This window comes from Haematobia irritans, chromosome 3 (genome assembly GCF_050003625.1).
Source record: "Haematobia irritans isolate KBUSLIRL chromosome 3, ASM5000362v1, whole genome shotgun sequence".
Lineage (NCBI taxonomy): Eukaryota > Metazoa > Arthropoda > Insecta > Diptera > Muscidae > Haematobia > Haematobia irritans.
In genome coordinates this window covers 388546-632338 of record NC_134399.1, presented here as the reverse complement: position 1 = coordinate 632338, position 243793 = coordinate 388546, and the positions used below count along the sequence as shown (strand labels likewise).

Sequence of the window (243793 nt, the reverse complement as noted above, 5' to 3'; positions counted from 1 at the left end):
TCACACTCACTCGACTTTTAATCCCCACAATTAATAAATTTCAATGATTCTGTCTACAATTTATCCTAGCGGCACGTGTTAATAAGCCGAAATGATGCGGTTGACAATGTGGGCATTGTCTTACAAGGAGGAGTTTTGAACGAAGGCGTTGCTAAAACATCAAAAAGGATATAAAAGACAAAATTTTAAAATTTTCTCTATTTTTGCCATCGTTTTTTAGGTTAATACTTTTATTATGCGCCTAATTGTGTGGAAAGTTTTTACAACAAATAGGCATTTGATGGATATTAGCTAAGTGAATCAATGTCCAAGGGAGTGGAAGGGTTTCGAGAATGGATGGATACGCGATTATTGAAAAAGGTTTTTGAAATTTTTTCTTTTATTGAAAAAGTGTTGAGTCTTGAATGATTCTGCACGTGGCTATTGACCTTTTTAACGTCTTCCATGATTTCTGATAGCAATATATACCATACTAATTGTAATCAACCCCTATAGCCTTGTGGAAAAATTACAGGATATATTTTCAGTGATTTGGGAGCTAATTTGATTTTGATACATTTCACATAATACTGTTGCTTTCATTTCGGCAGATACTTAATCCGATTAGTGGGATAATTAAATAACACCAGGCACAAGTCAACAACAGCGGGTGTTACAATATCAACCAAACTGAAACGTGGCACACGTTCGTGATTTATCCCACAAATGACTTTTTGGTCAGGATGCTCTTGTTTGTGAGGTATATAACTCTGGTTCGTGCCATGTATGATTCACATCATTCGAAATGTATGAGGTATTTATTGATGTCCTGAGAATTAAAGAAAACTGGTATATGAAAAATCAAATTCAAATATGATTATGACAGATTATTAGTTGATAGACAACAAAGGATCACGTGCAGTAGTTATGAATTTTTGATTAGTTATTTGAAATGACTTGAAGATGCGTGGGAAATTGTAATCTTCTATTTTTTATGTTTAAAATGATGAAATCATTTTAGAAAATTTTAACTAAACTGCATTACAAACGCCGATATCACAAAAATATTTTTCAACAATTTCAAGAAAATAATTTGTTAAAAAAAATTCGCAGTTTGAAGAAAACATTGGAGCTAAAAAATTGCAAAAATGTCTTAGCGGCTTACGAAGTTCAAGATGGGGGCATTTTCTGATAAAAGTTTAGAATTTTAAGAAATTTTGAACTATTAGGTGGGAAATAGGCTAGATTAGGTTAGGTATAATGGCTGTCCATTATGTCAGGCTCACTTAAACTGTTCACTCCATTGTGATACCACAGTGGTGAACTTCTCTCCTACACTGAAAAAAATATTGTCGTGAGGTCAAAGATTTCATGTCTTTAAAATACGAATGCAAATTTTGCTTAGCATAAAAGACGCATTTCTCTAGTATAAAGTTATTTTCCTTGACCGAAGGTCGATAAACTTTTCAATGAAGTCGTATTGTCCTTATAATTAAGTGATTTGATTTAAAAATGGATATCATAACAAGAAAGAAAAAATGTTTGGGCTAAGGTCAACTTGGCTTTAATAATTTAGAAAAAATCTTTAAATTTAATGAAATTGTCTTTAAATTTGTTGTCTTTTTGTATCTTGACTACAAAGCAAAAAATCGTTCAAATATAGGACATGTTTTTCAACGCTTTATTTTAAAGACGTTTTTTACTTGAAACGCAGCATAATTTCTACTAGAAGTCGAGTCTTAATTTGGAAAATAAAGTCGCCGTTAACTTGTTTTTAAAGGACTTTGATAGTATATGAAGAAAAAAAGCTGAAAAACGAAAAATTAAAATTTGTTTCCTAGAAGCAAGTACACAAAACACGATTTTAAAAGAGAATTGTGTCTTAAAGGTATCCTTACTTGTATTCTCCGCTTCTTTGGCTCGGAATCAATACCAAATTTTTTAAAGTAAAGACAAAATCTTTGGAACCGGGTATGCTTTTTTTCAGTGTACCAACGAGTGCTGCCCGATTTTATGCTTGAGCTGAAACAAATTAGAGAAGCTTTGAAACACTATAACCAGAATTGGTGATAGGGGATAATCCACCGCTGAAAATTGTTTTAGTGTTGTGGTCAGTACTACGTTCGCTTTTCGCGTTGAAATGTTGGCGCTTACTTCAATATAAAGCAGATAAATTAACTCAATTGATGCGCAGTTTCTTGTTCCTCTAGATTTCGGCGAGACTTTACGCGAATATGTTTGTTTTCTATTATTATTTTTTTTTTATTTTAGGAAAAGTAATCGCGAAAATAAAGTGATTTTCAACTCGAAAACCAAACATAGTACCCACCTTTAGGTCGAAAGTGGGATTGAACTCATGGGTTCTATTGTACACTAAATGAAAAATTAACCTGAAACATTATGCAACCTAAAGTTTAGGACACGCAATTCACACAATATGAAGGAAAAATTTCTTTAAAATAGCAAAGTTAAATGAAAGTTTATGATATTTGCTTCAAAAATTGTTTTTTTATATTTAGGACACGAATCTTGAAAATTTGCATCCCTCCGTTAAGGTCATATGCCCTCGAGCTAGGCAACATTTTCCTTAAAGTAAAGAAAAACATTTTTGAATTAAAGAAATCGTCTTTAAATTAACATCAGTATTTAATATTTAGGTTTAGGATAAAAATGCTTCAAATATAGACTAAGACTTTTTTAAAGGATATTGCACATTTTGATTAAAGTTTATTTGGAATTAAGAAAACATTTATTTTTAATTTGGAGTACCTGTTTTAATTTGAATTTTTGAACTGGTGTTTTGTACGTGAAAATCTTTAATATTATATCGCACAAAATTTTAAAAATCGATAAATTAGTTCTGTATCCTAATTTTACTGCTCCTAGGAAGATAAATGGGTCCCTAAACAAGTATTTTTAGAAGCAGCATCTTTGGCTCGGAATTAATACAAAAATCCTTAAGGGAAGGTCAAGATCTTTGGATCCAAGTAAACATTTTTATGGTAATGATTTGCCGCCAATGAGATTTTTTACTTTTAGTTAATTTTTGCTGAACTTGTCAGAACTTCAGTAAATTAAGAATAAATCACGTTTTATGTTATTGGAATTTTTTCACGACGTAATTCATTTTTTCCATAAAACACTTTATATACGTACGCTTAAAATAGGTGAACCCTCTATTCTAAAGCCAATTTAACTTTATTTTAGTTCATGGAATTATTATGTTTGGAGAAAGTTTCCGTTACTCTAATAATTTTTTTGCGTATATTTACAAATTAAGCATAAAGATTTACTAAACTCGTACTTCTTACAAAATAGTTCAATATTTCATTAAATTTGTAAATATAACTACAAATGCGCCCATCTTAAACTTCGTATGGTACTAAAGACATTCTTGCAATTTTGAACTTCAAATTTTTCCTTCAAACCACAAAATTTTCTTAACAAGTGAAAAAATTAATTATGTCTAATAATTTTCTTGTATTTGTTTTGTTAAAATTTTCTATAAATAATCTAAATTTTGTAAAATTAACTAAAAATTTTCTTTCTGGTGAGTCCACTGTTTTTTCAGTATATGCAAGGCAATATGCTAACACAGAAAAGTTTGTTTTTCTGATTTAATCCAATTAATAAAAATCAATTATTTTTTAATTGAAATTGCTTCAGTGGTAGTATGTATAACAGCATTAATTAGAAATAAATATACCCGATTGATTTCATCGGCACTTTCAATTCATTTTTTGTTGATTTAATTTATTGATTTTTTCTGTGTACGAACCCTCAAAATAATTTGTAAAAATTTACTACATTTTAGATTTTGATTTTTTCCCTGAGCTTATTTTTGTTTTATATACTTGTGTAAATTTCCTACATTTTTCATTCGAATGCCATCAGATTCTTGTAAACCTGTGGACTATTTTAGAGTAAGGGTTGTTTTCCTTATCAGCATCCAAACACTCGTCTCGCAACCGACATTGTTGTCATAAATGGTGCTAAGCACCGCCTCCTTGAGAGATATTCACACGAACAAAATATATGGTGGTAGTTTTCAGCAGGACATTGCAATTACGAGGTGAGGGTGCTTGAGTATGTGTGTGAAATCTATAAAACTGGCGATACAAATAAAAGGATGTTTGAGTATTTAAGGACATTTCCAATTAGATAGAGCTCCGAAGAAGATCGACTGGGACGAGAAAGCATTTTCAATTGGAAATTGGTTAGCTATTTAATATAATTATGGCTTGGTCAGAAAACGAGGATAGGCAAGCCAAGAAAGCTTTGGATGGGGAAAAGACTATCGAAATGACTCCTGTCGTGGACTCCAGTTCGGAATTACAAACTGCATCTCATCCAAATTCCACACGCTCTATGTGTGGGAAACCACCAGCTTTAATACATAATCAAAGCTCTCAGAGTTTCATAAATCCAAAATTGGAAAATCTATCTGATGGAGAATTGTCGGATTTTTCTCTTAATGATACCGAAGAAGATGACGAAGAATTTCCCAACTGTGTGCTCTTAAATGGAACACAAAATGAAGGTATTTCTAATTAACGATACACAAAAGAAAGATACTATTTTTTTTTTATTTTTTCTAACATTCCAGCACCTAACCTTAGGCGCCCCTCAATATCACCGAGAAATTGTCTTCCCATGGGTGGCTCATCCCCACCATTACTCGCCCCTTTAGGGTCATCTACGCCAGAAGTGTTTGATAAAAACGGGTTTCCTTTAGTGCGTAAAGTTTTCACTAATACCCGTGAACGATGGCGTCAACAAAATGTTTCTAGTGCTTTTGCCGAACTACGTAAGCTGGTTCCCACCCATCCTCCAGATAAAAAATTATCAAAAAATGAAATTCTACGCTCAGCCATAAGATATATAAAACTTTTGACCCGTGTTCTGGAGTGGCAAAAGGAACAAGATGAAAAACAACAACAAGAGGAAAATGAACCCAATAACAATAACCGTGCAATCACTCTAAATGGTCATATAAATGGAAGTGCTAACGGAGGATCCGGCACGAAGCGAATAGGAAACAAGTTTACAGGTCCTAGTCATACCCAACATGGTGCAAATGTGAATAATAATTTGCTGATGATTGCACCAATGCCTTCCATGGTTACACATTTTATAAAAACTGAATTAGCTGATGTTCCAGATACTTCTATATCACAGGTTGGTCGGGGGGGTTCACATGTGCCCATAACCCAATCACTGCCATTATCTACATCACGAAGTTCTATTGCTCCAGCTAAACTCCTTAAAACTTGTAAACGAAAATCTGGTGAAGACAATGTCTTGAAAGATGACAAGAAACGTAAGAAGGATAATGGTAACTCTGCCATATCCTCCAGCTCAGGAAATCGTATATAAACTGTGTAGAATGGAATTATTTTAGAAGAATGTGCAAATGTGCTTGTCAACCACTCTAAGTGGTTACCCAAGAAAGTTTCGACAATAAAAGAAATTAGTTTTTAAACATTGAGTTCATCTCGAATTTCTTTGACTCCGCTGTGCGTTGGTCTGTCGTCCTGTCGATAAATAATGAAAGACACCGCATATGTTAATTTCATACATCCCATATTTATAAAAATCCTTCAAGTTAAACATACATTTCCAACGGTCATCCCATGAGGTACATGGGGATAAGTGACTTCGTTCTTACAGCTGAGTACACACAGATCAATGAAGGAGTATGTTATACTTGCAAGGGATACATGCAACATATTTGCTTTTGGGAAAAACTGTTATTCCTCAATACCAACACAAAATGGATGCCTTCCTATTTGGTTTAATGGAAAAAGTTGAAGAAACGTACTATCACCGTAAAATTGGTGTCATTATTGTATAATTTTAACTTCTTCTCCATTTGTTTACCTATTGTTTTTTTCCGCTGAGTCTCAAATATTCTTAGATACTCGAGTGCAGAATGCGTACATTTCTCACCAAATAAGCATAAGGCGTTTTCGAATTTTTATCGCAATTTTGACCATAAAACTTGTAGCTCTCCAATCGCTCTTTATAACAGAACGACTAACAGCTGAGTCTGATTTGTCACAGGTCTCATAAATCATGGCTAATTGGATTTCGCCAATCTGTTAAACAGTAGGGAAACAATTGATATCAAATCGTAATGTAATAAAACAAAAATACCAAAAGAAACAATCTCTGGGACGATTATCTCTGAAGTGGTGTTTGTACGGAAAGTGATAATGACATTAGGCAAGAGTGACGGGGTGCATAGTATTTTCGTAGAATTTTGTAGATAGGACTTTATGCGTGTGGTTCTATAGTGCTGCAAACTGAAATCAGTCAAGAAAACCCAACTGATGATAAGCAATCATATCTCCTTGGCAATTTCCATACAAACGCACATCAACAATTGGTGAAAGGAATCTTATCGGGAACCGCAGAAATAAAAAGCGTCAACACAAAAGCACCAACCAGACCTAAGGTAATCAGAGCACCCAGTTCTCGGCAGTAAAAGTATGAGATTATGTCAAAATGAATAACCAATCGATCGATTGTAAAGAATAATGGGCAATTTTGCAAATCCCTCAGTCAGTCACGTATTGACGTTGCAATTGACTGAACTTGTTTCGTGAGTGGATCTAATAACGGTGATCAGATGGCGGAATATATAGTGATATCCATGGGCTTAGCTGCGGCCTTTTTTGTGTGTCTTATCCTAGTGGTGTTGCTACTGCTGAGATTAAATTCAAAAAAGATTTTCGGTATTTATCCCCGAAAGGGTTTATGCTATCATCTGAAGTATGTTATAGCTTTAGTGGTTTTAAAGCGTATGCGTAGAAAACTATATCGCGATGAAGAAGACAAATTGAATTTGGATTCTTTGGAAAGGCCTCAAGTAATGTCCGAACATCCGAAGTCGTATGATGTTGTTTCATTTATGGCCGCCAACATAAAGGGAGAAAAGTTATTGATTACTTTTGAAAGGCGCCGTCGAGGAATCATTAAGTCCTGTATATTTTTGTGGCTTCCAGATTATGGCAGACTGGCATCACCGAATCTTCCGGATATGTTATACTTCACGACAGATGGCGACGAAGAAAGCACAGAGTTTAAGGGCAACGGTCTCCACATTTCCCCCAAAAAACCAATGAAAACCTGGAATATTATATACGAAGGACCTTTAGAGCAGGTATCCGAAAGAAAAATATTCAACGTAAAGCTGAACTTGGAATTTTCCTCTGAGTTAAGACATTTCGATTATAATCGTGATCTCAGTTCTTCACTAATAGCAGACGCTACCGCCCGTGAGTCTTGGAATGAGTCCTTCTACATTATGTGTGCCAACGTAGACAAAATTCTCGAGAGTCGCACACACTACGAACAAGTAGGCACATTAAAAGGTAACCTACAGGTGGATCAGAGGGGCAATAAAGAGCTAAAAATGAACTGTATACGCGACCATAGCTTTGGAACGGATCGTTGCCTATCGACTATTAATCGCTATGTGTACTTCTCTTTATTCCTGGAAGATGGCACAACCATAGTTGTGGGTAATCTTTCTCAGCCTTCTTTCTTTTTGTCTTCACTGAAAGTAGGCTATGTTTGCAGTAGTTCGGGTGAATACGAACCTATAACGAAGTCTAACTTTGAGCTATATTCCTACGGAGAAAAGGGTGTGCCACCAAATCATCAAAATTTCATAATTCGCACAGCAAGCACCAAGTATTTTTTGCAAATTAAAGTAGAGGACTGTGGAATACGTTATCTTGGTGGTAATTGGGAGTCAAAGGTCTACGATCAATTCTTCCGCTGTACAGTTAATGGTAAGCAGGGTCATGGCATTACCGAATATCTCTATCGTCACAACGGTGGTCGCCCTGAGGAGGTATGTCGCAAAGACCCTGAATGGTATCAACGAATAAGGAAATTTGAAAGAACACTCAGCAATTGTGAAGATGACGGTGAGACGTTCTTTTTCTAATGAAATTGGGCTAAAATTAGCCGAAGCGACTGGTTTATCTCATATGCTTAGTTTTAAAGGATCAATTAGAATAGAAAGGAATTTTCGAGTATTTCTGCTTAGAGTAACATTTAGAGTAACATACAATCACAAATAAAAATGTTACCCAAATACTATATGTGTGAGTGGTTGTATTAAGACTAATTAGTATATACCCTACATAATTATTAAAATAACATACAAATATTAATAAATGTAATAATATAACATATAAAATATATTTTTAATCGAGTAGATATTTCGGAAAACGGCCAAACAAAACTGACGGATACATACACACTGTAGCAACAGCAAAAAAGTTAGTCAGATTTTGTCTACTAAAAAAGGGGAAGCACACCCTCAAAAAAAAATCGCTTCTGTAACATATACCCCAAACACATTTTGCTTCAAGCATAAATATTTTCAGGATTGGTCCAAATAAAATATTGTTTGTATTGTTCAAACATATTATGTTTCACCTTAGGGCATACACTGGTAGTAAAATATTTTAATGAAATTTTCTCTGTATGGACATATTTTTAAGGCGCCAATTGGATACTTCCATTATTTTACTTGCAGCATACTCTCTAGGTCTCTTTCTAAACACATATATGTTTATAGGCTATTTCCAAATCACTATATGTCTCTAGATCTCTCTTTCTAAACACATATATGTTTATAGGCTATTTCCAAATTACTATATGTTTTCATCTAAGCATATTATATTTACAAACATTTTATGTCCCAAACATAATATTTTTTCATCTAAGCATATTATATTTACAAACATTTTATGTCCCAAACATAATATGTTATGCTAGTTAATGAACATTATATGCATGCACTTAAAAATATTGTGTTAAAAAATTTGAGTTCCAAACATAAATTTTTACACCCAAACATATGAAAAATAGTCTTTTTCGTCCGTGCAGTCGTGTTTGCTATTTCAGCAATAGAAAACATATTAGTCAGAAAACTTAACTATTGTTTTAAAAGAGTAAAGAAATAAATTAATATTTTTAGATTTTTTAGAAAAAAAGATGTCATGTTAACTAAAAACAGTTAATAATAGTTTAGGTTCTAATTATATTCTCGTACTTAGGATTGGATCGATTCTGTTTTATGTTCAATGATAACGATATTTTGAAATGACTATAAGGACAAAATTGCACTAAAAAAGACGAAATTGATTGATGTTACATGGTTTTTCACAGATGAAATCCAAAATAAAATGTAAAAACATGAATGAATTTTATTTTGTCAACACTCATCAAAACACTTTCTTAAGGTGGGTACTAAGTTCGAGATTAGCCGCTAAAATCGCTAAAGTGAAAACTAAATCAGTAAGAAAAAGTCATAAAATTATACATATTTGTTGCAAATTTTTTTATAACTTGATGGGGAAAAGCCCAAAGCAAATTTTCACAAAGTTTGTATTCCTTAAAATGGATTATTAAAGAAAAGTAATCATGAGAAAATGACGATTTTAGCGGCTAAACTCGAACTTAATACCCACCTTTACCTTCAAACGTTTTCATTAAAATGAAATTCGGAAAAATCATCTCATATTTGCTATTACGGCAAATAAAACATTAATTCGGCTACTAAATAACAGCCATTATTAGAGAACACTCTTCGGGTAACATTCTAAAATCAACAATTTCTTGTTCGCTAGACCCAGAAGTACAAAAATATAACAGCAGGCACTGACTACTGTAGTAAATCGTCGTAAAGCGTAAATAAATTTACTGTCTTAAATCGTAAATAAATTCACTCTGATCTAACTGAAACTAGAATTACAGTTGCAGTAAACCCAAGACAGCGGAATGGTACACTTGGACCTCAAAAACACTTCAAACGTTAAAAAAAAATATAAAAATAAAGAAAACAAAAACTATTATTTTTATAATATTTTGATGCAATAACATTTCGAAACAAGTCTCCATGACGGAGAGAAAACACGGAGATCGTAGTTTACATTTTAGTTAAATATTTTTTAATTAAACTGTTGCCGGGACAAAAAATGTTCACTATTCCAAATCATGTAGTGCGATATTTCACCCGTTTTAACTTTTTAGATATGCTTCATAAAAATATAAATTTTTAGATATTTTTAATAGAAATATAATTTGCAACAGAGCTGGAGCAAGTGTATACAATCTTAAATGAAAGAAATATTGTTCTCCCACATTCCCATTCCTTCCCCAATTACGATTGTACCAACTTCCACTCTCCCCACAACTAACAGCATCAACTACATTGTGGGTGTATATAACAACAACAGGTAAAAGGGAAAGGGGGTCCAAGAAATCACTTGACAATTAGTTATTGTTTTGATGGTTATAAATTAAATACCCTCTTTTAACACTGTATATATATCGTAGAAATACAAATTGGAATAGAAGAATTTAGTAATGTGTTCAATAAGATTGTATTTAGTTTTAGTTGGACAATAATTTTGAATAACAAAAAAAAAAATATGCTTAAATACTACTACAAAACCATTGAATGCAAGCGTTACTAAGTCAGAGTATTAAAAAAGACACACATGTAAATTAATTCAAATATAACAAATCAAAGACTTACCCAAATATCTGCTCAATGCAATCACTATAGCCGTTCACCAATGGTAAATAATCAAAAACATATTTGAACAATTTCTAATAGTAAGTATGTATACCAACGAATAGCATACGCCGCAAACATACTTGGAAAATACATTCGCACATTTCTTTCTGCCATTCAGAGAGTAAAATCAGATAAAAATAAAAAAATAAAAACACTTTTCCACCTTAGCGAGTACAGTTTCTTAAATTATGCACAATGTACTAGACTCGCTTTAAGCGAAAATCATATTTGTGTACATATATGTATGTACATACATATATGTATGTAAGTACACATGTATATCATAAACATACAATATAAAAGTAACTGTGTATGTGTGCCACAATTGTTGTGCGACATAATAAAAATAGAGAATAAACACGTAAACCCTCTCTTCCCCTCTTTCAACAAAAAACATTACGAGAGTTTGTAAATTGCATTTGATAACGATTTTTTTTTCAATAACCATATCCCTTTTGGCACTTAAACTTAAATATGAAAAACATTCTCGGATAACCACGTCACGAGTAAACCGAATATCGCAATGTAAAAAACGCAACTGACGATGCAAAGAATTTTTCGATATTGGATACCATGAAATAGCCAATCTGCAAAGTAAAGAGAGCAAGTGCTCACAATCGCCATTTGTTTGGAGAAAATGCATATTTACAGCAAGAGCTAATGTGTCCTCTTTCTCTTTTTCACTCTGTTACTATGTAGGGTGGGTTTTTCGTTGTATCCAATAACGAACAATGTAATTGCATTGTTCGGTTTACTCGTGCGTTAGCGATCGGTGCAAGTTTTTTATATATTCGAGTTTGAGTGCCAAAAGGGATATTGTTGTTGAGAAAAATCCATAGTTAATGTAAAGAGAATTCATAGTCAAAGTAAAGAGAGCAAGTGGTCACAATCGCCATTTGGGGAAGGGATGTGTGGAGAAAAGCATATTTACAGCAATAGCTAATGTGTCCCCTTTCTCTCTCTCACTCTGTTTTTTCGATGTAGGATGGGTTTTTCATGGTATCCAATAACGAAAAATGTAATTGCATTGTCAGTACGGTTTTTTGCATTGTTCCGTTTACTCGTGCGTTAGCGATCGGTGAATTTTTTTTTGGAGTTTGAGTGCCAAAAGGGATATTGTTATTGAAGAAAAAATCATATTTTGAGTTTAAGTGAAAAAAAGGATGTGGTTTTTGTTGTTTAGTTAATATTGTTGTTGTGTAATTTATAAATAAGAATAATGGTAAAGATAAACAAGAGCGGGATATTTACACACGATTCCAGTGGAAAGAAATGAAATAACATAATAATAAATATTGCACACGTGATAGATACACCATTGAGCAAACATTTGGGTAAGTCTTTTATTTATTTCAACAGTTCATTCCCTCCTATGAAACTCATTTCATTAAATGCTGTTTTCTTGGTATTGAAGCAAATTGTTTATATTTTAATTACAATGATTGCTCATAAAACATTCAAACCAAATACAGTACAAACAAAAAACTAAATCAAATATAATCCTGTTCTCATTACAAACTTGTTCCAATCTATATATTTATGAGACATTTGTAAAAATATAAGAAAGGTTATTTGATTGGTAATACATTTACAAATATAATTTAGAGACTCTCCCAAACTTTCTTGTCGAAATACATAGAGAGCTTCTATGTTTATTCGTGCTACTGTGATTTGGATCCCCTTGCCCTCGTCACATATGTTGTTGTAAGCACTGTTATATCTAACACATACACGATTAGGTGTGGGGTGGGAAGAAGTTGGTACAATAGCTTTTTGTGAAGTTAGTTAGTTAGTTTCTTAGTTTTTTTTGGCTTGAAAATTGATCTTAACAAGAGTGAACAATTTCTTGTCTTTTTTATTTGCATGTGTTTGTTTTGCTATATAAGTGTGATCAACACAATTACGAGTACTTTGTGGTCAATTTAAAACCCTGTACTTATTAAGGTGGTGAAGTTTTCTTTGTATAGATTCATTTAATTGTGCGAATGTAATTTTCCAAGTATATTTCTTTTGGATGCTATTCTTTGGTATACATTACCAACTACTACAAATTACTCATTTTGGCGTTTATTGTTTGGTCTGAAGGAAATTTGGATCCATCATTTCCCCTCTTAACTGTTGTTTTTGGAAATGCTGTTATATCAATCTTCGATGTAGACACACATGAGTTATTTGTGTAAGAGAAAACGTTGGTACAATTGCATTTGGTGAGGGGGTATTCCACTATTACAAATTCTCTCAAACTTTTTTTTTGTCGAAAGAGAGGGAGAGTTTCGCGTGGAGAATTGGATCCCTCTCCCTCTTCACCTATGTAATTGTATCAAGCAACGACACACATACACTGTTAGTTTTATATTGTTGGGGTTGTTTTTCGGCTTGAATCTTTTGAAGAGAGAACGATTTCTTAGCTTTTTGTTTGTGATTTTGTTTTTGCTGTGATTACCGAAAACGCATACATGTATTTTTGTTTGATTTTGTTTATCAATAAAACAAGTCTAGTACATTAAGACACTGTGCTTATTAAGGTGGAGAGGTTTTATTTACTTTTTTGTCGGATTTTACTTCAAATGTTCGGCATGTGGTATGAAAGGCAGTGAAGAGTGTTGGCAGTTCGATGTCATTTAATTGTGCGAATACAAGAATCTCTAAGAATTACTCATTTCCGTGTTTATTGTTCCAACTGAAAGAGATTTGGATCCCCTCTCCCTTTTATCTGATGCTGTTAGAAATATTGTTATATCCATTAGCTTAAGAGGCTCAACTATAATGCTAAACATAGAATTGTATTGTTATGAAGGTAGTATTGATCCTTTTTTTAATCAATATTGTTATTTGGGGTATTCTTTTGAAAAGTCTAGGGACGAGTGTAGAATTGTGAACTTGATAAAGATGTCATTAAAAACGTTTGTATTAAATTCACAAAAACACTCATAATTGAATATTAAAAAACTAGAGAATATTTCCAAATTTAATGTCGAAATCTTATTTTGAAATTTGAAATTCATTACTGATCAAAATGAATTGAATGACAGTACAATAAGAAGTACAAACTAAACAACTGCGCACTTGAATAGAGGTTCAAAATTTCATAAAATGATTTATTTATTTATAATATTTATAAGCATAATCAATTATGAATATAAGTCCGCCCTCGTTGCAGTCGGGTCTACGGCCCGGGGCGGACACAGGGTTTACAACCAAGGACTGCAAACCCCCATTTGGAGTATGCTTATTTCCCGAAAATACCAACTCCAAAGGGCTACAACAACAACAACAACATGAATATAAGTAATGACAGAAAGTAGGGTACAACTACAAAGGTTTTCGACTCATTCATAAAAATAAAATGCTACAAATCAAATCAATACCCAAAAGTTCTATAATACATCATTGAAAGTTTTTTTGGTGGAAACTGGTATGTTAGAATTTATAATATATTTTTGGTGCTTTTTGCCTTTCAGGAGTTAGCACCACTGCATTTGTGTAAACTTTGGAGAGTTCATTGCAAATCGCTCTCAATATTTGTCATTCTCTTTTTTGTCAAGAGAGTTTGCAAGTTTCCGTTTCCATTTGTGTTAGTGTGAGGAGATCAACATCCGTTACACAATTTTGCTCAACCCATTTATGGTATCCAACTACTATACCATCGCTAACATTGTTAGTTCGGTTTTTAAGCTCTCCGTGTTCGGTCGTTGTCCGGTGTTTTGTGTTGCTGCTATACCATCGCTAACATTGTTAGTTCGGTTTTTAAGCTCTCCGTGTTCGGTCGTTGTCCGGTGTTTTGTGTTGCTGTGGTTGATCAGTTTGTTTGTTTATGTAAAATTTTGTTTTGTGTTGCATTTATGTGTATACACTTGTGCTTTCAAGTCACTCCTTGTTCGGTTGTTGCCCGGTGTTTTGTGTTGCTGTGGTTGATCAGTTTGTTTGTTATGTGAAATTTTGTTTTGTGTTACATTTATGCGTGTGTATACACACACACTTGTGCTTTAAAGTCACTCAATTATAAAGAAATAACAAATGCCTATGAATTTAACAGATAATAATGACGATTAAGAATATAATAAAGATTAATTTCAACAGCGATGTTAATACAGATTGGATAAATGTAAGCGAATACTTTTGGTAAGTTTCTTCTTTGATTTTATGTTCAATATAACAGTTTAGTTAGAAATTAAATGCATGTGTGTTGTATGTCATTGCGTTTCACTACCACTATATTAGATAATGAAGGGAACTTTTGGAGTTCGATGGCAGCCATGAAAGAGATTAAAGAGAGAATAACAACAACAACAAAATATGCTTAAATACTACTACAAAACCGTTGAATGAAAGCGTTACTAAGTCAGAGTATTAAAAAAGACACATATGTAAATTAATTCAAATATAACAAATCAAAGACTTACCCAAATATCTGCTCAATGCAATCACTATAGCCGTTCACCAATGGTAAATAATCAAAAACATACTTGAACAATTTCTAATAGTAAGTATGTATATCAACGAATAGCATACGCCGCAAATATACTTGGAAAATACATTCGCACATTTAAGTCACTGCCTTTCAAGGAACAAAATCCGATAAAAATAAAAACAAAAACACTTTTCCCCCTTAGCGAGTACAGTTTCTTAAATTATCCACAATGTACTAGACTTGTTTTAAGCGAAAATCATATTTGTGTATGTATGTATGTAATTACGCATGTATAGCAAAAACATGCAATATAAAACTAACAGTGTGTGTGTGCCACAATCGTTGTACGACATAACAAAAATAGAGAAGATGGAAAGGGGATCACAATCTTATCCAATGGATACAATACACACGGAAACTCTTTCGATAAAAAAAAAACACATTACGATTAATTGAAAATTGCATTTGATAACGAATTTTTCCTTAATAACAATATCCCTTTTGACACATAAACTCAAATATGAAAAACTATCTCCGATCACCACGGCACGAGTAAACCGAATATCGCAATGTAAAAAACGCAACTGACGATGCAAAGAATTTTTCGATAGTGGATACCATGAAATTGCCAATCTGCAAAGTAAAGAGAGCAAGTGGTCACAATCGCCATTTTGGGAAGGGATGTTTGGAGAAAACGCATATTTGCAGCAATAGCTAATGTGTCGCCTCTCTCTCACTATTTTTAATATGTATGGTGTGGGTTTTTCGTGGTATCCAATAACGAAAAATGTAATTGCATTGTCAGTACGGTTTTTTGCATTGCTCGGTTTACTCGTGCGTTAGCGATCGGTGAAATGTTTTATATTTTTTAAGTTTGAGTGCCAAAAGGGATATTGTTATTGAGGAAAAGTTCAGATTTAATGCATTTTAATGTTTTGAGTTTAAGTGAAAAAAATGATGTGGTTTTTGTTGTTTATCTAATATTGTTGTTGTTGTGTTTAAATACAATTATTTATAAATAAGAATAGTGGTAAAGATATACAAGAGCGGGATATTAAACGGTAATAGCCATTGTATATTTTACAAAGAACTCATTACACACGATTCCAGTGGGAAGAAATAAAATAACATAATAATAAATATTGCACACGTGATAGCCTTTGAGTAAACATTTGGGTAAGTCTTTTATTTATTTTAACTTATTTGAATTAATTGTTCACATTACACATCTGTAAATACATAAGGTTATTTGATTGGTAATACCTTTGCATTTATAATTTAGAAACTCTCCAAAACTTTCTTGTCGAAATACAGAGAGAGATTCTAGAAGTTTGTACAATAGCTTTTTGTGAATGTATATTTGTGGAAAGGAATATTTATCTCATTTAAGAAAGAGAGGGAGAGAGTTTCGAGCGGAGATTTGGATCCCTCTCCCACTTCACCTAAGTAGTTGTATCCAGCAACGATGGTGGTACACATACACTGTTAGTTTTATATTGTAGGGGTTGTGTTTTATTTTTTCAAGTGGGAACGACATCTTAGCTTTTTGTTGGTGATTTTGTTTTTGCTGTGATTACCGAAAACGCATACATATATATGATTTTCGTTTGATTTTTGTTTATCAATAAAACAAGTCTAGTTCATTAAGACAATGTAGTTATTAAGGGGGAGAGGATTTATTTGTGTAGGTATGTATGTAAGTACACATATATATCATAAACATACAATATAAAACTAACTGTGTATGTGTGCCACAATTGTTGTGCGACATAATAAAAATAGAGAAAAGGGATCACAATCTCATTCAATTGAAATAAAAAACACGTAAACCCTCTCTTCCCCTCTTTCAACAAAAAACATTACGGGAGTTTGTAAATTGCTTTTGAAAACGATTTTTTCTCAATAACTATATCCCTTTTGGCACTTGAACTCAAATATGAAAAACTTTCTCGGATAACCACGGCACGAGTAAACCGAATATCGCAATGTAAAAAACGCAACTGACGATGCAAAGAATTTTTCGATATTGGATACCATGAAATAGCCAATCTGCAAAGTAAAGAGAGCAAGTGCTCACAATCGCCATTTGGAGAAGGGATGTTTGGAGAAAATGCATATTTATTTACAGCAAGTGCTAATGTGTCCTCTTTCTCTCTCTCTCTAACTCTGTTACAATGTAGGGTGGGTTTTTAGTGGTATCCAATAACGAAAAATGTAATTGCATTGTTCGGTTTACTCGTGCGTTAGCGATCGGTGAAATTTTTTTATATATTCGAGTTTGAGTGCCAAAAGGGATATTGTTGTTGAGAAAAATTCATAGTTAATGTAAAGAGAATTCATAGTCAAAGTAAAGAGAGCAAGTGGACACAATCGCCATTTGGGGAAGGGATGTGTGGAGAAAAGCATATTTACAGCAATAGCTAATGTGTCCCCTCTCTCTCTCACTCTGTTTTTTTCTATGCAGGATGGGTTTTTCGTGGTATCCAATAACGAAAAATGTAATTGCATTGTCAGTACGGTTTTTTGCATTGTTCCGTTTACTCGTGCGTTAGCGATCGGTGAATTGTTTTTTTGGAGTTTGAGTGCCAAAAGGGATATTGTTATTGAAGAAAAAATCATAATATAATATTTTGAGTTTAAGTGAAAAAAAGGATGTGGTTTTTGTTGTTTAGTTAATATTGTTGTTGTGTAATTTATAAATAAGAATAATGGTAAAGATAAACAAGAGCGGGATATTTACACACGATTCCAGTGGAAAGAAATGAAATAACATAATAATAAATATTGCACACGTGATAGATACACCATTGAGCAAACATTTGGGTAAGTCTTTTATTTATTTCAACAGTTCTTTCCCTCCTATGAAACTCATTTCATTAAATGCTGTTTTCTTGGTATTGAAGCAAATTGTTTATATTTTAATTACAATGATTGCTCATAAAACATTCAAACCAAATACAATACAAACAAAAAAATAAATCAAATATAATCCTGTTCTCATTACAAACTTGTTCCAATCTATATATTTATGAGACATTTGTAAAAATATAATAAAGGTTATTTGATTGGTAATACATTTACAAATATAATTTAGAGACTCTCCCAAACTTTCTTGTCGAAATACAGAGAGAGCTTCTATGTTTATTGGTGCTACTGTGATTTGGATCCCCTTTCCTTCTTCACATATGTTGTTGTAAGCACTGTTATATCTAACACATACATGGTTAGGTGTGGGGTGGGAAGAAGTTGGTACAATAGCTTTTTGTGAAGTTAGTTAGTTAGTTTATTAGTTTTTTTTGGCTTGAAAATTGATCTTAACAAGAGTGAACAATTTCTTGTCTTTTTTATTTGCATTAGCACACCTCTAATGCAAATGACTAAAATTTCACTCACACTCACGCAAATTCACGAAGCAAAATATTTATTCACGCACGATACGTGTGGTAGCCAATCCCACTCACGCACATTCACGAAAGACCCACGTTCACGCACGATTCACGACAATTCACGTGATTCACGATAAATTCACGAGACTCACGATATTTTCCAAACGGTAATCAGCAAAGATAACAAAGTTCAAAAATAGAATATGTTCGTGAGCCAAATTAATTTCATATAACATACGAGTGTGAATTAAATCTTGATTATTTTCGTGAGCGTGATTTTGCAGAAATTTTATTCACGCACATTCACGAACCGATTTTATTTCTCACGCACGCTCACGTACGAAATATTTATTTTAGTCCCATTCACCCACATTCACGAGAGTTCCTTTGGATTTTGTTCACGACTCACGTGTGAATCACGCGTGTCACAGAATTTCGTGTCACGCGCACACCTCTAATTTGCATGTGTTTGTTTTGCTATATAAGTGTGATCACCACAATTACATACACTGTTATATCTAACACATACACGATTAGGTGTGGGGTGGGAAGAAGTTGGTACAATAGCTTTTTGTGAAGTTAGTTAGTTAGTTCTTAGTTTTTTTTTTGGCTTGAAAATTGATCTTAACAAGAGTGAACAATTTCTTGTCTTTTTTATTTGCATGTGTTTGTTTTGCTATATAAGTATGATCAACACAATTACGAGTGCTTTGTGGTCAATTTAAAACCCTGTACTTATTAAGGTGGTGAAGTTTTCTTTGTATAGGTTCATTTAATTGTGCGAATGTAATTTTCCAAGTATATTTCTTTTGGATGGTATTCGTTGGTATACGTATTTACTACTACAAATTACTGATTTTGGCGTTTATTGTTTGGTCTGAAGGAAATTTGGATCCATCGTTTCCCCTCTTAACTGTTGTTTTTGGAAATGCTGTTATATCAATCTTCGATGTAGACACACATGAGTTATTTGTGTAAGAGAAAAAGTTGGTACAATTGCATTTGGTGAAGGGGTGAATTAAGATTGTATCTAATTCCACTAGTACAAATTCTCTCAAACTTTTTTGTCGAAAGAGAGGGAGAGAGTTTCGCGTGGAGAATTGGATCCCTCTCCCTCTTCACCGATGTAATTGTATCAAGCAACGATGGCGGCACACGGCTTGAAATTTTATCTTTTCAAGAGAGAACGATTTCTTAGCTGTTTGTTTGTGATTTTGTTTTTGCTGTGATTACGGAAAACGCATACATGTATTTTCGTTTGATTTTGTTTATCAATAAAACAAGTCTAGTACATTAAGACACTGTGCTTATTAAGGTGGAGAGGTTTTATTTACTTTTTTATCGCATTTTACTTCAAATGTTCGGCATGTGGTATGAAAGGCAGTGAAGAGTGTTGACAGTTCGATGTCATTTAATTGTGCAAATATAAGAATCTCTAAGAATTACTCATTTCCGTGTTTATTGTTCGAACTGAAAGAGATTTGGATCCCCTCTCCCCTTTTATCTGATGTCGTTAGAAATATTGTTATATCTATTAGCTTAAGAGACTCAAGTATATTGCCAAACATAGAATTGTATTGTTATGAAGGTAGTATTAATCCGTTTTTTAATCAATATTGTTATTTGGGGTATTCTTTTGAAAAGTCTAGCGGCGAGTGTAGAATTTGTGAACTTGATAAATATGTCAATAAAAACGTTTGTATTAAATTCACAAAAACACTCATAATTGAATATTAAAAAACTAGAGTATATTTCCAAATTTAATGTCGAAATCTTATTATGAAATTTGAAATTCAATAGTGATCAAAATGAATTGAATGACAGTACAATAAGAAGTACAAATTAAACAATTGTACACTTGAATAGAGGTTCAAAATTTCATAAAATTATTTATTTATTTATAATATTTATAATCATAATCAATTATGAATATAAGTAATGACAGAAAGTAGGGTACAACTACAAAGGTTTTCGACTCATTCATAAAAATAAAATGCTACAAATCAAATCAATACCCAAAAGTTCTATAATACATCTTTGAAAGTTTTTTTTGGTGGAAACTTGTATGTTAGAATTTATAATATATTTTTGGTGCTTTTTGCCTTTCAGGAGTTAGCACCACTGCATTTGTGTAAACTTTGGAGAGTTCATTGGAAATCGCTCTCAATATTTGTCATTCTCTTTTTTGTCAAGAGAGTTTGCAAGTTTCCGTTTCCATTTGTGTTAGTGTGAGGAGATCAACATCCGTTACACAATTTTGCTCAACCCATTTATGGTATCCAACTATTATACCATCGCTAACATTGTTAGTTCGGTTTTTAAGCTCTCCGTGTTCGGTCGTTGTCCGGTGTTTTGTGTTGCTGTGGTTGATCAGTTTGTTTGTTTATGTAAAATTTTGTTTTGTGTTGCATTTATGTGTATACACTTGTGCTTTCAAGTCACTCCTTGTTCGGTTGTTGCCCGGTGTTTTGTGTTGCTGTGGTTGATCAGTTTGTTTGTTATGTGAAATTTTGTTTTGTGTTACATTTATGCGTGTGTATACACACACACTTGTGCTTTCAAGTCACTCAATTATAAAGAAATAACAAATGCCTATGAATTTAACAGATAATAATAATGACGATTAAGAATATAATGAAGATTAATTTCAACAGCGATGTTAATACAGATTGGCTAAATGTAAGCGAATACTTTTGGTAAGTTTCTTCTTTCATTTTATGTTCAATATAACATTTTAGCTAGAAATTAAATGCATGTGTGTTGTATGCCATTGCCGTTGTTGTTGTTGTAGCCCTTTGGAGTTGGTATTTTCGAGTTTTTCGGGAAATAAGCATACTCCAAATGGGGGTTTGCAGTTCGGTTTTTACTCTTTACTCATGTTGTTGTTGAATTTGTTTTATATGATACAGGACATTAATAGCTACGGTAAATTCCCTACACCCTCAAAAAAAAATCGCTTCTTTAACATATGTTCCAAACATATTTTGCAGGAAGCACATGTATTATTGGATACTGCCGAAACATTAATATGTTTGTTTTATGTGAACATATTATATGTTTGGAAGCATTTTGAGCCCAAAAATGTTATATGCTTGGAAGAATTTTTCGTAAAGACGATTGTGCTCATTCCCTAACATACTCGTAATTTTCACCTCCACGAAATAGTTTAGTTCTTGGCACCTTTTTCTGTAATACAAATAATGTTGAAGAAACTATTCACTTTTATACATTTTTTAAATTTTACCTTTCGCCTGCACGGAGAATCGAACCGAGGACCATACAGTTTGTAAGCCAACACACTATCCACTGGGCTACGTAGCTGTCGCCAGTAGATATTTATCGTTATAAGTTATATTTATATAGCATAGTTTGCAGCACCCACGAGCCCATGCAAACATAACATTATTTAACAGAAACATACATTTGTTTGCCACGTGGAGCAGTGGTTAGCATGTCTGCCTTGCATGCAAAGGGTCGTGGGTTCAATCCCTGCTCCGACCGAACACTTTTTTTTTTTTTTTAATTTACACATTTATATTTATACTACATTAAATTTTTATAATGAAACTTCGAAATGTGCGTTATTAAAGATTTATATATAAACGAAATTGACTGATTTTTGGATAAAATATTATTTTTTTGTTGCAAAAATAACAATTTTGTAACAAAAAACTGTTTTTGGTACAAAACTTTAAAATTTTGAAGGAATTCAAAAACTCTAACAAAAGAAGAACGTGGAGTCGAGTATACATAAATATACATACATAAATAATTTTATAATATAAACATAAATTTAGTTAGGCGTGAACAGTTTTTACTTGTATTTAACACCATCGCTCTAAAATGCCTTCTATATTTCTTACATAATTCATTTTAAAGAAAATAAACTTTTTAAATTGTTTTAGCTGCAAAACTCGAACTTAATGCCCGCTTTTATATTTGAAGGTGTACGTCAACTCCTCGTGGACTACTTATTAATAAAGAGGAACTAAACTTTGTTTTTATACATTTTACTGTGTAATTTTTCACTATTTCCTCCTTATTTCATTTTACTGTTCCAACTCTAAAAAGAGTATTGTGCCCTTTAGTTATTTTTGTGAAGAAACTTGATTTCTATTCTCTTAAATAATATTTAGACTTAAGCATATCAAAGTTTTGGCCTTATCATAAAACAGTTTTCCGAAACAACATACAAGCGGTTTCACAGAAATTATTCTCTTTTGGTTCTTTCGCTGTGTTATGTTGATATCTTTCGTCAACTCTCCCGGTTTCCATCTCTATTTCTTTCTCTATATGTTACTCTCTCTGTCGCTTTGAATGAAATATCACAACATATGTATGTTTAGTCGAAATTTGTAAATTTATATATGTTTGCATTTACACATATGATTTTTATGAAACATTCATGCCCCAAACATAATATATTCTAACATATTAACATATATGTCCCAAACATTTAGTGTTAGTTTAGGAACATTACATGTTTGCACTTAAATATATTGTGTTTTAAAATTGTGCCCGAAACACATTTTGTTTCTATCGGAACATATGAAAAACATATTTTTCTAACAGTGTATAGATGCCAAACTATACACGATTACATTTGAGTTATTGTTTGCAATTATTTCGTTCTATCTAATGTCGAATGAGTGTATTTTTACTCATTTTCTTGTTAACTCTATGTTCTCTAGATAATCTTGAGATTTTTGAGCTCGAAATTTTCCGCAGTTTTTTCATTGATAGAGTTGCAAATTTGCTAATTGCTTTAGTTTTGGCGATTGAGAATTTTTCGATGTGCTTGAAGCAAGCGACAATCGATTAAAAGTGCGAGAGAATGTCAATTTATTGTCGTTTTGCCAAAAGTTGGAAAAATCTGCCTTTAGACTATCCCGTTAATGGCAGATGAGTTGATTTTGGCCAATATCAAAAGAAAAATTTGAATATTACAAACAACCGACATCGACTTGCCATCTTTTTTCAAAATTAAAATTTTTGAAAAGTACTGTTTCTCTCAAATGTTTAAATGTTGGTTACTGTTATTTATCTCTAAATTCACCAAATAAAGAAAACAACCAGTATATAGCCGTGGCGGTCAACTTGGCATTACATAGTATTGCAGGTAAATTTGATAAAACATACTCCCTCAAGAAGGTCAGTTCAAATGGCAAGGTCCACAAAGTTAAATTTAAGATTTCATTTAAGCCGCACTTATTTTTTTTACTACGAAAAAAATGAATATATTAGTTTTACTGCTATTCTCTTCATGTCGTATCAAATTCTTTTATACTCGTGGTAAACTCAGCATACAATTTCAAATTCAGACTCGAGGTTAAATTACCAATTTGATAAAAATGGGCCAATATCGACCAAAGTTAAAAATATTCGCAAAACACACACTAGTGAATTAGAGTAGTATAATATAACAAAAAAAATCAAATTTACTTGCCTTAGTTGATTCCAAGCAAATATGAATTCCCCTGACATTCCCTGGTAAAGTAGGTATTAAGTTCGAGTTTAGCCGCTAAAATCGTAATTTATTCACGATTACTTTTCTTTAATAATCCATTTAAGGTATTCAAATATAGTGAAAATTTGCTATTCCCCATCAAGTTAACATATAATAAAATTTGCAACAAATATGTAAAATTTTATGCCTTTTTTACTGATTTAGTTTTTACTTTAGCGGCTAAAATCGAACTTAGTACTCACCTTAAGCGAGGACTTAAAATGTAAATAATATCAAAATAAAACACACTTTTTTTGGTTAAAAAGACAACAAAAGTATTTCAAATAAAAAATAAAAAAATAATATGCACAACTATGCATTTAAAAAAATAATTATATTTTGCCATGCAATGGGAAGCATAGAGTTCAGTGAAACGAATTTCCGTGGAGAACTTAATGTGCATAAATATATCGACAATTTGTAAATAGTTTCAAAGTTTTAAGGTTAATTGATGCGGCAGATATCAAGTAAAGGAATGGTTCAGTCCGGAAGGAAAAGCAATTTTTGCATTCAACTTTTCTTACTTTGTTCCCAAAATGAAACACATATTTTTTGTTGTTATTATGAATGATTTGGAAAATAAATATTTAAATATATATATATTTTATTTAAAATCTTGTTTATCAAAAAAGATATATCGTTACTTATAATTTCATTATATTCTTTTCTTTATATAAATTTAATAATATTTTTTTCATATCGTAAGATTGTGAAATGTTTTATGGTATATCTATTTAATATCTTTGCAAAGCTAACGATGATTAGAACTAATGATTTCTTTGCTCTTTTGTGTAATAAAAATAATGGTATATACTAATTTTTATTATGTGTAAATCTTCCATTATCGTAAATTAACATATATTAATGGTTAACATGTATTACTGTTGAATGTTTTTATATAAGTTTGAAGTTTTGAAGACCACGTTTTGTAACGTACATTTAAAAATAGATTACAACTACATTTCTAATTGAATAAAAGTCATAGATTTATATTGTGTAAATGTTTATAAGTTTGATTGCTCTTGATTTGTTATATTATGTTCAGTACCCTTGGAAGTGCTATATAATCAATTTATATGAAAATTATGAGAGATGATTGTAAAAACAGAATGCACAAAACATTGAGAATATAACTCAATTTCATTCATCACTATTAAAATTTTAAAACCTAGCTAAAACTTTCTTAAAACCTTTGAATTTGTTTTTAATTATGACTTAAAATATGTCGGGTAGCGAGACATAATGGAGGTTAATTAATAGTCAGAATTATAACGTAGAATTTTTTCACATTTCTTCAAAATATATACTGAACGTCTGGCAAACAAATGTACCATAACTACAAATATTGGCTGTATTGAAAATGTACTTGAAACTTCCAATATAGTAAATGTCTAATATGATATTGTAATAAAAAATTTAAAGATGATACATGAAATGATAAAGTATTTAAGTAAACATTTTGCATATACAGAGAGAGATCGGGATCAAGAAATAGAGTTTTCTAGAAACGTATATGCTCTTCATTTATTGAATGCCTATTATAAAGCGAAAGTCGATTTTTACGATCACGAATAATAGATTCTGCTCTATTATTGAAAAATTTCCATAATCTCGACCGAATTTCAAGTTTCACTTTAGAAAATCAATCAAAAAATATCTGATAAAAATGTGTTATTGGTACTTTGTTCCAGTTTAAAATATAGAAGAATCGATACCCCTCAATTCTAGTATAGTAATACTGCAAATACGAAAACTATGGGCATTATATAAGAATTGTACACAAAACATTGTTTCATATAATTATTTATATTAATTTGAAGGTTTTTATGTATATAAAAATGGAAATTTTAGGGTGTTCCTTATAGACAACACTTACGAATCACAAAATTTCAAATTGGCAAAACTTTTTGTAATACAAAAAATTCTTTTTAGAAAAAGTAAATAAAATAAAATATTTGTAATTTAATCTAGATGCAAAGACTTATAAAATATAAAATAGAATATTGTATAAGATAAAATTAGAAAAATCAAGGAATGATTTAGAGCACTGAAATGCTTTGCTATGCTTGCTTCGATTCCAAATAAATGGCTTCACATTTTCCTGTATGTAGATGATTTTAAATTTACTCTATCCGATAATTTGATAGTAATATGTGTATAGAAACAGTATAGATTAATAAGTATATGTATATTTATTTGTATTTTGTTAATTGTGGGAAGTTATAATATATATATATTTAGTAAGTCTGTCGTGTAAGTCTTGTACATTGTCCTATAGACTTTTGATGTTGAGATTAAGTTTTGTGTTTCAAACATTAAAAAATGGTAAGATAATGTTATACTTATCTAAATGCATGCATGTGTTGTTATTCTTGCTTTACCTATATTGGTTGGAGTTTTCTCTAATAAATATATTTAAATTTGATGCTGGATCTATATAATTATTACTCTTAATTTTGGTTTATTATTGAGTGAGAATTAAGGGTCATTTCGGTTGCAAACACATATAGCATCATAATTTGTTATTTTTAAGTACCTTAAGCTATTATTAATGAAATTATGTTTAATAAATATCAATGAATGTGTTTGTAACTGAAATATTGCTACAGATCACGAATCGGATTTAATGTAAATTTTATGGCTAGATTCGAGTCTGTTGTATATTTGTGTATCCAAAATTGTGGTTATTTCATATATAGTTCTTACTTTCACATGGCCTTATGTTATGTTACGGTTACTTCCTGATCGGTATCCATTAAGGATGCCATGAAATACTGATCCACATTATTTTCATTTAAGTTTGATGTCTCTGCCGATGATGAGACAACATACATGGTATTTGAAGCACTTACATTTGTGGTGCCGTCATTAACTAAATTCAATTCATTTTGTGATGATGGTGATGTTGATGTTGTAGCAATGAAACCATTTAAAGCTAAATTATTCGAATTAGAAGACATTGGCGGTGATGTCGATGAAGATATTGATGATGATGAACAAGCTGAGGAATATGTAGATGCAGCATCTGGCAATGATGATAATGATTCAAATGTTTGATTTGTAGCATTATTTTCTGTGGATTGAGTATTGAGTAAATTAAACGAGATTTGTGTAATATCATTATTATTATTGAGTAATTTGTATTTATAAAAATTATCTGATTCAGCCAAGTCGACATCTATTTCGGCACGATGGACATTTCTGAGATGTGCTGCAAAAGGTTAAAGCAAAATTAAAATTATAAAACGTGAAACATAAAAAAATTGCTTTTAAATATAATTAAATTAGAATTCACATTTTTGTATACCTGTCATTTTTTGTCTTGTAAATTTTTCTCGGCAGTATTCGCACGATAGCAAACGGTGCTTGTGACGTATATGATCATTAAGTGCCTTTTCATTTTTGCACACGTAGTCACAACCTTCTTCATTACAATGAACATTAACTTCTGAAAAACATAATTGGGGAATAAAAAATACAACATATCGTTTGAAACTATTTGGCAAATTTCAGTAACCTACTCTAATATATATATATAAATATCTTAATATTAGTCGCACATTATATTACCCTTAACCATAGGATTGGGCAATGAAACGTTTTCCATTTCGTGTGAGACACATCGAGATATCGATATAAAATTATATTTATTTTATACATCTCGTAATGCAAAGTCGGTAGGGTAAATGCGATTACCTGATGGCCATAATCACCCTACAGCCTCCAATAATGATTTTAGAATATGGCTATATAGAAACGAACTTGCTTATGCATAAAACAACAAAATAATTTACGAGTTGCTACAATAACTATAACAAACAATTTAATGCACATAACATATTTTGTCTAATTCAATACATAGAACATGAAACAAAAATAATTCATCTAAGCCACAACAGGGAACAAGCGACTATATGTCTGGCTTAACACATAGTATTAGGCTTTATCTCCTTTATCGAAGCTCCCAAATCTTCCAAAGGCAATAATAGAACATGAAACAAAAATAATTCATCTAAGCCACAACAGGGAACAAGCGACTATGTGTCTGGCTTAACACATAGTATTAGGCTTTATCTCCTTTATCGAAGCTCCCAAATCTTCCAAAGGCAATAACGTCAGACAATATTGAAAATGTCCAAAACTTTAAACACATTATTTGACATCTTATTTAAGCTTTTTGACAGCCCTTATTTTAGTTGTTGGTTTCTTTTTTGTATTTTTCATGACAATTTATTATAATTTTAAGTATTAGCTTGTAGATACTTTATAATACTAGAATAATTACAACAATCAACTATTGCAGTAATGATGTAAAAATGAAAAAGTGTACATTACGAAGTTTACTCCTGTAATTATAATTTATTGGAGATAGCTTACCTGCATGGAAAAGCATGTGATCCCGCAGATCTTTCTTATAACCAAAACTCTTGCCACATTTCTCGCATGAAAAGGCTTTTATATTCAAATGGGCAACATCTACATGTTGTTTTAGTTCGATAGAAGTACGACAGCGAACATAACTGAAAATTAGAATTGTTGACGAAATAAATATTAGATAGATTTTAACATAACAATCCAAAAACACAATAGTGCTTATTTTATGGAATACTATGATAAGCATGGAAAGAAAATTAGTCAAGACTTTGTTTTTACCATTGTTCACATTGATAAGGTCTTAAACGGGCATCGTGGGTGTTGAGATGTTTATCAAGCTGGGACCTTAGATGGAATCGTTTAGGGCACAAAAAGCATGGGAATACTCCTTGCCTTTGTATGCGACGACGTTCCTTTTGATCAAACTTTGCATTTTCGACAGCTACACATTGACCATTATTGCTGTTTGTGATGGCCATATGCCTCTGAAGGGCAAGCAAAGAGGTGAACGTAGCATTGCATTTGAGACAAATATGTACCTTTGAGCTGGTTGTTGATACATTTGTGGATATTGAGTTATGAATTTGTGTTATGTGGCGTTGCAGAAAAGCTATGCTTGAAAATCCTAGAATAAAAACAGCCATTGCAACAATATTTCAGATGCTCCATGAGTAGCTGTACTTACCTTGGTTGCATTCTTTACATTTAACAGGACTTTCATCGTTATGATGTTGATAATTATGGCGTCTCAAATCATAGTTTGTTAAAAAATCTTAAAAAAATATAACCGATTAGTGACACGTTTATAAATAAACAAATAGAAATAAATAAAAATTAAAGGTAAAAATATTTTTGTGTTTGAATAATGCGAGAGTTACTATAAATATTTATGGTTTAAAATATTCTATTGGTTGAATTTAAAAAAGTCAGATCATTGACTCGTACCATACACATCTATACTCTGGCTTACGAATTGATTTACAAAATGACATTGAAGAAACGCATTCTTATTAGCAAAAAACCGTATTAGAAAAATGAGACACCCTACTCTCAATGTTTAGTCACACATGGACTTGAAGTAAACTCAACTTGGGACACGAAATAAACCTCATATATGGGTTTCTTTAATTCTTTCTTAGAAATATGTCTGGGTAATTTGCAAACAATCCTTTTGCATGTGGTTTTTATAATTATAAGAGAGATAAATTATTGCAATTATCTATGAACTCTGCAGTTAAAATGGAAAACTTAATAAAAACTATATTTCTATAAGTAATACATTTTCAATCTCAACTTACTTGTCTTGCAAATTTCACAATGCCACTGAGATTTCGCTTCATTGCTATGCATTCTTTCGTGTGCTTCAAAGTTGGCCTTACGCGTAAAAGTACGTTCACATATTCGACATTTGAAATTCTTGCTTCGTTCATGAACGCGTCCATGTAAACGAAACCGAAAAAGTGGCGTTTGTGGAAATTTTTCCTTGCATATGGCACACTCCCAATCGCCAATGTGTTGACAGTGGAATTGATGTATCTCCACGGTGCTTCTTAGAGTTTTGTTGCAGAAATTACATTTCCTACCGCTTTCGTGTGTTAAACGTATATGATTGTCGCGTAACCTTTGAGTTTTATAAGAATTATCACACTTGGGACATGTGTATGGACGATTTGGATCGTGTACATCGAAGAAATGTTGCGAAAGGGCATCCTCATCGGGAAAACTGAGATGGTCAATGGGACCCACATCAGGGCAGAAGCAATAGTGGCAGGTGTATGGCAGGCCTTTTAAACGGTTATTTACTTGAGCATCATCATCACATTCATTATCGGAAGCATTATCTTCGCGATGAATTGGTACCTGTTGGTGAACATCTGTGGATAATGAAAGATTTAGTTAGTTAGTGATGTATATAAGGGGTTCAAAATAAGTGCCACTTACCACTTGCAGGTTTATCGCAAGGTTCTCCAGTATGGAAAGTTGTGCCCGCTTCAGTCTTTATAATTGTAGCAGAAGCTACTATCGCAGGCGTTGTTGTGGTCCGAGTTACAGTCATTTCTGTATCTTCACGTTTGGTGGTTGTTATGGAGGTGGTATTGTTTGTTAGTATTATGCTGCGTCTTAGCATATCTTCGAGATCATGTTTACCCATCTGCTCCTCTCGATTGTCAGCCTCCGGTTTTACATTCATTATATCACCCATAATGGAGGGATTTTCAGTCTCATCTAATGGCAGTGTCCCTGCAGATGGTGGCTCGGCAGTTTCAAAAGTAAAAAGATTCTGAGATGGCAAGAATCCCATTTCATTGGCGGCATCAGTGGTCATTAAATTGTTATCCAACAATGTGGCCGAAGAATCCACTAAAGCAGGATTATCATCGAATTGGTCAAATTGTTGATTGAATACACGAAAATCGTTGAGAACGACATCATTTTGTGGCTCCAGAGGAACCAGATCTTGTTGCTGATCTGATCCAGTTCCCAGCAGTGGCTCCGTCTCTGCTTGCGACAGCATTGGGGAAATATCGGTTTTGTTATCGGCATTGATAAACGTTTGCAATAGGTTCTCCTGGGTCAGTTCGCATTCTTTTCGAAACGCCTCAATGCTGGCGAATTTGGCAAAACAATCTGCACAAATTCTTTGAGGAAGCGCATCACCTTGTTCGATTTTCAGTTTCCAGTGCTCGATTTCACCACGTATAAAATCAAGTTCATTCTGGAATTCCTCATTTTTGTGAAAGATATGAATAAAGTCCATATCTTTCACAGGATAAACACAAACACAAATTCTGCATGCTTCCAATTCTCCCAATTGTTCCATAGTCCATGTATGGCAAAAAATAATAGAATTTACTTTTTCCGCAAATACAGGGGATATTAGGAAGATAAATGAAGTAAATTCTTTTTGTGTAAGATATTTTTATGGGCACTTTCTTTAGTTTTTGTATTTTGTGGGTGCAGATCAAAACAGCTGAGTAAAATCTGTCAGTGTTGTAATAACTGCAAAAAATCAGCAAATATATGACGCTTTTTTTCAGCTACACAACATGTAGAATATAGTACAACTTGAAAACTAGTCCAATTCCTATACTACAAATTTATAAGATAGTAGGGCTGTCATTCGGGATCGATTTTTATAAATCCCGCGATTCGGGATTTCAAAATGTAGAATTCGTAGATTTTCCGGGATTAGGGATTCTTTAAATATTTTAAGTAATAACAATCTACAGCGCCAAAAAATTGATAAGTTTAATTCAATGTTATTAACAGAAAACAACAAAAAAGCATAAGAGTAAATTGAAAAACAATTTTAACGAACAATTAGGATTATGATCAGATTAGGTATATTTTCGTACACTTTCGGTAATCCTTTTGTTTTTCTTGCAACACTGCAACCAAAGATTATCTGAAATAACAAGATGTCTATATGCTTCCTCTTTTTTTCCAATAGACTCATGAGTTTAGGTCCATACATGTATGAGAGAGTTGGAAAAAAATGGGTATGATGTTACGAATCTAAAAAAGAAAAGAAAATGAAGAATTTTCAATTTGGTTAATAGACCTGTTCCTGCACTCTTTACATTCAACATTTATGCCAAAAGAAATTACTTCAAGTAAATTGTGTTTATTTTTATTTTTATATGATGATAAAAATGGCAATTTTAACGGTTAAACTGGAACTTAATACGCACCTTACGATGTAAATCATTAAGAGATGTCTATTATGTTCCCTGGTGTTCTTTCTGCGTTAAGTTTCCTACAGTTTTTCTGAGAAAATAGGAATTTTTACTTTACAGTTTTAATTTTGGAAACACGCCCGTAGTAGCGGCCAATTCAAAATGTTTCCCTCTTTTAACTTCTTTATTAGTCAATTGTTGTTTTTGTATCTCTTTTTGTTCGTGTTTTTGTCTAAACGTAAAATTTAAGAGTCATAAATTATTACACATTATTGGTCCCCCGAACACAGCTATTTACACATATGATTGCTACGAATACAATTTTAAAGATGAATTGGAGAAAATGTTGCAAAGAAACCTTCCAACAAGCAAAATAGATAACGAACGTGTGTGAACCTAAAGTCGTGCACTTTTATCTATTCAAGAGCAAGAGGACATCTTGTTATAATTACATAGTCTTTGCCAACACTGAAACCGGTATCAGCTGACAGTGTTGGGAGGAGTCATGATTGCTTTGCATATACAAACAATGTTAATTTTTTTACAATTTTTGAAAGAGTTCTAATAAATTACTTGGTAAACTAAAAAACACACGCACTCGATCGTTAAAAATATGGTACTTTAAAGGAACATGAACTTCAACACTATTTGAATAAACTTTGTTTATTTCGTCATCATACTGTACAAAAACTTTGCTTTTGTACAGTATTCTTGTCACTAAAAGTTTATTTCGTCATCAAAGTTTCCCTTTCAGATGGCAAACATGTCTGATATCCATAAAGTCTATATCGATTCCCACCTAATACCAGAAATTGTTTTAAAACTTGATAATGAGCAACTAATTTCACATACAGCTGAACATTGTGGAGGTTTAGATGGCTTTATGTCAGCTCTTTATAACATATCACTGAAAACAAGAAGTCCTCAAGGGTAAGCTATAGAGGTTGAACAGAAAAAAACTGTTTAATGTTAAATGTGTACTTTTTAGTGAAAAAGAACGTTTATTAATAGCAAAATTTATGAGAGGAGATTTTGCATTTCGAGAGTCGAGTAAATCCTATATACAATTTGCCAATGAAATCTTTATTTATGCAGAAGTACTCTTAGAATTTGGCAAGCTTTTAAATGAACTGAAAGTAGCTACATTGAAAATTAATGATTTTGTGCCACTATGTTACAAAGCGGAATTTGGTTTTATAGAAGGTATCCATATTACTTTAGAGCCTTAAACACGCTTACATTAAGATACTGCTACTCTTATTTCTTAGGTCTTAGTTCCTCCTTAATGGAGAAAGAAGCCACTTTGGTATTGGAAAATCTTAAACCTTTGGGTTACAAAATGGGACCTCGCCTTAGCTTGAACCGTGAGCACCTGTTAGCTATGTCCATACCATTGGCAAAATACCATGCATTATCATATGCCTTAAGGGCCTTGAAACCCGAACAATTAGATCGCTTGAAAACTGGTCTTACAGTTTTGCCTTTCAATTGTAGCCCAGGCGAGGAAAAAACTCATATTTATACAGTACTCTATCGAGTGGCCTTTGAACGCTTTTTTGAATTTTTCAATCGTAAAGTCGACACAAGTTCTTCTCAAAAGAAGACTGAAAGTGATTTGAAGTTAATAACACATTTGCATAAACTAAAGGAGAAATATTTTGATGAGCCCACACGATTGTTAGAGCGGCTAAGAATCAAAATTGAAGAAAATGATGAGGATCGAAAATTTGGTGCTATTCTCCATGGGGACTATAATCGCAATAATGTGTTGTTCAAGTATTCTACTGAGGGAGAAGGAATTGAAGATGTGAAAATGATAGATTTTCAGGTACGTCTCCATTCAGTTGCCACAATTCCATTACCCTAATTTATTTTCTTGTTTGTGTAGGAAGTCCGCTATGGATCTCCTGTACTGGATTTAAGTTTTTTTATGTACTTCAACTCTAGCGACGATATGCGAACTGATGTTTGGCCAGAATTACTGGAAACATATCACTCCAATATGTATGCCACACTGGAAATGATTTTAAAGGCGGCAGACAAATCTGCTAAAGACATCGAAGAGACTTTAAAATGCTATTCATTTGAAAAGTTTAAGTCACATTTCTCTCGTTTTGCTTTTTATGGTGTTATGATATGCATGCATTTTTTGCCTTGGATGCTTTGTAGCGAAGAGGAATGTTCACGATTATCGGATTTATTTGCCAGTGATATCTCAGGAGATGAATTTCGCATTTTATCTATTGAGGCAGGTGGCGATGAAGTTAATATGAAGATTTTGGCGGTTATTAAACATGCTTGCGAAATGGGCTATATGGATAATTTATGATGCTATATTCCAAATTTTTGAAGCCTAAACATTACAGAGTAAATAATATTTTTACATTTTTAATGACTGTCTTATTTAGAAATCCAAACTGTGAATATTTAATTTTGTAGCGCATCGAATTATTTCTTTAACTTTGGGGGTGGTAAAGTGCATTTTGTTGAGGCGGATATGGATAAAATGCAAAATTTAAATAATCTACAAAAAATTTGCGTGAAAACTTGGCGAAGAAGACTAATTTCATTCCTATCAGCACAACAATCCCATTCTTTCATTTTCACCTTAAATAGAGAAATAATTAGAACAGTCTTGATTTCATTGGGTAAATCTGAAACTGTCAGAATATTCAATTCTTTCTTTAGTTGTTTCACTTCTGCATAAAACAACATTTAGCTTATTACTAATTATATTATTATTATTAGATTATTACTATTACGAGTGTTAATATTTAGAACTATTGGACAAGAAAGAAATTGTGTGATATCCTATTTGATGCAAGCATTTGTATACATATAACAATAGTTAATGGTTATAAGTTCCATGAATTAGTAAACGATGAGGGAAGACATCCTTATACAGCGAAAGCCTAGGGTATCCTATAGGCAAATTTGCCGATGCATTTAAAGCCTTTGCCGAGACTTTAGCTCCGCATTCTTTTTGTGCGCATAAACTATAGTCAAGTAGCTACAATAGCTTTGAATTAAAGCTTGATATTAAAATTTTAGTCCTTTGGTCAGCCAGAATACCAACTGTCAAAAAAATTATTTTGCATATTAATATGTAATTGAATTCAAAAACTTTTGTATGTTTTTTTATTATTTAAAATGAATTACCAAGCCTACCTACATCCATTATAATTTTACTGATTTCTTTAACTTTTCGTACATTAAACGGCTGTGTCACAAGTGAACCATTTACAGTGTGCTACTGTATGATATTTCACCATATCATCCCATTTTTTATATTTTTGGTGGTATTAACAGGTGGCGGATTAACAGGTTGTATTATCGCACGGCTCTACAACTATTGGCTATGCTTTGTTAAATCATTTTGAAGAATGACTAGAAAATATCTAAGGAAGAAGAAGAAGAAGAAGAACGGATAAAAAATATCTATGTATTCCAATCAAATGTGCATTAAACATTGAAATCGGTAAAACACATACCGTAAAATTTACAGATGTAAATTTATAGACTATGAGACATTTTTTGCTACTGAAAAAATGTAATTTCAAATACATTTCATAAATTGACCATCTTAGACTTTGGGATTCGAAAACATTCGTTTCCCAGCAAAAAATGGAGCACTATTTCAGCAGGATTGTGAGGGAGAGAGGCAGTACCAACAAATGTACACTGATTTTTGTGGGGGATGTCCCGATTTAGAGCAGCTTCTTCTACAGAGCGCTGATATAATTGCTCATTTCAATAGAAATATTGCTCAAAAGTGATAAATAATCTTGAGCTTCATATTTTATAGCATTGTTGATATGAAGGAAAACAGCACTACTTTTCATGCATCTATACTGAATGAATTGGTTGCAATAACGTAAACGAATGATCATAAACTACTTTGATTACTCGTTTACCTTATTTTCACCGACACATGCAGTGTGGATGCTCTGTCTAATTTATTGTTTACCAAAAAGCGCAACTAAACTCTTTCTTCCGAAGTATGTTTTGTTGGGTTGTATCTTTTGGTCATTGGTTTTTTGCTATTATAGCAAACTTGTCTGCTGGTTCAACCAATAAATTTACAGATACTATGATTTCTGATCTTTATATAAAAAAACATACACACACAATATTTCTTATGATCACAATATTTTTCACGTCATTTTATTGTCCAATACATTCCGCTTAATCTGAATTCAAATATCTCCATCACATGTTCCCTCATGAACGACCCGGAATCTTGGTACTGATCTACCAACACCCAATGAACGATTTCTCATTGCCTCGCATCGCATATTGTTGAAGGAACATCGGGAAGATACAGTTTTTTGTTCGCCTTCAACCGAGATACAAAGTGGACGATATATTCTTGAACAGGCTCTTTCCTTACAGCTGATAGTTGGCAAAAACTCATCTCCTCTATCAACATCGTCTTGCATACGAACCGGACGGGCATCCGTTTGTAATAGCATAGTAGCAATCGATAATACAAAGATTAATTTGAACATTTTGTAAATTGTTTTGAGACTAATAACGAGCAGAATAAAGATAGATCATTTATATACGTTACCTTGGTATGATATGAATAGTGATTCCGAAAGAATTCGAATCACTTGTGTCAATATGCCTAATATAAGGTCTTTAATTTGAAGCTTACATAAAATTTCTCTGGCTAACCTTTTAACATTCGATTCTCATGACAATTAAGCAAATAAATACAACAAATGTTACAAAAAAAGTGAATGTAGGTCTATGTCAAGAGAAATTTACTTTATTTTTCAATAGAATATAAAATGAAGGTTTCCGAGTACCGAATGGGCTCAAATGAAATCATGCATATATTCTAGAGAGTAAGACCTACATCAGAGACATATCCTAAGCAGCAAAAAGTCTTCCGCAGATGCAAATGTAATGCTTAAAAATATGTATAAAACAAAAATTAAAAACAAATGGATTTTCACATGAAAATAAATAATATATCCCCTTGTCCCTATAGGATGTCCATGAGGAATCTACAAGTAATAATCACAATATTGTTATTCAAAATAAAACTTTAGTTAATATTAGAAAGCAAATTTTGTTGCTGAGAAAAGTTAAGTAATCTTTATTCTTTATGTCCTTTGCAGCGATTTTTCTTACAATACATAGAAAATTCTTACCTTTGAACAGAATGAAGTGAATAAATGAACCAATTTCTTTTAATATTTTTATAAATTTCATTTATACATATTTATTTGCAAAGTTTTTGTTTTAATACTACTTTTTTTCTCTCCGGTTTTTGCTATTCTCATTATTGTGGGTCAATTTACAGGTTCTTAAAATGTTAGTGAAAATTTGTATTCGTAGATTTTGTTTAGAATTACTGAACGGACTTTTTCTGGATTATTGTGTTTTTGTGGTTTATAGGGTAAGAACATATAAAGTTAGTTTATTTACTATTTTATTTGCTTGGAACAATTAAAGAATGTTTAAAGCTATAGAGAGAGAGAGAGCACATTTAAAAACGTTTAACCATCATTCTTTATTGATATTGCGTAAAGACTGGTTAGTTATTCTTTTTAGATTAACCCATTTTGCTTATTAATTTCCAAATACGGATTTTCACAATATATTCACATAACAATATGTGAATATATTGTGAAATATACCTTAATGGTTTCCGTATATCAGGAAAATAGAAACATATATTATTTTTACGTTTGTAGACAAATTTAGCGGTTATGGTTTGGGATAAAATTTAGGTTTGATGGTATAAAATTATTTATTGGGAATTTATTACCTTATTTATATATGTATATGTTTATTTGGTGGGTTTGTATTATTTTATTACATTTTTGTTTATTTTCTATTAAATGTTTTGGCTATTTTTCTCCTGTTACAAATGAAATATCTCATTTAGGACTTATTTATTTATTTGTTTTCTTTTTAATAATCTTAACTATTTTACGCACACACATTTTGATGAGCTTTTTGTCATTTGTTTGGTTTAGGTTTCGATTTTAAAGAAATTTTATAAAAAAAATTGAAGTCTAGTGAAGAATTTGTAGTAAGTACTAAGAAAATTCCTTGGTTAATTATTTAAGTAATGAATGATTTAATCTCTGCTATCGGTTGCTATAATAAGTAACCCACATTTCTTCAAAAATTTTAAAGTGAATTCGATTTTTTGTGGACATTTTAAAAATTTAGTTATCATTATTCAAACTTTTCAAAATGATGAAAAAGCTCTGTGAAAAACGTAGATCTGCAAACCGTTTTAATTTCTACCAGCTAACAAATTGTTAGCGGTTCTTTATTACATTACAATTCGGCTATATTCTTCACTAAGTTTTAGAATTTTATATAGAAGATTGAGAGAATTATATCTCTAGACAAACACAAATTCATCATTTAATGATCGTAAATGATCCGATTTCGTACGTAATGTATACTCGAAATTTGATTCCAATGTCCAATAATAACACAAAACTTTGTTGATTAGCTGATCTCGATTTAAAAATACTTCTTGATGCAAACATTTTGTTATACATATCATTCACAAAGAAATTTATAAGTAGACGCAGCAGAAACAATCCGCAAAAAGTCTGCATAAAAAAGTCACTGTTTTCTAAAATAGCAAACATTGACTGCTATGTTTTAAGTCTGATTACACTAGAACATGAATTAGTTTGTTTGAAAAACAAAAAATTAAACAATAAACTAGAAATATTTATTATATTTGTCCATAAATCTAAATATTTATCAAATTAAGGCATAACAAGCAAACAAAATGTTTGTTGATCGTGTTTTGGGAGCTTTGAAGAATATTAACCCTCCGATGGGTTGTAAGGTCCCTGTGGAAGTTATTTCTTAACTTTGTATTTTACATGTTCTTTCCTGGATTAACTAGTACAGGAAGTGATAAATCGTCATATTTGAGATCATATAAAAGACAGAATTATGCATGAATAAAAGTCCACAGGGACCTTAGCACCCATCGGAGGGTTAACAGTTCTGGATAACATTTTGAAAATTTACGAAATGTTGTTTGCTAGACCATGCATTACAAAAATCCAACAGCATTTTTCTGAGAATGAATATAGTATATAGAATATAGTAAGAATATGTATTAACGGCCATTTTCATGTAGCTCCGTTAAGCTGTGACTGCCAGTTCGCAGTAAGTAAAATGGAAATATCTTCTCTCTAGTTAATTTTAATTGAAAAATGTCCAGCAGTTAAGTTCTTAATTGGCATATGGAATATATGAGGGTAAGTAACTTTACTACAAAACAAACGTTTGGTGGTCTATTTAATTGGGTCTAAGAAAATATGAAGCTTCGAATTTTTGGACCCAAGTAACTTTTTAAAATTCTTTTTTCTTCCAGCCTTCAATATTCTTATATAAATATCTAGCAATCATAAAGTTTTATGTTATATTTCGAAAAGAGATCTCAGTAAAAATTAAATACTGTTAAAAGAAACGTTTAAGAACTTTTAAGAATTTTCTAGATATATTGCTAAGGTTTCATATGTATGTATATATATAATTAATTATCATATACAATATATAATAACGTATCTAAGCAGTATCAAAACATTTATTTATCTATGTGTTAAATTGTTTTGGTTTACGTTTTATGTTAAATATACTAGTTATTAAACAATTTTATCTTTATAAATTTAAACAATTTGTTTTATTTTGTGTATAGAGTAATTATGTATATAAGTAGTTCATTTCTTTTGTCAGGGATTAAATTTACTTTTTTGTATATAAATATCTATATACGTTTGTTGTTTTATTGTTTATTAAATAATTAAATTCAATTTTATTTTAAATATAGTTTCTCTTTTATATATATTTTTTTTAATTTTTCATAGTTTTTCTTTTGCTGAGTCCTTTTGCAAATTTGTTGTTTTATAAATTTCTTGGCATTAAAATCTATATAACATTTATAATATTATTAATAATAGTAATTAACTAAATTGTTTTCTTTGAGTATTTTTACAATATATGAAAATTTCAACATTTAAAAGCATTGAGATTTTATTGATCTTTTACAAGTATTTTTTTATTTTTGTTTACAAATGCAGCTGGTAAATAATGTATTTTGATAGTAAACAAAGTTTAATATTGCTCGTTTCTTGTTTAAAACATAATCCATAGATTTCAAAGGAAGGATTTGGGTTTAGCTTAACAAAAGTTCTATATAAAAAACGAATGTTTTACCCAAGCCTAAAGCTGTGAATAAATGGATTTTTGCAATTAACCCAATAACACGAATCAATTTTTGTGGGGCACCTAGTGAAATAGTGACATCAGTGAGGGTATTTAGAATTTTAGCCCAGTTGTCATTTAATGAGCAATAAAAATAGAAAAATTATAGAAAATGACATAGCCTACTGCCTAATTAAAGTTTTGAAGCTCACACGAAGTATAAAACCATAAAAATTATGGACTTGAAACATCAATTTCTGGTCAAAATTTTTATGAGGACATGTTTAGGAAGCATTGATATTTTATGATTCAGCTATGAGAAGGACATACCTCATTATTAGAATAAAAATGAAATAGGGCTGCACCCATTCGATGGAAAGATCTTTCAGTGGATCCATCTTGTTAATGCATTATGCTACAAGTGGTAAGTGATATACTGCAAATACCGTATAACAGTGGTTTTGCTGAAAACACTTAAATTAACCAATTTACACACAACGAAAAAATACTTTACTCCGTAAAGAAATGAAAATTTCGGTTGTCTAAAATTTCGTTACTCAAGAAAGAACAAAATGTTATTTTTGGACGGTGGAACATTTTTGTCGCAAAAATATTGTTTCCTCGGCAAATGTATACATGGTTGTCGAATATGGATTTTTGAGAAAATAGCATGGTTGCCGCAAACATTTTACATGTCCCCCGTCCAAAAATAACATTTTGCTCTTGCAACATGGTTGAGGTAATCATATTCCTTCTCTGTGTGTACGGTGGTCATTTAAATAAATTGGTTAAATCTATGAAGGTTAATAATAGTTATTCAATTTGTGTACTTGGTCGTTGTATTGTACAAGAATCAATAAAACGAAAAGAAACAAGTATTACTTAAAGTTAAACTGCACTGAGTTTGTTTGAAATGTTGAGTTGGTACAGAACATTCAATGTCATCTCGTTATTGCATCATGGATTCCAAGTAGATTAAAAAAAAAACAAAATATTTTTAAAACAATATTAAAATTAAAAAAAAAACACTTAAATTATATAAACAATAAATAATAGAGCTTTTTGGAAAATGGCAGCATTGAGAAGCAATGCATTTTGGGAGCATCGTTTAAAGTTTACTATCAACTTAAACCTACAAGCTTTTATTTTAGTTATTTAAAAAATTTGTGTGTGTATGTTTTTATGTCTTTTTGTACAATAGTTTCTCTTTCTATACATATTTTATACATATGAGTTTTTCTTTTATATTTGGTTTAGTCTTTAATATTTCCAGTAAGCGTAACATTTAGGGGTGTTTCATATGGATAGAGCTTTTAATAAAAAAAGTTCAATCGATCAATAAGAATTTGAAACTCTTTAGCCATAAAAATCATTGTAATGTTGACAAGTATTCCAAACACATACAGCATGATATTTATATTTTCGCCTTAGAGACAATAAAATAGGATGGATGTGACAGTTAAAAATTAGTTAGTAACAATATTGACAGTATGTATCAAATACTACACGATTGTTTGATTTATATTCATTTTATTGATACATATAGTGGTGGAAAAAGATTGAAAGGGATTGGGAAGGCTTAAGGATTTCAAAGGATCCAAAGTTGTCCAAAGTATCGGTAGTCGTGATTTTCTTATGGGAAGGACCGAATGTGTGAATTTCACTATGGGGAATGTCGTCTAATTGAAATTCTTGCTATTTCCCTAGCGGTATATGGTGTTATGTGTAGTTAATAATTTGTTCATAAAGTTTAAAAAATTTGGGTTTTTAACGGATTTCTTAACATTTATTACAAGAAGATTGTTTAAATCAGACCCTTTTTACGAAAAGAGAATTTAATGAACATCTAACGCAAGTAGACCCAAGTAAGGACAGAAAAAGGGGTTCATTGTTGATAGAATAATATTACGAAAATGGTGTTTCCAAAAACATAATAGAAATTTAGTACATTATCGGAGGATAAACCATCGTTTGGTAAAATTGTTTTATTTTATCGTCTGCACCCAGAGAAAGAATATGATCACCTCAAACATGTTTTAGGAGCAAAATGTTATTATTGGGTGGTGACCATGTAACATGGTTTACGCAACCATGTTATTTTCACGGAAATCATGTATCTGTTTCCGGAAAGCAGGTTATATTTGACGAGAAAATAACATTTTAGTTTTATCGATAAGCTGAACAAGTCATTGTAACAATGATTGAGATAAATCACAACTTTGTGTTAATTTGCCTGTTGTGATCAATTATTCATTGCAAGCTTTTTTCGTGAGTCAGGAACTAGCCAAGTGGAAAAGCATAAATAAAAAACCATGGTCTCTTTGAAACCCAGTACAAACGAAAATATAAATTTAAATTCACATTAGCAGAACTTTTGTGTATGGAAGTAAGTGTAATTCGAAAAACTAACAGCTACATTTGAATTATGCCAACTTTCTCTAATAACGACATTTCTGTGATTGTCTCTTCCCAATGTCGACTAATAGAAATTGATTTGAACTTAACATTTAAAACTTCTTCCCACACTCACTACTACCGGCTGATGAACCATCACCAGCCCAACGCCGTCTTCTCGCCTCCTTGGCCGCCTGCATTTGGGCTGCCACTCGGCTGGTGGTGGGAGTTGCATCAAAATCATTGTAAAATTCCACCTCATCATCGGCCGTGGAATCGTATGAGTTTGAAACATCTCCACCACTGGCCCCACTGCCACCACCGCGATCAATATCGAAACTAACATTCTTACTATCTCACCCACCCCGATGATGGACTTCCGCCTCGGCGGATTCTTGGCTTCGCAACTGTTGGCGATACTCATCCAATTCCTGCATACGATATGTGCCCAAGTTCACTTGCATCATCAAAGTCTCCATAATGCGTTCATTCTTCAATGCCTTCGATGGTAAGACAATCGACAGTAGTTCACTGGGTGAAATGCGACACAAATTCAGGTCTCGTGTTAAACGCTCCATAATGCACTCGAACTCAAATTGGGTATCCTTATTGGGATGGACTTTCATTTTGGAAACCTTGTATTTGGCCCAAGCCAACATGGCTTCAAATTTCCTTATTTCCGGACACTGTAGCTCTCGGCACATTATCATTTGGACCATGGACTCGGATAGATTGAGGAACTCTGGACATTTAAATAAAGCATGGGCCTTATTCTCAACAAAGGACAATATCATATTGACCAGCTCGGAAGCGGAAGTGTAACGCCAATAGTAGTTTTCCAAGGATATAAGCATGGGACAAACGACTTCTATGCGTAGAAATTGTTTGCAATGATGAAAGCACGCCTGAAGCAATTCTGGAAGGTCATAATGTTCTGCAGCGCAAAGTAGACCTGGAAAGCAAAATGCCCAGTGCTTGAGAAATGCTGAGTAGAGAAAACTCTTCGTTGAACTTACCTGGTATAGAGACACAAGTCAAAGGACATGTCCCCGTATGTAAATAGTCCAAGAGCACACGAAATGTATCCGGATCAAATTCAATAATGGTGAATTCCGTTTGAGCCAATTTCGCTCTATCCACTTTCTGAGCATCTGCACACACAGACAGTCTAGGTACAGCCAAATTATTACCCGATTTATCCTTGTCTTTTTCTTTGCTATCCCTGTCTATAGTTTTATTGTTGTTGTTTGTTGTTGATGATGTTGTGCAACGTAATATCAATAAACGGAATATTAAAATAATAATAATAAAAAAAATAAAATGAAAAGTCATTGCAAATAATAAAGAAATTCAAATCGGCGCCAGTGGCATGAGATGTGGTGGTGAATATGTAAAACAGCGCCAAAAACATAATTTGCCATTGATGAATGAAGAAAATAAATATAATCAGAGAATCAATTTTTGTTGTTGTTATTTTATAGAAAATGAGTCAAGTTCCAATTTTGGGATAGAAGAAAAAACGACGAGATATGCACACAGAAACGCATACAAGAATAAAAAGGAGTTTTTGGGTCCAAAAATAACAAGAAGTAAAGAAAATTATGAGACAAGATTAAATTGATGGAAATGATTTGGGATAGTTTTTTTTTTTTTGGGGGGGGGGGGGGGGATATACGAGCAGGAAACCAAGGAACTCGGTAAGGGAAAATGGTTAAAAACAGGATAAGGGAGGCAAGACACGAGAGGGTAAAAAGTATAATGACATGACGATCATATTGATAATGAAAAAATGTTGAGTGTTGCATGATTCGAGAGAGTTGAAGTAAGTTTCATATTTCATATTTCATTGAATTCGAAACAAACAAAAATATTGTGCCATTGAAAACGATTTATCAGTTAAAAATTCCACATTTGTATTATTTTCATATTGAAAATGTACGAAAAAAATGGAAAGAAGCACGTTTTTGAAAGTTTAAAGTAATAGGTAATTTGATCAATTTTGGTGTAAAGAAAAGTAGGATTTTTCCAAATAGTGAACATTTAATTTCAAATTCAATGTGTACGAACAAAATTAAAACAATGAGTAATAAAATCGATTTTTATTCGAAGTGAAATTCAATAAGTTTGGATGAATTGTTAGAGTAATTGAAAAACAATTTTTAGTTTGACAAATGGTTGTGAATTAAACCAAAATTTAAATATTATATTAAATTTATTTTTCCCCCATTTATTGAAATTTGAAGGCGTGGAATATTTTCGGATTAATTTCGATATTTGCGACCGTTTATTATGAAAATGGAATAATTTGTTTACGAATTGAGATGATATGAATGCCAAAAGAAAAAATTAAAACAAATACACAAATTTCGAGAATATGAACAAGTGTGAGGGATTTTTAAAAGATTGTGATTTTTAATTAATTTACAAGTCCAATTCAAAAACATAACATTTGTATTTTAGAATGTACCAAAGATAAAGATTAGTGAGTAGGTTTAGTAATCCCAACAACAAAACATTACAAAAAAATTTAGATAAACGAAGTAAGCCAATTCGGTATAAAAATAATATTTGTACATATTCCAAGGCATTTTAATAAATTAAAATAAATTTATAAGAAAACAAGCCAACCAAATTATGTTAAATATCGAGTAAAAATGTTTACAAAAATCCCATACGTTACAGCAAACATTCGGTTAATAGGGGTTTGTTTTTACAGGGAATAGTCAACAGATTTTTGTGGTTTATATGTGTGATGGTAATAGTGGAGGTGGGTAGTTTAATGTTTGATATTGAATTGAGTTGAGTTTGGTTTTATTTTTTGGATCAAAAGGAAAAAAAAACACACACAAAAAAGAGACGAAAAAACACACATCGATATATTTGTAGTTATGTGGACTGAAACTCTTACTCGAACAATCTGTTGATGATATCCATTTCTTTTTATCCTCCGGATTCAGTTGATTTGTATTTTTGTTGCGTATGGATCGACCCCAGCCGGCAGTGATGGTACCCAGACGTGAGAATGCCCTCTTGACCATAGGTGAGGAAGGCACACTTTTCGGCCGTATCGAATCGGAATCGGGCACGGTGAGATAGTTATTACTTTTGGGTTTTTGATTTTGTGGTGAAACCAATGAAGGCGCTGGACGCGCAAATATTTCAGCAACTGGGATTTGTGGTGAACCGAAACCGGTTTGTATGCCATAAAGCATTTCCTAAATAAATATTCAATGTTTATAAGTTATTTCTTTTTAAAAATCATTGAAATTTTTTAAAGTTACCTGAAACACTCTACTTCGAACACCCAATATCGCCCGCACACCAATAAAACGGGCTTTCTGCTTCGATTGTCCCACCAGAAATGTGACATCAAATAGGTGAGCATTTGTTAGGCACGATGGTTCTATATTCAGAAAAACTCGCGTAAAATCTTTCGCCAATTGATCATAGTCTTCGAATTGATCACGCACGGAATCTAACAGAGGTGATGAGGGTCTCATATGACCTAAACATTGAGTGAGGGTTAAAATTAAAATCAATATTTCATACTTTTTAGATATAAAATAAAATAATAATAATAAAAAAGGTTATCAATTTTTAAGGGAATTTACATGCACTTCATTTCTTTATAAGCCTAGATGTCAGTATGTATGTACATGGGAGGGATCATTCATTTTGGTGAGAAAATCTTTAAAAGATAAAAAGGGAATATAAAGTCATTGCCTACTACCAGGACAGGAATATTTATAAAATTTCATTTTTTCTAAAAATATATCAGGAATATAGGTCTTAGGGTCTTAACATAGTGGCAACTATAAGGTAATATAACATTCTATGAAAATGTAATTGGAGCTTGTATATATAGGTTCATATACGCTGAAAGAAGAGTTTTCTTTTCTGAACGAAATTTCAGACAGACAGAAATTTCAGAAAATAAAAAAAATATTAGAAATATTCGTTGCAACGGGTTTATTAGATTGGGGGTATTTTGTTTGTCTAAAATTTCGTTCCGTTGGATAGTATTTTTTCTTTGAGTGTAAGGTAAAAAGAAAACCATAATGGAAACCATAAAAACTCATACTATCAACTTTTTTTTGTTGAGATAACTAGATTTACTTGTAGCTTGTACAGTTTTTAGAACAATAAGCTGTTTATTTCCATTATTTATTTGCAATTAAATAGGTTCAAACCTCTTTTCGAGAGAGGAAGAAGAAGTCCTGTTAAATCTTAACCGACATAAAAAAGGATTAAAAAATAATACTTTGTTCCAAATTTGAAGAGTATCGTTAATGAAATCCTTTTGGTTGTTTTTTTTTTTTTGGAATCAATTGCTATATATCACTGTTTTGGTGATATTAAAGCCTAGATAAGTCCGAAACAGGACTGCAAATTTTGCCGATTTATCGGCATTTTGACGACTTTTTACTCAAAAATAGCAAAATGCCGATTTTCCGATTTTTGCTCCAAAAATGACGATATTAGCTCCGTTAAAAAATTTTGAATAGAAGCAGTTCGTTTACACGTTTAGAGCCAGGCAAAAAGAGTTTTTGCTGGACATTTCAGACATGTAGGAGCTATACCTCATTTCACATCTACATCTACAGTATTAGTATCACGGTTACCACTCGTGCCAAAAATAATCTACCACCAAAATTTAAATCTTAACCGACATAAAAAAGGATTAAAAAATAATACTTTGTTCCAAATTTGAAGAGTATCGTTAATGAAATCCTTTTGGTTGTTTTTTTTTTTTTTGGAATCAATTGCTATATATCACTGTTTTGGTGATATTAAAGCCTAGATAAGTCCGAAACAGGACTGCAAATTTTGCCGATTTATCGGCATTTTGACGACTTTTTACTCAAAAATAGCAAAATGCCGATTTTCCGATTTTTGCTCCAAAAATGACGATATTAGCTCCGTTAAAAAATTTTGAATAGAAGCAGTTCGTTTACACGTTTAGAGCCAGGCAAAAAGAGTTTTTGCTGGACATTTCAGACATGTAGGAGCTATACCTCATTTCACATCTACATCTACAGTATTAGTATCACGGTTACCACTCGTGCCAAAAATAATCTACCACCAAAATTTGTAGAAAATGTTAACAAAAATCTGTCAGAATAAAAAAAAATATTTTGAAGTTTTTGTGGTTAGTATATAAAAAATTATTTATTTATTTTATTCAAAAGAAATGTTTTATATTGAATTTATCGAAAATTTTGTTAACCTTTTATTTCTACAGAACAAGTTGTCAAAATTTTATTTCTATAGAAAATTTTGTCAAAATTTTATTTCTATAGAAAATTTTGTCAAAAATTTATTTTCATCGAATACTCAGCATTTTATTTTCATAGAAAATTTTGTCAAAATTTTATTTATATAGAAACTTTTATTTTCATTGAAAAACTTTATCAAAACTTTATTTCTATGGAAAACTTTCTCAAAACTTTATATCTGCAGGAAATGTTTGCACATTTTTATTTCTTTCGAACATTCTTGTCAAACTTGATTTCTATAGATCATTTTTGGCAATTTTTTTATAGTAAATTCTTGCAAAATTTTATTTCTAAACCAATTTTTGCAAAATTTAATTTCTATAGAAAATTTCCCCAACAATTTATTTCTATAGAAGATTTTGTTAAAATTTTATTTGTATAAAAAATTGTACCTCTTAATTTGAGAGTCAATCAATAAGAGTTTTTTTATGTTATTTTTATGCAAAACTGAGTTCATTACGCTTTTGTTGATGCAATGCATAGTTATGTATGTTAATTTTCTGTTCGTTATATGAAATTAATACTTTTGGTTTTAAGCAAAAAAATTAGATTGTTTTAATATAATTTACATTAGAGATTTTTTGACGATTTTTAAAATGGAAGTGACGATTATGACGATTTTTGCGGAAAAGAGTGACGATTTTTCTTGAAATTTTATTGGCAGTCCTGGTCCGAAGTAAGTACCATTCGGTACTTATGGCGTATACTATATATTAATTGTTGCATATTGCCTATGGTACGTATGATGCCACCAGAAAGTATTTTTAATTTTATTACAATACCAGTAACTTATATGGGTCAATAATTACCAAAGCTATTATGTGATACCATTATCTGCTAAAAAAAAAAAAAATCATCGTAGAGGTTTTTATATTAGCATATAAAAAGGGGAACTTTTTTCTCTTTCTCTTGAAAATGAGCCCTAAATAATACAATATTGAATACAAAAGTATCCCTTATTATCGCCGACCCTCTCACCACTCTTAATGCAAAATTTCCAACATATCTTAAGTTTGATATGGATAGCTTTAAATATCCCATTTACTTTATTTCCCCCAGGACCCATTTTCTACAGAATGTTAGCCATTGCTTGTAGTTAACGATGACTCCATTAAAAACGATGCATGCCTTCTTTTTTTTGACAAAAAAGTGATCAAAGAAACTGAATTTATGCTTTTAATTTAATGAAAGGACATTGTCAACCCCATCCTTTGCAAAAATGTTGGTGTCCTAACTTCAGTCAAATTGCCATATCGATAAATTGTTTAACAAATTTTTTGGTATTTCCGTTTTTCATCTGTCAAACCGGAAGTTGTTACATTCCCCTTTAACAAACTCAATGCAGACAGTGAAAAAGGATAAAAAGGCAAAATAAGAAGAGAATCTATGATGGCCATTCTTTAGATTGGCATTGATAATACGGCCACTGGTATTTGATATATGTGAGACAGAGGAGAAATGCTCGATGGCAACCATTTATTATACACGAAGATTAACAACCTAACATTAAGGCGTTGAAAGGGATATAAAAATCATGCACTTCACAAAATCGACCGAAGCCAAAAAAGACATAGAGGTATTTGAGTTTTAAAGGATGTGTAATTCTGTGGCAAAAAAAAAAAAACAAAAAGAATTTTTTGTCCTTACAATACCATCTCTTTGTTGTTGTCATCATCATCATCTGTCGTCATAGCTCCACCCACCGGTGTAGTGACATTGAAAGCCATTAATCACATTGACATGTGATTCGATTTATATCCAACAAAGTAGCATAAATTTTAAGACATTTATCGTGAAAACATTAACGGGGTGTCCTGGAGAATAAAGCCAGCCTCTTGGAGATCGTATTTGGGTCGCGGATAAGAAATTGTACAGTTAGAATGTGTTTAGATAACACCCAAAAGATTCTTAAAATTCTAGGCCCTACACTGTGTGGGCCTTATAACATAAACCTTAAGGAATTTAAGTCATTTTAAGCTTCAAGGGCAAAACTAACAAATATAATAACTTTGATCGGTATATACCGTTTTCATATACACCGATCACCTCGGAATCACTTGGTGATTGCTTGTTGCTTTGTGTGTGTGTGCACTCGGCTTCAATATTTCATTGACTACACTGAAAAATATATTTACGTGATATTAAAGATTACGCAACCTAAATTTTAGTATGCGAAATTTACAAAATATTAAGGACAAATGTCTTTAAAATAATGTAATTTTAATTAAAATAGAGTTATAATCTTTGAATCAAAGATTTTTTTTCATTAAATTTAGGACAAAAATTTTGTAAATTTGCGTCCTCCGTTAAAATCATTGAACTAAGGTTAATTTTCCTTAAAGTAAAGAAACACATTTTTGATTTAAAGAAATTGTCCTTAAATTAACTGAAATATTGAAACTTTAGATTTAAGATAAAAACGCTTCAAATACAGGCTAAGACTTATTTTGAGGATTTAGAGTCTTTGGTTTAAAGTTTTTTTTTTTACTTTGAAGTATTCGTTATAATTTGGATTTTTAAAGTGGCATTTGTATGTACGTGAATTGCTTTAATACTAAAACGCGAAAAGAGAATGAAAAATTGATAAATGAGGTCTGTATCCTAATTTAAATTTAATTGGTCTTAGATTTAAAGCCAGATGGGTCGCTAACAAATTTCTTTATTATAAAGAAGCCGCATCTTTGGCTCGGAATCAATACCAAAATCCTTCAGGGAAGGTCAAAATCTTTGAATCCAAGTAAACTTTTTTTGAGTGTAACTATGAATAAAAAAACCATATCCTACCGTTTTGCGATAGTTTAAATTAAAGCGAAATGAAAATGAAAAAATAAAAGTAATATAATAGAATAACTTAAGTTAAATAAAGTTTAAAATAAATTTAATTATTAAATACAGAAAATTAAAATATTTTAACATATTAACAACATATTGCTAAACTTAACCAAATAAAATTAATGGTTAATTAATTATTTAAATTTAATTTAAATTAAGTAACTAATACATCTATTACTAACTTAACAATTTAATCATACATATGTTTCCTTTTGCGAAAAATATAAAAGCTTTGGAAAGGAATTTAATTAGTTAAAATTAGTACTTAGAACACTTCTTTTGAAAGTTTTATACAAAAAATAACACAACTTGAAAATAAATTAATTTAATTTAAATTAAGATGAAATAATCAAAATAAATAAATTTAATATAATAATAATAATAAAAAGTAATTAAATAAAATTAAAACATTTTAACATATATTTTGTTAAACTTAACCAAACAAAATAAATAGTTACTTAATTGTTTATATTTAATTAGTTAAAATTAACTTAATTTTTTCCAATAAAATGTTTCATTATACATCTGTTTCCTTTTACGAGTAATATAAACCCTTTGTAACTGATATTTATGTTAAATAAGGCCTTTCGAGAACCTTTTACAACATTCCTTTAATATTGGAAATGTATATTGGCATGAGGTGAAGTACATAGAAGGTCCAAAAAAGAAAATAAAACACAAAAACCATAGGTATGGAATCGTGTTGGCCGATAATGATAATATCACAAAATGGAAATGTGCTTTGATGTTTATGGCTGCGTTAAGAGGGTGTTAAGAAAGGCGTAATGCGATTTAAAGCCTCTAAAGAAGTTAAAAATATTTTTGTCTTTTTTCCCGATATATTCTCGGGGGGCGTATCGTTAAAAACAACAGTAAGATATTGAAATATGTGTGTGTAGGCTTCTGTGTGGTATGATTAAGGGTTCGATAAACAAAAATCATAAGAAAATCCATAAACGCCTACAAATATGCAGTAATAAATTGTCATCATGCTTTTAGATTTCATAAAAAAGACTTTTACGTGCTCTTTCAATACAACGAAAATTTATTACTACTTAATTACTGACTAGGATTGTTTCTCTCCACTCCCATACTACATACTATGCTTAACAGACAGTAGCACACAGCACACTTCACACACGTCCATCGGTGACGAGAGTGGTGTGATTGGCGCACTTGTATTGGCTAAAACTCTTGCATGCAACATTTTTCTATATTCTTCCTCACCAATTGGTCGCCATGAGCCCCTTCGATAGGGTTTTGGTATTTGTCCGGTCTCAGCGTGATTGGATAAATTCATTACCAAATCCTCCAACATTTGGGAGCGTGTACGCTCTTGCATGCGGGCGAATTTTGGGGCTGAATATGAGGCACGTTCACCATTAACGATTTTCGTTAATAGCCATTCTCTGAGGGAAGAAAAAACAAAAAAGAAAGAATTGTAATTAGTAAAATAAGGAATAAAAATATTTAAAGTGTGACGATTGTGCAATGCTTAGCATGAATGAGTGAACTCTTAAACCGTACAACGGATGTGTATGTGACCCACGTTAGTTAAGCAAGGAGAATATCGTGAATTTGCTTTTTGTTAACTGATAGTAAAAGCCCAACAGTGATACATGAAAACGTATTAGTTTTGTTTTTTTTATCATTACCTGCACATGGGTCCCTTTTCAAACACAGACTGTTCCCACAAATAAGGTTTATAGGCTCCAACTTCATCTCTCGTCACCACAGACACTTCATAGCGGGTAGGTTTATGTTTTATTCTAGCTGAGACTCTTACCTTTGACAAAAAAAAAAAGAAATGCAAATTACGATTGAACATTAATGACATTTTGTGTAGATGGATTTTCTACTCACCAAAATAAACGTATGCAAAAAATGACTTTTTATACAGGCCGGACTAAAGCGGGTATTATCAGCTTCCAGAAATACCACACAGACAATGTCATTACCTATGTGTCGTTTCCTTTGTAGTTTTTGAGGATCGTGTCTCTCATAAGGCAATAGTGTAGAGACATGGAACATAATCTCTATATTACGCCAATTTGTATATACAGAATACAGTCCTACAATTGGGGGAGGGGGTGTTCAAGACAGCTGCAGCATATTTTAGGAAATTAATTTATAATGTTTACCTGTTAAATCATGTACTGTATCAAGGCCACCTTTATATTTGTCAAAACCCTTTAGGCGTACACGATCACCTAAAAGGCTTAGGAATTCATCGAAGAGCAATGAATTTTCATTATTGTCTAAAATTTGCTCTTCCGTGTATTGATCCTCCTTAACATAGATAACACCTACTTTCAACTCGGATTTTATAAAAACCTAGGGTAAGATAATTCGTTTTTGTGGGAATGGCTAAAAATAAAAAAAAAACAATTTCTACAAACTTGATCCAATTTCAGCAATTCCTCGGGTGTGTCCGGCAACTGACCCAGTGTTAAAGGGGGATTTAAATTAACTTCCTTTCCTAATGATCTAACTACTTCTTCCCGGTTATATCTATCGATGTTGGACAAATAATAAATTAATAGGCGTTATAGTTTAATTTACAACATTTTCTTTATACCTATCTGCAAACACACAAGAGGCAGGTATTAGGCCATGCACCGTATATGACCCCGCACGAACTAATATACGAAATTGATCTCGGCCATTGAGGGTCTCTTGTTTTATTGACAGAATCACCGGTCCCAAATCTTCATCGCTGGTAAAATAATTCCAATGTTCGTGGCCAAAAAAGTACTTCTCATAGGTCTCTTGCTCCACGGAAATCAACTCGAATGCACCATTTTGTTCCCATTGTTCCTCGATGGTCGTCTTTTTCCTAGGACTTAAATATTCGCATAAAAATGCAAAAACATGGAACGGCCGAACGACCGTAACCAAACCGAAAACATGGATGATGGATAGATATGGATGGCATGAAATGGATATGCAATGAAAAGGAGGGTAGGGATATTTAATATAGTTTTTTGAAACTTAAAAGCCGGAAATTAAAGAAAGCAATGTGGCATGCATGCGCTAATTCAAAGGAAGATTGTGCATCATGAATCCAAAATAAAATAATCCGGATAAAAGGTAAAACCAAAACAAAAAAGAGGCGGGCAAATACCTGGGTGTTGCTTCTGAGTCCTCATCATCCTCATACAGATCACTACACTCACGCTCCAGATAAGCATCGCTTGTATTACCACCTCGTACATCTTCATGCTCTGAATCACTTTCATCCCATATCGTATGATTAGGAGGTAATGAAATTTTTTGTCGTGAACATTCAATCCAATAACCAGGGGTGGGCATTAAGTTATGAGGATATTCCTCACAAAATTCATCTACAAAGACAAAAAATAAAGTATACATTAAAGTGCATGTAATAACAACTGAAAAAATGAAGCATACTTTTAGTTGCATGGCATAATTAATTATAAATGAACAGTGGAAAATAAATAATAATGATACATTTTGGTTTTATAATTTTCCAATGTTATTGCATGTTTTCCCTTAAGAATACATTAATTAATAATATTATAAGCTCATTAACAAAATGTGTAAATTTTATAACATTTTCAATGAATGTGTGTATGTTGTTTGAAAGTTTATTTGGCCATTTAAACTAAATTGGTTCTCTGACAATCACTATTTGGTGTTTGCAAATTTATGCAATAATCCATTAGACATGACGATTGAGGAAATTTAAATACATTCATATGAGATAATTGTTTACAAATATAAATTAAAAAAATCTTTTTTACATATAAGCAGAAACTGTTTTTTATGACCTATTTTAAATAAATATATTTACGCAAACTATTTGCCTTAACAAACCTATAGTCGAACAATTTATTTTATCAATTCATTGTTTATATCCTTTATATATACTTTATATTCGTAGTGGATTATTTTATTATAGTGGATTATTTCGATGTCAGAAATTGCAAATAATGAAAGGATTATGCAATTAAGCCATTGTTTATCATACAAAAGTAAAGTGCCATAATAGCAAACGAGATAATGTCACATGGTTTTATTTTCATTGGACAACAAAGTCTGCATATACATATTTATAAATATTATCAATTGACGGGTCTATCACAGACAGTATATTTAAAATCATTGATTTTTATAAATGTTTGAGTTTGGAATTGATTGAAATCAATTAATTAATGAGGTTTGTACTATCCAATAGATGGATATGGAAGCCACATCAAAATTTGATGCGCTGTATATATAGGGAAAACATGGGATTATATAACTCCAACTTTTGAATAGAATAAATAACAATAATAATACATTATTAGTAGAATTATATATGAGGGCTTTTATGAAGATCCCAAAAAAATCCCAGCAAAAAAAATTGGAAATTCTTCCAAAGGCACAACTTTAAAAGCACTTCCAGAAGATGCACTCCCATTGATGTTCTTTATTTTAACTACCCAGGAAGTTCTTTTAATTCAATTTTTTATAACTTGATTTGTTCATACTTCAAATGGGTAATTTTAACTTTTTTTGTTTTAAATAGGCTAAAAACAGAGTAAGACTTCATAAAATGGTACAAATTATTTAAATTTTGTCGAAAAAATTCCAAATTTAATCTGAAAAAATTGTGAATTTTTGAAAATATTTGAGGTCAAACGTTTCCAACAAGCGTTAGAATCCATTAAAAATTATAAAAAATTATTTATTTGACAATATATAACAGAATTTTGTAATTTACATCCAAAACACTGAATTCGGATTACACCTAAAGAAGTGATGCAAATTCAGTGCAACGGCTGTTGAAATGGAGGACTTCCGTCTTATGACAAGCCCATGTTAAATTCATCGCTTCTCGTCAATTATGCACCACTTCCGGATCCAAAAAGAACATTTTCATTACTTTTTTGGCGACACTTTTTTTGCTGGGATCATGAATATCGTTGCTGATCAAACCAACCGAAAAGGCTGGCAACATAGCAGGCTTGTAAAACGTTGCTTTATGTGGTGTCTAAAATGGTTTGCATTCGGCTAGAAAAAGGAGATCCTCTAACATTGAGATTGAAATTTAATCTAGTTTCACTCATTGATATGTAAAAGGAAATTAGCCCATGCCGATCATATGATGCCGCCGCCACACATTGCAACCTCGTAGAAAGAATATCTACACCCTCAGAAAAAATCGCTTCTGTAACATATACCGCCAAACACATTCTGTTTCAAGCATATATATTTTCAGAATTTGTCCACACAAAATATTGTTTGTATTGTTCAAACATATTTTGCTTCACCTTAGGCATTTATATTTTAAGGTGCCAATTGGTTGCTTCCATTTTTTTATCTGTAGCAAAATGCCATAACATACTTGTGTTAGATTACAAATAAAAAAAATTGTTTATAATTTATTCGAATGTTATACAGCAAATATTTATTTATAAACAAAGCATAAAAGTTAAAAAGCAATCAGGAATATTTACGTTTCACATATTTCTTCGTGTTGGACTTTTAGCCTCACTGTATTGTGTTGATGTCTTTCGTTATATCTCCCATTCGTCATCTTTAGATTTTCTTTATACTCTCTCGGTCTCTCTTTCTAAACCCATATATGCTTATAGGCAATTTCTAAATTAATATATGTTTGCATTCACACATATTATATTAAAAAAAAATTTTATGTCCCAAACATAATATGTTCTAACATATTAACCTATATGTCGCATACATGTTATGCTAGTTTATGAACATTATATGCTTGCACTTAAAAATAATGTGCTAAAAATTTGAGTTCCAAACATATAATTTTTACGCCGAAACATATGAAAGACATTATTTTTCGTCCGTGTAGTTTGTAGTTCTTTTTCAAATAGTGAAATTTTAAACAAAATGGATTCTTTTGCAAGTTGCGAAAATTCATTTTTAAAAGTTCGTCTCCTTTTATGTATGCCATCGGTCTTATGCCATCTATGTTTAAGTCTTTGCTTATTGTCTGAGTAAAGTAAAACTTTGTAAATATCTTTACAGCATATTTAAATAAATGTTCATAAATGTTCATAAATTTTCAAATTCTTCTTTTCTCTCAAGTTCTAGCACTAAATCACAAAAGCCCATTTTATGTCGTCTCATTCTCATTGACCTTCTTAAGAATTTATGGATTTTTATTGGTTTATAAATAAAGCATAACAATAATAATACTGGTGGCTGAAGAGAGTTTGCGAGAGAAGTCAGCTGGCAAAATATCCATAGTTATGAATAAATCGGACCTTTTCCCATAATTTCGCAAACTAATAATTAAGAAAAAAATCTCAATTAATTTTTCTTTGACATCTGTGAGTGAACGAGCGCATGAAAAAGGGATAAAATCACAAAACTTTTTTCTTGTCGTAGAGTAATTTCTTAAGATTTTCTTTCGGATGTTGAATGAAGGCTGCTAGCAATGTAATTAAGATTATATAGCTACTTCGTAATGTAAATTGACTTCCTTTTTCTTGGGGCTTGATGACAGAGACATGCATGGATGCTGAACAATGTGAAAAGTTTTTAAGGAGATTTTGTTGGGAATTTTTGGAAAAGAGGTAGATTTTTAGTCTTATATTTTTTCAATATGAAACATATTTAGGTGTAAAACACAGATTTGCAAAAGGAAGATCTGATGCAATAAAAAATGTTGCCCTCTGAACGCATGAAAATTAAATCACACTTTAAGCTTATATTACTTATTTTTAGCTTTTTTGTTATTTTATTGGCATAGTGTAAACTTAAAGCTAAAGCCCACATTCAAAAGGATTATTGTACAATTTATAGCTATTTTTACTATACACGGATGAAAAAGACTGTTTTTCATATGTTTGGCTATAAACATTATATGTTTGGAACACAAATTTTTAAACACAATATTTTTGAGTGCAAGCATATAATGTTCATAAACTAGCATAACATGTTTGGGACATATATGTTAATATGTTAGAACATATTATGTTTGGGACATAAAATGTTTGTAAATATAATAAGCTTGGATGCAAACATATATTAATTTCGAAATAGCTTATAAACATATATGTGTTTAGTAGCTTGGAGCGCTATTTAACAGGGAGCGATATTGAATTAATTTGGTGGTTGTTGCTTGTTATTACAAAATTAACATTTTATTTTTCCTTGGGCAATTGATCAGCTACTTCTTTGATCCTTACAAACTGTGTGGTCCGCTGTTCGAATCCCCGTCCGGCAAAAGGTAAAATTAAAATAAAAAAACATCATACAATTGAATAATTTCTTCTACAATGTTTGTATTACAGAAAAAGGTGCTAAGAACTAAAAAATCTCGTGGAAGTGAGAAAGATGTGGGGGAATATACAATTGGGCAGAAACAAAATTTTGAGCATTCAGGTCGAAAACCTATGTTGTTAGCACCTATATTACCTGTTTATTTTCATAATTCATTATGATTGTATATAAATAAATAAATAAAATTTTGAGCACAATATTGTTTGGGAGAATTTTTTTAAGCATATAATATTTTTGGGTGCAAAATGCTTCCAAACATATTATATGTTCACATAATAACATATTGTTTTTTGGAAGACAACATTATTGAATTTGGATGCAAAAATACAAAATGCTTGGAACTTAGACTACCCAAACATATATTGTTTAGACCAATATGCTTTCAAACATATTATATATTGGAAGAGATCAAACATATAAATGTTTGGGCAATACCCAAAAATGTATATGCTTGAAGCAAAATATGTTTGGGAGTATATGTTACAGAAGCGATTTTTTGTGAGCGTGTAGGAATTCCTTCGATAAACTATAGGGAAATTATTTTGAATATGGGCAATAGTATGTATTTTAAAATCCATTTTTACATTGTTTTCATATCTCTACACTGTTAGAAAAATATGTTTTTCATATGTTCCGATATAAACAAAATGTGTTTCGGGCACAATTTTTGAACACAATATATTTAAGTGCAAACATGTAATGTTCCTAAACTAACACAAAATGTTTGGGACACATATGTTAATATGTTAGAATATATTATGTTTGGGGCATGAATGTTTCATAAAAATAATATGCGTGAATGTAAACATATATAAATTTACAAATTTCGAGTAAACATATATATGTTGTGATACTTTATTCAGAGAGCGAAAGAGAGAGAGAGAGAGTTAGTATAGAGAAAGAAATAGAGATGGAAACCGGGAGGGTTGAATAAAAAGATATCAACATAACACAGCGAGAGAATGAAATGAGAGCAATTTCTGTGAAACCGCTTGTATGTTGTTTCGGAAAACTGTTTTATAATATGGCCAAAAATTTGGTATGCTTAAGTCTAAATATTATTTAATTTGAATAGTAGATTGAGTATTCGGAATAAAGAGAATAGACATTCGGAACCAAGAAAATAGACATTTGAAAAAAAAATCAGCATATTTGTATTACAGAAAAAGATGCGAAGAACTCAAAAATTTCGTGGAAGTTATAAATATATGAGGGAATGAACACAATCTTCTTTGGGGAATTCTTCCAAGCATATACTATTTTTGGACTCAAAATGCTTCCAAACATATAATATGCTCACATAAAACAAACATATTAATGTTTCGGCGGTATCCAATAATATATGTGCTTCCTGCAAAATATGTTTGGAACATATGTTAGAGAAGCGATTTTTTTGATGGTGTACAATTTGGTTATTGTTGTTTTTTGCCTCTTTAATTGAAACACTATAAAAGTGGCAGATACTCCTCTAAACAACATTAAGTTTATATGTCTGGGAAACTGAAAAAGGGGTTGCATACACGCAAAAAAATAATTCTTTCCTCCCAAACGAAATTTTAGACAAACAAAGTTCGTTTCTCATTTGCTTTTCGTTGAAACGAAGTGTATTTGGAAGAAAAGTATATATATTTTGTGATAAACGTTTATTCTTTTCCAGGATGTAATATTAAAATAAAATAATTAAAATAATTTCATAAAGACTAACTCAAAAAAAAAATTTTCTGGCTAATTGCATTTTCCCTCACATCTTTCTCACTTCCATGAAGTTTTTTAGTTCTTACCACCTTTTTCTGTAATACAAACAATGTAGAAGAAATTATACGATTTTATAAATTTAAAATTTTTTTTTACCTTTCGCCTGGACGGAGAATCGAACCGCGGAGCATGCAATTTGTAAGCCAACACACTATCCACTGAGCTATGTAGTCGTTATTGTCATCAATAGACAATTACCCATATAAGTTATATTTATATAGCATAGCTTGCGGCGCCCACGAGCCGATTAAACAAAGTTTGTTTAACAGAAAAATACATTTAGTTGGGCACCGTGGAGCAGTGGCTGCTACGTCCGACTTGCATGCCAAGGGTCGTGGGTTCGATCCCTGCTTCGACCAAAGTTGTTTTTTACATATATTCCAGATAAGGTCGGAACACCCAGAGAAGGAATATGATCACTTCAAACATGTTTTAAGAGCAAAATGTTATTTTTGGGTGGTGACCACACTGTTAGAAAAATATGTTTTTCATATGTTCCGATATAAACAAAATGTGTTTCGGGCACAATTTTTAAACACAATATATTTAAGTGCAAACATGTAATGTTCCTAAACTAACACTAAATGTTTGGGACATCTATGTTAATATGTTAGAATATATTATGTTTGTGGCATGAATGTTTCATAAAAATCATATGTGTGAATACAAACATATATAAATTTACAAATTTCGACTAAACATACATATGTTGTGATATTTTATTCAAAGCGACAGAGAGAGTATAGAGAGAAATAGAGATGGAAACCGGGAGAGTTGACGAAAGATATCAATATAACACAGCAAAAGAGTCAAAAGAGAACAATATCTGTGAAACCGCTTGTATGTTGTTTCGGAAAACTGTTTTATGATAAGGCCAAAAATTTGATATGTTTAAGTCTAAATATTATTTAATTTGAATAAAGAGAATAGACATTAGGAACCAAGAGAATAGACATTTGAAAAACAAACAGCATATGTTTTCGCCTTGAGAGCAGCATTTTATGTATGTGTGGACGTGCGTTGGGTTTATCATTTTGGCATTATGGGCACAATTTTTTTCTTGGTTCGTTAAAAGAATTCAGGGGTCTTCATAAAAATAACGAAAGGGCACTATACTCTTTTTAGAGTTGGGACAGTAAAATGAAATAAGGAGGAAATAGTGAAAAATTACACAGTAAAATGTAAAAAAAACAAACTTTAGTTCCTCTTTATTAAAAAGTAGTCCACGAGGAGTTGACGGACACCATCAAATATAAAAGCGGGCATTAAGTTCGAGTTTTACAGCTAAAACAATTTAAAAAGTTTATTTTCTTTAAAATGAATTATTAAAGAAAAATAAAAGGAATTTTAGAGCGATGGTGTTAAATGCTAGTAAAAAACTGTTCACTCCTAAATAAATTTATGTTTATATTATAAAATTATGTATGTATGTTTATACTTGACTCCACGTTCTTCTTTTGTTAGTTTTTGAAGTCCTTCCAAATTTTAAAGTTTTGTACAAAAACAGTTTTTTATTACAAGATTGTTATTTTTGCAATAAAAAATAATATTTTATCCAAAAATCAGTCAATTTCGTTTATATCAAGCACTGTTACTGACTATAAATCTTTAATAACGCATATTTCGAAGTTTCATTTAAAAAAAAAAATAATATAGTATAAATATAAATGTGTAAATTAAAAAAAAAAAAACAAAAAAAATGTTCGGTCGGAGCAGGGGTTGAACCCACGACCCTTTGCATGCAAGGCAGACATGCTAACCACTGCTCCACGTGGCAAACAAATGTATGTTTCTGTTAAATAATGTTATGTTTGCATGGGCTCGTGGGCGCTGCAAACTATGCTATATAAATGTAACTTAAAACGATAATTATCTACTGGTGACTATAACAGCTACGTAGCCCAGTGGATAGTGTGTTGGCTTATAAACTGTATGGTCCTCGGTTCGATTCTCCGTGCAGGCGAAAGGTAAAATTTAAAAAATTTATAAAAGTGAATAATTTCTTCAACATTATTTGTATTACAGAAAAAGGTTCCAATAACTATAAAATTTCGTGGAAGTGAAAATTACGAGTATGTTAGGGAATGAGCACAATTGTGTTTGGGAAAAATTGTTCCAAGCATATAATATTTTTGGCTCAAAATGCTTCCAAACATATAATATGTTCACATAAAACAAACATATTAATGTTTCGGCAGTATGCAATAATATATGTGCTTCCTGCAAAATATGTTTAGAACATATGTTAAAGAAGCGATTTTTTTTGAGGGTGCATGTAACATGGTTTTCGCAACCATGTTATTTTCTCGGAAATCATGTATCTGATTTCGGCAAGCAAGTTATATTTGACGAGAAAATAACTTTTTAGTGACAAACATGTTACATGGTCACCATACAAAAATAACATTTTGCTCTTGAAACATGTTTGAGGTGATCATATTCCTTCTCTGCGTGAAGATTCCGAAAAAATGTTCAACATTACATTCTACTATATTAAATTTTTACTATGAACTTTAAAATGTGTCTTATTAAAGACCTAAAGTCAGAAAAGAACAGTGTTTGAGATAAACGAAATGGACTGTGTTTTTGGTTCAAAAATAACTTTTAACCAAGGAATTTTTTTGGTGATAAAAGTGTATACTTTTCAAAGCAATTCAAAAAACTCTAACAAAAGAAAAACGTTTTCGGTACACGTTTTCCAAACGTTTTTTTTCTTTGCATGTAGATTTCGTAATAAACACTGTTAGTTGTTTCACATAGCCTTGTTTTTTTTGGTTTATTTGAATTTATAAAAACAACAGCAATTATTGTACAATATGGAGAAATATTTTGCTGCTGCCATCAATTAATCCTTCTATTGCGGTTAAATTCATTTATAATTTTCGTGATCTGTTTCGAGAGATGAGTGTTTGCATCACATCATGGTAAAACGTTTTTAACCACATTAAGCTCTTTCACCTTTGCTAAATATTCCAAATGCACCACATATCACGTTTAATTAAAATTTATTTTTATTGTATTCTGTATGTTCGTGGGGAAAATAAAATAAACAATGGGGACTTTATTTTAAATACGAAAAAAAACTAAAATCACATAATTTAATGGAAATTCACAAAACATTAAACTATTTGGGTTTAGCTGTTGTTTAAACTTCCTTATGTATTGTTAAACTACAATTACATGGTTGGCTGATTCAAAAAAAAAAGTAAACATATGTTACAGAAAAAAAGATAGCTTAACTTCACATCTCTCAACCAACGAAATATGTAAAAGTTTACCATCCATATATGGATGTCTTTATATAAAAATGAATTGTTGCAGTTCTTGACCTCGTAGAATTTTAGAGATTACCATGGGAGAATAACCACTGCCTTAGGGGCACATATTACATATTACATTTTGCTTTTTGCCCAAAAAACTGCAGAACACTTAACTTAGTTTCTCGAAAAGTGATTCTTTGTTTCTCCAAAAAGTATGCCATGCAATTTTAATTGTGAAAAATAAACTAGAATATGTTGGCTTAAATAATATGCAGACCATTTATAAATCGATGTTTTACCATTTTACTTCTATAGAAATAATATTCGTAACTGTCCAGCTATTTCTGTCATCTGTTGTATGGTAGTGCTTATTTAAAATTCCGCCCGCCCTAATTTATGACAGTTTATGTTTGTTTTATATATCCGACACATTACATTTTTTAACATCTAAACTTTCTATCTGATTAGCCCGATATTTTGATTTTTGTGTATTTTTTTTATATAGATTTATTTTTTTATAAAATGCCTATATGGACCAATACCAGGATTTTACTTCTTAAACATCTGGAAGCCTAATTATTTTTTGAAATTTTGTATTTTTATAAATTCATATTCTGGAGATTGTTGTTATCTACCCATATTTTGATGTGGTCTCTATATAGTCTTGTTTCGTATTTTAATTTATTGGCCTGAAATTAAAATATAGAGTTCTTTACATTCCTAAAATGCTGAGATTTGTCGTCGAGTCGTATCAAAAATGAAAATTAGAGTTCTTTTAGACATATAAACACATATGGCAAAATAGAATACTTATATCGGTCTATTTTTGGAACACTAAACCTTAAAATTACAATTGGAATACTGTTAAAATGAGATTTAGGTACACCACCTGGAGTCTACTCCAGAGTCGGAGTCGAGGCTCGGAGCCGGAGTCGAGCAAAATTTTCTCGGCTCCACAGCCATTGCCGTATCTAGACATTTTTAACCAGGGGGGCTATAGCCCCCCTATCTATACTACAGTAACAATATATAATAGAAAATCATATATAGGTTTTCACATTCTAGGGGGGCTAATTTTTTTCTGGAGGGGGCTAAGTCCTCCCCCCAGAGGCCTTACTACGCTTATGTCCACAGCCCTGGTGAATACTATATAATGCCCAGAATATAAGTAAAATATACCCACTAACAACATACCTTTTGTTTTGAAAGTGGACAGGCTAGACTTGGATCTTTTTAAGAATCACTATGAAAAGTTCACATATATTTAATTTCACTGCATACGAAAGCTTTAAAATCATTTAGTAAATATGATTTAATTAAAATATATTGTATATGACGTCTACTTAAATGTTGTTATTTTGGCTTTTAACCGTTTCTTTAACCCCCTCATCTATGCTATTAAATGTAATAGTTTTCACTATGAAAGCTTCCGAAAAAATTATACCGCAATTTTAATAATTGTTTTGCCCTTTTACGTATGCTATGAAAAACTCACATGTTAATGAAATGAAAACGAATGTGTAAGTGCAGGCATACACCATCCATACGAGTATGTAAATGTAGGTATAAGCTTACAAACATCAGATGTAGTATAACTATGGTTGCCATGGTTGTAACCAGCTTGCAGGCTTGGGCAATTGTTTGCTTGTATGTGATATGAAAGCATCGCCTTTGGCCTTCGATGGAGCACTCATCATATTCCTTATTTTCGTTTTTCGGGTTCAAGAGATCAAATGTAAATTGAAATTCATACTTTTTACTTCAGATGATTTCCAACAAAGGTTGTCAAATACACTCTTTTACAGGTTACAGATAAGTGCATGTGAAGAGGAAAAAATCGAAGAGTAAAATCGGAGCATGAGATGCAAAATATGGCAAAAAAACCGACCAGTAATTCACATTTTCCTGGAATTTTACTTTTTTAAAAACCGTTTTCTTATTTAATTGGTTATAGAGTTTATAATTATTGGTAGAACAAATTATATTCATATTAAAAACAAAACTTTCTAATATTTTCATGTTCACTTTTAAGTGAATAAATATCAATTTGCAAATTCTTGTTGCTGCTACTGTTTTTATGTTATAAATAATTTAATGCATACCTTTAGGCAGCTACTGCAGCCACTAGTACTACCACTCACATTTATGCCACAGGTCCCCCCTGACAACCCTTCTGTTTGTATTTCATTGTAAAATATTAGCAAACATGTATATTTACCATACATGTAAATATGTACATTTAAATACCCTGTCGTAAATTGAGATAACACTAAGCTAACAAATGGTTAGACAAAACAGAGTCACATGTGACTATAAAACTACCTTATTTCCCATTTAAAGTTGTATTCAGTGTTTACAAGTGTTACCATCGGAGAGAGAGAGAGAGAGATTAAGTAGAATGCCATCAGATTCAGCTAACCAATAGCTGAAAATAAATTAGCTTCTGGCTGCTGCGTTCTTTGGTTATTTCCTTTAACGCTTTGACTTTTTTCTGCGACTTGCAGTAATTTTCTCATGTCCGAATCGAACGCTTTCGTTCGACTGAAATCCTTAGCTAGATTTTCGGTGAGCTCATGAAATTCCTACAGGGTATTGGTTTTTTGTCCATGCATATGAAAGCTCAACGTGTATGAACACAATTGTAAGTCATTGTATGTGTTCAGTCAGGCAGTAGTCATTCAGTTACTTGTTTTCTGACGGTTTGTAGCATACTTTATGGATGCACAAAAAATGAATGTCATGCAAATGCAACAGGGATAACATAAAAACTGAGGGATGAAAATTAATTTTTTATGTAGTTTAAAAGCAATTTCTCGAGTAAGTGCATATTTCAAATTTATTTCACAAATATTCAGGTAATTGCCAAAAGGGGTTGTTTGGCAATTTAATGACCGATACAAAAATATTGGAGGATCAATGTTTATGTTTAACCGTTCAATAGCCTTTTAAAGACCATCATAACTGAATTTTAACAGACCAATAATTAAGCTATGCATTCGAAAATCTATGTGGGTATATGACCAATACGAATTCTGCAATCACTCTATGCTGGAAATATCGCCTTTTCAGATACCACAGGTTGTGAACTTCCCTCTTTTCAATGAGTGCTCTCCGCCTATATGCTTAGCTCTATGACAAGAGTTTATAAATTTGAACCAATTTTTTAATATAGCCATAGGGTGAGAAGATACACTTTAGCAAACTCTCTTTAATTTCACTGCCCGATTTTCCAGGCGATAATGCTTTTTTCCATTTTCCGCGATCAAACTTCCTTCAAAACGTGGTCAAAACGAAAACTACGTGTTTGACCTGGCAGAGAGTAGCCCTTTAGCAGATAGTCTCCCATTAGGGGATGAGGTTAAACAATTATCGGATCACCCCCGTAAAAGGAACATAATTGTTCGGCGTGTTATCCGTCCGCACCTAAAAGTAGGCAATTTGTGGCAACTAACCTAAAAAGGGAATAATTATATTCAAATTGAAATCTATTGCTTTTTAGAAGATTTTAAATTTATTTCATGTTATTTATTCATTTAATAACTTTTATTTTCTAAAGAAAATTTCAAATATTTCTGGAAAATATTATTGCTGTTGTATTTCTCTTGTTCTTTCACAATTAAGGTAATTGTTATTTAATTGTACAACTTGTACGCATAAAATGCAAATATACAGCATCATAAAGCTGTTGTGGCAGCTGTGTTCAAACTTTCCGAAAACCAGAAAAATAAAACCACCAACATCGAAACGAAATATTGAGTAGAGTAAAACTTTCACAGTTGGTGGGGGTGAGTGGGGTCCAAGGGACACAAATGAAAAATCTCAAATATTTTATTTATTTGTATAAAGCAAAAAAACAAACAAAAAAAAAGACAATAAAAACTTGTCCAAAATACAACAAATGTAAAACGCATTTTAATGAAACAACTTAAATACGAATAACTTCCGAGAGGAATAATATTTTTTTTTGGTTTACAAACCGGAACCTTAGGACAACCGACAGTAGCAATGCCAAGTTTCCTGATAAAGGGAATGTTTGACTCTACCACCGCCCTTTATGAATTAATTTTTACGAATGGACAACTGAATGCTTTTGTAGTTGATTTCCTGTCGGATGTTGAGAACATTTAAACCATAACGTAGTTTAATTAAGATAACATGCCATGAAATAATGATGAATGAAATATTCAACATTTTGGGGGTAAAGGCCAGAAACATAAACTAAAACTTGTTAATAGTTTATTGGGTAAAAACAAAACAGTAACAACAACAAAATATGAAGATTGACAGGGATAACAAACAACATTTTTTCAACTTTTGCCAAAGTTTAGAGAAATAGTAGTGGTTGGCTCTTCACTTGGTCATCTAGCTTAGCATATATGTGAACATTTTAGCAACTTTGATTTGTTATTCTTTAGTTTTAGTTGTTCTTTTACGGATTAGTGATGCGAAATCCATTTGATACATGAAGCACACACGCAGAGAAGAAACATGATTGCCACAATCATATTCGAAGAGCAAAATAATATGATAGCAGCTATTTTTGCGGCGACCATGTAACATTTTAACCTGCAACCATGTTGGCTCAGTGAACATGGTTCTAAGAAAAATACAATTGTCCTCATCTAAAATGTTATTATATTGATAAAAAGAATTTTGTTTCCATTAAAAGACAATGGTCACGATCTAAAATGTTATGTTATTCGTCAAAAATGTTTTTCTTCTAGTTAAAAGAACATGGTCACAACCTAAAATGTTTTGATTTTTATGAAAAAACTTTTTTCGTCGTCGAAAAAAGGACGCCACTTGAGAAAAGAAAACACAAAATCAATTTTATTTATTTGTTTTTATTTATTTATAAACTAATTCATTGTTTATTTGTATTTATAATGTTGTGCAAGCAAACTTCACATATTTTTACACACTCTAGTTTGGTTCAATTTCAACAATAAGAAATCATTCCATATTTACTTCGTGCCCATCAAATGTACAAACACAGACATCATATAACTGCAAATAAAAATAAATTATACCATATGTCAAAATGCAGAACAAAAACCAGGTACATTTGTTTCAATTACACTTTCCTTTTTTGTATTCACATAAAACCACGTGCCATTTCTGAATAAATAAATTAACACAAAACACAATAATTCCGTATTCTCCGTCCATTCCAAGAAACAATCAACACACGACTGACGCGCAAAATGAAGATCGTGTGTACCTGCTCAATGTTTTTATAAAATTCTTGTCGCTGCAAAAAAATTAAAAAATTAAATGGTCACGAAAACAATGTACATGGTCTTTATGGCCATGTAATGCTTGTAGACATATCTATACGTAAACTATAAAAATACTTTTTTCTTTGCAAAAAAGTAAAAAAATTGAATGGTCAGGTACATGATTTTCCTGACCATATAATGATCTCAAATTCTATCATTTAAATAATAGAACATGTTTGCGGCATTTGAGAACCATTTAAATGCTTATTGCCAACATATATTTTTCTCCGCTCGAAAATTATTTTTACAAAGACAAAATACATGGTTTTCGCGACAATTACATACTCTAAATAAGCATTAAATGGATGCGGCAACCATGTCCAAACATGTTTTTTCTGTGCGTGCAAGTTTATTTGATTTCGTTTACAATACCAAACTTCTGCTATCATTAAAGCATTTGACAGTTCATTAAGCCCAGGACTGTAGCAAATCGTTGGGCATTAGTATTGACTTCTTTTTTCTCTTCCCCCATTTCATTTTATTTTTGCCATATCATTTATTTGCTCCATTTAAGTCTATTTACCAAGATTTCTTGTTAAAGATCAATAGCAAAAGGAAGAAATTGTTTACTTAATTAATTGAAGTAAACAATCAACGAACTTTAGGATTTGTAGATAAAATAGCTCAAGCCTATGATGCAATGTTTGGAAAAACTGGACATGAAGTGGCGTAACTCAAAATTTAAGAATTTCGTATACATAAGTACCAAGAAATTTTGAAATTATTTCTATAATTGTATGAATGGGGAGGAGAGAATATTATATTAAAAACGTGGCTAATTTAGAAATGCCGATCTTTCATTGTGTAAATTGTTATAAAATTTTTGGAAAAATTATATTTCTAGATATACTACTCTTGGAATCAAAGAAGGAATTTAAAATTATATTTGGTATAAATAAATCTTCGCGCTTATCGCGCTTATTCGAGCAGTATTTTCTATTTTTTTAAACCAGCTAAAATACAGATAGAAAATTGCCAGGTATCCTAATCAAAATCAAGAAGTCAACTTATATAGCGAAAATGTAATTTGTGATTTTTTCCTTATGCACGGACGAAAAAAACTGTTTTTCATATGTTTGGGTGTAAAAATTATATATTTGGAACTCAAATTTTTTAAAACAATATTTTTAAGTGCAAACATATAATGTTCATAAACTAGCATAACATGTTTGGGACATATTATGTTTGGGACATAAAATGTTTGTAAATATAATATGCTTAGATGCAAACAAATATTAATTTGGAAATAGTTTACAAACATATATGTGTTTAGAAAGGGAGACCTAGAGAGTATGCTGCAAGTAAAATAATTGAATTAGCCAATTGGCGCCTTAAAAATATATTCACACAAAGAAAATGTCATTAACATTTTTTACTACCAGTGTATACCCTAAGGTGAAACATTATATGTTTGAACAATATAAACAATATTTTGTTTGGACAAATCATGAAAATATATATGCTTGAAGCAAAATGTGTTTGGGATATATTTTACAGAAGCGGGGTTTTTGAGGGTGTTGATCGAAGTCATTAAATGATAATAAACTCAATTTGTAAGAGTTTCTTCATATGCTTAATTCCAATTAGCTGTCCAAAGCAAAGTAATCTCCTTGCCTTTGGGAAAATTTATTAAAAAAAACACACATATTAGAAACTCTTTCGGGTAAAATTTCAAATTTGAATAATATTTAAGCATGTGTTCTGTTCTATTCCCGTTAGGCTGTCGAGCACTAAGTGTAACGGCACAGAACATCCTAATTGCAATATGCAGAAATTCAAAAACTAATTACTCGTCATTTCGTTCAAACCCCAGACAAGCAACTTTCATTAAAAACTGCCATTGCATTAGGTTTGGCAGAATGCTAAGCGTAAATTGGACCACATCGAAATCATGAATTGCACTTAACTTGAGCGGAAACAAGGGTCACTCATATAACCAATGGCAACATTATGGCCATTGCTTTTGGGAAATTTGTAATTCCTAAAAACCCAGTCTATTGAATATCCGATGGACGTTAAAGAGTACAGAATGTTTGAGGTGAAAGTTTACGAATTGGCTTAAAGCATGTGAGCACATGATTGATTGACATTGAAAGGCAAACAAGTAAAACCTCAATCTCAAAAACAAGAAAGCCTTAAGCGAACAAAAATTCAAGCGAAAATGTTTTGCCAGCCCCAGTCAACTTATGTTACAACCGAATATCGGTCTGAGTGGTAGTGGGAGTAGACTCATAACCAAAAATGCCAATGTCAAGAGATGGAATGGGATTAAGATTGAAATAATGTATCGCTTGCTGGAAAGACTGGGGGAATGGAGCCCTGACATTAGATCTGCTCAACCCATGACAAATGTCTAACCAAATCAATTTAGGCGTCATCCGGACAGACGGACAAAAGCGAAAAACACAGGGATGATTAATTTAAAGTGACATCTTTGGCAAAAGACAGTAATGACAACAACAATGTCAACATGGATATACTACACACAAGGAAATGAAGAAAAAGGTTGATTCTCCCACCTGTGCGCGAAAACAACAACAATGAGTAGTTGACATCCCCATATAGAAGTACCTAGATGAAAAACAACTCTCCAGAATCCCTTAGACAAAATTATGTTTCTCTTTGTATGACACAGAATATAGGAAAAGAAATTGAAAACAAAAGAGACAAGGATTAAAGAAGAAGTAAAACATTCTACCCTATATACAGGTGTTATTGTGAATAGGTGCACTGAAAAAAGTTTTGTCGTGAGGTCCAAGATTTCATGTCTTTAAAATACGAATGGTAATTTTGCTTAGCATAGAAGACACATTTCTCTAATATAAAGTTTTTTTCCTTGTCCAAAAGTCGATAAACTTTTCAATGAAGTCGTATTGTCCTTATAAATAAGTGATTTGACTTAAAAATGGATATCATAACATGAAAGTAAAAAATTTTGGGCTAAGGTCAACTTGACTTTAATAATTCAGAAAAATTCTTTAAAATTAATGAAATTGTCTTTAAATTTGTCTATCGTTTTCAAATATAGGACATGTTTTTCAACACTTTATTTTAAAGACGTTTTTTACTTGAAACATAGCATAATTTCTACTGGAAGTTGAGTCTTAATTTAGAAAATAAAGTTGTCGTTAACTCGTTTTTAAGGGACTTTGATAGCATATGAAGAAAAAAGCTGAAAAACGAACAATTAAAATTTGCTTCCTAGAAGCAAGTACACAAAACCCAAATTTAAAAGAGAATTGTGTCTTAAAAGTATCCTTACTTGTATTCTCCGCTTCTTTGGCTCGGAATCATTACCAAAATTGTTAAAGTAAAGACAAAATCTTTGGAACCGGGCATGCTTTTTTTCAGTGTGGTTTCGTGAGACAACTGAATCTATTTTTAAACTGAAATAGAAACTAATACGATTTTCACTAATTATACAATTATTTTTCGAGCTTTATGGACAGATATAGATTTTCTTTGTGGAAGCATCGGTATGAAGACATAACTTATTCAAAATTTGAAAAAGATTAGATTAAATGTGATTATTTTTATGAACATTCAGAACGATTCTCATCGGATAGATAAAGAGGAACATATATAAAGATTTTGTCTTTACACTAATGATTGTGGTATTCGAGTATGGAGACATTTAAAAGACACATTTCTTTCTTTTAAATTTGAATTTTGCTTACATGATTTTAGGACGCAATATTTAACTTATTCCTTTTTTCTTCATGTGCTATCAAAGTCCTTTAAAGAACTTAAACTAAATTTCCAAATTCAGACTCGACTTCAAGTAGAAATTATGTATGTATGTATCAAGGCATCTCCTTTTTTTAACGGAGTTTTGCTTTGTACTCAAAACAAGTCACCGAATTTAAAGACGGTTTTATTTATTTTGAAGAATTTTTCATATTATATAAAAGCCAAGTTGACCCATACCCATTTTTAAGTGGGATCACTTAAGGACAAAGCGACTTCAGTACGACTTTTGGACAAGAAAAAAAAACTTTATTTCAGAGAAATGCATCTTTTAAGCTAAACAAAATTCGCATTCGTGTTTTAAGAACATGAAATCTGTGGCCTCACGACAATATTTTCTGCGGTGTAAGAACTATTTTCAAAGCTGCAATAATCAAAACTGGCGTCAATATTACTGAGAGAATTGCTGAATATTCTTTTCTTTGGAGATTGTCAGTACAATGAATGCAATATGGATACATTTTCCAATTTTAAGATAGGCTAAAATAATTGCAAATATCGTCAGTATATATACCGCTCTGGTATGGTGATTGCCGGTATCTGAAATTGAAATTTCTAGCGTATACAATATGATCCCAAATTCAAATTTGCATTAATATTACAGTAGTTCTTTAATATTGGGCTTTGGGTTTTCGACTTCTGATAATAAATATATATATGTATTTTGTTTGGTTCAAGGATTTAGATATGACTCTTGTGTATATATCTCCCTTGATTTTCGTAAACATTGTTTTCTTACCATAGGTTTTGAATGAAAATTGTTCAAAATTAACACATTTGATGGTATTTTCTAAACGTTTAAAACATAATCCATATCGGTTCAGATTTTGGCTCCAATATGGAAAAGTAATAATAAAATGTCTCTGCATAACAAATAAACATTTTGCTATTCGAAACCCTAGAAATATTAGAAATCTTAATCTATATATTACTAAACGGTTTTACACCCTCAAAAAAAATCGCTTCTGTAACAAAATATTGTTTGTATTGTTAAAACATATTAAGTTTCACCTTAGGGCATACACTGGTAGTAAACAATTTTAATGAAATTTTCTTTGTGTGGATATATTTTTAAGGCGCCAATTGGTTACTTCCATTATTTTACTTGCAGCATACTCTCTATTTTATATCTTTTTATAGGCTATTTCCAAATTACTATATGTTTTCATCTAAGCATATTATATTTACAAACATTTTATGTCCCAAACATAATATGTTCTAACATATTAACATATATGTCCCAAACATGTTATGCTAGTTTATGAACATTATATGTTTGCACTTAAAAATATTGTGTTAAAAAGTTCCAAACATATGAAAAACAGTCTTTTTCGTCCGTGTAGATAAAGGAAGAACAAGTATTGTTAATTTTTACATATCTAAGTTGATATTACAAACTATTTTAGGCCGTCCAAAATATTTTTTACTATATATTGCAATGTTTGTATTTCCTTTATTTAATTAAGAGTGAATGCAATGCAAATAATTTATTGAAATTCTTAATTCTTAGACAGTATTTGTTTATAAAGAATTTTAAAAATAATTGACCAAAAGTTTACTGTTGTCAACCCCATCATATCCAAACACCTTGTCATGTGCTTCACAAAAAAAATCACAAGTCGACTAAATCCTATTAAATACCTAGATTGAATTATAAATTGTTGAAATAAATAATTCAATTCTTATGCAATTGTTGTTACTACTTGAACTGGAAACGCGTACATAGACGATATTACCATTCTTATCAATATCCTTAAACAAATGCACAAAATCTATATAAACTCAAATTACTTTCAAACTCAATTAAATAAATTCCTACATAACATGGAATGACATAGACATAATCCTACAACCAATTCTAATTGCTATAGAAATGTATATACTCAAAGATTTAATGGAATTTCTTAATATTGAGCCTGAAATTAGGCAATATTAAATTGAATGTTGACTAGAGATATTTAAGGTATTTTCAATATGCACATTTTCAATTGTACATGTACGAATTCATTAGGGAATTGGGTCAATTGGAATATAAATGTAGAAAATATAATGTTGAATTTTAATTGAGAGTAACCAACAAAAAATATAATTATTAAATGTCATTGATAAAATAGATAGCAAAAATAAATCAACCTTTCTAAAGTTGTTAAATAATGTGATAAATACTATATTTTTCCTACACATTTCGTCCTTAAAATTTAAAAATTTCTATTTAAAAATCGTATAAAAAGATATGCAAATTTCCCCTGAAGCAAAGACAAACCTTTTGCTAGCAAACAAAATTTCTTGTTCCTATTTTAGGCTCAGATCAAATGCAATTAACGTTGTCTGTCAAAAACAAATTATTAATTTAGGATCTTAGAAAAAATCAAGGGACATTTTTAAGGTCATGCCATTTAATTTCATTAGACGTGAAAGAGAAAAAGGAAAATTTGTTCATATATACCTATATCATCAATCCACATTGCTAAAGTCATCCATCTCTATACATGGTTGATCGCCATCATCATTTACCCGGCTTACCCTTAAATGTCTGTAGGCAAGGACCAAGACTACAACAAGGACAATGTCTCTAGGATAATGATGAATAGTAATTCAATAAAACAAGGCAAGAAAAGGATGAAAATAAGTAAATAATGTTGACATTATAAACTAGACTCATTAAATCGTTACAGAATACCATAACGACAACAGTAATACATTAGAGGAGGCTGTTCCAATGAGCTCTAAGGGCAATAAAGACAAATGGAGATGTCTCCCACTCTCAAAGAAAAAAAAAACGCATAACAACCATTACGGGCACTGACTCGACGGCATCATATAGGAAACGGAAATGACAGTATAACACTTGCTAGCGGAAATACTTTCAGCAAGTAGCTAGCCATATGACTCAATCATCAACCAAATTTAATAACATTAAACGAAGACAAAAGCAAGACAAACATTTAGGAGGATGGTAGTAGTGGCAAAAGTGAAAGTGAGTGCAAAGCCGATGGGGAAAATCAAAAGCTCACAATATAAAATTCTAGACGTAGACCTTTTTTGACATTGTAAAAAAACAATGATGCAGGGAGAAGGAAGGAAATGAAGGACTACAAAGAAAAAAATCAAGAATGACAACGACAACGATAGAATGTCAAATAAAAATGTCAATAAAGAATTCGTGTAGTGTAGTACGTACAAAACCCCAAGCCAAAGAACATGAGAAAGAACAACGTTAGCAAGACACAATAGGATATTTTAGTAAGATTCGTATTCTTTAAAGAATTATTAGATAAACGTCTTCGGTTGAAAACCTTAATTTCTAGTACCCTGTCTGTGTTTATCTTTATAATTTATTATGATTTTCGATAAACTAATAGATGAATGAATAATCAATTTTTGATTTTTTTAAATAAAATTTAAAAAATACATATATAAATTCGACCCATTGTGCAACAATGACAATCACAATGTCCTAGCAGGACAATAGGACATTGAAAATACAGGCCGAGAATATAAAGAACCACAGACTTATACGTGACTTTAATGTCAAATTGAGTGCTCTGTTTCAAGCAACAGTTATTGCGATTGCTATCCCGTAACTTTTCAAGGACTTATCCTATAAAACTATGGCCAAGTGTCAATTTGAAAAATTGTCTTTAAAACGAGGGTGGTTTATATTTTCAAATCGTGGTGGGTCCTCCAGTGGCTTCCGTCTGTTTTTCCTCTTCACGAATACATTTAATTTAACATTATTCGAATTGATTACAGAAACCTTTTCAAATCCAGGACATGTAAGGACTTTAATGTGTTTCACAACACATTTCTTCGCTCTGTAGGAAACGTTGTTTGCTTCTTATCGTACTAGGCGGCCAAGAAAGAACCTGGGTATGAGTAAAGAAAGGATTTCCGTTTTACCACAGGAAGTTGGCAAAAGTAAAACAAAAAGAACAACACAAAAACGACACGCACACACAAAACATGTGTTGGAGTTCGTGAGTGTGCGTGTAAGGATAACAAGACAACTCATCACGCCAGGATGTATGCAATACAACTACAATAACACGAAAACAAAAACAGCATCATAATGATAAGTGTGCTATATCCTGGAAAAGTTGTTTTTTTGTTCTCTCCATCGCTTCAAGTGTGAGACAGGGAACCGTAAAGACGCAAACATGTTTCGATGGTTCACCCATATGTTTGTGTGTAACTGCTGTTTGTAAACAGATTTAGATACTCCTTTTTATTGTTGAGTTGCTATATTTTGCTACCTCTACTTTTTTTCGTACTACGTCATACATCATTGTCTACAAAGCCAGTTGTGTTTTATTCGGAATGTGTTTGGCGATGTTTTTGAGGGATTTGTAAAAAAAAGTTCATATGTAGGTGATAGTGAGTGAGCACATTTGCAACACTTCTGAGCTAATATGAAAAACAGAAAGGTGTGAGAAGTTAAATGGAGAAGAGAACACGACTCAAAAATTTCGTGCGTCACGATATCTAGTCTACTAGATGTCTGGTGTCCATATAGGGGTCATTTTAGGAAAATTTGATAAAATGTGCGATTTCTAGATGCTCAAAAACCTAATATGGGAATTTATCCGCATGGGTTTAAATGAAGACAAATCCAAAATTTCAGGCAAATCTGTCATTTCTAGATTCTTAAGAGGTAAACTAGTGACTATATCAAAATATAAACCGATTGCCAATTGTTGTAAAATTCTGCGGGTAATAGGTGCGTATATATTGCCACTGACAGGTCTGGTACCGATACACCAAAATGTTTCCTTTCTGACGAAGATCGGATGCTCAAAATGAAATAGATTCTTAAGAGATTGCCCAAGACTGGTTCATGGCTATAGAATGGTCTAAATGCTTAAAAAAAGTTGCAAATTTGCCGCTAAAGTGGCACAACGGTAACACTGGTGTTAGTACACATTTTGGGTATAGTTTTTAATATTGGCTGAAGGAAAAATTATTTGCATACAGTTACACACAAATAAGTAAGCATATCATTTATAGAACCAGCATCTTGAAATTATTTCATATGTTACCTTCAAGTTGTTCTCTTTAAAAACTGTCCCTCGAGAAACGTACCTGGAAAACAAAAGAAATGACATATTAGCAAATATACCACAACTAATTATATGTATTTTTAAGAAATTCAAATTGTTAATTTATGTTCATATTTTTTCAAGTTGTAAGATCACTTTTTTGAAAAAAAAGAAACATTCAATGATACAAGCTTTCTATGGAATAACGATCTCTTATTTGTTTGTAATTAAAATGTTCTAAAACGAGAGTATGTGTTCCCAAGAAGCTCAATGTCCTAAATCCTCTTGACATTGAATCTTTTATGGAAAAATCCATGTCCATACATTTTTGTTACAAACATTTTGTAAAGCAAACTTCTGTTTGTTCTTAAGCCAAAAAGTTTTTAAATTCCTTTAACTTTAATTCACATTAAAAGTATTTTCATGCTATGCCAAAAAAAAACGTGTTTAGTTATTCAAATCCTGCTATTCTCATTTGCTAGAATGTGATGGTGGGACGATCCAATTTTTTCCATTATTTAAAGAAAGCAGAAAAAACATAACTTTTATGTTTTATTTTTGGTAAAACTTCTTTCCGCTACCGTTGCGCTCTGTCAGGTACGTGACGTATGACTTTGTGAAAGCAAACACAAATCACAGCATATTTGAGGGGCGGTAAGTGAAATAGAAGAAACAATGGCCGGATGGTAGGGGCTAACGAAAAGGAAATGAGCAGATATATGACTATTTTATGTTATCCTTTTCATGGCGCAATTAAGCATTGTTAATCATGCATAACAACGTAAATACATTAAATAAATTTCCTGTTGAGGCAATGTAAAAAATAGACAAACAAGTTGGACTAGATGGACCATGAAATCTCAGTAAAATCTCAACTTTTTTTCTCATATTATTCCAACACAAGAGGAATACAAATGAAGTGGTGGTTTCCTTAGAAATAGAAAAGGAACATTGGCACCAGCAATATCTCCCCCGCAAATTCCATTCCATTGCAGAACAAATAATTGAATGCAGTTTCACGCTTTTATTACCAAGTAGTTATCTGAACTATGTTGGAAAACTAAAAACATTAAAAACTAAATAGATCTCAAATGAAGAGATTGTGAACTCGGATTCCACCCACTTCAACGATAGCTGATTTTCGGAGATGCTAGTCTGGGGATAAGGATACCATCGCATAGCTAAATGAACTTTCAGTCATTTTTTTTCACAAGTTACCCTGATCCTTTGAGCTAAGAGAGCCTCGTCTTCCTTTTCGCTTCCATGTGTAGGCATGTGCTGCATTTCATAAATGTGTTTTAGGCAAGACATGTCTTTTCCATAAAACCACACAAAGTTGATTTGAGGTTTATTTGCTTATATGAGAAAAAGTTCACAGTAAGATTTTTCTACGTTATTCAAGCTTTCCCTTAGCACAATGAGGTTTGTGTGCAAGAATATTTAATCATATTACTACTTCAGACCTATGTTGGCAGTTGTTGAAGTTATGAAAAATTGAATTATCTTTGCGGTGACTGTGGTGAAAAGTTTGGAAACAATGTTGTCGGTGGTGGTGGAGCGGGCCAACATTTTACCCATACAAGATGATTATGCCATTAGCAAGTAAGGATTTGTTGAGGCTTTTATGGATTCAAAAAGAGAATAAATGTTAAGCCACAATAGTGTGAAATTGAGTATAAATTGGATTATAGGTTGATAAAATTATGGTAAATCACTGCCGAATTTGTAGATAATGAAAGGTTCAAAACTATTTTCTTGAAGTTCATAATTCAACAGAAAATGTAATGAACATGTAAATGAGTTTTGAGTTTCATAAAATTTTCTAAACGCCTTGATTTATGCTTCAGTTATTTAACCGAAATATAGTTTCAACTAGGGGGAAAATCAATTACTCGAGTTTGAAAAAGATAGATTTTGGAAAAAGTGCCTTTGTTTCTATTTTTGATGAGTTGTTCACAGAAAAAAATATCACCACAATATTTCCAATTAAAAAGTTAATTGAAGTTGAATGTTTTTTCAATTAATAAATTAATTGATACAATTAACTTTTTAATCAAGGTAGAAACATTAGGTTAATTAAGTCAATGATTGAAAATTTAAAAATTTTTAATTAAAAAATTGATTGATAGAATTGACTTTTTAATCAAATTCAAAAGACGAAGTCAGTTAAAAAAAGTGATGAACATTTCTTAATCAAAATAAAAATTCTAAGCCAATTCAGAAAGTAGTTGAGAATAGTTACCTTTTTAAATAAAAAATTAATTGGGGTTTGCATTCAAAATCAATTAAATTTTTAATTGAATCAATTAAAAAATTAATTGAAAATTGCTAATGACATCAACTAATTTTTTAATCAAGGATTTTTTCTATGCCCAATTAAAACTGTGATTGATACTATCATTTTCGTGATTGAAGACATTTCAATTAAAAAATTAATTGGATCAATTAATTTCGTGATTGAATCAGAAAAATATTTTTTTGTGTGTTAGCATAAAAACGTGAGGCCGACATTGAATTGTCGCCTTTTTAGAAAAAGTAGATTTTAATAATCCCAATGAAATAATGCAAGCATGCCAGGTTCCAAAGATTTTGTCTTTCAATTAATGATTTTGGTATTGATTCCGAGCCAAGGAAGCGGAGAATTAAAGTAAGGATAATTTTAAGACACAACTCTTTTTCAAATTTGAGTTTTGCGTACATTATTCTGGCAAATTTTAATTTACTCGGAAATGTGTTTTCTATGCTAAGCAAAAAACTTAGTTGTATTATAAGGTCAAGAGATCTGTAGCCTACCGACAATATTTCTTTCAGTGCAAATCTACACAATATTATATTTAAATTAACACAACATTTATAATTTTTGTTTCAAAAATTGATTTCATTAAATTTAGGACACGAATCTTAGAAATTTGCGCTCCTCCGTCAGTATGTTTTTTAACTAAGGCAAATAATCCTTAAAGTAAATAAAAACATATTTGACTTAAATTAATTGATATACTGCATCTTTAGATTTAAGATAACAACGCTTCGAATATAGACTAAGACTTATTTTGAGGATTTTGCATATTTGGTTTACATTTTGTTTTTAGGATTAAGAAACCAATTTTTACTTTACGTGAATAACTTTATTAATATATCGCAAAAAGAGGATGAAGATTCGATAAATGAGATATGTAGCCTTTTTGGTTTTGGAGTTTTTATGAAAGATAATTTTGTATTGTATAATTGTTGTATATCTCCACTTCATAGAAGTATTTTCTATAAACCATAACTCCTTAAATTATACTAGATTTAATAGTTGAATACAATAGTTCAAAATAATAGTTGAACTAAGAAGTTTAACTTCACCATGTATTCAATATTTTTTAATTTTTCAATTTCTTTTAAATTTTTTTTCAGATTTAGAATTATTGAACCTTTTTTCGAACGTTTCTTTAATCAAAATGTTTCAGCATTTGTTTTTTTTCTACTTTTTATAGGTTTACCTTATAAAATAGTTAATTACTGAGATTACTTGACGTTTTTAATTACCATCACTTTGATTTGACAATGCAACAAACAAATTAAAAAGTACATAAAAGAAAAAAAGTAAAACACTATGTTCGATATAAGCAAAGACACTTAGACTCCGTGATTAAGGAGTGTGGGTTTCAGCCAATTTTTATATATTTATTGTAAGGAGAGAGAGAAAGACTTTAGAAAGGTAACTGAAACTTATGAAATATGCATGAATTGTGCAACAAAATGTGAAGAAAATTTCCCAGGAATTATGTATTCTTGACACGCTCAACTTCAGTTTTTAGTGCTAGGTTTCCCTTTCTTGGTGGGCGAGTGTTTTCTTTCTCCTTGTCATAATATGATTCCCGAATAAGGAACTGGAGAAAGATTTCATAAGATTAACATTAAAAAATTATACGTCACATTCTGCAAAGAGAAAACAATGCATACTCCGGATGCTCTTTGACAAGCAGGAAGGCAAGTAAAGAACTAACCTTTCCATGGGATGCTGGAAAATATTTCTTGAATATGCATTACACTTGAAGGGAAGTTTTTGTTTTTTTTTATATAATTTTCCAGTTTCTTGGGGGATTTCTTTCACCTAAAGTCTTTTGCTGATGACTTTGTGAAAGAAGGAGTGAGAAAAATCCACAGAAACTATATCAGCTTAAGTATAAAAGTTTTCTTTAGAGCTTATAAGGTATTGAGACTATTGGCGGTGGGTTGAAATATAGGAAAATTTAAAGTTAAAGTTTCTGATTGCGAAAATAACCTTGAGAGATGTTCTTTAGAAGTTGAAATGAAAGTGGAGACTAGCGCCATTGGCAAGAGGTTTTGACTGAAGTTTTGTTTTTTAATTCCACAAGAAGTTTCCACTTTAGTGAAGTCTCATAGAGATTTCAAAAAGAGATAGCAGTTTATTTCAATATAAAATATGATCCTTGCAACTTCAAAGGAACTTGTCGCACGTGTTCCACATTAAAAGACTTAGCGATGGTGGTTATATAAACTCTATTGACTAATTATCTTTAGATATTTGGGAAATGGTCAAGGAGACTTTATTCACTAATAACATACCTCTTATCAAATATGCACTGTATCTATCTCATATATAATCTAGTACATGGAGACACTCCGGTGAATTTTTAAAACCCTAATATTGGTATTAGTATGTATAACTTTCGACTCGTGCTACTTCAATTAACGTGCGCATTTTACGCTTTAAGCTGTTTGTTGAAGCAACAAATGGGTTCAAACTGACTATGATAGAACCCTCTACTCTTTCGTGGAGAAATGTACAAAGTTTGTGTGATGAAAAGTAGTATTCACAAAACTCATCTTTTCAAGGTACGCTGATGGTTTTATTATCCCTCTGTAAACAATAGCGTTGTTACGTTTTAAGGATATCTCCCTAATTTACATGCATACATGGGTATTCACATTCTACTGCTATGGGGATAGCTGTTGGGTGGAAAATGCAGCTGCACATACTCTTCATGGTATGCCTCTAAGTAGCATGACTGGTGAATGATAAATTGTTTTCAAGCTTGTTTATGTATTTTTGATCTGCATAGTGTTCACCGGGTTAAGCATTTGCCATTGACCACTTCTGTTCACAGCATCTACGGGAGAAAACCACAAAATAAGTCTGCTTGGTTGGCAAAACCAAAATTAAAATCTGTGGTATTTCTCATAGCCAAAGTTGCAGCAGTGGCTTCAGTGTAGTTCACTGTTAACCTCCCAGTCGTCGTGGATTATTGGAAAAAAAATGAAAGAAAAACATTCATCGAAATCATGGACATTGAAAAAAATGCGAAAGAAAAAAATCATTGAAAAGGTAGTATATTGAGGTGATTAATGGTAGAAGTGAGATAAAAATATTTTATATCTGGAAAAACATTTCAACGTGAAGAGTTTTCCACAATTGGTCCATATTGCGACCCTAACAAAATGTAGTCAAGAAAAAAATAATGACCTATGCCAACCCTATTAAGATCACGGAATTGCAGCAGCGTCAATGCCACTTGTCGTAAATTGAGAGCTTAGTAAATCTATGATTCGACATTTCAGACAAATCGAAAAAAAAATCGGCTCCTAAGTGATCACGGAATTGCACCCGCGTCAACTCAACTTGTGCCGAACTGATGTCGTAGCTCCCATTTGTACAATACGGCCACATAATAGATGCCAAGTGTTCATATGACTCAGTTCACCACCATGATTGCTCTCAACAGATCGCATTCGAGTTGCAAAGTTATTAAATCTGGACACAGCTTATATGGCCCTTAGGGTACTAAATAAATGGCCCAGAATCATAACTTACAAACATAACAAACACTTGAGCATACAAAAATACAATCCGATTAAACTAAAATTTAGAATTCTAGTTTTCTCGTTCACTGGCATTTGTCTGACTGGCTATTGACTTACCTGCCTACATCGAAAGTATACATAGATTTTGATTACAGTCCTCGTAAAGATGGAGAAGTTATCACTTCTTTGCGATATAGTTGAAAATTTTTAATGTAACCTTTCCTGAGGTCCACACACATTTGTAGGACTCACATATAAACCGATTACCAGTTAAAAGTCTATACACGTGGCGAATAAAAATTAAAGTATTAAAATGGGCACCGTCTAAGGTGTACAACTTTTTGTCGAAATTTTGCTATTTCACATCTTGTGAATCCGTTAAGTAGTGCTGACATTTTTTTATTTATAATTATAATTCGAGCTTTATGAACAAAGAGGATACAAATTTACACTCAAAAAACAGTGAATCAAACTGGAAAGAAAATTTTGGTCACTTTAGAAATGTTTTTGTTAATTTTAGAAAATTTTGACTAACATGTATTACAAACGGCGATATCACGCCGATTTCACAAAACAAAGTAAATATTTTTCGAAAAATTCAAGAAAATTTATTGGACATAATTATTTTTTTTTTCACTTGTTAAAGAAAATTTCGTAGTTTGAAGGAAAAAATGGAGTTGAAAATTGCAATAAGTTCAAGATGGGCGAATTATTTTTTTAGTTAATGTTTGTGTTTCATTTGTGTATAATTTTTCCCCTTTTTTAGTTCATTAAACTAACGTACGCAAAATACTATTATATTCAAGGAAAATTTCTCAAAAGGTAATAATTTTATGAACTGAAACAGAATTAAATTGACTTTAGTGCCATATATGGTTAGGTTAGGTTAGGTGGCAGCCCGATGTACCAGGCTCACTTAGACTATTCAGTCCATTGTGATACCACATTGGTGAACTTCTCTCTTATCACTGAGTGCTGCCCGATTCCATGTTAAACTCAATGACAAGGGACCTCCTTTTTATAGCCGAGTCCGAACGGCCTTCCAAATTGCACTGAAACCACTTAGAGAAGCTTTGAAACTCCCAGAAATGTCACCAGCATTACTGAGGTGGGATAATCCACCGCTGAAAAACTTTTTGGTGTTTGGTCGAAGCAGGAATCGAACCCACGACCTTGTTTACGTCGGATCTTTATGTTTCCTTGCAGTCATCATAACAATGATATATTGGTCCAATATATTATTATTATTAAGATGAAGGATTTTGGGAAGAGCCGCAATTGAAATATACCATGTTAAAAAAAAGCGAACAACTTTTTTCCTTTGTTTTATGGTTTAAAGCTTCACAAATTAGTCCCACATCTAATGGTTTTGTTGGATAATACTGTAATTCTTTTCACCCTTGTGGCATAACAAAAGTACACGTGATTACTGTGGCTTAAATGGTGGCTGAGAGTTTTACACTTGATTCTTTGTTGGCAGTTTGCCACTTATTTAAGTAGTTTTTAAATATGTGTTATGAGCATTTTTATTATTATGAGCTTTTACAATATCACATAGAGATGCAAACCGCAGCATGTGTGAGTATGGCAGGACATGCTACAATAAAAAAAAAACTGAAACAAAAAATCTTGTGGACCTTGTACGGAAAGTATACCAACAGTTTTAATTACTTTAAAAGCCTGAAGTTATGCCACAAAATTTTCCCTCATTCAGTCAGCATGAAGTCGGTCACAGAATAATATACACATTTATGCATGCTTGCAATTGCATTACTTTAAAAATACATATTTAAACAGTTTAGTAGATGGAAGAAATTCCATGGTAAAACCAGTAAGGAAAGTCTAAAGTCGGGCGGGGCCGACTATATTATACCCTGCACCACTTTGTAGATCTAAATTTTCGATACCATATCACATCCGTCAAATGTGTTGGGGGCTATATATAAAGGTTTGTCCCAAATACGTACATTTAAATATCACTCGATCTGGAAGAATTTGATAGACTTCTACAAAATCTATAGACTCAAAATTTAAGTCGGCTAATTCACTAGGGTGGAACACAATGTTAGTAAAAAAATATGGGAAACATTTAAATCTGAAGCAATTTTAAGGAAACTTTGCAAAAGTTTATTTATGATTTATCGCTCGATATATATGTATTAGAAGTTTAGGAAAATTAGAGTTATTTTTACAACTTTGCGACTAAGCAGTGGCGATTTTACAAGGAAATTGTTGGTATTTTGACCATTTTTGTCGAAATCAGAAAAACATATATATGGGAGCTATATCTAAATCTGAACCGATTTCAACCAAATTTGGCACGCATAGCAACAATGCAAATTCTACTCTCTGTGCAAAATTTCAACTAAATCGGAGTTAAAAATTGGCCTCTGTGGTCATACGAGTGTAAATCGGGCGAAAGCTATATATGGGAGATATATATAAATCTGAACCGATTTCAACCAAATTTGGCACGCATAGCTATAATGCTAATTCTACTCCCTGTGCAAAATTTCAACTAAATCGGAGCAAAAAATTGGCCTCTGTGGTCATATGAGTGTAAATCGGGCGAAAGCTATATATGGGACATAAATCCAAATCTGAACCGATTTCAACCAAATTTGGCACGCATAGTTTCAATGCTAATTCTACTCCCTGTGCAAAATTTCAACTAAATCGGAGTTAAAAATTGGCCTCTGTGGTCATATGAGTGTAAATCGGGCGAAAGCTATATATGGGAGATATATCCAAATCTGAACCGATTTCAACCAAATTTGGCACGCATAGTTACAATGCTAATTCTACTCCCTGTGCAAAATTTCAACCAAATCGGAGTTAAAAATTGGCCTCTTTGGGCAAATGAGTGTAAATCGGGCGAAAGCTATATATGAGAGCTATATCTAAATCTGAACCGATTTGGCTGGTATTTTGCAAGTTTTTCGAGACCCATAAAATATTCGGATGTACGGAATTTGAGGAAGATCGGTTGATATACACGCCAATTATGACCAGATCGGCGAAAAATATATATGGCAGCTATATCTAAATCTGAACCGATTTTTTCCAAAATCAATAGGGATCGTCTTTGAGCCGAAACAGGACCCTATACCAAATTTTAGGACAATCGGACTAAAACTGCGAGCTGTACTTTGCACACAAAAATACATCAACAGACAGACAGACAGACGGACAGACGGACATCGCTAAATCGACTCAGAATTTAATTCTAAGCCGATCCGTATACTAAAAGGTTGGTCTATGATTACTCCTTCTTGGCGTTACATACAAATGCAAAAACTTATTATACCCTGTACCACAGTAGTGGTGAAGGGTATAAAAAGTAGGAGTTTGATATTCCATTAATATCTCCACTTGAGTGAATTTGTAGCAAGAATACCAATGAGAATGCTGAGAAAGTATGGCAAGAGAGAAGTTAATCCTGTCGAAACTATGCAGTGACTTCTCCTTTTTCCCTTCTATTTTAGTATGGTTCATCATCCCCATTGCTAGAGAAAAATGGAATTTAATTTGCTTGTCATAATTTCCAATTATACAACATAATTGCATAGATACGTTTATGTTTTTAGCAATTGTAATTCCATTTGAGTTTCTGGCAGTCCTCCTTTTGTCTTCAAGTGTTTTACAAGTCTGTAGGGGGTGTTTCCATTGTTATATGGGATATTCGAGTATCATATAAATTTCTTGTAATTGAAAAGTGTACAATCTTTTGAATATTAAGTTGTTTTCCTTTTTCTTACTAGTCCTTATTTTTTCTTCTTCTTCTAGGACATCTTGAGATATTCTGGGATGATGTGTGATATATTTTTTTGTGGAAACAAAATACCAAAACTTGTTGTAGCAGTGACATATAAATGACACCTTGGTATTGTGTTGTGATCATAAGAGTAAAAATATTTTGACCTTAGGGTTTCTCTTCTACTGGAAAGGAGAAGATACCAAAGAATCTATCAGGTAAGACATTTTAATAAAAATTCAAATTTGTTGAAAAATCTGTTTGATTCAAATGAATTGGTGTTGCCAAGGAAACAATTTGAAAAATAACCGATTTCAAGTCAAATTACATGGATCATACTAGTTCGGTCAAAAATGGTTAATTTGTACGAGTTATGAAATCCGTTTGTAGTTTAAGTGAAATCAATGTAATCAAAAAATAGTAATTGTCCCTGTTTACTACCACTGTATAGCTTTTTAAGGTGGTGACATTAATGATGAGTGTTACAAGGTGGTTTAGATGGTTTCAAACATAGTGTGACACGAGATTTGATTTCGGCTATAAAAAGATGGCCCTTTGATGAGCTCATCATAGTGACATCACAATGGTCTTCATAGTCTAAGTGACCCATATTTACTTTACGACATCATTGGCAATTATTATTCAAACTTTCTAAACCAACAAGTCTGTTGATTTCGATAAAATTGTTATACCCTGCGCCACACTGTGGCGCATATGTTTGCAACACCCAGAAGGAGACGAAATAGACACATGATGTCTTTGGCAATAATGCTCAGGGTGGGTCCCTGAGTCGATCTAGCCATGTCCGTCTGTCCGTCCGTCTGTCTGTGAACATATTTTTGTGATCAACGTCTAGGTCGCAGATTAAGTTCAATCGCCTTCAAATTTGGCACAAGTTCCTGTTTTGGGTCAGAATAGAACCCTATTGATTTTGGAAGAAATCGGTTGAGATTTAGATATAGCTCCCATATATATCTTTCGCCCCATATGCACTTACATGGACCCAGAAGCCAGAGTTTTACCCTGATTTGCTTGAAATTGTGAACAAACATAACACGTGGTCGTATAGTCAAGTGTGCCAAATTTGATTGAAATCGGTTCAGATTGAGATATAGCTCTCATATATATATCTTTCACCCGATATGGACTTGTATTGCCCCAGAAGCCAAAGTTTTAGCCCAATTTGGTTGAAATTTTGCACTAGGAGTACAATTAGTAGTGTAGTGTGCTAAGTTTTATTGAGATCGGTTCAAATTTAGATATAGCTCCCATAAATATGTTTCGCCCGATTTTCTGTCATATGACCACAGAGGTCAAAGTTTTAGTCCGATTTACGTGAAATTTTGCACAGGGAGTAGAATTAAAATACTATGTATGCATGTCAAATTTGGTTGAAATCGGTTCAGATTTCTATATAGCTTCAAAATATATGTTTTTCCGATTTCGGCAAAAGTGAGACATGTTTTTCAACACTTTATTTTAAAGACGTTTTTTACTTGAAACATAGCATAATTTCTACTGAAAGCCGAGTCTGAATTTGGAAAATAAGAAAAAAAGCTGAAAAAAACGAAAAATTAAAATTTGCTTCCTAGAAGCAAGTACACAAACCCAAATTTAAAAGAGAATTGTGTCTTAAAAGTATCCTTACTTGTATCCTCCGCTTCTTTGGCTCGGAATCAATACCAACATTTTTAGAGTAAAGACAAAATCTTTGGAACCGGACATGATTTTTTTCAGTGCAGTAGTATAATATAGTCGGCCCCGCCCGATTTTTGACTTTCCTTACTGGTTGGAAAATAATTTTATTCCAATTTTATTTTATTATGTTGAGAAGGTTTTATGGGTTCTCACTGTATGAATGCGAAAATGGTTTTGATTTTCTTTAGAATGAATGGTATTGTTATCTTCATTTCATGGCATTAGGTATCCATTATACGTCGGCCGATTTTTCGTCTATAGCTATCTAAGTTGAGAGCATTTCCGTGTCCTTAAATACGGGTTGTATTATTTGTAGGCTTATGTTGATTGCTATCAAGATTTATCATGATTATTATGCTCATTTAAAGGTTGGTGAATTGTATTGCCTACTTTTAGGCTGTGGTGACGACTTGTTGTTCATCCTTTTAGATTGTTTGAACTAAAAGAACTTAAAGCAAAGAATATTTTGCTTTTTTTACAACCTTGTGTATGCCGCTAATTGTGATAGTTATCAGAAGTATGGGTTTCTGCTTACGTTTTTTTGTATTTTTAAAAATGCCATAGCATCCTTTTAGGCTTTTAATATTAGTTTGAAAAGAAATTTCACATTGGTTTATTATTTGCATAACAACTGCTCCTTTCGTTTTTAATTTGTCCATCCCCTTTTTTGGTCGAAGACAAGGCAAGTTGTTGATGGCTGAGAAAATGTGACCTTTATTTACGATGTTGACTGTTGATTATCCACCAGCCGTCACTGTAAGAAGTAACACCAAGCGATATTGAAAATAAAACAGCTTTGTTGCTATCCTCTTACAGCGACTGCCAGTGAATGTTGATTTTAACGTAGATCGTGGTATCTGGTCTCCTAAAGCCTTTTTGTCAGGCTTACCTTGTGGTGCATATGCAGGATTTTTAAAATTTTTTTGTTTTGTTTTTCAAAGTATGACATCACTTGCTTTCGGCCTAAGAAATTGCTGCACAAAGGAATCTAACTAAAAAATGAATTTAATTTATTTATTTAGAGGGTATGAGGTACAATTTGTAAACACCATGTCAGAAAAACAAAGGGCGTCCTTTTTACGTTGGAAATGAACCCAATGTCATGCATTTGCATAAAGTCAACTAATTTTTGCTGTTTCTCTTTCTTTTAGGTTTTCGGTTTGGTCGTCGAGCAAGACAAATTTAATTGAAATGATTTTATGATAACATTTTACAGTTTTTAATTAAAGATTAATGACGCTAATATTACACATTCACCAAAGGTTAGTGCATACTTTTAGGTTGTCATAAATTTGACCAAGGGGTCTTTTTACTTATAAGGAAGACCAACTCTTGTATGCCTGAACACAAATATGGGTCTGTGTAAATTAAATGCTACACTTGTTTCTATCGGCATTTTTATCAATTTGTGTTTTATTTTTTATATGGCTCCAGGAATGTTCAAGACTACCTTCTCACCTAATTCATTTTTTGCTCTTATTTGTTTGTCTTTAATTAATTACGCTTTTAAGGATTTTACACCGCTTTAAAACCTTGAATTTATTTTTTGTTTAAGCTTGGAGCAAAGGAAGTTTAATTTATAGAAATGGGAAACTATTTGCGGTTGACCTTATGTGTTATCACAAAATTTTCGCCAACATTATTGACAACATAAAAAGCATAAAAAACACAACCGCCATTACCATCAGTACCATGGCCATCTTGTTGTTGTTGTTGGTACGTGAGAAGACATAAAGTATCCTTCAATAAGCATTGCGTCTGCTAGGTATGTGCACAAAACCGTAATTAGGTGTGAAAGTAGACCGTAAATGTTTGCGGATAAATCTAATTATACTCGTAGGTAGCTATAAACGAGACGCGTTGGCTTCAAATTGCTGCTGCATACCGAAAGGTGAAACATTTTTATAGGGTATACTTTGAGGCGTGTGTGTTTGGGGGTTTTTATCAAGAGGGAAAGAATGCATACTTTAAGCATCTCTCATTTAGAAATAGAAGTAAAGTGTAAGGTAAAAACATTTCAATCTATTTACATGATCAATATTTTAGATGAAACCTAGATTAAGAAAACCTATTCTAATATGTGGCATGATTCATACAGCTTTATATTCGTGCGACCTTTTTAAATCGTTGACACTTTTTGTGCGCCATATTCTTTATTTATTTATTTAGTGTAAATTAATTTACAAAAAATTCAAAAAAAAAAAAAACATTATGACTGGTTGCCAATTTGCCAAATTTTTAGCTGCCCTATGGGAAATTAGTGCAAATTGGCACTGACGAACCTATCACAGGACTGGTACCGGTGATCCAGTTTGTCGCAGTTTTTAAAAAAGTCATAATTTAATGATTTCCATACACGCCTGATATAAAAATCTTATTGGATCTTTACATTTAGTGAAGTAGAATTACCAGAATAACCTATTGTTCAACAGGTTTCAAAAGTTTTTCATTTCTGGTGCGATTCGGATAACCAAAATGAAACAGATTCTTAAGAGTTTGTCCGAGACTGGTTCATGAGGACCTGTCTATGGAGTGCTACTACTAAAATGTCCCAGGACATGGTCTTAGGAAGGAGTCCAAGAAGTGCCCTAAAGTGTAAATTTACCCAGTCAATGACAAACTCATGTTAAAGTGACCGGTCCCTTCCATACGTCTTGACCAGAACTAGGATTGGTCTATACACACCAGGGACTAGTCCTGTACCGGTCCTGTGGTTAATCCATTTCCCGTAGGGTGGTAAATGAGATATCAGTTGGGAGTAGTCGATGTCCTGAATGAAAGCTGTAAGCGATTTTGAGTTGTTACATTTATAGCAGGATGGTAGATGGTTCATGTTTAATAGACTATTAGTTTTTTTTTTAATTTCACCAAAATATTTCCAATTAAACTTTAAAATATATTCGAATAAAAATTTAATAAATTCAACAATTTTGTTAATTGAAATAAAAATCAATCACAAAAATTGGATGTATCAATTAATTTTTTTATTTGGATCAATTAAATTTTTAATTGATACTATCATTTCTGTGATTGAAGACATTTCAATTAAAAATTAATTGGACCAATTAACTTTGTGATTGAATCCAAAAATTATTTTTTTGTATGTGTAGATTATAACACTATGGGCAGGAACTCAAAATTTGCTGTCGCCATTCTTTAATCTAAAAGCGAGAGATAACCACATGCTATGTATACTCTTCATTGGCTAGTTAAATTAAAAGTACTCATACGTATAGGGGACTATAAATTAATATTGGCTTAATACGTTTTTTTACAATTTAATTATATAGGACAAAAATAGAAAATGGTGTATAGTATGTACCTTATATATGTATTATTGAAATTTTATGCCATAATAGCATATTGCCATTTCTTATCTACCACTCTAGCGGAAAAGGGTTCAAAAGAAAATCGCCCAATAGAATTCCTCTTGGCACGAACAAATTCAATTCAAGTTTTGTTAAAATATGAAAATGACAAAGATTTCATCAATTTCCGTTTTGCAAGGACAATCAAAAACATACAAACTGATTCCATGTACCCTTCTCAACATTCTTGGGTTCTTAGTTTTTTTCTTTTCTCCCCCTTAGATTTATGCTTGAATAATACCTTATTAAAAACTCAACTCACGTAAATGTTAAATACTTGTTAGTATAACTTAGGGGAGACTTTTTCCTAAAATTTGTTCTTAGATCTTTCTTTTCCTTTCATATCGAAGATATGATAAGGAGTTGGTAAGGGGAAAAAATCATTTGAAAAGTGTTGACATTTTAAACCATTTTGCCAGCATGGGAAACAAATTTTCATCACCCGTTTCTGTGGAGTCGAATGGCAAGTAAAAAAAGAAAATTCAAAAGTCATTTTTTTGCAATTTATGGGGTTCACATTCTTGTGAGCTATGCTAAGTAACAGTAGGTCATAAATATATTATAAAGTAAAACGATTTGTAAAAGGTATTTTCCATAATACAAAAAATGTTAAACTATTAAAAATCTCACCAAGATGCTCATAAATAACCAAAGCTGTTGGTAGGAATAAAGTAGGGTATAAATTAAAAATATTTGAAAGGTTGGATATATTGGAAATTGTTTTACCTCCTCTTGTTCTTGATTTGTATGGGCGATCTGAGCAGAATTAGATATTTCTACGAATTTACACTGAAAGAAAGCATGTCCGATTCCAAAGATTTTGGTATTGATTCCGAGCCAAAGAAGCGGGGAATACAAGTAAGGATATTTTTAAGACACAATTCTCTTTTAAATTTGGGTTTTGTGTACTTGCTTCTAGGAAGAAAATTTTAATTTTTCGTATTTTCAGCTTTTTTTCTTCATATGTTATCAAAGTTCTTTAAAAACGAGTTAACGACAACTTTATTTTCCAAATTCAGACTCGACTTCCAGTAGAAATTATGCTATGTTTCAAGTAAAAAGCGTCTTTAAAATAGAGTGTTAATATTTGAATGAATTTTTACTTTGTAGTCAAGATGCAGAAAGACATCAAATTTAAAGTCAATTTCATTAATTTTAAAGAATTTTTCTGAATTAATAAAATCAAGTTGACCTTAGCCCAAAAATTTTTTCTTTCATGCTATGACACCCATTGTTACGTCAAATAACTTAATTATATATAAGGACAATACATTAATTATAATTAATTATAAGGACAATACAACTTCATTGAAAAGTTTATCGACTGTTGGACAAGGAAAAAACTTTATATTAGAGAAATGCGTATTCTATGCTAAGCAAAATTTGCACTCGTATTTTAAAGACATGAAATCTTTGACCTCACGACAATATTTCAGTGTATTTCAGCAAACAGAAAAGTAAATTATAACTGAGTGACTGATATTCGTATATTATAAGATAGATATAGAAAAGGTGGTCGGAAACTCCACAAAGCATACAATCCAGATTGCGGCGAAATTCTGAGCCTCCTCATCCATACCCGTCCGTCGGTTGCAATTATATTTTCGAAGGGAATATTACTCCATGGAACCCAAAAAACAACTCAAATTTATTTATAATCTAATACAGAATTTCCATTTAATTTCCATGGTGTTTATATATTATTTCCTAGATCTCAACCAAAAAGGATCCATATGTGTTTAAAATACGTTTGTCATTCCAATTTCACCGCATCGAATATCGCCTATCTAACGATGTCCGTCTGTCTGACTGTGTATAACCACGCTTTATGTCCATTATTTAATAATAACGTATCTATCGTCCTGAAATTTGGCATAGATTCGTTTAGTGTTTGCAAGCGGGTCAAATTTGATGGACATATAACCGTGGACCGATATACGGTTTTGATCTAGCCCGATCTCCAGATTTCACTTTTTGAGAGCATAGAAGTCGTACTTATCATCCGATTCCCGAAATTTTGAATTTAATGTTGCCTTGTTGGCCGACAAATACATGTGCTAAATGTTGAGGGTATCAATCAAATTCAGGTATATCCCCCATATGACTCAATTTTCCGACTACACTTCTTGATTAAGAAAATGTCTCAACTTTTATTCCATTTCCCTAAAATTTGAGGTCTAAAAGTTTTTGTTTTTTAATCCAGTAAAGTACTTTTTTAAGTATTTTTTAAATGTGCTAAATACCAGTCTAACGTTTGGATTTCTTGAGGGCATGTAAATAGTATCCAAATTGCCTGAAACTGCGCCAAATATACTTCTCATGCGCATTCAAGTATTGGGGTAAGAAAATGTCTCAATTTTTATTCCATTTCCCTAAAATTTGAAGTCTAAAAGTTTTTTTTTTAATCCAGTAAAGTACTTTTTAAAGTATTTTTTTAAATGTGCAAAATACCAGTCTCATATTTGGATTTCTTGAGGACATGTAAATAGTATTTAAATTGCCTGATTCACTTCTCATGCCCATTCAAGAAGTATTGGGGTAAACATCTGCCGAATTTGACCATGTATAATTCGACAGCCGTTATTTCCCCTAATTTTCTTGAAAGTTTAGATGAGAAATTTTGAAGTTATCCAGAACTTGAACTACATAGAATCCGATGTAGTCCTAAATTTAAAATTTAGCTTTTCAATGTTTAACATTCTAACCGATTGTATGTGATCCACGGTGGAGGGAATTAAATATTCGTCTATGCCGAACTTACTGCCGTATAAACTATCCCATGTATACATGTCTAGGCCATTAACCCCCATTTTCATGAAGCTCCGTTAGTGCTACGTTAGCTAACGAACTTTTAAACCGTGGTATCTACATATCTGTCATTTTGCGTATATATTCCAAACGCCAGTTAGAAACTTAACTGCTGAAAATTTTTCAGTTAAAGTTAACCGGAGAAAATATATTTCCATTTTTCTTTCTGTTAACTGGCAGTTAAAGCCTAACGGAGCTACATGAAAATGGCCGTAAGTCATCTAAACTCAATTACGTCTTTATTAATTCCTTCTAAATCGATACTGAAGAGTAGTTGATGATAATATATAGCCTAATAAATTTTATGTAGTTTGGTGTTCAAATTCCAGAAGTGCCGAACAAAGCCGTAGATCATTAATCATCAGACTTTTCTTCACAATCCATTATTCCCTTGAGGTTTTGAAAATTTTTGATAAAGTTTTTAATATATGTATTCCCTTAAATGATTGCCTTATACCTTTTGTATTCTCCTTCGAATAAGGGACAATGTAATTTGTGTGATCCAAAATTATAGCTAGTCAATCAAATAGCACTCATCCATATGCTAAATGTTTTAAAACTTTTTGCCATAATATTTAATATTCAAAATTTCAAAGTTATCCTTACCACCTATTAAATTTTACTTTATAGGCCATATTCGTTTTCATTTCTCTATTTACAGTTGTAGAGATGTTGTATGCTGCTGAAGAAGGAAGGACAGAGAGAAGTGAAAAACCAAAGTTTCATTTTGCCTATTTGCAGTCCTCACAAACTACAAATTGTTTCCGCTTGCTTTTGTATAGCATATTTCAAGGGTACTTGAGAATAACAAACTTTTGGCAAAATTTTTCCACTTTCTTCTTGTGCTGTTTAATTCTTGACTATCTTGACAGTATTTGAAACTAGTATATTATCATATTCTTAACACTCCATAAATATTATTGAGTCGAACATAAACAACACTTGTGCCATGGTGGCCTTTGGAGATGGTGGCAAACCCTATCAGTAGATTTGAAACTCTAAACCACTTGAGGCTATTGAACAGCAAGAAACAGGGAGAGGTAAGTGCAGTATAATATTACATTAGAATATTGGATGTTCGTTGAAGGACAGAATTGCAAAAAACTGTAAGATATAAAGCATTTCAATAAAATACTTCAATAAGCTAAATATATGCTTATTATATTGAGAAACGTAAATATGAAAAGGAAAACTTTGATGTTTTTTAAAAGTATACATTTGAGCATTTCAAACTACGATTAATGGAATGACATATTTTTGTGATGATAAGTGCAGAAGTAAAACTAAAGTCAGAATCTATTGGACTTTTCGATAGTTGCAATTTTCTGAAGCATACTTTAGAGCTTTTATAGAAATGATTTAAATGATATTAACAACAAAAGGCCCAGTAGGAAATGTGTTGCATACTCGTCCACATCACTTAGGCAATTGAATACTTCTCTATAGCGACGCCTAATGCTATGTTGTGTCTCTTTTTCAACTTAGAGTTAAGTAAATTTGAACAGGCTTCATTAGTGTGATAAATAAGGGGTAACCCTTATTCATGAGAAAATAATTCTTAGCAAAAGACAACAAATTAAATTTATCTCTAAGAAATATTCATAAATATCAATGGAAGAAAAAAAATGCTGTAACGTATATATGAAGGCTTTTCTATAACTAGAAATTTCATACATAAACCCTAGAGTTATTTTCTAATTCTGTAATCGCATTCATTACCATGACTGCGCTAATTGACATTTTACTTGGTTTTGATTATAATAATACGCCAATCTGTCCTTTTGGCACAATTGTCCCTTAATTATGTTTTTTTTCTGTTTGTTCATTTGTTTGCTTTGGGCCAAGAAAGTTTCTCCAAAAAAGCAAACAGACACCCTGACTTTGTTTCCCTTAGCCCCTGGCCCCTTAGCTGAGCAGTGTCATATAGATAATAATGAATGCGATGAATGAAATTTAAATAAACTACAAAGGAAACCCACAAAATATGAATTGCACAATGTGAAAAACAGATAATAGACAAATAAACGACAAAGCCCCATAGACTGCCACTAACAGGACAATTGTGCGAGGGGCTTGCCATTACAAAGCTGATTACTTGGAAAATTATAGATGCCAGACAGTTTTAAAAAGTCAAGAAACTCTAAATTATAGAAGACGTGCGTGAATTAAATGGGGAGAAAATTAAATAAATATGTCTGTGTATTTTATTAGTGTGCAATTGTAGTGAGAGAACATCAAAATTCTCTTCGATAACTTGGAAAGTGGGAATTTAACAGACAAATTAAAATACTGTAGCATACTTTTAGGTGTGACATGGAAATAATTTTGCTTCGAAAGATCATTTATACAATGTATTAAATCAATTTTTATCTAAATGAAATCTTTATACACGAGATGCTGACTTAGTATATGGCATTGCTGATTATATTATAGAAAAATTTGAGAAAAGCCAAAAATGTTCAATCTAAATCGAAAATATTTCTTAAGACATCGTTATCCTTATTAACTATAGGTCATATTTGAAAAACTTTTTGTCCACGGAGCCCATATTGAATTTCGAACTGATCTCATTATATTTGCGATATTTTTTACCATTTAGAGCAAGGGTGAAGATGAGTTTTGCCGATCCATACAAAACGATTTTCCAATATAATGTACTCAGTTTCTAGGCAGCGAATTTAGTTTTTTGTGTTATACGAAATAATTCCCGAGAGTTTACTTCCCAAAGATTGATGAAGAAAAAAATGCAAAAACTTCCCAGTGTTTATTTTAGTTTTGCCAGATTTCTGAAACTCATTGGCAAATAATTTGCTACACATTTAATGTGCCACCATTCTTTCTCTTAAGAAAAATTATGGATTAATATATCGATAATTGATTGTGTCTATCAAAATTATTCTCTAAAAGTTGCATTTCATTCAGCATATGTCATTAACACCTGTATCTTTGGAGTAAGAAAAAAAAAAAAAAACAACATCTCATGGCAGTAACGATAACATCTCATAATAGATCCAAAATTCCTGGTGGTACATATTAATCACTACAAATAATCTCTCTAGTGTATAGGAAAAAGAATTAAAATTCATCAGGGGTACGAGAGGATATTCCAACGCTAATGATTCTTCTAATTTGCTCATAAATATTCTACGTGGGATTGGGCTATGGAAAACGGAAAATGAAAACATTTTCACATTTCCGCATTTATTTATCCAGACAAACAAATCAATTATAATGTTGATAAGTATGTCATAACAACAGCAATCAATCAATATTTTAGCCAATCTATCCATGGGGAATTTATTTTTTTTTCTTAGGATTTTCTTGATACTAGACCAGGATATTAGAAAACCTGATATTAATGAGAATACGAAATAAGGTAGCCCAAGTTTTTTTTCTTGAAACTTCCATTAGCTTTAATTGTAATTTTGTCCTGGGCTCTTAAAATACTTGTATTTTTCTTTGGTTTTCGATAAAATGACTCGTAAATATATGTATTCTTTTTTCAAATACTTGGTAATTTATTCTCCCTCTGTCTCTCTTTAGTGAGCTGGACAAGTGAAAAAATGTTTCCAATTCACTTTAGTCCACTACTCTAGAGGGACGATGTGTGTGTGTGTGTTTACCTCCATTTGTTTATCTGTTATTAGACCATCAAATAAAACGGCTCCATAAATCATCACACAATAATATCCACTGGTATATATTCCAAGGCATTTGGTATGGCCCGTTTAAATGGCCATGGAATGCTGGTAGAGAACAATAAACCGAAAAAGATGAATGGCATTGAATAATGTGAAAATAAAATACAATTCATTCACACACACATACACAAACCAGTACACAATCTCCAGGGGGTGTTATTTGTTTTGTAATACCCCCCACCACCCCCGCGATTCCACTGCGTTTGTATGACAAGAAACCCAAAAGTTGTCACAAACAGGAAGTGGGTGTAAGAATAAATATTCGGTGTGTGTTTATAAATTTGTGTGTTCAGCTATTACGGTGGCAATCATAGATAACTTCCTCTTTTTGCATACTTCAAATGCCAGCAGCTATATGACTGTATTGACCGGAAGTTGGAAAAAAGAAATTGAGTATTGTTTCTTCTTTCAAAAGAAGAAATGGATATTTACGGGAAAACAAAAAGGCTTTTTGTTGATGGGAAAACAGGAAACCTGATTTGATAATGACTAGAAGTGAGTGCTGTGTCTCTAGATTATAAATTCGTACACGTTCTAAGGAAATTAACTTAATTTTTCTACAACACCTGAACCTACTGTCAGCTACAGAATTGATTTGAATGATGATTAAAAAACTCGAATCTTAACAAATTTCCTGTCGATTGCAACTACGAGAAGTGAGTGGGCGAATATATAAAAGACACACACAAATTGGCAGTTTTAGAGTGTAATAAAGAACTGATAACATGTTATTCCCTTTAGAAAACCCTGCTGGTATTTATATTTCGGTGAGGTTTTATTTTTAAATTTAACATTGCGTACATTGTAGTGTTCTCAGTTAAAAGCAATCATACGCCCTTAGACCAAATAAATGTTAATACGTATACGCCATGGAGTCCTGTATTCGCTTTGTTCGTACATTTATTGATCTTAAGTCGAAATAATTTCGTTTTATTCAATTCAATTAGCTCTAATGGTGCTTGAAAAGTAGCCTAAATACTGTGTACATATTGTGTGAAAAGAAACATTTCGCATTTATTTCTTCATAGAAATATTTGACTGTTGCACGGAAAATTCCAATGATTTTTTTTCTTAATATCTTCGAATGTATCATGAAGCCTTTGCACGCATTATTAACTAAATTGACACCATTCACACCAACCACTAATTTAAAGCATAGTTATGGGTGAAATATGAACATAAGACATGGAACTCTAACTTTAATTAAAATTATATCATATTATAGTGCGTCCTTGTGGAAATTTTCTCTTTTCGAATAAACAAACATTATTGTGTTTAATCGTTTTCATTCAATTATGAAAAATTCTGACACTAAGAATTCATGCACATGAAAAAATCTTTTTCTTAACCGGGTTCTTAAGAAATTCTAGAGGAGCCGACTTAACTTGTATTCGGAAGATCATGGGCTTGGTGGCTACTACCATACAATTGTTCGGTGTTGTTTATATTTTAATTGGTAAGATCTTCCTTGATATAGTCAATGATGAGGGAGATCTTCATCAAGTGGTATCACAATCGGTTTTGGTAGCCCAAGAGTATAGCTTAGCTAATGTTACAGAATCAGTAAAAATTAGACCTTTTTGTATCAATAGATTGATTATCTAGTTGGCAAAATCAGCCCATATACTTGATATTTTGTTAAAAAATATCACTTTGTAAGTTGAACAAATCCGTTAATAAAATTATATATATAAAAATTAGCTGATACATACCATATATGGGAGTTATATACAATCTGCTGGGTTTGAAGGGAGATTAGTTTTTATTTCATTCAATATTTCATACAGCCTTCATTAATTCTTAGATTTTTAAATATTTTGACATTTTTGATATAAATCGTTTTCCATCTCTCAAAGAGATAAGCCCATAAGTAGACTACATTTTTGTGTGTTATTTCGATTAACTGAACATTTTCTTTTAGTATTTCTGTCCACAATGAATAATTGACGATGTTTCAAAATCTTTGATGAATTTGTCATGGCGTAACTCGTAGTACATACCTCATTTATAGGATGTGGTAAGTAAGACAAACTTCTACAAATTTCATAGACATGATAAAGAATATTTGATATCATCAAGTGGCCATTGAAATGGCGGTACTCTAAAGTGCCATTTAACTGTCACTTGCCTAAGTCACTAGGTTGTATTTGTTGATTGTGGAAGTGAAAATGGTAGAAGACGATGGACAAACAAAACAAATGACAAAAGAAAAATAATAAATCGAAACATCTTTGCAGCCTTAACATCAGGAACAGTGGTAGAATTTGTTAAAAAATTTTAGGGCCTGGGGACCAGAACAGGTGATAACAAGATCTTGACAATTTTGTATATTAAAACTCAGGTTCATAAAATTTAAAGCATCGTCATGAAATAACAAACAAATTAAATATTTTTTGTCTTCAGTCACGAAATTAATTGATCCAATTAATTATTAATTGAAATGATGCCTGTTCCAATTAAAAAAAATTGATTTACCAAAAATTTTTAATTGAATATTGTTTAAAATTCAATTAAAATGTTAATTGGAAAAAGTTTGGTGATCGTTTTTTGTCCATGCATATTTAGTAAAATCGGTTATCGCTTGTCTTATTAGGAAAACCAACTTAATATATAAAAACCGTTATTTTTTGTATACAGAAACGCGACACTGTGCCCCATTACTGTCAGTGTATGAGAAAGAAAACCAACAAAGCCATATTTCCCTCAAACTTTGCATTCTTTTGTAGTCTATTGTTATAGAACCATCAAGTATGACAGTCAAATGGCCCAAAGACCAGGAATCCTAAGACAAAAAAGTGTGTCCTTAAAAAAATGGCGTCATTACGGTCAAGTTGTAGACAATAAAGGAAGAATTCCATACCCCCAAAGGGCGTTTTCAGTTAAGGAAGTAAACAAAAACCAAAAGCATAAGCCAAGGCGCTATACCAATAAAGCATAAGCTTCGGCTTTATTCTCATATCTGAATACGTGTCGTCGGTTCTTCTATTTTTCTCACTAACTAAGGAATGCCATTAAAATTAGAGTGACTGTCCATTGGAATATTTGGGACGTTTTGGTGTATGTATGTCCTTGTTTCTGTGTTCTGTGAATGTTTGTGCGTGGTTTTGTGTGTGGCATAGATGTCACTCAGAATGTTGTTAACTTCCGTTTTAAAAGCCATCAAATTTCGTGTTGTAAAGTATCGCCTCATTGGCAATGGCGCCCCAACTCCTCTTCATCTAATACAATACCTACGCATGTGGACGAATCAAGTGAAATGAAACGGCAGCTGGGCTAGAAGGGCCAGGGAAAAAAAAAAATAAAAAAATAAATAAATGAACATATGACAACCAAAATGAGATTTTTATCGTTCGCGCCGCCATTCTGGCATGGCTGCTTGACAAACATAATATATTGCTAAACATAACATTAAAAGTGATTGATTTGTTGGCATTAAATTTTTTGTTGGGAATGAATATAGAATGGACAGTAGAGAAAAAAAAAGAAAGTGAGAAAACTCTGTTGTTTTTTTTTTTTCAAAGTCACACTGAAAAAATATTGTCCTAAGAACAAAGATTTTATATCATTAAAAAATATTTTACTTGATCAAACGTTACTAAAAATTTCATTGAAGGAGTTTTGTTCTTAGAATTAGGTAATTCGTATTTAAAATGGGAATTGAAAATCCCATTGAACTGAGTTTTGAACATGGTTGTAATAAAATTTCTTCCACATTAATGAAATCATTATAAAATTCGATCAATTTTTTGACTACGACTATAAAGCTAAAATAAGCATTAAAAAATAGGAGACATGTTTCGAGACATCATTTTGAAGGCTTTTTTACTATTTGAAAATTTTAATTTATTCTTGCGGTTAATCCATTTATGAAGAACTTTAGGTTAGGTAGCAGCTCCATATTTCAGTTTCACTTAGACTATTCGGTTCTTTGTGATACCACAGTGGCGAACTTCTCTCTTATCGCAGCACGCCCGATTCCATGTTTAGCTCAATGGCAAGGGGCCTCCTTTTTATAGCCGAGTTACACAGCGTTTCACATTGCTGTGAAACCACTTAGAGAAGCCTAGACATGTCATCAGCATTACTGAGAGAGGATAATCCACCCCTGAACCCCACGACTCTTTGTATGCTAGGCGGCCATGCTAACCACGGTGTCTTCCAGGAAGAAATTTTATATTGCATGCCAGAAACAGGCAGAAAAAACGAATAAATTATGATTTGCATCTTTGTATCGAGGACGCAAAACCTAACTGCATCTTAAATGTGCCCTTCATTTAATTTTTCGTTTCTTTGGCTCGTAAGTAATACCAAAGTAATTAACTTGGAACTTGATATGCTTTTCTTTCTGTGCACAAATGTTCCTACAAAAGTCAATTGCTGTACTAGGCCTTTGTGAGAAGATTCTACTCCAGTTCTTTACCCCTTAAAGAATGTCAAGGGATTTTAGTGATTTTATGGTCCCTAAACAAGTAAAGCAATTTCGAAATTCTTGCTCATAGTTTGTCAGTGACTTAATCGCAACTTTGCTACGAATGCCATCAATCACTTCTGGGTCATCATTAGTTTCAATTAAGACTTAGCTATTGGTCACATAAAACTGACTTATATGACGATATATAACCATAGAAAAAAAAGTTTCCCACAGAGCAAGGGTATTGATCAAATGTCAGGGGGATATTTCAATAAAAATCTATTGGGAAGAGAAAAGGCAAATAAGTAAGGAAAAGCTACTAAAAAGTCAGATATCATCCTATCTATCAAAAATGATGTATTATTTTATGCTGTTGAAATCCCTAAATGAAGTCTGGATATTCGCCAGAAATTATTCCTCTAAAATACTGTCACTCAATTCTTCAATAGAAATTTACTCCATTATTAAGACGGAAAAGTAGCGGAAGTTATTGAAGCGAAAATTATCCAAACCTTTTTCTTTGAAAAAACAAAAACAATATATGAAAATAATTTTAACGCTAAGATAACTTATCTTCAAACAAAGGACAAAGCTGTCAACTGCACAGTTTCTCTGTCGAAATTTGTTCAACATTGTAAGCAAATTGAAATGTTGCTAAAATGTTGGTTGACATTTACTTTTCGTGGAAATTTGTCTAGATATTCTTTTAATGAAATCCAATGAAAGTTTTATATATCTGTTACTGATTGCAATTCCGCTTCTAGGGAATGGTTAACAAGGGATTCCAGGATTGAATGATAAAGTAAATAAACTATTTTACTTTATCACTACTATTGATTTAAAGTATCAGGATATTTTGTGAAAACCAAAAGAAATACTTCGAATAAAATTTTTAATAAATGATAAAGTAAATAAATATAACGACTATTGATTAAAAGTATCAGGATATTTTGTGAAAACCAAAAGTAAGCTTCGAACAAAAATTTTCTACTTGAATAGATTTTGTTTTGTTTTGAATTTGCCCAACAAACATGGATTATTTTTTTGTCTTAAGTTTAGTTGTAGAGCAAAACGACCGAGAAGGTCGTGTATAATTCTTCTATGCTAATACTGCTAAATACTGCTTGGCCAACCAATTGTACTCGGCTTTAAGAAATACTTTGATCCCCACAAAAAAATGAGCGTTAGTAATTTTAGTAATGTTGATGGAAACCATAAGTACAGTAGGAAACATATATAAGAGGAAGTTGAGATATAGGACACTATAAGTAAGTCAAGCAGAGAACAGGGTATTAAATTCCTTTACTTTTTAAATTTAATTACGACAAATTGCATGAAGATAATATAATAAACATATTTTAAAACTATAAAACGAGATTAGTTAAGTTTTTTTGTCAAAATCGAATTATCATGAAATATATTCCCAACAAACTTTTTTCTTATAAACAATAATTGCTTATAAGAACAAATACGTGTGTCTTCTTATAATACTTCATTCACATTACACTTGCAAAATCCACTTTAAATAGATTTCAACTGTCATTTGCCTTAGAAATAAGGGATTTAAAATCTACTTTTAATAGATTTCGAGCCTAATGTGTATGAGGTATAAGAAACTTTCGTACCTCGAATAAAAAAATTGGAGTTACATTTGATTAAAATATCCTTAGGGCCATACGAAGTTTTACTAAAACAATGTTAAATTACACGCAAAAAAAATAATTCTTTCCTCCCAAACGAAATTTTAGACAAACAAGTTCGTTTCTCATTTGCTTTTCGCTGTAAGAAAAGTATATACTTTTTGTGATAAACGTTTATTCTTTTCCAGGATGTAAAAACAATTTGATAAAGACAAACTCAAAAAAAAAAAACATTATTTTCTTGCTAATTGCATTTTCCCTCATGTCTTTCTCACATCCACGAGGTTTTTTTAGTTCTTAACACCTTTTCCTGTAATACCAACAATGTAGAAGAAATTATACGATTTTATAATTTTTAATTTTTTTACCTTTCGCCTGTACGGAGAATCGGACCGCGGACCATGCACTTTGTAAGCCAACACACTAACCACTGAGCTATGTACCTGTTATGGAAATCAATAGATAAATATCCATATAAGTTATATTTATATAGCACAGCTTGCGGCGCCCACGAACCGAATAAACAAAGTTTATTTAACAGAAACAAACATTTAGTGTGGCACCGTGGAGCAGTGGTTGCTACGTCCGACTTGCATGCCAAGGGTCGTGGGTTCGATCCCTGCTTCGACCAAAGTTTTTTTTTGTTGTTTTTTTTTTTTTTTTTTACATATATTCCAGATATGTTCGGAAGATTCCGAAAAAATGTTGAACATTACATTGTACAATATTAAATTTTGAACTGTAAAATGTGTCTTATTAAAGGCCTAAAGTCAGAAAAGAACAGTGTTTGATATAAACGAAATGGACTGTGTTGTTGTTTCAATTTTTTCTTCGGAAAAATTTAAATAACTCGTACCGTTTTATTAATTCGTAATCTGTTTTTAACCTATTTGAAATAAAAAAAATTAATTTCCCTATAAAAATATGAAAAACGCGTGTTATAAAAAATGCAAAAGAACTTCCTGAGTAGTTAAAATAAAGAACATCTTTAGGAGGACATTTTTGGAAGTGCTTTTAAAGTTGTGCCCTTAGAAGGACTTCAAAATTTGTTTGCTGGACTTTTTTTTGAGTGTACTGCACTTTTTATCGTCCTTGTTTTTTTTATTTTGTTTAGCAAAAGAAAAAAAACGTTTTACACACGTATATATGTACATATATATTTCCTTAGTTTTCTGAGAATCTTAAGTAAAATGTATTCACAATCACATCCCTTGTGTGTCACAAATATGATAAAACAAATCTTAGCTGTTTACTATTTTCATGAAAATATCCAAAATCCGCATCATTTTTGTTCTAATTGAGTTTTGACAGATTCCACTTAATCTTTGAACTGTCAACTTCAATCACTGCCATGTTGTATCTCTAAGACATTCTTTTTCGAAGAAATCGAATCTCCCATCATAACTTTGACCTCGAAGTTCTAGAAATACCTTCGTAATTCACAGCCATCCTATTCAGGCAAACGACTGTTCGCATATCGCAAAAGTACAATTTCAAAAACAGAAAAAAGTAATTTTTGCAATACCCCTGTGTAATAAACATTTTGCCATAGTATAAAACAAAATATCAAAAACAGCAGACAGAAATCTCTACCTGTTTAGATAGGTGAGCCGTGCAACCACAAGAGAAGAAATTCTAGAGAAATGTGTCAGGACACGTAGCAAATCGATACAAAACAATGGCTGCTAAGAAACTTAACAATAGCTGAGCTTTGTGCTCAGACATTGGCGATTCGCAGAAGGGAGACACCAAAGGAGCAATATTTGTTAGCATCCTTATACAATTGATAACTTTGTCCATTTGCTTATGAAACTCTGGGAAACTGCCAATGTCAATAAATATGTGTGTATGTGTTTGCCTGGATGAATGGATACTGGCTCACATGCCATGAAGGTAACATAAAACGTGACAAAATATGGAAATACCGAAAACCAACAACTACCAATATGCTGCTCTCCCCCTGGCCCCCCCTCCCCCAACGTTGCTTTAAGGCTCGTTTATTATTTATGGCACTGGAGTAGGCATTCAGGCAGGAAGACCAGCAACCAGCAAAGACAATGGCAAAATCTTACTACCAGAAATGTAACGTAAATCATAATATCCATTGTGGAATATGTTTTATGGAAATACCGTAACAAATTTTATTATAATCTATTTTGAAACGACTTATCATCACGGACCAGGGCCAATGGTTTTGAGATGAGCCCTGTTGAAATTCAATATTTGAAGGAGGGTCGCAAATGCGTTTCAGGGGTAATATTTTTGTGTTTTAACCAAGAAATAGATTTAATTAAGAGGTTAAAAGATGAATGGCCTCTTTTGTTTGTCTCATATATCAAGTAATTTTCCTACACCAGGGAGTGTCCAAAAGTAAAAAAAAGATAAAATGTTTATGATATGATTGATATTCTTAAAGGCTTTAGGTGCTTTTTTTTCTATTCTAAGAGAAAGCCTATAAATGTTGCAAGTATTTGCCAAAAATTCATACAAGTATTAATAATACTGTGATGAATTGGGGCGTTGAATGTTTTATATTAATTGGATATAATTCGTGGAAAATCTATAATCTAATGGTTTTCCAAATCCATACGGTTTTCATATATATTGGCTGATTTCGATTGTTGTACCAGAGTAATTGGGTACAAACATTAAGACTCAAAGTGAATTTTGTTTATTTGAATTTGAAAGCATATTTCTGTGGTCACAACCCATAACAGCCTAAGTCTGTTTTTCAATATTTTCAGTACAGGAGTTTAAAGTTTTTTGGAAAACTTTGCTACAGATTCCTAGAAGAGATACAAACATGAAAAATTTAGAGCAAATAAATTTAGATACGCTGAATACGATGCAAGATGGTTTGATGGACGCACGTTTCGGAATTACCACATTCCTCATCAGCATCCTCTACTTGCAGCAAAACTATGAACCAATTATCAGAATAAATTCAGGCAGTTCATTAAACCCAACAATGAACTACACTTGAACCTTCCAAAAAAAAGGTTTTACATGATAGCCGGCTTATGCCGAAATAAATTCGTACAAACATGTTTTTAATCTATCATGGATTAGAGAAAATCTCTGGTATTGTTGATTGCTATGTATAGCTACCCAGCAAAAAAAATGGGAGTTCTTTTAAAGTCACAATTTTAAAAGTGTACTCCAAAGATTTTCTTTATTTTACCTACACAGGAAGTTCTTTTAATTCAATTTTTATAACTCGCTTTTTTAATATTTTTAGTTGGGAAATTTAAGTTGTTTTGTTTCAGATAGGTTAAAAACAGAGTAAGAACTAATAAAATTGTACAAATTATTTAAATTTTGTCGAAAAAAGCTAAATCCATTCTAGGAAAAGTGCAAATTTCTGAAAATAGTTGATGTCATGTAATCATAAAAAATGCATTGATCATCTATGATGCGCATTCGAGACTGTTGTTGTACGATGTAAATTATTGTCCTCTAGTACATGTAATGATATATATGAGCTTATCATTACTCATTACTCATTATTTATTATAATGTTATGGAAAGGCAAAAATTTTGTCCAAAATGGTTGGCTGTTTCGGATTTCCACATCCTCATCAGTTCCCTTTATTGAATTTCAATTACTATAAAATTTCAAATCTCGAAAAATGTGGATTTTGAGTGTAAGAGAGTAAGGATCGATTTTACTCTATTTGCTAAACTTAGCAAAGATATATGCGAACGCCTTTCAGTACCAATTTACGATAAACTAATTTACAGCTTTTATACCAATTAAAACAATAAACATATTCATATTTATTTTATTACACTCTCCCTCTTCTCTATATCTCAATTGTCAAATTTGATCTCTCTCTGGCTCTCTTTTACTGGCACCCAGTAAAAATTTGTGATAGTTATCAAAAATGATTGAGCACGCAATATAAAATAAATTTCGTGTCAGTGGCATTTTTTTTGGAGGATTGAAATCCTACATACATATTTTTTGACAATTTCGTATAGTTCTCATTTATCAATGACAACTTTTGATGCAATTAAAGTGTGGTAAAATATAGTGCAGTATAGATTCCCGTTTATATTATATCAATGGATTTATATAAATATTTTATAATGACATCATTTATATAATAATTTATAGATACTTTGGCTTTAAATATTTTCAATATAGCAAACGCCCAAATTTACCCAAATATCATTAAAACTCTTAGATATTAAGTACTAATACAATATAAATTTTACTATGATATATTTTAATTTATTTCTATTAATCCTTAAATGGCTTTGTGGATAGGTCTTCTCCACATATTGCACATGCAAATAATAGTAATAAATTGTTATTCATTTAAATCTTTTAATTATTACATATACAATTGCCCTTCTCGACTTCCATTGAGGCGTATAATTAATAACATTTAATTTGAGCCTATGATGCGAATGATTTATATTTTCATTCTTTTCGTATTTTTAATTGTGGATGGTATTGTCTTAACGACAAATAATATTGGGAAAAATATGGGACTCTTACATTTCCTTATTTTCTTAATTGTATCTGGTGTGTAGCATATGGTTAACATTATATTTTAATTTTAAGTAAATAATCTTTACTATCAACATAATAATCATAATACCATATGGATGTAATTTGCCCTCTTTCGTCCTTGCTTGTGTGGTGGGGGGTATATAGAAAGAGCTGAAATACTTATAGACATACTTATAGTTTATTTCTAGTGCCTTATATAATGAGTTTTGTCTGCTATTCCATTCTAGTAAGGAATATACTGGTATCATCTGTGTGTGTGTGTTTGTGTAGTGGTATGAATGCGTGTAGAAGTTGGGAACATTTGCCTTTGTTAGCTTTTGCAAAATTGTTTATTTTGTAAATTATCCTTAAAATATGAGACCATCATCGGAAGGAGTTGGCTGTGGGTTTGTGTAAATATATATGTAGTCCGTGTTCGTTTATTTGAATTCCAGCGTCTATTGCCTTGAGAATATTTACCCAAAGCTAGTGCTATATCTTTGTCCTTTGGTGGCTGATAAGAAATTTCCTGACAATATGAATATTTGCATCTTCGTTTGTAATTTAAATCATAATTATGGCAAATGACGGTCCCTGCTGGTGGTAGGCTTTGATAACCCTTACCTCTCTCTCTCTCTTCTTTTCCTACCAATGACCTATAATTTCACATGAAATTTTAGATTGTACCCCCCATAAAAATAACAGTTTGATTTCAGACTTCTCGGTTTTCCATTTTACAAACCCCCTACAGAGTTGGTCGAATAAAGGAATTCCCAACATGGTATCAGGTTTTCCTATGGCAAAGGTGGGTTGGATTTCCTGCCCTTTGTAGAAGCTTTTTACAATTACTATGCATTTTGTATTTTGAAAAAATAAAAATACTCCCATTGCCTTCATGTTGCCCATAATGTGGGCATGTATGTGTAATAGAATACCTACAGCGTAATTTTAACTCAAATATCTCAGGTCAGCCAAAGAATTTTTGTTATTTTTCAACCAAAGAATGTTTGCGTTTTGTTTGCATATAGCAGCTTCGTACGTGTAGGTTTGGATATCACATTATATATTGTGGGAATGGGGCTGTTTATAAACCTACCTGAACATGCCTGTGGTGGCAGTGGAAATATTAATGTTGTTGAACTTTTGCGACGCGCAACAGCACATCCTAAGGATTGGGGTTTAAAGCTTCTCAGCTGTTGCATAAAATCGGAACACTCCATGAGGGCAACGTCTGCAAAATGCAGGTCGCAGAGTATATGGTTCTAAAAAGAATAAGAAAATATTCATTATTTAGATCTGGAGGGAAAATTTTAGGAAAAATTAATTTACACAGTATGAAGATATTTTTATATAAAATTTATGAACTAGAGGGCGTATAAGTAACAATAATTAATTTATTGCCCATGGTGCGAATGAATGATAAGAATTCATTTTAACATAATATTTTGTGGCAATCTTTGTTTATAAGGAAAGGGTTTTGCGGATTTTAAAATATGTATTTGCTATTAAGATAAGATTTTGACAGTAATTGAGATTATTTCGCTTTGTTTATGTATTTTGAAATCGATTCACATATGACATTTTCACATATTAAATAACAAAGTTTTTCTGGGTGTTACCATTTTGTCCAGGGGTGCGAATAATTTATATCAATAGTTTGTCCCTTGGAGCGTATGATACAATATCAGATAACACCTAGACTAACTAAGCTATTCTGAAACAACTGACAAAGTATAAGAAATTATAGTAACAAATCCCATTTTAGGGGGGAAAATGCCTGCTTAAAAAAAGATACAGTCATGGGCTGCAAAAATAATAAAGAGGCAACGTTGTTGTTGACCTTTAAATGCTCAATTATGAATTTACTTTTCTTTAAAGCCCATTTTAATTGTAATTTCGAAATACGTGTGTATGTAAAATATTTCAAGATTGGACAAACAAATCGCCTTAGTTATTATTTAAATTTATTTCAAAAAGTTACAGTGTTTATGCCTAGATTACTTCTATTAAATATTTTTATCAATTAAGGAAATTTTGTGTTGGTCATTAGTTTTAATTAAAAATTAATCACTTGAATGTTTTTCTTCTTTAAAACCATAACTTACCTTGAATCTTCTGGCCCGTTTTTGGTTCCGCCCAGTCAAATTCAGACCACAGGAATTGCAGCGTAAACATTCCTCATGATAATGATTGTTATCATAGAGTGGTGAAGGTTCTGCAAATGAAATTTCACTCATTAATTAAAAGAAAAATCAAATTAAATACAACACAAAAAAAGTATTTTCTGCGTGGGTCTAGAAAATATTTCTACTATGGCTTAGTATCCGTCACAGTCAAGGTAGCAGGAAGAAAAAAAAACAATTTTTCATCAAATCGTTTGAACTTAGGGGAAATCCCTATATGATGGACCAGGAAAACAAATTAGTTTGTTAATAATTAATTAATTACGAAAAAATAAAGAAAAACATAAGCTTCTTTTAGTCCTTATGGTATTATGGGGGGGTGTGTATCGGGTGGGGACTAGAGTATATTTTGGATATGAGACACCTAGTCGTTGTTATTTAATGACCATCATGAGTTGTACTACCCCAAAGTAGGAGGAAACGTAAATGTTATTTAGTTTATGATTATTGCCACTCATACACAGATGTCCCATCCGATGATATCACCAGTATAATTACTGTAATCTCTCATAAAAATGTTTCCTGAACCTTAGATATGGGATGATTCGAATGGTAAGTGTTTGTGGAAAAACTGGATGACACTGCTGTTAGTCATGATGCTAATGATGTTGCTACACGGCTGTTGATGATGAGCAAATCATAGTCAATATGAAAATGACAATCATTGTGGGGAACACCACTCAACTTTCAAAAAAAACAAAAAAAAACACTTGGCGCAATATTAAAAACATGTGCGGTATGGGTAAATTTAATATATGTTCTGTATATACAAAGGCCTATTTAGCATAGGGTGAACCGTTTGAATTGGTTTAAAACAAAATACTATTTCCAGACTATTTCACATCAAATAAATTTGTGAGGAATTAATTTATATAGAGACCATGAAGGAAGCCACCGTGTTTCCCCCTCTCATTAATGCTGGTGACATGTGAAACTGTTCGGACTCGTCTATAAAAAGGAGGCTTCTTGTCATTGAGCTAAACATAGAATAGGGCAGCACTCATTGATAGGAGGAAAGTTTACCACGTGTGGTATCACAATGGACTGAATAGTCTAAGCGAGTCTCAAATAGTGGACTGCTATACTCATCCTAGGGAATACATTTGGGAAAAAATGTATGTTTGTTAGCATCTTAACATCGATTTTAAATTAGCCACGGAGGTTCTTGAATATTTGTATACTTTAATAAAAATATTTTCTTTAACATTCTATACAAAGTTCCCTTCTACTCTTGGAGATATGTGCGTAGAACCCTACGGAGGATTTGTAGAAAATGTGTTTTTGGTATTTTGTCCCAAATCGGGATTAAATGATTTTTTTTCGATTGGATTTATACCTGACCTATAGGGTGATACGGTCAAAATTTGGTCAATATAAACTTGACGCATTTCTTTCAATTTTGCATTTAAAAACCTGAACACCCCTCATTTTGAAGGTGTGTGTGTGTAGAATGTTGCTCCTATTTTGATTTTGGAATTCACTCTTCAGCTGTAAAATGCCGTCCAAGCAAGAAGAGCAGCGTATCAAAATTTTGCTCGCGCATCGCGAAAATCCGAGCTGCTCGCACGCAAAGCTGGCAAAATCGCTAAAAGTTGCCAAATCAACCGTTACAAATGTAATTAAAGTGTTTGGGGAACGTTTGTCGACAGCCAGGAAGTCTGGATCGGGGGGAAATCGAAAACTGGAAGCCGCTGAGACGACAAAGAGAGTTGCCGGTAGTTTCAAGCGAAACCCTAACCTCTCTCTCCGAGATGCCGCAAATAAGCTGGGTGTATCGTCTACAACCGTGCATCGAGCCAAAAAACGAGCCGGACTATCGACTTACAAGAAGGTAGTGACTCCAAATCGCGATGATAAACAAAATACGACGGCCAAAGCGCGATCCCGGAGGCTGTACACGACGATGCTGACGAAGTTTGACTGCGTGGTAATGGACGACGAAACCTACGTCAAAGCCGACTACAAGCAGCTTCCGGGACAGGAGTTTTATACGGCAAAAGGAAGGGGAAAGGTAGCAGATATTTTCAAGCACATAAAACTGTCAAAGTTCGCAAAGAAATATTTGGTTTGGCAAGCCATCTGTACCTGTGGCTTGAAAAGCAGCATTTTCATAGCTTCCTGGACTGTCAACCAAGAAATTTACGTGAAAGTGTGTTTGAATAAACTTCCTTTCCTGAAGAAACACGGTTGTTCCGTACTGTTTTGGCCGGATTTGGCATCTTGCCATTACGGTAAAAAGGCCATGGAGTGGTACGCCGCCAACAACGTGCAGGTGGTTCCCAAGGACTAGAACCCTCCCAACACGCCAGAGCTCCGCCCAATTGAGAAATACTGGGCTATTGTCAAGCGGAACCTAACGAAGACCAAAAAAACTGCTAAGGACGAGCAGCAGTTAAAGTCAAACTGGCTTTCTGCGGCGAAGAAGGTGGACAAGGTGGCTGTACAAAATCTGATGGCAGGTGTCAAGCGTGAGGCCCGGCAATTCGGATTTGGAAAAGCGAAGGCCTAACTGAATATTTTTCCTGAATTTTATACTAATTGAACTTGAAAAAGAAATTTAATTTGATTTTTTAAATGAACGATTTCACCGATTTACACGCGTTTTTCCTAGACCAAATTTTGACCGTATCACCCTTTATCTAAGTCAAGAAAGAGACCAGCGGAGATGTATTCATAGAGCGAAACGATGGGGGCATATGACCGCTGTAGTGATTATAATATTCCAGGGAAATTTTAATGCAACAATAGGAACAATTAGGGTCTATGCCTTACGGGATAATTAGGGGTCTATGACCCACGGAAAAATTAGAATGTATGCCCTACATGAAATTGATGCAAATTGCCACTGATTTACAATTATTAGAATAATCTATTATTCAAAATATTTCAAAAGCCTATTTCAAATGCACTTTGAATTCTCAAAATGAAACAGGTTCTTAGGAGGTCCTACTAAACTGTCCCAGGACTTGTCCTTTTTAATGAGTCCACGTCGTGTCTTAAAGTGTAAATTTAACCGGTCCCTTTCATATGTTTCGGCCAGAAGTGGGACTGGCCCATACACACCAGGAACTAGTACTTCACCGGTCCTGGAGTTAATCCATTTGTAGTAGGGTGCAGAGACAACCACATACAAAGTCATTTACCCAAAATTGTCGACTGTAAATTAGTTTGACCACCTTGCACTCACTCATCCGTCCATGTGGACCCTTTACGATTCATCCCAATACACAGTTGCACAGACGTCAAAATATGTTCTCCAGGCAAAACAGTTGAGGCAATCATAGACCCCAGGTTATGACATTAGGAAAATCCTGATTATACCTACTATAAATTAGATGACATGATAAAGTGGAGAAATGGCCTATTGTGAGTGCTTGGTTAGTTAGTTCATGTGAGAGATATATAAGGACTCATGATGATACAAAACATGACAAAAAATGAACAACAATTTTGACATCAAACACGAAGCCCTATCCTTGGACAATGTATTTGTGAACACATGTCTTTTATTGTAGATGGCATACACAAAGACATGCATCCCCAAGTCTTTTTGTGGTAGAGTGTATGTTGAGTGGATTTTTGGGAATAATGAAGAAGATTTCAAAAATGCTTTACGCCTGTCAATTTCAGAAGAAAAAACGAAAAACACTTGATGTCTATTTCTTTTGCTGAAGCTGTGATAGAATTTTTGATATAGGCTATTTACAATGGCAGTTGTTGATATGGTAATGCAATAATTATTAAGGAATGTACAACATAGGTTAAAGTTAAGAAAATACCCTTCTATTATTTTCTTTCTTCATTGCTGAGGGGCTTAAGTCCCCTAATTGGAGTATTTTTATATCTGAGCCTCACATGATCCTCCGCACTCAAGATCATCTTTGTTATAACTCAATCCATAAAATGTTAGGAAATAGTTCTTATGTGACTGAAATTTTAAGCTATAATGCCATTAAATTATAGAAATACTTTAGTACGTTTGTTCATTCATTTTGCTTGTCATTAATTTAATTGTGTATATATCCTATCCTATCTTTCAATATTTTCTATTCCTGCATTGAACTTATTTTAGACATTTTTAGGTGGTTATTACTACTTTGTTTATCGTCATAAAACTTTCATTTTCAATTTCCTTTCGCTTACTTGAGAGGATAGATAGGTGTTTGGGAAAACTTTGCCCCCAAGACAACTACGTTACCTTCAATTTGACTTAGTTCTTATAGTTTTAATTAGTTCAAAATAGATTTTTTTTAACATTTAATATTTACTTTGCGTGCATGTATCAAGAATACAAGTATATGCCAGCATGTAACTCAAGTTTTTCGTTTTCAACCCTTTTTTCTTCGCGCAGCTTTTATTAATATGATATTCATATATACACACAAGAACGGGGGAAAATGTCATTTAGTGCATATAGTTTTTGCACTACAGAGGGTGTGTAACTTTTTGTAAGGAAGAAAAATAATAATTAGAGCATGCATTTAGCAATAATATGCTTGGTCATGTGAGCCAATGCTAATGTAGCCAATAAACATAAAAGTTAACGAGGCAAAGAAGTATTCATGTAATATAAAACTCATCAACATTGTTCATAGTTAGTTGGAGAGTGGGAGTGTTATATTAATTATTTAATATTAAGTAAATGCATTGGGAACAAAATATATTGAAATGCTTATTCTTAGACCTTAAGGATTAGGAAGGACTTTCTATAAACTTTTTTGGATTGAAGTATTTCACTGGAGGAGTAGTTTATATGGACGGGAACTATGATGCGTATGATTTATATGAACACTATAACTATGGGTCGTATGATTTATTTTAATTAATCGTGTAAGTTAATAAAAAATCAAGATCGAAATCATCTACTGATAGTTTATTGATTTACATTGAACAATTAAAAAGGTCGAATACAAATAACATTTACGCCCATTTTCATGAAGCTCCGTTAACTAACGAACTTTTAAACCGTATTATGGACATAGCTGCCATCTAGCGTATATACTCCATATGCCAGTTAGGATCTTAACTGTCGAAAATTTTTCAGTTAAAGTTAACCGGAGAGAAGATATTTGGAATTTACTTTCTGTTAACTGGCAGTTAAAGCCTAACGGAGCTACATGAAAATGGCCGTTAATGTACTAATTAATTATGGTTTAAAATTTGGTATACATTAATGCTGAGAGCCATCTTTGATCGCGCTAGCATTCTTTGGGAACATAGACGTTTATTACTATAGCATATCCGTATTTATGGGCTATTGGCCGTTTTCGCAACTCTTAATATGTTAGCACATTGGAAACTATTTGTGGACGACCAGCTTTTTTATCTATAGGATAAAAAAGAATTACCGGAGATTGGGAAATAGTCTTTATTTGTGTTTGTATCAGCATTATCTGATTAAATAAACAGGACACTAATATTGCCACAACATTTCACAACCTCCACCAATATTTTTATTCCTTCAGGTGCATGCAAAAAATTTATTTCTTTTCTAGAAAACGAAATTTTAGACTAACGAAGTTCCTTTGAGGATAAAGAATGCTCGTTGCGAACAAATGTGGCAGAGGCTACCGTAAGCAAACATTTATTTGTCTTCAAAAAGACAACTTCATGACCATTTGTACCATACAGGGTATCCAAAACCGATACCGGTTTATTGGATTCAATTACACAAACCGAAATTGGATAGTGAAAAAATTTTCATTTTCGGTTAATCGCGAAAACTATTGATTATGGGTTAACCGATTTGCTTTATTTTCATGAAATTTCTATTTACTTTGTCATGTGTTTCTTCAGAAAGTCGATCTTTTCGTAAAGAGGTGCTGCAGATGAGAAAGAACTGACTACGTACAACATGTTTTCACTGAGTAACACACAATATTTTTTTACTACACTCAAAAAAAAGTGAACCCTATATTTCACTAAAGCTGATTTAATTCTATTTTAGTTCATGGAATTATTACGTTTTAATAAAGTTTCCATGCCTTTAATAATTTTTTTGCTTACTTTAGTTAAATAACTAAAATAGAGGAAAAGATTATACCCCAATGAAGTATAAAGATTAACTAAACTCGGGTCTCCCACAAAGTAGTTCAGAATTTCTTCAAATTTTTAAATTTTTACCAGTAATGAGCCCATCATGAACTTCGTATGGTACTAAAGACATTTTTGCAATTATTAACTCCAATTTTTCCTTCAAACTTCGAAATTTTCTTTAACAAGTGAAAAAAATGAATTATGTCTAATAAATTTTCTTGAATTTGTCGAAAATTATTTACTTAGTTTTGTGAAATCGGCGTGACATCTGCGTTTCTAATACAGTTTAGTTAAAATTTTCTAAAATTAATATATTTTTTCTAAAATTAACTAAAATTTTCTTTCGTGGTGGGTTCACTGTTTTTTCAGTGTATACCACTCTTCCTGCGACGATTTCGAATTCTTGTTTTTTGTTTTGACAATAAAATGAGTGTTTAAAACTCATTTTCACTAATTTCTATATTACCGGTTTTATCCGCTTAATCCGCAAAATGAAAACCCGAAAACCGGGGTTGAAAAATTTTTTTCGGATAAACCGAAAACCGACTTTTCAAAAAAAAAACTGTTATTTGGACTCTCTAATACAGTAGCTCATTCCACTATTTTTGGAAATCGTACGAACGTTTTCTTTTGCTTTAGTTCATATTGAACTTATGTGTACGGAAATTTTATATCCTCGTTTAGTTTATAAAATGTTTGAGACTTGAACTTAAACAAGTAAAATTTCATTAGGCTTTGGAAAATTTCGAAAAAAATAATAAAATTTAACTACAAGCAAATATTTTTTTGCAATAAAAATGAAATAAATTTAGCGTTAGTTTAACTGCGGAACTTCCTTTCTGTGTATACTAAAGTACGTGCACTATCACTATTATTTACATCATAATTTCATAATTATATTCATCATATCTTTGGTATTTCCAAATATCAATAAAGCTAAGTAAAGCAACAGCTTCTGATATATTCCCTCAACTAATCAAGCATCAATTCCACAGACACTTCATTTCAGTGTTCGAGTTCAACAAACGATTATTTCCATATTTTGCCAACTAATATACACAAAAATTCAATTTAACAGAATAAAGGCGTATGCTCGGCACATTAAAACGCGTGAGCTCAGCGAAAAGCAAACAGTGATTTTGGGAGAAAAATGTGGGTATGCCAAAGAAATGACACAGAAATGGTTATCCTTTTTGGTCTAGTGAAAGTCTTTTTCTATTTTCAATGGTTCGATGGTTCGATGGTTTTATTTGTATATATTTTAACCCATCGACTCGTTTTGCCTTTGGACGCCTCCATGCAAAGTCTGTGATTATTTTATGAATGAATTCATAGAGAAAATTGAAATGTTATTTATTGTTATTTGGCCGTTGTGTTCGCTTGATGTTTTGATGGTGGTATTGGCCCAATTCGAATATTGTGCTCTGAATATATTCTGAAAGCTCCATTGGGAAATGATATTGGGGTATTTGAATATTCAATTCTTGTGCAATGGTAGAATTTAACTTTTTTCGAGGATAAAATAAATAAATACAATATTTAAGTTATTGCAGTGATGATTTTGTGGAAGGATAAAAGACAATGCGTTTGTTTTCAAGATGGTATAAAAATTGATAAATATGTGAAATCTATAGTAATATAGTTATTCGTTTAAGAAAAAATAAGGAAACCTAATTTATATTTAATAAACAAAGGACACTGAAAAAAATACAGGCCCGGATCCAAATATTTTATCTTTACACTAATGACTTTGGTATTGATTCAGAGACAAAGAAGCGGAAAATTGAAATAAGGAAGGCATAGTTATTTTTTAAATTAGATTTTTGCCTACTTGATTATAGGAAACAAACTTTAATTTCTTCCATTTTTTTATTTTTTTCTGCATGTGCTTTAAAGTTCTTCAAAAACATGTTTTTCCAAATTCAGACTCCACTTCAAGTAGAAATTATGCTAGGTTTCAAGTAAAAAAATGTATTTAATATACATTTTTTTACTTGATTCAGAGACAAAGAAGCGGAAAATTGAAATAAGGAAGGCATAGTTATTTTTTAAATTAGATTTTTGCCTACTTGATTATAGGAAACAAACTTTAATTTCTTCCATTTTTTTATTTTTTTCTGCATGTGCTTTAAAGTTCTTCAAAAACATGTTTTTCCAAATTCAGACTCCACTTCAAGTAGAAATTATGCTAGGTTTCAAGTAAAAAAATGTATTTAATATAAACTGTTGAAAACATCTTCTATTTTCGAACGCTTTTTTGCTTTGTAGTAAAATACAGATTACTTTTAAAGAATTTTTCAGAATTATTAAAGCAAATTTGATCTTAGTGAAATGAAATTTTCTTTGAAATTAAGATGCCCATTTTGGACAAGAATAAATACGTCTTCTGCCAAAAAAATCGCATTTGTATTTTATGGACACGAAATCCCTGGCCTTACGATAATATTTTTTGAGAGCAATTTCAAACATTTACACACAACAAAAAAAACTACTTTCTTCCGGAACGAAATTTTTGGACAAGCGAAATTGCTTTGTCTTATAAAGTATTTTCTTATAGAGATTTTTAAGCATTAAAAGAAAGTTTTCTTTTCTGAGGAACGGTAATTTAGACAAAAAAATGTCTAAATTTTCGTTCCTCAGAAAAGAAAACTCTTCTTTCAGTGTTTAGCTTCAGATATTGGTATAAACATGACATTCAATATCTTCTCTTACTCCAGTAACGTTTCAATTTCTTGCTTTATTATTATTTTCGCTTGAACTCAGATATATATATTCAATGGACTCTAAGATAAAAGAATTATCGTGAGTTAAGTTTTTTGGTCTACATTAAGAAATACTGATTGACAAATCCTTTTATTTCCTTACCACTGACCATTATCTTTCCCGTCCTTCCTATTCTATTCTAATGTCCTTTCTTTGATGTTTATAAATCTGTAGTTCAGATCTCTTAAGGCTATTCTACAGGCATTTACATTAAGGCTTTGAACATCAAAATTAAAGTCTTCCCTACAAAGCCCTTTTATCGAATGCAAGCATTTGTTCACAACAACATCTTCTCTTGCATCCATCCGATTGGTATATGCGGGTCACGTTCAACCCCAAATGGGTTGCTTAAATTCAAACAAAAACATCCAATTTCCACAGACACACTCATTCACACCAACCGAAAGTATGGGAAAAGCAAAAGCATTGCGGTGCTTGGTATTCGAATCTATGGTAATGGACAGTAGCATCGGCTTCATTTACAATCCATGCCGGTTGTAAATGTCAATTTAAAGTGTCCGATTGCAGCATCCATGACCATGTTTATCCGATAGATTTCTGACTGGGTGTCTGTCTGTCTTGTGTTCATTGGCCTAGTTGGTAGAATGGTTCACTGGCTGGAGTTTTTTTGGTTGGTGATGAGATTTACCATTGGTCATGAATACTTAGGGTATTAAACCCCTGGCGTTGGTGTGGCAGTTTCATTCCATGCCATTTGTTGCTGATATAATTGCAATTAAAAAGAAGTAACAACAACAACATTAAACCAAAGATAGCAGGCATGCAACTTTTGTTTATTTGTCTCAATTTGCTATAGTTGTAATTCCTAGTGGGTTATAGGTAAACGGGGAGGAGGTTATTCGCATACGGACCAGTTGCTATGGCTGACCAATATGTTTGCAACCCTGTACATCGAATGTCCTTAACATTCTTCTATTCTGACATAGCAACAGTTTAAATAAAATGATGCTACAGGACATCCTATTTGACCTGTTTTTTATGTTTTAACTTTTTTCATTTCATATTTTCGAGCAACTATTTAATGTAATGCTGTTGCTGTTCTTATTTTATTTTTTAAATTTTGCAGTTTTTTTGTGTAAATTTACATAGAAAGCTTTTTGGGGTTTCATATGCGGATGTCAGAAAAAAAAACGAGTTCCACAGAATGCAATTTAATTGCATTTCCAGAGATTTGTTTTAAATCCATCCTTTGCCAAAGGCAATTAAGTAAATTAAAGCAATTGAGGGTATAATTATATGAAGCGAACCAGAAGCAATGCATTTTTAGAGTGTTGATATGTTTCTTGCGAATTTGAATGAACACACTCTAGCAATTATTTTATTATCTTTTAATTTGATAAATCAACCATATAATTTTTTCTTATTTTTTTCATTTATTCAATTTTATTACCGAAAATGAACCTTGTTTACGGTAGGTTCGAGTGTAATTCACAGTGTGTTTAGTGAGTTCATGAAATTTATTCTGGGATATAGATTCTCTAATGATCATGAGGAATGTGGCAGTTCCGGATCAATCGTCCATCACACAGAGAAAGTATATGATTACCTCAACCATGTTTCAAGAGCATAATATTACTTTTTCACGGGATACAAGTAACATGTTTGTCAAAAACATGTTATTTTCTCGGAAAATATGTATCTGATTTCGGAGAGAATGTTGTTTGACAAGAAAATAATAGTTTTTCGACAAAAATGTTACATGGTCGCCGTGAAAAAGTAACATGGTGCTCTTGAAACATGCTTGAGGTTATCATATTCCTTATCGGTGTGATCTAACCGTCTGAAGGTTTCACCCTAATCAATTTGAAAATCATACTTTTCCTCTGTTTGTTAAGCTACTGCTGTAGTGTAGTCAACGTACGATTTTAAACTGAAATCGAAACAGTAATGAAAAAGGGAGTAATGAATTTCATCGTATTTTGCATAAATATATTTTAAGTTAATTCCATCTGATATTTTTTTCTTTTTGCCGAAGAAGTTAAACAATATGAATCAGAGTCTGGGACTGAACCCAATACACTCTGGATGCAAGGCAAATGTGGAAATCTCAGCATCCTAAAATCTTCCGGTGGTTGAATTCAAGAGACAAGTGGTACAGACTCTATTCCAATATTCTTTAGCTTTCATTGGCTTTGCTCTTTTAGCTTTATCACTTCAATGAGTTCTTTAAAACTCCCTTTCGCAACTCCCCTTGGAGTTATAGCTCTTCACTATGTGTATTCCACATCTCTCTCCCTCCGTATGGGCTATTAGAAAAAAGCATTACGTTTCTTTTTCATTAAATTGACTTTGATAAATTACCAACTAATGATGCCAATATGATTTCTGGTTTTTATTGTTTAACATTTCTCACAACCGCTGCATATTCATACTGTAAATAAATGTGGTATGTATATTTGTTGTAGGCAAGCCCTTATTACTTACATACCTACCTTCCTCTCCTATCACATATTTTTAGCTTAATATCATGGTATCTCTTTATTTTTTCATTTGTTTTCTTGTGTATGTGTGTTAATGCTACACTTCTAAGCTTTAAAAATGAATATTCCCATCGCAAGGCTGGTCCCGTTTTCTTTTCATCGCTAACAGAATTTTTTAGAGTATACTTTTAGGAGTAGTTATGAAGCATGGTGGTATGCTTAAAAATCGTCTCGCAAGCAAAGGCATGATGAATTCTCTGAAAGCAAACGATGGAAGAATTAGCTTTTACACAAAAGCTATCCCTTAATTTGCATGAAAGTATTTTTTGACTTGGGGAAATTTTTTTCACAAAAATTGAGATTTAATTATCTTTTCCCAAAGAGTACAGAAAATCACTATGTACATTTACTTTAAGGCTAGGGTGCTTGTTACTAGAACCACATTAACCATATACATTTCTTTTCATGGAATTCTAATAAAAACCAATTTGTGGTGTTATTTCAGTTGCTGTAGTTAATTAACATTTTTTGAAGACTGATATTATTTTTCATTTTAGCTATTAACAAACTGTTGAATTTAATTTATGCTGTAAGCTATTTAAGGCTGTTGTCGCGGTATTTTTTTTCTGACCATCTTAAAGAAAAATATGTATAGATAGCAATTCTCTAACACCTTTCCATTTCTTGGGATTTAGATTGGTTGGATTTTTTGTAAATTGTTTGAAATACCATTTGATTTCAATGTTTGTTTTGACAGCTAAAAAAATAGGACTAAGTTTAAGTGCCTTTATTTATATTCTTCCCTTGTAAAACCCCAAAAAGGCTTGTTTGTTTATATTTTTCTTTGGCATAGAATTTATTTGCTATTTTACTTGTTGATGTTTTCTGACATTTCAATTAACCCAGAATAATAAGAATAAGAATTGAAAATTTTGCATATGATAACAGCATTTTGATATCAATTTATTTTGTATTGCCTTCGCTGGCAGACAGGTTAATAACTTGTTTGGAGTGGGTTCAATTATAACTTCACTCGCGAAAACATGCACGCACATAGAAAACAATTATGAGTGTGGTCACGACAATCATTTAGTGTTTATTATATTACACAAAATAACATGCACTGTTTGTGTCCTTTATAAAGATTTCACGATATTGATCTTTATGGGAAATGTGATAAAACTGACAAGTTTTGATATGACATTCCCTTGAAATCAAAGTACATTCCAATGTGTTGCACCATTGAAATTTCACACTATTTTTCGAAACATTTAGAGAAGCCTAGAGATAATTGGAAATATCACAAGCATTACACTATATCTTTGGCCAATTCTCCATTTCAACAACTTATTCAGGATGAATGAAATATACAAGTAATCCAATTTAAATTTGTTTGCTCAAACTGTACTAAGAAAGTCCCTCCATATTTTAATTGTTGAAGAGTCTCTATGGAAGATTCTTTCTACACCTAAAACCTGGCTAATATTGCAGTAAACTTTGATTTATGTGCAATTTGGCCAAACACCTTATTAACAGGGAAATTGAGAGTGTTTGCTGAAAATTACTTAATATAGCACATTATTATTAGTTTCTTTTTTAACATAAATATTTTCTACACTTTTTCCATGGCTGGCCCACTTACTTCTATATATTCTAATAGATATATGTCTCAGCAATTGACCTGCTCGTGGGACATCATTATGGTCAGTTTATTTAGTTTCATACTTTTTAGTACTTTACTGGACAAATATTTATGGCTTGTAACTTTCTTAGAGAACAACAAGTTTATGGCGGCTTTTTGAAATATTTGCTCGGAATTCTATTAACTTAATGCCTTTTGAAATACTCTGCGGACAAATGTGTTAAAACGCAAAGAAGATTTGTTCGTAAAGTTGAACACAGCGAACAGCCTCTGGCATTGTGTATAACAGACGACATAATCCTACTTTTCAAAATTCCCCACACTTTTATTTCAGCGATTTGTCAAAGAAATCAGGCCGCTTGCCTTATATCGAACTCGCTCCCAGCCTGCTAAATCATAATACCTAAAGGCTTTTCGGCTACGCATACAAAACACCAGAAAAAAACTTGCATAAAAAATAATTTTACTTTGTAAACCGCCGCCAAATCACTTCCCTTGCCCTCGGATGGTCTTCGAGTCTAAGAATGTTATTTTTCTTTCCTGCCACCTGATCCCTGGGAGAAGGAATGAGAATACCATAGACGATTGCACAGTGCACAGTGGAATCAGAAAACAATTTTATTAAATGACTGGATGTCTTTATCAAATATAGGTAAAGATTGAAGTGTTCTTATAAGTTACAAAAAATGGAATGAAAATAATAGTGGAAGGGATGTGAATGTTGGTAGTTTTAACTCGCAAAAATTCTATTTTGTGGTGAATTGAAAAAAATCCAATTTACACGGAGCAACCGTGGTGCAATGGTTAGCATACCCGCCTTTCATCCTGGATTCAATTACGGTTACGGCCTAACATCAAAAAAGTTGTTCAGTAGTGGTTTATCCCCCCTGCTGGTGATATAAAAGAGTGTTTCAAAGGTTCGGACTCGGCTATAAAACGCAGATCCCTTGTCATTGAGCTAAAACATGGAATCGGAGAGCACTCATTGATAAAAAAGTTTACCACAGTGATATCACAATGGACTGAATAATAGTCTAAGTGAGCCTGAAATAATGGGCGGCCGCTATACCTAACCTATGACAGAGTTTGAAAAATATATCCTCTTTATCCTTAGCAAAAATGACAAATTCAACTTTTCCTACACCCTAAGAAGGGTATTAAAAGCACTATAGTTGCGGATTTTTTGTCGATTAGTTTGCAAACTGTTGTCAGTTGACCATCATCTTGAAAACTACATTTAAGTTTATTTGCTCTGTTAAAATTTCTATAGATGTATGACTCAAATCACAGTGCCTTCTCATTTGCCTCGGAAATAATTTGAAATTGTACTTTGGCAAATACATAGATTAATGAATATTTATGACATACTTTCAACTACGAACAAGTGAAAAATTCCCATCGTCAAAACATGATTTGGAAGACAAATGATGATATTTTCTAAGCTTTTAGCTGGCATGACTCTATACGAAACAAAACTTTAGAACGAACGCGATAAAATGTAGACAAGCGCCTTTGTCTCCTGGTTTTGCTGCTGAGAGAAAATGAACATTGAATATGTCATAAGGAATTCAAATAATATTCATAACATTAAATGTGATGAAAAATATAAAATATGGAAAATTTTTATCAATGTAAGAATGTAGGTGTGAGTATGCGCTTTTGTTTTGTGGCGTACACAGGGTAGGAGAGGCCGAGGAAATTTCCTTGGATTTTTTTTTATAAATGTCATAACAAACGTTTAAGTATTTTTATTTTTTTTTATTTTCTCATTGCATCAATTTTACTTATGATGCTATATCACAAAGAAATATGACAGTAAGTATATATGAAGCATTTTGGAACAAATCTGGAAGTGATACAGATATAAATTCCAATTGATTGTATTACGACTTACGATTATTTCTCTTAATTTGTTTGTTACATGTTCATGATCTATGTATTATAGAGACATGTAGATTTTTTTCAGATCTGACAGCAAAAAACCAAGTCTGACTATATTTGTGAGTAAAATTTAAACAAATTTATCATCTTACACTGACTGATTTAATTTTTCTGTAGGTGTATTTCAACAAATTCACTTAGAATAAATATCGTATGAATTTTTATTTTGTGTGTTGACGATTTTTTTGTATTATTATACAATTTTTTTAAATATTTGTATTTTTATAGAATTTTTTTTTTAAATATTGAAATTTGGCATATCACAAACACTCAACACCTATGTTTGATGTCTCACATTTGGGATCAGTGATGTTTCATTCTAATTTTAGAATGACCCATATTCACATCGAGCCGTGTTAAATTATATTCCTTTGCTCTTCATATCAGTATAACATATGGGCTCTTTAACCTCATTTTGTTTGTCATCTAGTATTTTAATCGTATAAAATTTCTCAATTCATTTCATATGCCCTTTTTCTTCTGTGTTTTTAGAGCATAAAAATAAAACAAAATTTATACTCATACATTTCAAAGGATAACTAGACTTTAGATGAAAGGTTATACAAAATGGAGTGAAGAATGTTTTTCATAAAAGTTTGTAAAATCGTATGGGGAAATTTGAAATAGAAGTGAAAATGGATTCTTCAATTGAAATGGGAAACTTAAATATGTTAGAAAGATAAAGAAGGGAGTGCTTAGAATAATGCGCTTGGTACGGAATTAATAGCAAAATAATTTCCAATTCAATGATATTAAGAAAAAAATTACAAAACTACAAATTTATGTTAGGCGACAGAAATAGAACCCAAAGTCCCTTTGTACGAGACATGTAGAGTATTCCAGATATGCTAGACCAAATTGTATATTATAATGAAGATATTTATTACTTTTAGATGAGTGGTGCATAAACTTCATGAAATTGGCTTTCCCGTTGTTTTTGTTTTCAATCGTCGTCAAGTTCATGAATCTCTAAATAATTGCACTAGAACAAAATGAGCTTTAAGGATATCCTATTTTAGTATTGAACTGGGCACAAAATAGAATGCTATCTTCATTTTGAGAATGTCAATATTCCTTGACAAATAAATCCTCTTAAATGCATTCTCTTAGTCCATTTCTAAACATTCAAGGGCTTACATACCACACTCGCAATGAATAAAACAAAAGCCAATCCTTGATCCTTAATAAGACCCAACTCCAACTGTGGCATCAACAATTGAGACCAAGCGATTGAAGAACTATTTGGCTTTGGCATTTTGTGGTTTTTATTGAGAAGAAAATCATACAAAACGAAACTGCCATAAAATGCCACAAAACTGTTTCTCGATTCACTTCAACGCAGCAGGAGGATATAATAGATTTTCTAAATGCTTTAATGGCAAAGTAAATATTATTGAATTTAATTCAAACAGAAAACTTATAGCATGGCTCAGTGTCTTCAGCACGTTCAGAGACATGGGAATATGTAATCTCCATGGCACGGAAACGGAAATGCTCTTATAAAACCAAAAGCCAATGCGACAAAGGCGACAACTATTCGTTTCAATGTGTTCAAATGGCTTTCAATAGTCTCAAAATTCAATTTGTAGAAAATTCGAAAATAAACGACCAAAAGCAAGATTATCCATCCTAGTATGTATCCATATGACTGGAAGACATAGAAACACATGGTTTGTTTTAACAGGAATCTTGTTAATTTAATACCGTACACTTGAATATGTACAAGGGCAAACTCCATTCCATAAATGATGTCTACAGAACGCTATGCTGTGTAGAGCATGTCGTCTATTGCCAAGAATTTCCAAGTAACTCAAAGATAACTTCCAAGCAATGGTTGACACAATTCAGTCATAGAATCCCAGAACTGGAACATAGACATACAAATATTACCTCGTATAAGATATGCAACCTTAGCTGCCAGCAAGCAATAAAATGATCATGAAATTCCTTGCAAGTCATCTAAAGTATGCAGGGTTCCCGTACACATACCAAGGCTTTCGCTAACTCTCTTGTGCAGAAGCCAAATGAATTCTGATTCAAACAATGCTATGGAAACTGGAGCTCTCGAATAGCCGACAATGAAAGAAAATACTACGACTTCCTCTTTATGCAAAACTCCAATATGGTAACAAGCGAATTTTAGTATTGAAATAATTTTGAAAAATATTAAATTCCACTACAAATACTCGTGTAGCAAAACGTATGCAAGGGACATGGCCTCCTTTTGTAGTGCTATACAGTATGCTTCATTTCTTTTTTTTTTCGCTGGAGAAATGAAAAGAAGTGAAGCATACTGTATGAATTGCCATGGAAATATCCTTAAATAAATATGCATTTATCTTGGGCATATAACTGAATAAATTTTTATACGTGGAAAATATTGTATACAGTCACAATCATACGGAATACAGTGAAACCTCTGAAAGGTGGACACCCACGGTCGCCTAAATTGTGTCCTTCTTTGAGAGGTGTGCAGGTTTGAGAGGTTAATTTCAATGTGTTAATATAGCAAACGTCCCCAGAAAACTGTCCATGTTTGGGAGGTGTCCGGTTTTCAGAGTGTCCAAGTTGGAGAGGTTTCACTGTATTTAAAGTTTATTGAATGGTGATTGTAAAATTTGTAAGATTGGTCGGAGTTACGCTTGTCTATATTCCACAATGGCTCGTATGGCAGAAATGTACATGAAGAAATTATTATAACCCAATCTTTCATTGTCCAAAAGTACATCTTTGTTTGAACAGCTAGTGCACTGTTTTTTGTTTTTATAATACATTCTATTCAAATGTCAGATTTACTATCGCAATAATTACCAACAATATTCTCAAAGGAATTTTTTTTTTATTATTATTTTGCAATAATAACGTACACTCCAGGTGACCATTATAAATAAATCGGATTTATTTATGTTTTTGAAGTTTTTCTCTTTCCAACAGAAAGAATATAAAAAACGACAGCCATAGTAACAACGACGATATTAATTTGATTGTGAAAAATTCCTCCTAAATGTAGGCAACAAATTTTGCAAACAACTACATTTATGGGAATTGGATACTCCCAACTCCATGCAGCATACTACAGAAGATTTCAATGCTGTCACAAATTATTAAAAAACAATTGTTGGTGTTGTTGTTGCCTTTGTTTGTGGCGACATGCTGATGCATATCGCATGCATTTAATTAAATAAATGATAGATGAAAGCGAATATGTATGTATCACTTAGTTATGTATGTATTGTCATCGATGCCTAAACGATAGTAATTCTCTAACATTTGTCGCTAGATGTGTGCAGTGCAGAGGTATGGAAGGTGTGGATAACATATGCGGTTCGCAGTAGTAAGAGTGAATGGTTTTGTAAGGTTCATACAGTACAGTGTGAATTGACAAAAGAGTGAACAAATTGTTTATTTTGAATACAAACTACATGACAAATTCAGCCTGTCGTGTCATGGGATTTGTATGAGGTTAAAGGTGAAAGGTGGCATAGAGTAAATGAAACTCAATGAGTGGCAAACCATGTTGACTATTAACTCATATATGTGCTATATACGAATTGGTATTTAAATGATATTATTTGATTATCTATAGTATTGTATAGTTATATATAATACCAATGGGCTTAAAACATTACTAGGTTTTATTATTACAAATTATTTTGTTGCGAATAAAGGAAATTTTCAGTAGCTAGTCACCTATCTTAGATGAGTCAAACGAATGGAGATTTTAATGGTTAAAGCAGATTGGCTTATTTGTTTCGTATTTTATTGAACAATGCCATTCAGGCAGTAAATTTTAATATTTTATTAAATTTTACAAAGCTTACCCAGTTCTAAAGATTTTGGCCTTATTGTGGTATTGATTCCGAGCCTTAGGGATACTTTACACAGTCATTCGATACTGGGAAAGAAATTTTAATTTTTGGCATGTCAGCCGCAACTTAAAATTCCAAATACAGACTTCTTTAATGTAGAAATTATGTTATGTTTCAACTAAAAAGCGTCTTTAAAGAATAAATGCTTTCCTCAGGAACTAAATTTTAGACAAATGGAATTCCCTTTTGTTATAAACTCGAATTTATGACAAGTGTTGCAACGATCTTGTCTGACGATTTTTACATACTTCAATAGTAAATTGTTTGGAATCAAAAGAAAATTTAGTTTGTCTAAGAAAAAAAAAATCATCTTTCAGTGTATCTTCGAATGCTCTCATCTTTATATCTAAGTTTTATCTTTATATTCAAACGTCGAATTTCATGTCGCTTTCTATGCTGTATTTCAGATTTTCAAAAAATCGAAAATAGCTGGGTGATTTGTTCAATGGAATTTTCTTTCATGTAAAGATAACCATTTTAAAATTACACTGTAAAAAAAGCATGCCCGGTTCCAAAGATTTAGTCTTTACTTTAAAAATTTTGGTATTGATTCAGAGCTAAAGAAGCGGACAATACAAGTAAGGATACTTTTAAGACACAATTCTCTCTTAAATTTGGGTTTTGTGTACTTGCTTCTAGGAAGCAAATTTGAATTTTTCGCTTTTTCAGTTTTTTTTCTTCATATGCTATCAAAGTCCTTTAAAAACAAGTTAACGACAACTTTATTTTCCAAATTAAGACTTGACTTCCAGTAGAAATTATGCTGTGTTTCAAGTAAAAACGTCTTTAAAAAAAAAGTGTTGAAAAACATGCCCAATATTTGAACGATTTTTTGCTTTGTAGTCAAGATGCAAAAAGACAACAAATTTAAAGACAATTTCATTAAATTTAAAGAATTTTTCTGAATGACTAAAGTCAAGTTGACCTTAGCCCAAACATTTTTTCTTTCATGTTATGATACCCATTTTTAAGTGATATCACTTAATTATAAGGACAATACGACTTCATTGAAAAGTTTATCGACTTTTGGACAAGGAAAAAAAATTTATATCGGAGAAATTCGTCTTCTATGCTAAGCAAAATTGGCATTCGTATTTTAAAGACATGAAATCTTTGACCTCACGACAATATTTTTTTCAGTGTACCGTCGATGTTCGATTTTTGCACAACTAAAACATCTGCTTTAGAAAGGCGGTTATAAAATCTTTGTTTTGGGTAGAATATGCGTCTTTTAAATTTAAGTATCTTAAATATCGATGTAGTAAAATGCCTTAATTGAAGAAAAATATTCTATTTCCAGTGTAAATCCTTTATTGAACTAATATATTGACTCGATTTGCCTTGTTTAATTTAACTATAGTAAATTAAATCTGCAAACAAATGTTTCATTTAAGCACTCTATACAGTCTTCTATGAAAGACAAAAGAAACCTTTTCCTAATATTCAGTCCATAAATCCTTTTTCTCCCCATCAAAATGACACAAATGTTCATTAAGAAAGCACCATATATATTACACGTTCTTTGTATGTCTCGCCAACGTGGGCTGTATAATGCACGATACCATGATGTCCATTTAAATCCAATCATTTAATCATTTTTCAATTAATTACTTAAATCATATCAATCTGAACAATTGAATCTCGGCGATTTGTAAAGACGATACCCCCAGATCCATATACACTCTCCCACGCACACATATACATCTATAGATAATTGCGACTGTTATCACTGTGGCATCAATATTAATTTCATTAATGCGCTCTTCACGATGACACTCTTTACCTCATTCTCTTTTCTTGATATTTTGACCATGGTGGGTGGACAGGTAATTGTATGAATGGGGATATATAATAATGCGGAGACGATTGTAGATTGTAGATATACATGTGTGTGTGTGTGTGTGGTTATGTGTGGAGGGATTCTTAATTTAATAGACCCAGGACATATTTATTCAGCGTATATTTATACACACAAACACACACACACACTCATGGTCGTATGCAATGTTTACACTTACTCGCATTAAGATAAATATAAACAAAAGGTCTCATATATACAATATATGTACATGTGTACGCCAGACTTGTCTCACTGATAAATGTTTAATATAAATATTTTTCAATTACTCTTTTATTTGTTTCACCTAACATATATATATATAAATGGTGATTCTTTTGAGGTTAGGATTTTCATGCATTAGTATTTGACAGATCACGTGGGATTTCAGACATGGTGTCAAAGAGAAAGATGCTCAGTATGCTTTGACATTTCATCATGAATAGACTTACTAACGAGCAACGCTTGCAAATCATTGAATTTTATTACCAAAATCAGTGTTCGGTTCGAAATGTGTTTATCGACAAATTTTGTTCAGCGATGAGGCTCATTTCTGGTTGAATGGCTACGTAAATAAGCAAAATTGCCGCATTTGGAGTGAAGAGCAACCAGAAGCCGTTCAAGAACTGCCCATGCATCCCGAAAAATGCACTGTTTGGTGTGGTTTGTACGCTGGTGGAATCATTGGACCGTATTTTTTCAAAGATGCTGTTGGACGCAACGTTACGGTGAATGGCGATCGCTATCGTTCGATGCTAACAAACTTTTTGTTGCCAAAAATGGAAGAACTGAACTTGGTTGACATGTGGTTTCAACAAGATGGCGCTACATGCCACACAGCTCGCGATTCTATGGCCATTTTGAGGGAAAACTTCGGAGAACAATTCATCTCAAGAAATGGACCGGTAAGTTGGCCACCAAGATCATGCGATTTGACGCCTTTAGACTATTTTTTGTGAGGCTACGTCAAGTCTAAAGTCTACAGAAATAAGCCAGCAACTATTCCAGCTTTGGAAGACAACATTTCCGAAGAAATTCGGGCTATTCCGGCCGAAATGCTCGAAAAAGTTGCCCAAAATTGGACTTTCCGAATGGACCACCTAAGACGCAGCCGCGGTCAACATTTAAATGAAATTATCTTCAAAAAGTAAATGTCATGGACCAATCTAACGTTTCAAATAAAGAACCGATGAGATTTTGCAAATTTTATGCGTTTTTTTTTAACAAAAAAGTTATCAAGCTCTTAACAAATCACCCTTTATTAACCATCGGTGGATACAAGAAGCTTTAAAATGCAAAATGTATTAACTGTATTATTGGATATTAGAATGAAGATTTCAATGTAAAACGAAATGGTTATGATGATAGAAAGATAAGATATATTAAATCAAAGAAAATTTAATAGAATAGAATGTAAGAAAACCATTTATTGTTGGTGTCTTATATTATCCTAGCCTGTATACTTCCCCGACAAACAATATTTTCTTCTTTCGATAACTGTGTCAACGAGATTTTGACGATGATTTGACCAAATGAAATTTTGTTGACATTTTCTTAGCTGAAGAATGAACTTTTAGTAAAATTTCGGTTTCAGTCAACAAAAAACAATTGTCAATATCTTCTCTCCGATAAACTTCAACTGAGAAATGTTCAGCAGTTATGTTTATAATATGGATTATATAGGCAAGATGACAGATATGTCAATTGTATGGTTTAAAAGTTCGTTTGCTAATGTAGCACTAAAGCAGCTTCATGAAAATGGGGGTTAAAGCAAATAAAAAAAAGATTAGAGTCTTTCTTGGCTCGCTTGTCATAAATTCAGATTTATTTGCTCTTAAAGAAAATACATTTCGTTCCGAAGGAAAGTATTTCTTCTTTGTGTGTATATACATCTCAACAAGTGTGTGATGTAGCAAAACCACATATTTCTAACCAATATCCCCGCAAGAACAAAACTATTATTTTTTATATCATCACGGCTGCCATATTAGCCAACATACAACTTAATTGGAAGATAGCAATAAACACAGATCATAGTGGCTTTGTAAATTTGGCGTAAGCTTGTTTAAAAATATAACCAGCTTTATGCACAAAATCTAGTCTTAAGTATGCCTTATTTTATATATGTGGCCAACGCTACTTAGCTTCATAAAATAGAAATTTACTATCCTTTCCAAAGATATTTCTTTTATTAGTTAGTCTTTTCTGCAATTAATCCAACTAAGATAAGCTCCATTCCTTTGTTTATGGGCTCATATACAATTGTTTATGTACCTGGTGAATATTTCTATTCGCTTTGTTTGGAGAGAGAGAAGATAGGGGTGTGGGAATTTATGTCTGAGTTTTCCTTTTATTTATCTAGTCTGTTTTTATGTTCATTTAAGTAATTTAATGCTAAGGTCATTTCTTATACTTTATGTCCACCTAGTGTATAGATGACTGGCTGGCTAGTCCATGGTCTTCTATAAATATGCTCTAAAATGAAATTGCACATAGAAAAAATAAGCGAAAAATAACGCAGAGTGTATTTCAGTATCTATTTATTTCTTTGTATTTCAGTATCTATATATTTTCTCAATTTAACCCTTTCACTACCAATGTCCACCTCACTTAATTTGAGAGTCGATTATTGTTCTTATAAGCTTTGTTTTATATTTTTGTTGGGATATGTTAAGGGAGTCATTTTAATGTGAGCTTTTTTTTGATGGTGACAGTTGAAATCCACATTTTTAAGATGATCTTAAAGTGGTCCATTTCTAGTAAAAACAAAAACAGAAAAAAATGTTCACCAAAATATTTCCAATTAAAGTTTTAATTGAATTTCGAAAATATTCAATTAAAATCTTAATATGTTTTTAATTAAAACAAAAATCAATCACAAAAATTAATAGTATCAATTAATTTTTTAATTGACTTCGGTGAATGATACTATCATTTCTGTGATTGAAGACATTTCAATTAAATGTTAATCGGATCAATTAATTTCGTGATTGAATCCTACAATTAATATTTTATGTGTAGTTTGCAAAATATTTAAACGTCTACGAGATTTAAGGATTCCGACCCCGAAATTAGCAATTTTACATTGAAAGAGTTATCACATCAAAACTTTGTATTTTTAGCAATTATACATTTCAGTGAATCTTTATATATCCGATTGTGTATTACAATCAGTTCCGAACCGATTACAAATTATATGGAACCTGAATTTCTCTCCATTAATGTAATTTTTCAAAATACTAGGATCATAAAAGTCAACACAACAATGTTTTTAACCTAATGTAAGGTCAGATGGGAGTCACCGTGGTCCAATGGTTACCATGCCCGCCTTGAATACAAAAGGTCTTGGGATCAATTCCAATTTCGACTACCTCGATCTCCTCTCAGTAATTCTGGTGACATCAATGATATCTTGCCACATGATATCAATGATATCTTGCCACATGCACGAATACATACCTATAAAATAGATTAGTGCTGAAGAAAACCTATTTTTGCAATGTTTTGTTTTATGTCGGTATTTTCAGCCGAAATTCCTCCGGGTGAAAATATTTTTATTTAATTTATTCAAAGTAATTTTTAGCTTAAAAATAGATTATTTCTCATGACAGTTCTATTCTTTCAGTGTATTTTGGTTTGTGTCAGAAATACTTGTTGTGTTCTATGATTATCTCGAACAGAGTTAGTGTCTATCGTTACCTTGAGACATGTTTTTCAATGTCTCAATTTTGTTATAGTTGTTGGACTGATACAAGAAAAAGTTGCCAACATAAGGAGGGGTGAAGGTGAAAACATCCATAAACAAGCAAACCTACACGAAAATAAACCGAAATGAAAAGCAAGACTTGCCAACAAGCCAGACGACGACGACAACACATAAAACTTCGCCTATCCCTTGAATGAAAGAACCATTCATTCATGTATCCTTGATGTGTTTAGTTTGAGTTTCAATGTCCCTCCCTTTGTCTGACCGTACCACCGTATGCCTATTTATTCATTCATATCTACCATCATTAATAATCTATGACTATTTTGCTACAAGGTGGGGTAACTAAGAAGAGAGCTCCAATCTGTTCGCACACACATCAAGTATGGAAAAGATATTCTACAGTAATCAGACAGACAATCCGCCCTTTTTTTATGAAACAAATTGTCGACATTAAACATATGGTCATACAAACCCAAGACCTTAAGGATTTCCATTTGTAACTCCCTCCAGCGTTCATTATTGTTCTGGTATATTTTAGAGTGTAGCCGCGAGAGAAGCATACATCGTTTTTTTAGAGGCATTTTTATATTAAATTCTTTTCATTTCCCAATGAAAATTAATATTGATTTTATTTCTTGCAACTATACTGAAATTAGGTTACTAAAGCTTTAATTTTGAAACATACTTTTACCATGGAAACACCAACGATTAACTGTCCACCGTTCGGATTGGACTATAGAAAATACCTAAACACCCTATGGAGTTTTTCTGACCTTCAGTAGTTTTTTTGTAATATTTTAAATTTTAAACTAAAATATTTTTTTTAAATTTATTTTATTTTATAATTCATAAATTCTTCTTCCGAACGAAATGTAAAGGTAAAAGTTTAAAAATTACTTCTCCCTGTCTGTATAATTAAGAGATGTGGAAAAAGGCGAAAGATGTGCAGGAAAAGGCCATAAATTTCCGAAAAACTGTTGAGTTAGTCTTTATTAAATTGTTTAAAGTCTTGTGAGCGTCCACGTTTATTATAAAAATTCTATATTATTATTGTTTCGTGTAGGACCAATATTTCTGATAGCCAAACTTTTTACTGAGCTCAAAGTTATTATACACTGACGTTTTAAAATTCGTCATGTTATGCTAAGATTTTTCTTCATGGTATCGCTTAGTTTTGGTCAATTAAATTCAATTTCCATAGAATCTAGGCATATCATTTAATTTTCATAGAATTTCACTTGAGGATTTAATTATATATTCCTAGTCCTTAGATCGACCTTTGTCAACAGTTTTGTTCGCAGCTTTGTTGTTTCGTGCAAATTATGCATGTCATTTGTCTCCTCCCAACGGCAATTGTCGGAGTTTTTTTTCGCCTCATTCGTTTATTATGAGAAATAGGCCAAGGGCCAAGTTTTCCCTTTTCATGGCAGATTTTCTTCAATTTGTAACAAAATATAACTTAATTAAATTTCAGTCAATTTGAGTCTGTAGTCGTGTTGTATGGCTAACACACAGCAATAGTGTACATGATATTCTGTGCATGTGTGTAGGTTTGTCCGTCCCGAAATGAGTTTGTGTTAACTGTCATTGTGCTCCAAATCTGCAGGATTACAATTTATTTCCTTTGTAGTTATTCGAACATATTTTTTTTCTTATCTTTCTGTTGTCCGTTACTTCATGCTAGTATATACATAAAAAGGGCATGCCGTCTTCCTTAGGGGTGGCATTTTCGATAGAATTTAGAGCAATTGTAGGAATTTCGCAAATTTTACAAAAATGTTTAATTTATACTCAAAACGAAGACAAACAAGTATATCTTGTATCTTGATGTGTATAATTCATACACCACAAAAAAATCTCTCCTCCGGAAGGAAATTTTAGAGAAATAAAATTCGCTTTTTTTATAAAGTATTTTTTTTTAGGAGCAAATAAAGCCGATTAACAAAGGGTTGTACGATTGTGTCTAATCTTTAATTAATTTAATCTAATTTTCTCTTAGAGAAAAATTTTTTATGGTCAAAAGTTCGTTTGTCCGAAAATTTCGCAAATAAAGTCGATTTTATGACAAAAGGTGGTACGATTATTTCTAATCTTTTTGATTTCCTCTTGAAGAACATTTTCAAAAAAAGAAAATTTCGTTTGTCAGAAAAGCAAACTCTTTTTTTCCGGTGTAGATTTCGTAATCTTAATAGGTTGGCTGGGAAGTCCCCGGTCTGACACATAGATGGCGTCGCTATTATTAAATGCATATTATTTTTATGATTCGTGTCAAAATTTGACGTCTGTAAGTCAATTAGTTTGTGAGATAGAACGTCTTTTGTGAAGCAACTTTAGTTATTGTGAAAAAAATGGAAAAAAAGTAATTTCGTGTTATGATAAAATACTGTTTTCTGAAGGGGAAAAATACGGTGGAAGCAAAAACTTGGCTTCATAATGAGTTTCCGGACTCTGCCCCAGGGAAATTTACAATAATTGATTGGTATGCAAAATACAAGCGTGTTGAAATTAGCACGGAGGAGGTGGTTACCGACGAAAACATCAAAAAAATCCACAAAATGATTTTGAATGACCGTAAAATGATTTTGAATGACCGTAAAATGAAGTTGATCGAGATAGCAGATGCCTTAGAGATATCAAAGAAACGTGTTGGTCATATCGTTCATCAATATTTGGATATGCGGAAGCTCTGTGCAAAATGGGTGCCGCGCGAGCTCACATTTGACCAAAAACAACAACGTGTTGATGATTCTGAGCGGTGTTTGCAGCTGTTAACTCGTAATACACCCGAGTTTTTCCATCAATATGTGACAATGGATGAAACATGGCTTCATCACTACACTCCTGAGTCCAATCGACAGTCGGCTGAGTGGACAGCGACCGGTGAACCGTCTCCGAAGCGTGGAAAGACTCAAAAGTCCGCTGGCAAAGTAATGGCCTCTGTTTTTTGGGATGCGCATGGAATAATTTTTATCGATTATCTTGACAAGGGAAAACCCATCAACAGTGACTATTATATGGCGTCATTGGAGCGTTTGAAGGTCGAAATCGCGGCAAAACGGCCCCAAATGAAGAAGAAAAAAGTGTTGTTCCACCAAGACAACGCACCGTGCCACAAGTCATTGAGAACAATGGCAAAAATTCATGAATTGGGCTTCGAATTGCTACCCCACCCACCGTATTCTCCAGATCTGGCCCCAGCGACTTTTTCTTGTTCTCAGACCTAAAAAGGATGCTCGTAGGGAAAAAATTTGGCTGCAATGAAGAGGTGATCGCCGAAACTGAGGCCTATTTTGAGGCAAAACCGAAGGAGTACTACCGCACCGTGCCACAAGTCATTGAGAACAATGGCAAAAATTCATGAATTGGGCTTCGAATTGCTTCCCCACCCACCGTATTCTCCAGATCTGGCCCCAGCGACTTTTTCTTGTTCTCAGACCTAAAAAGGATGATCACAGGGAAAAAATTTGGCTGCAATGAAGAGGTGATCGCCGAAACTGAGGCCTATTTTGAGGCAAAACCGAAGGAGTACTACCAAAATGGTATCAAAAAATTGGAAAGTCATTATAATGGTTGTATCGCTCTTGAAGGGAACTATGTTGAATAATAAAAGCGAATTTTGACAAAAAAAAAAATTATTTTTCTTTGTTAGACCGGGGACTTATCAGCCAACCTGTTAATACTTAATTTTGATATTTCTTATACGTATTATTTTTGGGCCAAAGACTTGGTAGTTTCTAATTCAGAGATATTTATTTCGGTGAATGACATCCCTAATCCTCACCTTTAGAATGAGAATACCTGCTGGCTTCCTTCTGTATTTCGTGTATCGCACCAGCACGTTCAAATTAATGTACTAATAGTTCTGGATATATTCAAAGGGATGGGGTTTGGGCTAAAGTTAATATGAATGGTGTTGGCGTTCAGAAGGAAACAAATAGTGTCAACCAATAACGATGGAGCAAAACAAAAACAAAGAACAACAAAACTCTTGGACTTTATTATCACCCATCTTTATATGTACGTGTGCGTGTACAAAATCCATATGTAATAAGAAAAAATGCCAAAATCTAACCTTTAGCCACCTTAAGCTCGTTAAAAGAAAATCGAAAGAAGAAAAAACCAATAATAAAGAGTGTGGTAAAAGGACAATACTTTAATAAATGTCTACATTCCCTATTATTTGTTACGCCTGTTATTTATTGTTTGAAAACTTTTTTTTTTGGCTTGAGAATTTCCTCCACTATTTCCTAGGCCTAACCGTTTTGTCTTTTTATTCACCTTGTTTATTGTTACCTTTTGCCATGTAGTTTTATGGTTGCGACATTCTAGTAAATCAAACTACCGAATTACTTAAATGGAACCTAAGTACTTCTATTCGACCGGAAATACTTTTTGGCTGTTGCCACAACCCCCATTATCTGGGGGTTTACCATGGGTTCGGATGGATGTGAATGTGGAAGTGGTTTTGGAATATTTTCCCTAATTAGGGAAGTACTGAGACTTCGTTGGTTTTGTTGTTTCACCTAATAAAATAACACATGTCCAAAATTAATGGTCATTGGTACAATAACTAACTGGGTGATGAAATATTCACCGCAGCTATAGAAATGTATACATTTTATGAAATAATTATGGAAAATCTATTGAATATGAATAACAAGCGGGTAGTAAAGGAGTGGCTATTCATTTATTAAATTAGAGATAATTGGAATTTCAAGATACCAAAAGTGAGTAGGCAAATGAAGGAAAGATGGGGGTTTATATAATTATAATATTATTATGGTGTTGCCATATTCATTTAAATGAAACAATTATTGAAAATAATATCACTGAAAGTTAGTAAACAAAAAGTAAATTAATCGAAAGTTGACAGAATATAAAAACGTTTAGAGATTACCATATCAAATAGTGTGAGAGTAAAAGGACAACCATTGTTTACATAAATTTATCTAATTTTAGAATCTCCTATCATTGATTGTGGTTCACAGATACACAATAAAAGTTTTGCCAAACACCAATTGTAGATGAAGTAAAGAGAGATAGAAAATAGGCTAATAAAATATATTAAATACTATATTTGCAGTTCTTGTAACAGATTCGGGTGTACTAACTCTTATAAGATTTTTTTTTATAAATTTTGAAGGTCAATCGAATTCAACGAAAGTTTAGATTCTCCTCTACATGCTTACAAAAAGTTGTAAAATATCAGTCTAACTGTTCAATATAGTTGGGAACCTCTGTAATTTATATCGATTTGATTGTTTAATGTAAACCAATCTCATGAGTTCTTATATTGCCACTTTGGGCTATTCTATAAACATCAATATTTTAAACAAATTCTTTCGTTGTAAATTATCCCATCCTGCGAAAAATTTGTTTTTCTTAACTGATTTTAAATTAGAACATACTTCAGATATCATAAAAATATTTATCCCTAAAATCAGCGAGGAATACGAATTGTAACATATTATAAAACGTGACCTGAACCATAGGTTACACTCTACAGTTTAGTCTTATAAGTAGGAAATTTTAATGATCATTGCCATTTTAATACAAAACGCTTTTACGACAACATGCTGCTTGTAATAATAATATCGCTGGAAAAACTATAATTTGATATTTTATGACTCTTTCGTTTTCAGAGGGGGAGACTTCACGTCTATCAGAGGAAAGAAATGATATTCCAAAAAAAAAAAAAACAAAATAAGTGAACCTCATGAACAATTTCTCATCTTATTTAATATTCACTTTATGTTCGAAGGCAAATGTATGATTGCCAATTTTTATGAATTCTTTGGTATATATCATGCATGGCTAATGCATGCACAAAGAGCCGCAGGAGTTCTACCCTACGGTACAAATATACGGGTGCAAAACAAAAAAAAGTAAAATTTTATGAATTTGTTTTTCTTGTTCGAATATTTTCATCCCACGCAAGACACACAAAGTGTTTTCTTGGTGAAGATTTTTTTAATCAAATTATATATGAGACTTGAAACAAAAGTTTATGAGTATGCGAAAATATTTGGAATTTGCCATAGCCTTCCTTCCATTTATTCCCCAAGAAAGGGGAGGGAGTGTGTGGGATTTGCAGTGTCTTAATCATTGAATCAATGTTCAAAAAATATTATAAGTTCACTATACACTGGTAGAAAAAGTTTCGTTATATTAACGAAATGTGTCATTAAAATTGAGCCAATGAAACAAATTCGTTAATATAACGAAAGTTTTCGTTACCATAATGAATATTCTGTTAGTCAACGATAATTTTCGTACTATTAACGAATATTTTCATTGTCTTAATGAAAATGTTTCGTTATATCAATGAAAAATTTTCGTTGGCTCAATTTTAATGAAATTTTCTTTGTGTGTATGAATAGCAATAAAATGAAAATTAATATCTTTCTAATAACCAATAAAGCTGTCTGTATATACGGGTATTGGTATGTTTTGTTTTATGACCTTTGAAGAGTATAATGGTTTGCAAAATTCGTGCATAGTTTAGTTTATCCGATTTAATTTTATGTATTTAATTCTTAGAATTTCACGGAAAATATGTTCTATTCAGAAATTTCCCTTATTTGTAGTAGTAAAAGCATAAATAAGTTTTATGGGATGAAAGGGAATTTTTAATAAGCACTCACTCTGTTATATCCATTTAGTGGTAATGGGATTTAAACAATTTAGTTTGCTTTAAATTCAATTATAAAATATATGCAAAGTGGTCGAATCCCAATAGAGTTTCAATGAAATGCTTTCAGCATCATAATGAAATTATGTGACAACTTCCATGGTATCGATTAAAACTTTAAAGGGGGAAGGCATTCAAAAAAATTAGCTTAATTGTGTGTTAATACTTTTTCATGTAAGATTCAGATATGACTAGCAGAATTTTTTTTTATGGAATTATAAGCTGTACACTGAAAAAAAGCATGCCCGGTTCCAAAGATTTTGTCTTTACTTTAACAATTTTGGTATTGATACCGAGCCAAAGAAGCGGAGAATTCATGTAAGGATAATTTTAAGACACAATTCTCTTTTAAATTTGGGTTTTGTGTTCTTGCTTCTAGGAAGCAAATTTTAATGTTTCGTATTTTTTTCAGCTTTTTTTTTTCATCATATGCTATCAAAGTCCTTTAAAAAGGAATTAAAGACAACTTTATTTTCGAAATTCAGACTCGACTTCCAGTAGAAATTATGCTATGTTTCAAGTAAAAACGTCTTTAAAATAAAGTGTTGAAAAACATGTCCTATTTTTTAACGATTTTTTGCTTTGTAGTAAAGATGCAAAAAGACAACAAATTTAAAGACCATTCCATTAATTTTAAAGAATTTTTCTGAATTATTAAAGTCAAGTTGACTTTAGCCCAAAAAATTTTTCCTTCATGTTATGATACATATTTTTATGTCTAATCACTTAATTATAAGGACAACACGACTTCATTGAAAAGTTTATCGACTTTTGGACAAGGAAAAAAACTTTATATTAGAGAAATGCGTCTTCTACGCTAAGCAAAATTTGCATTCGTATTTTAAGGACATGAAATCTTTGGCCTCAGGAAAATATTTTTTTCAGTGTATTTACTACAATATGTTTACATTGAGAGATATCATTTTTATGAGCAAACCTTGTCCATGATTCATAGTGGCTTTTGCTAAATTATTATCCTTCTTAGCCACATTAACTTCATATTCATCAAAGAAAATTAGTTATGCTCTTTGTGTATTTACCTTTCTCTTGTTTTTTAAATTATAAATTGCTAAAAAAATGACTTCATCAACATTTTTTTTTATGGATTTTCTCATAAGCCTAATACCATGATTCATAAGCTCTTATTATGGCATTAAGAATTCTATATGTTTGTGAATTATTATTGCCTTAGATATTCATTGTATTAAACAAGCCATAAAGTATGCTGTAACATTTTATGTTTTTAAATCATCTAAAGGTTGATGATTGCCGCCACGTCAAAATTACTTGATATGTTCATTGTAAGCGAAATCTTAAATTAATGAAGGTAATTTAAAATTTTCTTCTCAGAGACGTATAGTAAATTTGCACGTATTTCTGTGAGATCGTGGGAAAGTAGCGTAGACTCAGAATTTATTGTAAGAAAGCGAATATAAATAAGAAAACGTTATATATATTTTTTTGTAATACAAATTTGTAGGGAAATTATATAATATATAAATTCGGTATATAAATTAACATAGGGGAGATGGTATTGAATTATTTAATTGAGTCTTAAGAATGAAAGTTAAACAAGTCGTAAGAGTGAACAAATAAATCTCACCAATTTCTTTTCTATGCTGAAAAATCTATTATCTTAACAATCGATTGGAAATTGAATTTTAATTTCAGTATTTAGTGCTTCAGAATCGCTTTGTTGTTATTATCAAAAAAAAGTCACATTAAAATGTGAGATCCTTTTCATTTGATATTTAGTTACAAAAAACTATTCGGGGTTTAAAAATTATGAATCATCTCACCCGGCCAGATCTTACAAAAGACTATGGAAATGTGTATTAACCAACACTGAAAAATATGTATAGTCAGGCTTGTGAGATGGGTATCTGGCATTTTCTTTTCAATAATTTAACAGTAGTATTCTTGTCCAATAAGCTCGGGTAAATATTGTGGCAATATGGAGTTAAAAATTATGTTTAAAAGTTGTGATATGTAACGGAACTCTTAAAATTTAATTATTAAATAATTGTGTAAAATGAATTTATTCAAACAATAAACATAGAAATGTGAGATCAGTTTTAAGAACAAAACAATTAATGTAAATTATTTTAACTTCAATTCCGTTAAGTCTTACATTCATTAATTAAATTTGTAGGAAGTAAAATAAATAAATAAATATTTAAATAAATTATTAAAACTGAATTGACATTGAATTATTTTTATATTAAATTAAATTTAATTATCCGCACTAAATTAAAAAATTAAAAAAAAACTTGTTTTAAGACAAATTAAATTTTATTTCATACAATATTTATGAGTCAGTATATAATAAAGGTCCTACATAAACAAAAAATCTAGCGCAGGGAATTTCATTAAAATTAAAGCAGTTGTACTTTTGTGCCTTATTATTGAGTTAGTCAGAAATTGATCGTTTAATTTAATTTTTTAAAATTAAATTAAATTTAGTTTAGTTTTAATTAATTTAATTTTAATTAAATTAATTTTAGTTTAGTTTTAATTAATTTAAATTTAATTAAATTAAACTTAGTTTAGTTTTAATTAAATTAAGCAAAGTTTTAAAAATATACCTCTTTGATGTATATCGCTAATTTTGAGATCATAAATTTGGCATAAAAAATTACCCCCATGCCGCAAAGGAGTTCTGTTTTAAATTTCGCGTGGAATCAAACATTTTAAGTTTATTATTACTTTTAAGTATTTGTTCCTCTTTAAGTATTTTGTTCCTACATATTTGATTTAACACTTTTCTAGAATTCTGACATGGGAAATGTGATTTCTTATTCTATCAATCATATACATCCTTTGTTTTGTTTTATGGAATGAGCATGAATGAAAATATTGTTCGTGGCCATGTAGCAAACTGTTGCATATCTTATGGTGTGGATGGTTTGAGTTTTCGTACTGCTTTTGGGGGGGAGAGGGATAAAGATTTTAGTTTGTTAATAGCAAACCATTCTACGAACATATACAAATCCCCACTCGCACAGACACATACACTCAGGCTTTCAGAAAATTGTCACAGCCTTAGCAAAACCTTGGGTAAAAACTTGAGCTTCCTTCTCCCTGTAATCTACAATGTCCCCTGCATTTTTCTACAAGCTGTTAGACAAGCCTTAGGAAGCACAATGAAGAGCACAGCTATTAAAGGACATTCATTCATTTTTCTTCGTTGGAGTATCATCACATTCATATCTATTGGTGTATACACCCGACTATATATTCTCTGAGTAAAGCAGAATTCATTCATGAATCGGTAGGGGGTTTTTGTATGCCTTCATTGAGCAAGCAACAGTCAAGGTCCTGGGATACAATGTTGGAAAACAAAAAATTTGCTATGATTTTTATTAGCGTATACAAAAAAAAAATTAATCAGACACCTTTAAGAATGAATAAAAATAGTTACATTTTTATTCTTGATTTTTGTGTTATTAAAAAATACGTACGAATTTTAAACGGCGCATGCTTTGTAAAATCCGCAATTTTGATGGTTTCGTAATTTTGAGAAATTTTGTCGAAATTTTTTCAAAAATACCACACTAAAACACTTCTGCTGGTATCACCAACAAATTTCTCTGATATCCTTTGGTTGTTGTAATTTTCTGTTAATTTGCACTAAAGGTGTGTGAAAAATTGGCGCCTGACTATATGCTTTGTTTCAATGGCTTGTGACACGCCTGGCTGTGGATTTTACGTTAGGCCAATTGTTGTTGTGTTGCTATTAGTATATTGTAGTTATTTGCTTTGTTGTTTTTGTTGTATGCTTCGCACAAAAAAAAACTTTCACATTCACTTGCTCTTGCAATTTGTGAGACTATATGTACCAACAGAATCACTTGTTAACCAGCAAACACAGGGGGCTATGGATAAGACAACAACAGGCTACGCCAAAAAAACTAAAGCATACTTTATGGAGTTTTCAAAATATATTTTTAATTGCTTGCACTTGATGGCTTGGTTTTTTTTTAATTTGTTAGCCTTAAAATGGTGTTTATGATTATTCTCTTCTCTTCTTTGCTTTAAATTTTATTTTTTTCTAGATTTCTTCTTAAGATTTTTTTTTTGTATTTTTCTCTTGGCTGGTTATGTTTTTTTTTCTTTGGCTTCGATTTGTTAGCTCTGCAATGTTAATGGTACGCGTTTTGTTTAACAACTGATTCATGAAGTCCATAGTCAAAAGTCATTGGAGTCCTTATTTCGTTGGCAAATCTGCTTCTTCCCGTTTTGTTGGACTATCTGTCATTGACACATCTCGTATCCTGTCAAAATTGCCAGATACTTAATCTGAGCATTACTTTCAAATAACAAACAAAGTGTTCTCTTCTTATAAGACTTGCTCTCTTGGCTATTGTTTTTGGTGCGTGGGTTTTTGTCCTTTTTTTGTGACTCTCAGTTAACTGTCAAATTAGTCAATGATTGTTGCGCGCGCATTTTCACCTGATTTTCCATTTCCTCTCATTCGTCTAGCTACATATGCTTGTTTTTGTTTCCTATCCCATTTGCCACGGACATTTCTCTTCTGCTTCTGTCTCTTCTCTGTCGTAACCTATTTTTGTTGGGATTTCTTGTAGTCGTTTTTGCTTTGTGGAGTGCATCAATGTGTGTCAGTAGTGTTATTGTGTTGTGGTCATAGAAAGTCCTGAATAAAAGCATCACCAATGGACGTCAGTTACTCAAGTTCAAATGTCAAAGCAAATTTAAAATGAGAAATTGTGAATGGCGCCACACAGGGTGATACTCGTGATTGTTGGAATAAAAGCTTCTTCAAATTCGGTCAACTAGATTGTCAACCTAGTAATTCAGTATAAATAGACGGGATTGAAAAACGATTTAATTTTTTTTTTTTAATTTTTAGTATCCATTTTTGAAGAAAACGTATGTCTGAATTTAGTCTGGATTTATTGAATTGTTCACTGTATTTGATAGAGTGCTCTTTTTCTGTCTAAAGCAGTAGCTGATGAAGACTGATTATTCAGAATGCTTAAATGTAACACGTGTTTTAAAAAGATAACCATGGGAAAATTGAACTAAATATGAGATTTTTACAATAAGCCTTTAGAACAAAGGAATTTTGCTGACCATATTTGGTATTTAATTATCATTTACGATAATCGACCTTATCATAAAAGAAAAACTTAATAAAAAATATAGAAAAAATTATTGGCATCAAATATTGAGCCTATGAATCCAGCCTTACTATTTCGAAATTCGGAGGAATTCGTTGCTACTCTGTAGGACACCAAAATGAAAGATAAGTTTTTGTATACACTAAAAAAAAGTTTACTTGGATCCAAAGTTTTTGATATTCCCTTAATGATTTTGGTTTTGATTGTGAGCCAAAGATGCGGCTCCCTTAAAATAAAGACACCGATCTATCTGGCTGTAAATCTTCGATCAATAAAATCAAAATTAGGATACAGATCTCATTTATCGAATTGTCTCTTTTCGCCGTATATCTATAATGCTATTCATGTACAAACAAATGCAATTTTACAAATCCAAATTATAACGGATACTTCAAATAAAAAAAATCTTAATTCCAAAAAAGACTTTAAACCAAAGATAAAAAATCCTCAAAATAAGTCAACCTATATTTGAAGAGTTAGACTATTCAGTCCATTGTGATACCACATTTAACTAAAAGTATCTATTACATATGGGCACTTCTAGTTTTAACCGCTGAACCTTCTCTATTATTTTCTTTTGTTGAACCAACCAGATTGTTCCAAAAACATAACCAGACTGTTTTCCAGGTCCGCCAGTAATCTAAAGCTATATGCCCCAAAATTCGCTTACGCCTTACACAAAATGCAGGACACTCACACAAGAGGTGTTTAATTGATTCCTTTTCCTCCGCATCATGACAGCTTATACAGTAGCCTTCTCACGCAGTAAGAGCTTGCAAGTAGGCAAAGACATGCCAACAGATTCTAGTTCCCCTGGAATTCCTAGCCTTGCAAACTCATCTGCTTCGCAGTTCCCCGGTAACTTTTTGTCGAAAAGTGGTTTCGAAAAGTGGTTTCGTTAGGCACATCTGGCATTATTTTGAGGACCGAACTGTGACCGTAACCTTTTTCCGACCACAGCGATAGCTCGCGCAACCGCACAGCCGTTGTTGCAGCTGACTGTTTGGTCTAACCACTGCCGTGTATAGCCGATGCACAATTTTCGGGTTTTAGTCCCCACTTTTTTCCTATTGCCTTTTTGCACGAGTACAAAGCTATCGTGGCTTTTCTCGCCTTTCTTCAATATTAAGCTCTTGCATAATCTTTAATATCACGTACATATTTTGTTAGTGTACATGTATGCTATATAAATGTCACATAAATATATTATATATATGAGGCATCAAATCGTTCTGTTGCATACCAAATAATATTTTTTTCATAAAATTTGTTGTTATTTTTTAAATAAATTTTCAGAAAAGCTTTTCTATTCTAACATTCCTTGTACTTCAAATCTTAAAGCAAACAATGACACAATTAAAAAAAAAAAATAACGAAGAAACACCTGTTGGCAATTGTATGCAGGTGTCCCATCATCTTTTGGTTGTTGTCCTGCATTAATATTTGTCCTCTGGCTCTCTTGCATTTTTAGTCTATTTTAATAGCCGTCTTGAGAAGATGACATCAAAGGCAAACATTCGAAAGCTCAGATGAAGAAAAACAGATGCAAGTTAAACAAGTGTCCTTAACAAATTAATTGCTGCTTAAGTGCTTGTTGGTGCATCCATCGGCCTGGAGATGGAGGTATTGCCAGTGGCACTTCTGAACTAGGACAAAAGTTTTATAAATATTTAAGAAACACTACACTGAAGAAAATTTGGGTTTTTTATAAAAAAAAAATTAAGTTGTATGATCTATAAATCATACACTTAAACGTTTGCCATTGAAATTTTTTCGAAAAATCGACTTTTTTGGTTTTATTTATTTTGTAATTTGAAGCAACGTATGAGCGATTTATATTAAGTTAAGGCCAAGCTTTGTACGAAGCTCGACCTTAATTTAATTTAGTAACATCATATTATGGTAGTGTATTACAATTCGATTGCAACGAACTTAATTAAATTAAATTTAATTGAAATTATGCATCATTTTGTTGAGGAAGTCAATTTGATTTGGTTTAATTTAATTCCATTCAACGTTATTTATACTACTTATTTTCAGCTAGTCATAAAACTAATTTTGCGAAAACATAAATAAAGAAATTTCTACGAAAATACAATTCCACTTCCCATAGTCAGGATTTTTTTCTAATCTATTCTCTTTGTGTATGTTCATTTAAAAGGGAATGTAAAATTGTCTATGGTGAACTGAAATTGAGCGATTTTTTATTTGTGATAACAAAATGGAATAACAAAGAAATTTTCTTACACGCCACCCCACATACTCATTTGCAGAAATTTGTAATTTTCTAAAAGAGAAAAAGTTGGTTGCAATTTCTTAATAGAAATTTACCCAAGTTTCTGTTCTCAACGAAATTCGCTTGTGTCAGTGAGTTTCACATGTTGTTCTTTAGCTAAGCTTATTTGTTTTACCCTATATGATGGCATATCCGTTATGTTGATATTTAAAATTGGAATAGGGTTTGTGATCCAACTCGAAGCTTAAGCCACAAGGTGATTGTATTTATTTACATGACTTTACTGATCCACATGATAGGATAATGTCAATAATATTTAAAGAAAGGGTTCATAATTGGCCGATATTTCAAGCATTTCATTTGCACATAAATGGTCATGGTTCAATCCTAGTTACGACCTCTCAGTAATTCTGGTGATATTTGGGGACATATCTAAGTGGTTTCACCGTAATATGAAATGGCGTACGGACTTGGCTATAGTAAGGATGTCCCTTGTCATTGAGCTAAACGTAGAATCAGGCAGCACTCATTGGTAAGAGAGAAGTACATCACATGTGGTATCTCAATGGACTGAATAGTCTAAGAACATTTTCGTTTCGCAAAAAATATGTTACCTTGGTGTTACTCTACTTTTTTGCCTCATTGTATTTTTGCCCAAATGTTAGTGTCATTCCAAAGTTATTGTTAATTTATAATATTGTGAGGGATAGAGTTTGAATCCTGTTCAAACTCTATGACAGTGTCCTCATATTTTGCAATCAATTTCGAGAATGTTTTCCGAATCGAACTCACCATAAGTGATCATAAAATAACGGGCTGCCACTATACCTAATATTTTTCTTCTTAGTATACTAACGGCCATTTTAAAGTAGCTCCGTTTGGCTTTAACTCTTAACCAGTTTAACTGAGGATTTTTGCTACTTGAGTTCATTACTTACGTCTGAGTATATATGTAGCTGATTTTCATACATATCCGTAATTCCGTAATTCGTTTAGAAGTTAGTTAACTGACCTTGCTCTGACGGAGCTTCATGAAAATGGGTCCATAGTCCACTCGATATTTAGGTTTAAATGTATCTTTTTCTAAATTTTTTTCCTTTAATAATTGTAGAGTTCTTCCTATGTGAACATGTACTTGGTATACTATAATACATCTTATTTCCATCCTTGCCGATCTTAACTTAATTCTTTAACTTATTTTTGTTGTTGCTTCTTCCCATTGTTGGTCATAATGAAAAGTTTTAAATTGCAAGCTTCGTTTGCAGTTAATGTTCTGCAGTAAACTAAAAAGAAAAAAGGCCAATGCCCAACATGAAGAACCAGAGCAACGATGATGACGATGACAATGATGAGCTAGTGGCAGGATATAAATGAAACGTTAAACGTAAAGGAAAACTAAATATAATGAAAACAAATGGAAAAGTTCTTGCAATATGTTTGCGTTTCGTTTTAGGATTTTCACTGGCATTCAAGATAGTGCAAATAGGAAATCCTAAATAATGGAGAGCGGGAATAAACGGAATCTAATGAAAATATGAAGGAAATATATTGCAATTCAAATGAATCTCTAAGGGAAATATATAAACTTCTTATGTTCATAAGCTGCTAAGAATATTGGTGGCACATTATAACATGGATTTAATATGCATAGACAATTTATAATTGCAGAGAAAAAAGGTTTTACTAATAACAAATATCGCGAGTCAATAAAATATAAACAATGGCCCAAGTTCTCATGTACCACGTGAATGTGAATCAATTTCACAATCTTGGTGTTCTACTCGTCATGTTCACCGGAATTTTCGTGAGGTCTCTTGATTTACTTTTTTTTAATTTCAGCCATCGGATATTAGTGTAGCTTACAAATATCTCTTATAAAATATAGTAGAGATAATTTAAAATTTGTTTTTTTTTTCCAAAAATACTTCATTCACTATAAATAATCTGTTAAAATTTAAACTCTTGACGAAAATAATTTTTATTCATATAGAGTACGTCAAAAAGAAAATTGAAGATACAATAGTATTTAATACTAATTTAAATATAAACAAGTAAGGAAAGTCTAAAGTCTGGCGGTGCCGACTATATTATACCCTGCACCACTTTGTAGATCTAAATTTTCGATAGCATATCACATCCGTCAAATGTGTTAGGGGCTATATATAAAGGTTTGTCCCAAATACATACATTTAAATATCACTCGATCTGGACAGAATTTGATAGACTTCTACAAAATCTATAGACTCAAAATTTAAGTCGGCTAATGCTCTTGGGTGGAACACAATGTTAGCAAGCAGTGGCGATTTTACAAGGAAAATGTTGGTATTTTGACCACTCGATCTGGACAGAATTTGATAGACTTCTACAAAATCTATAGACTCAAAATTTAAGTCGGCTAATGCTCTTGGGTGGAACACAATGTTAGCAAGCAGTGGCGATTTTACAAGGAAAATGTTGGTATTTTGACCATTTTTGTCGAAATCAGAAAAACATATATATGGGAGCTATATCTAAATCTGAACCGATTTCAACCAAATTTGGCACGCATAGCAACAATGCTAATTTCAACTAAATCGGAGTTAAAAATTGGCCTCTGTGGTCATATGAGTGTAAATTCCGCGAAAGCTATATATGGGAGATATATCTAAATCTGAACCGATTTCAACCAAATTTGGCACGCATAGCAACAATGCTAATTCTACTCCCTGTGCAAAATTTCAACTAAATCGGAGTTAAAAATTGGCCTCTGTGGTCATATGAGTGTAAATCGGGCGAAAGCTATATATGGGAGCTATATCTAAATCTGAATCGTTTTCAACCAAATTTGGCTCGCATAGCAACAATGCTAATTCTACTCCCTGTGCAAAATTTCAACTAAATCGGACCAAAAAATTGGCCTCTGTGGTCATATGAGTGTAAATCGGGCGAAATCTATATATGGGAGCTATATCTAAATCTGAACCGATTTCAACCAAATTTGGCACGCATAGCTACAATGCCAATTCTACTCCCTGTGCAAAATTTCAGCCAAATTGGGGTAAAACTCTGGCTTCTGGGACCGTATTAGTCCATATCGGGCGAAAGATATATATGGGAGCTATATCTAAATCTGAACCGATTTCAATAAAATTTGACACACTTGACTATAGTACTAATTGTTCTTCTTGTGCAAAATTTTAAGCAAATTAGGGTAAAACTCTGGCTTCTGGGGCCATATAAGTCCATATCGGGCGAAATATATATATGGGAGCTATATCTAAATCTGAACCGATTTCTTCCAAAATCAATAGGGATCTATTCGAGTTTACGCGTTCTAGCGTGATAGTCTTTTATTTTTGTTATTCGTAATATTAAAAACTTAATTTAGTTTCATGAAAAGATTAAAAAAAAGAGATGGGGAAAATATCAGTGGGTATGGAAGTATAAAGCAATTTAAATTAATAATTAAAATTCAATAAAAAAACCAAATTAGATCACTAAAAAATGTGTATTTGAAATTGCACTTGGCATTGTGAATCTGCTTTTAACGTCAAATTTCATGCATTTCAGCGTCACGGAGTAGTTAGTTTATGAAAAAGCGTGTTCACGTTATGCGGCGTTTACGTTACCGCGAGTGCACTGTAATCTTTTTAAAACTCTGGCTTCTGGGACCGTATTAGTCCATATCGGGCGAAAGATATATATGGGAGCTATATCTAAATCTGAACCGATTTCAATAAAATTTGACACACTTGACTATAGTACACTGAAAAAAAAGCATACCCGGTTCCAAAGATTTTGTCTTTACTTTAAAAAATTTGGTATTGATTCCGAGCCAAAGAAGCGGAGAATACAAGTAAGGATACTTCTAAGGCACAATTCTCTTTTAAATTTGGGTTTTGTGTACTTGCTTCTAGGAAGCAAATTTTAATTTTTCGCTTTTTCAGCTTTTTTTCTTCATATGCTATCAAAGTCCCTTAAAAACGAGTTAACGACAACTTTATTTTCCAAATTAAGACTTGACTTCCAGTAGAAATTATGATATGTTTCAAGTAATAAACGTCTTTAAAATAAAGTGTTGAAAAACATGTCCTATATTTGAACGATTTTTTGCTTTGTAGTCAAGATGCAAAAAAACAACAAATTTAAAGACAATTTCATTAAATTTAAAGATTTTTTCTAAATTATTAAAGTCAAGTTGACCTTAGCCCAAACATTTTTTCTTTCATGTTATGATATCCATTTTTAAATCAAATCACTTGATTATAAGGACAATACGACTTCATTGAAAAGTTTATCGACCTTTGGTCAAGGAAAAAAACTTTATACTAGAGAAATGCGTCTTCTATGCTAAGCAAAATTTGCATTCGTATTTTAAAGACATGAAATCTTTGACCTCACGACAATATTTTTTTCAGTGTACTAATTGTTCTTCTTGTGCAAAATTTTAAGCAAATTAGGGTAAAACTCTGGCTTCTGGGGCCATATAAGTCCATATCGGGCGAAATATATATATGGGAGCTATATCTAAATCTGAACCGATTTCTTCCAAAATCAATAGGGATCTATTCGAGTTCACGTTAGCGAACTTCAGCGAATTTCAGAACATATTCGGTAGGTTTACGCGTTCTAGCGTGATAGTCTTTTATTTTTGTTATACGTAATATTAAAAACTTAATTTAGTTTCATGAAAAGATTAAAAAAAAGAGATGGGGAAAATATCAGTGGGTATGGAAGTATAAAGCAATTTAAATTAATAATTAAAATTCAATAAAAAAACCAAATTAGATCACTAAAAAATGTGTATTTGAAATTGCACTTGGCATTGTGAATCTGCTTTTAACGTCAAATTTCATGCATTTCAGCGTCACGGAGTAGTTAGTGTATGAAAAAGCGTGTTCACGTTATGCGGCGTTTACGTTACCGCGAGTGCACTGTAATCTTTTTATAGGAATAAATTTTATATTCCTTTTACAAAAGTTTCAAGCTCTGGAAATTATATAAAGGTGATTTTCAAGATTTTCAAATGAATGGTTTATTCTCGAATTTTTCCTTTGGTATTAAGATTCTCATTCATAAATGTTTTAAAGACCTAAAAAATCAAAAATATGTTCCCTATTTAATTGTTCTCAATGACTAGCACTACTCCATAGAAGACATTGCTCAATTTATCGTAGAAAAACATCGTCAACATTTATCAACACTTATTTATCAACACTTATTTATCAACACTTACCAGTTTGAGTACTAGAATCGAAAAAGGTACTTGTGGTCTCTACAGTCATGGTTCCAATGGTGCCATCAATTATTTGGGCACTTGAATCTCTTCGTCCGCGATAACTGAAAAGAGAACCAATCGTTATTAAGATGAATTTTCGAAACTTTTTTCTCCACTTACCGGCACACATCGTCGCTCTGCGAACTTTGACGACGAAAATTTCGGCAACGAATCATTTCCTCTGTGGTCGATTGACGCCGAAACCCTCTAGAAATTAGAATCTCTTCCGTTGTTGATTGACGACGAATGGCAGGTCTGCCTGAGGCATTCTCTGATACTGGTAGTGGTGGAGCTCTTCCACACGGACTGGCATCACGTGACGAACATATACTGGTGGAATCTGGGGATCTTGAACTACGCGCCGCAGAAGAACTTTGGCGTCGCAAGGCATGTCGGCGATGGGGACTACCCTCACGCTCATGACTGCGATCGGGTGACAAATGGGTCCTTGAGTCTCGACGACCCCGTGAAGCACTATCAGGACTTAGAGAATCACGCCGCGAGCTGCGTCGCTGGCCCTCCTCAGGGGGATCCGGACTAAGGGCAGGCTGGGAACCTCGCCGACTACCACCAGGCAGACAGCTTTCGTCGAAGGCCGTAGCTTGTCTCTGTAAACGCTGTAGGCGAGGAGCTCTCTCTGGACTTATGCCCGTCTTAGAATCACGACGATTTACACGTCCACACTGTGTCGTGGAATCACGTCTACCTTTCGGTGCTGTTGGACTAGTGGCTGGTGGCGTTACGGAACTGGTGATTATAGTAGGCGGTGGCAGGGCTTGGCAGCTGGAATCAACCTGATTGTGGGAAGAAGTAGAAAAATATTGAATTGAATCGGAACCGGCCGAACTTGTGGAAGGGCGTTGTTCATAACGGAAGTTGGGAAATTCAGGAGCGGCCAGTGAGTCTCGTTTCACAGCACTGACTCCAATACGAGGTGGAGGGGGTGGTGTCGTTGATGGTGTAATAATACGGCCGATGGAACTGTCTCGTCGGTTGGAATTGTTACTTTCGCCCGAATCACGACGAGAGCTCTTGGGGACAACATCAAATGAGGGGAGACGATATATGTACAAAAATTGATATTTACAAGAGAGGAAAGGAGAATTAGATGTAAGAAGAGCACACACAATCGGATTTATATATTTATGTCTGAGTCAATAGTTGGTTATGGTGGCATTATCATACTTACCCCTTTGGATGTTTCCACCACCACTGAAACCGAGACCATGGTTGGCTCATCAGCTGTACTCTCACGTCTATTCCAATGTCGCACAAATTCAGTGGTATTCGAATCTCGTCGAGGACGTGCACTTCTTAAGCCCGCATCGGCACTTGACTCACGTCTCTTGCGAGGTGCCACATAGTTTGCACCTCCCACATTTGTGGATGCATCTGTGGTTGTGGTCCGCCAAGGCAAGCTGCGGGCTAAATCAGCTAGAGTTTCACGACGATTGAGTGGTGCCTTTGTTGTTCGTTGAGGTTGGGTACTTTGATGTTTGACTCCACCACTCCATTCGCGTAGTAAATCGGTGAGTTGAGCCAAAGAACTGCGGCGCCGGCGTTGCAAACCTACGTAAGAAGAAATCAAAAGAAAATGCAGACTTGTAAAAGGGATGTCTTGAGAATAATGGAATTATGATCCTATTAAAAGCTGTCAGAAGAAAGCTGGACTTGGTATACAATTCCAATTAACTTGGTTCCTCTGCAAGCTTACCTGGTGGCGGGGAGGTACTAGGAGGTGTGTTGATTTGAGCAGCCGAGTCCCTGCGTCCACCCAATCGTTGTCGTATCGTTGACTCCTCCAGCTGTAAGAGAAACATTGTTGTTTATTCTACTGTGTTGGAAAACAATATCAAGAGGGACGACCATAATTACCTGCTCTCTGACAAGATCATCCCATCCATTGCCACCTGACCACACCAGTCCCACTTGATGGGACATTATAGGCAGGTTGCAGACGAAGCATATTGCTGTCATCGTCCTATAACAAAATTATTGGAAGAAAATAAGAAAAAGCTATGATGAGACATGCTAATATTTTCAAAATGTGTAGAATTATTTCATGAATGTTTTTTGGATGAAAGGGAGTTAGTCATTGTTATATGCTTTCGGAAAGAGTATGAGTTAAGAACGACTATTAATATTCATGCAAAAGCTGATGATAAGAAAGTTTAAGGTTTTAAATTTACATATGATGCAATATTGGGTATTTTTCCACAAAAGTATTTTAGTATATTGTCAATAGATGTCGTTGACATCTTTAAATCAATTCACAGCGCTGTTGTTTGTCTGAACATCGTAAATCGCACCTTTTCTTCTGTAAAACAATAATTTTCAATTTGTCTTGAATTTGTTTTCCGTCTTTTGAAAACATCGCAAAATTTCTAAAAGTATATAAATTTTCCACAACCTGGCCTTTTCCAAAGAATACAATAAACAAACCAGACAAGAAATATTTTTTTTGCAGAAGAAAAAGCGCCATCTATGGTGTGCATAGAAACAACTGCCCTGTGAATCGATTTGAGATGTCTATAAATTTTTTGTCTATGTCTTGTTTTGTGCATGGTAGAACTTGAAATAAAGGTTGCAGCTGTTCGAAAAGGAGTGAACATGAAGAAGAAATTCACTATATATTGAAATTTTATTTATAAAAAAGGAAATAATGCCACTAAGACCAGCAGTGGAAGTTGTACAGTTTATGGAGATTCGGTCGGTCTGTCGTTGAAAAAGTCGATGAAATTAAGAAAGAGATTGATAAGGACCATAGTACAAGCAACCATGACATCGTCAAGGAATTGAACACGATCCATGGTAGTGGGTACACCATAGGGTGAGGGTGTAATAAGTTCATCAATTCATTCGAAATATATCGAATTTCCGATCATAGGTTAGGTTAGGTTATGTGGCAGCCCGATGTATCAGGCTCACTTAGACTATTCAGTCCATTGTGATACCACAGTGGTGAACTTCTCTCTTATCACTGAGTGCTGCCCGATTCCATGTTAAGCTCAATGACAAGGGACCTCCTTTTTATAGCCGAGTCCGAACGGCGTTCCACGTTTCAGTGAAACCACTTAGAGAAGCTTTGAAACCCTCAGAAATGTCACCAGCATTACTGAGGTGGGATAATCCACCGCTGAAAAACTTTTTGGTGTTCGGTCGTAGCAGGAATCGAACCCACGACCTTGTGTATGCAAGGCGGGCATGCTAACCATTGCACCACGGTGGCTCCCAATTTCCGATCATATACACACAAAGAAAACTTCATTAAAATTGAGCCAACGAAAATATTTCATTGATATAACATTTTCATTCAAAAAATGAAAATATTCGTTAATAGTACGAAATGTTACGCTGAGTAACAGAAAGTTCATCATATTAATGAAAAATTTCGTTGTATTAACTAATTTGTTTCATTGGCTCACTTTTGATGACATATTTCGTTAATATAACTAAACTTTTTCTATTAGTGTAAAGTATATATTCTTGATATGATATACGCGATATTCTAGGACGATCTAACTATCTCCGTCCGTCTGTTTGGTGTAATTATGCAACAGTCTTCAATTATAAAATGTTCGTATTGAAATTAGACACAGATTCAATTTTGGTTTGCAAGCAGGTCAAGTTAGTTTTAATGTAGCTACCACCTTATAGACCGATTCCCTATTTAGATTTTTCGGGGCATAAAAAGTGCAAATACCGTCCAAAGTGTCTGAAAGTAGACAAAAAAAATCCCAATTGTACATTAAGACGATCTAACCATGTCTGTCCGTTGTAATCACGGACAATTATTAAGCAATTGTGCTGAAACTTGGCACATATTAGTTATTTGTTTACAAGTAGGTCAAGTTCGCAGGTTTTATCGGTTCATCTTTTGAACATTTCCAAAAGACATTATTTCATGTGATTTTCTTGAACGCTTAGGTTAGGTTAAAGTGGCAGCCCAATTTCATTAAGGCTCACTTAGACTATTCATTCCATTGTGATACCACATTAACTGAAAGTACCTATAACATATACGCAATTCTAGTTTTCTTGAATGCTTACACGGTTCATTAAAATTGAGTTAATGAAACCATTTCATAATCACAATGAAACTTTTCGTTATTATAACGAGTTTTCTTTAAATAACGAAACATTTCATATTATTAATGAACATTTTCGTTGTCGTAATGAAAAATATTCGTTGTGACAATGAAAAAATTTTGGTGGCTCAATTTTAATAAAGTACTATTTATGGCTGTTCAAAAAGGGTTCGTATAGATCCAGAATCTAATGGAGTCTCCATATGTGCAAAATTTTAATTTAACTTCGTTAGCATTACAATTTGGACACACCTTTCTGACGGAGGATGTTTCATCCTATCCACCTTTGTATATTATCATGTAATCCATTGAGATTTGCTCAAAGAAAATTGGTATTTGTGATCCATGGGGGTATTTATGATTTGGATCGGCCGAACTGTATATACTTGTTTTTTTAATTAGAACTCTTCTTGTCTTCATATTTTTTAAATTTCTTCATATTAAAATATTTTAATATTTTCTCAATATTTTTTTTTTACATTTAGATATTTTTTTTCGCTATAGTCTATATAAAGAAAATGTTATGAAAATTCGAAAAATGTAAAAAGAAAAACTTTTCGTTTGTGCAGAAAATTGGTTGAAAACCTAAATATTCATTAGAAATCAAGAAGAAAGCTTTTGAAAAAAAAGTTAAAATTAAAATAAAGTGTACTAAATAGTAAACAGTAAACGTTTGCTTAACAGTTAAATCTATGTTATGGAATAAGAGAAGAGAATTGTAAAATCCTCTCATAGATGTCATGGGTTTTTCTTACAGTTTGAAAGTCATGGCTGATACAAAGAATACATTATTAGTAGAGGGATGGGGAAAACGTTGAAGTATTTTCCTTGTGTTCAGCGCCATCTACAATGAGCTTTTAATTTGTGATATTCACTATACGTTACTATGATTTCGTACAACAATGTCATTTTATGAACACTAGGCTGCATGCAAATGAATGACTTATTTACAGATGAAGGAATTATATACAGATGAATGAAGGACCATGCAATATAACATAAATAAAACAAGAAATAATTGTGTATATACAAGAGAAAGTTTTGTACTATTATATTTAAAATTTAATGCATTTTATTTATGTTTTTTTTTTGTAAAAATAACAAAAAATTCGCTCTAACTTTTTCCTTATTGTGGTCGCGGATGGTTGATCCATAGACATGTAATGCCTCAGTTTTGGCATGGCGCATAATTGTGCTTCGTCACAGCCAACGGTCGTTTATAATACCACAATGTTGTCCTCTAGCCTCAAAAAGCTTTCTTCGGGGCAGCAGCGTCAGCTTAAAGCGTCCAGTACACAAACATCTGCCGCATGCAAGCCCAATTCAAAAACCTCTTTCGCTTTCTGATGTTACCTTTGAACTTTCAATTCCAAGAGCTTTCGATTTGAAAGTTCGCTTTTATGTGTTATCGGGGTGATAGGCTTTTGGGGGGTAACAGCACATTAAGACACTCACACACACGTAAACATATTGAGTCTTAACATAATAAAACTACCATTTATTACTCTTTGGATTGTGGGAGGTGAGGTTGGTAGAGTTTGTTTTATTCTTGGGGTTTGTGGTGGTTTTATTTTTGGAGGGATTTTATTTTTAATAGGGGGGGTTCTACACATTTAGACACTGAAAAAAGAAAGAAATTTTTAAAGTAAGAACAAAATAATAACATTTTCAAGGGATTATTGTTTTTCGGATAGTTTATGTTTAAATCTTCAGCATTTTCAAGTATATTAAGCACACTGATTTATGAGGAGTTGGAGTTAAAAAAATATATATAGAATATTTTTGGAGTTAACAAAGTTTTCAAATTTGTTTGTTCTTGATGTTGTTGTATAAACTAAAACTAGGACATGCAATGTTAAATATTGTTTAAATTGAAATGTATTTTCCACTATTGTTGTAGATTGTTTTATAAACAAATTCTTATTTAAATTATAATTGATACATTATATGAATATTGTATCATTAGTCTTATATTTATATTGTAAGTAATCTTTTATTTATCTCCGTCATTGGATACAGCGAAATATTGGTCTCAGGTCCCATAAAGTGAATATATTCTGGGTGGTGGTGAAATTCTGAGTCGATTTAGCGATGTCCGTCCGTCTGTTGAAATCACGCTAATTTCTGAACGAAACCAGTTATCAACTTGAAACTTTGCACAAGTGGTTGTTATTAATGTAGGTCGGACAATATTGCAAATGGGCCATATCGAACCTTAGGTATAGCCACAATATAAACCTACACACAGATTTGATTTGTTGTGCCTCTTGGAAAAGTAATTTTCATCCGATCCGGTTAAAATTTGCAACAATTGGTCCGTATCGTCTATCGGCCCCTATTAACAGATCCCCAGATTTATCCTCCGGAGCTTCTTGGAGTAGTAAATGTCATCTGGTCCGGTTGAAATTTGGTTCTTGATATTAGTATATGCCCTATACTCAATGGTAATGTCTAAATCCAAACTTAAGCAAACTACTAATGATTATTTTTATTTTGCTTATATGTAAGTAAATACCATGACCACTGATTTGAAACAATTATAGAAAAAAGAGATTTTATGTGTGGCAAAATTTCTTAAAATTTTTAATTTTTACCAATAATGGATACATCTTGCAATTTAAATATTTGCTCATTTTTTGTGAAATCGGCGTGTCATCTGCGTTTATAATACAGTTTAGTTAAATTTTTCTAAAATTAAACTCATTTTTCTAAAATTAACCCTCTAAAGCCCAAGCCCGCCTTTAGGCGGGCTTCATTTTATAAGGAAGCTTTTAGTAAAACACACCTTAAGACAACAAAAATAGGCAAAATAAAAAGAAAACTTATTTGAAACTATTCAAGAGGCTTTGCAGCATATGCTGAATTCTACGATATAAATTTTTCTTGCTTAGTTCGCTTGCTTTTGTGTCGTTAACATTGAAAATTTAATCAGCTGGCAAAAAATTGGGGCATTAGAGGGTTAAAATTTTCCTTCATGGTTGCTTCACTGTTTTTTTTTTCAGTGTACTAAATTAACTGATTAAAAAGGTGGAGAGACTACGAACTTCACTTCGAACGTATTTAGCTACTCAATTATTGTTTCCATTTTTCGAGAAAAAATTCTTAAAAATAGTGTTAAATGAAAATGACCAAAAATTGAAGGGAAAAATGAAATTGTATTCGCACAGTTTCCTCTGAAAATGCTAACAGCGGAAATTATTTTGCTGTCACGGCCGTTATTTTTGCTGTTTTTATTTGGTTTGCTTGTTTTCCGTTTCCTCACAAGCTTCATATCACACACTCATCGTTTGGTCAAGGATAGCTAAAGGAAACCAACATCTTTGTCAGCCTAGATGTTGAGCGGCGGTTAAATGTCATGGGCGAACAAAGTGCTTAACATTTGCCAGAGCAAAAGGAGTGGTGTTACGTTGAGATTCTTTGTTGTGCAACGTGACTGTTTTCCTATTTTTTGTTTTCTTTCATGCTCCAGAAGGCATTCCAACACTATCGCTTTTCAGGTCATTGCATGTTATGTTTATCCTTTTTTGAGTTCTTCTGCTCCAGGGGACAACATTTGTTCTTGCTTCTTAAAGAAGCTGAAAATTGAAAGTGTTCTTCCAATGACAGACTATGACATATTGTGTCATCTGTTGTTGTTATTAAAAAAAAAAAAAAGAAAAACAAAATGGAAAGCGTTTCCCATTTTTACTGTGTATGGTGCTGACGGTGCTATGACTGTTAAAGTTGATCGTCTTCTTTCTTTACTTTCCTACGTTAGAATAACTTAGGAGTTGCTTTTTCCCTCCGTATGAACCTTCCAGATCTCTGACTCAATCTCATGTTGAGGTTGAGAATAGAAAATGTGAAAAAAACTGGAACGTGCTTAGCCTGGCAATGCTCAACTTAACTTGGTTATGACACTAAAATTGTGTCATCCAATACAGTATTGAATACCTTCCTCACAAACACCATTACCTGTGTCTTGCCATACAAAAAGTCTATGAAGTTCGGTCAAAAAACGAAATCGTGAAGCAATGGCAAAGAAACGACTTGAAATGAAATCATATTGATACACTTGAGAGGAGATAAACATTTCGTGCATAAATTGTAGCGCAAATATAAATATTTGAATGGCAGGAGATGATCATCGGGAAAATTGCTCAATTACACAGGTCAATGAAATTCGATTTGATTGACTGGGAAGATTTTATTTTTATTTCTATTTTTTTACAAATGCATGTCAAATAAAAATAATATTTTTATTACTGCGGCCACATTTGAAGGGATAGAAAATGCGGAGAGGTACATTTTTTTATATGTCTATAGACAGTCATACTAAATTGTTCAATTCAAATTCAGTTAGTTTGGACAATCATTCCTCGACTCAGTTTCCCAAAGATTAAAGATTATTGCCCATATGCAAAACAATTTATTGAAAGTTTATCAAATGAATTTATATGACAAAAGTAGGCTTGAAGTTTTCTTTAATTTTTTTTTTGTATGTGGGGTTACATCTTATTGTTGCCGGTAGATGTTATACACGCAGAAAAGGAATATCATCACCCCAAACATGTATTAAAAGCATGATGTTACTTTTTTTCATAGGATTGTAGGTTAGGTATAGTGGCAGCCCGATATTTCAGGCTCACTTAGACTATTGTGATACCACAGTGGTGAATTTCTTTCTATCACTGAGTGCTTTTTGTTAGAGGTGTGCACGTGACACGAAAGTGTCGTGACTCACGAACATTTTCGTGACTCACGCGTGAGTCGTGAGTCACGCTGACGGCAACGGCGTGAGTGTGCGTGAGCGTGATTAACCAACCAAATGTCGTGCGTGAGCGTGAGTCACGAAAATAATATCTTCGTGAGTGTGCGAGAGTAACGAATTTCGGAAAAACACGCTCACGAAAATAATCCCGCTTACGAATATAAAATGCTTACGAGTTGAATTCATTTATAATTTTAGTAACATCCTACGTGGTAAGAGTTTTATAACGCACTCGATTTTAACCATACTCATGTTTTCAGTCAGGTTCTATAGGTAAATCACTCATAAAATTATTCGTTAGTCACGAAGTTTTTCGTGAGTCACGACATTTTTCGTGAGTCACGATATATTTCGTGAGTCATGACATTTAAAAGATTTTCGTGCGTGAGTGTGCGTGAGTATAAATTTTCTTTTCGTGAGCGTGCGTGACCGTGAGTCCTACCAAAAAATATCGTGCGTGAGTGTGCGTGAATAAGATTACTCCGTCGTGAGTGTGCGTGAGCGTGAGCACAATATTACTCACGTGCACACCTCTACTTTTTGTAGCCGAGTCCGAACGGCGTTCCATTGCAGCGAAACCACTCAGACAAGCTTTGAAACACTCAGAAATGTTACGAGCATTACTGAGAGGGGACAATCCTCTGCTAAAAACATTTAGGTGTTTGGTCGAAACTGGGTTTGAACCCACGACCCTGTGTATGCAGGGTCGAGGGTATGTTAACCATTGCACCACGGTGCCTGTCCTGTTGTTACTTTTTCAAAGGAATATAACAACTAAGTTATTTTCTCGGAAGTTATGGAACTGATTTCAGCAAGTACCAAATGACGAGAAATAATATTTTTGCGACCCGTGAAAAAGTAACAGAATATTTGGGGTGATTATATTCCTTCTCTGAATGTGAATGAATGAATTAACTTAAAGCCACTGCTTTAAGTTAATTCGCTCTTATCGTATGGTCGGCCTTGTATTGTACTGAACCATTGGATATTTTCTTATATCACTACTTGTCTTATTTATACTTTCAAGCCTATAGCCAGTTGCTTTTTTGTTATACACACTGAAAAAAAAGCATGCCCGGTTCCAAAGATTTTGTCTTTACTTTAAAAAATTTGGTATTGATTCTGAGCCAAAGAAGCGGAGAATACAAGTAAGGATACTTTTAAGACACAATTCTCTTTTAAATTTGGGTTTTGTGTACTTACTTCTAGGAAGCAAATTTTAATTTTTCGCTTTCTCATCTTTTTTTCTTCATATGCTATCAAAGTCCTTTAAAAACGAGTTAACGACAACTTCATTTTCCAAATTAAGACTCGACTTCCAGTAGAAATTATGCAATGTTTCAAGTAAAAAACTTCTTTAAAATAAAGTTTTGAAAAACATGTGCTATATTTGAACGATTTTTTGCTTTGTAGTAAGGATACAAAAAGACAACTAATTTAAAGACAATTTCATTAAATTTAAAGAATATTTCTGAATTGTTAAAGTCAAGTTGACCTTAGTCCAAATATTTTTTCTTTCATGTTATGATACCCATTTTTAATTCAAATCACTTAATTATAAGTACAATACGACTTCATTGAAAAGTTTATCGACTTTTGGACAAGGAAAAAAAACTTTATATTAGAGAAATGCGTTTTCTATGCTAAGCAAAATTTGCATTCGTATTTTAAAGACACGAAATCTTTGACCTCACGACAATATTTTTTTCAGTGCAGTTATTATAATTTGTTTTTATAATAAAGATCTTAATAAATAGGCATTTATATTTTTTCTCTTTCCAATTCATAATGCAATAAACAATTAAAAATTCACGTCAAAAAATCTCATATTGGATATGATTAGATATGAGTTGATCCGAAAATTGGCAAGATCTAATTATATCTGATTACTATGGAATTAGATCAGATCTCAATACTGGCCTAGATCGAATGTGTTAAATGTAATTATATAACCCTAGATCTGAACTTAGGTTTCGTCATATATGGAATTATATATAATTATATCTCATAATATCTGGGTATATCTGCTTAGATCTGATGGGGCCAATTTTGAGATCTAATCATATCCTCCAAGTTAGATCCTCCAATTTTTACACAGAAGACAAATGGACAAAAGACAAAAAAGATTTTGGTTTTACTTAAGGGCTTTTGTATAGAGATTTATCTTCACGAAGATAAATAAGTTTTCAGTTTTGTGGATATGATACGTATAAGATTGCAATTTGATTAGGATTGGTCAATAAATTTCAGATAGATTGGTTAAAAGCCTTTATTTCGAATTTAATTAACATTGTTTTAATAGATACCATTTTAAAAATCACAAAAATTAAATGTTTAACATCCTTTGATCCCAAATAAGTAAAATTATATTCCACTATATTATACACCAAACAACTTTAAGAACTTGCAAAGTATCAAAGTGCACCCCCAAGCCATTTGAAAAATTTTTTTTGTTGTGTCCCCAAAAGTTCTTTGATGTCTTAATCCATTGGATAGAAAAATGTCACAACAATGAACAACATGAATTGAGTTTGCGTTTTTTTTGCACCAGTTTTGCTTTAAATATTTGCGATCTAAACTTCAGTAATGCCTTTGACTATATTATGGTCTTAGATTTTGACATACTTTTCCAATACATATATATTAGAGGGCGTAAGTTTGTTAAAATGTTGTCCCTGAGCGGTATTAAAAGCCCTTTTTGTTTCATCTAAAAATATCCTTATTATGCAAATTTAATTGTCTTAGAAAGTTTAGCTTACTTTGACCTTTTTCGCTTACACTGGTTACCTCGCAGGAACTTTTTCGTCCCTCGTAATTCTCATGAAATGGTCTCATGTTTACTCTCATTGGCATGGCAAGACTGTTGATAAAGGACATAAAGCAAATTTTCTACAACTTTGCTGGAAAAATATCCCCGTTTTCTTTTCTTTTATTATTCACCTTTACCCATCTGGAGCTTTAAGGCTAATTTTATGATATTTCCTTTACTCCAGCAACTTGCTTCTAGAATGTTAATAGACCCTTTTGACAAGTTTAGTTAGATATTTTTTGTTTTGTCGTGGAAAAGGTCCTTTCCTAGCACTTGGGTTAGTGAAACAAATAGGATTGTAATGAAGAGAGATTAGTGCTAGTTTGGTGTGATTTGAAACAAAAATGGGTTAAATACGAAGTTTCCAACTTTGGCTCTTTTATTTGGCATTTTTCCTAAAGAGATCAAAGAATTTCAAGGGATTTAAAAGATGATAAACAACATTTAAACGAAAGCGAAAGTGTGGGTTATATGGAAATTATTTGGTATTTAATGTGTCATAACCAAAGTTACAACTAGTGAGAAATTAAGGGATAAGAAAACTTGCTTATTGCGAAGAGTTTAATTTCCTTGTTGGCGGGAAAAAATGAAAGTGCTCTCCAAATGGCGTGAACTGTAGAATTTTGGTTTGAAAATTGTGGAATATTGTTTGCGACATTAGCAATCCATCGATCGGAATTGACATTATTGAAACTTAATGTACCAAGTTTTTTTTTATTAGTTTTACATTAAGGTTTTCTGTAAGCTAATCTCTGTAGCATATTCTCAGGCGTTTCATTTTGATAATTTTAAAATGCATTAGCATTTATTTTATATTTCACCTCGTAAAAACTTTTACTTTATAACTTCGTAAGTACGTATGAAGAACAACATCCCTCGGGAGTGTATTTATCATGTTATTTCACATCATTGATGTTGAAAATTGTTCAACACGCAGGATGGGAAAACTTTTCCGCTAGTAAAGGGTGATTCTTTTGAGGTTAGGATTTTCATGCATTAGTATTTGACAGATCACGTGGGATTTCAGACATGGTGTCAAAGAGAAAGATGCTCAGTATGCTTTGACATTTCATCATGAATAGACTTACGATCTGCCACAACGTCGAATTTTCAGTGAATGGGCCCTAGAAAAGTTGGCAGAAAATCCGCTTTTTTATCGACAAATTTTGTTCAGCGATGAGGCTCATTTCTGGTTGAATGGCTACGTAAATAAGCAAAATTGCCGCATTTGGAGTGAAGAGCAACCAGAAGCCGTTCAAGAACTGCCCATGCATCCCGAAAAATGCACTGTTTGGTGTGGTTTGTACGCTGGTGGAATCATTGGACCGTATTTTTTCAAAGATGCTGTTGGACGCAACGTTACGGTGAATGGCGATCGCTATCGTTCGATGCTAACAAACTTTTTGTTGCCAAAAATGGAAGAACTGAACTTGGTTGACATGTGGTTTCAACAAGATGGCGCTACATGCCACACAGCTCGCGATTCTATGGCCATTTTGAGGGAAAACTTCGGAGAACAATTCATCTCAAGAAATGGACCGGTAAGTTGGCCACCAAGATCATGCGATTTGACGCCTTTAGACTATTTTTTGTGGGGCTACGTCAAGTCTAAAGTCTACAGAAATAAGCCAGCAACTATTCCAGCTTTGGAAGACAACATTTCCGAAGAAAGTCGGGCTATTCCGGCCGAAATGCTCGAAAAAGTTGCCCAAAATTGGACTTTCCGAATGGACCACCTAAGACGCAGCCGCGGTCAACATTTAAATGAAATTATCTTCAAAAAGTAAATGTCATGGACCAATCTAACGTTTCAAATAAAGAACCGATGAGATTTTGCAAATTTTATGCGTTTTTTTTTTTAAAAAAAGTTATCAAGCTCTTAACAAATCACCCTTTATTACCCCTAAATACAGACAATTTAATAAATTTCATTTTCACTCATAAATCAATTTCAATTAACTGAGTGCCTGTTTTTGTCATGTTTCCTTTCCTTTTCTTAGCTTTGTTTTGTTTGTTTTTGTTTTCATTCGCCCTCCTTTGTATTAAGACTTTCTTTTGTTGGCCAACTTTAGGGGCTGTCGTGACAAAGGCGTAACGAATGAAGAATGTATGAAGAAACTAGTAGTAGTATACTCTTAAGTAAGAAACAACAGCTATGGGAAAAATAAATAAGCTTTACTTAATGCTGCTTAATAAACTTTCCTGTGATGTTCTAAAGCAAAACTTACACTATGAAAAATATTAAAAAAAAAAATAATGTACAACTAAAAAGAAAAATATTATATATGGGCCAAAATGTTTATGCGAAAGATAAAGTTAAATAAATAAAATTTTAATTAAACTACGTTAACGATATAAATGCATATAAAAACTTATAAAACCCTACTCCACTGAATGGTATTTTTAATATACTTCATGTTATTTAACCAAATAAAATTGAAATACTTTTTTGGAAAAGTTAATATTACAAAAATTCTTAATGATCTATTGAAAAAAAATTAATTTAAAAATAAAATTATAATATGATAGAATACGGTTTGCTAAGCCTAGTAGGGGAAACATTATTGTTCCAATTCGGTATCAAAGTCATGTTTCAGATTGGCATTTCTACATAAATGCAGTACGCCTCTGGAATATATTACCCCACGACATTCAATTGACAAGCAAAACAATGCAATTAAAAAAAAAAAAACGTTTATTGGGTCATTATTCAAATGTACAATAACTATAGTAAATTAAAATTAGTTTTATTTATGTTTTGTATTAATTGTAATTTATCTTTATTTTTCTATTTATGTATTTATTTAAATTTATTTATAAAATTTATTTTTTTTCGTTTTTGTTTTCTTTTTAACTCAAACAAACTAATTGTAATATTTAATTTAATTTCTATTTTTATGTTCAAATCATTTTATTTTCATTTATATAATATAAGGATGTTATTGGTGGATACTAAATGCCTGTACTGTAATTATAAGAATGAATTCTTGTTGTGCAGGTTATTAAAATAAATATTAAATAAATAATACCCTGTTGCACAGACTTGAGGTGTTTAAAACTAATTATATTATTTTTAATATATTTCATTATTTTTATTAAACCAAATAAAATTGCAATAAATTTATGAAAAATTCGGTATTTGATATTGATTTAATACAAAAATTTATTGAAAAATAAAATTATAATACCCTATTCGACAGAGTGGTACATGGTATAATGATATGTTGAAAACTAATTATGTTATTTTTAATATAGTTAATATTATTTAACCAAATAAAAAGAAAAATTTAATATTCAAAATTTTCTTAATTAATTTAAAAGTGAAATAAAGGATGGTTAAATTGTAAGGGCCGATGTTGAATTTGAACCACGCCTAAACGCCAAGTTTTTTTCCGAATTTTATTTGACATTTCTCTATTTCAGACTTACTCAATTTGAACCATGGAGAGATACACAATCCAACAACGTGTTAAATGGTTCCAAGAAATGACAACAGTGGATGATCAATTTTCACCTCAGTGGATTCGTCAATAAACAGAATTGCCGCATTTGGGCGAATGAGAATCCAAGAGTGATTGCCAATGCACCCACAAAGAGTGACTGTTTGGTGCGGTTTATGGGCTGGCGGCATCATCGGGCCGTATTTTTTTCCAAAATGAGGCCGGTCAGGCATTTACTGTGAATGCACTGGTAGAAAAATGTTTCGTACTATTAACGAACGGGCGTCGTTGATTATTTTTCGTTAATATTACGAAATGTTTCGTTATAAGAACGAAAGTGATCGTTAATACAACGAAATCAATCGTTAAAAGACAATTTTGTGTTTTGGTTTTTCGTTATATTAATGAAACACGTTTCGTTAATATTACGAATATTAACTTTGTAATTTTGTCAAGAATTAGAATAAACATTTTTCCAAGATGGAATTATTATAATCATTTGCACATAGAGAGTAACTTTTGGAAACTTTTAGCCTTTAAAATAGTCGTTTTATATACTCCGAAACTGGAATTGAAAATTTCATTTGTAAAACGAAAGCGATCGTTAATATAATGATATGGATCGTTAAAAAATAAATTTTAAATTGTCATATTTCGTCATATTAATGAAATATGTTCATTAATAATACGAATGGGAGTTTGAGTATTTCTGCCTCTCTATCTAAAACGTCTCTCCATACCCTCTCTCTCTCTCTCTAATACGTCTGTAGCGTCTATGTAATTTGTACATACACATGTAAGCATGGCAATAAGCACATGTTTGCGTGTGCGTCTTGAAAAACAAACGGTAAAAAGTTCAACAGAAAACTTGTCTGATGGGCAAACCTTAACAACATTTACGTTCTTTTCGCTGAAGAGTGCACAGGCTCATTACAGTTTCGTTGTGAATAATAAACATAGATGGTGGGTAAGTTAAATTGGTGTTTTTTGTATATTCGCAAGAAATTTAGTATAAATTTTTAATCTTTAGTGAAAATGCCCCGGGGGAAGTGATCTTTCAGATGAAGAAGGCGGAACAATTGCAAAACAATTGGATAAATGGACACGGCGATACGATTATCATTTGGTCTAAGAAATACATAAAGGGCTTTTTTTCTTAAGTGAAAGTCACAATATATGATTATTAAATTACTTAATTTATCAATAAATATTATTTCCTAGTGTATATAAATCATATTTCAAAGATCTTAACAAAAAATAATACACTACCAATGACTACATTCATATGTAATAATTGGTTGGGTTTCATTAATATAACGTTTGTGTTCATTTATACAACGTTCGCCTTTCATTCATACAATGAAAAAACTGGGTTCATACAATGAATTATTTTCGTTCATACAACGTATAAGCTGCATCCATACAATGAATACATTTCATTCATACAACGAATAATATTCGTTAATACAACGAAAAGGCTACGTAATAGCAACGTAATTATTCGTTAATACTACGAAATGTATTCCATAAATGGTTTCGTAAATATAACGTAAAATTACGTTGTTCTAACGAAATGCTACGTTGGCTGACTTTTAATGAAGAATTTCGTTAATACAACGTAGAAATTCATCGTATTAACGAAACTTTTTCTACCAGTGTGGTGTTCGCTATCGTGAGATGATAACGAACTTTTTATGGCCCGAATTGGAAGATGTTGATGATATGGATGTGGACGATATGTGGTTTCAGCAGGACGGTGCCACTTGCCACACAGCTAACGAAACAATGGCTCTTTTGCGCAACAAATTCGATGGCCGCGTTATCTCACGTAATGGCGATGTCAATTGGCCGCCAAGATCATATGATTTGACACCGTTGGACTTTTTTCTTTGGGGTTATTTGAAAGAAAAGGTGTACGTCGATAAGCCAGCAACAATTCAAGAGCTAAAGGATGAGATAATTCGGCACATTAACGGCATTGAACCTCCATTATGCCTCAGCGCCATCGAAATTTAGACCATCGGATGATGGTGTGCCACCGAGGTCGCGGCGCCCATTTGGCCGATATTTTCTTTCATACATAATTGAGTAATACCAATATATCATAATAAAATAAAATTACAATAATTTCCTAAATAGTTTGTGTTTTATTCAAAATCAACATCGGCCCTTGAAATTTTAACCACCCTTTAGTTTATAATTAGTTTATGTAATTTTTAATATATTTCATTTCATTTTTACTAACTGAAATTACATACATTTATAAGAAAAATTAATTTTCAAAATTTTCTTGCCTATTAGTAGCAAGACTGTGTGGCTCTAGTCTCTGCAATAATAAAATATAATTATTTTAAGTGTATATTTTCAACAGTAATGAATCAAGCGGAAGAAACAAAAAAAACAACAACAACATCAGGAAAAATAATACCATGACATGACGATGACTTTGACGGAAGTATGATGAACCGGTAGTCTCCCCTAGACATACCGATATTAATAAAAGTAAAGGAAGTAACGTTTAAATAACTTAACTGACTGGAAAATGAAAGGAGATTGGTTGGGGTATAATCATACTTGAATAACAGCCACAACGTCCAAGTGGACAACAACAAAGCCGACAAAGCAGTTTCCCTTATCCTGCTTATACTACAAACAAACTCGATAAACAAAAACAATATAGAGTTGGCGCTTAAATAAAAATAAGATATCAAAAAGATTAGAGTACACTCAAAAAAAAAAAAAATGGGTCTGTAAATAAAGCCATATATTTTACAATCTCATATAAGTTAACTATTCCGTTAACCTTTTAATATCTAAATTTTAACGAACAGTTATAACTAATTTGTAATGTCTGAAGTAATTTGTAGCCTGAAGTCAAATATAAATAAATTGGCAAAAATATTTTGGGAGTCCTGGGGGACTTAGTTCTTCATTTACAGGACGTTTAGTTTTCAAAAAAAAAAAAATATTGTAAATGATAGTTTGAGAAATGTTTATTTATTACTCTCAATTGATTATTATATTTAAGAGTTATCGTACTCATTCAAAAATACTTTTCTTTCTCGATAATATCCGTTATTTTCAAACATTATCTGATGGGATTATCTCACATTTTTGGAGTTTTATTGCGTAGCACTTAAATAAATGATTCAATTCCATTTCGGGTCCTTATTTGTGAAACTTTATCCCACTTCATCTTATTTTTTGTATGAGTGTAAAACTTTCCACGGAGAGAGCAAAAAGGTTAAATGAATGTAGAGATTGATAACAAAACCAGACAACGGTTAGTGTGACATAGAGATTAGGGACAACGGGACTAGAAGACAAAATGACTTGCGAATCGACTGGATAAGACCCACATTTTGCCCTTAAAGTTTGTTGACAGGATATCTAAATCTGATTGTAGCACCATGACTGGCATGACTTTGAATTTACATTTCCTTTGACAGTCGTAATGTGGTTACCCAGCTTTCCAAGGGCGGCGATAGACATGCAATGATTGGTGGCCAGTAATAGTTTGTATCTGCGCTTAAATGTTAATGACAGTACAAAATAATCATTGAAAATGCCTCCAAGGGCAAATATCGGTAGCTAAAGTAGAAAAATCAAGGATTAAGGTTATAATCAAACAAAGGCTAAATTATTATAACCTAAATGATTAGGCAATGACGGAATAAGAGTTTATTTAGAGTGTGAAGGGCAAAACGTCAATGTTAACAGTTTAAGAAATAAATATAGGTTCACACGGAAGATGTGTTTTTTTACAATCCAGTATATACATGTACAGCGAAACCTATCAAACATTGAATCTCTGAACACAGGAGACCTCTCAATGGAGGGCAGTTGTCATGAGACGTTTGTTATATTAACACATTAAAATTAACTTCTCATAAGTGGACACCTTCCAAATATGTAAAAAACTGCAAAGGTGCCCGAGTTTCAAAAATGTTCTAAAGCTTAAGACCGATACCACCTCACAAAGAGGGCAGTTGTAGTGAGACGCTTGTTATATCAACACATTAAAATTAACTTCTCATAACAGGTTGGCTGATAAGTCCCCGGTCTGACACATAGATGGCGTCGCTAGTATTAAATGAATATTATTTTTATATAGTACCAATCTTCAAATGATTCGTGTCAAAATTTGGCGTCTGTAAGTCAATTAGTTTGTGAGATAGAACGTTTTGAGGCACAACCGAAGGAGTACCACCAAAATGGTATCAAAAAATTGGAAGGTCGTTATAATCGTTGTATCGCTCTTGAAGGGAACTATGTTGAATAATAAAAATGAATTTTGACAAAAAAATGTGTTTTTCTTTGTTAGACCGGGGACTTATCAGCCAACCTGTTAAGTGGACACCTTCCAAATATGTAAAAAACTGCAAAGGTGCCCGAGTTTCAACAAGCTTAAAGACCGATATCACGTTGTGTTTCGTCCTGAATATCCGTTTCATTTTTGAGGCTAATTCAAATCAAAATTTGATCAGATCAAAAATATATCTAATAGTCCATAAACATATTTTTTACACTCTTAATTTGATTTGATACCGGCCTTTATACAATATTGTCATATTTCTCTTTTAAAAATTTAAAAACAAAATCCGGAAATTTAATTTGATTTGACACTTTACTTAAAAAAAACAGCCATTTATTTTTAATGAAATAATTTCACACCAAATCTAATTTTTATTTGGCCTTTGTATACTGCACCCTCAATTTAAATTTGCGGTTGAATCAATAATCATTCAAGTTAAACTGTAAATGGCCTTAATAAATAATTTTCATATCCAACTCAACAGTTTGCTTCTGCAAAGTTAAAGAAGCAATAAACACATAAAACTCCGGAGGGTAAAATGGTTGTGTAATGACAAATGTTGGAAAATACATGGCATTTAATAATGTAGCCGCAAATAACAATACGGTTTATTATATTCGAGTAGGCTGAAATGGTTTCCGGGACCACCTTCTATGTCTCCCCTTTCAACTGTTCCGTTCGTCTTTTGTCTTTGCTATAACCAAATTCAAGCTGGTGGGGGTTTATATATATTTTTGTGTATTTGTCGAAGTCTTTCATATTTGTGGAATACGAAGTGGCTTTCGATTACTCAGGCATCAGGCACTGATGGAAAAGATACCAAATTTGCTTGAGGTTTGTGGCAACAGCTTTTTGTTATTACGAGTCTAAGGTATATGTATGTGTTTACTATGGGGTTTTAGTTTGTGTGTAAGTGTGAGAGTGTTTTGAAGTAGAAATGTTTTAAGGCTTTTGGCATTTTTATGTGTCTCTATTTGTTTAACAATATTTCATCGGTTTGTGGTCTTGAAATAAAATCTCTCTTTTTCAGCGTAAATAAATGCGGAAAAGGGGGTAAATATTGTCATGTATTTACATTGTTTAATTTTTTGGGAAAATAAATAAAGGGGGGGGGGGTAAATATTATGAGTTAATTTCAGGGAAATTGTAAAATTAATAATACGCGTACTTTATACAACACCCAAAAAAAGTGAACCCACCGTGGAAGAAAATGTAGGTTTATTTCAGAAAATTTTAAGTTTTCTAATTGCAACATGTTACTAATAAGTTAATACTTTTTGTCAAATTAAAGAAAATTTTTTTAAAAATTAATTAATTTTTTTAAAGAAAATTTCATATGTTGAAAGAAAAAATTGGATTTAAAAATTGTTAAAATGTCTTTAGCGCTGTACAAAGTTCGAGACAGGTACACGCTCACAAAAAATCGCTTCTGTAACATATACTCCCAAACATATTTTGCTTCAAGCATATACATTTTTGGGTATTGCCCAAACATTTATATGTTTGATCTCTTCCAATATATAATATGTTTGAAAGCATATTGGTATAAACAATATATGTTTGGGTAGTCTAAGTTCCAAACATTTTGTATTTTTGCATCCAAATTCAATAATGTTGTCTTCCAAAAAACAATATGTTATTATGTGAACATATAATATGTTTGGAAGCATTTTGCACCCAAAAATATTATATGCTTAAAAAAAATTCTCCCAAACAATATTGTGCTCAAAATTTTATTTATGTATTTATATATTTATATATTTACAATCATAATGAATTATGAAAATAAACACGTAATATAGGTGCTAACAACATAGGTTTTCGACCTGAATGCTCAAAATTTTGTTTCTGCCCAATTGTATATTCCCCCACATCTTTCTCACTTCCACGAGATTTTTTAGTTCTTAGCACCTTTTTCTGTAATACAAACATTGTAGAAGAAATTATCCAATTGTATGATTTTTGTTTTATTTTAATTTTATCTTTTGCCGGACGGGGATTTGAACAGCGGACCACACAGTTTGTAAGGATCAAAGAAGTAGCTGATCAATTGCCCAAGGAAAAATAAAATGTTAATTTTGTAATAACAAGCAACAACCACCAACTTAATTCAATATCGCTCCCTGTTAAATAGCGCTCCAAGCTACTAAACACATATATGTTTATAGGCTATTTCTAAATTAATATATGTTTGCATCCAAGCATAGTATATTTACAAACATTTTATGTCCCAAACATAATATGTTCTAACATATTAACATCTATGTCCCAAACATGTTATGCTAGTTTATGAACATTATATGCTTGCACTCAAAAATATTGTGTTTAAAAATTTGTGTTCCAAACATATAATGTTTATAGCCAAACATATGAAAAACAGTCTTTTTCATCCGTGTACAATTTTAGTAAAATTGACTCATTTGAGAGAGTTCTGAACTCAATTTAAGCAAACTTCTACCATTTTAGGAAAATATGAATTATTTTATTTTTTAGTAAAATTGTGCATTATATTTGTATACAAATTTTTTTTCTTATTTTTAGTTCACGTAATTAAAGTTAGCAAAACTTATTCAAATAAAGAACATTTACTCCTATTGTGCAAAATTTAACTAAAATCAAGTAATCTTCATGAACTAAAATAAAGTTCAGTTGGCATTAGAGCCCCTTTTTTCTGGGTGAATCATTAAAATATTTCCATCCTCCTGTGTCCCGTGTTATTTTCGTAATCTTCATGAACTAAAATAAAGTTCAGTTGGCATTAGAGCCCCTTTTTTCTGGGTGAATCACTAAAATATTTCCATCCTCCCGTGTCCCGTGTTATTTTCGAATGCTTGTTTCTTCGGCTAGACGATTGAAGCATACTTTTAGGGTAATCATATTTACACGTCATTAAAAAAATAATATTTAAAACAATTCAAAAATTTATGATTTCAGAGGGAAGTGGTTAATGTTTTCTCATTAATATAATTTCTAGCTGCCTTCTTCCTTGTTTTAGCATTTTGTTCCATTAGTTTTATTTGGTTTAGAATTTTATGTGAGCTTTTAGTTGAATAATTTTATCACACCTTTTTCCCCTTTTTATGATTTAACCACATTCCATAGGCATATTTCCCTTTCTACAACTCAATTAATTTCATCACCATTTCATTTGGGCGGGATATGATGCTAAACAAAATAAGAAATTTGCTGTATGCAAGGAGACATAATTGGGTATTAAGTACTTTATAATAAGGCATATCAGCAAGTCTTCTCACTCTATAGATCTCAAAGAAATTTTTAATATAATTTTCTTATTTACAATAGAGAAAAAAACCAACGCTCGAATGAATAACATCAAAAATTTCAAAGGAGGCAAAAACCAAATATAAATAAAGAACAATTCCTACATCAAGCTGAGTATGAACATCCGTTACGAAAAAGAAAAATCACAAATGACGGAATAAACAATCTAACATGACACAAAATTATGGTAACGGTGTTTGTTCAAAGGAAAACAAGCCTGCATAAATACTAACAGTAATATTAATAACAGACGCCTTAAAGTATACACCATGGCTGTGTTTGTTTAACATTTGCGCCACAAGATAGCCTATTAGCAAGTATAAAATAAACTCCGTAGGATAGAATTTTTTTATGCAAGAAAATTAGTTCTAACGAAAATAAAAGCTGTCAAAACAATGAATAAAAATATGAAAATAATTAACAACAGCTTTGTGTGGCAGTCTTGTTTGTATGTATGGTATATATATACGTGTCGATTTTATTTGTTTATGGTAATTTAAAACAAAATAATGATAATACATATTAATACAAGTCTTTTTGTTTATACAAACAAACGTAAACGAATTTGCGGGTAATAAATTCTGTTTCTTCTTTTATCTTTTTTTGGAGACGGTATGATTGATTGTCCTCATAATAGAAAAACAAAGAAATCGTCTTGTTATGTCAAGCATAACATCTGATGAGCTTTGTAGACATGCATATATAGAAGCATTGGTAGGGGTATGTATTTTCTAATCTTATACCAATGGTACCTTTAGTTGTTACAACTTGAAAATTGGCAAGATTTAGAATTATGCATAAATATTGAAGACATACAAAGAGAACGAGATTAAATGCCTTTAAAATTCGTTTTTTCCTATTGTGTTTAATTTTAATTTTAACGCAGTTAATTTATTTTGCTTTTTAGCTAGGAATTGTTTGCTTTTGTGTATATCTTTGTTAGCATACATTTATTGCTGTGTAAATAAACAAATCATTTAATTTTTTTTTACAGTTTCATACAATACAATCTCGATGGTAGCTGTTGTCTTGCGTGGAGAATCTAGAGCAAAGCGGAAACGGAAGTATCCCCACAGTGACATGGCAACAATGGAGAAAACTAGAGTAAAAAAAACCGGTGAACGAAACCCGATTTACACACTTTGTCGGTTTTGTTGCCAGGTCCCAGGACACTGCCCTCTGGAAATTCCATGCAACGAATCAAGACCATTTTTGTGAAAAATATTTGGAAACTCAGGTATGTTTACTTATTTTTATATATTTTGATTATACTTCGCGCCAATAGTTTTTGCAAAATCGCCTATCAGGCAGCGACCCATTATAGCAGATATCAAGAGTGATATCTGACGTCTCGAGAACATTAGCATATCTAGTGTGCGGTTTAAGTTGAAATGGGGCCATATTTGCTTGGTGTCGTTACAACCCTTGCAATTCTCCCATCGAACATTTGCCATCATAACAGCCTTATCACGCAGTATGAGCTTGCAGGTAGCTAGGGGCATACCAACAAATTCTAGTTCCCCTGGAATATGTAAGGTAGTCCCTAGCCTTGCCAACTCATCCGCTTCGCAGTTCCCCGGCCATCTCATTGAGAGATTTGCGGCAGTCGATGGCCGTTCCATTACCAAATTAATGCAAATTTGGTCTATGCCTACTTTAAAACTTTTCGATACTGCCATATGGCAGTAATGATACTTTAAATCTTTACACCAAATATCATTGCGATTTACTGTGGATTTTCATACCACACTGAAAAAGCTATTGACCTAATATGAAATATTATGCAAACTAAAGTTTAGGGCACGCAATTTACACAATATTAAGAATAAATTTCGTTGAAATAAAGAAATTTTATTTAAAAGAAAGTTCATAATTATAGCATTAAAAATTTTCTTCTTAAAATATAGGACACGAATCTTTGAAATTTGAGCCCCTTCCTTAGAGTCGTATATCTTTGAAGTAAGAAAGAAAAACTTTTTCGATTTTAAGAAATAATGTAGAAAGTAACTGAATTCTTATGATTAAAGATAAAAAAGCTTCATATATAGGCTAACAGTTATTTTGATGATTTTCCATTTTTTTATTTAATTGTTTTTTAGTTAAGAAAATATTTTTTACTGTGAAGTATCTGTCATAATGTGGATTGTTCAACTGACTTTTATTTATACGTGAAGAGTTTTGTTACCATATCGCAAAAGTACACTCAAAAAAAAGTGAACTCCCAATTTCACTAAAGACAATTTAACTTTATTTTAGTTCATGGAATTATTATATGTGGAAAAAGTTTCCTTTACTCTAATAATTTTTTGCGTACGTTAGTTAAATGGACTAAAAAACGGGAAAAATTATACACAAATAAAATAAAAAGTTTTTCTAATTTCGTACTTCTCACAAAATAGTTCATTATTTCTATAAATTTGTAAATTTTACTGAAAAAGAGCCCATCGTGAACATCGTATGTCACTAAAGACATTCTTGCAATTTTGAACTCCAATTTTTTCCTTCAAACCACAAAATTTTCTTTTACAAGTGAACAAAATTATGTCTAATAAATTTTCTTGAATTTGTCGAAAAATATTTACTTACTTTTGTGATATCGATGTGATGTCAGCGTTTGTAATACTGTTTAGTTAAAATTTTCACTGTTCTTTTCAGTGTAGAATAAATTTCGATATTTTAGGTCTGTATCCTAAATTTAATTCCATTGAGCTTAGATTTAAAGCTAGATAGTTTCCTAAAACCTGTCCTTATTTTAAAGAACCTTTAGCTCGGAATCTACACCAATATCCTTACGGAAGTTTTTTTTGGATCCAAGTAAATTTTTTTAAAGTGCATATATATTTTGATATCGCTTGCAGTTTGTGGATTTTGTGACCACATTTCCCCAAATAATAGATATACTAAACTTATTTAGTGGTTCATTGTTGGCACAATTATGAAACTAAATATTTTTTACACTCTCTCCAAAATCGGTTGATAGAAACCATGTATAGAAAGCATGTATAAAATTTCATGAAGGTTGAATTTAAATAGTGATTGAATTAAAATCTGTGTAAATTTCTGAGTTCTATATTTTTTAATTCAGTTCTATATGTACATCGATATACGCTTTGTCTGCCAAACATAACCGAGTTTGTTTTAATTTTATACGCCTATATTCATAATAATTTACTGACAGTTTATGGAAGATATTTGTATGGTAATAGTAGGTTTAAAGTCTACGTTAACTTTTATGAATATAGGGGATAGAGTTTAACTTTGTCGAAGTTAAACCAATCCATTTTCTAATAATATCATACACAAATATTTGTTTTGACCATTCCGAAAAAAAAGTTCAACCTATTTATTGACAAAGCATTTGCTCATCATAATTTCTATACATTAAAATAATGACTATTTACTTGATGTTGTTTTCGAATTTTCTACATGAATGTTTCCGGTTTAGAGGAAGGAAACACAAACATACTACACAGCATACAAAGGAAAATAACATCACATCAATACATACATATGTTACAGATTGTGTTTGCATATAAGGCTTTTCTTTAGTATGTGTGAATACGAATGTAGACACGAGAGTATGTGTCTAAAGTAATTGTATTGTCATACATCCATAGTCACATGAGCATCATGTAAATTCACACTCACAGCTACATGCTTCCATGCCACAACACAAAGCCCTAATCGGTAGCATGGTAAAGTTAAAGAGCATATGTCTTGATTGTTATTGTGTGCTGTAGGGATATTTGCATATGTAGAAATGATCGTATATGTGGTTGTGTATAATGTGTCTATACGCCTTTACAAAAAGGATTCTGAGACAGTTTTATTATTTGCTTCATGATGTCCTTGTGGTAGATACATCTCGTAAATTTGCCATATATATATATATCTCTGGCATTATGGGTTCATATAACTGTAAGAGAATATTTCAAAATATAAAGCTCTTGAATATGCGTTTGATTTCACACTATTTGTTGGATGGTGCATGACAGATTTTCCTTTGGAAAACTACTCTGGTATATTTCAAAGGCTTAAGAACATCGAATATACTATTCTACGACGGCAAAGCTCGTCAAAGTTATGCATTCTATTAGCCTTGAGTGTATTGATGTTAATACACTGTTAGAAAAATATGTTTTTCATATGTTCCGATATAAACAAAATGTGTTTCGGGCACGATTTTAAACCACAATATATTTAAGTGCGAACATGTAATGTTCCTAAACTAACACTAAATGTTTGGGACATCTATGTTAATATGTTAGAATATATTATGTTTGGGGCATGAATGTTTCATAAAAATCATATGTGTGAATACAAACAAATATAAATTTACAAATTTCGACTAAACATACATATTTTGTGATATTTTATTCAAAGCGACAGAGAGAGTATAGAGAGAAATAGAGATGGAAACCGGGAGAGTTGACGAAAGATATCAATATAACACAGCAAAAGAGTCAAAAGAGAACAATTTCTGTGAAACCGCTTGTATGTTGTTTCGGAAAGCTGTTTTATGATAAGTCCAAAAATTTTATATGCTTAAGTCTAAATATTATTTAATTTGAATAAAGAGAATAGACATTCGGAACCAAGAGAATAGACATTAAAAAAAAACAGCATGTGTTTTCGCCGTGAGAGCAGCATTTTATGTATGTGTGGACATGTGTTTTGTTTATCATTTTGGCATTATGGGCACAATTTTTTTCTTGGTTCGTTAAAAGAAATCAGGGGTCTTCATAAAAATAGCGAAAGGGCACTATTCACTTTTTAGAGTTGGGACAGTAAAATGAAATAAGGAGGAAATAGTGAAAAATTACACAGTAAAATGTAAAAAAACAAACTTTAGTTCCTCTTTAGTAGTCCACGAGGAGTTGACGGACACCATCAAATATAAAAGCGGGCATTAAGTTCGAGTTTTACAGCTAAAACAATTTAAAAAGTGTATTTTCTTTAAAATGAATTATTAAAGAAAAATAAAAGGAATTTTAGAGCGATGGTGTTAAATGCTAGTAAAAAACTGTTCACTGCTAAATAAATGTATGTTTATATTATAAAATTATGTATGTATGTTTATACTCGACTCCACGTTCTTCTTTTGTTAGTTTTTGAATTCCTTCCAAATTTTAAAGTTTTGTCCAAAAACAGTTTTTTATTACAATATTGTTATTTTTGCAATAAAAAATAATATTTTATCCAAAAATCAGTCAATTTCGTTTATATCAAGCACTGTTACTGACTATAAATCTTTAATAACGCACATTTCGAAGTTTCATTTAAAAAAATTTAATATAGTATAAATATAAATGTGTAAATTAAAAAAAAAAAACAAAAAATGTTCGGTCGGAGCAGGGATTGAACCCACGACCCTTTGCATGCAAGGCAGACATGCTAACCACTGCTCCACGTGGCAAACAAATGTATGTTTCTGTTAAATAATGTTATGTTTGCATGGGCTCGTGGGCGCTGCAAACTATGCTATATAAATGTAACTTATAACGATAATTATCTACTGGTGACTATAACAGCTACGTAGCCCAGTGGATAGTGTGTTGGCTTACAAACTGTATGGTCCTCGGTTCGATTCTCCGTGCAGGCGAAAGGTAAAATTTAAAAAATTTATAAAAGTGAATAATTTCTTCAACATTATTTGTATTACAGAAAAAGGTGCCAATAACTAAAAAATTTGAAAATTACGAGTATGTTAGGGAATGAGCACAATCGTGTTTGGGAAAAATTCTTCCAAGCATATAATATTTTTGGCTCAAAATGCTTCCAAACATATAATATGTTCACATAAAACAAACATATTAATGTTTCGGCAGTATGCAATAATATATGTGCTTCCTGCAAAATATGTTTGGAACATATGTTAAAGAAGCGATTTTTTTTGAGGGTGTAGGAATCCATGTTAAATAAATGTGCATACATCCATGGATTTTGTAAAGCTTAAGGAAGTGAACACTGAATGTGTTTGGAGTTGTCAAGGATAATCATTTATTTATTTATTTAACTTAATACAGCTCAGCTCTCATGGGCCCTATGTTGAGAGATATATAACATAGGACAATATGATGATTTAAATTATGTGTTACATACATAAAAAAATTCTAAGGTATAATAAAAAAATAAAAATCCTAAAACTATCAAAATAAAAGAAAACCTAAAAATCTACCGAAAACCTCAATGCATATTTCTAAAAAACAGGAACAATGTGAGCCAGAAAATTCCCAATTACAAAACTGTTAAACTTGTTGAGCAAAATGGCATAGTAACTTATTCATAAAAACGCGAACACTGTGTGAAAATTATTTTATATCCCGAGGTACTAAGGTGTTCCACATTCCGGTAACTCGAAATGTAAACGAGCGCTCCAGAATATTATGATTGAAATGTTCAATGAGTAGTTGAGAGAGTCCTTGTTGTATTTCAGAAATAAAGAATAAGATATGATGGTTTACCTGAAGGAGAAACATTCAATACGTTTTACAAATTAAATTAGATCACACCCAATTGAAATAAATGAGAACCAAGTAAGAAAAATGTATAAATTGATTTAGCTTCTACTCATCTGGGATATACAATTTTTAAAAATTTAAAATTTAGAATATTTGATAAAGTACAATCTTAAAGAGCAATTATTTACAATTTTTCCTTGAATCAAATATGGAACAATTCTCTCATGCTTGGTTTTCTTACGTAATAGCCTTTACAAATTCCAGTGAATTTTCCACTGGTTTTACTTTTATGTTTTCCGTTTTATTTTCTTTAGTCATGTATGTCGCACTTTGTAAAACTACTACCAACTGTTAGTTATTTGTTTGCTGTGAAATGAAAAGTTTAAATATTTATATTAATCTCCCTATGTTGTATGCATTTAAAATTTCTACATATGTCACCCTAAAGTGGTAATAAATAAAGAAGTATTCCCATTTCATCACCGTAAAGATAGAATTTTTAAACAGGAAATAGTGTGCAACCGGTAAGGGATTAAGACAAGATGACGAAATTTTTTAAACGAAATTTAGTGTTCTTGTGAACTCATAAATACGTATATATGCTGAAGACTTTGATGGGGTATCAATATATATGTATATTTCTATGCTGATTTTAATTTATGGAGATATAAAAGCCGATTGTCCTTAAAATTTTAATACAGTTTTCTTTTGGATTCCAAAAGCGATAAGCTACGATTTTTGTCCGTATCAGTAATAATAGGCTAATAAATATGCCATTATACCATATAACAGGTTGGCTAATAAGTCCCCGGTCTGACACATAGATGGCGTCGCCAGTATTAAATGCATATTATTTTTATATAGTACCAACATTCAAATGATTCGTGTCAAAATTTGACGACTGTAAGTCAATTAGTTTGTGAGATAGAGCGTCTTTTGTGAAGCAACTTTTGTTATTGTGAAAAAAGGGAAAAAAGGAATTTCGTGTTTTGATAAAATACTGTTTTCTGAAGGGAAAAAATACGGTGGAAGCAAAAATTTGGTTTGATAATGAGTTTCCGGACTCTGCCCCAGGGAAATCAACAATAATTGATTGGTATGCAAAATTCAAGCGTGGTGAAATGAGCACGGAGGACGGTGAACGCAGTGGACGCCCGAAAGAGGTGGTTACCGACGAAAACATCAAAAAATCCACAAAATGAATTTGAATGACCGTAAGTTGAAGTTGAGATAGCAGAGGCCTTAAAGATATCAAAGGAACGTGTTGGTCATATCAATCATCAATATTTGGATATGCGGAAGCTCTGTGCAAAATGGGTGCCGCGCGATCTCACATTTGACCAAAAACAACAACGTATTGATGATTCTGAGCGGTGTTTGCAGCTTCGTAATTCACCCGAGTTTTTCCGTCGATATGTGACAATGGATGAAACATGGCTCCATCACTACACTCCTGAGTCCAATCGACAGTCGGCTGAGTGGACAGCGACCGGTGAACCGTCTCCGAAGCGAGGAAAGACTCAAAAGTCCGCTGGCAAAGTAATGGCCTCTGTTTTTTGGGATGCGCATGGAATAATTTTTATCGATTATCTTGAGAAGAGAAAAACCATCAACAGTAATTATTATATGGTGTTATTGGAGCGTTTGAAGGTCCACCAAGACAACGCACCGAGCCACAAGTCATTGAGAACGATGGCAAAAATTCATGAATTGGACTTCGAATTGCTTCCCCACCCACCGTATTCTCCAGATCTGGCCCCCAGCGACTTTTTCTCAGACCTCAAAAGGTTGCTCGCAGGGGAAAAATTTGGCTGCAATGAAGAGGTGATCGCCGAAACTGAGGCCTATTTTGAGGCAAAACCGAAGGAGTACTACCAAAATGGTATCAAAAAATTGGAAGGTCGTTATAATCGTTGTATCGCTCTTGAAGGGAACTATGTTGAATTTTGACAAAAAAAATGTGTTTTTCTTTGTTAGACCGGGGACTTGTCAGCCAACCTGTTATTCATTCGATATCTCAATAAGAGCTGCCCTTTTGTATAGCCGAGTCCGAACGGCGTTTCCCATTACGGTGAAACAACTTAGAGTAGCATTGAAACACTGGGAAACAGTGTTGCCAGTATTGGGGATTTTTCCCTAAATTGGGGATATTTTTCGTCGATGGGGACGAAAATTTTCTGTTGAGGACTTGGGTTTGGTGCTGAATTTCAATGCAAGAAATCAGGTTTGCAATAATGTTTTTCATGAAATTCTGTTACTTCTAAAGATATTAAAAAAGATGCAAAAGAATGCAAATGAAGCATTTGAACTAGAAACGGATACAGGTTTTTAATTTGGTGACACAAGTGCTAATTTTTGTGTTTTAATCAGCTAGGTTAAGACATTCCCAGCAAAAAAAAATTGGAAGCTCTTCCAAAGGCACAACTTTAAAAGTACTTCCAGAAGATGCACTCCCATTGATGTTCTTTATTTTAACTACCCAGGAAGTTCTTTTAATTCAATTTTTTATAACTTGATTTGTTCATACTTTTAATGGGTAATTTTAACTTTTTTTGTTTCAAATTGGTTAAAAACATAGTAAGAATTCATAAAATGGTACAAATCATTTAAATTTTGTCGAAAAAAATGCTAAATGCAATCTGAAAAAATTGTGAATTTTTGAAAATATTTGAGGTCAAACGTTTCCGACAAGCGTTAGAATCCATTAAAAATTACAAAAATTATAAAAATTATTTATTTGACAAAATATCACAGAATTTTTTAATTTACATCCAAAACATTGAATTCGGATCACACATAAAGAAGTGATGCAAATTCAGTGCAAAGCTGTTGAAATGGAGGACTTCCGTCCTATGACAAGCCCATGTTAAATTCATCGCTTCTGCGTCAATTTTGCACCACTTCCGGATCCAAAAAGAACATTTTCATTACTTTTTTGGCGACGCTTTTTTTGCTGGGTTGTGAAATCATTTCGTCACTGATTTTGACAATATATCCCATAAATATAGAAATGATGAAGCTGATTCACTTCATATTTATTTACCGCCCAATTTTATTACTTGAATATTTAGAAATAAATTTTCGTCCATAAATACATGGTAACCTAACTCCCACTTTCATTTTTCGAAAATTTGGAAAACAATCACTGGTCTCGTGGTGTTGTGTTTCGAAATCTTGATCATATTGGAGCTCGCAAGCTGGTATGACAATAATGTTTATAGTTTTTAAATTTTTATCGATATTCCACCGCAGAGCCTTTTTCTTTATTTTTTCATAAAAATTTGTCAAAAATGTGTTGGGGATTTTTGTAAGGAATTTTGATATAAATTGGGGGTTTTTGGGGACGAAACTGGAATTGAAGCCATGCAAGCAAATGAAAGATAAAAAGATAATTTTCTATCTTTCTAAAAATGCTCGAAAATCCGTATATGGTCTTTAATTTAAATATGACTGCCACGTTTCGTAACGAAGTTGGATAACGTATTTTTGACGCTTCAAGAAAATAGGTTACAAATTAATCAGACATGTGAGGAGATAACCAGCAGTTTACAGTCTTGATGCAGTACTTTGGGACGAATATCCTGAAAATCGTTACCTTTTTCATAATTGACAATACTGGGAGTTGCTTAATTTTGAAGAATTCGGGTCGGCTTTATTTAAAATCATTTTCGATATAATGTCTTACTTTATTGATTGGGTATTTTTTGTACAATCTTGTTTTACTATGAGATCTCCCACAACCCCAATGGCATAACGAAAAAATGTTTTTTTTTTATATTTCACTCTTTATTCAATTTTCCATAAAATGTAAACACAAAGAATTATTTACCCATTCAAGGATCGGCATAAAGCAACCATCTTCCCTTCAATTACAATGTCTCTGTTAAGTCGTGCTTTCTTTTCTTTTGTATTTATTCAACGCTATAATAACATGTAAATAGCCTTGCTATCTGGTCTTTGATGGACAGGAAACGGAAATGTAATAATAATTGGTAAGCACCCCATTTCAAGAGTACTTTGTCAGGTACAATACAAGAAGCCTTTGTCCTGCATAATGTCGGTTTAAATGTGCGTGCCCAGGCTAGTTCTTTAGGGTATTTATATTAAATTTCCCATATGTCAGGGAGATGAAAGTAAACGTAAATCTCTTCGAATACAAAGAGACTCGGGAGTAGGCGGGGAGACCTTCTTTTGCATATTTTGTGATCTGATTGATTTGCATGTCATACGAAAGCAATTGTTATTATGTTCTTTAAGGTTTCGTGTCTTTGTTAGATTTTTTCCTACGCAGTATTACAGCGTTAAGCCGCTAAATCTTATCATCAATTCTCGACATTTCATTAAGGTTTTCCACAGAAGTACTGGACATATTTTCGTTCATTTGTGTGTTTGTGTGAGTTTTCTCTCCAATTGAAAATTGTAAGGCTTTAGAAGATTTTAGTGGGATTAAATTATGCCAAATTAATTATCTAATTACTTAGAGAGGCGGTAATACCATTGAAAGGTAGAAATTACAACAAATAAAATGGATTATATTAATTAAATATAATGTATTTGTCATGGTTTCACAAGAAAAAAAAACAATTTCTACTGTTTGGTGAAAGGCATTTGCTTTAATGAGATTGCTTGAGATGATATAATTGCTTGTAATGGGCATTTAGGAGAAAATTAATTTGTAATCTGCGATATTAAAAACTTTTCAGGAGATCTGAGATTTATTGTCATACATTCTCTTCTATGTTTTTTTTCTAGATGAAACATCTTGAATCTTTTGCATTGTGAGGAATATTTAAACATGTAATTGAGTTTTTATACCCTAAACCACAAAGTAATGTGCCGAGGGCTTTAGGACATTTTCTCGATAATATTCGGCATTTATTTTGATCCCACGGTTTATGAATACGAATGGGGGAGCGACCATCGGCCGTTAATGCGCCGTGTTTATATGCAACTATAAGTTTATCCGGAGGACAGTGGTCGTGTCGAACATATCCCATATATTGGCCACATTATAATTTGAATCCGAAGGCATAATCGGTGTTTATGGGATCGTTAACACATTTACCGATTATTTAGTCATCGCCGACAATTCGTATCGATATGACACACTGTAAGATTCTTTACAAACACAGACATTCCGTCCGGAGAAACTTATAGTCTGGAGGGCGCATAAGGTGACCCACACCATTATCATCGTCGGCGCTTGAGCTCTTGTGGCCAATCGAAGGTGTACATTATCAGCTGACCTCTTTGGCAATTAAACCCGATCATTTTGTATCTTTTTTCACAAAATGATCAATTTGGATTGGCTTCTCATCAGAGAAACCTAATTCGGTAAATGGCTACTCCTAGTCTAATTTTTCTTGTGCATCGGTGAGTACTTGTACTTTTTTGGAACTTCAATGGCTTCAGTCCCAGTTTATTTTTCAATATGTGTGGCATTCGTCCTGGCGATATGTGCAGCTCACGTGCACGTTTTCTACTACTGCGGCGTATATTTTGATCAAATCTGGTCTTCACTTTTTTTGCTATGTTCCCACTGACTCGTTTTCCTCATTCGCTTTTCCAAAACATTTCACCGCTCACACCGAGTTGAGATGTTTTAGTTTGACGGTTGCCATGGAATCTCGAAATTCCCATTTACTCTAAATTCACACATATGCAACGTATGTTCAAATAATTACCGCGAACGCAAAGGGAAACAAATTATTTTCACATGTCCACACGCTCACAAAAAATCGCTTCTGTAACATATACTCCCAAACATATTTTGCTTCAAGCATATATATTTTTGGGTATTGCCCAAACATATATATGTTTGATCTCTTCCAATATATAATATGTTTGAAAGCATATTGGTCTAAACAATATATGTTTGAGTAGTCTAAGTTCCAAACATTTTGTATTTTTGCATCCAAATTCAATAATGTTGTCTTCCAAAAAACAATATGTTATTATGTGAACATATAATATGTTTGGAAGCATTTTGCACCCAAAAATATTATTTGCTTAAAAAAAATTCTCCCAAACAATATTGTGCTCAAGATTTTATTTATTTATTTATATATTTACAATCATAATGAATTATGAAAATAAACAGGTAATATAGGTGCTAACAACATAGGTTTTCGACCTGAATGCTCAAAATTTTGTTTCTGCCTAATTGTATATTCCCTCACATCTTTCTCACTTCCACGAGATTTTTTAGTTCTTAGCACCTTTTTCTGTAATACAAACATTGTAGAAGAAATTATTCAATTTTATGATTTTTTTATTTTAATTTTACCTTTTGCCGGACGGGGATTCGAACAGCGGACCACACAGTTTGTAAGGATCAAAGAAGTAGCTGATCAATAGCCCAAGGGAAAATAAAATGTTAATTTTGTAATAACAAGCAACAACCACCAACTTAATTCAATATCGCTCCCTGTTAAATAGCGCTCCAAGCTACTAAACACATATATGTTTATAGGCTATTTCTAAATTAATATATGTTTGCATCCAAGCATATTATATTTACAAACATTTTATGTCCCAAACATAATATATTCTAACATATTAACATATATGTCCCAAACATGTTATGCTAGTTTATGAACAATATATGCTTGCACTCAAAAATATTGTGTTTAAAAATTTGTGTTCCAAACATATAATGTTTATAGCCAAACATATGAAAAACAGTCTTTTTCATCCGTGCATGTTCTTCAAAGCCTTTGTTTATTCTTTTTTTCTATAAAATTTATTTCAATATTTTGACATATATTGGGAATAGGGTATGTTATTCGGTGTATATTCCAAATTAGGTGGATTTACATTCTAAAATTGACGTGTTTTGGAGGAAAACTTGTGTTTTGAACTTGTTTTTTAGTATGGTGAAAACGACTCGTTTTGAAGTGCTTATAAAGGGAAAACATTTCAAATCCCAAAACATGCTTGGTGAGAACACCGTATTAGATCACTTCTGGTGTTGTTACCGCTGCACAAATTTGTCCACTGTGGTTAGATATATCTACCATATCGATTTAGATTCAGCTATATCTTTCATATGTATAGCCCTTTCGATTTTTGTAAATACGGAGATACATTCTTATTTATTAAACGATCCCATCCATATTAGTTCAGAAGTTAATATATCTCCCATATATATTTATAGCCAGATTTTCACAAATTGGCCCATCAAATGCTACATAATTTAATAAATAAAAAGATTTTTGTTTTTTAAATTCCATTTAAAGCTGGATCTTACCTTTTCTCAATTTCATTATATTCCATTTATTTTGTCTTTCACTTGATTTCACATTCATCTTTTAAAACGTATTCGTATCTTGGCAACTTAAAAGCAAAATCCCCTAAACGAGAAAAAAATCCCTAAAATTAATTTTTGTTTTTCCTTTGACAGCATCTCGATTGTTGTTTTGTTTTTGCCTTGCAGCTTTTAGTTGTTTATTTGTGGAAATGTGATTTAAACAAATATCTATACAATATTGTATTATAATCCTCAGAGGGAGATTTTTCATTTTGGATATATAATTTGTTTTTTTTTTTTTTGTATCTTATGAACTGCTGCCAGGGACACCACTAGTTGATGGACTTGTTTGTTTCATTTTGTTTATATATGTTTTATGTTGTAAAAAAGAAAAGAATAAAACAAATATTACCTGGCTTAATTTGATATGCTTTTTGGTATTCCCATTAGGAATTTTGTTTCAATGTTGATTTAATAAAGTAAATTATAATTTCACTTTGAAAGTGGACTTGTGCTTCAAGGAACCTGTAACAATTTGCTATTATTTGTTTTTCTGTCGAAAACATAATTGTCTTAACTACAAATATAGGCTATGTACAAAGAAATTTAATAGGTTGTAGTAGAAATTGTTTTGTAATATTATAAAGTGAGACATGTTTAATTTCAAATTGAAATTTCTACGATAAAAAGATGGAGCAGTTGCTCTCTGTCTCTGTAATAAATTAGTTCAAAACTCAAATGCCATACATAATCAATAATCTTTATTTTACCTTTTAGAAGAATGGAATGGTATAGGGTTTTTCTCTCGAAAAACAATTTTTTAAGGGCCTTTGATAAAGTTTGTAGGACCCTAACAGGCATATGGGCATATTTTCATTTTGTCGCTATTAACTTTCTTCTGCCATCTGAGGTTGAGCATACTATTGCATAAATGTTCATCGTTTGTTCCCATTCTTGTGACACTTTAAACCACAATTTTAAGTTTGCAGACTAATCAAATTATCTACCGCTTGTGTGCTGTCCCAGTTTTGTTTTCTTTTGTATAACAAGAAACTTTATTAATTTCAATTACAATATGTCCTGGCCAGGTCTCAAAGTTCTTTAGTTTAGTGGTATAGAAAAGTTTCTATTGAATTTTCAGTATTCTTGGAGGATGGACAAAAGGGAAATATTATCTAGAAAATTTTTGAAAAGAAAGGTTGTAACAAATCATTATGGGATTTATTGGAATAAATTTGTGTTGATAAGAATAATAAAATGAATAACAATATGCCGAATAGATATATGCCATATTTGGCAGAAGCATTTGCTTGAAATATGTTGAAGAATGGAAGCATTCGAGTTTATGAAATATATCACAAAGAAAACTATTGCGGTATATTTTAAGAAGAACTTCACCATTCATTCAAGACTCACAGTTAGTTAACTTCGCCAATTGGTGAACAAAATTAATTCATTGGATATAAAATAATTAACAAATCCCCATGAATTCGTAAATGGAGTGAATCAGATATTATGAGGCTTCCCTTTTATATTTCGGGATTAGGCAACCGTAGTATTGCGATCTGCCAGATAGACACCTCTATCATAAAGCTTGACGTTTTTGAATTTATACGTAGTCAGAACGTTTTTAAATATTAGCGATATTTGTGTTGTTTACAGCAACCTAATTTCGACAAATTTTTTTTCAAATGCTCCAAACATATGATCGCGCGGTGCTTGAAACACGTCTATGATATCGAAAAAAGGCGATGAATCGTCTCATTCCCTGCTAAAATCTCAGTATGCTATTGAGCTATAGCAGTTGGTAGGCTAGAGAACTCAATCCAATTGATTCATTTCTCGAACAATTTGATTGTCTTTCCATGAGCTACCCAGCAAAAAATTTTGGAAGTTCTTCCAAAGGCACTACTTTAAAAACACTTCCAGAAGATGTACTCCCAATGATGTTCTTTATTTTAACTACACAGGAAGTTTTTTTCATTCAATTTTTTAAAACATGTTTTTTTCATATTTTTAATGGGTAATTTTAACTTTTTTTTTTCAAATTTGTTAAAAATAGTATAAGAATTCATAAAAAGGTACAAATTATTTAAATTTTGTCGAAAAAAATGCTAAATCCAATCTGAAAAAATTGTGAATTTTTGAAAATATTTAAGGACAAACATTTCAGTCAAGCGTTAGAATCCATTAAAAATTATAAAGATTATTTATTTGACAAAATGTCTTAAAATTTTTTAATTTACATCCAAAACATTGAATTAGGATCACACCTAAAGAAGTGATGCAAACTCAGTGCACCGGCTGTTGAAATGGAGGACTTCCGTCCTATGACAAGCCCATGTTAAATTCATCGCTTCTGCGTCAATTTTGCACCACTTCCGGATCCAAAAAAAAAAATCATTTTCATTACTTTTTCGGCGACGCTTTTTTTGCTGGGTAGGGGTAGGATAACATCCCAAAATTTAATATTTTCATATTAAATATTTTGCTTTTTGCATTACAGGAGGATTGATTCAAGATTTTTCTCCTTATAGAAAGTCACTTAAGTGTATGATTTAGATGTTTTTATACGATGTTAATCGCTTTCTTACGGTATGGTCACACTGGGCAAATATTCGACAGAAATCAAAAAAGAAATCGTCACCACTGTCAAACCAGCAAACATTTCTAGCTCATATTGAATACATTATAAGAGTATTTTCCAAAAACTTTATCAAGACATTTCGAAAGTGCTCCTGGAAAAAATTTTGACGCTCGTTTTGTGCAAATATTTGCCTAGTGTGACCATGCCCTTAATTTACTTTCTCAATTAGCAATATGCCCAAACTTTTGTAAGCCTAAAGATTGTGTGAAATTTTTATCCCACTCAAATGGGAGAAGTAATTGTGATCTTTTTTTTTCTTTAATCTATTTTGCCTCAAAAAACAGAAGAAAAATCTCTTCATTTCACATAAGTGCTTAAAATCCTACTTACAAACAACACAAGACAAGAAAAATAATTCCATGGAAGAAAACGTTTTCTAATCTTATTAGCCTTAATCTGTTGAATGAAAACATTAAAAAATCATTTATGATACTTGAAAGGAATAACAAAGACATGAAAGTGACCAATTGCTCTAATGCCATAGCATAAAAGAAATGTGAGAGGAAAAAAAACGTGCATACTTAGTTACTACTAAGGATATTTCCTTGTTTTTAAAGCGATAGAGGGAGAGAGAGAGAAAGATTCAAAGAAAACGAAAGAAAGCACAGATACTCTTAAAAATTCCCAGAGAGTGAATTTCTTCACACCAGTGTTTTAGTTGGCACGTTGACACAGAACATCGAAATACAAAGGACATACGGGCAAAACATCATTCCTTTGAGGTTTTTAATAGCGGCAAGTACTTAAATCATTAACAAAAAAATGACATTAAGCATTTTGATGTCACGCTGTGCTCCGTGTCCTTTTGTTGAGTACAACAGGACCAAGTATGATAAGGAAAATTTTGTTACATTTTAAAAGATGGAACGAAGGTCATGGGTCCTTTTTTTTTGGTTTTCTACCTTTACTTTTGAGACGAGTTATGTTTTTGGAAAAACATGGACGAATTTCATAACCTTCTCAAGGCGAATGATGGCATGGAAATGAGGTTGGAGGAGTAGAGGACTTGGTTTCTCATATCTATAGGGATGTTGGGAAATAAAGTAAATTACTTCATTAATTTGTTGCCTTGATGAATTAGTGTTTCCTTGGAGATATTAAGGGGCGGTTGGGGTTTGACGGCCAGATGATGCTATTAAAACATAGACTCAAATGACATCAAATGTTAATGCTGTGGGCCCATTGAAGTATTTTTATTATTTAAAATGGAGACTTAAACCAATGTAAGGAGAAATTAAATAAATTGCTTTGCTAATGTAGTAAGCAAAAGTGAATTCGACTCCATACTAGTCATACAGATATTTCTATCTCTATGATAATTTATTTAATTTGCTTTTCATTTGAAATAAATGTAAATTATTGCATCACCATTTCAAGTTAAACAGTTAAAAACGATATATAAAATAAATAATACATTTTTAAAAACAAAAGAAAATATTTTAAGGGATTTCTTGGACCACAGGAAAATTGGTGGTAGGGGTACATCGAGGAAGAGAATGTAAGTTATTGCATCACCATTTCAACATGACATATTATATCCCAGCAAAAAAACGCCTTTAAAATAGTAGTGAAAATGTTCTTTTTGGATCCGGAAGTGATGCAAAATTGTCGCAGAAGCGATGAATTTAACATGGGCTTGTCATAAGACGGATTTCCTCAATTTCAAAAGCCGTTGCTCCGAATTTGCATCACTTCTTAAGCTATGATTCGATTTAAGTGTTTTGGATGTGAAAAATAAATAATAATAATATATAAATAAATTTTGATATTTTTTTATTTTTAATCCTTGCCTGAAGCGTTTGACCTCAAATATTTTCAAAAATTCGCAATTTTTCTAGAATCAATTTATAATTTTTGTCTTCCTGTGTAGTTAAACTAATGAACATATTTAGGTGGGCATTTTTGGAAGTGCTTTTAAAGTTGTGTCTTTAGAAAAATTTCCATTTTTCTTTTGCTGGGATGTAGTACTAATCGCTTAACATACTCTCCTGTAATACAAACACTTTTACGAACTCATGGGGAGATAAAGATGTTCTATGATTCTCGTCCAAAAATAACATTATGCTCTATAAATATGTTTGAGGTGATCATACTCCTTATTTCTCAATTTACTCAATTTTTTACAAGTCTATAATAAATACCGCAGAATTTAAAAATATTAATTTTAAATTAAATTTTTTCCTGTAGTTTAAGTTTCTACATTTCCAAACTACATATCCATCTTTATTCTTTAGTGGAGTTAGGAAATAAGAAGCGTCCACAAGCCAATCGACTTGATGTCAGTTCATAAGACTTCCTTATCTGTCCTCTAGTTTTCTGGCTACTGGTGTGATGGATGAGTTGGGGGTTTCACTCAATAGATTTTCTAAAGCTGTATATAATGTTTCATCTGTCATGCACCAAGTCCATTGCAAAAGAGACATCATCCATGCATGATATATTTTCTATAAGAATATGTTATCACAAATACTGGTTGCAGTTATCGGAAGTTGAACGTGGAATGTAGGAAAATTTGAATAGAAATTTTTGGTGGTAAGAAATCATAACAAAAAATGAAATAGTAGCAGGTGTAAAAATTTCCTTGGAAGTGTATCTTGTACGCATGAAATATTCAAAGAGTTGTTTCCGTAAATATTGTACATATTTGTATATGTTCCCGATATATGGTTTTCTATGATCGACATCCGGTGTAGAAATGACAAAATGGAAATAAATCTATTAAGAACGATAAAAGTGTTTTAAAAACCATCACATACTCGAAAAAAACCCTTTGGGGAGCTAAAGCATGTGTTAAATATTCTGTTGGAAATATTATGTTTTGAGAAAGATTTCTTGACTTCAATATTTTTTGCGCACGTTATACATCTTAAATTAGAAGGGACAAAATGTAAAATAATATAAACTTCAGTAAAAACTAGTCCTTTAAATAAATATAACATTGGCTACATATATTTATATTAACAGTTTACAGTTTGTTCTCGATTGCTTGAATATATGGTAAAATCTCAAGTGCACACTCGATTTGCTATAAGCCTCAAGCCATTCGTATATTTTGGTTTATTTGTGTGCTATAGAATAACCGTTAAGCATTCAACAGCTTGCTGATATTCAATTAATGGATATTTTTTTAACCTCAAGCATTGAAGTGATTAACTAATTACATTGTACATTATGCGATGAAATTTTAAAATTAAAATTTTCTCACCACTTAATTTAATGACAAGTACAGAGAATTTGCCACGAGGTATACAGCACAGGCGCTGTGGTTTTGTCTCCTGTGGCAAATATAAAGAATTAATTAAATCAGTTTGAAAATATAATATCAATCATACGACAAGGCAACCGTGAAATTTGATATTCACATAACATATGTTATTAAAATGTAATGAGTGAGATGAGTGGGAGATAAAGTAGCTGTTTACAATAAATTGCAATTTTATACAGACAATTACAAATATTATTTAAGTTATCATCTTTAAATCATATAAATTATGCAGATTTTATGACTTTATTAAAATGGCTTAAAAAGTTAACATTAACTGAGTATTTATTGGAAATTTTGAGTGAATATACAATTGGAAGCTTAAGACCCTAGTAGTCAAAAGCTTACAAATATATTTTGTAATTAACTGTAAATGTAATTAATAAATAAATAAACAATTTATATGGCTTATTATCATTAATAGGATGCCACTGGATGATTACTGTATTGGGAGTAAGGAAATATATTAATAAAAAAACTGTCAAAATTTCTCTGAGAAAAAAAAAAACAAAAATATGGGGCGCTGGAAAGAACCTTCCCAAAGGGAAATTATGATAAATTATGTATAACGCATTGCATTTAGCATTATCCTGTTTTTCCAATTGCGAAAGTCGTAGTCCTTGTGAAAAAAATATTGCACCATATTCTCATACAGATCAATGTTATTATACTCTCAAAAAATCGCTTCTGTAACATATACCCCAAACACATTTTGCTTCAAGCATATAAAGGGTGATTTGTTAAGAGCTTGATAACTTTTTTTTTAAAAAAAACGCATAAAATTTGCAAAATCTCATCGGTTCTTTATTTGAAACGTTAGATTGGTCCACGACATTTACTTTTTGAAGATAATTTCATTTAAATGTTGACCGCGGCTGCGTCTTAGGTGGTCCATTCGGAAAGTCCAATTTTGGGCAACTTTTTCGAGCATTTCGGCCGGAATAGCCCGAATTTCTTCGGAAATGTTGTCTTCCAAAGCTGGAATAGTTGCTGGCTTATTTCTGTAGACTTTAGACTTGACGTAGCCCCACAAAAAATAGTCTAAAGGCGTCAAATCGCATGATCTTGGTGGCCAACTTACCGGTCCATTTCTTGAGATGAATTGTTCTCCGAAGTTTTCCCTCAAAATGGCCATAGAATCGCGAGCTGTGTGGCATGTAGCGCCATCTTGTTGAAACCACATGTCAACCAAGTTCAGTTCTTCCATTTTTGGCAACAAAAAGTTTGTTAGCATCGAACGATAGCGATCGCCATTCACCGTAACGTTGCGTCCAACAGCATCTTTGAAAAAATACGGTCCAATGATTCCACCAGCGTACAAACCACACCAAACAGTGCATTTTTCGGGATGCATGGGCAGTTCTTGAACGGCTTCTGGTTGCTCTTCACTCCAAATGCGGCAATTTTGCTTATTTACGTAGCCATTCAACCAGAAATGAGCCTCATCGCTGAACAAAATTTGTCGATAAAAAAGCGGATTTTCTGCCACTGATTTTGGTAATAAAATTCAATGATTTGCAAGCGTTGCTCGTTAGTAAGTCTATTCATGATGAAATGTCAAAGCATACTGAGCATCTTTCTCTTTGACACCATGTCTGAAATCCCACGTGATCTGTCAAATACTAATGCATGAAAATCCTAACCTCAAAAGAATCACCCTTTATCTTTTCGGGATTGGTCCAAACAAAATAGTGTTTGTATTGTTCAAACATATTATGCTTCAGGGTATACACTGGTAGTAAAAAACAAGTATATACGACCGTAAGTTCGGCCATGCCGAAGCTTATGTACCCTCCACCATGGATTGCGTAGAAACTTCTTCTAAACACTGCCATCCACAATCGAATTGAACCGGATCGGATGAATTTTGCTCCTCCAAGAGGCTCCGGAGGTCAAATCTGGAGAATGGTTTATATAGGGGCTATATGTAATTATGCACCGATATGGACCAATTCTGGCACGGTTGTTAGAGACAATATACTAACACCATGTTCCAAATTTCAGCCGGATCGGATGAAATTTGCTTCTCTTTGAGGCTCCGCAAGCCAAATCTGGGGATCGGTTTATATGGGGGCTATATATAATTGTAAACCGATGTGGACCAATTTTTGCATGGTTGTTAGATCGGATCGGATGAAATATGCTTCTCTTAGACGCTCCGCAAGCTAAATCGGAGGGTCCCTTTATATGGGGGCTATACGTAAAAGTGGACCGATATGGCCCATTTGCAACACCATCCGACCTTACATTATTAATAACTACTTGTGCCAAGTTTCAAGTCTGTAGCTTGTTTCATTCGGAAGTTAGCATGATTTCAACAGACGGACGGACGGACATGCTTAGATCGACTCAGAATTTCACCACGACCCAGAGTATACATACTTTATGTGGTCTTAGAGCAATATTTCGATGTGTTACAAACGGAATGACAAAGTTAATATACCCCCCATCCTATGGTGGAGGGTATAAAAATTTAATGAAATTTTCTTTGTGTGGATATATTTTTAAGGCGCCAATTGGTTACTTCCATTCTTTTACTTGCAGTTTACTCGCCAGGTCTCTCATTCTAAACACATATATGTTTATAGGTTATTTCTATCTTAATATATGTTTGCATCCAAACATATTATGTTCTAACATACTCTCCAGTTCTCTCTTTCAAAACACATATATGTTTATAGGCTATTTCTAACCTAATATATGTTTGCATCCAAGCATAATATATTTACAAAAATGTTATGTCCCAAAACATAATATGTTTTAACATATTAACATATATGTCGCAAACAAGTTATTCTAGTTTATGGACATTATATGCTTGCACTTAAAAATAATGTGTTAAAAGATTTGAGTTCCAAACATATAATTTTTACATCCAAACATATGAAAAACAGTCTTTTTCGTCGGTGTACACTCCGGCATAGTGGAGTAGGGTATAAAATGGGTCCATACCTATGACTTAGAAAGTTTAAATTCTAGAACCTTAGTTTTGTGAAGCGATACTCTTGAACATCCTTATTATTACCTCCTGTTCTGATTTACGAATTTGCTAAACGCAAAATTTTCATTTGCCAATAACTCGCCCACTGATGCATCTTTGGGCATGACATTTTTACAAATTAATTTCCTTGTCGATAGGAACAGTTTGTGAAAATTTCGTATTATTATTTTTCGGTAACTTTGGTAAATTTTCGGTAAATCTGGATATACGCACGACGTTTATTCGAGGACTTCAATGTAGATAGCCGAAAAGATCCCCGATGTTACATAATGGACTTAAATAGTTCCAGGCGATATGACTATGTGTCTTGGGGAATATTACTTATGTACGAGCCTTGGCAAAGAGTATTCATATAAAAACTTAACTAATTTTCCAATTTGCAATTTCTCATGTTTTTACCACTTACTCTCACGGCAACTCCGGTATGTCATTCTTGAATAATTTGTATTGGTTAATCATCACCTTGAATGGTTCGGCGTCTCATTTTCTTACATCCTTGCCGACTGTTATCTCTTAATATTTTATTACCATTAACACATGAATATTAAATTTATTACATGATTATATTGTAACAAGTTAATGCATTTATTATATCCAAACACATGAACAATTCCCCATGGAGATACAAGGGCCAAATATACAAAACGGGCTTAAACAGCAAAGCTGATTGTTGTAGACCAACAGCTAAACATGGAAACCCTCCTTGTACTCAACAACAGTTTCAAGGGCCAAGTTAATAACCTTATTTGTAGATTAAAAGAAAATCTCTGGGGAAATAAGCAAAAAAAAAAAAGAAAACTGATGATGAGAGGATGATGAACAACTCTGTTAATAGAAGCAATCCTTAAATGATGGCAAAAATATTTCTTCTAATAGTATTACCATCAGAAAATGACAATAAGCAAAGGAATGAAGATTTCTGTGTAAGGCCAAATGTTTTTGTTAAGATTAAAATTTAATACTTGAGTTCAAGCAATTAGTCCACATAAATATGTTTTTTTGGTCTACAATCTTTTGATTCGAATTTAAGTATATCGATGGCATAACGCTTATATACAAATTAGGGGTGCACTAGAATTAGCTTACCTATATTTACAAATTACCTGTATTTACAAAGTCAAGGATTACCGTACGATGCGAGAGATCGAAAACGAGAGTAAAAAGCCAATATGGAGAAAGGCAGGGGCGTTTGACAATTGACAATACAAGCTTCTCACTAGAATTTGACATTTTGTTACAAGGTTGCAACCGATCGAAATAGATAAGATTCTAATGAAAACTTTCAACTACACAGAAAACAATTTGCGTAGTTAAACTAACGCTAAATTTTATTTTTATTGGAAAACAATGATTTGCCTGTAGTTAAATTTTATTATTTTTATCGAAATTTTCCACAGCCTAATGAGATCTTACTTTTTTTGAGTATGTCTCAAAAATTTTATGAACTAAACTTGAGTATAAAGTTTAATGACCGTACACATAAGTTCAATATGAATTAAAACAAATGAAAATTTTCGTACGATTCCCAAAAATAGTGAGAATGAACTACTGTATGGTTAAAATGATCATGATTTGGCGCCAATGATTTTCTTCTTTAATTTTAGTTAATTTTTTCTTCTATGAGATGATGTAATTTCGTAAACTGCAGTTAAAAAGTACAACAGGGCATTAAAATTTCCTAGTTTTAACAACGCTTTGTGGAAATCTCAAAATGTCGAGTAAAATTTAGTTCAATTTTCGTGCGTGGTAGTTCATTCTTCCTAAAAGACAGTTCACTTTTTTTCGGTGTATGAAGAACTATGTTTGAATAAAATTTTAATTTCAACTAATTTACTAACTAAAAAACAGCCCCTTTCCAAAGTACACTAACTACACTTTATTAAACAAATGTTCTTTTAGGGCAAAATGAACCAAACTAAAACCATCGGTACTATGGTTGTCATCGACATATTTGCCCAACTGGAATTTATTTTCTTTCGGGGAAAAAGTTTATTTCGTTTGTGTAACTTTTAGCATGCCCACCAATTTTGCCCCAGACAGCCCCATATTGAATTTTATTTTCTGTAAATTCTCCGCCAAAAATGTGTCCATAAAATCCTCAAAATTAAATTCATCTTTGTTTCGGAACCCTTGCAATTGGGAATTCTATCCGTTTTTTTGCCTCACTTCTACTCACACAATATAAATTCATCTTCCCATGTATTGCTTTGCACTTTTATATGGGACGCTAAAAAAGTATAGCAGGGTAATTGGATTTTAATATAATGTCAATGTTAACTAAGGTGGGCAGGTAACCTTTGAGTTTTTCATACACCCAGAGAAATGATTGGTTGGAATTCGAGTACGACAACAAATAGATTGTGGTGACCCACAATGTTTAATTGTTTGGAATAATTTTTAGTTACTTCCCTTGTTTAATGGTTTCTGCAACGAATATAATAGCTGTGTGACTAAAAGTTGGTACACCCGACCAAACATTGGTCGTTATTTATATATTGAAGTAAGCAACTATTTCAATTTATTCCATCTTGTTGTGATAACCAATTTGTTTTGCCAATGTATCACCAAACCCAACTGAAAGTCTGTATAGCAAATAAGTTAGTTGTGTTAACAGATTTGATAGTTATAAAAGGAACTTGTTGCTATGGACTACATATATGACAACAAATAATCTTTTGTTTCATTAATTATATAAAACTTAAAAATTCAAGTTAGATTTTTTCATAATTTTTTAATTCCGGTAGCTGCATTGTAAGTTAAGCATCAAGGTAAGTAAGATAAACATCAAATTGCAACTTACTCTTCATCATTTCCATTAATTTCTATAAAATTTCTATAGATATCTTAGCAAAAGTTACCAGTACCGAGGTTGGGAAAGGTAAATATATAGATTGTCTGCTTCATCAGCGGTCTCAAAATTTCAACATTCCCTTGATGCCGATGTATAAGAAAAATTTCATGACTCATGATTGAATCCCAAGTGATTGTGAGTGGTCGAACTAACTGAGCGTGTCCGAACTAACAAAATTAGTGTATGGGCGTGAGTATTGGCGGCAGTTGGGAAAATCCATGTTATTCATTTGCTATGGGACGCGTCCAACGATGATAATGTGGTACTACAACAATTGGAAATACTTGATTGTGCTTTTGAAGATTTTGAAAATCTCCACCTTAGCTATTTCATGGGATTATCTTTTACCGTTCATTAAGGGCTTTTTACAAGTTCCTTTTTGGTCAATAACTAGAATATACATTAATATATAAAAAATTAAAAACTAAAATGATGTTTTCTTTAAATTCGCAAGTATTGGTCGTCGGGCAATAATTAGTTGGTTGTACAAACGAATGCAATTTTAATGGTTCTGTTAGCTAATTAGACTGCTACTGTGCAAAATTTAGTTCTTTAAACTGCTTTATGTACTGTTGTGCCAGATTTTTGTTAATGTGCCCAAAATTTAGTTCTTTAAACTACTTTATGTACTGTTGTGCCAGACAACAACTTCAACAAATTTTGTCGGTTATATTCTGATAGTAGATGGGACCAAATAATTTGGTTGGCAAAAAAATTGGTTGGCACAACAAATTTGTTTTCTGTGTGTAGCAACACAAACACAGAACAGAAAATTCATAACTCTATGTGAGATGAGACACATCAAGGAATTTCATCTGAAGGGATAACAAAATAAACCATCGATGTCAGTCGAATGGAACCAATATGGATGGAATTGCAAAGAGCTGGCTGGCAAATGAATATTGCAGCAAAGAATTCATGCAGATAAACAACGAAAAAGAAATAAACGAAATATGCAGCAGAGTTCAATGATGTATTCCCATATCCTGCTGTTCACTTTGTATGGCTAGGTTTAATTTCAAAAGCAGTCAATGGAAAATGCAAAATTGTTTGTATGTAGATATATCAGCTTTAAAAAAAAAATACTTGATGAAAGCTTGTTTTGAAACTATTTGAAATAGTTGTTGTTATCTAAGATCGCAGTGAATAAGTACTCAAACCAATGAAAGTTGTGCGATTTTATTTTGATGTCTGCTACAAAGGACCTCCTTGTAGTGGAGATGATGCATACACTCAAAGGAGAGTTTTTCCTAAGGAATTAAATTTTAGACTAACAAAGTCTTCTAATGACACTAAATTTTTCTTTAAGAAAACTAAAAAGATTCCTTAACATGTCTTAAATTCAGGTTTATTAAACAACGTGGTATTTCGTTTGTCTTCAATTGTGTTCCGGAGCAAAGTATTTTTACTTGGGGTGTAGAGGAAACGTTCATCGACAGAAGACATGATTGTCGAAGCTGAGACTCACCCACTAACCAAAGCTATATGTCTTTTGAAGGTTAAGGCTAACTAAATATTGTATGGTTTATATTCTAGTTGCACTATCTATGCGATTTGTAATGCCTTCTAAAAGGAATAGAATTGAGTACATTTGCTCTTGGATCCATAGTAAACAATTCCCAATTTATCTAACGCACTGCTTGCTAGATATATACTTTGGTTAGGATAAGCCTTTAACCTGTCCCCAAACTGTAAACCCTTAATATATTAAATCGATATTTAAAATGTGACTAAATAACGATTGCATTACTTACATCTCATAGAATATACCCTGGTGTGTTATTAAACAGTTGAAGATACTTCGTTGGAAACTCTCAAAGCCTAGGCAATATAAGAATATTAACTATCTAACTAACAAACTATCAACCCACAATATGTCCTAGCTCAACAGTTTCCCCTTGGCTATTTTATTGGCAATACTCATGCATCTCTTGTGAATATTGTAGAAGGTTAGTTCAGGAAAAGTTTTTGTACAAGAAAAAAATGTAACATTCAAGCGAAGACCAAGTTATCGCAACTATAATAATACCAAACACTCCATCCGGTCTAGAAAGTTTTTCCCACAAATGATCATTTCCATTTCCTTGCAAATTGTGTGTGTGCGTGTGTGCAAGAATGAGGAAAATTACTTGTTTTTGTTATGAAACTCTTAAACTAATATCCCTTCATATCACACTGAATATTAGGTTAATTTACTAAAGTGCCATTTGTTGAACAAAGCAATTGTCAATGCGAGGTTTACGTATTTAAGGATTTAGTAGTCTTGTGGGCTGTCTTCTCCTTCTATTTTGGAAACATGGTGACATTCCAGAACACCATAAAAATGACTAATAAATAATCATTACATGGACTAAGGCACGTTAAATGTACTTAGTACTTTGAGTGGGAATAAATGTATCAAACCTGATTAATTGGATGTACTCTCATATTTCTGTGAAAAATTTAGTAACTCTACTGGACTTATCACACTGAAACGAGATTTCGGACAAAAGAATTTTTAATTTTTTTTCTGTTAGGAAAAAACGTGAACGTCTTCGATCAGAGCAACTTAGATTGATTACAGAAAAGCGATTGTCACATAATCAAATTTATTTGCTCTTCAAGAAGATGCTTTGTATCCTTTTTTGTTAGAGGCTTAAGTAGTTTTCTTTGTGTATACAAGGTTATAAAAAAAATCTATTGACGAACTTCAATTAATATTCATAAAATTTAAACAAAATTATTCTTTAGTGAAGACCTGAAATTGTTTAAATTCGATTTACACAAATTTCGGCACAAGAGAATTTCGTATGGCATCATATTTGCATATAGTTCCCATACTTGTCTAATTTATTAATCGTTTGAGAATAAATTTGGAAAAGGATAAAACCACTCAGATAAAAAACATATCACGCACATCGCTTCAGATTTAGAGACTCCATATCTCACATATATATCAATCGACCCATTTTCACAAATATGAACCTTATTCGAATAGGGTGATCACCATACAAAAATAACATTTTGCTCTTGAAACATGTTTGATGTGATCATATTCCTTCTCTGCGTGTATATACAGCAGTAAATTCGGCCGGGCCGAATCTTAAATACCCATCACCATGAATTAAATTTTAGGGTTTCCTTTGAAATTACAGGGGAGTTTGAGGGCAGATCAAGCAGAGCAGTTCAACGAGTACACTTCCCGAAGATAAATTTAAAGATTTTACCTATGAAGACTATATCAGATTCTGGATTTATAAGAACCATTTTTGTTTGAGTTTTAGAGGAGTCATTAACATCTCTTGTAAGTGTGCATGAAAATTATAAAATAACGTCCAGATTTGAAATCTTAAGCATGTAGATTTTCACCCGAGAAGTAAAATATTGAAATTTTACATTGAGTTTCAAGCAATTTTCATGATCAGTGTGCCTTCTATACCCTCAAGTAGTGAAACCGGTCTATATGGTGGCATTACCAAATGGACCGATAACAACTTAATCCGATATACGTTTTTGTGAGCCAAAAATACCTGAATATTTCCAATTTCTGGCAAATTTGATAAAAACTACGGTTTCTATAAGCCCAAGACCCCAAATCGGGAGGTCGGTTTATATGGGGACCACACCAAAACATGGACCGATACTCACAATTTTTGGTACACCTCTTTATGGTCCGAAAATACTTCTAGATTTCAAATTTCAGGCAAATTGGATAAAAACGTGGACCGATACTCACCATTTTTGGTACACCTCTTTATGGTCATAAAATACCTCTAGATTTCAAATTTCAGGCAAATTGGATAAAAACTACGGTTTCTATAAGCCCAAGACCCCAAATCGGGAGGTCGCTTTATATGGGGACTATACCAAAACATGGACCGATACCCACAATTTTTGGCACACCTCTTTATAGTCCGAAAATACTTCTAGATTTCAAATTTCAGGCAAATTGGATAAAAACATGGACCGATAAAAAATAGCACAGTATGAAAAAAAGTTGGCACAAAAAGGGGGTATAAAGGTATCACATTTTAACACATCGGTAAGACAGGATACAAAGACTGATTATGTCACTCTCACTAATCACCAGGTATTCTAACCTAGTGTCTTTATGATGATTTCGATACCATAAAATAATGAAAATTTTTGTTCAAATTCTTTTCAACATTGTCGTAGAAATATTCCAAATCGCATTGTACATCGCTCTTCAATATTTGAACCACAAATATTTCGCTGACTTTCGTTTTCCCCGAATTTAAAAATTATTTTACAAGCACAGACAATTATATTAATGCCAAATTTTCCATTTTATTATATATATCGTAATCAAAATCATTTGAAGGTTATGAAGCCTTGAACATCTTTCCAGAAAACAGCATATAAGACACTTTGTAAATTATCACGTCCTCAATACTTTTGTTACAAATCCTCAATATACCACCATTGTTTATGTTTAATATCGTATGTTTGTTGTTAACTGTAATAAAATTTTTCACACAAGAGAAAACATACACATCACATTTGAGATATTTTCCTCTCGCCTCTCCCATACTCTAAAAACACATATTTCACTGCACAGTTACGATAAACACAATAAAGTAAAGCCATTTTCCCCATGTGAAAGCAGTTTATACCCCTAGGCAGAATTTGTATTCTCTCCTCTCCAGCCAAATATGCCCACCCACAACAAGCATCCACTCACACTGAAGCAAGCTAACAATATTTACTCGTTCATAGAGATATGAATATTGTATAATAAAAAGTCATGTTATTTTTCTTGTGTGTAGGACAACAAAATGTCCTTAAGCTAGTTGTGTGCCTCCGTCACTTTGTGCAAGGGTCCTTGGATAGAAAACAACCAATCTCATGCAAGCTTGTAAGCTGTTGCTGGAGTTTTAGCATAAATTGCAAAACATCTGAATTTAGTTTTATATTAAACGCTTTTCTTCTTTGGCATTTGCTGGTGCTAGGTATTATAGTGTTAGCTGGCTCTCTTGTCTGCCAAGGGACCATTTTGCATATTTTACTCGCAAACATACACGAGTGGATGAGTGTGTGTGTGTTAATATGGGGTCTCCTCTTGACATGTGCTTGGGTGAAAAGTCATTTCCTAATCCTTTTTACCATTTAAAGTTATTCCTTTGATTTTTTGTGTGCTTTCAATGGATAATATTTTGCATCCTCTTGGTTTCCTTATAGTGACTGCTTGTTGCATTAGATTGAGTTATATTCAGTTTAGAGGATATTCTACAATTCGATTTTTACATTTTAACTGGATTTTTTCTCTTATGCAGTTGAATAAAAATGATTGCCAGTTGAAATTTATGTATGGCAGCAAAAGCAAAACTTTGGTTACTGTGAAAACGATGCATTATTAATGCCTTACATGTACACTGCAAATTTTTGCCGTTGAGGCGCCGCCCCCTATGACAAAAGTAGGTCGACTTCATTCTCTGATTCAAGGCCTTACTGTCTCCGGTGATCATTTGACCACATGTAAATTTAGCTTACCAATCTTTGGTGGTTGATTATGTTTGACAGAGTGCTTAATAATCAATTCCAAAAATTAATTGTATCAATAAAATTCGATTAACTAGTTTTTAATTGACACTGGTGATTCTGTGATTGAAGAAATTTCATTTAAAAATCAATTCCATCAATTTCGTGATTGAAGACAAAAACTATGTTTACTAGCTTCACTCATTATACATACTAAAAATCAATGACAAATTTATACACAGCAAGAAAATGCTTCGTTGTATCGACGAAATGTGTAATTAAAATTGAGCCAACGCACAGTGGGGTTTTTGATGTCAAAAGTGGGAATTAATTCGAAGTAGCTTTCCCTGTTTATAGTTTTAACTTTTTTCGGCCAAATTCACTAAAAGACATAAAACCAATCAAATTTTAAATATTTTTAGTCCACATTTTATTTGTTTTCCATTAGTTAATTTGCAACAAAAAAAAAAAAGAGAATGAATATCTACTTTTTGATCTGATTCTTAACAATTATTATCATCATCGTCAGTAAAATTACTATATGTATCATTATCATCAACACTGGCATTTTGATCACCATCAAGATTTGACTCAAATATCAACATTTGAATTGCTTTAATTTCTCATTTCTGATATAACTGGATCCGAAGTATGTTAATTAACAGTCTTTTAAATATCTCTTCATTTGACTTTTCCATAGAACATTTTCCCAACAAATGCTCTCTAAAATTTTTAAAATCTATGTTTCTAGCTTCTTGCGCTTCTTCCGACAACTGTCCAATTGGAAGTAAAGCGTGGTTAATTATTTCTGCTCCAAGTAATAAATATTTGTGCATAGTTGGGGACATATAGTACCAGGGGTTGAAAAATGTATTTCCATTTAATTTCAAAATGTGCAAAAAAGTGCAGACAACTTTTTCATCTATGCTTTCAAAAGAGTTTATTGTTTTAGAAAAAATAAACTTTTTTACTTAATTAGGCTTTATTCACAACTATTTGTCGACATATTTCTCGAAATCCTCTAATTTAAAGACTTACGAGCGAAACTAAATTTCATATAATAACACAAGTCAAATATAAAAATAAAAAACACAAAAATAATCTTATTAACCTGAGGATGAAGGTTCCATTATTATTTTTTTAATTCTCGCTTTAGAAAACACTCAAAACTAATTTTTAAGACACCAATAATTTACATTTATATCGCACGCAAGGAAAACGTAAAATAACTCCAACTTCAAACATATATAGTGACACAACGGTACTTGTCAAAGACACAATTTTTGCGCTAGTGATGTGGAATTTTGTGTACTTTTACCGACTATAAAAATTTTTTCGGTTCTCCTAAATTTCATTTTTCAATTAATTCCCATTTTTGGTATCAAAAACCCCAATGTGCAACGAAACAAACTCGTTAATACAACGAAAGTTTTATTTATTAGGATGGATTTTCTTTTAAACAATGAAACGTTTCGTTTCATTGTTTCATTGGCTTATTGAAAACGAAATGTTCGAAGGAAAAAAATATTCGCTTTGTTACAACATATTTTTTAAGAGCAAATAAATTCGAATTTATAACAATTGATTCAACGATCGTCACTAATTTTGTTTATTTGCTTTTGCAGAAAATTGTTTTGCTTAAAAACTTCTCAAGTTAAATGGGTTCCGGAGATATATTTTTAAAATGAACCGTTCTGGCTTTTATCTGCTAGTTTAAGAAATGAAATCTTCGAGGATATTTATTTCCTTCTGCTAAATTTGTTAATGATCGATCAATACATGCCACAATATGGTGGTTCATATAACATATACACTGAAACAGGGTTGATAAAGTTGACACTTTTGTGCTTTTTTTTGATACATTTCGACTGCCAAAAGCACCGTGGCACTACCGCGATCCATTTGGTACTTTTTCATTCACAATTACTTAAATGTGAACGTTTCTCAGATATCAGCTCAACTCCAAAAAATATAAATAGAGGACATTGAAGACATAAATGTATTCCAAAATGAGGATATTATAGTTTTTATTACAGGATCTCAACATTTTTGAGAGGATGAGAGGAATATTGTCTATACCGCATTCGTCCGCAAATGTGATTTATTTCCACCACTCTGAGGAACAGACTATTATAAGATAGTGTATATATTTGAAATGCCAAGAAGGAGACGAAATACTGTTTTGTAGATTGGAAGAATTCTTGATTTGATAGATTTTGCAAAGAGGTACCTCTTCATAAATTTTCTATTGAAATAAACTTCTGGCAAATTTTGACAAAATCTTCTATGGAAATAAAATTTTGACAAAATCTTCTATGGAAATAAAATGTTAACAAAATTTTCTATAGAAATTAAATTTTGACAAAATTTTCTATAGAAATTAAATTTTCACAATTTTTTTTAAGTAAAATTTTGACAAAATTTTCTATAGAAATTAAATTTTGAAAAAATTTCCTATAGAAATTAAATTTTTACAAAATTTACACAGAAATAAAATTTTTACAAAATTTTCACAGAAATAAAATTTTTAGAAAATTTCCTGCAGACATAAACTTTTGACAAAATTTTCTATAGAAATAAAATTTTGACAAAATTTTCTATAGAAATGAAATTTTGACAAAATTTTCTATAGAAATAAAATTTTGCAAAATATTTTTTTTTTTAGAAAATCAAAAAAAAAAATGTCGAAGTCTAGATTTAAATATACGTATACGTTTACAATAGTCTTGAATGTTGATATTATGTAATTTTAGCACCTTTTTGCTTGGAAAAGTACATTTTTAATACATTTTTAGTACTTTTACGTCAACATCATTTATCATCCCTGCACTGAAAGTATTTATTATATAAGTTCGACTCCTACTGGACAGCTATAAAATGACTTGCCGTTCGAAATAGAAGAACCAATATATATATTCTTTTGTTTGAAATACCAAAAAAAAAAAACTTTAGTATGAGATGAGGGAACAGGGCATCAAAACCCTCCATAAGCTTCTTTAAATTTCAAAACTTTGTACCAAAAAAAAGAAGTAAATCACATTGGCAATGTAAGCTTAAAAATGTTTTCTTTTTCATTTTTTAATTTAATATCGTAATTTAGTTTATTGTGTGAATTCAATAGAATATTCTATATATCAAAATATGTGAAGAAAATAATCGAATGTTATACAAGTTAAATTATTTATGAAGTATTTTAAATCCATGGCATCTGGAGTTTTTATCCTCTCATTTTTATGGGATTTTAATTTATTTCCTTCTACAGGTAACCAAGTTGCTTTAACTTTTGATTTATGGTTACTATGGACTTATAAAAGGCTTACAAAAGAACCACATGATAAAAATAAACATACATCAAAGATAACAAATATTCAAAAGAAATTAATATGCCAAAGTACTGGGACATACGTGAAAGGTCCTTGTTCAAAAGTTGAAAGCACAAAAAGGGGTCACTTGGCAACAACTCCCAGTATCACAAACATTGACTTTCAGAATTTTTAATATTTCAAAAGGTTGAAATAAGCATAACTTTTATTATGATTTAAAAGAATTTGCTTTTAACAAAAGGTCTTATAGTAAACCGCATACAATCACACATTCGTATACCCAGAAACCACACGGTTGTTATAGCAAAAGTCCTGGGGTATGGACAATTTCTTTGTTTGCGTGTGTGTGTGTAAGTGCGTTTAAATGAATCTCAACATGTGGAACATGATGTGTGTGATTTAGCTTCCTGTAGAAAATACTCTTTTGTTCTGTACGTAGATATGATAGAGAAGTCTGTTTCATGTTGGTTTCCCTCCTGCAGTTTTTTTTAATATTTCACAGACTTAAAGTCAATGAAAATGGAACGAGTTATCAGGTGTCATTGTTTGGTGATAGCACTATAATATTTTGTTTTATTTTGCATAATGTCTGAAGAGAAAGATATTTTACTTAATTTTGCAAGTACATAACAATTGGCTGTTGAAACTAACACCCAGAAAAATCTGGGTATGTAGATGAAATGAAAAACTGCTTACTAAAATATCCCATGCTTGCGAATAATGACGAACGAACGATTTCAGTTACAATGTATTCCAGAAAGAAAACTGGGAATAAACAGTTCGTGTATAATTTGAGGATGTGAAAGAAGATTGGTTGGTACATTTATAAATTAAATGCCTCCAAAAACATCTGGGACCAAATAAATAAATGTCTAAAACTTAAAAATGTTAGCTCATTTTTGCTTACAAATTTAATTTTTTTAGTCTGTACCTTTAAAAGGAAAAATATTGTCATGATTTTAATTTTTTTTTTGCTTTGTCCAAATATTTCCCATATTGCCATTGCTCTAGGTTATTAGTTTTCCTTTCCAAAATTTTCTTGTTTCCAGTAATGACAATTTCATTTTGCTTGGCATATTTTGAGGCTATGCCACAAACAGACTTAAAAACTGACCGCAAATGCTCAAGCAATAGGTTTTGTTATCCTTAAGGATATTGGGGGGGGGGAAATTGAATATCCATCAGCACTTGATGGCTTGCAAATGCACATAGGTAGTTGAGCTTATGTTGTTTGCTCGGAAATTCCAATAAATCTCAGTTTAAAGGCCCATGGGTGTTTCCTACTATTATCATGGTTATATGTCGAGTGTTTTTCTCTATTTGAGCTATTGATTTGTTTTTGAGAGTGTGAAAGATCGAAAACAAAAGAAATTGAAAACCATTAATGGACAAATTGAGAGAAAACATAAAGTGTCAAACTATTTTTAATGACCTGAATAGAGGAAGTATATATACAGAAACCTCTCAAACTTGGACACTCTGAAAACCTCCCAAACGTAGACAGTTGTGTGGGGACGTTAGTTATATTAACACATTAAAATTAGCCTCTCATAAGTTGACACCTCCCAAATGTGGCGTCCACCTATCAGAGGTTTCAATGAAATCAAAGAAACTAAAGAGTATAATTTTGTATTGCTTTATAATGCATTTCACAAACAAAAATTAAATGCTTTAAATACATATTTGGGCATGATTACCATCCGAACATGTGTGTATTTACCTAAAGACCTGAAGCATTGAATACAAATGCGAAGCTCCTCTTGAATCTGTGGAGACATCCTTAAAGTATGCTTCACATATTTAATGCAATTTCCTAGATTCAAATTTACCCCAATAACATAACGAAATGCATCTGCAGTGGTAGTGCTTATTTCTTATGAATGTTAAAGTTAATTGGGTGTAATACTAATGAAGACTACTAGAGAATTCATTGGAAATGAAATGAGTGGAACTAATTTTTCTTGGGAAATTTTTGGGGAAAAAAAAACCCAAAATTTTTACCAGCAGTAACAATTGAGAGATTTATTGTAGATCCCTTATCGTATACTCAAATGTTATGAAGATGGTTTCTAAAGCCTATTAATATTCGTTTAGGCAATGTCATAGAAAAACAAACAAGGATCGTTAAAAAGCGAAATAAATTGGAAACTTTTCGAAATGTAATCAAACACACTTGTGTTCTATGGACATCAGCATCTGAACACATCAGTTATCTCTCATGAAAAATATTTAGCCATGAAAATCTATTTTTAATTTAATGTTGGCAAAATAATTGTAAAATCTACTTGCAAATGTTATTTAAAACAAGTGTGTCCCAAATGGTTCAGAATTAGTTTTGCTTTTTGCTAAGACCATTGTCAGAATCTTTATGGAACTTCAAGCATTAGCTGCTTCTGGTCTCATTGGTAAGCAACAAGCGATGCGGTGACCACAGCAAACATTGAAGTGAAATAATTACTTTTCACATTTTTCATATTCTGTTGATGTTCAACTCTGCAACTGCGACTTTTGGGGATTGTCCACAGTTTTTGGTAAAAATGTCAAGGGAATTGCGAAAGCAATTAGCACAAGCGGCAACAAGTGAAGGAAATATGCGATTGCGTTTAATTAACGAATTGCCAAAGGCAATGAATTTAAAAACATTGGTAATTATTGGAAGCTGTTTTGACAAATACAGCAGCAGAAGTGGTTCACTGGAAGAATACCATTTAATTTCTAATTGTTATTTTCAAGGGATGAGAAGAATTTTTAAAGTAAGGCATGGGAAATATTTTTGACCGGAAAAAAGAAATACATCATTGGTTGAACCATATCCTTGCACCAATGATAACAGAGTTATTTAATTTTGATAGTAATTTTCATATCGGAGGAAGAGAGATCCCAATATTAGATGCAAAAAGTGATCTATAAACTAGGGATGTCCAGCGGGTGCATTATGCAGGCACAGACCAAAGGTATAGCCAGTCATTATCGTTGTAATGACCGGCTACACTGAAAAAGATATTGTCTTTAGGCCAAAGATTTCATGTCCTTAAAATACGAATGCCAAATTTGCTTAGCATAGAAGACGCATTTCTCTGATATAAAGTTTTTTCCTTGTCCAAATGTCGGTAAACTTTTCAACGAAGTCATTTTGTCCTAATAATTAAGTGGTTCGACCTAAAATTACATATCTTAAAATTAAAGAAAATTTTGTTTGACTAAGGTCAACTTGGCTTTAATAATTCTGAAAATTTCTTCAAAGTAATGAAACGTCATTAAATTTGTTGACTTTGTGCACTGACTTGACTAGAAAGCCAAAAAGCGTTTAAAAATATGAGGCTTTTTTCAACACTTTATTTTAAAGACTTTTTACTTGTAACATAGCATAATTTCTACTTGTAGTGAAAGTCCGAATGTGAACATTTCAATTATTAAAAGGATTCTTTTATTAAAAGGATTCTGATAGCACATGAAGAAAATAGATGAAAAAAACGAATACATTCAAATTTGTTTCTTATAATAAAATGGTTCGACCTAAAATTGCATATCCTAAAATGAAAGAAAATTTTGTTTGACTAAGGTCAACTTGGCTTTAATAATTCTGAAAATTTCTTCAAAAGTAATGAAACGTCATTAAATTTGTTGACTTTGTGCGTTGACTTGACTAGAAAGCCAAAAAGCGTTTAAAAATATGAGACGTTTTTCTGATAGCACATGAAGAAAATAGATGAAAAAAAAAACGAATACATCAAATTTGTTTCTTAGTGTCAAGTACGCAAAATTCAAATGTAAAAGAGAATTATATTGTAAACGTACACTGAAAAAAATATTGACCTAATATGAAAGATTATGCGACTTAAATTTTAGGACTCGAAATTTACGCAATGTTAAGAACAAAATTCTTTAAAATAATGCAATTTTAATTAAAAGAAAGTTTATAATCCTTGCTTCAAAAATGTTTTTTATTAAATTAAGGATGCAAAATTGAACTTTTGCGTCTCTCTGCTGAAGTTTTATATCTTTAAAGTAAGGAAAAGTTTCCTTAAAATAAAGAAAAACATTTTTAATTTAAAGAAATCGTCTTTAACTCAACTGACATATTGATTTTTTTAATTTAAGATAAAAAAAGCTTCAAATATAGGCTAAGACTTATTTTAAGGATTTGCATCTTTGGTTAAAGGTTTTTTTAGCATTGAGAAAACTGTTTTTACTTTGAAGTACCTGGCATAATTTCGATTTTGGAATTGGAATTTGTTTATACTTAAATATCTTTATTAAATATCGCAAAAAGAGAATAAAAATTCTTTAATTTTTATTTTATTGATCCTAGATTTAAAGCCAGGGAGGTTCGCATCTTTGGCTCGGAATCAATACCAAAATCCTTAAGGGAAGGTCAAAATCTTTGGATCCAAGTAAACTTTTTTTGAGTATATCCTTACTTGAATAGTATGCTTCATTGGCTCGGAATCAGTACCATAGCCATAGGCATTCTATTACATTTTTCCTGCATTTATTAAGTCTCCGGAGGACCACTTATGTTACCAATGTAACATTGTGAATAAACACATTTTATTTTTAGGATTTGCATCTTTGGTTAAAGGTTTTTTTAGCATTGAGAAAACTGTTTTTACTTTGAAGTACCTGGCATAATTTCGATTTTGGAATTGGAATTTGTTTATACTTAAATATCTTTATTAAATATCGCAAAAAGAGAATAAAAATTCTTTAATTTTTATTTTATTGATCCTAGATTTAAAGCCAGGGAGGTTCGCATCTTTGGCTCGGAATCAATACCAAAATCCTTAAGGGAAGGTCAAAATCTTTGGATCCAAGTAAACTTTTTTTGAGTATATCCTTACTTGAATAGTATGCTTCATTGGCTCGGAATCAGTACCATAGCCATAGGCATTCTATTACATTTTTCCTGCATTTATTAAGTCTCCGGAGGACCACTTATGTTACCAATGTAACATTGTGAATAAACACATTTTATTGAAATCTGGACGGCTCAACAATTTTCCGGTTTTATGATCAAGTCTCAAACTTTGATTATATTTTTTACAAACATATGTGTTGTTTTGATCTCAGCTTAAAATCATTGCGTTGACCAAACTACAAGAGTAGCTTAACCAACAGAGGAAAAGAATGTTTGTCAAATTTATTTGGGCAAAGCCCTATAGACTGCAAAATGGTTGGATGGACGCACGTTTCAGAATTACCACATTCCTTATCAAAATTCTCTACTTGCAGCAGAACTATCAACCACTTATCCGGAATAAATTCGCACGTTTCGGAATTACAACATTCCTCATCAACATTCTCTACTTCCAGCAAAACTATCAACCACTTATCCAGAATAAATTCGGGTAGTTCATTAAACCCAAAGTGAACCACACTTGAACCTTCCGAAAACAGGTTTATGATAGTCGGCTTTTACCGACTTACAAACATTATTTGTTTCATTCAATAGACTACAATTATTTAATTTCAGATATCTCTTCCCTATTCACAATAAGCTTCATGGTAATGTTAAATTAAACTTCATTCAGACTATAGCAATTGAATTGTTTTCCGAAAGTTTATGTTACCCCAAATGACAGCAATAGCAATTACTTGGGGCTCTTAGTCTTGTGACTGAGCTGCATTTAATCCGCATCAATATCATCTGGCATCAGTATCAAACGTTATATTATCCTTTGGTCACACATATATACGGTTGTACTAACGCATTGGCAGATTGATGATGCTGAAACGGAAACGGAAAGTAAAAACACGAAAGCTTCTTGTTTAATTATGAACTTTGTGGTGAAACGATTAACATTTTTATGCGTAATTGAATTTTCCTGTTTCCCCTCCTATAGAGATGGTGAGATCAGGAGGTGGCTTAAAGGCAATTTGTTCAATGTATAGGAGCATGAAAACCATTGGCTCTTTTGAAGGTATGCATAAATAAAAGAAGATTTTTGGTTTATCTTGTTCGCAGAATGATTTTCACAAGAGAAGTGATTGCTCAAAGGGCAACGCGAAGAGAGTTAAAACTATACTCATGTCAACAAGGACATTTGTCTTTTTCCATGAACATATTGGGGTTCCATTTCAATTCCATAGATTTTGTGTTTGTTTTTTTCTTTCGCACACCTTTAACAACAAAGTCAAATGAAATCATGTGTAAACTTTTGCATTTGTTCCATGTTTCCCACAAGCTTCAAACGTTTATCCCAAACAACGTTACCGAATGATCTCCTTAAGGGCTTTCAGCTACATTTCATTTACAATTTTCCATGCACAAGGACTGTTTTTTTTGCGACTCGTTACAATCACATTTTGGGAAAAACGTTTAAGGGCATCATCAGCCACAGCACCGAGGTTGTTTGGTCTCATGAAATTTTGTTTTCTCTCCACTCCCGAGGTCAATTTATTTCTTTTTCAATGAAATGTAGTTTATGCGAAAAAAGACAAAAAAAACCAAACGACATCCTTGGTTGGGTGTGAGTTTTATATCTGGCTTCTCGTTATGGCGCTGTATATATTTACATGCTTAATATTAACCAGTTTAACATTTCATCCTCTCCATTTACACTGCGGTATTGGTCCATTTTTTATCGGCTGAAAAGTATATCTGACAAAAGTAAACAAGAGAACGCCCAGGTTTATGCTTCATTTATTTCATTTTGGACAATGACATTAGATACATGTGGTGGATATTGCCAAGTACTTTTAAAAGGTTTCGTTTGGAAATTTGTAAAAGTAAATTCTCCGAATTCGAATGTTATAAAAATATTTATGGTTATTTTGAAGTACATGGGTATACTAAATACTTATTTTATTTTTAGAATTTTGTTAGTGTGCATTAGTGTGTATTTCTACATTTTAATGTTAAAATATTTCTCTTCCAATCCAACCCCATCTAATATTCAAATTTAACCAGACCACTTCTCGTTACATTTAATTACACAATTTCGATATACGTTTAATGAACTTAACATGGAATTCAATTAAATAAATGTATTTTTAATAAACATTCAATGTTGTGAAAATATTTTATTGTTTGTCTCTCAGCCCCATGAGCTTTATCTGAAGTGGTATGCAGGATATCAAAATCACCAGTCTACCAAGGATTTTCCTTTATGTGGAAAGTTATTTTAGGCTTACACTCAAAGCTTGTGGCTGTTAGGTTTGCTCGGCTGGTTTATCTTTAGAAAGCAACCCCTGAAATCAGAACATTTGAAAAAGGCCTAAAAGTATGCAAATGCTAGGTAAATGTTGAAAGGGAATAAATTTACTTAAGTTAATCGAAAAATAATATTTAACATTGATATGCTTGAAAGTATGCTACGTAAAATATACACCTTTAATGTATGCTTAATAAGGTGGTATGGTGGTATATGGGAGAAAGGCTATGCTATTTCAGGTGGGAAGATTTTCGTAAAAGTAAAAATGGTAATGGAATTGAAACGATGGCATGTTTTTGGTTGTTGCAAAAGCTGATTCCCACTCTAATGAAATGAATCTAGAATTTTGTTAAATTAATGCAAACAATTGAGAAAGTAACTAAGTTCTACTGACTTAAATTAAAAGATAATTTTATTAAACTTAATTATTACCAATTAATATAATAAAAACACAAAACGATATTAAATGAAAATAAATTTATATAATGATGATTTAATTTTTTATAGCAAAATAACTTGTAAATTGTAATTTCCATAGGAGTAACTACCCAGCAAAAAAACCGTTGCCAAAAAAGTAATGAAAATGTTCTTTTTGGATCCGGAAGTGGTGCAAAATTGACGCAGAAGCGATGAATTTAACATGGGCTTGTCATAGGACGGAAGTCCTACATTTAAACAGCCGTTGCACTGAATTTGCATCACTTCTTTAGGTGTGATCCGAATTCAATGTTTTGGATGTAAATTAAAAAAATCTGTGATATTTTGTCAAATAAATAATTTTTATAATTTTTAATGGATTCTAACGCTTGTCGGAAACGTTTGACCTCAAATATTTTCAAAAATTCACAATTTTTTCAAATTGGATTTAGCATTTTTGCGACAAAATTTAAATGATTTGTACCATTTTATGAATTCTTACTCTGTTTTTAACCTATTTGAAAAAAAGTTAAAATTACCCATTAAAAGTATGAAAAAACCAAGTTGTAAAAAATTGAATTAAAAGAACTTCCTGGGTAGTTAAAATAAAGAACATCATGGGGAGTGCATCTTCTGGAAGTGCTTTTAAAGTTATGCCGTTGGAAGAACTTCCAAATTTTTTTGCTGGGTATGTAAAGTCTGAACCAATTTCTAGAGTTTAAATAGAAGAAACGATTCAATTTCCTCAAATAATTTCAACCCTAATTTAAATTTAAATAAATTATTTATTATTTATTGTTAATTCTGTTCGTAGGTAACGATTTCAATATAGACTTAAATATAAAAATTTGATTAAAATTAAAATGAAATAAGTTGCAGTAAGTTAAATTATTTTGGACAAAATAAATGAAGTTAAATTTAATTAATTGATTCAAATTAACTTGAACTTTTCAATTAAGTAGAAATATAGGAAACTAGCTAATTATGAGTGAAGGTAAGGGAATTAAGTTAATGTTTTTTCATTTGTTAGTTTTTTAATCTTTTCATTAAAAATATTAATTGCTATATTATCGTTATTCGTGCGGAAAAACTTCATCAAAGTAATGTATTCAAAAAAGATTAAACCACATTATCGTTATAATTTTGTGTTTTGCAATTACCTCTAAAAACGTATTTACATCAACATTTTTCTGTTTCCTCTTATTTCGGTAAACAAATAAATGCTATTTTATTTGTGGCATTCAACTGCCATGGTATTGACATTTCCACTACAACAATTTTTAACTTAAAATGTTATTTTAGCAAATATTTATTATAGCAAATACCAAATTAATAAAATTACTGTACATATATGTTTTTTTGTTTGTTTTATGCGGGAGACTCACACACACTTTTACCCAAAACAAATATTAAAATATATCATATTGGATATATTACTTAAATTAATTTTATTACTATTTACTTTATTTATAGTCCATATGAATTCCGTGCACACAAAATGACATTTGATTTGATATATTATTTAATGTAAATATTTATAATTAAATTGAAAAAAAAAATTAAATGATTAAATGAAAACTTTGATATAATTTTTTTTTGTTTTAAATTAGAAGCAGCAAAAATAATGATTGAATGCCATTGCGTGCCTTTTAAATTTCTAATAAATCGATTATCAAAGGCAATATACTGCAGTTATGTTCTGGGAAAGAAGAAAATGTCTATACTGAATTTATTTTGTTGACATGTTGGGTTTTTTAAAACTCGTTCTCAACAAATAGAAGAATGTTTTACTTTTGATTTGTGTTTTAACCAATTTTTATAGTCCTTTTTATATTCGGTTTCTTTGGCTTTTTGGGTCTAATAACGAAAATGAGAACAATTTACTTTAATAACAACATTTTTAAGTATATGTATAGTCAAATAATTGGAATTGGAGTAAAGGAAGCTGGCAGCACTCTGACACAGCTGCCATCCTCTCTATTTTGAACAACAAATTTATCTTTCCATAACACCATAAAAATGTACTAATGATAGGCTAATAAATAGACACTACGTTAAGTGTACTTCATACATTCTATTACTTTTGCAACTTCTGTCTATATCACCGTCTTGCACACAGGATGATGGATTCAATGCAGGATTCGACCGACAGACAGTCATTATAGATGGACTAACCTACCACCTTGGTGCAATGCTTAGCATGCCCGCCTTGCATACACAAGGTTGTGGGTTCGATTCCTGCTTCGACCGAACACCAAAAAGTTTTTCAGCGGTGGATTATCTCATCTCAGTAATGCTGGTGACATTTCTGAGGGTTTTCAAAGCTTCTAAAAGTGCAATTTGGAACGCCGTTCGGACTCGGCTATAAAAAGGAGGTCCCTTGTCATTGGGCTTATCATGGAATCGGGCAGCACTCAGTGATAAGAGAGAAGTTCACCAATGTGGTATCACAATGGACTGAATAGTCTAAGTGAGCCTGACCTAACCTAACCTACCACTTTTTGCATCTATCTCAGAAAATCTATATTCTATACATTTCATGCCATCGTTTCAGCCTATTATTAAAATCAAACAGTTGTCCAGTGTTGTTTCTCATACAATATAAACAATTAATATCTAATTATACAATTATTATTCGAGCTTTATGGACAGATATAGATTAAGGAACATGGTTAATAGAGCCATTGAAAAGAAAACGCCAGATACAAATCTATACACGCCTGGACTGTACATGTTTCGGTTCGGGCGAATGAACCTTTCCACAGCCTTTAGTATAGATCTGGCTGGGAGAGATAACTCAATTTTGGGCCCTTTATGCTAACTCCTTATGGAGAAAACATTTGGGAAATTTCCTCTTACAAATTGAATCATCTTTTCTCCCACTGTACATCATCTTTTCATATAACTTACAAGTCCCTTAATCTTATTTTTATTTCGTTTTGTTACATAGTAATGCAACAACACGAAATTTATTTTTAGAAAGCTAATTTGTTAGAATTCACCTAAGTGGTGAACAGTCGAACAATGCTCATTGTTTCTACAGTCAACTACAACATATGACAATTAACAGAAACTGGTTTCCAGGATACAACAACAATTCTAACGCGTACATTAGTCGTGTTTTTCCTAGTTTTACGACGGGCTCATCGTTGCTTATTATATTACATGTTAGCCTGATAACGAAACAGGCAATTGACGTCCAAATGCATTATATCTAATTATACAATTATTATTCGAGCTTTATGGACAGATATAGATTAAGGAACATGGTTAATAGAGCCATTGAAAAGAAAACGCCAGATACAAATCTATACACGCCTGGACTGTACATGTTTCGGTTCGGGCGAATGAACCTTTCCACAGCCTTTAGTATAGATCTGGCTGGGAGAGATAACTCAATTTTGGGCCCTTTATGCTAACTCCTTATGGAGAAAACATTTGGGAAATTTCCTCTTACAAATTGAATCATCTTTTCTCCCACTGTACATCATCTTTTCATATAACTTACAAGTCCCTTAATCTTATTTTTATTTCGTTTTGTTACATAGTAATGCAACAACACGAAATTTATTTTTAGAAAGCTAATTTGTTAGAATTCACCTAAGTGGTGAACAGTCGAACAATGCTCATTGTTTTCTACAGTCAACTACAACATATGACAATTAACAGAAACTGGTTTCCAGGATACAACAACAATTCTAACGCGTACATTAGTCGTGTTTTTCCTAGTTTTACGACGGGCTCATCGTTGCTTATTATATTACATGTTAGCCTGATAACGAAACAGGCAATTGACGTCCAAATGCATTATATCTAATTATACAATTATTATTCGAGCTTTATGGACAGATATAGATTAAGGAACATGGTTAATAGAGCCATTGAAAAGAAAACGCCAGATACAAATCTATACACGCCTGGACTGTACATGTTTCGGTTCGGGCGAATGAACCTTTCCACAGCCTTTAGTATAGATCTGGCTGGGAGAGATAACTCAATTTTGGGCCCTTTATGCTAACTCCTTATGGAGAAAACATTTGGGAAATTTCCTCTTACAAATTGAATCATCTTTTCTCCCACTGTACATCATCTTTTCATATAACTTACAAGTCCCTTAATCTTATTTTTATTTCGTTTTGTTACATAGTAATGCAACAACACGAAATTTATTTTTAGAAAGCTAATTTGTTAGAATTCACCTAAGTGGTGAACAGTCGAACAATGCTCATTGTTTTCTACAGTCAACTACAACATATGACAATTAACAGAAACTGGTTTCCAGGATACAACAACAATTCTAACGCGTACATTAGTCGTGTTTTTCCTAGTTTTACGACGGGCTCATCGTTGCTTATTATATTACATGTTAGCCTGATAACGAAACAGGCAATTGACGTCCAAATGCATTATATCTAATTATACAATTATTATTCGAGCTTTATGGACAGATATAGATTAAGGAACATGGTTAATAGAGCCATTGAAAAGAAAACGCCAGATACAAATCTATACACGCCTGGACTGTACATGTTTCGGTTCGGGCGAATGAACCTTTCCACAGCCTTTAGTATAGATCTGGCTGGGAGAGATAACTCAATTTTGGGCCCTTTATGCTAACTCCTTATGGAGAAAACATTTGGGAAATTTCCTCTTACAAATTGAATCATCTTTTCTCCCACTGTACATCATCTTTTCATATAACTTACAAGTTCCTTAATCTTATTTTTATTTCGTTTTGTTACATAGTAATGCAACAACACGAAATTTATTTTTAGAAAGCTAATTTGTTAGAATTCACCTAAGTGGTGAACAGTCGAACAATGCTCATTGTTTCTACAGTCAACTACACATATGACAATTAACAGAAACTGGTTTCCAGGATACAACAACAATTCTAACGCGTACATTAGTCGTGTTTTTCCTAGTTTTACGACGGGCTCATCGTTGCTTATTATATTACATGTTAGCCTGATAACGAAACGAATATCTGTCCATAAAGCTCGAATAATAATTGTATAATTAGATATAATGCATTTGGACGTCAATTGCCTGTTTCGTTATCAGGCTAACATGTAATATAATAAACAATTAATTATATTTATATTATTTTGATTTAAATATTAATAAAAACCCATGATGGAAGCCTTTTTAATATTATATCTTCATAATTGACTAAAACATTTTGTAAATTTAAACTTCTCATTGATGTCATGAAGAAAACACAAAAACACACATACTGGATTTTCAGAGAATGGTCTGATCTGATTAATGAAATAAGCCAGAATATTTTGGAAAATAATTAAATAATTTAACATTTCTTTTGTTTGAATGTTTATATTATATAAACTTTTTGGAAGATTCAAATACAATATAAGATTTACTATAAATGAGATAAAATATTACATTTTTGTGGCATTTCATATCTTATTCGAAAATCTATTAGGCATTGCCCATCCCGATAAAAATGCTATAATTTCTTATCTAATATTATTCATTGTAAGAAGTAAGAAATGATTCTTGCATTATATACCTTAAATATGTACCAATATGCCAACATGTTTTCAGTTTAAATGACACGATATACCTTAACTTCCAACTACTTGGACAAAGACATTGTTGCTGCCTCAACATTTATCTTCTGTTCTTACAAATCATTACCTTTACCTTAAGTACAACAATTTAAGTATCAATTCAATTTTAAGACCGTCAATGTCAGAAACAAAATGTTGAATATTTCATAAGACCAGGACATGATGCTGGTAAAAACAAAAAGGATCTTACCTTCATCACACAAAGCAAAGCGTAGGTAGGGGATGCATTGCCCACAAAAGAGAGAATGTGGAAAGCTGGTCGAATGAAAGGAATAAACATGAAGTTCAACAATGAAAATTGAAAATATAAAGCTAATAAACAATAAAATCGTTGCATGAGAGACGAAGCGAAGCATTTCAACTAGGTGCACAAATGGTATTCCCACGATGCAAAGAATTTCAGGGGGAATAAAATTCTGCGAAGTGGAACAACCACTTTGTAGTGAACAATTGGTGCGTGAGAAGAAATAGTGAGGAAAGTCTTGAGAATAAAGCCATAAAATGTCGCTAATGATGTGGGTCGATAGGTTTCTTGTTTCGTCGTATATGTATTGTAGTAGTCTACGGATTGCTTCTTGATGTCCTGGAAATGATAGAGGAGATAGCACTTGTCATGGTATATACACCACATACATATACATGTGGTTGATGACTTCTTTGTTAGACTGCTCTTCATCCTTGAGTTGTGCCAAACTTGAAGACCAAGAGAAACTCAATGCAACAAAGGAATATAGTTTTGCGGGTATTATCATAACATCTTATATAGTATGTTCTATTGTCATATCAATTTTTCGGTAAAACAATTACATTGAGCAAAAGGTCTGGGATTTAATATAAATAGAAAATGTATTTTGGTAGAAAACATGCACGATTTTGGAAACCATATGCCTGTTGTTTTGAAGATCTTATGGGACATTGTGTAGGGTTGCCCTTTGAAAAATTTGAAAACGATTTGTTATTGAATGACCACGAAATGTTATTCGATTCCAATGCATACTTTATATCTTCAGTTGTTTAACTTTCATTGAGAAAAATAGACAAAATTAAATTTTAATAAGCTTTACGAATATACATTCGTGATCTAATTTTTGTTTTCGTTAAAGAAAAATTAAAATAATGTTCTTATTTTTTGAGTGTATTCAATATTTTGCATCATATTAAAACGCAAACAAATATTTTGAACAATGCTTGAAGAGATCAAATGCCTTCATTATCATTTTCCACATGGTAAATTATAGCTCCCATCACGGCATGCCTTCTGCTTTATTGATTTCAATCAATATTCAACTTCGGCATTTGCTATTCATCCAACCAAATGCTTTCAATTTCATTCTGTTATTCAATATGGCGAATCAACACTAGTACCACTACGAACATATTTATTTCAAAATAAAACATCCAATTATGAAAAACAATTTCATGCCAAAAAGCCAACTACTATGGAGCATGAAATGTTTCAACTTCAACAATTTTTGTGTGGTAATTGGCAAAAATCTACATGTTGTTTTTTTTCGGGTTTTGCTACATTTTGTTTTACCATACCATATGGAAAAAATAAAAGATACTGATAAATGAAAAACATATTAATGATGTTGTTTTAATTCTGGAAAATTTATGCGAAGCGGATAATAATCAAACAATGAAAGCGATTATAAAAACTTTCAACAGGATTGAAAAATATAATGGCATTTGAGTTTTTTTTTTTTTAATTTATACCAAAACTATACGATATGTCTATTCAAGTGTGGACCACAAGATTTTATATTTATATGCAGTGATAAATATGTATGGTCTTTAACGTACATACATAAATTGTCGATATTATTAGCGATATTATTAAAGCTATTACTAAGAGTTTCTAGTGTAAAATTTTGTTGTATATTTTGCAAGTTTCAATATTGGGTATGGGAGCTTAATAGATCGATCTCCTGAATTATCTTGTAGCCTAGAAACTTATGAAGTCAATGTTGAACCTTGAAGCTTTTTACTTGAAGCTTTTTACTTTACTTTATGCCAATATTATTGGTGCAACGACAACATTTTTGGAACAGAATTTTCTTTAATATAAGAATGCCGATTTTAATCACCTAACTCTAAGAATAAAACGAATTCACTGAAAAGTGAAACGACTTTCGGTCAAGGGAAAAAATTGTTTCAAACAAACATGCCTTCTTTGCTAAACTCGCATTCATATTTTAAAGACAATAAATCTTCGTACTCAAGACAATTCTTGTTTCTGTATGTCAAAAAAAAAAAAACTACAAAAATAGCAGGCGATTCAAAATAACACCTCTTATTGGTCGTTCATATTTTGATATAGGTTAGAACAGCTTCAGCCTCACTAAAGAGAAATGATAAGCGACTCGAAATCATCCACTGTGTCGATTTGGCCCAAGTTTTCTGTCCGTCTGGCAAACTAATGATTAGATTTTCACAGATTGTGTCGCACTATCCTTTCTTAAACTTATACACTTTCATACAGTTGCTTGAACATTAAATTTAAAGTTTCATCCAAAGAAATTTGTGTACTATCGCATGGGCTCTTCTATCGATATCATCCTTTTTTCATTCTTACATGATACAAACAGTGTATGGTCAGCTATGAAATATATGACCATTGACTATTCAGACAGCCTCTTTCGAGTAAATTTTCAATCATTTTTGTTTTATTCTTTCCATTACTAGTTTGTTTTATCTTAGCTTTTCTTTCATTCATTCGTATAATATAGTGCAATGTTTGTATTTTTTATTAATCTTTTTGTTTCACATAGAAAAGACTCCATAAATGAATTGCAAATTTTTTTTCCAGTTGAATTCCACCTTTAAAAATTTTGTTGGATACATGTAGCAAGCCAAAGAAGATAAATCTAGTTTACCAACGTTACAGCATAAAGGACGTGACTGTAATAGCAATTTACTTGTTGAATTCGGTGAGGGAATAAGAAGAGTCATTGCCTGCAAACATGTCCCTAGACATATGGGTACATGTACCTCATGCGCTTTCCAGGGATTCGAGTTGAAATTTTTTTCCACACCTTTAGCTATAGTAAATATTCCATGAACTTGCTAATGGTCCTCAGAGAGCACCAGCTTATTGTATTTGGGGTATGAGGATTCGAATTGTAAGTTTAGAGAAAATTCTAAGCAAACAATTTCGGTAAACAATATGTAAAGGCAATTAAACAAGAAACCTTTGGGATTATATGTTATGAGGAAAAAAACGAAAGAATTCACAGCTTGGTGTCTTTTCTGGTGTTTGCAAATAGAATTCATATGAGCTCACTCATACACATATTTAGTTTTAACAAGAAGCTGTTCATTTTTCTGAATGCCGTAAGGTATGCAATATTTCTTTTCTACATTCCTTTTATTAAAACTCCCGAATATATGTATGTGACATTTGAACAGATTTATTGCTTCTTTAAGTAAATAAGATTGTAGCAAATAGATTTTGTGGCATATGGAGATCAACCAACCAAATTTAATAGATATGTATGTCTGTTGTTAGTTTCTTTACATATGGTTTTGCTCTGATTTGAATATTTAACATTTGGTTTCCATATCATATTATATGGTTACATTGGAAACATCTTATTTTACCAAAAAAAAAATTGCGGTTCTTAAAATTTTTACAGTTATGTCAACAACAGACAGTTAGGTAAATCCATAATTTTATTTTTGAATTTTACTTTTGGTTACCTTTTCCGCAATAGTTGGTTTCTTTTCTACCTTCTTTCATTTAAAATATCTTGTAATTATTTCAAGTGCCAGTTGCAGACAACATCAAAACTACCCACCGGCAGCACATCCGCCCACACACATACATTTGAAAGTCAAGCCACCAGTTTCCGGTCATTGTAGAAAAACCACAAAGTAGAATTACGTATAGGTGAGAGTACGTTGTGTTTCAGGGGAACATGTGTGTGATAGTTCATAATATATTTTTTTATATAAGAGTATATTTACAGCAAAGAATTTTTAATTATTCGGTCCACAGTTTAGCAGATATACGCAGCACAGGAAAAAAATTATTTTTTTAATTACGACTCTAAGTGAGTCAATTTATATTTTATTAAAATTTTTTCAATCATCAACATCAATTAAAAATGTAATTGGAGCTAGTAAAAAATTTTTAAATAATTAAAAAATTATTTAATTATTATATATGGTGGAATAATGATTGATACTATTAATTTTTTTAATTAAAAAATGTTTAATAAATATATGTAGTTGAATACCAATATTGTTAACACATTTTTTCACATTTTATTATTATTGCAAATCTTTTAATAAATAAATAAATAAATTTGAATATTTTTTAAAGCTCAATTAAAATTTTAATTGGAAAAAATTTTGTGATATTTTTTCTGTGAGTGCTTCATAAATATAGTTTTTTTTTCATTAATAAATAAAAAATAAATCCATTATTGGCAGACCAACGTTATAATAGCATGCTAATATATAAAATTAATTAGGCCATTCCTTGACGAGTATTCAAAAAGCAACAAATAGTTTTCTTCCATACGGAAATGGATCAACGGTACAGGATAGGATAGGTTATGTTAGGTGGCAGCCCGATGTATCAGGCTCACTTAGACTATTTAGTCCATTGTGATACCACAGTGGTGAACTTCTCTCTTATCAGTGAGTGCTGCCCGATTCCCTGTTAAGCCCAATGACAAGGGACCTCCTTTTTATAGCCGTGTCCAAACGGCGTTCCACATTGCAGTGAAACCACTTAGAGAGGCTTTGAAACACTCAGAAATGTAACCAGCTTACTGAAGTGGGATAATTCAACGCTGAAAAACTTTTTGGTGTTCGGTCGAAGCAGGAATCGAACCCACGACCTTGTGTATGCAAGGCGGGCATACTAAGCATTGCACGACAGTGGAGAGTAGTAACCATTGCATCAGAGTGAAGAGAGTATAGAATTTAATGATAAATATAAAAATTTGAAAATTGCCGTCTGTCAGTGGCACTTTGCTTCAATTTTCCGTGAGTTTCTTTCACATATTTTCATTAGAACTAGCATGTGAATATACAAATCACCCGTTGGCTAGTAATATTATCGTGAAAATTAAACTTTAAAGTAATTTTATTATTTAAAGTAATTTAATTAATATAGCTTAATGCAATGATATATCACTTTGTGAGAAAGGGGTTAAAAGAAAAGAAGTTTGATCTTTTAAATTTTTTGGAATTATACATTTTTTGTAATTGTTGGCGTTTTAAAATGTAGCTTCATTTCCTCACTAAGTGGGAGAAAAACTTATGTTCTCTTTTTAATTCGTCGGCATTCGTTATATTTCGCCAACGCCAATGTTATGTTGGTTTATTTATACAATTGCGGTTAACCGCAAACATATATACATAAGTAAAACTTTATTTTTTATGAGTACCTACAAATAAATTATGTGGGTACAATTACAAAAAAAAAAAAAAATGATAATACCAAAAGGCAGGGCAATAGTGGAAACTAGCGGTAAATAATCACATGATAGTGTTGAATTTATAAAAGCGTTGTAACTATGTACAACCATAATGCATAGTTAAAACAAGGGAATTTTGTAAATGTTATGTTTTTGACTACACAGAAAACAAAGTCAATAGTTTGGTTAGAATAAAAATAAGTAAACTCAAAACAAAAAAAATGTGAACCCTCTATTTCGCTAAGGCCAATTTAACTTTATTTTAGTTCATGGAAATATTATGTTTGGAGAAAGTTTCCTTTACTCTAATAATTTTTTGCGTACGTTGGTTAAATGAAATAAAAATCGGGTGGGAAAAATATACACAAATGAAGCATAAAGATTTCCTAATTTCGTAGTCCTCACAAAATTGATCAATATTTCTTTATATTTGTAAATTTTACTACAAAAGGCGCCCATCTTGAACTTCATATGGCACTAAATACATTCTTGAAATTTGGAACTCCAAGTTTTTCCTTCAGACTACAAAGTTTTCTTTAACGAATGAAAATAATTAATTATGTATAATAAATTTTCTTGGATGATGTCAGCGTTTGTAATACTGTTTCGTTAAAATTTTCTGTAAATAATCTACATTTTATAAAATTAACCAAAATATTTCTTCCTGGTGGGTTCTCTGCTTTTTTCGGTGTAAATACGAGCTTTTGTTTTCTTTGTACCATTTACGAAATTGACACCTTCTCATAAAAAAATTAACTAAAAGTAATGACAAAAATTTTTGAGCCATATCTTGACCGTATTGTGCAGCAGTTCATTCGTACGAACATTTTCTCCAAAAAAATTCCAAAAACAAATAATAATGTTAAACTAAAACCAAATTATAGTTTTTGCAATAAATTTAGTTTGCTTTATTATCAAAATTTTCAGTTGCGAAATCTTAAAATTTGTAATTTTTTTCTTCATTGAACCCATGGTGGCATTTATAGTTGCCCCAAAAATGGGAGAACGTTTGCTTAAGTTGAAGTGTATGTTCAAAGAAAATTGTTTGTGACTGGTGAGTTTAGCTACTCAGTGGCCACGAGGCATTCTAGTATACAAATAACTAAACCGTGAGTACCGTCTCTCCTTCACACAAAAGAAAATTGACACGAGTGGTTAGGTAAACAAAGCGACACAAACCTACATAACTCTTCAATTTATTGAAAAACTACAATAGCATCAACACACCAACACCCACTATCTCTCTCTCTCTGATGAGGTTTCCTTCAACACAACACTCATGGTTTTGTAAGGTATGTTGTAGCACAGCACATAAACACATACATCCATGCATTTAAAGGACCCCGGTGATATATTCGCACATGAGTTGTGGGGCTCGCTCGCGCTGTGTTTATCAAACTGTGCGGGTAAAAACCTTTCTGTGTTTGTTTTTCAAATACACGGAACACTCAATGACACTCTTCACATGATGTCGCTGTTGTTATTTTGAAAATGCTAATATTATCGCATATGAAATGTCTCTTTGAGAGGTCCCATATACCCACCGAGTATTGCCATACGTTTATGTTTGTGTTTATTTTGTTTAGTATTTTCTTTTCAATCAAACACTTGAGTATTTAAAATAGCTTGGAATAAATGATATTAGCTTTTATTTAAAAAGCATATCATTCTAACATTAAAATATATAATAAAGAATTTCCCCTAGGAGCATGAATATTAAAACACTCATTTTTAAGCAAGGCTAAATTAAATTTTGAGGGTGTTTAATGCTATAAAAGAAAATTCCATCATTGCCACAGTGATAGTGTTTATTGTTAACGATTATCACAAAATCCTCGTAAATGCCTTGCGATAAATTTGAAAATAAGGAATTTTGTTAATATTTATTATACTGACAAATATGGCTTGAGCCAAAAGATGCATTTAACCGTTTTGTTGCTAACATATTTTGAGGAATCAAAGCGATTTATTTGTATATGGTATTATTTTCTGTTCAGTAATTCAATGAATTTAATTCTTCTATCTTGTTTTTCCCAAAAATGTAAAAATGGACATAAACATTGCCTTTAATGCTATTCATGAAATCATGAATCATGAAAATAGTTCCTATTATATTTTTTAAATTTCGGGTCCTAGGATGAAGGTATTGCATGTATTTGGATAGAAATTTATTTCACGAATGAACAGGGAAAAATTAGAATATTACAAAGACATATATTCCGAAGTAAAGACAAGAATTGAAAAGCCAAGAAAATAGCTTTAAGTATTTTCTACAAAAGTAGGCTACATAATCTTTTTTATTAAGTCAATATTTTCTTTTTTTTGCAATCGACTATTTGAACTCCTATTTTGTATTTTATAATCTTATATAAAACCACTTGACATAAAGAGGATGAAAAACTATCGTTAGCTTCCTAGACATTAAAATACCCTACATGGATTTTTTCTAAACATTTAATTTTAGATTCATTCGTGGTCGGTTTGTAGAATGGTAGTTTTTCTATCTGTTTTTTTTATACAGCTTTTCATCCTCTTTTCCCAGCTTTGTTTGTGTTTCCCTTGGTGTAATATTTTCCATTTTATTTGTCCTTTATGTGTTAAGTTAGTTAATCTTCATGACTGCGTGTAAAATATTCCCTGAATATGTCGCATGTGTTTGCAATTTTAAGAATAACTTATGTATTTAACTTTTTTATAACGTAGTTGATTTTATTGCCTTTTATCTTCTTAGGTTAATGCCAATATAGTGACCTTTAGAGTAATAGAGTAAGTGTGAACATTTTTACTGCTCCAGGGATATCAAAGAGGAAAAAGAGAAATACTTATATGTTATATGTAAGTCAAAATTAATGTCTTCTTAAGAAAACTGTGCAGCCTTTTTTTTGTGTTCAGCGTTTTACTATTAAGAGGAAAACTATGAAGTGTCCAATAAATAAAATATGTTGACTAGCTTGTATTCAAAGTATTTCCTTTGTATGCAAAAATATTGTGGAACTTTATTATAATAATTTAAAAAATATATATTTTTTAAAGAATATAAAGTAAAATTAATAATTGACCCCGACTACCCCAATTTCCTTCATTTTGGGTTCTGATAATAAATATACTAACTGGCATTTTCACAACAGTGGTGTAGGGATAATCCTCAGTAGTCCAATTCGCTTTACCTGGGTACGAGTATTGAAAAGATATCTTCTATTTTATCAACACAATTCCTCCAGAATTCCTTATGAGATAAAGTCTAGTTGACCAAAATTGTTTGCAAAAGAAATCTTAATTTCAATTAGGGTATTTAGCATAGTTGTGACTCATTTTGTGCCCGCAAAATTTTTCAAGGCTTTGAACAGCTTGCTTAAGTTTTGGTAAAATTATTTTCATATTGCATTTATCCTTGAAGGATTTGTTGTTTTCTTTTTTATGAAAATTCACTAAAGGAAACTTTTTCCATGAACTTGTATACTGTTGCTTCGCCATAGAAAACTGCAAGGGCTCTGAAGTGTTTATTACGATTTCATTTAAGAAACATCTGTTTACAAGAACATTTCCCCAAAAATGTAAAATAAATGATAAAATTAATTTTTCCATTTCTTAAGGATGGTTTTGAGATGTGATAGTTCCTGTGAAAAGTTTTCATTGAAAGTTGTCAGCTCTAGTAAGTAAAATATGTTGACAACCCTAAAGAGGAAACCCAATCAACATTTAATAGGGAAATAAAATGCAAATTTGAAATTGTGTTTATGATGCAGGATTTTAGTAAATATCAATTTTTTTACATTGCTATATTTTTATTAAATAATCGCATTTTGATTCTATATTTCAATAAATTCAATAGAGTATATTCGTATAACTAAAACATTCACGAAGTCGGATAAGAATTGCGTCTTTTATATTTTTAATAACATATTGAGTGACAAATATACACTCAGTCAATGATCACTATATGAAATATATTCCACTTTCGCCTAGTACCTTAGCTAGTAGCAGGGGATATCAATAATAGTTAATAGTGGTTTCTTAACAATAAACAAATCCCATCTTGGTCATGAGAGATTTGCTTTTTTACACCACGCTGCTTTCATTTCTTTGACATCCAAGTGTATAAATTGTAGCTTTACAATCAAGGCACTTCAATATAAAAGTCCGTTCAATTTTTCAGCCATCAGTGCCAGATGAAAATTGAGTTTAAAATTAGCCATTTATATTAATAATAGCAACGAAATAGCCTACAATAATAGCCACAGGTTTGCCAAAGAAAGTAAAGATTTCAAAACTGGGACCACTGGAAGGCAAACTGAGCCCTCTTTCTTTTACATTCGTGAAACAAATTTCCATTATCATGATTGGTAACTTTTGTGTGGAGGTCATCAACATAATTGAAAATAAATGTTTAAGCCCATTCCAAAACACATAGGCTGTTATAAAATATTCAACAAGAAAGAAGTACATGTACAAGAGGGTAGGGATTTCTTCAAAAAAAAGTTTTCCAGACATCATAATGAACTTTGTTGGCCGTTGGGCTCAGGCATCAGAGCTAGTAAGAGGAAAAGTTTTTCAATAAAATTTTAGTTAAGTCTTCTTTAAAAATGTATATTAAATAAACATCAATGAAAGCAGTTTTTATGCACGGCATTTTTAAGCACAATATAAAAATATTAACAATAAATTGCTAATATTATATAAAACATACTCAAATTGCATCAGTCACTGCTACTCACCCAAATACTTTAATGTCAGATATTTCTAGGTATGAAAATGATAAAAACGCCATAATAATATCAATGAGAAGAACAAACACCATGAACAATAAAATCAATTTCAGCCATTCTAGACACCACATAAAAAGTTCAAAACATACACACACATACACAATTTGTCTCTCACTTCCTCAATATCTTCCACAAACATAGCAGCGTTGGTTTTTTTTTTGAGAGAAACAAAATTAGACATTGGTATTAAAATAAAGCCACCTAAAAATAGGCAGTAGAAATTAGCAGACATAAGCGATACTAATGCGGCAGTACAAGGACTTTTCGCTCTCTATAGCCACACCAGTGTTGCCAGCATTGGGAATTGTTTCGTGAATAAGGAAGACATTTTTGGTTTAGGGCTTGAATTTAGATGGGATTTGAATATTTTTTAAATTTACCAATAGAACACTTTTGGTTTACATGAAATATTTTTTCCTACATTCTTATACTACGTTTATATTAGGAACGAAATTTTTATATCATTGGGGAAGAAATATGAGCACCCCCAATGTATTTCATGGTCATTATGGTATTTTTAGACGGTATTTTTTTTTTTTTTGTTAAAGTTAAATTCCCTGAGGACGGAAAACGATGGTGATTTGACAACAAAGCACAGTGAAAACTAAGGTTTTATTTGTTTGATTACAAAATGACCTGAAGCCTTACAAACTCTACAAATATTTATAGTGAAAGGTCAACTATACAATAACTACCTTGTTAAGAATTTTATGAAGCTGAGCCAATTCCTTCTTGTTCAAAGTAGAGGGTATATAAGTTTCGGTCCGGGGAAGTCATTTCCAAGTAAATTAGAGATAAATTGATATGTTCCCTTATTGTATGAATTTAAATGTCAAGACAAAAGTAAATCATAAAAAGTTGTCAGAAATATAAGGAATTTAAATTTCAGTTAAGGCTTTTTGGCTGTGATAATATCCCATTTTGGGGAAAAGTAATGGCAACACTGGCAAATATACTACGAAAAAACAGAATCTCTGTATCATTTTGGGTCTTAAACAGAGGAACGAGGGGGAAAATAAATCTAATAAACTGCTATACCCGCCTACAGTACTATTTTTAACTCAGCATTTTAAAGCGAATCAGCCGTGTTTCGTGATTTGGTTTCATTAATTTTCTCTTTTTTTCGTAGGAGATGAAATTGAAATGAAGGTGGGTCTCCCCTAACTGCAAAGGAAGTGTACAAATCTGTGTGCGTACTTTCAAAAGCCACAACCATGTCCGTGTGTTTTTGTTTTTGTCTTCATTGAAGTCTTTGAAATCAATTTGGTTTCATTAAAAAATAAACTGAAAAGTCTAATGATGTTCTGCCGCACTGGGTATGTGACGTGCAACTTTTCTGAGAGCCCCCAAGGAAAGATTAAAGAGAGAGGGAAAGAGATAGAGTGTGTGTGTGTATAAAAAATCAATTTCCAGCTTTTTGCAATATATTAAAAATTTATAAAATTCCCAGTGCAATATCTTTAAAAAGAATTTCGATGTTAAGTTGAGCAAAATAAAAAATAAATGTGTGACTTAATAAGAATCTCCATCGGTATGAGAAAAATTTTAATGTTCGACAAGGCGGGATGACAAAAATATTTCAAGGATATATTGTTAATAACATATATTAAATGGAAAACAATATGTTGGACTGTTCAGGAAAGACTACATAATTAAAAAGGTATAACAAATAATTTAAAGAAATAATATGAAAAAAACTACCAATGGGAATATGTGTACTGAACCTCAAATAGACAAGTGAAAAGGTCACAGTTTGTATGCAATTAAGTAAATACATACAGTACACACATGGATTAGAATGGCAGCCTTGTACATAGAGGATAATCTCTCAAATCCATATATTGGCACAAAATATTTATGGCGCTGTATAAATCCTATGTAACAAAGGTTCCGGTGTGAAAGATATATTAATGGAGCTCAATTTGTGTAACATAATATATTTGAGTGTAAACATATAGTTTTCATAAATCAGTATAATAGAATCCATATTATGTCCGTCCGTCTGTCTAATGTTCGCAGGATCCCATAATAAATATGTGATATTATTCATGAAATTTAGTACAGAGCAATTTTTTGGCACGAGGGGACATGCTATTGAATTAACAAAATATTGAATAAGATTATTCCTAGAAGTTATTCGTAATCCTCTTTATCATCCTTAAACCTCGAAAAATCTCTCCTATCAGTTTAGATATAAGCTTGGATATGCTCCGATTTCCAAAAATATGATAACACATCTTTTATGAACCAATTTCTCTTAAAGGTGAGTATTAAGTTCGAGTTTAGCCGCTAAAATCGCTAAAGTAAAAACTAAATCAGTAAGAAAAATGCATAAAATTATACATATTTGTTGCAAATTTTTTTATAACTTGATGGGGAAAAGACCAAAGCAAATTTTCACAAAGTATGTATTCCTTAAAATGGATTATTAAAGAAAAGTAATCGTGAAAAAATTACGTTTTTAAGCTGAGTACTATGTTCGGTTTTCAAGCTGAAAACCAGCTTGTTTTCACGGTTACTTTTTTTAATTAACTAATTTAGAAATATAAAATTATTTGCAATCAATTCCTTGGATCTTTTCCATCCATAATTTGCAGAGACTTGATAAAAATGTTATCGTCTTCATATATATTTTTGCACTTTTAATTTAGTGTTTTGGTGAAAAACTAGTACTCACCTTTAGCGGATAAACTCGAACTTAATACCCACCTTAAACTGTAAACGAATTTAAAAAACATTTTCAACAATTTTGAAGATTTTCCAAATTATAAAGCCATGCTAGCCTTTGTCCAACAAAATTTTCTTTCATGTCTATATACCCATTTAAAAGTCGACTCACCTAATTGAAAACGTTCAATGAAAATTTATAAACTTTTGGCCTCCTATGCTACATGACATGAAATCTTGGTGCTTACGATAATAATTTGGTTAATGGATATGGTATCATCTATTTTCTCAAAACTAACCTGATAGTACCCACAATTATTAACCTATTTCATTGAAATTTGGCACCTTTTTATAATCTCAACCATATCGGGTTAGATTTAGATAAACCTCCCATAAATATGAATTGTCCAATATTCACATATTTGGTCACATTGCTCTCTGCTATTATCATATATCATTACAGTTTTGCAAAACTATCACCTAGATGTTCCAAAAGTTCACTTCCATAAATACGTGTATGATCCTATAAGTACTTAGCCTCAATGTCTATCACAACTAATTCATCACGATATTTTTCTCTTCCATCTCTAATCATATCCAATCCATAAGCTGAAAACTTCTCTTCGCATTAGTATAAACAAAAGCATGAATAATAAGGACACTTCTTTATTTTGGAAGTAAATAAAAGGATTATTCTATGGTCTATAAATTAATGAGTCTTCCCCTCACCTTTCTTTCATTCCACTGATTTATGGGAGAATACTATAAATTGCTAAATTGACCAAAAACTAACCTTTGCTAGACAGCTAATAACAGTAAAGTTTGTGTTTGTTAAACTAATTAAGACACCTTCAGATATTTATGAGGTTCATTTGTATTTATTGGCCATAAAGACTGGCGATGTACGAGATAATCGCTTGTAAGAAGGCACGTGATAGTAAACGACTCAGGATAGGGGTCAATATATCGGTAATCGCCCAATTTTAGTTAGTCATCAATTACGTTTTCCTGAGGAGGTGATATTTACATCTGCTTACTTCCTATTGCACTTAGGCAAAGTATTTCGGTATTGCTAAATTCACTTTATTTGAGTACCACACCAAATTTCTCTGCCCATCCTTTATAGTCAAAAAGTTAATTTTCCATGTGTAAAAACAATATGACCGAGTTGGCAGGAGGATACGTGTTCATGGTAAATTGTTTAACCAAAGTAATTATTTGCCGATAAGTGCATTTTAGTTATATCATGAATAGCCAACAAATCCTCACGCATGACCGGCCATAGGCATGTCTAACGAAGTCATGCACGTTCATCTGTAAATTCTAAATTCACTCTGTTGGACAATACGCCCGCCTGCACGCAGTGGTAATTTTCACCTTCCCGAACAATTGCTTTTATCACATTCCACCCACCAAGAGCCAGAGTCATGACTATTTTATGCCATTTTTGTGCTTCAAGTATGGTCATTCTACATGCTTTCCATGAATTCAGAATATAAAGTTCGGCAGCCTGAGAGGAAAAATTATCCTGTTGCTTGGAAAATTATTGGAACAGTGAAGCGAAATAGTGAATTTAAATTGTCACTAGTTTAACTTCGCTATGGAGACATAGATTTTGGAGTCAAAGGACATTATTTGTTATTATAATCACAAACAGCTGGCGTTAGGTTAAGTTAGAAATAGGCCCTAAAAGTAGTTCTAGTCTATGGCACATGGCTATCCGATTTTTATTTTATCGATGACAATGAAACTTAATCGAGAGAGATCAAATAACATGAAGAATACCAGAGTGGAGTAGTGACAGTTGTGAGATTTGCAATCGGGATAGGTACTTCCAATTTCATGCGATTTATATAATATTTGTGTCTTCTTTGTCCTCACAGGTTATTACGGAGTTTTGTATGTTTAAAATTTTAGGCAAATCGGACCAAATTTAAGCTTTTATGTACTCAAAAGGCAAGATGGGCGCCGGAGGGATCTCTGCATTCCCAATATTAGACATATCGGAAAATCATTCCGGCGTCTCGATACTCAAGATCGGTTTATTGGGGTATATATGGACCGATATAGTCGATCATCGAATTTGACCTGCCTTGCAAGCAATAAACAAATCTGTGCCAGATTTCAGGACGATAGCTTCATTATTGAAGGCTGTCGCCTGATTATAACAGATAGACATATTAAAAGCTTATCCTGATCAAGAATTTGTTATGGTCGGTAATCGGTATTTCGATGTGTTACAAACGGAATGGCAAACTTGTTATAGTATCATCACCATCCCACACAGAAACAAATATTACGAAAATTTTTCCAATTAAAATTGTAATTGAGTTTGAAAAAATATTTAAATAAAAATTTAATTGATGCAACAAATGTTTTAATTGAAACAAAAATCAATCACAAAAATTAGTTGTATCAATTAATTTTTTAATTGGATCAATTAATTTTTTTTATTGACTTTGATGATTGATCATTTTTGTGATTGAAGACATTACAGTTAATTGTATCAATTAATTTCGTGATTGAAGACATAAAATATTTTTTTGGATTATAGCGAGTTACAGTACAAGTACGTATGATAAAATTCCTTCATTCGAATATTGCCAACCTTTTACTGACTGTGCAGCCCTTACAGTACTGTCATGTAAATATTTTGATTACACTTAGCCATTCATCAGTAAATCGTTCACACACATACACCTTGCAGTCACCCCTCTCTCATCTGTGATGCTAGAATAAACATAAACTGCTAATGAGTGGTACATGTTGCTGTTTCCAAATATGAATGTGTGTGCCAGTGTACACCATTTGTGTTGTCCTATTATCAAACTACTAAACCAACGGGAACAAAAACAATAACCATAATATGTTTCCACAATTGTGTTAAGTTTGAGTGTTGTGTCGGTGTGTGTGTGGTGTATGCCCTTAATGAGTGTACATTGAGAATGAGGCAAAACCAGAGGATGCTAGCCATGTACATGTTTTACCAGAGACGAGTAGCCACATGGTCGATATTTGAGCACTCACTCAGGGTCTGTGGTCAACTGAAATTATTATGAGAACCTAAACATCGTTTACTATGAAGGCCTCTGTGTGGATAACACTAGTATCAAATTTCCATACAGAGAGTATATGCTCAAAAACCATTTCATACTAATGCTTACGGAAATAATATTAAAATTTTCGCCAAGGTAGCACTTTAAACCCTAATAAAACAGCAATGGACCAGTATTGCCTATATCGATTTTTTCCTGGTCTGTAATTTCTAGCAAATTTTACTGTCAAATAAATTTACTGAATTCCAATGACAACATAAAAATGAACAAAATTCATTAATGATGGATACTAAAAGATGTACATTGAAAACTCGCAGAGTTGAACACAGTGAAAATAGGGATCTATAAATCGACAATCGAATAATCGATTACTCGAATTTTGGCATAAAAATCTAGAAAAATCGAAATCGATTATTAACCTAAAAATAATCGCAAAGTCGATTTTCAACTATTTCTTAATTTTGACCATCAAAAATCCATTTCAATGTTTTCTGTTTTCATATTTATTGGTTTCAATTGAATTGACAAAAATACCTAGATGTTGAGAAAAGTGAACATATTTCTTAATTTTTTATTTTTTTCCCAGTACCAATAAGATTAAAAGTTCTGATTTGATTAACCCTTTCACTACCGAAATAAACCAAATGTTTTCAATTTCCTCGAATTTATATTGGCCTTTCATTATTTGTGGAAATGCGAAATAAAGCATCATTAAATCTCCGTACATATTAAAAATTTTATATTTAACATAGATTTCATAAAATCGAATATTTTGTATAATCATTATTTCAATGAAATTCGATCATGAAAAATCGAATATTCGAATTTTGAGTGGTAAAAATAGTCGAAAATCGATTTTTGATTAAATGTCAATAATCGAAAAGTCGAAAAATCAATTATTGGTTTGCACTATAGATCCCTAAGTGAAAACCGGTCACCTCTAAGGTTAAAGTGGCAGCCCGATTAAGATTCAGGCTCACTTAGACTATTCAGTCCATTGTCACCTCTAAAAAGTAGACAAATTTCGTGAGACGTTTGCAAAATTATCACCTTAAATGCAGCTTCTCATAAGTGGATAAAATGTTGGTGACTGTGAGTGGCCACGGTTTCACTGTATTTTTTAGAACACTTACTAAAATAGAAATACTTAAAATAATTCGAACCTACTGCCGAGAAAAATATATCGCCTTGTTACTTTGGCTGAGGATTAAGGCACAAGCCCAAATAAGGCCAAATAAAACTAGTTGGAAACTAACGTGCTATTATATATGGCTTATGAAAAATATAACATATAGATAACTTGGCTAGTTCAAAATTTGCTAAACGAAATAATTATTAATGTTCTTTAGATGTAACACAACGCTTATTGGAAAAAATATGAAATGCAGTCGGTTTGATGTTATTCCGAGCTACGATATGAAAATAAAGTTTATATGAGTCAACTGAAATACTTATTTAAAGAAACTAACATCCAACATAGATTGTGGGGAAAACCTCAAAATAGAAGTAACCTACTAAACTGTTTTACAATACTCTTAAAACGGCAACACTGCGTTATAAATAAAAAAAGGGATGCTTAAATTGCGGCCTTGCACGCGTGCATACGTAGGGATGATTGAGTGTTTGTATATGGCCATGTGTGTTTGCGCTGTGTGGGTGTCTGCTCTAAATCGTCCAGTTGGTTACCAACACACGTAGTACTGACATGTGACTAAGTTGACCGGGGATGCCCAAACAAAACAAAGTTATCACAAAAATGTTCATATGCACAGAGAAGAAACCTTTGTTGATGGCTTTTAGATTTCGATTAAAATTTTGTCTGAAATGAGTTTTTCGTAACTCCTTTTTTACGGTATATACAAAACTCAATACAAACAGAGAATATTTTATTAAAATTGAGCCAACAGAACATTACGAAAAATTTGCATTCAGATAATCAGAAAGTTTTTTCTAACATTCATAACAATAACGAAAAATTTTGTTTGTATGTATGAAATTGTTTCGTTGGCTCAAGGACAATTTTCAACGTTTCATACCTATGTAGAAAAGAATGGTTAAACTTGGATAGTTAAAATCCTGGCTCTAGACCTATTTGTAAAGACAATCCGAATTTGTATTCGCAATATTTGATATGCCATTTATCAACAGTAACTTTGTTGCCTCCTTGGAATTATTTGTATAAACAATTTAACCCTTGTGTATGTGATAACACTGGAAGCGATACCAGCGTGATGAGGTCCCGTGGGACCTACAATAAAAAAAGGATGGTAGAGAGGTTATCCCTACTATATTTTTCGATCATTTACTGTAGGTGGACTCTTCTATAATGCACAAATTGCATATATAAACATTTGGTTGTAAATATAGAGTTTTATTTAATTTTTAATAGGATACAGATAGTGTTAAAATTTTTGATTAGTATACTAGTGGCCCTGATGTTTGACGCAGGCGTGGTACCTATAAGTATCCTTATACGTACCAAGCAACAATATATTGTTTTTGTAGTTGAATGTTCTTAACAAACTGGATTTTTGAAGGAAAAACAATACGATTTTTTTAGTGGCGATCGTTTTGCTCGCAGTATTATGTGCACAGTGGTTGTTTCAAACTTGGTCCAAATTGAGGCACATCTTGCCAAATTCCAGGAGCCGATAGGTCTGGAGAATGTATAGAAATATAAAAACTTATTTCGACCACGATTTCCATGAAGTTCAAATAACTTTTTTTGCACTTTTACTCTCACTATATTGGATATATCAACGGAAGACATAAAATTATGTACTACCAAGCAACGAAACCAATGGAAACTTCAAAAATGACAAATTCTTCCAAATAACGGTATTTTCTGAAAGGATGTTAGTGTTATTAATTGTTCCAAATATGAAAATCGCAATATCTTTACACTGCTTTTTAAACTGTGCTAAAACCACTAATGTAATTAGTAATAGGTCCCATTGGATCTCATCACGCAGAATCGCACTAAACTTTTTCAAATACCTATAAAAACCGATTTAATGATTCAATCACATAAAAATTTAAAGTTTTCAACTTAAAACACTTCAGTACAAGAAGTCATAAACCATCAAGCTGAAATTCATATAAAAGATAAAGTTATGTATGAATAAAAATCAAAAAGGTCCAGCGGGACCTCATCACGCACAGAAGGGTTAAGCGCCTCGTGGTATTAACTTGGGGCGCCAAGAAATTAAGTATCGGCATAAAGCAACACGCACCAAAACCTTTCGATATGAACAGAATCTGTTAATGCATTTAATTCTGTTCAAAATATCTCTTAATGAGACCTTATTTTCAATGTTTATTAAAATTAAATCAGAAACATTTAAT

The 243793-nt window shown here is 32.1% G+C and overlaps 5 protein-coding genes across 9 annotated transcripts; 3 read left to right on the top strand and 2 right to left on the bottom strand.

The window, feature by feature from the left end:
* The first annotated feature begins 4136 nt into the window (after nucleotides 1-4136).
* HLH3B (Helix loop helix protein 3B) lies at nucleotides 4137-5465 on the top strand. The gene is made up of 2 exons (XM_075300270.1): nucleotides 4137-4519; nucleotides 4586-5465. Exons 1-2 carry the CDS (start codon nucleotides 4216-4218, stop codon nucleotides 5353-5355), a joined length of 1074 nt encoding a protein of 357 aa, XP_075156385.1. The 5' UTR covers nucleotides 4137-4215; the 3' UTR covers nucleotides 5356-5465.
* Nucleotides 5466-6474: 1009 nt separating this feature from the next.
* On the top strand, nucleotides 6475-8191 carry LOC142229786 (uncharacterized). The gene has a single exon (XM_075300364.1). It carries the CDS (start codon nucleotides 6611-6613, stop codon nucleotides 7934-7936), a length of 1326 nt encoding a protein of 441 aa, XP_075156479.1. The 5' UTR covers nucleotides 6475-6610; the 3' UTR covers nucleotides 7937-8191.
* A 17867-nt stretch (nucleotides 8192-26058) lies between these two features.
* Nucleotides 26059-31244, bottom strand: LOC142229522 (uncharacterized). The gene is made up of 7 exons (XM_075300081.1): nucleotides 30201-31244; nucleotides 29558-30133; nucleotides 28945-29031; nucleotides 28539-28884; nucleotides 28263-28405; nucleotides 27193-27333; nucleotides 26059-27096 (listed from the first exon to the last, which is right to left on the bottom strand). Exons 1-7 carry the CDS (start codon nucleotides 31078-31080, stop codon nucleotides 26609-26611), a joined length of 2661 nt encoding a protein of 886 aa, XP_075156196.1. The 5' UTR covers nucleotides 31081-31244; the 3' UTR covers nucleotides 26059-26608.
* Nucleotides 31245-32405: 1161 nt separating this feature from the next.
* LOC142229827 (uncharacterized) lies at nucleotides 32406-35107 on the top strand. Of its 4 annotated transcripts, XM_075300404.1 has the most exons (6): nucleotides 32406-32552; nucleotides 32679-32866; nucleotides 32925-33139; nucleotides 33205-33764; nucleotides 33825-34303; nucleotides 34376-35107. In XM_075300404.1, exons 1-5 carry the CDS (start codon nucleotides 32550-32552, stop codon nucleotides 34263-34265), a joined length of 1407 nt encoding a protein of 468 aa, XP_075156519.1. In that variant the 5' UTR covers nucleotides 32406-32549; the 3' UTR covers nucleotides 34266-34303; nucleotides 34376-35107. The 4 variants fall into 4 exon arrangements, with proteins under 4 accessions (XP_075156519.1, XP_075156518.1, XP_075156520.1 ...); XM_075300403.1 differs by lacking the exon at nucleotides 34376-35107 and having other exon boundaries at nucleotides 33825-34328; XM_075300405.1 differs by lacking the exon at nucleotides 34376-35107 and having other exon boundaries at nucleotides 32416-32552; nucleotides 32691-32866; nucleotides 33825-34328.
* A 4884-nt stretch (nucleotides 35108-39991) lies between these two features.
* On the bottom strand, nucleotides 39992-159681 carry rsh (Rap GTPase activating protein radish). Of its 2 annotated transcripts, none has more exons than XM_075300041.1 (19): nucleotides 159620-159681; nucleotides 156288-156393; nucleotides 156127-156217; nucleotides 155602-155981; nucleotides 154533-155443; nucleotides 154371-154474; nucleotides 110772-110881; nucleotides 109763-109928; nucleotides 53759-53978; nucleotides 53213-53476; nucleotides 53034-53145; nucleotides 52776-52968; nucleotides 52498-52706; nucleotides 52290-52420; nucleotides 51862-52043; nucleotides 45808-46031; nucleotides 45435-45741; nucleotides 43543-43752; nucleotides 39992-43478 (listed from the first exon to the last, which is right to left on the bottom strand). In XM_075300041.1, exons 1-19 carry the CDS (start codon nucleotides 159679-159681, stop codon nucleotides 42883-42885), a joined length of 4578 nt encoding a protein of 1525 aa, XP_075156156.1. In that variant the 3' UTR covers nucleotides 39992-42882. The 2 variants fall into 2 exon arrangements, with proteins under 2 accessions (XP_075156156.1, XP_075156155.1); XM_075300040.1 differs by having other exon boundaries at nucleotides 45441-45741.
* Between the last annotated feature and the right edge of the window lie 84112 nt (nucleotides 159682-243793).

Bases quoted from the DNA above. Each gene is read 5' to 3' on its own strand.
- HLH3B (XM_075300270.1), top strand. From the start codon at position 4,216: ATGGCTTGGTCAGAAAACGAGGATAGGCAAGCCAAGAAAGCTTTGGAT. The intron at 4,520-4,585 runs GTATTTCTAATT...CTAACATTCCAG, and splicing joins AAATGGAACACAAAATGAAG to CACCTAACCTTAGGCGCCCC.
- LOC142229786 (XM_075300364.1), top strand. From the start codon at position 6,611: ATGGCGGAATATATAGTGATATCCATGGGCTTAGCTGCGGCCTTTTTT.
- LOC142229522 (XM_075300081.1), bottom strand. From the start codon at position 31,080: ATGGAACAATTGGGAGAATTGGAAGCATGCAGAATTTGTGTTTGTGTT. The intron at 28,406-28,538 runs GTAAAAACAAAG...TCTAATTTTCAG, and splicing joins CCTTATCAATGTGAACAATG to TTATGTTCGCTGTCGTACTT. The intron at 27,097-27,192 runs GTATACAAAAAT...AACCTTTTGCAG, and splicing joins TACAAGACAAAAAATGACAG to CACATCTCAGAAATGTCCAT.
- LOC142229827 (XM_075300404.1), top strand. The intron at 32,867-32,924 runs GTAAGCTATAGA...TGTACTTTTTAG, and splicing joins AAAACAAGAAGTCCTCAAGG to TGAAAAAGAACGTTTATTAA. The intron at 33,765-33,824 runs GTACGTCTCCAT...TTGTTTGTGTAG, and splicing joins TGAAAATGATAGATTTTCAG to GAAGTCCGCTATGGATCTCC.
- rsh (XM_075300041.1), bottom strand. From the start codon at position 159,681: ATGCCAAAACTGAGGCATTACATGTCTATGGATCAACCATCCGCGACC. The intron at 110,882-154,370 runs GTAAGTGTTGAT...TTTCATTTGCAG, and splicing joins CGATTCTAGTACTCAAACTG to AACCTTCACCACTCTATGAT. The intron at 109,929-110,771 runs GTAAGTTATGGT...TATTCTTTTTAG, and splicing joins AACGGGCCAGAAGATTCAAG to AACCATATACTCTGCGACCT.